General features: G+C 43.1%; 1 protein-coding gene across 1 annotated transcript; it reads left to right on the forward strand.

Annotated features, from left to right (window-relative positions):
* Window positions 1–4,156: 4,156 nt before the first annotated feature.
* On the forward strand, window positions 4,157–228,329 carry LOC126108903 (period circadian protein). The gene is made up of 24 exons (XM_049914270.1): window positions 4,157–4,686; window positions 97,251–97,425; window positions 106,554–106,631; window positions 113,005–113,375; window positions 117,265–117,380; window positions 129,101–129,290; window positions 131,838–132,080; window positions 140,036–140,227; window positions 152,477–152,631; window positions 155,809–155,922; window positions 159,683–159,847; window positions 159,930–160,048; window positions 163,863–163,997; window positions 170,441–170,596; window positions 174,566–174,689; window positions 177,373–177,689; window positions 179,129–179,289; window positions 187,209–187,372; window positions 203,204–203,449; window positions 208,430–208,615; window positions 211,035–211,103; window positions 215,349–215,471; window positions 222,801–222,956; window positions 227,238–228,329. The coding sequence occupies exons 2-24, from the start codon at window positions 97,274–97,276 to the stop codon at window positions 227,331–227,333; spliced, it is 3,828 nt and encodes a 1,275-aa protein (XP_049770227.1). The 5' UTR covers window positions 4,157–4,686; window positions 97,251–97,273; the 3' UTR covers window positions 227,334–228,329.
* The last annotated feature ends 44,889 nt before the right edge of the window (window positions 228,330–273,218 follow it).

Genomic DNA, 273,218 nt, shown 5'->3' on the forward strand with positions numbered 1-273,218 from the left:
CCGAGACCAAATGTGTCTTTACCTCCCGAAACAGTCGTAACTCGTTGGGGTACGTGGGTCGCAAGCTGTGTTGTTTTACAATGAACATTTCGAGGCCATTAGAGGGGAAGTAAACGACTTTTTTTGTGATTTATTTATTTATTTATTAACATTACATCATTACAACATAACATCTTTACAACAATACATTAACAGAATGTAATTGTGAGTAGCAGGTCAATATTAAACAGAATCGAAATCCTTTAAAGAAAACAGAATTGGAAACAAAACAAAAACAATTGAAAAGTGTGACAAATTATTCACAGAGTACTTTTGATCGATAGTGCAGAGATTTCGGCATTAAAAAAGACATTTCTGTGATTAGTACTCAATTTTCCCACAGACCTGCAAGTCTCAAGGTTTGGCGTTGAATGAATCTATTCAGTTAACGAATAAAATTAAAATAATTCTAGTGAACTCCTCATTGCCGAAGGTATTGCCAAGAAAACTGAAAACATTTTAAACAATAACCCAGGCTTTGAACCCTTGTGCCAAATCGATAGTTTTATTAACGGGACGGGTCAACTTTTACCAGAAACAATAGGTGCCGACACAGCATCCACATTCAAATACTGCCCAGTTACCTCAGTTGATGTAGAACGGACCTTTTCTGCTTATGAAAATGTTTTGGGTGATCGAAGACACAATGCTATTAACGAACATTTGGAACAGTACTTAGTGGTTTATGTTTGCAATAGTAGAAAAATAGAAAGTAAATTGTAAATGAAGCTTTCGTCCAATAGCATTAATTAAAACTTAATGCCGTTCAAAAAAAATACATGATTATAAAATTATGTTTTTTTTTTTTTAAATAAAATATTTGAGTTTTTGAGCGTGCTCCGCTGGGTGCGATATATCTCGAAGTTGGTCCTGTACATCTTGATTGTTTTGCTGCGAATCACTCGCGTCGCATCCGCCTGCTACAGACAACAATAGCAAAGAAGGAACAATTCTTGAAACACGGTATGCGTCCCCATTCTGCAAATTTTTAGAAAATAATCCCAGAAAGGCCTCCTTCCTAACCTCTACCACAAAGTATTCAGAAAATGATATCAGCGTTCTAAATATACCGATTTTTCGCTTGACCGGCGCTCTTCCTCGTAATTGATATGCACAGGTTCGACGCAATAAATACCATGTTCTTTTATTATTTGACATTGCATATTTCGACATTTTTCATGCATTTTAAGTATTTTCCATGCATTTTTTAAGGTTTCTATGATGCATATAATCCGGTCTCTGATTATTTCTATGTTTTCTAAAAAAAAATACGTCTTACTGTTCAGCACGTAGTAAGTAGTAATTGGCAATTTTATGAGTTATGTTATGAGTATATCAGGAAGTAATGTTCACACCGAGAGAGTATTTTTTCTTATGAATAGTAAGTGGACAGATGTAAGGAACAGAAGTAGTACAAACGCAATCAAATCTGAACTGCAAGTTGCCATGAATTTTCCTTATTCATGCAGTGAATTCTTTGAAATTGCCAAAAATGATATAAAACAACTGACTGAGGCAAAAATCTGTTGCCAATTATATGTAAGTATTTGTGATGAGTAATTAAATACTAACACGAATTCTTTACAGACGAATGGAAAAACTGGTAGAAGCCGACCTCGGGGAAGATCAGTTTGGATTCCGCAGAAATGTTGGAACACGTGAGGCAATACTCACCCTACGACTTATCTTAGAAAATAGATTAAGGAAAGGCAAACCTACGTTTCTAGCATTTGTAGACTTAGAGAAAGCTTTTGACAGTATTGACTGGAATACTCTCTTTCAAATTTTGAAGGCGGCAGGGGTAAAATACAGGGAGCGAAAGGCTATTTACAATTTGTATAGAAATCAGATGGCAGTTATAGGGTCATGAAAGGGGAGCAGTGGTTGGGAAGAGAGTGAGACAGGACTGTAGCCTCTCCCCGATGTTATTCAATCTGTATATTGAGCAAGCAGTAAAGGAAACAAAAGAAAAATTCGGAGTAGGTATTAAAATCCACGGAGAAGAAATAAAAACTTTGAGGTTCGCCGATGACACTGTAATTCTGTCAGAGACAGCAAAGGACTTGGAAGAGCAGTTGAACAGAATGAACAGTGTCTTGAAAGGAGGGTATAAGATGAACATCAACAAAAGCAAAACGAGGATAATGGAATGTAGTCGAATTAAATCGGGTGTTACTGAGGGTATTAGATTAGGAAATGAGACGCTTAATGTAGTAAATGAGTTTTGCTATTTGGGGAGCAAAATTACTGATGATGGTCGAAGTAGAGAGGATATAAAATGTAGACCGGCCATGGCAAAGAAAGCGTTTCTGAAGAAGAGAAATTTGTTAACATCGAGTATAGATTTAAGTATGTATGGAGTGTGGCCATGTATGGAGGCGAAACGTGGACGATAAATAGTTTGGGCAAGAAGGGATTAGAAGCTTCCGAAATGTGTTGCTACACCCATAACTAACGAGGAGGTATTGAATAGAATCAGGGAGAAGAGAAATTTGTGGCACACCTTGACTAGAAGAAGGGATCGGTTGGTAGGACATCTTCTGAGGCATCAAGGGATCAGCAATTTAATATTGGAGGGCAGCGTGGAGGGTGAAGACGAAGAGATGAATAAGCAGATTCAGAAGGATGTAGGTTGCAGTAGGTACTGGGAGATGAAGAAGCTTGCACAGGATAGAGTAGCATGGAGAGCTGCATCAAACCAGTCGACGACAACGACAATTAAATAGTTATATTTTACAAATACTGCTTTGATTTTTGGTGAAATTTCGCCGTTCTGTTAATCTCCCTTATTTTTTGTCAGGGATACAAGTATCTCCCATATTTTCTTTTTAAAAAAAGTTGGTCACGCAAGCTGTGACTGTACGCAAGGAGAACCCTCCGCTCGGCTATTTGGCTCGGAGTGGCAAGGTCGGAGGATGCTTAGTTGACCCAACCTGGATATGATGTGACGTCATTATGACGTATATACGCTTTAGTTGATTAACACACCTATCGACTTTTACGAACGTTCGAGATTCTAAACTGTCATCAGCTAGTGGTTTGTTTTGACACGTGCGATTCTGAAAACATCTCAGTGTGGCAGCGTGTATGTATATCGCCAAAATACAACTAAAAGAGCTGGATATTAATAGAAATATTCCTGACCGTGGCCTTGAAAACACCACAGACAACACGTTTCGTAAAAAAGTGAAGTCTTCTTATGTCCAGACCAGCTTAGATTGTGTGATTATTGTATTGAATGCTTACGCCGAAAATAATATTTATTTATTATCAACATTTTAGTATGGTTTCATACAATTGGTCTTGTCAGTACATATTAGATTGTAGCCACATACTCTTGCTGACTTTTTTTTCTTAATTTATATAGCTGAAAGAGAACTCGTGCAAGTTTGTTAGGTAAGTAATTTATATGTCCATCCCAAGATAGTCTTTTATCAACCATAATTCCAAGTAATTTTACACTCGGACTGCAGAGACAGGTACCTTAGTATCCAGTAATGACTGCTGTGTAGAATGATTGAATTTCGAACTTAAAAAGAAAAGTATGAGGCATTGTTGAAGAAAAATCGTCGACCGGAGATGAAATACGAAGGGAAGTGGATTTCTCAACGTAATCTTAACCAAAGGTTAGTGTCTTGACGCATCTGAAGATTTTGGTTGCTGAGTGCTTCTTCTCACCGAGTACGAATAACCGACGCACTTCAGCTGGGTCAGAAGTACATCAATTTCTGCTTGAGATTCACAATAACCACGCAATTAATTGCCCGTCGTCATCGATGCTGAACTCTTTCAGCTTTTCTCTCATTAGTCTCTCGAATGCTGAACACATAATTAGAGACGAGCAAACGAAAAACAACGCACAGGACACAAACACAGTCTTTTGATGTAGCGTGTATACGTCATAATGACGTCACATCGTATCCAAGTCCGGTGAACTTAGCATCCTCCGGCAAGGTCAGGTCTTTGGGGGAATTTGGTGGCGCGCGGCGGTGACTTCGCGCCGGGGTTGGCTGCACTGCGGAGCTCACGTGCGCGGGTGCGTGACGCCAGAAAGAGACAGCTGCCCGGCGCGGATCTGCGCATGCGCCGGGGCGCCTGCCAACGCGAGCGGCTGAGCCGGAAGGGCAGGTAAAGCGAAGCAGCCGACGAGTAAACAGCACGCCCAGCTGCGCTCCCAAGCGACAAACATACCGTACGCACTCGCAACGTCAACCGCCCTCTAGCAGTGCGTGTCGCAGTTGTTACGTACAGTGCCGCGACGTGACAGACAGAGGTTCGCAAGCCAGGCGTCTACGCGTGCGCGACTGTTGCCGTCCAAATTACGTCGCGCGGCGCAGTTCCCGAAGCGTGCAACGTGATCTAGTCGGCAGCGCAACGTGACTGACTGACTTGGCCAGTGTGTGGCTTCGCCCGCGTTATTTTCCGTGCCACGTTCGCGCGGTTAGAACACGACCGCGCAACAAACTCGCCCGTGCTTCGTTGCTGCACCAAATAAAACACACCAGTGAGTGTTTTCTGTGTGTTGACTGTCAGCTGCCGTGTTTCTTCCCAGAATACGCCACAAGTGCCGGAGTTGCTCCACTTTTGTGACAGATCACCCTCACCGGATCGAAGGGCGTTTCGCCACCACCATCGCACTCCACAAACGTGAGTAAAATATACTATAATGCATTGTCGTTATACTTTGAAATAAGTTTTCTTTTCATGCCTGGGCGCCACAACTTATTAAGATATTATTTTCATTCAGCTTCCTGGCAGATTAAAACTGTGTGCCGGACCGAGACTCGAACTCGGGACCTTTGCCTTTCGCGGGCAAGTGCTCTACCAACTGAGCTACCCAAGCACGACTCACGCCCCGTCCTCACAGCTTTACTTCTGCCAGTACCTCGTCTCCTACCTTCCAAACTTTACAGAAGCTCTCCTGCGAACCTTGCAGAACTAGCACTCCTGAAAGAAAGAGCACTTGCCGGCAAAGGTCCCGAGTTCGAGTCTCGGTCCCGCACACAGTTTTAATGTGTCAGGAAGTTTCATATAAGCGCACACTCCGCTGCAGAGCGAAAATCTCATTCTGGAAATATTATTTTCATGTTCCTCCTATGTTGAATTACGATCACAGCAACTGAGGGAGGGGGGGGGGGGCAAGAGGACCTTCCTCATACTACTCCCCCCCCCCCCCCCAATCCTTCACTTTCCCCCTAAAATCTGTGGCACAGAGTCTTTATGCATATGCAATCTTTTTTCCCTCGACTTCACCCACATACGGACGTACCACATACTATGGTGTGCAAAAACTCATAACGAAAGTAACTTTCACATGACATGTTACAGCCAAATAACACAGCTTAGTGATACTTTGACCATACATAGAAAGAACTGCTGCAGTACGGTACACAGGGAAACTGAAAGGAATATGCAGTGAGACAAAATAGTCGACAAAGACGTAGTAAAAAGCCAGCCCTATAAACATAATAAAAAACTACCTAATTTCCAAACATCACTTATTTATAGCCGGCCGCGGTGGCCGTGCGGTTCTAGGCGCTCGAGTCCGAAACTGCGGGACTGCTACGGTTGCAGGTTCGAATCCTGCCTCAGGCATGGATGTGTGTGATGTCCTTAGGTTAGTTAGGTTTAAGTAGTTCCAAGTTCTAGGGGACTGATGACCTCAGATGTTAAGTCCGATAGTGCTCAGAGCCATTTTGAACTTATTTATAATGGTAACTATGTAAACATGTATCATCGGTGATCCACTATCATCCAAGCTGTCAAGAGAAAAATAGTATACATAGCAGCCAACTAAAGTCACTTATACGTCTCCAGTGTAGTTCTAAGGAGAAACTAATAATTTTAAAAAAGAGCATCAAGATATTACATATAAGATAAAAAACTTTTATGATCATAGTTACAGACCATCATATTAAGACCATTGCTTAGTTACGTATTTACAGAGCACCTAATGGTGTCAATATGCCAAAATAGGCTTAGGCCTATCGTGAATGGTTTATAAAAGAAAAATCATTTAAAGAGCAGTTTAGCTGACTGATATTCGTAATAATCGTGTCATTAGAAGATATGACGCGTGTTTTTTAAGTACCGTTTTGAAATTTAAAAAAGATGTCCTAAGAAATCTCAATAATTTTATTTTTACATGAAAGCCTTTACCTTAATGTACTTTTCTGCACAATTTCCGTCAATACTGAGGCACTTGTCATAACGCTGTAGCTGTTATTGAATACCCTCCTCATAGAAGTCTGCTGCCTGACTTGTTGACCACTGCATCACCACTGTTTTGACTGACTTCGTCATCGTCTCGAAGACGCTGACCGCCCAGGTGTTTCTTCGAGTGCAGAAACAGACGGCAGTCACTGGGCGCAAGATAGGGGCTGTACGGAGGATGATCTAGAGTTTCCCATCGAAAAGGTGTGACGAGATCGTTGGTCTGATTCGCCACATGCGGACAGGCATTGTCTTGGAGCGAAAAGCGACGCCCTTGCTCAACTTCCACGGACTGTTTGCTTCGATTCTGGTGTGACGTAGGCCACCCGTGTTTCATCGCCCGTAACAATTCGGCTTAAGAAATCATCACCGTCGTTGTGGTACCGCTCAAGGAAAGTCAATGCACTGTCTAAACGTTTGGTTTCGTGGGTCGACAGAAGCGTCCGATCCCACGCGTCGGCTTTGACCCGTGAGGTAAGGGTGTTGTCGTGTGTGACGTCATGACGGCGCGGAGTTTGGTTTGAGTGTGGCTGTTTCCAGTTCTGTTTTATCTTATTTTGTTTACTTTTCTGATCTGTTCGTTCTATCTCGTGAGATTTTTTTTTTAATTTAAAAATGCTTATTACTTATTCTAATTATCTGTTTCCTCCAATTTCTGTTTTAGTTTATTATATTTATCTTTCTGATCTGTTCGTTCTATCCCGTGAGATTTTTTTTTAAAGACAAAAAACACTAATCAGCTACTGAAGCATCTTTATCTTCTATGGGTTGCAGGGGTTACGACCCCTGGGGAGGTGGGTGGGTATTCATGCATGGCTGTTTTCACTTACACGTTGTAGCTACGCAAGGCGTCTAAATTTGTTTATATTTAGTTTGTCCCCCCACCCCCACCCAAAACACCCCATTTCCCGCGCTTGTCCCGTTAGTGTCATTAGGCTTCTTGTGGAAAGTGTGTGTGTTTGTTTTTGTTTCCGCCATATTTGTGACGTCATGGGTCAAAGCAGACGGGCGGGATCGGACGCTTCCGTATTTCCGGTTTCGTGCACATCTGTCAACATTTTCGGTACCCAACTTAAGCACAATTTTCGGTAATTCAAGTGCTCGGTCACAATGCCGTACAATACACTACGAGAAACATTAGGAAAGTCATCCCGCAAGGAGGAAATCGTAAAGCGTCTGTTTTCTCTCACCTTATTGTCCACTTCCTGCACCAAAGTTTCATTAACGAACAAAGGACGCCCACTCCGTAGTTCATCGTGCACATTTGTGTGGCCATCTTTAAATGTACTCACCCACTTTCTTACCATTCCATCACTCATAAAGTTTCCTCAGTAAACTGCACAGATCTCACGATGAATATCGACCGCTTTTAGGCCTTTAGCACAAAGGAATCTTATAACAGCCCGTACTTCACAGTCGGCGTGACTCACGATTATCGGAGGCATCTTAAACACTCAGTACACAACGTAAACAAGGAAGAATCAGACTGTAATGGCATCAGTGCGTACATTAAGGTACAGGCTTTCATGTAAAAATAAAACTATTGAGATTTCTTAGCACGTCTTTTTTTTTTAATTTCAAAACGGTACTTACTTAAACGTGTCTCGTAATTTGCACTGCAGGCCTCAAACAACAAACAGGAGTGACAATTTTGTTTAGAGACACTAATTACATTGTAGTCACCACGATTCTTGATGGTCCCTGGACATTACAAATGGGAAGTGTCATATGGCGAGACATACATATAATGCACCTAGGAATGTCGTTGAAGACTATTGATTTGGTGGTCCAGGTCTTATGGTGTGTGAAGTCTTAATGTTCCATGGGTGAACTGACCTTCAGATCTTTCAACACGGTACATGCACTCCAAGGTTACTAAATAATAAGGTTGGGCAGTAAGCGCTCTGCTCTGCCATTGGCTGGCCTAGTGACGTCAGCGTGGAAGGAAGCGCCCACAAGCAGACGACACGGCATGCGAGTTTACGTCAAGTTTTTGGCGGAAGATTTTGTTTATACCAGAAATGAGATGTCTAAACTGCTTTTCTGCTGATAAAATATGACAGTTAAAACAGACGAGTTATATTCTTTCGCAGCTTATGCCTCACACATCGGTAAAATGTCAGATCACAACCACACTGACACACACTTTAAATTCGAAACCTCGGCTCAAATAAACCAGAAACTATTCATTTAATCGCACTGAAATGAATTTACTTAAGAGCTCGAAGTTGCAGACACTTGTTTGTAAGAACAGCATTCCTTCTTTCTAAAGCCGCTATAGTATTCATCAAAGTAACTTTATCTGTGTCTGAAAAAAAAAAAAAACTGTCATCTGTACATGTGCTCTTATTATGATGTTTCTTATTTGGTGACAGCTTTTCCAGAGTTTCCAGAGATCTCTTGTGTAGTTCTCGTTTCTTACACCGTTTGGTTCTGTCTTGTGTTGCGGGTGACACATTGACAGTCGCACTACTGCACGGCAAATTGCGCGGAGGAACTGCATCTGGCTTGAGCATTCTTTTTCGGGGCAAATTAAGCAATTCAGACTGAAAATCCCTTAAGTAATCTGTTTCTGCGAAATGGGGAGAACATATTCTTGCATGCGCAACATTTACACTGTCTTTCCTACAACATTTCGACAACCACAGTTTTTGTAATGTTTCATTACGCGGGAAACTGTGATACATTACGTCAGTTCCCTTTGTGCCCCAATTGTAGGAAAAACAGCCCGTTACAGCACAGCCTGGCATTGTAAAAATTAATTTTCTCACTCACTTGTAGATTCTCCAATAAGAATTTCACAGGACGAACCATAAAACTATAGAGCTGGCGAACACAATGTCGATCCCGCTGTCCACTATCGCTAACTGTTTCACTTCCGAATCAAATATCAGTTACAGCAAAAAACCGTTAACACTCCCGAATTCCGAATGTTTCCGCTGTTGACTGAGTACCTCAGAAGAAAGAACTCAGTCAAAATACTCCTTCAAACACAAAACAACACAAGAAAAACAATCACACACAATTCGAACTGTGTACTGTTTGGCACAGCTGCTTCCACCGTGGCGTCATGCGCACAACTGAGAAAACACGTTGCTTTCTGCGCATAGCTTTCTGCGCCCCCCCTGCATGCACTCGTAAACGTTACTGTGACACCGTACGTGTTCCCCATGTGCAAGTCACAGGCGTGCATTCGGCCCTGACATCATTTCATTTTTGTGGATGACAATGCGCGACCATTTTTGTGGATGACAATGCGAGACCATTTTTGTGGATGACAATGCGCGACCGCATGGAATAGCGAAGGTGGAGGAGGATATTCAGCGAATAGACTGGGCTGCGTGTTGCCCCAACTTAAATCCCATCGAGCACGTGTGGCACGCATTGGGGAGACATACTGGAGCACGTCCACGTGTACCACCGACCATCCAGCAGTTGTCAGCCACACTGGTGGAGGAATGGAATTCCTTTCGAACCTTCTGGCCAGCATGGGAGAACATTGCAGAGCACGTGCTGCCGTCCCTGGTGATGGATCACACACCCTGTTAAGGACCGTGCTGCGCCAGGGGACCGTCATAAGCCGCGGCGACTTCTGTGCAGTTAGTGTCTTCGAGGTGGCTTTGAGGTTCGCCGATGACATTGTAATTCTGTCAGAGACAGCAAAGGACTTCGAAGAGCAGTTGAACGGAATGGATGGAGTCTTGAAGGGAGGATATAAGATGAACATCAACAAAAGCAAAACGAGGATAATGGAATGTAGTCGAATTAAGTCGGGTGATGTTGAGGGTATTAGATTAGGAAATGAGACACTTAAAGTAGTAAAGGAGATTTGCTATTTCGGGAGCAAAATAACTTATGATGGTCGAAGTAGAGAGGATATCAAATGTAGACTCGCAATGGCAAGGAAATCGTTTCTGGAGAAGAGAAATTTGTTAACATCGAGTATAGATTTAAGTGTGAGGAAGTCATTTCTGAAAGTATTTGTATGGAGTGTAGCCATGTATGGAAGCGAAACCTGGACGGTAAATAGTTTGGACAAGAAGAGAATAGAAGCTTTCGAAATGTGGTGCTACAGAAGAATGCTGAAGATTAGATGGGTAGATCACATAACTAATGAATAGGATTGGGGAGAAGAGAAGTTTGTGGCACAATTTGACCAGAAGAAGGGATCGGTTGATAGGACATGTTCTGAGGCATCAAGGGATCACCAATTTAGTATTGGAGGGCAGTGTGGAGGGTAAAAATCGTAGGGGGAGACCAAGAGATGAATACACTAAGCAGATTCAGAAGGATGTAGGTTGCAGTAGGTACTGGGAGATGAAGAAGCTTGCACAGGATAGAGTAGCATGGAGAGCTGCATCAAACCAGTCTCAGGACTGAAGACCACAACAACAACAGTGTCTTCGAATAAAAGTGTCATTAGTGTTTGCCTCGTTGCGTATTTCTTTCAGTGACCTTCTGTGCTATACTTTTTATTTATTTATTTATTGTACCGTGGGACCACATTAAGGAGAAGTCTCCATGGTCATGGAACGAGTCAATACATGAAATTATAACACGATTGTAGAAACAGATAAAATGAAATATAAGAAACATATTCAGGCGACACGTCATTAGTTTAAATAAACAAAATCAACAATGTAACACTGGAATTTGCTTAATTTTTTAGCTCCTCGACAGAATAGAAGGAGTGAGCCATGAGGAAACTCTTCAGTTTAGACTGAAAAGCGTTTGGGCTACTGCTAAGATTTTTGAGTTCTTGTGGTAGCTTATTGAAAATGGATGCAGCAGAATACTGCACTCCTTTCTGCACAAGAGTCAAGGAAGTGCATTCCACGTGCAGATTTGATTTCTGCCTAGTATTAACCGAGTGTAAGCTGCTAACTCTTGGGAATAGGCTAATATTGCTAACAAGAAACGACATTAAAGAAAATATATACTGTGAGGGCAATGTCAGAATTCCCAGACTATTGAATAGGGGTCGACAAGAGGTTCTAGAACTTACACCACACATAGCTCGAACAGCCCGTTTTTGAGCCAAAAATACCCTTTTTCAATCAGAAGAATTACCCCAAAAAATAATACCATATGAGATAAGCGTATGAAAATATGCGAAGTAGACTACTTTTCGTGTTGAAGTGTCACTTATTTCAGATACTGTTCTAATGGGAAATAAAGCAGCATTTAGCTTCTGAACAAGATCCTGGACATGGGCTTTCCGCAACAGCTTACTATCTATCCGAACGCCTAGGAATTTGAACTGTTCCGTCTCGCTTATAATATGCCCATTCTGTCTGATCAAAATATCGGTTCTTGTTGAATTGTGAGTTAGAAACTGTACAAACTGAGTCTTACTGTGATTTAGCATCAAATTATTTTCCACAAGCCACGAACTTATTTCATGAACTGCATTATTTGTTAGTGTTACTGCATTATTTGTTACTGTTTCAATATTACACACAAGATCCTTCACTATCAAGCTGGTGTCATCAGCAAACAGAAATATTTTTGAATCACCTGTAATACTAGAAGGCATATCATTTATATAAATAAGAAACAGCAGTGGCCCCAGCACCGACCCTTGGGGAACGCCCCACTTAACAGTGCCCCATTGGGACTGAACATCACTACCACTCTCAATATTGTGGAGAATTACCTTCTGCTTTCTGTTCTTAAAGTAAGAGGCGGACCAATTGTAAGCTACACCCCTTACTCCATAATGTTCCAACTTCTGCAGTAATATTTTGTGGTCAACACAGTCGAAAGCCTTCGTTAAATCAAAGAAAATACCTAACGTTCGCAACCTTTTATTTAATCCGTCCAAAACCTCACAGAGAAAAGAGACTATAGCATTTTCAGTTGTTAAGCCATTTCTAAAACCAAACTGTACATTTGATAGCAAATTATGTGTATCAGTTCTTCTTGTCTATGGCACAAGTCTCATCGAGCTATGTTACTCATAGGTGACACATCAGGAGAAATTACTTTTGTCCTTCAGTTTTGCATTCTAGTTCTATATTTTACACAGACATATATTTAGCACACATTTGGCATATGTCACACAAATTTGTATGCATATCCCAGCCGTATCCCTAGCGATTTTCGCCCGGGTGTTTCGTCTGAATCGGGACAAAACGTGTAATTCTAATAAGTTTCCTTTAATTTATGTCTATGGTCACAATCTTTTCTGTTTAACAGATTACCGGTTTCGATCTTTAATGACCATCATCAGATCTGTCTCATAAAAACAAAGTCCTAATGCACTGCAGCCATAGTGGCGTAGTCAACTGTTAAATGCGGAATCAGCGCCAGCATCGTCAAATACATATAAATCACATGCACGAGTCATGTTGTCAGTAAAAGTACTGTTTAAAACAAGACAACACGACTCGTGCATGTGATTTATATGTATTTGACGATGCTGGTGCTGATTCCGCATTTAACAGTTGACTACGCCACTATGGCTGCAGTGCATTAAGGACTTTGTTTTTATGAGACAGATATGATGATGGTCATTAATGACCGAAACCGGTAATCTGTTAAACAGAAAAGATTGTGACCATAGACGTAAATTAAAGGAAACTTATTACATACGAGGTGTGGCTAGAAAAAAACCGGACTAGTACTGGTGAAACAATAAAACGAATGCAATAAGGCTGAAAGTCGCGTGGCCTGTCACGTGACTCTCGCTCCGCCTACTGCTCGAGTTTCATCTGCCTCCTGCACTCAGTCTGCCCGTGGCGTCTGTTTTAAGTAGTTGACGTTTTGTCTGTACGTCGGAAAATGTTGAGTGTAGAGAAAGAACAGCGTGTTAACATCAAATTTTGTTTCAAACTAGGAAAATCTGCAAGTGAAACGTTTGTAATGTTACAACAAGTGTACGGCGATGATTGTTTATCGCGAACACAAGTGTTTGAGTGGTTTAAACGATTTAAAGATGGCCGCGAAGACACCAGTGATGACACTCGCACTGGCAGACCATTGTCAGCAAAAACTGATGCAAACATTGAAAAAATCGGTAAACTTGTTCGACAAGATGGCCGTTTAACAATCAGAGCAGTGTCTGAGATAACAGGAGTTGACAAGGAAAGTGTTAGGCAGATTCTTCATGAAAGTTTCAACATGAACAAAGTGTGTTCAGAAATGGTTCCAAAGTGTCTCACAATTGAACAGAAGGAACGCCGAAGAATGATTTGTTCTGACATCCTGGAAAACATTGAAAGTGATCCCACCTTCTTACAAAATGTTATTACTTGCGATGAATCGTGGTTTTTTACTTACGATCCCGAAACTAAACGCCAATCGATGCATTGGAAAACTCCTGGTTCTCCACGACAAAAAAAAAGCACGAATGTCAAAATCGAAATTCAAGGCAATGATGAATGTTTTTTTTTTGACATTAAAGGGATTGCGCACGTTGATTGGGTACCAGAGGGAGAAACAGTGAATCAGCATTACTACATTAGCGCCCTGGCTACCCTATGTGAGCGAGTACGGAGAAAACGGAACGATTTGTGGAGAAAAAAGTCACGGATCCTTCACCGAGACAATGCCCCAGCTCACAGTGCGTTGTCAGTGAAGACGTTTTTGGCAAAACACAACATTCCCATCTTAGATCATCCACCCTACTCACCTGATTTGGCCCCCCTGTGACTTTTTTCTTTTCCCTAAAGTAAAGTCAGCTTTGAAAGGAACTAGATTTGAGACTGTTGAAGCAGTAAAAGAAAAAGCGACGGAAGTAATGTATGGAGTTGCCGAAAATGATCTGCAGCATTGCTATGAACAGTGGAAAATTCGTATGGAGCGGTGTAGAGACCGAGGAGGAGAGTACATTGAAGGAGATAACATGAAATTGTAAATAATTGTAAATAAATGTTTTTTCCAGCATCAGTCCGGTTTTTTTCTAGCCGCACCTCGTGTACGGGTCACTGTGTTTTTTCGCGACGATGTCGCAGCTTGTGAAACGTATAATTCTGCCAGTTGTAGACTGTCGTTTCGAAAAACAGGAGTGCCGTTGGCAACCGATTGTGAGTTTCTTTTTCTTTACACCTTCCATCTCTAGAGAGTATGTTAGATATATCTCTGGTGTTGATTGTGAGCCGTTTGGTGTGATTTTTGTCCCCGAAACACGATGTGGTAGGTGCAGCCGACAAGGACGAGTGGGAGACATTGCTCCTCATACTTCTGAAGTAATCAAGGTCAACTAAATACACGGAAGATATGCCAACAGTTTGTTTTTAGGTGTTTCTACATGCCACCCATCCTCGCTCCCACGTCTGGCAGCAATACCACAACTTTACACACCATGTTTGGTTGAATTTGCTCCAGGCATCGCTACCCATTCTTTTTATGTGATGCCTTCCCACGCCAAACCTTCAGCTACCAGGCTGGTAGGGCAAGCTTATTATCATTTTAAGTTTTTCCAGACAGCAAGTGATACATTTGCCAGTTTTGGTAGAAATTCCATCACAAATTACAGGGAGTTGTTTATGTGACACTGTCTTCGTCCCCTCCTCCAGGCCCAGTTCCCCAACTGTAGTCGTGAAGTATTCATAATGACTTTTATGTACAGGGTTCAGTTCAATTTACGTCCTTTAGAATAGAGTGATTTATTGTGTAACCGAAGTTTAACGGATTCCTTTTAGCATTCATGTGGAGGACATCACACTTCTCTTTATTTAGGTTCAAATGACTGTTTTCGCACCATAAAGCTATCTTTTCTAAAGCGTTTTGCAATTGGTTGTGATCTTCTTATCACTTTACTAGACGATAAACGACAGAGTCATCTGCAAACAACTTAAAGGCGGCTGCACAGATTGTCTCGCAAATCCTTTATACAGATTGTCTCGCAAATCGTTTATATAGATAAGGAATAGCAAAGGGCCTATACGACATTGGGGAACGCCAGAAATCATTTCTGTTTTCCGTCAATTACTACGAACTGTGACCTCTCTGACTGATTTGAATTATTATATTCTTCTTGAAGTCTGAGGGCATTTCGCCTGTCTCATACATCTTGCTCACCTGATGTTAGAGTTTTTTGTCAGGACTGGCTCTCCCAAGGCCGTCAGTAGTTCTAATGGAATGTTGTCTACTCCCGGGGCCTTGTTTCGACTCAGGTCTTTCAGTGCTCTGTCAAACTCTTCACGCAGTATCGTATCTCATATTTCATCTTCTTCTACATCCTCTTCCATTTCCATAATATTGTCCTCAAGAACATCCTCCCTCTATGTACTCTTTCCACCTTTCTGCTTTCCCTTCTTTACTTAGAACTGGGTTTCCATCAAAGCTCTTGATATTCATGCAAGTGGTTCTCTTTTCTCCAAAGGTCTCTTTAATTCTCCTGTAGGCAGTATCTATCTTACCCCTAGTGAGATATGCCTCTCCATCCTTACATTTGTCCTCTAGCCACCCCTGCTTAGCCATTTTGCACTTCCTGTCGGTCTCATTTTTGAGACGTTTGTATTCCTCTTTGCCTGCTTCATTTACTGCATTTTTATATTTTCTCCTTTCATCAATCAAATTCAGTATCTCTTCTGTCACCCAAGGATTGCTACTAGCCCTCGTCATTTTACCTACTTGATCCTCTGCTGCCTTCACTATTTCATCCCTCAAAGCCACCCATTCTTCTTCTACTGTATTCCTGTCAATTGTTCTCTTGTGCACTCCCTGGAACTCTGTACTACCTCTGGTTCTTTCAGTTTATCCAGGTCCCATCTCCTTAAATTCGCACCTTTTTGCAGTTTCTTCAGTTTTAATCTACAGTTCATAACCAATAGATTGTGGTCAGAGTCCACATCTGCCCCTGGAAATGTCTTACAATTGAAAAACCTGGTTCCTAAATCTCTGTGTTACCATTATATAATCTATCTGATACCTTTTAGTATCTCCAGGGTTCTTCCATGTATACAACCTTTTTTTATGATTCTTAAACCAAGTGTTAGCTATGATTAAGTTGTGCTCTGTGCAAAATTCTACCAGGCGGCTTCCTCTTTCATTTCTTACCCCCAATCCATATTCACCTACTACGTTTCCTTCTCTCCCTTTTCCTACTACTGAATTCCAGTCACCCATGACTATTAAATTTTCGTCTCCCTTCACTATCTGAATAATTTCTTTTATTTAGTCATACATTTCTTCAATTTCTTCGTCATCTGCAGAGCTAGTTGGCATATAAACTTGTACTACTGTAGTAGGCATGGGCTTCGTGTCTATCTTGACCACAATAATGCTTTCACTATGCTGTTTGTAGTAGCTAAGCCGCACTCCTATTTTTTTATTGATTATTCAACGTACTCCTGTATTACCCCTGTTCGATTTTGTATTTATAACCCTGTATTCACATGACTAAAAGTCTTGTTCCTCCTGCCACCGAACTTCAATAATTCCCAGTATATCTAACTTTAACCTATCCATTTCCCTTTTTAAATTTTCTAACCTACCTCCCCGATTAAGGGATCTGACATTCCACGCTCCGATCCGTAGAACGCCAGTTTTCTTTCTCTTGATAACGACGTCCTCTTGAGTAGTCCCCGCCCAGAGATCCGAGTGGGGGACTATTTTACCTCCGGAATATTTTACCCAAGAGGACGCCATCATCATTTAACCATACAGTAAAGCTGCATGCCCTCGGGAAAAATTACGGCCGTAGTTTCCTTTGCTTTCAGCCGTTCGCAGTACCAGCACAGCAAGGCCGTTTTGGTTAGTGTTACAAGGCCAGATCAGTCAATCATCCAGACTGTTGCCCCTGCAACTACTGAAAAGGCTGCTGCCCCTCTACAGGAACCACACGTTTGTCTGGCCTCTCAACAGATACCCCTCCGTTGTGGTTGCACCTACGGTACGGCTATCGGTATCGTTGAGGCACGCAAGCCTCCCCACCAACGGCAAGGTCCATGGTGGAGGGGGGGGGGGGGAGTATAATATGAAATAAAAATATTTTCACTCGATATAGCCGTTTTGATAATGATATATCGACGCAGAAGAGTCAGGCGTCTCGCCGACATACAGGATATTACAAAAAGGTACGGCCAAATTTTCAGGAAACATTCCTCACACACAAATAAACAAAAGATGTTATGTGGACATGTGTCCGGAAACGCTTTATTTCCATGTTAGAGCTCATTTTAGTTTCGTCAGTATGTACTGTACTTCCTCGATTCACCGCCAATTGGCCCAATTGAAGGAAGGTAATGTTGACTTCGGTGCTTGTGTTGACATGCGACTCATTGCTCTACAGTACTAGCATCAAGCACATCAGTACGTAGCATCAACAGGTTAGTGTTCATCACGAACGTGGTTTTGCAGTCAGTGCAATGTTTACAAATGAGGAGTTGGCAGATGCCCATTTGATGTATAGATTACCACGGGGCAATAGCCGTGGCGCGGTACGTTTGTATCGAGAGAGATTTCCAGAACGAAGGTGTCCCGACAGGAAGACGTTCGAAGCAATTGAACGGCGTCTTAGGGAGCATGGAACATTCCAGCCTATGACACACGACTGGGGAGGGCCTAGAACGACGAGGACACCTGCAATGGACTAGGCAATTCTACGTGCAGTTGACGATAACCCTAATGTCAGCGTCAGAGAAGTTGCTGCTGTACAAGGTAACGTTGACCACGTCACTGTATGGAGAGTGGTACAGGAGAACCAGTTGTTTCCGTACCATGTACAGCGTGTGCAGGCACTATCAGCAGCTGATTGGCCTCCACGGGTACACTTCTGCGAATGGTTCATCCGACAATGTGTCAATCCTCATTTCAGTGAAAATGTTCTCTTTACGGATGAGGCTTCATTCCAACGTGATAAAATTGTAAATTTTCACAATCAACATGTGTGGGCCGACGAGAATCCGCACGCAATTGTGCAATCACGTCATCAACACAGATTTTCTGTGAACGTTTGGGCAGGCTTTGTTGATGATGTCTCGATTGGGCCCCACGTTCTTCCACCTACGCTCAATGGAGCACGTTATCACGATTTCATACGGGATACTCTACTTGTGCTGCTAGAACATGTGCCTTTACAAGTACGACACGACATGTGGTTCATGCACGATGGAGCTCCTGCACATTTCAGTCGAAGTGTTCGTACGCTTCTCAACAACAGATTCGGTGACCGACGGATTGGTAGAGGCGGACCAATTCCGTGGCCTCCACGCTCTCCTGACCTCAACCCTCTTGACTTTCATTTATGGGGGCATTCGAAAGCTCTTGTCTACGCAACTCCGGTACCAGATGTAGAGACTCTTCGTGCTCGTACTGTGGACGGCTGTGATACAATACGCCATTCTCCAGGGCTGCATCAGCGCATCAGGGATTCCGTATGACGGAGGACATTTTGAACATTTCCTGTAACAAAGTGTTTGAAGTCTCGCTGGTACGTTCTGTTGCTGTGTGTTTCCATTCCATGATTAATGTGATTTGGAGAGAAGTAAGAAAATGAGCTGTAGCATGGAAAGTAAGCGTTTCCGGACACATGTCCACATGACATATTTTCTTTATTTGTGTGTGAGGAATGTTTCCTGAAAGTTTGGCCGTACCTATTTGTAACACCCTGTATATCGCTTATCATTTGAGGATGATACCGATATGTCACCGACAATCCTACTTTGCCGGTACGGCTGTGTTGGCTGCCGCCGGCCGCTGTGGCCGAGCGGCTCTAGGCGCTCAGTCCGGAACCGCGGTTTGGTCGCAGGTTCGAATCCTGCCTCGGGCATGGATGTGTGTGCTGTCCTTAGGTTAGTTAGGTTTAAGTAGTTCTAAGTTCTAGGGGACTGATGACCACAGATGTGCTCAGAGCCATTTTTTGTTGGCTGCCGTGTGGAGCTGGCTGCAGCGGCCACGTGTGTGTCTTGCACGAGTCGCCGCAGCTCGGCGCGCTCGTGGGGTTTCGCAACGCGAGGCTAACACAAGTCTGCCGTAGCCGGCTAGAGGCGGCCAAGGAATCACGTGTCCGCTACACAATACACCAACCGACACGCCGCAGTAAACAACTTTATTTACACCGTCTGGCGGCTAGAAATCACAACTAGTAACTAAACGCGTGCCCTCTGTTGGCCGAAGTTCCTACTGCTTCTAAAAAAAAACCAGTAGCGACCGGTGTGTAAGAGTACGTCAACACACTAGCTTCCGATGCCTTGCCGATTTATTAGTTATTTTTTCCCTCCAAGCGAACGGTCTGTTGATACGGAATCAGCATGGTTTCAGAAAACATCGTTCTTGTGCAACGCAGCTAGCTCTTCATTCGCGCGAAGTAATGGCCGCTATCGACAGGGGATCTCAAGTTGATTCCGAATTTCTAGATTTCTCGGAAAGCTTTTGACACCGTTCCTCACAAGCGACTTCTAATCGAGCTGCGGGCCTACGGGCTATCGTCTCAGTTGTGCTACTGGATTCGTGACTTCCTGTCAGGAAGGTCGCAGTTCGTAGTAATAGACGGCAAATCATCGAGCAAAACTGAAGTGATATCGGGTGTTCCCCAGGGAAGCGTCCTGGGACCTCTGCTGTTCCTGATCTATATAAATGACCTGGGTGACAATCTGAGCAGTTCTCTTAGGTTGTTCTCAGATGATGCTGTAATTTACCGTGTAGTAAGGTCATCCGAAGACCAGTATCAGTTGCAAAGCGATTTAGAAAAGATTGCTGTATGGTGTGGCAGGTGGCAGTTGACGCTAAATAACGATAAGTGTGACGTGATCCACACGATTTCCAAAAGAAATCCGTTGTAATTCGATTACTCGATAAATAGTACAATTCTCGAGGCTCTCAATTCAACTAAGTACCTGGGTGCTAAAATTACGAACAACTTCAGTTGGAAAGACCGCATAGATAATATTGTGGGGAAGGCGAGCCAAAGGTTGCGTTTCATTGGCAGGACACTTAGAAGATGCAACAAGTCCACTAAACAGACAGCTTACACTACACTCGTTCGTCCCCTGTTAGAATATTGCTGCGCGGTGTGGGATCCTTACCAGGTGGGATTGACGGAGGATATCGAAAGGGTGCAAAAAAGGGCAGCTCGTTTTGTATTATCACGTAATAGGGGAGAGAGTGTGGCAGATATGATACGCGAGTTGGGATGGAAGTCATTAAAGCAAAGACATTTTTCGTGCAGATCGTGGTCGTGCGGTAGCGTTCTCGCTTCCCACGCCCGGGTTCCCGGGTTCGATTCCCGGCGGGGTTAGGGATTTTCTCTGCCTCGTGATGACTGGGTGTTGTGTGATGTCCTTAGGTTAATTAGGTGTAAGTAGTTCTAAGTTCTAGGGGACTGATGACCATAGATGTTAAGTCCCATAGTACTCAGAGCCATTTGAACGTTTTTCGTCGCCGCGAGATCTATTTACGAAATTTCAGTCACCGACTTTCTCTTCCGAATGCGAAAATATTTTGTTGAGACCAACCTACATAGGTAGGAATGATCATCAAAATAAAATAAGGGAAATCAGAGCTCGAACAGAAAGGTTTAGGTGTTCGTTTTTCCCGCTCGCTGTTCGGGAGTGGAATGGTAGAGAAATGGTATGATTGTGGTTCGATGAACCCTCTGCCAAGCACTTAAATGTAAATTGCAGAGTAATCATGTAGATGTAGATATAGAAATACAGGATGTTTCAGAAAGAATATACGTATTTCGAATTGATGTATTTATTAAACTTTAAGACATACGAACATGAATCTTTACACACATATTTACGAACCTCTCAAGTTCATATTACAGATGTTCAATATGCCCTCCATCAGCGACACGAGCAATGTCACATCGATACTCCAATTCCTCCCATACAAGGGCAAGCACGTCCTTCGTCACTGATGTAATGACGGCACGGATCCGGTTCTTCAACTCTGCCAGCTTCTGTGGGAATGGTGGTATATAAACGTTGTCCTTAACGAAACACCACAGGAAGAAGTCAGAGGGTGTCGAATCCGGTGACCGTGGCGCCGAGGTGAGGCATGCTAACAAGGGAACCTCCCCATCGCACCCCCCTCAGATTTGGTTATAAGTTGGCACGGTGGATAGGCCTTGAATAACTGAACACAGATCACTCGAGAAAACAGGAAGAAGTTGTGGAGAACTATGAAAAACAAACAAGCGAAATATATAAACTGAGTAATCCATGCGCGAGATAGGCAGCATCAAGGACAACGTGGGCTCAGGAGCGCCGTGGTCCCGTGGTTAGCGTGAGCAGCTGCGGATTGAAAGGTCCTTGATTCAAGTCTTCCCTCGAGTGAAAAGTTTAATTTTTTATTTTCAGACAATTCATTTGTTGCAGTATACGAGACTAACTTATGTTTTCATCACTTTTTTGGGAGTGATTATCACATCCACTAGAAAACCTAAATCGGGCAAGGTAGAATATCGGACCAGGTTTGTGATTGGATTCAGGATTTCCTAGAAGAAAGAACACAACATGTCATTCTTAACGGTTCAAAATCTGCAGATGTAGAGGTAATTTCGGGAGTACCGCAAGGAAGCGTGATAGGACCTTTATTGTTTACAATATACATAAATGACTTAGTTGACAACATCGGTAGCTCCGTGAGGCTATTTGCAGATGACACGGTTGTCTACAAGAAAGTAGCAACATCAGAAGACTCGTACGTACTCCAGGAAGACCTGCAGAGGATTAATGCATGGTGCGACAGCTGGCAGCTTTCCCTAAACGTAGATAAATGTAATATAATGCGCATACATAGGGGCAGAAATCCATTCCAGTACGATTATGCCATAGGTGGTAAATCATTGGAAGCGGTAACGACCGTAAAATACTTAGGAGTTACTATCCGGAGCGATCTGAAGTGGAATGATCACATAAAACAAATAGTGGGAAAAGCAGGCGCCAGGTTGAGATTCATAGGAAGAATTCTAAGAAAATGTGACTCATCGACGAAAGAAGTAGCTTACAAAACGCTTGTTCGTCCGATTCTTGAGTATTGCTCATCAGTATGGGACCCTTACCAGGTTGGATTAATAGAAGAGATAGACATGATCCAGCGAAAAGCAGCGCGATTCGTCATGGGGACATTTAGTCAGCGCGAGAGCGTTACGGAGATGCTGAACAAGCTCCAGTGGCGGACACTTCAAGAAAGGCGTTACGCAATACGGAGAGGTTTATTATCGAAATTACGAGAGAGCACATTCCGGGAAGAGATGGGCAACATATTACTACCGCCCACATATATCTCGCGTAATGATCACAACGAAAAGATCCGAGAAATTAGAGCAAATACGGAGACTTACAAGCAGTCGTTCTTCCCACGCACAATTCGTGAATGGAACAGGGAAGGGGGGATCAGATAGTGGTACAATAAGTACCCTCCGCCACACACCGTAAGGTGGCTCGCGGAGTATAGATGTAGATGTAGATCTTTTTACCCATTCGCCAAGTGTAGAAGTTAGGTGGGTCGACAACATATTCCTGTCATGTGATGCACATGCCGTATAGAATATATCAGACGTGTTTTCCTGTGGAGGAATCGGTTGACCTATGACCTTGCGATTAAATGTTTTCTTTTCCCATTCGAGAGGCACGTCCTTTCGTCTACTAATCGCACGGTTTTGCGGTGCGGTCGCAAAACACAGACACTAAACTTACTACAGTGAACAGAGACGTCAGTGAACGAACGGACAGATCATAACTTTGCGAAAATAAAGTAAGTAAACTTTTCACTCGATAGAAGACTTGAACCAAGAATCTCTCGTTCCACAGCTGCTCACACTAACCACGGGACCACGCGCTCTTGAGCTTACGCTTACCTTGATGTTGCCTATCTTGTACATGGACTACTCAGTTTGTATATTTTGCCTATGTTTTTCATAGTTCCACACAACTGCTTCCTGTTTTCTCGATTGATCAGTTTTTCAAGGCCAACCCACTGTGGTAACTTATAACTAAATCTGAGGGGGGTGCGATGCGGAGGTTCCCTTGTAAGTCGCCAGCTCTTGACGAGCAATCTAACGGTTCGGTAGAGTTCCATTCACATATTCACGCACTTGGCGACTCCAGTGAGGAGGTTGTAAAAATGAAGTTGTCTTCGTGCAGCCCCGGAAAGAACCAGTTTTGTAACATAGCGAGGTACTGCTGACCGCTAACCGTGTTTCCATCCAAGAAGGGCTATCGCACAAAACACACTTTGCTCGAATCTCGTATATGTTCAATGGGTGCATTTGGGTTCTTTAGACGCGAAATTCGAACATTGTACAGGGTGGCGCAGATGGATCGGGTGGTTTTAAAATACTTGTCAAACTGTCAATTGTAAAGGTATTGGATTGAAATAAAGTGCAAAACGTGTAGTTACAATGGAAGTTTATTAACAAAAAAATAGTAATGTTAGTTTTTAAAAATTACATCCATCAAATGCCCTCCTTCTCGAGCGACGCATTCTTGGAGTCGGTCCTTAACGTTCCGCATTGCCCGCTCAAGCACATCACCAGGAATTGATGTGATTTCGGTGTGAATTGCTGCCTTCAACTCCTGAATGGTCCGGGGTTTGTTCATGTAGACCCTTGCTTTTAAATAGCCCCATAAGAAAAAGTGACATACCGTGAGGTCCGGTGAGCGAGGGGGCCAATGGACATCTCCATTACGGGAAATCAAACGGCCAGGGAACAGAGCGCGTACAGCTTGCATTGATATCCTAGCGGTATGTGCAGTTGCCCCGTCTTGTTGGAACCACATATTGCCCATGTCGTAATTGTTCTCTTCAAGTTGTGGGAGAAGAAAATCTTCAATCATGTTCACATAACGCTGCGAATTAACAGTAACCGCCTGCTCCCTTTCATTTTCAAAAAAGTAAGGACCAATTATCGCTACCTTAGAAACCCCACACCAAACCGTCACTTTGTCACTATGGAGAGGCCGTTGGTGTAGATCTCTTGGGTTAGTGTCGGCCCAGTAACGGCAGTTTTGCTTGTTTACGTATCCGTTAATGTGAAAGTGAGCCTCGTCAGACATCACGATAATCAGGTTTACATCTTCCAATAACTCCAACATCTGTTGGCTAAACTGAAGCCTTTGAAGATGGTCTGTTGGGAGAATCTTCTGTACCAACAGGATTTTATAGGGGTGGAATTTCAGTTCTTCGTTAAGAATCCTTTGAAGGCTCCGACGTGACATTCCAAGAGCTTGAGCACGACGTCTCGTTGATCGACGTGGGCTCGCAGTGACATCGCGTCTCACACGCTCCACGTTCTCAGGCGTTGTTATTGTTGGCGGTCTAGGCGTCCATTTTGGAGCACATGAACCAGTAGTGCGGAAATTATGCACCCAACTCAATATCGTATCTCGCTTAGGAACACTACCGCGAGGTGGGATGTTGAAACGCCGGCGAAAGGCACGCGTCACAGCAACAATTGACTCGTTATTGCGTATGAACTCTTCCACTGCGAAAACACGATGCTCAACGGACCACGTAGCCATCGCGACTGACTGCCAGCCTGCAACTTGAAACTTCCCGTCCCCCCCCACCACAGGACGAGGTCGCCGAACACCTGGCTCCCCCCCTCCAGACGTACAGTCCACTTCAAAACCACCCGATCCATCTGCGCCACCCTGTACTTATTTACCTGACCACTAACATGGAAAGCCGCTTCATCACTGAACACGATGAGTTGTGCGAAAGTGTTATTGTCAATAGCATCAAGAATCTCGTTACGAGATGCCACACTTTTGCGTTTGTCGTCAGGACGCAGAGCTTGTAACAGCTGTAACTTGTACGGCTTCGTAACCAACCGACGTCTCGAAACACGCCAAATTGTTGTTGTACGCAGTTGTAACTCCCGACCGGCACGACGAGTTTATTTTGAAGGCTACGTTGGAAAGCAGTTTGAATTCGTGCAACATTTTCTTCAGGAAGACGAGAGCGGCCAGCGCTCTTTCCTTTACATACACATGCCGTATGTAGTAACTGTCGATACCATCTCCGAATGTTCCACCCATTCGGAGGATCAATTTGGTACCTCAACCTGAAACGTCTTTGCACTCTAATCCCGGAATTGCACTTCGCAAACTCGAGAACACAAAATGGTTTCCGCTGCTGCGGAGTAGCCGTTTTAAACATATGACGGTTACCAAGCGAAACAGAAGACAACTGTCACCTAGCGGCTATTAATATAAACTAGAGTATGTATTCGTTTCTCCAACAGCCAGATCTACAGTTTGGACTAAATACTACTTTGCAATACGTATATTCTTTTTGAAACTTCCCTGTATATTGACAAGACGGACATTTTTTTCAACGCGACAATCTATATAAGTAAAAATGTAAATATTCGTTTGTTGAATCTCCGAATTTTAGTTCAAATGGCTCTAAGCACTATTGGACTTAACATCTGAGGTCATCAGTCCCTAGACTCTTAAACTACTTAAACCTAACTAACATAAGTACTGAAACTTCCTGGCAGATTAAAACTGTGTGCCCGACCGAGACTCGAACTCGGGACCTTTGCCTTTCGCGGGCAAGTGCTCTACCAACTGAGCTACCGAAGCACGACTCACGCCGGGCACACAGTTTTAATCTGCCAGGAAGTTTCATATCAGCGCACACTCCGCTGCAGAGTGAAAATCTCATTCTGGAAACATCCCCTAGGCTGTGGCTAAGCCATGTCTCCGCAATATCCTTTCTTTCAGGAGTGCTAGTTCTGCAAGTTTCGCAGGAGAGCTTCTGTAAAGTTTGGAAGGTAGGAGACGAGGTACTGGCAGAAGTAAAGCTGTGAGTACCGGGCGTGAGTCGTGCTTCGGTAGCTCAGTTGGTAGAGCACTTGCCCGCGAAAGGCAAAGGTCCCGAGTTCGAGTCTCGGTCGGGCACACAGTTTTAATCTGCCAGGAAGTTTCATATCAGCGCACACTCCGCTGCAGAGTGAAAATCTCATTCTGGAAACATAAGTACTTCTTCCAGTTCGTATGTGGCAAACCAGTGTTTAACAGTATTGGTTAAAAACAGTCTTGGTTGCAATTTTTGTTTTTTATTTTTCAACGTCGCGTTTCGCCTTATTTAGGCGTCTTCAGGTTATCTTTTCTAGATGGACGCGAGAGGCACCAAGATCTGCATAACGCTTTCCCGCTCAACCTGAAGATGAGTAAATAAGGCGAAACGCGTCGTTGAAAAATAAAAAACAAAAATTGCAACCAAGACTCTTTTTAACTAATAACCTACATACATCACACACACCCGTGCCCGAGGCAGGATTCGAACCTGCGACCGTAGCAGCAGCGCGGTTCCGGACTGAAGCGCCTAGAACCGCTCAGCCACACAGGTCGGCCGAATTTTAGTGACCGATTGCTTTGATATTTTGACAGAAAGTTGCATTTTAATATAGGCGTGTTTTTAGATACCTATATAGGCAATGAAAACCTCGTAAGGCCATTCTGTTAAATTTTGAAGGGGAAGCAAAGACCGTTTCTTAAAAAATGATATAAAATGATGCAGAAAGTTTCTTCATGTGTAACTGTATAGCAGAAGCCTAGTTATTGACAAATAAGAGAAATCAATGCACCTACAAATATCTCTTTGGTTATGAAGTTAATGGGTGTTCTATCTCGGAAACCATTCGGAATAGGGCATACGTCCATATGAAGTTTCTTTGTTCAGAATCAGTGATACTATCACCCCTGAAAGCATGTAGCTTTCCTCGTGATGCACCCTCTACATGTAATACATAATTTTTAAAAAAAATTAATACTAGGGAAACGGTATAAAATATACAATAGTGAAACATTGTTAGGAAACAGTAAAGTGGTATTTATGGTTCGTTGGTTTATCTTTAGAATATTACAACAGAATATGGATTTGTAATAACAATAAACAAGGCTTGAAGGTCAGAGGGAGGAGACGAACGGAGCACGGGGGCACAAGAGATAAAGAGAGAGGTGTCAGAGGAAATGGACGCAGCGCGAGGGAGAGAGGGGGCAATAAGAGATGGAGGGAGAGGGGGGGGGGAAGCGTAGAGAAAGGCAGGAGGTGATGGAAGGAGAGAGGGGAAGGAGAAATAAAGGGGCAAGGGGAGAGGGAGAGAGACAGAGAAGGAGATTACGACGTATAACCAATTCCCGTACATTTTAGAAACGTGTGCGTTCTCTTTCCTTTCCATTCAAACAGGCGTAACCACAGCAAAGCGTGGTCGGGAACAGCTAGTAAACTGAAAAACTTACACGCCCATCTTCAAGTACTGCACTTAAAGTCTTGGTGTTGACTTAGTACGTATGTACCGCATTTTTTAAAATTTGGTTACGCCTATTCATGCTGTTTTAGTTTTATTTCTAGACCATGCTCTCTTAGACAGATTATAGCTTCAGGTATATCTTCTGAAGAAGGCTAAATTATTTGAGTTGAAACCCAGGTAAAGGTTGGTTTCATTACCGCAATCGAGGCTGATAGTTTCGTATATATTCCCGATGTCAGTTTTTAAGTGTAAGATCCGTACTTCCTACGCTTTTCACTTGTACATCATCTGTCCTAGAACTCATAATCAAATTTTTCTCAATTTAGTGGTACCGTGCGGCTTTAGCAAGTGGAGAATGGAATTTTCACTGCTCACATTTTATATTTATTTATCATCACATTCAACTAACACATTGTTGAATACTGAGTCTGCGCACTTAACAGGCGAGAACGTATCGCTTCTGTCCCGAAAATGTTGATGATATTTGGTTTGTGGGGCGTCCAACTGCGCGATCGTAGGCGCCCGTACAAAGTCCCAATTTTTACACAGTCCATTTTCTTTTCACAATCCAACCTACACCCTCTCACAAATAATGATGATGATGATGATGATGATGATGATGATGATGATGATGATGAAATGATGAGTACAACAACTCACCCAGTCCCCGGGCAGAGAAAATATCCCCGACCCGGACAGGAATCGAACCCGGTACCGCGTGATCCAGAGACAGCAATGATGGCCCCTAGACCACGAGCTGCGGACATTTCTGTTCCGTTGACGCAGTTCACGTGACCAGAGATACCGGTTACCACACGTACTTGTATCCTTCCGCAACGTTAAAAATCGAGTTCTACGATTTGCCACTTTTAGTTGCTATTAGTTCAATTCTTATATCTTGGCGGCTCGCGCATGCCCGCCCAGACGCGGGAGACTGTTGCCACTTGCAAACGACGAACGCGCCAAGAGAAGCAGCGCCATAGTATAGTAATACACTCCTGGAAATGGAAAAAAGAACACATTGACACCGGTGTGTCAGACCCACCATACTTGCTCCGGACACTGCGAGAGGGCTGTACAAGCAATGATCACACGCACGGCACAGCGGACACACCAGGAACCGCGGTGTTGGCCGTCGAATGGCGCTAGCTGCGCAGCATTTGTGCACCGCCGCCGTCAGTGTCAGCCAGTTTGCCGTGGCATACGGAGCTCCATCGCAGTCTTTAACACTGGTAGCATGCCGCGACAGCGTGGACGTGAACCGTATGTGCAGTTGACGGACTTTGAGCGAGGGCGTATAGTGGGCATGCGGGAGGCCGGGTGGACGTACCGCCGAATTGCTCAACACGTGGGGCGTGAGGTCTCCACAGTACATCGATGTTGTCGCCAGTGGTCGGCGGAAGGTGCACGTGCCCGTCGACCTGGGACCGTACCGCAGCGACGCACGGATGCACGCCAAGACCGTAGGATCCTACGCAGTGCCGTAGGGGACCGCACCGCCACTTCCCAGCAAATTAGGGACACTGTTGCTCCTGGGGTATCGGCGAGGACCATTCGCAACCGTCTGCATGAAGCTGGGCTACGGTCCCGCACACCGTTAGGCCGTCTTCCGCTCACGCCCCAACATCGTGCAGCCCGCCTCCAGTGGTGTCGCGACAGGCGTGAATGGAGGGACGAATGGAGACGTGTCGTCTTCAGCGATGAGAGTCGCTTCTGCCTCGGTGCCAATGATGGGCGTATGCGTGTTTGGCGCCGTGCAGGTGAGCGCCACAATCAGGACTGCATACGACCGAGGCACACAGGGCCAACACCCGGCATCATGGTGTGGGGAGCGATCTCCTACACTGGCCGTACACCACTGGTGATCGTCGAGGGGACACTGAATAGTGCACGGTACATCCAAACCGTCATCGAACCCATCGTTCTACCATTCCTAGACCGGCAAGGGAACTTGCTGTTCCAACAGGACAGTGCACGTCCGCATGTATCCCGTGCCACCCAACGTGCTCTAGAAGGTGTAAGTCAACCACCCTGGCCAGCAAGATCTCCGGATCTGTCCCCCATTGAGCATGTTTGGGACTGGATAAAGCGTCGTCTCACGCGGTCTGCACGTCCAGCACGAACGCTGGTCCAACTGAGGCGCCAGGTGGAAATGGCATGGCAAGCCGTTCCACAGGACTACATCCAGCATCTCTACGATCGTCTCCATGGGAGAATAGCAGCCTGCATTGCTGCGAAAGGTGGATATACACTGTACTAGTGCCGACATTGTGCATGCTCTGTTGCCTGTGTCTATGTGCCTGTGGTTCTGTCAGTGTGATCATGTGATGTATCTGACCCCAGGAATGTGTCAATAAAGTTTCCCCTTCCTGGGACAATGAATTCGCGGTGTTCTTATTTCAATTTCCAGGAGTGTAGTTCGCAAACTTACGTTTAGGGAGGGAGCGCGCAGTTTATGAAGTAAAGCCACCACGGCCGCATAAACCCTTCCGCTGCTACAGAGACGTGCTCCCCGCATTTTGTCATCACTGCACTCCTCGACTGTGCAGACACACGGTGTTCCGACGGCTTTGACACACTTATCATTCGATTTCACAAAAACTATTTGGCCCAAAAATTTGATTTGTACACATCATCTTGACTGATACTTTCCCCCATAAATGACTTAATTTTGTTTCGATGTTCAGCGCAGTTATTTTGCAGCATTAAATGTAGTAAACCATTGAAGAGCTTGCAAAGGTAAAAGTCCATAGCGTATACTTTCCGTATGGTCGATTTTAGTTGGCACAATGTTGAAAATGAAATGTGGACAAGATACCTAAATGTCATATAAAATTTACTGTAAAACAGTATCTCATTTAATTTAAGTACCAGGTAGGTGAGGTATGTATATTTGAGAAATATTCCGTCTTTCGCGACTGTAATAAAACTTTAATTTATACCAGAGTCATATCGCTTTTTTTCTGAAACGTTCTGATTAAAACAAAGTTGGGGAAGTACACAAAACTGAATTGTCGACGTAATAGAACACAGAAACTAAAATATATTGTCAGTGAGGCGCAGTGCGCAAATAATTTGTGTTCGTCACAACGGACAGCAAATATTTACCAAAACATAGATCAGTTGACGAAAACATAGAATATGATGATGTTGCCAAAGCAGCGAAGCAAAGAATTCCGTCAGACAATCAAATAGCTCGACAACGTACGAGCCGAAATTCTGCTCTAAATAATACTTCTAATACTGTCGCAAAAGAATATATCTCAATATGAATAGTAAAACAGCGACTGCGGATGGGAAGATATACAAACACAACAGATAACAGATTGTTGTATATCTGCCTTTTCATTGTTTTTAATTGCTGTGAAAAGAAATATTGGAGGGCAAAATTAGAAACACCGAAAACTTGTGACTATAATGAAGAGACAAAGCATTATAAATTTCAAAAAATTGCATTCAAACGAATAAAATTCATGAAGTAAGACACTTCGATACTGTTTTTAAATGAAGAAAATATTAAACGCCAATCATCATGGTTTGAACTCAGAGTCTTACGCTTCGCAGTCAAACACCTTACCCATTACGCTAACGCAGCTCGTCATAAAAAAAGTTCCTGAAGTATCACACAAAATACCGACAAACACTGTTGGCATGACTGAATTACTCACGTTTCGTGGAATACAATAGGAAATAAACAATTACCGCTGTTCTTTATTGCGAAAAAGCGGTTCGTGAGAATGATACAAACACCTTTCCTTGTTATCACCTGAATTAGGTGGCTTATAGCTTGTTTGGTTTATTTAATTAATAGAAGATGAAGCAATTGGTATAAAGAATGGTTTTTCCAAACTTTCTTTTATAGAAAGTCTGCTATCATTGCTTTTTTCCAAAAACTGAAGCCACTCGTCCGTGCTCTGCACTGCAGTCGACCTCTGGCAACGTCGTTCTCTGTTCATTGGCTGACTGTGTTTTGTGACGTCAGATGCGCAGAACGAACCTAAACTCGGCCGCCGTCATAAATGGCGCGCACTTTCTTTTTTTTTTTTAGTTGCGACTGATCACAGTGCAGCATCGCCGGCGATGAATCACAGGAGCAGTCGCTAAAGTCGCGGCAGAAGCTGCAAAACCGCCAGTTTTAACTTTGCGGACGAATACAGTTTGTGAACCCGCGAATTGCCATTTTAAACTGTGGCAAATGAGAACTTACCAGTTACCGATAAGTATCGTTCGCAAAAGTTGCTGCCATAGGAAAGTCAAAGAGTTTAGCCCATCGCTACACCCGGCAGGCAGCTCGCCACAGCGGACGCGCTCGCAGCAGGCACCCACCGTCACATTCCCCTCACCTTCCCGCTCCTTCACCCCACCGCCTCCTCCGCCGCTGTCGTCCAGATAGAGCCGAAGCACGTGTATCGCAGTGCCGACTCACGTGTCTGAGAATCTCACCTACCAGCAAAGCGCAGCGGAACCTGTTTTCTGTCCCACTCTGTCAGGGACACAGAGAGAGGGAGAGAGAAGAAAGGTCAGCGCGTGACACGGCCTCTTCTCGGCGCAGGCAAAGAACTTAAAAGAGACACACAAGAGGGAAGGGTCGCAGCGGTCTGATGCTCCAGATCGTCTCACCCGACCCGCACATGCAGGGTTGACAATTATTGGACTATATTAAATAAACTCGTCGTAACTTCTGAACAGTTTGCTTTAGGACGTACAAACTGGACAGTTGGCCGCGGGGCGTGATGGAGAATTACACTACTGGCCATCAAAACTGCTACAAGAAGAAGAAGTGCAGATGATAAACGGGTACTCATTGGACAAATATATTATACTAGAACTGACATGTGATTACATTTTCACGCAATTTGGGTGCATAGATCCTGAGAAATCAGTACCCAGAACAACCACCTCTGGCCGTAATAACGGCCTCGATACGCCTGGGCATTGAGTCAAACAGAGCTCGGTTGGTGTGTACTGGTACAGCTGCCCGTGCAGCTTCAACAAGATACCACAGATCATCAAGAGCAGTGACTGGCGTATTGTGACGCGCCAGTTGTTCGGTCACAATTGACCAGACGTTTTCAATTGGTGGGAGATCTGGAGAACGTGCTGGCCAGGGCAGCAGTCCAACATTTTCTGTATCCAGAAAGGCCCGTACAGCACCTGCAACATGCGGTCGTGCATTATCCTGCTCAAATGTACGGTATCGCAGGGACCGAATGAAGAGTAGAGCCACGGGCCGTAACACATCTGAAATGTAACGTCCACTGTTCAAAGTCCCGTCAGTGCGAACAAGAGGTGACCGAGACGCGTAACCAATGGAACACCATACCATCATACCGGGTGATACGCCAGTGTGGCGATGACGAATACACGCTTCCAATGTGCGTTCACCGCGATGTCGCCAAACACGGATGCGACCATCATGGTGCTGTAAACAGAACCAGGATTCATCCGAAAAAAATGAGGTTTTGCCATTCGTGCACCCAGGTTCGTCGTCGAGTACGCCATCGCAGGCGCTCCTGTCTGTGATGCGGCGTCAAGCGGAACCGCAGCCACGGTCTCCGAACTGATAGTCCGTGCTGTTACAGACGTCATCGAACTGTTCGTGCAGATGGTTGTTGTCTTGCAAACGTCCGCATCTGTTGACTCAGGGATCGAGACTTGGCTGCACGATCCGTTACAGCCGTGCGGATAACATGCCTGTCACCTCGACTGCTAGTGATACGAGGCCGTTGGGATCCAGCGCGGCGTTCCGTATTACCCTCCTGAACCCACCGATTCCATATTCTGCTAACAGTCATTGGATCTCGACCGACGCGAGCAGCAATGTCGCGATACGATAAACCGCAATCGCGATAGGCTACAATCCGACCTTTATCAAAGTCGGAAACGTGATGGTACGCATTCCTCCTCCTTACACGAGGCATCACGACAACGTTTCACTAAGCAACTCCGATCAACTGCTGTTTGTGTATGAGAAATCGGTTGGAAAGTTTCCTTATGTAAGCGCGTTGTAGGTGTCGTCTTCGGTGCCAACCATGTGTGAATGCTCTGAAAATCTAATCATTTGCATATCACGCCATCTTCTTCCTGCCGGTAAACATTCGCGTCTCTGGCGCGTCATCTTCGTGGTGCAGCAATTTTAATGGCCAGCACTGTACTTAAACGTAACTAACCTAAGGACATCACATACATCGAAGCCCGAGGCAGCATTCGAGCCTGCGACCGTAGCAGCAGTGCGGTTCCGGACTGTAGCGCCCAGGACCGCTCGGTCACAGCGGCCGGCTGTTCTTCACTCACTCTTGGTCGGCCCGTATTCTTCCCTTTGGAAAGAGCAGCTGATCGGTCCGCAACACTGCACTACGCTACTAGCCCGTTCCCGATTTCTAGTGACCTCTTGGCCTTGCCGGGTATGCGTAACTTCTGCATTCTGAGACGATAATTGTATCTTTGCTGCTTTGTAGCTTTACAATAGTAAGAAAATCTTTCATCTAAATAAAACTGCAGAATCCAAACCAATACCAAACATTTTGTCCAAAAGTAAGAGATTTATAGTGATTAAGCACGCGCAGCCGTTTCTGTCTGCAACAGACGTGGCGTTCGCCGTGCCTAGATGACGTGACGTCACCGACAAGCGCCGAGGCCTTCCTCACAAGGGAACCTCCCCAGCGCACCCCCCTCAGATTTAGTTATAAGCTGGCGCAGTGTATAGGCCTCGATAAACTGAACACAGATCAGTGGAGAAAACAGGAAGAAGTTGTGTGGAACTATGAAAAAGATAAGCAAAATATACAAACTGAGTAGACCACGTGCAAGATAGGCAACATCAAGGAGAATGTGAGCTCAGGAGTGCCGTGGTCACGTGGTTAGCGTGAAGAGTTGCGGATTGAGAGGTCCTTGGTTCAAGTCTTCCATCGAGTGAAAAGTTTAATTTATTTATTTTCGGAGTTATGATCTGTCCGTTCCTTCATTGACGTCTCTGTTCATTGTAATAAGTTTAGTGTCTGTGTTTTGCGACCGCACCGCAAAACCGTGCGATTAGTAGACGAAAGGACGTGCCTCTCCTACGGGAACCGAAAACATTTGATCGCAAGGTCATAGGTCAACCGATTCCTGCACAGGAAAACACGTCTGATATATCCTATACGACACTGGTGACGGCATGTGCGTCACATGACAGGAATACGTTGTCGACCCACCTAACTTGTACACTTGGGGAATGGGTAAAAAGATTCTTCTACCTTGCCCGATATAGGTTTTCTTGTGGATTTGATAATCACTCCCAAAAAAGTGATGAAAACATAAGAGTTTGTCACATAAACTGCAACAAATAAATGCAACAGTTTCACAGTCGCAAAATTTTCCCTGTACTCTGTCAAACCATATGTTTTTAACTTTTTCAAATTTTTCCGTGTGTAGACCGTCAAATCCTGCATATGTCCAAGCCAACCTGAACATGTCCTGGAATTTTGGAGAGCGAAGTTGATTGTGTGTGAGTGCCTGAACTTTGATACTTGTCTGAAAATAAAAAATTAAAATTTTCACTCTAGGGAAGACTTGGAACCAAAGACCTATCCTTCCGCAGCTGCTCACGTTAACCACAGGACCACGGCGCTACTGAGCTGATTCTCTTCTTAATGTTGCCTATCTTCAGCATGGACTACTCAGTTTGTATATTCTACATCTACATCTATACTCCGCGAGCCACCTTACGGTGTGTGGCGGAGGGTACTTATTGTACCACTATCTGATCCCCCCTTCCCTGTTCCATTCACGAATTGTGCGTGGGAAGAACGACTGCTTGTAAGTCTCCGTATTTGCTCTAATTTCTCGGATCTTTTCGTTGTGATCATTACGCGAGATATATGTGGGCGGTAGTAATATGTTGCCCATCTCTTCCCGGAATGTGCTCTTTCGTAATTTCGATAATAAACCTCTCCGTATTGCGTAACGCCTTTCTTGAAGTGTCCGCCACTGGAGCTTGTTCAGCATCTCCGTAACGCTCTCGCGCTGACTAAATGTCCCCATGACGAATCGCGCTGCTTTTCGCTGGATCATGTCTATCTCTTCTATTAATTCAACCTGGTAAGGGTCACATACTGATGAGCAATACTCAAGAATCGGACGAACGAGCGTTTTGTAAGCTACTTCTTTCGTCGATGAGTCACATTTTCTTAGAATTCTTCCTATGAATCTCAACCTGGCGCCTGCTTTTCCCACTATTTGTTTTATGTGATCATTCCACTTCAGATCGCTCCGGATAGTAACTCCTAAGTATTTTACGGTCGTTACCGCTTCCAATGATTTACCACCTATGGCATAATCGTACTGGAATGGATTTCTGCCCCTATGTATGCGCATTATATTACATTTATCTACGTTTAGGGAAAGCTGCCAGCTGTCGCACCATGCATTAATCCTCTGCAGGTCTTCCTGGAGTACGTACGAGTCTTCTGATGTTGCTACTTTCTTGTAGACAACCGTGTCATCTGCAAATAGCCTCACAGAGCTACCGATGTTGTCAACTAAGTCATTTATGTATATTGTAAACAATAAAGGTCCTATCACGCTTCCTTGCGGTACTCCCGAAATTACCTCTACATCTGCAGATTTTGAACCGTTAAGAATGACATGTTGTGTTCTTTCTTCTAGGAAATCCTGAATCCAATCACAAACCTGGTCCGATATTCCGTAAGCTCGTATTTTTTTCACTAAACGTAAGTGCGGAACCGTATCAAATGCCTTCCTGAAGTCCAGGAATACGGCATCAATCTGCTCGCCAGTGTCTACGGCACTGTGAATTTCTTGGGCAAATAGGGCGAGCTGAGTTTCACATGATCTCTGTTTGCGGAATCCATGTTGGTTATGATGAAGGAGATTTGTATTATCTAAGAACGTCATAATACGAGAACACAAAACATGTTCCATTATTCTACAACAGATTGACGTAAGCGAAATAGGCCTATAATTATTCGCATCTGATTTATGACCCTTCTTGAAAATGGGAACGACCTGCGGTTTCTTCCAGTCGCTAGGTACTTTACGTTCTTCCAGCGATCTACGATAAATTGCTGATAGAAAGGGGGCAAGTTCTTTAGCATAATCTCTGTAGAATCTTAAGGGTATCTCGTCTGGTCCGGATGCTTTTCCGCTACTAAGTGATAGCAGTTGTTTTTCAATTCAGATATCGTTTATTTGAATATTTTCAATATTTTGCTTATTTTTTCGTAGTTCCGCACAACTTCTTCCTGTTTTCTCGACTGATCTGATTTCAGTTTTTAAGGCCTATCCACTGTGCCAGCTTATAACTAAATCTGAGGGGGGTGCGATGGGGAGGTTCCCTTGTTAGAGTCGGTGTTGCTGGCACGCGCCCCGGGGCCTTGGACAGCCTGCAGTGGCGCGTCGCTCGCGGTTGCACAACCGCCCGTGCAGACTGGCGACGCATGCGTGCAGCGGTCACGTTGCTAGGTTGCACCTGCTCGCCGGCTAACTCCTGTGGCCACTGCGTATCGTCGGCGGCTCGCGGTTTTATCTCAGCCACTCACTGCGCGCCCACATAAAAGTGTCGTTGCCCCAGATACTTCACGTGCGCCGTACACTACGTAATCTGGTCGATTCCGGGGAGGAGACAAAAGATTGACGTCATCGTTCCCATCGGATTAGGATATGGTGGGGAAGGTAGTCGGGCGTGCCCTATCCAAAGACTAGTGGTGGGCAGGAAATCGCGTATCTGTTAGAAATCGCAGTGACTGAGAAGTCACAGATATCACAGTAGCAACTTTACAGAATCTAACTGCGATTTCAGTCACAGTTAGCAGTCGCAAGTAGTATTTCACATTCAAAGACATGAGCCATCTATTGGTCGAATCTAGCACTGCTTTCTGCGATTTCAGTGACAAGTCGCAACTAAGAGTCGCAAGTAGCAACTAAAAAGCGCGGTTAACAGTGCCATCTGTGGGTCAAAGTTCGTACTACGTCCATCTCTGCGGTACGCTATGGAGTCTAACTGCGATTTCCGTGACAAGTCGCAACTAAGAGTCGCAAGTAGCAACTAAAAAGCGCGGTTAACAGTGCCATCTGTGGGTCAAAGTTCGTACTACGTCCATCTCTGCGGTACGCTATGGAGTCTAACTGCGATTTCAGTGACAAGTCGCAACTAAGAGTCGCAAGTAGCAACTAAAAAGCGCAGTTAGCACTGCCATCTGTTGAGCAAAGTTCATACTACGGTATTCGCTACCGAGTCAAACTGCGATTTCTGTGACAAATCGCAACCAAGAGTCGCAAGTAGCAACTAAAAAGCGCAGTTAACATACTTTTCCTAGTGTCATCTGTTGACCGACGTACGTACTTCGTTATGAGAACCTTGTGCCTCACGTGATCGATGTGCTGTGTGTGCATATGAAGGGCTTATTTCAATAGTGGTACAAGTCCATTTTTGTTAATTTTGAGATATAGAGTCGTAAAGTTAAATGAGTGCTGAAAAATCTGCAGTTGAGATACCAGAAATATTCAAGCATATGGCTTCTTGCTAGAGATGAACCTTTATTTATATTTGTTTGGATCACTAATTTCAGAAGCATTATAGACAGAAAAGTGTAGGTAATGGACTTGTACCACTATTGAAATAAGCCCTTCATATTATATGACAACATGCACATTCAGCATCAGTTATGGTTGGTCATATACTGCTGTGACTCTGAATGTATTATATTAATAAGAAGCAACATTGCCTTTTTCTCCTGAAAATATCAAGTAACGTAACAAATGTGTTTGATTCTGCTTCCAATATGACAGTTTTGGTTAATACTCCACATGCCTACAGGACTTTGCAATGTTAACACAGCAGAACTCAGACATATGTATAAGTGTAGAGAAATGAAAACAGTCATATGAATGCCTCACTTTTGTTCCGACACAGTTCAAGACTCGGGAGAAAAGTTTTACACCTGGTGTTCTACATGGCAACTTCACACACAAGAACTTTTTGCCGACACTACTACCACCTACATAAGTAAGCTTTTCCTGTGTCACTTTCAAGTAATGCACTTAAGCTATTCCTGATTTAACTGGAAGATCTGTACTTCCCACTTTCATATCAACAGCCTCAAAATGCATATTGTAGACTTCAGGATATGTTACAGGTCAGTGTCACACCAAGATTGTGGAGAAAGGGGGGGGGGGGGGGGAGGCGGGCGGCACCTCGGTATCCAACAAGTGTTTACCAATAAATAAGTGGCGGAAAATTACGGGTATATGACGGCTTAACATGTGGAAAATGAGATTTTTATTATTCACTCAATGTATTTAACATTTATTATTCCTTTAAAATCGCACAACAACTTCGATAAAACACTTTAATCAGTCACACATTTATTTCATAATTATTTCACTTTTAAACTGCAAATCCTCTAAGAGCTGTCTTGAATCTTCACGAGTCTCTCTCAACAGCCTTGATGTCGATAGATATGTACAGCAACCAGTAATCAGTCAGAACTGCGTCTGCAAAAACACAAGGATTATTAAACAATTTTTGCTGTCACTTTACTAGCAATATAATTGACAGAGTAGATTGCTAATATTTGCTATGTCACATTTGCTAATATTTGCTATATCAAATTCGCAAGAACGATCTCACTGAAGTAATTAAGTCCATCAAAACGCTTAGAAACTAACCTCTCGCCTGACGAAAACGGTCTAAAGACTGGCAATTTCTTCAGCTCTGTTGACAATGATATTTTGAATTATCACTTTACTGAGTGACTGAAATGTAGTTCAGGTACCTATGAACATAACAATATGTTAGAATTCATTTTCTAAACACGAACTATTACGGTACTGTGCGGCTACTTACATATTAATTACACTATTAATATTTTCACAGTTGTTTCTTTAATACAAAATTAAAGCCAGCGGAAGAATAAACGTAAAACATACTTACCAATGACAGGTTTGTTGAGATGCAATTTTCTGTGTGGACAGATGTAACTTTTTCATACGGTGGTACGTCACAGAAATCGCAGGAGTCACAGAAATCGCAGGAGTCACAGAAATCGCAGGAGTCACAGAAATCGCAGGAGTCACAGAAATCGCAGAAGTAGCAGAAGTCACAGAAATCGCAGAAGTAGCAGAAGTCACAGAAATCGCAGAAGTAGCAGAAGTCACAGAAATCGCAGAAGTCACAGAAATCGCAGAAGTCACAGAAATCGCAGAAGTCACAGAAATCGCAGAAGTCACAGAAATCGCAGAAGTCACAGAAATCGCAGAAGTCACAGAAATCGCAGAAGTCACAGAAATCGCAGAAGTCACAGAAATCGCAGAAGTCACAGAAATCGCAGAAGTCACAGAAATCGCAGAAGTCACAGAAATCGCAGAAGTCACAGAAATCGCAGAAGTCACAGAAATCGCAGAAGTCACAGAAATCGCAGAAGTCACAGAAATCGCAGAAGTCACAGAAATCGCAGAAGTCACAGAAATCGCAGAAGTCACAGAAATCGCAGAAGTCACAGAAATCGCAGAAGTCACAGAAATCGCAGAAGTCACAGAAATCGCAGAAGTCACAGAAATCGCAGAAGTCACAGAAATCGCAGAAGTCACAGAAATCGCAGAAGTCACAGAAATCGCAGAAGTCACAGAAATCGCAGAAGTCACAGAAATCGCAGAAGTCACAGAAATCGCAGAAGTCACAGAAATCGCAGAAGTCGCAGAAATCGCAGAAGTCGCAGAAATCGCAGAAGTCGCAGAAGTCGCAGAAGTCGCAGAAGTCGCAGAAGTCGCAGAAATCGCAGAAGTCGCAGAAATCGCAGAAGTCGCAGAAATCGCAGAAGTCGCAGAAGTCGCAGAAATCGCAGAAGTCGCAGAAATCGCAGAAGTCGCAGAAATCGCAGAAGTCGCAGAAATCGCGGAAGTCGCAGAAATCGCAGAAGTCGCGGAAGTCGCGGAAGTCGCGGAAGTCGCGGAAGTCGCGGAAGTCGCGGAAGTCGCGGAAGTCGCGGAAGTCGCGGAAGTCGCGGAAGTCGCGGAAGTCGCGGAAGTCGCGGAAGTCGCGGAAGTCGCGGAAGTCGCGGAAGTCGCGGAAGTCGCGGAAGTCGCGGAAGTCGCGGAAGTCGCGGAAGTCGCGGAAGTCGCGGAAGTCGCGGAAGTCGCGGAAGTCGCGGAAGTCGCGGAAGTCGCGGAGGGATACGCGACGTAGGTTCCTTAACTGCGACTCTTAACTGCGACAAATCACAGTTAAGAATAACAGATACTGAAAAGTAGCATTCACAGAAATCACTGATATCGGAAAATCGCAGTTTAGCCCATCACTACCAAAGACCTTGTAAAAAAAACTAGACTCACTGATGGCGCTGCAGTCGCGGGATAATTTGAACCTTCGGCTGGACGCCATTATAGTGGCTGTAGTCTGATGTGTTGTGTGGTATTGTTGTTTATCAAGACCCTGATTCAACGTTGTATATTTGTTGGGGCGTACATACAGTATTTGTTACTCGTAATTCTACTGTCTGTACGTTCCAATGAAAAGAAGTACAATGGTGAAGAGTTGTGCAGCGATTTAAGTTGTTTTGTATGTCAGTGCACTTGCTTAGTAAATGTTTTTGTAACACGGTATTAGCATATTGTCTGTGCATCTATTTGCAGGTTTCCTTTCTCAAAACCACAGCTGTTACAAATATGGTTACACACTGTCAGGAGGCAAGATTTCCGACCGACAGAATACCATTTTATATGTTCCGATCATTTTGAAGAAAGTTGTTTCCTTGAAAATTACGTAAATCGCAGAAAGCTGAAAGATGATGCTGTTCCATCCATCTTTCGTTTTCCAGACCATATACAGCAGAAGATAAATTTTTCTTTGTGAACCACATTTTATTTTAACTATAAAAGTTGAGTTGCAAGCAACACGAAATTTGAGTTAGCAGGCTTTTTATCGTTATAAAATGCAACTGAATGTGTGTAATTGTAATCTGATTTCACAACTTCTCTCGATGGAACAGTTGTTGAGTTTCATTTATTACATGAAAAAACCACACATATAAACTGAAGTGTACATCTTCGAAAGTGAATATTGATACTAATGCGATACTGGATGCCTGCCTGAAGTCTTGTTTGTTGTAGTTGGCTGATCGGTAGTGTTTTCATGGTCTAGGTTAGGTTGAAACTTGATAATTTGGTCCTGAGTTGCCAAAGCACTACGCCATATATAACGCACTTTTCGTCATAAAATCTAAAGCAAGGTAGAGTCAGAAAATATCTATTAACATAGTGGGCAAATCTTCGAGTATTTTGATGCATTTTGCGTACATCTATCGTAAATGAACTACGAAAAATGCTAGGGGTCCAGTGCATAACTTTTAGCTACGGCAGATTCCATGTACTACGTAACATAAATTCATAAACAGTGACTAGTTGCTGTTTGTTTATAAATTAAAAACTATATTGTGGTAACGTGTTTAAATGAGGCATTATGTTTGTGACCTAACTCTAGGGAAGGCATTTTACAACCAAAAGCGATGTACAGGGTGTTTCAAAAATGACCGGTATATTTGAAACGGCAATAAAAACTAAACGAGCAGCGATAGAAATACACCGTTTGTTGCAATATGCTTGGGACAACAGTACATTTTCAAGCGGACAAACTTTCGAAATTACAGTAGTTACAATTTTCGACAACAGATGGCGCTGCGGTCTGGGAAACTCTATAGTACGATATTTTCCACATATCCACCATGCGTAGCAATAATATGGCGTAGTCTCTGAATGAAATTACCCGAAACCTTTGACAACGCGTCTGGCGGAATGGCTTCACATGCAGATGAGATGTACTGCTTCAGCTGTTCAATTGTTTCTGGATTCTGGCGGTACACCTGGTCTTTCAAGTGTCCCCACAGAAAGAAGTCACAGGGGTTCATGTCTGGCGAATAGGGAGGCCAATCCACGCCACCTCATGTATGTTTCGGATAGCCCAAAACAATCACACGATCATCGAAATATTCATTCAGGAAATTAAAGACGTCAGCCGTGCGATGTGGCCGGGCACCATCTTGCATAAACCACGAGGTGTTCGCAGTGTCGTCTAAGGCAGTTTGTACCGCCACAAATTGACGAATAATGTCCAGATAGCGTGATGCAGTAATCGTTTCGGATCTGAAAAATGGGCCAATGATTCCTTTGGAAGAAATGGCGGCCCAGACCAGTACTTTTTGAGGATGCAGGGACGATGGGACTGCAACATGGGGCTTTTTGGTTCCCCATATGCGCCAGTTCTGTTTATTGACGAAGCCGTCCAGGTAAAAATAAGCTTCGTCAGTAAACCAAATGCTGCCCACATGCATATCGCCGTCATCAATCCTGTGCACTATATCGTTAGCGAATTTCTCTCGTGCAGCAATGTTAGCGGCGTTGAGGGGTTGCCGCGTTTGAATTTTGTACGGATAGAGGTGTAAACTCTGGCGCATGAGACGATACGTGGACGTTGGCGTCATTTGGACCGCAGCTGCAACACGGCGAACGGAAACCCGAGGCCGCTGTCGGATCACCTGCTGCACTAGCTGCGCGTTGCCCTCTGTGGTTGCTGTACGCGGTCGCCCTACCTTTCCAGCACGTTCATCCGTCACGTTCTCAGTCCGTTGACATTTTTCAAACAGATCCTTTATTGTATCGCTTTTCGGTCCTTTGGTTACATTAAACCTCCGTTGAAAACTTCGTCTTGTTGCAACAACACTGTGTTCTAGGCGGTGGAATTCCAACACCAGAAAAATCATCTGTTCTAAGGAATAAACCATGTTGTCTACAGCACACTTGCACGTTGTGAACAGCACACGCTTACAGCAGAAAGACGACGTACAGAATGGCGCACCCACAGACTGCGTTGTCTTCTATATCTTTCACATCACCTGCAGCGCCATCTGTTGTTGAAAATTGTAACTACTGTAATTTCGAAAGTTTGTCCGCCTGAAAATGTACTGTTGTCCCAAGCATATTGCAACAAACGGTGTATTCCTATCGCTGCTCGTTTAGATTTTATTGCCGTTTCAAATATACCGTTCATTTTTGAAACACCCTGTATAAACATTCGAAATCCGCGCGTCAGTTTACCACTCCAATGGCCGCCGGCCAGCTACTCAATTTGTCCGCTCTTCACAGTCGACCACTCGTGCGGTTGTGGGGGCCTGGCCCTATCAAAGGAACCGTCCCGCCATTTGCCGGAAGCGTTTCATGACGGGAAACTTAACAAGGGAACCTCCCCATCGTACCCCTCTCAGATTTAGTTCTAAGTTGGCACAGTGGATAGGCCTTGAAAAACTGAACACAGATCAATCGAGAAAACAGGAAGAAATTGTGTGGAACTGTGAAAAAAAATAAGCAAAATATACAAACTGAGTACTCCATGCTGAAGATAGGCAACATCAAGGATACTGTGAGTTCAGGAGTGCCGTGGTCCCGTGGTTAGCGTGAGCAGCTGCAGAGAGGTTTGTGGTTCAAATCTTCCCTCGACTGAAAAGTTTAATTTTTTTATTTTCAGACAATTATTATCTGTCCGTCCGTCCGTCCGATGCGAGGTAACTGCGCCGTAGTATGGGGACGTTGTATGAAAACGTTAAAAACATATGTTTTATCAGAGCACACGGATAACTGTGCGACAGTTCAAATGGCTCTGAGCACTTTGGCAGTTAATTGCTGAGGTCATCAGTCCCCTAGAACTTAGAACTACGTAAACCTAACTAACCTAAGGACATCACACACATCCATGCCCGAGGTGGGATTGGAACCTGCGACCGTAGCGGTCGCGCGGTCCAGGCTGTAGCGCCTAGAACCGCTCGGCCACTATGGCCGGCTTGTGCGACTGTGAAACTGTTGCATTCATTTGTTGCAGTTTATGTGACAAACTCTTATGTTTTCATCACTTTTTTGGGAGTGATTATCACATCCACAAGAAAACCTAAATCGGGCAAGGTAGAAGAATCTTTTTACCCATTCGCCAAGTGTACAAGTTAGGTGGGTCGACAACATATTCCTGTCATGTGACGCACATGCCGTCACCAGTGTCGTATAGGATATATCAGACGTGTTTTCCTGTAGAGGAAGCGGTTAACCTATGACCTTCCGATCAAATTTTTTCGGTTCCCATTGGAGACGAACGTCCTTTCGTCTACTAATCGCACGGTTTTACGGTGCGGTCGCAAAACACAGACACTAAACTTATTACAGTGAACAGAGACGTCAATGAACGAGCAGACAGATAATAAATTGCGAAAATAAATAAATTAAACTTTTCACTCGAGGGAAGACTTGAACCGATGACCTCGCTTTCTGCAGCTGCTCACGCTAACCACGGGACCACGGCGCTCCTGAGCTCAGACTCTCCTTGATGTTGCCTATCTTGCGCATGGACTACTCAGTTTGTATATTTTGCTTATTTTTTTCATAGTTCCACACAACTTCTTCCTGTTTTCTCGATTGATCGGTGTTGAGTTTCTCAAGGCCTATCCACTGTGCCAACTTATAACTAAATCTGAGAGGGGTACGATGGGGAGGTTCCCTTGTAAGTACGGTCGCCGGCCGGTGTGACCGAGCGGTTCTAGGCGCTTCAGTCCGGAACCGCGTGACCGCTACGGTCGCAGGTTCGAATCCAGCCTCGGGCGTGGATGTGTGTGATATCCTTAGGTTAGTTAGGTTTAAGTAGTCCTAAGTTCTAGGGGACTGATGACCTGACACATATTAAGTCGCATAGTGCTCAGAGCCAAGGCCGTACCCAGGCGATCTGAACTAGTGGGGGGGGGGAGGTCATACTAGTCTCAGGAAACAAGGACTCGAGACAACATACAGCACTTTTTATTAAATAAAACAGTAAACCAGTGGAAAACTACGAATATCTTCTAAGTGTGGGGGGGGGGGGGGGGGACAGCTGCCCATGCTCACAGCCATTTGAACCATTTGAGCCTAAGTACGGTCGTCCACCCAGATGCGAATCCAGTGTGGTAACCACTGCGCCACTTACAGTCTACATCATTACTCTGCTACTTACAATGAAGTGCCTGGCAGAGGGTTCAATGAACCACCTTCAAGCTGTCTCTCTACCTTTCCACTCTCGAAGGGCGCGCGGGAAAAACGAGCACTTAATAAATTTTTCTGTGCGAGCCCTGATTTCTCTTATTTTATCGTGATGATCATTTCTCCCTGTTGTAGGTGGGTGCCAACAGAATGTTTTCGCAATCGGAGGAGAAAACTGGTGATTGAAATTTCACGAGAAGATCCCTTCGCAACGAAAAAGCCTTTGTTTTAATGATTAACATCGAGTATAGATTTAAGTCTCAGGAAGACGATTCTGAAAGTATTTGTATGGAGTATAGCCATGTATGGAAGTGAAACGTGGACGATAAATAGCTTAGACGAGAAGAGAATAGAAGTTTTCGAAATGTGGTGCTACAGAAGAATGCTGAAGATTGGATGGGTAGATAACATAACTAATGAGGAGGTATTGAATAGAATTGGGGAGAAGAGGAGATTGTGGCACAACTTGACTAGAAGAAGGGATCGGTTGGTAGGACATGTTCTGAGACATCGAGGTATCACCAGTTTAGTACTGGAGGGCAGCGTGGAGGATAAAAATCGTAGAGGGAGACCAAGAGATGAATACACTAAGCAGATTCAGAAGGATGTAGGCTGCAGTAGGTACTGGGAGATGAAGAAGCTTGCACAGGATAGAGTAGCATGGAGAGCTGCATCAAACCAATCTCAGGACTGAAGACCGCAACAACAACATCGGTATATCGATAGTTTTTTTCGATACATCAGTCGCTGCTAATGAAAAACCTTTTTGTACATCTATATATCGGGTTCCTGATATTTTTTTAAATGAACATTTCTAGTTGCAAGGAATATTGCATCGTAATTCTGAACAACACTGACGCTTTTAATAACTGTTCACTACGATAAAACGGTGGCGACAGAATGGAGAAGTCGTACACCCTAACATGGAACTACAGGTCTACGAGTAGCAGTACGGTATTCAGCCTTACGGCAGGTCTTGTCGTGGGTTAAGCCTCTTCCACTTTTGTCTGTCCGTAGCCAGTCTTTTCATTTCTGAATATTTGCCTCCTTTGATATTGTCCGCCGGCCGGGGTGGCCGAGCGGTTCTAAGCGATACGGCCTGGCACCGCGCGACTGCTACGGTCGCAGATTCGAATCCTGCATCAGGCATGGATGTGTGTGATATCCTTAGGTTAGTCAGATTTAAGTACTTCTAAGTTCTAGGGGACTGATGACCTCAGCAGTTAAGTTCAATAGTACTCAGAGCCATTTTGATATTGTCCAGCATTTGATATCTTCTTTTTCCTCTTCCCCTTTTACCCTTCACCATTCCTTCTATTCCTTCCTTCAATAAACAATATCTCCTCAAACAATGTCCAGTCCAGTTCCGTTTCCTCTTTCTGATGACTTTCAGCATGTTTCTTTCTTCTCCAACTCTTCTGAATACTTCTTCATTCCTTACTCGGTCTTCCCATTTCACTTTCTCCATTCTTCTCGATATCCACATCTCTAGTGCCTCCAATCTTCTTGCATCTTCCTTCCTCAATGTCCAGGTTTCCTCTTGAATCTTTCTTTTGCCATTGCAATTCTTTTCCTAATTTCTGTTGAGCAATACGTATCATCCATTATTACACTTCCCAAGTAATTGAAGTTATTCACTTGCACTTCCCCTTTCCGCCAATTACCATGCTTTTCGTTTTCTCCTTGTTAATCTTCATACCATATTCTTCTTATTTTGTGTGTAGATCATCTAATATTTTTTCCATGCCTGATGCACTCTCTGCCATCACAACCATGTCGTCTGCAAATATTATACTCTCCGAGCCCCTTTGGCTAACATTTCCTCCAGATATACAGGGTGGTCCATTGATCGTGACCGGATCAAATATCTCACGAAATAAACACAAAACGAAAAAACTACAAAGAACGAAACTCGTCTAACTTGAAGCGGGAAACCAGATGGCGCTATGGTTGGCCCGCTAGATGGCGCTGCCATAGGTCAGACAGACATCAACTGCGTTTTTTTTTTTTTTTTTTTTTTTTTTTTTTTTTTTTTTTTTTTAATAGGAGCCCCCATTTTTATAACATATTCGTGTAGTACGTAAAGAAATATGAATGTTTTAAAGCACCACTTTTATCGCTTTGTGATACGTCGCGCTGTAATAGTCACGAACATATGGCACACAATTTTAGACGAACAGTTGGTAACAGGTAGGTTTTTTAAATTGAAATACAGAACGTAGGTACGTTTGAACATTTTATTTCGGTTGTACCAATGTGATACACGTACCTTTGTGAACTCATGATTCTGAGAACGCATGGTGTTACAGAGTGATTACCCGTAAATACCACATTAATGCAATAAATGCTCAAAATGATGTCCGACAACCTCAATGCATTTGGCAATACGAGTAACGGCATTCCTCTCAACAGCGAGTAGTTCGCCTTCCGTAATGTTCGCACATGCATTGACAATGCGCTTACGCATGTTGTCAGGCGTTGTCGGTGGATCACGATAGCAAATATCCTTCAACTTTGCCCACAGAAAGAAAACCGGGGACGTCAGATCCGGTGAACGTGCGGGCCACGGTATGGTGCGTTCGACGATCAATCCACCTGTCATGAAATATGCTATTCAATACCGCTTCAACCGCACGCGAGCTATGCGCCGGACATCTATCATGTTGGAAGTACATCGCCATTCTGTCACGCAGTGAAACGTCTTGTAGTAACATCGGTAGAACATTACGTAGGAAATCAGCATACATTGCACCATTTAGACTGCCATCGATAAAATGGGGGCCAATTATCCTTCCTCCCATAATTCCGCACCATACATTCACCCGCCAAGGCCGCTGATGTTCCACTTGTCGCAGCCATAGTGTATTTTCCGTTGCCCAATAGTGCATATTATGCCGGTTTACGTTACCGCTGTTGGTAAATGACGCTTCGTCGCTAAATAGAACGAGTGCAAAAAATTCGTCCCGTAATCTCTCTTGTGCCCAGTGGCAGAACTGTACACGACGTTCAAAGTCGTCGCCATGCTATTCCTGGTGCATAAAATTATGATACGGGTGGAGTCGGTGTTGATGTAGCATTCTCAACAACGACGTTTTTGAGATTCCCGATTGTCGCGCAATTTGTGTGCTACTGATGTGCGCATTATCCGCGATAGCATATAAAACACCTACTTGGGCATCATCATTTGTTGCAGGTCGTGGTTGACGTTTCACACGTGGCTGAACAGTTTCTGTTTCCTTAAATAACGTAACTATCCGGCGAACGGTCCGGACACTTGGATGATGTCGTCCAGGATACCGAGCAGCATACATAACACACGCCCGTTGGGCATTTTGATCACAATAGCCATACACCAACACGATATCGACCTTTTCCGCAATTGGTCAACGGTCGATTTTAACACGGGTCATGTATCACGAAGCAAATACCGTCCGCACTGGCGGAATGTTACGTGATACCACGTAGTTATACGTTTGTGACTAATACAGCGCCATCTGTCACAAAGCGAAAAAAGTAGTGAAACTAAAACATTCATATTTCTTTACGTACTACACGAATATGTAATAAAAAATGGGGGTTCGTATTTTTAAAAAAGCAGTTGATATCCGTTTGACCTATAGCGGCGCCACCTAGCGGGCCAACCATAGCGCCGTCTGGATTCCCCCTTCAAGCTAGACGAGTTTCGTTCTTTGTAGTTTTTTCGTTTGACGCTTACTTCGTGAGATATTTGGCCTGGTCAGTATCAGTGGACCACCCTGTATATCGGGTTCCTGATATTTTTAAAAAAAAATATGAAGAGTGCTAGTTTGCAGTGGATATTGCATCGTAATTCTGGATAACATTTTCGCTATTAATGACTGTTCACTACGATAAAACGGCGGCAACAGAATGGGGAAGTGACACAGGCTAACATGGAACTACAGGCGTACGAAGCTCTTGTTGTTGTTGTTGTTGTTGTTGTGGTCTTCAGTCCTGAGACTGGTTTGATGCAGCTCTCCATGCTACTCTATCCTGTGCAAGCTTCTTCATCTCCCAGTACCTACTGCAACCTACATCCTTCTGAATCTTCGTGGTGTATTCATCTCTTGGTCTCCCTCTACGATTTTTACCCTCCACACTGCCCTCCAATACTAAATTGGTGATCCCTTGATGCCTCAGAACATGTCCTACCAGCCGGTCCCTTCTTCTAGTCAAGTTGTGCCACAAACTTCTCTTCTCCCCAATTTTATTCAATACCTCCTCATTAGTTATGTGATCTACGCATCTAATCTTCAGCATTCTTCTGTAGCACGACATTTGGAAAGCTTCTATTCTCTTGTTTAAACTATTATCGTCCATGTTTCACTTCCATACATGGCTACACTCCAATCACTTTCAGAAACGACTTCCTTACACTTAAATCTATACTCGATGTTAACAAATTTCTCTTCTTCAGAAACGCTTTCCTTGCCATTGCCAGAACTACATTTTATATCGTCTCTACTTCGACCATCATCAGTTATTTTGGTCCCCAAATAGCAAAACTCCTTTACTACTTTAAGTGTCTCATTTCCTAATTAAATCACTCAGCATCACACGATTTAATTTGACTACATTCCATTATCCTCGTTTTGCTTTTGTTGATGTTCATCTTATATCCATCTTTCAAGACACTGTCCATTCCGTTCAGCTGTTCTTCCAAGTCCCTTGCTGTCTCTGACAGAATTACAATGTCATCGGCGAACCTCAAAGTTTTTATTTCTTCTCCATGGATTTTAATACCTACTCCAAATTTTTCTTTTGTTTCCTTTACTGCTTGCTCAATATAGAGATTGAATAGCATCGGGGATAGGCTACAACCCTGTCTCACTCCCTTCCCAACCACTGCTTCCCTTTCATGCCCCTCGACTCTTATAACTGACATCTGGTTTCTGTACAAATGGTAAATAGACTTTCGCTCCTGTATTATACCCCTGCCACCTTTAGAATTTGAAAGAGAGTATTCCAGTCAACATTGTCAAAAGCTTTCTCTAAGTCTACAAATGCTAGAAACGTAGGTTTGCCTTTCCTTAATCTTGCTTCTAAGATAAGTCGTAAGGTCAGTATTGCCTCACGTGTTCCAGTATTTCTACGGAATCCAAACTGATCTTGCCCGAGGTCGGCGTCTACTAGTTTTTCCATTCGTCTGTAAAGAATTCGCGTTAGCATTTTGCAGCTGTTACTTTTGGGATTGGAATTACTATATTCTTCTTAAAGTCTGAGGGTATTTGGCCTGTCTCGTACATCTTGCTCACCAGATGGTAGAGTTTTGTCAGGACTGGCTCTCCCAAGGCCGTTAGTAGTTCTACTGGAATGTTGACTACTCCCGGGGCCTCCACGCTGCCCTTACGAAGCTCTCACTAAAACCAAAAGGTGGTGTGTAATGTACGTAGAACACGAAGCTTCGGTGCTAGGCCGTACAGTGGCTGTTACGGGCGCTCGGCGCTGGCTTTGTGGTCGCGACCTTGGCTGCGAAAGGTGTGTCCGCCGAGTGAGCAGTTCGTATACAACGCCCGAGTTGGTCGCACAGCTCCACACAGCTGTCGGCTTCACTGTGTCAAGGTTGCGGCGCATGCGCAGTGGGACGGATGCGAGGCCCAGAGGGCTGCGCGCCGCTCCTGCGCTGAGCAGGCCGCAACGTGAGACGCCGGTAGCGTTGCGTCTCCTCGGAGAGAGCGCTGAGTGAGTCAGCTGACTGCCGGCCCGGCACGTGATCAGGCAGTGACGTCAGTATCCGTAACTATATTTAGTTAGCGCGTGCCAGCCAGTGTCTGGCTTCTAGGAAGCGACCATTTACCAGCAAGTGCGTCCGTCGCGGCGAGCGTCTCTCCCCCCCCCCCACACACACACTCACACAAATGGCTCTGACAAGGGAACCTCCCCATCGCACCCCCCTCAGATTTAGTTATAAGTTGGCACAGTGGATAGGTCTTGAAAAACGGAACACAGATCAATCGAGAAAACAGGAAGAAGTTGTGTGGGACTATGAAAAAAATAAGCAAAATATGCAAACTGAGTAGTCCATAAGCAGGATAGGCAACATCAAGGCTAATGTGAGCTCAGGAGTTCTGTGGTCCCGTGGTTAGCGTGAACAGTTGCGGATTGAGAGGTCCTTGGTTCAAGTCTGCCCTCGAGTGAGAAGTTTAATTTTTTATTTTCAGACAATTATCAAAGTTCAGGCACTCACACATAATCAACTTCGCTTTCCAAAATTCCAGGACATGTTCAGATTTGCTTGGATATATGCAGGATTTGACTATCTACACACGGAAAAATATGAAAACGTTAAAAACATGTGTTTTGACAGAGCACAGGGAAAACTGTGCGACTGTGAAACTCTTGCATTCATTTGTTGCAGTTCATGTGACAAACTCTTATGCTTTCATCACTTTTTTGGGAGTGATTATCACATCCACAAGAAAACCTAAAGCGGGCAAGGTAGAAGAATCTTTTTACCCATTCGCCAAGTGTACAAGTTAGGTGGGCCGACAACATATTCCTGTCATGTGACGCACATGTCGTCACCAGTGTCGTATAGAATATATCAGACATGTTTCCCTGTGGAGGAATCGGTTGACCTATGACCTTGCGATCAGATGTTTTCGTTTTCCATTGGAGAGGCACGTCCTTTCGTCTACTAATCGCACGGTTTTGCGGTGCGGTCGCAAAAGACAGACACTAAACTTATTACAGTGAACAGCGACGTGAATGAACGAACGGATAGATCATAACTTTGCGAAAATAAAGAAAGTAAAATTTTCACTCGAGGGAAGATTTGAACCGAGGACCACTCATTCCGCAGCTGCTCACGCTATCCATGGTTTTTTTTCTTTTTTTTTTTTTCTCCCCTGAGCTCAAACTATCCTTGATGTTGCCTATCTTGCACATAGACTACTCAGTTTGTATATTTTGCTTATTTTTTGCATAGTTCCACACAACTTCTTCCTCTTTTCTCGATTGATCAGTTTTTCAAGGCCTATCCACTGTGCCATTTTATAACTAAATCTGAGGGAGGTGCGATGGGGAGGTTCTCTTGTGAGCACTATGGGACTTAACTTCTAAGGCCATCAGTCCCCTAGAACTTAGAACTACTTAAACCTAACTAACCTAAGGCCGACGGCCTACGGACCGTGCATCCGAAGGTTGAGCGTTGAGCGTGCCGAGTTTCTGACGTCATAGCAGTGGAACAGCACGTTCGGGAGTCTTTCCGAACGTGCAGAGCAATATCTGGCATCTCAGATATTCTGAGCGTTGACCAATGAGATGGCACAACGCCACCTACGTCACACGCACGTCGTCTCCCTTCAGTACAGAGTTGTGAGGCGCCATATTGTCATTAAGTTCAAGCTTATACGTATATATGCCGTTTCTGAGTACCAGCAAATTGAGAATCACTGGAAAACCAGTTGTTAACTGTGTGATTCGTTCCAATAAAATAATGAGAAACATCATATTCGTGGCAAAACAATTATTGTAACTTGCGTGTTATGAGAGTAGGCTATTTGGAGGTAGCGACTCACTGAAGATCCACCTAAACGCATTGTTCTTGGTTCAGTTTGTTGTAATTAAATTTCAATTAGTAACATATCTACGATTAAAGTTTCCAGCAAATACTAATGTCCTATATTTGAGTATGTATAGGATGTTGTTGATTTAGCGAAGTTAGTAGCGTCACTGATCCATATGATAGTAGTATGTTGGGTAGTGGTTCACGACTCGACGCTTCACAATTTTTTTCCTAACATTAACGTTTTTATTAGGTTCTGATACTTTATTATTAGTTTAATATAAGCATATACTACAATATTTGATGTTATGTAAATACAAGTTCACCTTTTTTTTAGGGGTGACTTTGTTCAATTGGCTTAATCTACAGGACACCTTGCGCTACTTGTATAAACATATTTTTGCTCCTTTTTCTTTTACGCTTCGTAATTCATCTACATCTACGTGATTACTGTGCTATTCACAATAAAGTGCCTGGCAGAGGGTTCAATGAACCACCTTCAAGCTGTCTCTCTACCGTTCCACTCTCGACCGGCGCGTGGGAAAAACGAGCACTTAAATTTTTCCGTGCAAGCCCTGATTTGTCTTATTTTATCGTGATGATCATTTCTCCCTGTTGTAGGTGGGTGCCAACAGAATGTTTTCGCAATCGGAGGAGAAAACTGGTGATTGAAATTTCATGAGAAGATCCCGTCGCAACGAAAAACGGCTTTGTTTTAATGATTGCCACTCCAATTCACGTATCATGTCTGTGACACTATCTCCCCTATTTCGCGATAATACAAAACGAGCTGCCCTTCTTTGTACTTTTTCGATGTCATCCGTGAGTCCCACCTGATGCGGATCCCACACCGTACAGCAATACTCCAGAATAGGGCGGACAAGCGTGGTGTAAGCAGTCTCTTTGGTAGACCTGTTGCACATTCTAAGTGTTCTGCCAATGAATCGCAGTAATTGACATGTTGCAAAGATTCTGCTACTGTGTAGGAACAATAATCAAGTAACGCTGACCTTGGGGTTTTACTAAAATGTGGGAATGATGAAATAATGTTTATCTTATGTGGAGAAGTATTGCAAATTTGTACCGCACTGTTTGTAACGCAACTTTTATAAGCCTGTGTCCTTATTGATATGACACGGCACTTTCCTTTTCGTGGACGATGGAGGAAATGTGCGTTTTAATAGAGCTAACGTGGGAATTTTACGAGCGCCCGTTGAGTAAACAGTGTGATCTACGAACTGGAAACATCCCCCAACTGCCGCTGGAGTGCGTTGCGATCGCATATACCACGTTGGGGCCCACGTACCATGTGCACGAGTCGCATCGTTCCTGAGCGTTCAGCAGCACGTTGAACTTCGCACGCTCAACGTTAACGTTCGACAGCACGGTCCGTGTGGTATTTACCTAGCTAAAACACGGGTGTACCAGGTATTCTGTTCTCACAAAGGAACCTCCCCATCGCACCCCCCTCTGATTTAGCTATAAGTTGGCACAGTGGATAGGCCTTGAAAAACTGAACACTGATCAATCGAGAAAACAGGAAGAAATTGTGTGAGACTATGAAAAAAAAATAAGCAAAATATACAAACTGAGTAGTCCATGAAGAAAATATGTGACATCAAAGAACATTTGTCCACAGGGACGTGGTGGTCTCGTGGTTAGCGTGAGCGGCCGCAAATCAAAAGGTCCTAGGTTCAAGTCTTTCCTCAAGTGAAAATTTTAATTTTTTATATAATCAATTTCGCTCTGCAAAATTCCAGGAGATGTTCAGATTTGCTTGGACATATGCAGGATTTGACGGTCTACACACGGAAAAATTTGAAAACGTGAAAAACACGTGTTTTGGCAGAGCACAGGGAAAACGGTGCGACTGTGAAACTGTTGCATTCATTTATTTTCAGTTTATGTGACAAACTCTTATGTTTTCATTACTTTTTTGGGAGTGATTATCACATCCACAAGAAAACCTAAATCGGGCAAGCTAGAAGAATCCTTTTATCGATTCGCCAAGTGTACAAGTTAGGCGGGTCGACAACATATTCCTGTCATGTGATCACATGCCACCACCAGTGTCGTATAGAATATATCAGACGTGTTTAACTGTGGAGGAATCGGTTGAGCTACGACCATGCGATCAAATGTTTTGGGTTCCCATTGGAGAGGCACGTCCTTTCGTCTACTAATCGCACGGTTTTGCGAAGCGGTCGCAAAACACAGACACTAAACTTATTACAGTGAACAGAGACGTCAATGAACGAACGGACAGATCATAACTTTGCGGAAATAAAGAAAATAAACTTTTCACTCGAGGGAAGACTTGAACCAAGGACCTCTCGTTCCACAGCTGCTCACACTAACCACGGGACGACGGCGCTCCTGAGCTCACATTCTCCTTGATGTTCCCTATGTTACGCATGGACTACTCAGTTTGTATATTTTGCTTATTTTTTCATAGTTCCACACAACTTCTTCCTGTTTTCTCGATTGATCTGTGTTCAGTTTTTCAAGGCCTATCTACTGTGCCAACTTATAACTAGATCTGAGGGGGGTGCGACGGGGATGTTCCCTTGTCGGTAACGAGTAGGACTGTTGATATTTTTAAAAACATCAAGGATCCGATACATGGATATTTAAAAAGATGTCACTATCGGCTGCCGGTATATCGAAAAAAGGTATGAATGTATCGACAGAAGAAATATCGACGTACAGGCCTACAAAAAATATCGCCCGCACATTGTAAATACACTCCTGGAAATGGAAAAAAGAACACATTGACACCGGTGTGTCAGACCCACCATACTTGCTCCGGACACTGCGAGAGGGCTGTACAAGCAATGATCACACGCACGGCACAGCGGACACACCAGGAACCGCGGTGTTGGCCGTCGAATGGCCATAGCTGCGCAGCATTTGTGCACCGCCGCCGTCAGTGTCAGCCAGTTTGCCGTGGCATACGGAGCTCCATCGCAGTCTTTAACACTGGTAGCATGCCGCGACAGCGTGGACGTGAACCGTATGTGCAGTTGACGGACTTTGAGCGAGGGCGTATAGTGGGCATGCGGGAGGCCGGGTGGACGTACCGCCGAATTGCTCAACACGTGGGGCGTGAGGTCTCCACAGTACATCGATGTTGTCGCCAGTGGTCGGCGGAAGGTGCACGTGCCCGTCGACCTGGGACCGGACCGCAGCGACGCACGGATGCACGCCAAGACCGTAGGATCCTACGCAGTGCCGTAGGGGACCGCACCGCCACTTCCCAGCAAATTAGGGACACTGTTGCTCCTGGGGTATCGGCGAGGACCATTCGCAACCGTCTCCATGAAGCTGGGCTACGGTCCCGCACACCGTTAGGCCGTCTTCCGCTCACGCCCCAACATTGTGCAGCCCGCCTCCAGTGGTGTCGCGACAGGCGTGAATGGAGGGACGAATGGAGACGTGTCGTCTTCAGCGATGAGAGTCGCTTCTGCCTCGGTGCCAATGATGGTCGTATGCGTGTTTGGCGCCGTGCAGGTGAGCGCCACAATCAGGACTGCATACGACCGAGGCACACAGGGCCAACACCCGGCATCACGGTGTGGGGAGCGATCTCCTACACTGGCCGTACACCACTGGTGATCGTCGAGGGGCACTGAATAGTGCACGGTACATCCAAACCGTCATCGAACCCATCGTTCTACCATTCCTAGACCGGCAAGGGAACTTGCTGTTCCAACAGGACAATGCACGTCCGCATGTATCCCGTGCCACCCAACGTGCTCTAGAAGGTGTAAGTCAACTACCCTGGCCAGCAAGATCTCCGGATCTGTCCCCCATTGAGCATGTTTGGGACTGGATGGAGCGTCGTCTCACGCGGTCTGCACGTCCAGCACGAACGCTGGTCCAACTGAGGCGCCAGGTGGAAATGGCATGGCAAGCCGTTCCACAGGACTACATCCAGCATCTCTACGATCGTCTCCATGGGAGAATAGCAGCCTGCATTGCTGCGAAAGGTGGATATACACCGTACTAGTGCCGACATTGTGCATGCTCTGTTGCCTGTGTCTATGTGCCTGTGGTTCTGTCAGTGTGATCATGTGATGTATCTGACCCCAGGAATGTGTCAATAAAGTTTCCCTTTCCTGGGACAATGAATTCACGGTGTTCTTATTTCAATTTCCAGGAGTGTATACTGCCGGTTTTAGAGCTGTATACTTAAGTGTTGATTTATTATTGGATATTCTGCAAATGAACAAGCCGTCAGCCTGGTTATCCCTCTCAGAGAAAGAATTGAAAGGAAAACGATCGATGTTCACGCTTGGCGATAATTATGTAAATGCCACAATGAAAGGTGTACGATGGGTCCGTCGTTTGGCTTCGTCGCATTTCGGATTTGTCCGGAACACGTCACGTCGACTTCCCTGTTCCTTTCATTTCTGCCAACGCTAGCGACCTAGCAGCTGTAGTGTGAAAACTGTGCGGTGAAGCTAAACGCTGCAGTTTCTGTTGGTAGCAGCGAGCGCCGATTACGTCACCGTTTCCCTCCACAGGTCTCCACCCACCCCAGAGACCGATCTTGTCATTTAGATTTTTGTTCTTCATTTTGAGCCACTGATTCTGAAGAATGCCAGTGTGAAGAAATAGCACAGCGCAGCTGGTGTGCTATTTCTTCAGATCGGATATCTTGTTCTCATTTTCATGTTGGTACTTTAACAAGCGTAGTTAAAGTGCGCGTCATTTACGACGGCGACCGAGTTTAGGTTCGTTCTGCGCACCTGACGTCACAAAACACAGTCAGCCAATGAACAGAGAACGACGTTGCCAGAGCTCGACTGCAGTGCAGAGCACGGACGAGTGTCTTCAGTTTTTAGAAACGTTCAGTCACAAATAAAGTAACTGAACGAAAGCAATGTCTTCATAGCAGACTTTCTTTTATAGAAAGTCTGGAAAAAGCATTCTTTATACCAATTGCTTCATCTTCTATTAATTAATTAAACCAAACAAGCAATAAGACTCCTAATTCAGGCGATAGCAAGGAAAGGTGTTTGTATCATTCTCACGAACCGCTTTTTTTTGCAATAAAGAACAGCGGTAATTGTTTATTTCCTCTTGCACTTCGACGAAACGTGAATAATTCATAGTCCTACCAACAGTGTTTGTCGGTATTTTGCGTCATATTTTAAAGTCCTCCGGTAGGTCTAGTAAACGAAGAGCAAAGTTAGCATAGTGGTTAAGGTTCAGAGTTCAAACCTTGTTCGATACTTAATATTGTCTTTATTTAAAAACAGTATCTAAGTGTGTTACGTCATGAATTATATTCGTTTGGGTGTAATTTTTTGAAATTTCTAGTGCTTTGTCTCTTCATTATAATCATAAGTTTTCGGTTTTTCTAATTTTGTCCTCCAATATTTCTATTCACAGCAATTAAAAACAATGAAACGGCACACATACAATATTCATGTTGTCTGTTGTGTTTGTATATTTTCTCTTCCGCAGTCGCTGTTTTACTATTCATATTGAAATATAATCTTTGCGACAGTATTAAAAGTATTATTTAGAGCAGAATTTCGGCTCGTACGTTGCCGAGGTACTTGATTGTCTGACGCAATTCTTTGCTTCGCTGCTTTGGCAACATCATATTCAATGTTTTCATCGACTGATGTATGTTTTGTCAAGTATTTTCTGTCCGTTGTGACAAACACAAAATTTTTGCGCATTGTGCCTCACTGACAATATATTTTAGTTTCTATATTTTATTACGTCCACAATTCAGTTTTGTGTACTTCGCCAATTTTAATCATAACTTTTTAGAAAAAAGCGAAACGACTCTGGTACAGTCGCGAAAGACGGAATATTTCTCAATATTACGTACGACACCTATCTGGTACTTAAATTAAATGAGATATTGTTTTACAGTAAATTTTATATGACATTCAGGTATCTTGTCCACATTTCATTCTCAACATTGCGGCAACTAAAATCGACCATACGGAAAGTATACGCTATGGACTTTTACCTCTGCAAACTCTTCAAAATTTCGTGCAATGGTTTACTACATTTAATGCTGCACAATAACTGCGTTGAACATCGAAACAAAATTAAGTAATTTATGGGGGAAGGTATCAGTCAAGAGGATGTGTAAAAATCAAATTTTTGGGGCAAATAGTTTTTGTGAAACCGAATGATAAGTCTGTCAAAGCAGTCGGAACACCGTGTGTCTGCACAGGCGAGCAGTGCAGTGATGACAAAATGCGGGGAGCACGTCTCTGTAGCAGCGAAAGGGTTAATGCGGAACAGAAGCTTTCGAAATGTGGTGCTACAGAAGAATGCTGAAGATTAGATGGGTAGATCACATAACTAATGAGGAGGTATTCAATAGAATTAGGGAGAAGAGGAGTTTGTGGCACAACTTGACTAGAAGAAGGGGATCGGTTGGTAGGACATGTTCTGAGGCATCAAGGGATCACCAATTTAGTACTGGAGGGCAGCGTGGTGGGTAAAAATAGTAGAGGGAGACCAAGAGATGAATACACTAAGCAGATTCAGAAGGATGTAGGCTGCAGTAGGTACTGGGAGATTAAGATGCTTGCACAGGATAGAGTAGCATGGAGAGCTGCATCAAACCAGTCTCAGGACTGAAGACCACAACAACAACACGGGTACGGATGCAGTCGCTCTGTAATGGTGTGGGGTATGTGCCGTTGGAGTGATATTCGACCCTTGATACGTCTAGATACGACTCTGACAGGTGACTCGTACGTAAGCATCCTGTCTGATCACCTGCATCCATTCGTGTCCTTTGTGCATTCCGACGGACTTGGACGACTCCAGCAGGTCAATGCGACACCGCACACGTCCAGAATTGGTACAGAGTGGCTCCACGAACGCTCTTCTCAGTTTAAACACTTCCGCTGGCCATCAAAGTCCCCAGACATGAACATTACTGACAAGGGGAGGCCGCCAATTGTGAAATTCAGATTAGATTCATACTGCGCACAATAAAAGCCCACGGCCAGAGGTGTAATGTGGCAAAGCACCAAGATGCGCTTCTCAGCCGTTGTCGAGAAAATCGACAGTTAAAAGAAACCGTTGTGGTGAAATACTTCCTACGATTAATAATTTTCTACAGCGTCGTGGCGTAGGGGTAAGCGCTCGGGTTCGTAATCCGAAGGTCGCCGGATCGATTCTCGCACCATGCAACATTTTCTTATTTGTTTTTTGTAATTCAAATATATATACACTCCTGGAAATGGAAAAAAGAACACATTGACACCGGTGTGTCAGACCCACCATACTTGCTCCGGACACTGCGAGAGGGCTGTACAAGCAATGATCACACGCACGGCACAGCGGACACACCAGGAACCGCGGTGTTGGCCGTCGAATGGCGCTAGCCGCGCAGCATTTGTGCACCGCCGCCGTCAGTGTCAGCCAGTTTGCCGTGGCATACGGAGCTCCATCGCAGTCTTTAACACTGGTAGCATGCGGCGACAGCGTGGACGTGAACCGTATGTGCAGTTGACGGACTTTGAGCGAGGGCGTATAGTGGGCATGCGGGAGGCCGGGTGGACGTACCGCCGAATTGCTCAACACGTGGGGCGTGAGGTCTCCACAGTACATCGATGTTGTCGCCAGTGGTCGGCGGAAGGTGCACGTGCCCGTCGACCTGGGACCGGACCGCAGCGACGCACGGATGCACGCCAAGACCGTAGGATCCTACGCAGTGCCGTAGGGGACCGCACCGCCACTTCCCAGCAAATTAGGGACACTGTTGCTCCTGGGGTATCGGCGAGGACCATTCGCAACCGTCTCCATGAAGCTGGGCTACGGTCCCGCACACCGTTAGGCCGTCTTCCGCTCACGCCCCAACATCGTGCAGCCCGCCTCCAGTGGTGTCGCGACAGGCGTGAATGGAGGGACGAATGGAGACGTGTCGTCTTCAGCCATGAGAGTCGCTTCTGCCTTGGTGCCAATGATGGTCGTATGCGTGTTTGGCACCGTGCAGGTGAGCGCCACAATCAGGACTGCATACGACCGAGGCACACAGGGCCAACACCCGGCATCATGGTGTGGGGAGCGATCTCCTACACTGGCCGTACACCACTGGTGATCGTCGAGGGGACACTGAATAGTGCACGGTACATCCAAACCGTCATCGAACCCATCGTTCTACCATTCCTAGACCGGCAAGGGAACTTGCTGTTCCAACAGGACAATGCACGTCCGCATGTATCCCGTGCCACCCAACGTGCTCTAGAAGGTGTAAGTCAACTACCCTGGCCAGCAAGATCTCCGGATCTGTCCCCCATTGAGCATGTTTGGGACTGGATGAAGCGTCGTCTCACGCGGTCTGCACGTCCAGCACGAACGCTGGTCCGACTGAGGCGCCAGGTGGAAATGGCATGGCAAGCCGTTCCACAGGACTACATCCAGCATCTCTACGATCGTCTCCATGGGAGAATAGCAGCCTGCATTGCTGCGAAAGGTGGATATACACTGTACTAGTGCCGACATTGTGCATGCTCTGTTGCCTGTGTCTATGTGCCTGTGGTTCTGTCAGTGTGATCATGTGATGTATCTGACCCCAGGAATGTGTCAATAAAGTTTCCCCTTCCTGGGACAATGAATTCACGGTGTTCTTATTTCAATTTCCAGGAGTGTATATATATATATATATATATATATAATTCCTGGCAATCAGTTGCGACAATTATGCATATAATTAGTTGTTGAAAGTCGTTTGTCGTGGAAAAATAATACTCGAAATAAGACAAAATATCACAAATAATGTTCAAGTGGATACAATTTATTGAAAAGTTCGGTATATACTCGCACATAATTAACAATTAGTGACCAGAAGTAGCTGGAGTATCGCACGAACCAGACTGATAGTTATCATAGAAACATGGAAAGCAGGAAACAGCACGACATCGTGCGCATCGTCGATTTCATTGATGTCTATCAGTACCTCATCATGAACGAGGGTGTTTTCGGCGAGCAGCGTATTCTGGAACATTTCTTACCCAATTACCGTGGCTTCTTCGTTGATTCATGATGACGGTTCTGCTGCGATGCGATTACTGTTACGAAGGAGGCTTTCAAAATACACCAACGCATCTTTCAATTGTCGTTTCGCCACTTCACTGTATACAGAATCTTCTTCGATCACATCACTTTCATGTTAAGGGCCCGGATCGCTCTCCAATTGTACCGCCTCCATTTTTCCGTTTGTGTAACAGGGTGTACCAAATCTCTCACGTACGCACTGATATTCGACGATGTTATGAGTTGCGCTAGGGACCGCATCTACCTTCTTTCCAAGTTAGCAGGCAACTACGCTGTTACGCGGCGGCTCGTTTCGGCCCGTTCAACATCTGTCCTTCAAGTGTAGCGAGCGAGTAACGGAGTTTATATTTCATACCTGCCACAGCAAATTTATGTTCGTGGGGTCTCTATTCTAATTCGGACGTTTGACTTACACTATACGTATTCGTTTCGGAATATCGTTTCTACGTCTTCCGTTAACTGTGCGTGGTAAACATTATGAAGACATGTGATTCTTGAGTTTCTCCCGGCGTATTTGATAATCAAAATATCCACGGGTGTGCTGCCGGTCTATAGTGCCCGTTGGACACTATAGACCGGCAGCACACCCGTGGATATTTTGATTATGAAGACAATTAATAACATTTGTGAAATACAACTTTGTTTGCGGGAAACATAATGGTGTTCACCGCAACGGTTTCTTTTAACTGTCGATTTTCTCGACAACGGCTGAGAAATGCATCTTGGTGCTTTGCCACATTACACCTCTGGCCGTGGGCTTTTATTGTGCGCAGTATGAACCGAATCTGAATTTCACAATTGGCGGCCTCCCCTTGTGACCCTCACTGAACACGGTCTGGCAGCGTTCTGTTCAGAAGATATCTCCAACCTCTCGTAGTTTCAATTCCTTCCAGCACTGCTTCAGACATTAGCCGAGTGCATCATGCCATGTCGCGTTACGGCACTTCTGCTTGCTCCCGGGGGCCCCACACGAATTTAGGCAGGCGTACCAGTTTCTTTCCTTCTTCAGTGTGTAGATGCACGTCGAGAAGACACGTGACATAAAGAAGATCCGCTTTTTATGGTCTCCTGACACGAATTAGTACAGCAAAGATATGTAAAAGGATACGTAAGCTACTTTCGAGATAAGGAAACCAAAGCGGCAACCGTTGACAGAAGTTGAAAAAGAGCTACGAGAAGTGGAAATTTCCGCTAAAGATATTTGGGAGCGTGATCCGCTTACGGCAGCGCACAAAGGCTTCCAGGAGATGCCGAAGTCATGCGCACAAGCGAGAAAGGGGCGGGAGTGCTCTAAGAGGTTGACCCCTTACCTAACTTGCATTTATCGTGAATCTTTCGCCCAGCGCAAAGTCCCAGGCGACTGCAAAAAGGCGGAGGTGACTCCAGTACATAAGAAGGGGAAAAGCACGGACCCGAAGGTTACAGACCAATATCGATAACTTCTGCTTCTACATCTACATCTACATTTATACTCCGCAAGCCACCCAACGGTGTGTGGCGGAGGGCACTTTACGTGCCACTGTCATTACCTCCCTTTCCTGTTCCAGTCGCGTATGGTTCGCGGGAAAAACGACTGCCCTCCTCGGGAGGTATAAGTAGGGGGAAGCAATATATTCGATACCTCATCCAGAAACGCACCCTCTCGAAACCTGGCGAGCAAGCTACACCGCGATGCAGAGTCTACCACTCGAGTTTGCTAAACATCTCCGTAACGCTGTCACGCTTACCAAATAACCCTGTGACGAAACGTGCCGCTCTTCTTTGGATCTTCTCCATCTCCTCTGTCAACCCGATCTGGTACGGATCCCACACTGATCAGCAATACTCGAGTATAGGTCGAACGAGTGTTTTGTAAGCCACCTCCTTTGTTGATGGACTACATTTTCTAAGGACTCTCCCAATGAATCTCAACCTGGTACCCGCCTTACCAACAATTAATTTTATACGATCATTCCACTTCAAATCGTTCCGCGCGCATACTCCCAGATATTTTACAGAAGTTACTGCTACCAGTGTTTGTTCCGCTATCATATAATCGTACAATAAAGGATCCTTCTTTCTATGTATTCGCAATACATTACATTTGTCTATGTTAAGGGTCAGTTGCCACTCCCTGCACCAAGTGCCTAGCCGCTGCAGATCTTCCTGCATTTCGCTACAATTTTCTAATGCTGCAACTTCTCTGTATATTACAGCATCATCCGCGAAAAGCCGCATGGAACTTCCGACTGCTTGCTGCAGAATCCTTGAACAAATTCTCAGTTCGACTATAAAATTTTTTCTTGAGACTGAGTAGCCATGTCCACGAATCAGCGTGGTTTTAGAAAGCATCACTCGTGCGAAAAGCGCCTTGCCCTTTTCTCACATGATAGAACTATCGATGAAGGGGAACAGGCTGATTCTGTTATTCTAGATTTCCGCAAAGCATTTCACACGGTGCCCAATGGATAGCTGTTGACGAAGGTACGAGCATATGGAGTTGTTGTTGTTGTTGTTGTTGTTGTTGTTGTTGTGGTCTTCAGTCCTGAGACTGGTTTCATGCAGCTCTCCATGCTACTCTATCCTGTGCAAGCTTCTTCATCTCACAGTACCTACTGCAACCTACATCCTTCTGAATCTGCTTAGTGTATTCATCTGTTGGTCTCCCTCTACGACTTTTACCCTCCACGCTGCCCTCCAATACTAAATTGGTAATCCCTCGATGTCTCAGAACATGTCCTACCAACCGGTCCCTTCTTCTAGTGAACTTGTGCCACAAACTCCTCTTCTCCCTAATTCTATTCAATACCTCCTCATTAGTTATGTGATCTACCCATCTAATCTTCAGCATTTTTCTGTAGCAACACATTTCGAAAGCTTCTATTCTCTTCTTCTCTATGCTATTTATTGTCCATGTTTCACTTCCATACATGGCTACACTCCATACAAATACTTTCAGAAACGACTTCCTGACACTTAAATCTATACTCGATGTTAACAAATTTCTCTTCTTCAGAAACGCTTTCCTTGCCATTGTCGATCTACATTTTACACTCCTGGAAATGGAAAAAAGAACACATTGACACCGGTGTGTCAGACCCACCATACTTGCTCCGGACACTGCGAGAGGGCTGTACAAGCAATGATCACACGCACGGCACAGCGGACACACCAGGAACCGCGGTGTTGGCCGTCGAATGGCGCTAGCTGCGCAGCATTTGTGCACCGCCGCCGTCAGTGTCAGCCAGTTTGCCGTGGCATACGGAGCTCCATCGCAGTCTTTAACACTGGTAGCATGCCTCGACAGCGTGGACGTGAACCGTATGTGCAGTTGACGGACTTTGAGCGAGGGCGTATAGTGGGCATGCGGGAGGCCGGGTGGACGTACCGCCGAATTGCTCAACACGTGGGGCGTGAGGTCTCCACAGTACATCAATGTTGTCGCTAGTGGTCGGCGGAAGGTGCACGTGCCCGTCGACCTGTGACCGGACCGCAGCGACGCACGGATGCACGCCAAGACCGTAGGATCCTACGCAGTGCCGTAGGGGACCGCACTGCCACCTCCCAGCAAATTAGGGACACTGTTGCTCCTGGGGTATCGGCGAGGACCATTCGCAACCGTCTCCATGAAGCTGGGCTACGGTCCCGCACACCGTTAGGCCGTCTTCCGCTCACGCCCCAACATCGTGCAGCCCGCCTCCAGTGGTGTCGCGACAGGCGTGAATGGAGGGACGAATGGAGACGTGTCGTCTTCAGCGATGAGAGTCGCTTCTGCCTTGGTGCCAATGATGGTCGTATGCGTGTTTGGCGCCGTGCAGGTGAGCGCCACAATCGGGACTGCATACGACCGAGGCACACAGGGCCAACACCCGGCATCATGGTGTGGGGAGCGATCTCCTACACTGGCCGTACACCACTGGTGATCGTCGAGGGGACACTGAATAGTGCACGGTACATCCAGACCGTCATCGAACCCATCGTTCTACCATTCCTAGACCGGCAAGGGAACTTGCTGTTCCAACAGGACAATGCACGTCCGTATGTATCCCGTGCCACCCAACGTGCTGTAGAAGGTGTAAGTCAACTACCCTGGCCAGCAAGATATCCGGATCTGTCCCCCATTGAGCGTGTTTGGGACTGGATGAAGCGTCGTCTCACGCGGTCTGCACGTCCAGCACGAACGCTGGTCCAACTGAGGCGCCAGGTGGAAATGGCATGGCAAGCCGTTTCACAGGACTACATCCAGCATCGCTACGATCGTCTCCATGGGAGAATAGCAGCCTGCATTGCTGCGAAAGGTGGATATACACTGTACTAGTGCCGACATTGTGCATGCTCTGTTGCCTGTGTCTATGTGCCTGTGGTTTTGTCAGTGTGATCATGTGATGTATCTGACCCCAGGAATGTGTCAATAAAGTTTCCCCTTCCTGGGACAATGAATTCACGGTGTTCTTATTTCAATTTTCAGGAGTGTATCTGGGCGTAGCGTTGCAAAGCGATTCGAAATGGAACGAGCATGTGAGAACTGTGGTAGAGAAGGCGAATGATTCACTGCGTTTTTTTTTTTTTGGGGGGGGGGTGGGTAGATGTCTAGGAAAATGTGGTTCACCTGCAAAGGACGCTGGCGCGACCTATTCGTGAGTACTGCTCTGGTGTTTGGGATCCGTAGCAGGACGGATTGGAGGAAGTCATCGAGCGAATTCAGGGGCAGGGTGCTAGATTTGTTACCGGTAGATTCGAACAACACGTAAGAGTTAGAGAGATGCTTCGCAGTCTCAAATGGGGTTCCCTGGAGGGAAGGCGAAATTCCTTACGACAAACACTGCTGAGGAAATTTAGAGACCCGGGGTCTCAAGCTGACTGCCGTATCATTCTGCTGCAGGCAACATACACTGCGCATAAGGACCACGAAGGTGATACGAGGAATTAGGGTTCACACGTAGACATATACAGGGTGTTACAAAAAGGTACGGCCAAACTTTCAGGAAACATTCCTCACACACAAAGAAAGAAAATATGTTATGTGGACATGTGTCCGGAAACGCTTACTTCCCATGTTAGAGCTCATTTTATTACTTCTATTCAAATCACATTAATCATGGAATGGAAACACACAGCAACAGAACGTACCTGCGTGACTTCAAATACTTTGTTACAGGAAATGTTCAAAATGTCCTCCGTTAGCGAGGATACGTGCATCCACCCTCCGTCGCACGGAATCCCCGATGCGCTGATGCAGCCCTGGAGAATGGCGTATTGCATCACAGCCGTCCACAATACGAGCACGAAGAGTCTCTACATTTGGTAGCGGGGTTGCGTAGGCAAGAGCTTTCAAATGCCCCCTTAAATCAAAGTCAAGCAAGAGGGTTGAGGTCAGGAGAGCGTGGAGGCCACGGAATTGGTCCGCCTCTACCAATCCGTCGGTCACCGAATCTGTTGTCGGGAAGCGTACGAACACTTCGACTGAAATGTGCAGGAGCTCCATCGTGCGTGAACCACATGTTGTGTCGTACTTGTAAAGGCACATGTTCTAGCAGCACAGGTAGAGTATCCCGTATGAAATGATGATAACGTGCTGCATTGAGCGCAGGTGGCAGAACGTGGGGCCCAATCGACACATCACCAACAATGCCTGCCCAAACGTTCACAGCGAATCTGTGTTGATGACGTGATTGCACAATTGCGTGCGGATTCTCGTCAGACCACACATGTTGATTGTGAAAATTTACAATTTGATCACGTTGGAATGAAGCCTCATCCGTAAAGAGAACATTTGCACTGAAATGAGGATTGACACATTGTCGGATGAACCATTCGCAGAAGTGTACCCGTGGAGGCCAATTAGCTGCTGATAGTACCTGCACACGCTGTACTCGGTAAGGAAACAACTGGTTCTCCCGTAGCACTCTCCATACAGTGACGTGGTCAACGTTACCTTGTACAGCAGCAACTTCTCTGACGCTGACATTAGGGTTATCGTCAACTGCACTAAGAATTTCCTCGCCCATTGCAGGTGTCCTCGTCGTTCTAGGTCTTCCCCAGTCGCGAGTCATAGGCTGGAATGTTCCGTGCTCCCTAAGACGCTGATAAATTGCTTCGAACGTCTTCCTGTGGGGACACCTTCGTTCTCGAAATCTGTCTCGATACAAACGTACCGCGCCATGGCTATTGCCCCGAGCTAATCCGTACATCAAATGGGCATCTGCCAACTCCGCATTTGCAAACATTGCACTGACTGCAAAACCACTTTCGTGATGAACAGTAACCTGTTGATGCTACTTACTGATGTGCTCGATGCTAGTACTGTAGAGCAACGAGTCGCATGTCAACACAAGCACCGAAGTCAACATTACCGTCCTTCAGTTGGGCCAACTGGCGGTGAATCGACGCAGTACATACTGACGAAACATAAATGAGCTCTAACATGGAAATTAAGCGTTTTCGGACACGTGTCCACATAACATCTTTTCTTTATTTGTGTGTGAGGAATGTTTCGTGAAAGTTTGGCCGTCCCTTTTTGTAACACCCTGTATAGATAGTCGCTTTTTCCTCGGTCTATTTGCGAGTGGAACGGGAAAGGAAAGGACCTATAGTGGTACAGGGTGCCCTCCGCCACGCACTATACGGTGAGTTGCGGAGTATCTATGCAGACGTAGATGGAGATGTAGGGAGCAATTTTTTTTTATTCTCATTTTGTTCGTTTTCGTTCGTTGTATGTGCTCGGGGCGGACGTCGTAAGACATCAGTTCAAGTTCGTCTTTGATCGGTTAACTCAGTTTTCTTTTATTTTTTTTAATTTTTTTTATTACAGCGGGTTGCTAACCCTCTGACCGAACACGCTGAGCTATCGTGCGGGCTCAATGGGCGGCAGCCAGAGCTCGGAAAAGACACAATTGAATTGACGTGGACCCTAGATCGCCGGAAGGAAGAAAGAAGAATTTAGAAACAAAAAGACAACTGCCAGTTAGAACTGTGCCTCGGAGAGCCCCGTACTAACTTAATTATGCCTATAGATGATGATGATGATGATGGTTATGGTAATAATAATTTTGTGGGGCTCGATTGCCCGGTGCAAGTCTTCCTATTAGACCCCACTTGGACTCATTGCGTGTTGCTAAACCTACTCCAGTTGTCCAGGAGGGGAAACGGTGTAATGTCGTCTTTTTTTTTTTTTTCTTTATTGAATTTCAATTCCCCCCGAAGGGGGCGGGCTGGCAGCAGCGTAGTATGCCGCTCTTCAGCCTACAGATTTTGTGAGAAAGTTCAAGAGAATAAATAATGAAAAACAGGCGATAAAATCGGAGACTCAAAGAGTTACATGGCGAAAAGAAATCGTGGAACTTAAAACAAGCAACAGAGGGATGATGATGCTAATAAAATACATACGAAGCAGACAGGGAAAACAATAGACAGACAATTTAAAAAAACACGGCGACAGTCTGGATTCTGTTCGCAAAAGACATAAAATTCACACCTAGCGGCAGCATGGTTTCTGTTCGCAACACGAGAAAGACAAACAACACTGAATAGTCACTGGAACACTGCACTAAAAAGTTGGCAAATGTGACGTACCACAGTCGGGAGCAGGTGGGGGGAAACTGGACAGAAGATGGGAAAAGAAAAAAGGGGGCAAAGGAGAGTAACAGCGAAGGGGGAAACCGGGAAAGGAGCTGATGGAGGATGAGGACCCATAAGAGGGGTGGGGGGGCAGACGCGACAGGGAGTGGGGTAGGCAGAGGAGGGGAATACAAAAGGACTTGGGGGGGAGAAGGGAGGTAGGGAGAGGTTTAGTGGGGGGAAAACAGGACGGAAGGGGGGGGGGAAGAGGGAGCCCAGGGAAAGGACAGAGGAAAGGAGGGGGAGTGAGGATCAGAGTTGGTAGGAAGGATAAATGGAGGGAGAGAGGGCATCGTCCGGGAGGGGGAGTTGATGGAAGCCACCCTGGGAAAGGAGGTGTAGGGTGTAGAGATGGAGGGTAGGGGGGACACAACGGTGAAGACGTGGCAGGGGGCGGGGATGGGAGAGGAGAGGAGCAACCAGGGGGTGAGGGGGTTCAAGGCGGCGGGAGGTGTAGATGATGCGGATATGTGTAATGTCGTCATGTCTTTTAATTTTTGTAACTTACCGATGTGCACGTCAGAGAGAGAGCAAGTTAGGTTACTCCTGGACGATCTTCGGCAGTCTTTGCCTCTGCGCAGTCTGATAATACAGGGCTATTACAAATGATTGAAGCGATTTCATAATTCACTGTAGCTCCATTCATTGACATATGGTCACGACACACTACAGATACGTAGAAAAACTCATAAAGTTTTGTTCGGCTGAAGCCGCACTTCAGGTTTCTGCCGCCAGAGCGCTCGAGAGCGCATTGAGACAAAATGGCGACAGGAGCCGAGAAAGCGTATGTCGTGCTTGAAATACACTCACATCAGTCAGTCATAACAGTGCAACGACACTTCAGGACGAAGTTCAACAAAGATCCACCAGCTGCTAACTCCATTCGGCGATGGTATGCGCAGTTTAAAGCTTCTGGATGCCTCTGTAAGGGGAAATCAACGGGTCGGCCTGCAGAGAGCGAAGAAACGGTCGAACGCGTGCGGGCAAGTTTCACGCGTAGCCTGCGGAAGTCGACGAATAAAGCAAGCAGGGAGCTAAACGTACAACAGCCGACGGTTTGGAAAATCTTACGGAAAAGGCTAAAGCAGAAGCCTTACCGTTTACAATTGCTACAAGCCCTGACACCCGATGACAAAGTCAAACGCTTTGAATTTTCGGCGCGCTTGCAACAGCTCACGGAAGAGGATGCGTTCAGTGCGAAACTTGTTTTCAGTGATGAAGCAACATTTTTTTCTTAATGGTGAAGTGAACAGACACAATGTGCGAATCTGGGCGGTAGAGAATCCTCACGCATTCGTGCAGCAAATTAGCAATTCACCAAAAGTTAAGGTGTTTTGTGCAATCTCACGGTTTTAAGTTTACGGTCCCTTTTTCTTCTGCGAAAAAAACGTTACAGGACACGTGTATCTGGACATGCTGGAAAATTGGCTCGTGCCACAACTGGAGACCGACAGCGCCGACTTCATCTTTCAACAGGATGGTGCTCCACAGCACTTCCATCGTGATGTTCGGCATTTCTTAAACAGGAGATTGGAAAACCGATGGATCGGTCGTGGTGGAGATCACGATCAGCAATTCGTGCCATGGCCTCCACGCTCTCCCGACTTAACCCCATGCGATTTCTTTCTGTGGGGTTATGTGAAAGATTCAGTGTTTAAACCTCCTCTACCAAGAAACGTGCCAGAACTGCGAGCTCGCATCGACTATGCTTTCGAACTCATTGATGGGGACATGCTGCGCCGAGTGTGGGAGGAACTTGATTATCGGCTTGATGTCTGCCGAGTCACTAAAGGGGCACATATCGAACATTTGTGAACGCCTAAAAAACTTTTTGAGTTTTTGTATGTGTGTGCAAAGCATTGTGAAAATATGTCAAATAATAAAGTTATTGTAGAGCTGTGAAATCGCTTCAATCATTTGTAATAACCCTGTATTCTTAGTTGAAGTGTCGTTGTTAGCCGAGCGTGCCGTATGATTGTTCGCCTGCCTGGGTTACTTCCCTCCACGTGGACTCTCCCGACACTCCACTGTTTCGCTTATCTCAGCCAGCGTCAGTAGTATCGTTGGTGTGTGTGTCGTTACGTGTCGACGTGAACGGTTAAGATCCCTTGTTCGTTTGTTTCACTGTTAAATTTTTCACACCGCCAAGAGACTGCAGACGCGGTATCGGGCGTCAGTTTCTGCCCCTGAGAAAAAGCATACTTAACTGCCCGACAGACAAATGGACAACAAAGGGATCAAAAATGGTTCAAATGGCTCTGGGCACTATGTGACTTAACTTCTGAGGCCATCAGTCCCCCAGAACTTACAACTAGTTAAACCTAACTAACCTAAGGACATCGCACACATCCATGGCCGAGGTAGGATTCGAACCTGCGACCGTAGCGGTCTCGCGGTTCCAGACTGAAGCGCCTAGAACCGCACGGCCACACCGGCCGGCTAAAGGTGTGAGGAGCGGGCGTGAGTCGTGCTTCGGTAGCTCAGATGGTAGAGCACTTGCTGGCGAAAGGCAAACGTCCTGCACACAGTTTTAATCTGCCAGGAAGTTTCATGCTTCGTTCTCCTTTGCAGAATGCAATCGTGCGCTTTCAGTTTCTTCTGATGGGCCCCATACTGGGCCTCTTTTGTTGCAGTAATGGTGCCGTTATGTACTGGTATGATATATAGAGTAGCAGCACATTAAAGGTGTTTCAGTTGAATTGATTCTGCATTATGTCTCTTACCCATGTAATCGACATTAATGTTACAAAGTTTGGTACTCGTACGGTAGTTAGTTACCGTGTTATAACGTGTTAAATACGGAAAGTTTAATTATAACGACCCGTTAGAAAGATTTGTCACACATTCAGTTACGGTAGCGACGAATTGACCGAATCATTACCGTGCGGTGACGTAAAATGTAGAGACCGATACCCACTGAAACACATTCTACATCTACATACATACTCCCCAATCCACCATACGGTGCGTGGCGGAGGGTACCTCCTACCACAACTAGCATCTTCTCTCCCTGTTCCACTCCCAAACAGAACGAGGGAAAAATGACTCCCTATATGCCTCTGTACGAGCCCTAATCTCTCTTATCTTTGTGGTCTTTCCACGAAATGTAAGTTGGCGGCAGTAAAATTGTACTGCAGTCAGCCTCAAATGCTGGTTCTTAAAATTTCCTCAGTAGCGATTACGAAAAGAACGCCTCCTTTCCTCCAGAGACTCCCACCCGAGTTCCTGAAGCATTTCCGTAACACTCGCGTGATGATCAAACCTACCAGTAACAAATCTAGCAGCCCGCCTCTGAATTGCTTCTATGTCCTCCCTCAATCCGACCTGACAGGGATCCCAAACGCTCGAGCAGTACTCGAGAATAGGTCGTATATGTGTTTTATAAGCGATCTCCTTTACAGATGAACCACATCTTCCCAAAATTCTACCAATGAACAGAAGACGACTATCCGCCTTCCCCACAACTGCCATTACATGCTTGTCCCACTTCATATCGCTCTGCAATGTTACGCCCAAATATTTAATCGACGTGACTGTGTCAAGCACTACACTAATGCAGTATTCAAATATTACGGGATTCTTTTTCCTATTCATCTGCATTAATTTACATTTATCTATATCTAGAGTTAGCTGCCAGTCTTTACACCAATCACAAATGCTGTCCAAGTCATCTCGTATCCTCCTACAGTCACTCAACGACGACACCTTCCCGTACACCACAGCATCATCAGCAAACAGCCGCACATTGCTATCCACCCTATCCAAAAGATCATTTATGTACACTACTGGCCATTAAAATTGCTACACCACGAAGGTGACGTGCTACAGACGCGAAATTTAACCGACCGGAAGAACATGCTGTGATATGCAAATGATTAGCTTTTCAGTGCATTCACACAGGGTTGGCGCCGGTGGCGACACCTACAACGAGCTGGCATGAGGAAAGTTTCCAACCGATTTCTCATACACTAACAGCAGTTGACCGGCGTTGCCTGGTGAAACGTAGTTGTGATGCCTCGTGTAAGCAGGAGAAATGCGTACCATCACGTTTCCGACTTTGATAAAGGTCGGATTGTAGCCTATCGCGATGGCAAAACGTCATTGTTTCGGGTGAATCCAGGTTCTGTTTACAGCATCATGATGGTCGCATCCGTGTTTGCCGACATCGCGGTGAACGCACATTGGAAGCGTGTATTCGTCATCGCCATACTGGCGTATCACCCGGCGTGATGGTATGGGGTGCCATTTTTTACACGTCTCGGACACCTCTTGTTCGCATTGACGGCACTTTGAACAGTGGACGTTACATTTCAGATGTGTTACGAGCCGTGGCTCTACCCTCCATTTGATCCCTGCGAAACCCTACATTTCAGCAGGTTAATGCACGACCGCATGTTGCAGGTCCTGTACGGGCCTTTCCGGATACAGAAAATGTTCGACTGCTGCCCTGGCCGGCACATTCTCCAAATCTGTCACCAATTGAAAACGTCTGGTCAATGGTGGCCGAGCAACTGGCTCGTCACAATACGCCAGTCATTACTCTTGATGAACTGTGGTATCGTGTTGAAGCTGCATGGGCAGCTGTACCTGTACACGCCATGCAAGCTCTGTTTGACTCAATGGCCAGGCGTATCGAAGCCGTTATTACGGCCAGAGGTGGTTTTTCTGGGTACTGGTTTCTCAGGATCTATGCACCCAAATTGCGTAAGAATGTAACCACATGTCAGTTCTAGTATAATATAATTGTCCAATGAATACCCGTTTATGATGTGCACTTCTTCTTGGTGTAGTAATTTTAATGGCCAGTAGTGTAGATAAATTCCATCAGAATTTCTAAAATCATTGGGGGAAGTGGCAACAAAACGACTATTCACGTTGGTGTGCAGAATATATGAGTCTGGCGACATACCATCTGACTTTCGGAAAAGCATCATCCACACAATTCCGAAGACGGCAAAAGCTGACAAGTGCGAGAATATTCGCACAATCAGCTTAACAGCTCATGCATCGAAGCTGCTTACAAGAATAATATACAGAAGAATGGAAAAGAAAATTGAGAATGCGCTAGGTGACGATCAGTTTGGCTTTAGGAAAAGCAAAGGGACGAGAGAGGCAATTCTGACGTTACGGGTAATAATGCAAGCAAGGCTAAAGAAAAATCAAGACACTTTCATAGGATTTGTCGACCTGGAAAAAGCGTTCGACAATATGAAATGGTGCAAGCTGTTCGAGATTCTGAAAAAAGTAGGGGTAAGCTATAGGGAGAGACGGGTCATATACAATATGTACAACAACCAAGAGGGAATAATAAGAGTGGACGATCAAGAACGAAGTGCTCGTATTAAGAAGGGTGTAAGACAAGGCTGTAGCCTTTCGCCCCTACTCTTCAATCTGTACATCGAGGAAGCAATGATGGAAATAAAAGAAAGGTTCAGGAGTGGAATTAAAATACAAGGTGAAAGGATATCAATGATACGATTCGCTGATGACATTGCTATCCTGGGTGAAAGTGAAGAAGAATTAAATGATATGCTGAACGGAATGAACAGTGTAATGAGTACACAGTATGGCTTGAGAGTAAATCGGAAGAAGACGAAGGTAATGAGAAGTAGTAGAAATGAGAACAGCGAGAAACTTAACATCAGGATTGATGGTCACGAAGTCAATGAAGTTAAGGAATTCTGCTACCTAGGCAGTAAAATAAGCAATGACGGACAGGGCAAAGAGGACATCAGAAGCAGACTCGCTATGGCAAAAAAAGGCATTTCTGGCCAAGAGAAGTCTACTAATATCAAATACCGGCCTTAATTTGAGGAAGAAATTTCTGAGGATGTACGTCTGGAGTACAGCATTGTATGGTAGTGAAACAGGGACTGTGGGAAAACCGGAACAGAAGAGAATCGAAGCATTTGAGATGTGGTGCTATAGACGAATGTTGAAAATTAGGTGGACTGATAAGGTAAGGAATGAGGAGGTTCTACGCAGAATCGGAGAGGAAAGGAATACGTGGAAAACACTGATAAGGAGAAGGGACAGGATGATAGGACATCTGCTAAGACATGAGGGAATGACTTCCGTGGTACTAGAGGGAGCTGTAGAGGGCAAAAACTGTAGAGGAAGACAGAGATTGGAATACGTCAAGCAAATAATTGAGGACGTAGGTCGCAAGTGCTACTCTGAGATGAAGAGGTTGGCACAGGAAAGGAATTTGTGGCGGGCCGCATCAAACCAGTCAGTAGACTGATGACAAAAAAAAAAAAAAAAAAAAAAAAAAAGTGTAGATCGAAAACAACAGCGGACCTACCACACTTCCCTGGGGCACTCCAGATGATACCCTCACCTCCGATGAACACTCACCATCGAGGACAACGTACTGGGTTTATTCGCGCGCCTTACACCGGATAAGCAGTTGCGCACTGCTACAGGTTTTGTGGCGTTAGCGGCACCGCAGTTGGTGAGGAACGCTGGCTGTTAAGCCCGGTCCACACGCAACGATCTGTCTGCGCAGACATCGGCGCAGATGTCTGTACATGCAAAAGATCGCTGAAAATGTGGTGTGTTCACACGACACAAACCCCAATCTACTACTCGCCCGCCATCTGTCGGTGTAGAAAAGAAATATCAGTGGCAAGCGACTACGCTCCCCGTAAACGTCAAAAACTTAATTCAGTTATTTTGAAATATAGAAATGGAGGAAGTTCTGTTGTGGTCTGTGTTCTCGCAACTTGTGCTACAAAAAACATTCAGACCAACCGCAGGAAACAGAGAAAGCGGTCAAAATGGCGTGGACAGTGGCTGCTAAAGCGAAAGCAGTTTTCTCACGTAAATTTACTGCGAGAGTTGCAGGGCGAACCTATTTTGTTTTACATTACCTCTTCTTCCATTTCCTGGAGCATTGACACTCCAATTTCATCTTCAATTGTACTCCTGCTTGGTCTTGGCGTTTCTTGATCACTAAGAAAGCCAAGCACATCAAAATACCATAACGTTGGCTGGTATACTTGATCTACTCTTACACCAGATCTTCTAGATTTCTGAACTTTGGATAACTCTTTTCGGTAATCAGTTCGCTGACAGACTTAATTTACTTGACTTGCCTTCATGCACTCATCCTTCAGGACAGCGTAAATAGCTTCACATGTGTTGGGTATTATTTTACTCAACGCTTGTTTCGATATTGCAGTTGAAAATTCCAAATCCTTGCAGCTCCTATCCTTCCTGTTGCTAGGAATCTTAACGTTACCGCCAGCCGTTCATGAGGAGAAATTGCCCTTCTCATACAAGTATTTTTCTCATAATATGAGGGGTTACAAGCTTCGACATCCATCCGCAAATAATTTCGCCAGTTCGCAACGAATTTTTTTATTTTTATTACGGTTTCTCTGTTTGCCGAGACGTCAACTGCCCGCAATTTTTCAATTAGAGCATTGTATGGTGCTGTCTTTTTGTCTCGGTCATTTTATTCTTTACTTTTAATCTTCCACAAAGATGGGTGGTTTCTATATATTTCAATGAATTCACTTACAAACTCTCGAGAACACTGACGAGTGCCAGCCATTTTAATGCCCTGTGCGCACAAATACAAACACTAGACTGAGCAAACAGCTGTTTCGCGCCAGATTTGCGGCGAACTCCTGTCCACACGCTCCAACTTGTCTGCGCAGGTGTGGTTTGAACCCACAGATTTGAGAGGTTTCGCTCAAACCTCCAACTCCAACTTCCAGGTTTGCACACACCGCAGGTCGGTGCAAGTCTTCTGTCCACACGCAACGATCTGTCTGCGCAGATGTGATGTGCGCAGACATTTGCGCAGACAGATCGGTGCGTGCGGACACGTGCCCTTAGCGCTAGGATTTCACCCGGAACAAGTCCCGCCCATTCACCCCCCCCCCCCCTCCACGCCTCTCCATAGTGTAAGGCCCTCCCCTAAACAGCCGCCAGTTCCCAGTTCCGCAAACTGGAAGCTACAACAAAGTTGTTATCGTCACAGTCCAACACACGTTACACTGTGATGAAATTCAGTAATGATAACAGTGATGTTATTTAAGGGCAATAAGGACAAATTTTCATTAACTAATTCACTTATTAATAATACGTTTATTTGAGGGTAACAGCAGAGCAAACATACAATGCGAAAACAATGGTCTTGAATATGTTATGTAGATAGTAAAGCCACAGATGCAGTCGACTAACTCTGTTGTCTAAAATCAACGTTATATAGAAATAAGTGAAAGTCGTTTTGTTTATGTAGGCCCTCATAGTAACTCACGAAAATTAAAGAATGTAAGAATGCCATAAAGTAGAAATGCCTAATGAAGGCAGTACGATATTTCCTTATATGACATATTTCGTTGGTATTTGCATGTGTAATGGGTGAATTTTAACTTGTAAATTATTCCAATGCCATACCTGCGCATTATAAACGAGGTTACAAAGAAATGTGGCTGTTTCTGTGTGATTAATGTACTATATGCTGTTGCAAACGTCTCAGGGAAATAATCTGTCGTTATTCTTTGTCCTGTCTATTTTTAACCAAAAGATTCATTAATTTTGTAAATTTCATTCAAACCATTTTTAAAAAATAATAATGATGATGTGTATGTTTGTCACAGAACAGTTATGGAGGAAATAAATGCTTCCCCCCCTAAAACTTTTCAGCAAAACTATTCAGTGAATAACACGCGAAAACAGCGTGGATCGATCTAGCAGGAACAAAGTAATTTTGATGCCCTCTCGAATTATAGTGAACACTGACGCCTGTTTCGCGTATACTGTCTGAGTTCTGAAACTCAGAGTGTCAAGTATACCGTGGTTCATATTTCTCCGAGCAAATTATTATTTGAGGGTAGGTTTATCCTGTTTTAGCTTTGGGTGCTTTTTCTCACACGGAAGTATGTTTCTTCATAGGCTATTCATATGAATACTGAGTTCTCGTATTTGAAGAATTCAGTGCTAAATTGTTTTCTCATATGTTTGCTGTGGAAGTACCTGGCACAGCTGAGGCCAACTGTGCACGTTTTTTTGTAACGTGTCTTTTAACTATCTGGCGAAATTTAAGACCTGGCAAGATATTAATTTAACATTCACTCCGAGCGAGTGCAGCCGAACGCGGTGAACCACGTGGGTCAACTGAAACGATGCCCAGGCGCCGAACAAAGACCGGGAAAACCGGGGGTGAGTAGGCGGGACTTGTTCCGGGTGAAATCCTGGCGCTAACGATTCCTCGTGCGGACGGGCCTTAAGCTGTTGCGCAGTGCTACATGGTTTTACGGCGTTAGCGGCACCGCAGCTGGTGAGGAACGCAGGCTGTTAGGGGGAACACGGGCCACGGGCCACGTGAAGTGCCCCACTCCCACTCCACGGCCGGCGCAGCACCAAGGCCGCGGGCCGGCTGGCTCTGCGCACGAGACGTGGCTCTCACGTGGCGGAGCCGCGGCCTACACACACGCGAGCGTGCCTGCGCTCCGCACTAGGACACTTGTTATTCTTACAAGGGAACCTCCCCACCGCACCCCCCTCAGATTTAGTTATAAGTTGGCACAGTGGATAGGCCTTGAATAACTGAACACAGATCAGTCGAGAAAACAGGAAGAAGATGTGTGGAACTATGAAAAACATAAGCAAAATATACAAACTGAGTAGTCCATGCGCAAGATAGGCAACATCAACGACAATGAGAGCTCAAGAGCGCCGTGGTCCCGTGGTTAGCGTGAGCAGCTGCGAAACAAGAGGTCCTTGGTTCAAGTCTTCCCTCGGGTGAAAAATTTACTTCTTTTTTTTCGCAAAGTTATGATCTGTCCGTTCGTTCATTGACGTCTCTGTTCACTGTAATAAGTTTAGTGTCTGTGTTTTGCGACCGCACCGCAAAATCGTGCGATTAGTAGACGAAAGGACGTGCCTCTCCAATGCGAACCGAAAACATTTGATCGCAAGGTCATAGGTCAGCCGATTCCTCCACAGTAAAACACGTCTGATATATTCTATACGACACTGGTGACGGCATCTGCGTCACATGACAGGAATATGTTGTCGACCCACCTAACTTGTACACTTGGCGAATGGGTACAAAGATTCTTCTACCTCGCCCGATTTAGGTTTTCTTGTGGATGTGATAATCACTCCCAAAAAAGTGATGAAATCATAAGAGTTTGTCACATAAACCGCAACAAATCAATGCAACAGTTTCACAGTCGCACAGTTTTCCCTGTGCTCTGTCAAATCCTGCATATGTCAAAGCAAATCTCAACATGTCCTGGAATTTTGCAGAGCGAAGTTGTCTATGTGTGAGTGCCTGAACTTTGATAATTGTCTGAAAATAAAAAGTTAGACCTTTCACTTAAGGGAAGACTTGAACTAAGCACCTCTCGTTTAGCAGCTGCTCACGCTAACCACGAGACCACGGCGCTGCTGATCTCACACTCTCCTTGATGTTGCCTATCTTTCACATGGACTACTCAGTTTGTATATTTTATTTATTTTTTTCGTAGTACCGCACAACTTCTTCCTGTTTTCACGATTGATCTGTGTTCAGTTTTTCAAGGCCTATCCACTGTGCCAACTTATAACTAAATCTGACAGGCGTGCGATGTGGAGGTTTCCGTGTTAGAATGTCGGCAATCCGATACATCGATATGTAAAAGGTGTTATTATCCACTTCCGATACATCGAGGAAAGGATTGATATATCGACAGAACAAATACCGACGTGCCGGCCTGTAAAAATGTCAACTCTACATTGAACTATAGACCTAAATCTCTAACGTCGATCAGTTGTAGAATTTTGGAACACGTATTATGTTCGAGTATAATGACTTTTCTGGAGACTAGAAATCTACTCTGTAGGAATCAGCATCGGTTTCGAAAAAGACGGTCGTGTGAAACGCAGCTCGCGCTATTCGCCCACGAGACTTAGAGGGCCGTAGACACGGGTTCCCAGGTAGATGCCGTGTTTCTTGACTTCCGCAAGGCGTTCGATACAGTTCCCCACAATCGTTAAATGAACGAAATAAGAGCATACGGACCATCAGACCAATTGTGTGATTGAATTGAAGAGTTCCTAGATAACAGAACGCAGCATGTCATTCTCAATGGAGAGAAGTCTTCCGAAGTAAGAGTGATTTCAGGTGTGCCGCAGGGGAGTGTCGTAGGACCGTTGCTATTCACAATATACATAAATGACCTTGTGGATGACATCGGAAGTTCACTGAGGCTTTTTGCGGATGATGCTGTGGTATATGGAAAGGTTGTAACAATGGAAAATTGTACTGAAATGCAGGAGGAGATGCAGCGAATTGACGCACGGTGCAGGGAATGGCAACTGAATCTCAATGTAGACAAGTGTAATGCGCTGCGAATACATGGAAAGAAAGATCCCTTATCATTTAGCTGCAATATAGCAGGTCAGCAACTGGAAGCACTTAATTCCATAAATTATCTCGGAGTAGGCATTAGGAGTGGTTTAAAATGGAATGACCATATGAAATTAATCGTCGGTAAAGCAGATGCCAGACTGAGATTCATTGGAAGAATCCTAAGGAAATGCAGTCCGAAAACAAAGGAAGTAGGTTACAGCACGCTTGTTCGCCCACTGCTTGAATACCGCTCAGCAGTGTGGGATCCGTACCAGATAGGGTTGATAGAAGAGATAGAGGAGATCCAACGGAGAGCAGCGCGCTTCGTTAGAGGATCATTTAGTAATCGCGAAAGCGTTGCGGAGATGATAAACTCCAGTGGAAGACTCTGCAGGAGAGACGCTCAGTAGCTCGGTACGGGCTTTTGCTGAAGTTTCGAGAACATACCTTCACCGAAGAGTCAAGCAGTATATTGCTCCCTCCTACGTGTATTTGGTGGCTTCCGGAGTATGGATGTAGATATAGATGTAGATGTAAATACAGGGTGGCCCATTCATAGTGATTGGGAAAAACATCCCACGAAATAATCTTCAAACGAAAAAACTGCAAACAACGAAACTTGTCTAGCTTGAAGGGGGAAACCAGATGGTACTGTGGTTGGCCCGCTAGATGGCGCTGCCATAGGTCAAACGGATATCAACTGCGGTTTTTTTTTATAGGAACCCCAATTTTTATTACATATTCGAGTAGTTCGTAAAGAAATATGAATGTTTTAGTTTCACTATTTTTTTCGCTTTGTGACAGATGGCGCTGTATTAGTCACAAACGTGTAAGTACGTGGTATCACGTAACATTCCGCCTTGCGGATGGTATTTGCTTCGTGATACATTACCCGTGTTAAAATGGACCGTTCACCAACTGCGGAAAAGGTCGATATCGTGTTGGTGTATGGCTATTGTGATCAAAATGCCCAACGGCCGTGTGCTATGTATGCTGCTCGGTTTCCTGGACATCATCCAAGTGTCCGGACCGTTCGCCGGATAGTTACGTTATTTAAGGAAACAGAAAGTGTTCAGCCAAAAGTGAAACGTCAACCAAGACCTGCAACAAGTGATGATGCCCAAGTAGGTGTTTTAGCTGCTGTCGCGGCTAATCCGCACATCAGTAGCAGACAAACTGCGCGAGAATCGGGAATCTCAAAAACATCGGTGTTGAGAATGCTACATCAACATCGATTGCCCCCGTACCATATTTCTATGCACCAGGAATAGCATGGCGACGACTTTGAACGTCGTGTACAGTTCTGCCACTGGGCACAAGAGAAAATATGGGACGATGACAGATTTTTTGCAGGCGTTCTATTTAGCGACGAAGCGTCATTCACCAACAGCGGTAACGTAAACCGGCATAATATGCACTATTGGGCAACGGAAAATCCACGATGGCTGCGGCAAGAGGAACATCGGCGGCCTTGGCAGGTTACTGTATGGTGCGGAATTATGGGAGGAAGGATAATTGGCCCCCATTTTATCGATGGCAGTCTAAATGGTGCAATGTATGCTGATTTCCTACGTAATGTTCTACCGATGTTACTACAAGACGTTTCACTGCGTGACAGAATGGCGATGTACTTCCAACATGATAGATGTCCGGCGCATAGCTCGCATGCGGTTGAAGCGGTATTGAATAGCATATTTCATGACAGGTGGATTGATCATCGAACGCACCATTCCGTGGCCCGCACGTTCACCGGATCTGACGTCCCTGGTTTTCTTTCTGTGGGCAAAGTTGAAGGATATTTGCTATCGTGATCCACCGACAACGCCTGACAACATGCGTAAGCGCATTGTCAATGCATGTGCGAACATTACGGAAGGCGAACTACTCGCTGTTGAGAGGAATGCCGTTACTCGTATTGCCAAATGCATTGAGGTTGTCGGACATCATTTTGAGCATTTATTGCATTAATGTGGTATTTACGGGTAATCACTCTGTAACACCATGCGTTCTCAGAATCATGAGTTCACAAAGGTACGTGTATCACATTGGTACAACCGAAATAAAATGTTCAAACGTACCTACGTTCTGTATTTCAATTTAAAAAACCTACCTGTTACCAACTGTTCGTCTAAAATTGTGTGCCATATGTTCGTGACTATTACAGCGCGACGTATCACAAAGCGATAAAAGTGGTGCTTTAAAACATTCATATTTCTTTACGTACTACACGAATGTGTAATAGAAAATGGGGGTTCCTATTAAAAAAAAAAAAAAAACGCAGTTGGTAACCGTTTGTCCTATGCCAGCGCCATCTAGCGGGCCAACCATGGCGCCATCTGGTTTCCCGCTTCAAGCTAGACGAGTTTAGTTCTTTGTTGTTTTTTCGTTTGACGCTTATTTCTTGAGATATTTGGCCCGGACACCATCAGTGGACCGCCCTGTCTGTGTACTGGCGGTTTTAGAGCAGTAAATTTAAGTACTGATTTGTTACTAGATATTCTGTAGATCAACAAGCTAGCAGCCTGCTTGTCCCCCTTAGAGCAAGAACTGGAAGGAAAGCGGTACTCGTTCACACTTGGCGATAACCACTTTCCTAACAATGCTAACTGCGTTTTTTCCTGCTTTGATGCGGCCCGCCACGAATTCATGTCCTCTTCATCTCAGATCGCACTTGCTGTCTACGTCCCTCAGTTATTTGCTGGATGTATTCCAATCTCTGTCTTCCTCTACAGTTTTCTTCCCTCGACAGATCCCTCTAGTACCGTGGAAACCATTCCCTGATGTCTTAACAGATGTCCTAAGATCCTCTCCTTTCTCCTTATCAGTGTTTCCCAGATATTCCTTTTATCTCCGATTCTGCGCAGAACCTCCTCATTCCTTACCTTATCAGTCCCCCTAATTTTCAACAATCGCCTGTAGCACCACATCTCACGCTCTTCTTCTACGGTTTTCCCACAGTCCATGTCCCACTACCATACAATGCTGAGCTCCAGACGTACATTCTCTGAAATTTCTTCCTCAAATTAGGGACTATGATTGATACTAGTAGACTTTTCTTGGCCAGGAATGCCCTATTTTCCATTGTTAGTCTGCTTTTGATGTCCTCCTTACTCCGTCCGTCATTGTTATTTCGCTGCCTAGGTAGCAGAATTCCTTAACTTCATCTACTTCTTGATCATCAATCCTGGTAATCTCACCATAGCCGGCCGCGGTGGTCTAGCGGTTCTAGGCAGCAGTCCGGAACAGCGCGACTGCTACGGTCGCAGGTTCGAATCCTGCCTCGGGCATGGATGTGTGTGATGTCCTTAGGTTAGTTAGGTTTACGTAGTTCTCAGTTCTAGGGAACTGATGACCACAGCTGTTAAGTCCCATAGCGCTCAGAGATATTTGAACCATTTCAACCAATCTCACCATACTCTTTTCTGTTACTTCTCGTTACTTTCATCTTTCTTCGATTTACTGTCAGTCCGTATTCTGCACTCATTAGTTTGTTCATTTCACTCAGCATATCGTGCAACTCTTCTTCACTTTCACTCAGGATAACAGTGTAATCAGCGAATAGTATCACTGATACGGTTTCACCTTGAATTTTAATTCCACTGCTGAACCTTTCTTTTATTTCCATCACTGCTTCATCGAGCCGGCCGGGGTGGCCGAGCGGTTCTAGGCGCTACAGTTTGGAACCGCGCGACCGCTACGGTCGCAGGTTCGAATCCTGCCTCGGGCATGGATGTGTGTGATGTCCTCAGGTTAGTTAGGTTTAAGTAGTTCTAAGTTCTAGGGGAGTGATGACGTCAGATGTTGAGTCCCTTAGTGCTCAGAGCCATTTGATATAGGTCTGTAGTTCGATGGATTACTCCTACCACCCTTCTTAAACACTGGTGCGACCTGCGCAGTTTTCCAATCTGTAGGTACAGATCTATCGGTGAGCGAGCGGTTGTATATGATTGCTTAGTAGGGAGCTATTGTATCAGCGTAATCCGAAAGGAACCTAATCGGTATACAATCTGGACCTGAAGACTTGCCCGTATCAAGCGATTTGAGTTGCTTCGCAACCCCTAAGGTATCTACTTCTAAGAAACTCATGCTAGCAGCTGTTCGTGTTTCAAATTCTGGAATATTCCAGGGGACTGATGACCACATAAGTTAAGTCCCATAGTGCTCAGAGCGATTTGAATCATTTGCTTCATCGATGTAACGGTTGAACAGTAGGGACGAAAGACTACATCCCTGTCTTACACCTTTTTTAATCCGAGCACTTCGTTCTTGGTCGACCACTCGTATTATTCCCTCTTGAATCTTGTACATACACTCCTGGAAATTGAAATAAGAACACCGTGAATTCATTGTCCCAGGAAGGGGAAACTTTATTGACACATTCCTGGGGTCAGATACATCACATGATCACACTGACAGAACCACAGGCACAAAGACACAGGCAACACAGAATGCACAATGTCGGCACTAGTACAGTGTATATCCACCTTTCGCAGCAATGCAGGCTGCTATTCTCCCATGGAGACGATCGTAGAGATGCTGGATGTAGTACTGTGGAACGGCTTGCCATGCCATTTCCACCTGGCGCCTCAGTTGGACCAGCGTTCGTGCTGGACGTGGAGACCGCGTGAGACGACGCTTCATCCAGTCCCAAACATGCTCAATGGGGGACAGATCCGGAGATCTTGCTGCCCAGGGTAGTTGACTTACACCTTCTAGAGCACGTTGGGTGGCACGGGATACATGCGGACGTGCATTGTCCTGTTGGAACAGCAAGTTCCCTTGCCGGTCTAGGAATGGTAGAACGATGGGTTCGATGACGGTTTGGATGTACCGTGCACTATTCAGTGTCCCCTCGACGATCACCAGTGGTGTACGGCCAGTGTAGGAGATCGCTCCCCACACCATGATGCCGGGTGTTGGCCCTGTGTGCCTCGGTCGTATGCAGTCCTGATTGTGGCGCTCACCTGCACGGCGCCAAACACGCATACGACCATCATTGGCACCGAGGCAGAAGCGACTCTCATCGCTGAAGACGACACGTCTCCATTCGTCCCTCCATTCACGCCTGTCGCGACACCACTGGAGGCGGGCTGCACGATGTTGGGGCGTGAGCGGAAGACGGCCTAACGGTGTGCGGGACCGTAGCCCAGCTTCATGGAGACGGTTGCCAATGGTCCTCGCCGATGCCCCAGGAGCAACAATGTCCCTAATTTGCTGGGAAGTGGCGGTGCGGTCCCCTACGGCACTGCGTAGGATCCTACGGTCTTGGCGTGCATCCGTGCGTCGCTGCGGTCCGGTCCCAGGTCGACGGGCACGTGCACCTTCCGCCGACCACTGGCGACAACATCGATGTACTGTGGAGACCTGACGCCCCACGTGTTGAGCAATTCGGCGGTACGTCCACCCGGCCTCCCGCATGCCCACTATACGCCCTCGCTCAAAGTCTGTCAACTGCACCTACGGTTCACGTCCACGCTGTCGCGGCATGCTACCAGTGTTAAAGACTGCGATGGAGCTCCGTATGCCACGGCAAACTGGCTGACACTGACGGCGGCGGTGCACAAATGCTGCGCAGCTAGCGCCATTCGACGGCCAACACCGCGGTTCCTGGTGTGTCCGCTGTGCCGTGCGTGTGATCATTGCTTGTACAGCCCTCTCGCAGTGTCCGGAGCAAGTATGGTGGGTCTGACACACCGGTGTCAATGTGTTCTTTTTTCCATTTCCAGGAGTGTATTGTATACTACCCTTCTCTCCGTATAACTTACCCTCTTTTCCTCATACTTTCGAACATCTTGCACAATTTTACTGCACAATAAAAGGTGTCGAATGGGTCTGTCGTTCGGTTTCGTCACATATCTGATTTGTCCGGAACACTTCGCCTCATGTCGAATTCCTTGTTTTTTCATTTCTGCCAACGCCAGCGTTGTGGCATTTATAGTGTCAAGGCTGTGTGGCGAAGCTAAACGTCGCAGTTTGTGCTGGTAGCGCCGATTACGTCAGCATTTCCCCTCACACATCTCCGCCCACTGCAGGGACCAGTCTTGTCCGTTAGAATGTTGTTAGGTACGGTCGAGGCTGTCACGTGTGAAGTGCAGTGAAGTGTACTGTCGCGGAGGAAATATGGCGCTCGCAACAGCTGTAGCGCACAATACCGTAAGCTGCGATGACTGCTGTCTGCGCCGCTCGCTGCCGACAAATAAGATAACTCTCGTTCTATCTGGATTGACCTTCGCCAATCAAACTCTCCCTACGCCTTGGTGAAGTCGAGGACTCCTATTCGCCCCTAGTCTAACTATTGGCGTGGTACACCGGTCAGATAACCAGTCCACCGCGATGCCACTCAAAATTTGCTCGCAGGCGTTTAACTATAACTCTGTCCGTTCACACCGCACAGTAAGTGTGTTGGCCAAGACAGTGAGCAACGCTTAATCGCAAGGACTCAATGTAGAGTCGCACTTTGATTCGCTCTCGACAGATGTGCTCTCCCAGTGAAGTACTGAGGAGAGGCTTGTTCCTCGCTCCAAGAGCGACAACGGAACGGCCCCTCTCCACGCCGGACGTGAAGGGGTATATCTTTCGGTCTCTTCCATTACTCCTTCAGCTCAAGGCGTCAGAAATATCGTCTGCGAATCAGCATTGCTCTGCTAAAACGGGAGAATGACGTTTCGTTTAAGGCGACCAATCCGGAAATCTGTAGTATCGGCGTTTGGCGTTTGCTGTCTCCCTGTGAAAATCTCTGAAACTGCATGCTTTGTGTAAAGAATGCGTAGGCTGGCCGCTGCCACACAATGTAGCGGAATTTGCTTTTAAGCCGAACACGGGGTCGTTCCTTCTTTCACTCAGGCAACCGCTGTCTGCTCTATAGGTGGTCACCGGCCAACATAGATAGGCTGAGTCGTCCTCTGAAGGGACCAGCGTCCCGTTGTGCGGTTTTTGCCTCTCCTGAACTAAAAGCTTTTGTGACCATCGTGTCTTGAATGTGTGTGTGTACACCAGCGTAAGAGTATCTCAACCACGGTGCGCACTTGCAATTTATTAGTTATTTGCATATTGTTTACATGGATTCATACAACATTATGTTATCGAGTTTGGGTTCGAATGAAGCGTCTTGATGTGCGGAATATGATTGTGAGGGCGGAATATGTAAGCAATGAAGGTCAGGAGACCACGACGTCTTACATTTGTGATCAATGTTGGGCCACAAAGTTCAACTGAGTTATGCGTGTGACCTCTTGTGCATTTAAGTTTCATGATAAATGTCCTTTGTATTTAATTCCGATGCTATGTGATTAATAATATAATCTGCTGGCTGCACCATGCATAATACTGTACTTGTTTGTAGCAATACGAACACATATATCTTCTTTTTTTAATACCATTAATTAAGTATAAATAAACAATACGAAACTTGAATGATGCAATTAGGACGTATTTCTGATCATTAGTTGAAACATCAAGTCGCAGTTTCACAGTTTGCGTGCAGTATGTAAAAGTCCGAAGCTGTGCAGGGAAACATGCTACGCAATTGCATAGCATTACTTAAGTGCCTACTGCATAGTTATACTGGGAGAAAATACTGTCGCGCTGAAAAGCAAAACTGATTGCGAAATAAAACCTCCGAAAGACGTCGTAATTCAAGAATTGAAGTTTATTGACGATTTTCGTCGTGTGGGTCTATTTCCAGTTTAGCCATAGTCAGTGAAGCAAATTGTAAACATGTTTATGTCTAGGGATACTGTTACGTTTATGACGCACTTACAGTCGCCTTTCCTTTTTATGTGTTTTTTTCTCTCCAGGCAGTGGCTGGTTGTTGATGGACATGGTATGTGTATGACTGGGCTGACGTAGTGCTGTTGAACAAATAGATACTAAAACCTAAGAGAATGTATGTGACAGATTCCCAATTCTATGAGTTTTTTTCTTTCTTTCCTTATCCGTGCTGATGGCAGAAGTCTGCAAGCTGAGATGGGTGCCGTTGGAGACCGGAGATGGATGAGCCAGGTGCTCAAAAAACGTTAGTAGAGAGCGAGCATAACAGTAGATATTGCAAAGCGCGCTAAGCCAGCAGCAAGGTGTCATACGGTACGTGTTAACGCGGCTCATAGAAAGTGCACAGCTACCCCGACAATATTGACCAGCAACATTGTTAACTGCAGAAATTGCAGCGACGTGTTAGGCAACATTACCGGCAACTGTTGCCCGGCAATGCATTTCCGGGCCAAGGCTGTTGGCACGGACTGCGCAATAGACAGAAGTGATGAGCGTCTACATCTACAGCTATACTATCTACATCTACAGGGCTATTACAAATGATTGAAGCGATTTCATAAATTCACTGTAGCTCCATTCATTGACATATGGTCACGACACACTACAGATACGTAGAAAAATTCATAAAGTTTTGTCCGGCTGAAGCCGCACTTCAGGTTTCTGCCGCCAGAGCGCTCGAGAGCGCAGTGAGACAAGATGCCGACAGGAGCCGCGAAAGCGTATGTCGTGCTTGAAATGCACTCACATCAGTCAGTCATAACAGTGCAAAGACACTTCAGGACCAAGTTCAACAAAGATCCACCAACTGCTAACTCCATTCGGCGATGGTATGCGCAGTTTAAAGCTTCTGGATGCCTCTGTAAGGGGATATCAACGGGTCGGCCTGCAGTGAGCGAAGAAACGGTTGAACGCGTGCGGGCAAGTTTCACGCGTAGCCCGCGGAAAATTGGCTCATGCCACAACTGGAGACCGACATCGCCGACTTTATCTTTCAACAGGATGGTGCTCCACCGCGCTTCCATCGTGATGTTCGGCATTTCTTAAACAGGAGATTGGAAAACCGATGGATCGGTCGTGGTGGAGATCACGATCAGCAATTCGTGTCACGGCCTCCACGCTCTCCCGACTTAACCCCATGAGATTTCTTTCTGTGGGGTTATGTGAAAGATTCAGTGTTTAAACCTCCTCTACCAAGAAACGTGCCAGAACTGCGAGCTCGCATCAACGATGCTTTCGAACTCATTGATGGCGACATGCTGCGCCGAGTGTGGGAGGAACTTGATTATCGGCTTGATGTCTGCCGAATCACTAAAGGGGCACATATCGAACATTTTTGAATGCCTAAAAAAACTTTTTGAGTTTTTGTATGTGTGTGCAAAGCATTGTGAAAATATCTCAAATAATAAAGTTATTGTAGAGCTGTGAAACCGCTTCAGTCATTTGTAATAACCCTGTATATTGTCCGACCCCGGTAGCTGAGTGGTCACCGCGACAGAATTTCAATCCTAAGGGCCCGAGTTCGATTCCGGGCTGCGTCGGAATTTTCTCCGCTCACGGACTGGGTGTTGTATTGTCGTAATCATCATCATTTCATCCCCATCGACGCCCAAGTCGCCGAAGTGGCGTCAAATCGAAAGACTTGCACCCGGCGAACGGTCTACCCGACGGGAGGCCCTAGTGACACGACATTTATTTATTTATTTCTATACTCTGCAGACCACCGTGAGTTGAATGGCAGAGGGTATGTCCCATTGTATCACTCGTTAGGGTTCCTTCGCGTTCCATTGCACGTACAGAGTGCGGGAAGAGTGAACACCCTATGTGAGCTATACGCAGGGGATTGGGGTATATTCTTAGAGTCACCATTTAAAAGCGGTTCATGGAACTTCGTTAAGAGACTTCCTCGGGATGGTTTATGTCTGTCTTAAAGAGTCTTCCATTTCAGTTCCTTCGATATCTCTGTGGCACTCTCCCATGGTCTTCAGTCCTGAGACTGGTTTGATGCAGCTCTCCATGCTACTCTATCCTGTGCAAGCTTCTTCATCTCCCAGTACCTACTGCAGCCTACATCCTTCTGAATCTGCTTAGTGTATTCATCTCTTGGTCTCTCTCAACAATTTTTGCCCTCCACGCAGCCCTCCAGTACTAAATTGGTGATCCCTTGATGCCTCAGAACATGTCCTACCAACCGATCCCTTCTTCTAGTCAAGTTGTGCCACAAATTTCTCTTCTCCCCAATTCTCTTCAATACCTCCTCATTAGTTATGTGATCTACCCATCTAATCTTCAGCATTCTTCTGTAGCACCACATTTCGAAAGCTTCTATTCTCTTCTTGTCCAAACTATTTATCGTCTACGTTTCACTTCCATACGTGGCTGCACTCCATACAAATACTTTCAGAAACTACTTCCTGACACTTAAATCTATACTCGATGTTAACAAATTTCTCTTCTTCAGAAACGCTTTCCTTCTCATTGCCAGTCTACATTTTATATCCTCTCTACTTCGACCATCATCAGTTATCTTGCTCCCCAAATAGCAAAACTCCTTTACTACGTTAAGTATCTCATTTCCTTACCTAATTCCCTCAGCATCACCCGACTTGATTCGACTACATTCCATTATCCTCGTTTTGCTTTTGTTGTGTTCATCTTATACCCTCCTTTCAAGAGACAGTCCGTTCCGTTAAACTGCTCTTCCTTAGCCTTACTCTTCGCGTTAACGTTTTCGCGAAAGTTTGCTATCCTCGTGTATAGCTCTGGTCGTAGATGTAAGACGTTTACGAACTTCATAACTCTGCTAGTGTACTGCTCAACTACAAAGAAATGTGAGCTTAAACATTTGAATGGTATTTCACCTGGAGTTTTCCCAGCAAAAGGTTGCAAGCGCCCGGTTTCAAGCGGCATGTCGGTAAGGAGTACGTCCACACTTAAAGCAGTACGTCATACTTTTCTGTGAATAGGCAGTAGCCAGAACCGGTTGTAGAATTTTGGAACACGTTTTATGTTAGAGTATAATGACTTTTCTGGACACTAGAAATCTACTCTGTAGGAATCAGCATGGGTTTCGAAAAAGAAGATCGTGTGAAACACAGCTCGCGCTATTCGTCCACGAGACTTAGAGGGCCATAGACACGGGTTCCCAGGTAGATGCCGTGTTCCTTGACTTCCGCAAGACGTTCGATACAGTTCCCCACAGTCGTTTAATGAACAAAGTAAGAGCATATGCACTATTAGACCAATTGTGTGATTGGGTTGAAGAGTCCCTAGATAAAAGAACGCAGCGTGTCATTGTCAATGGAGAGAAGTCTTCCGAAGTAAGAGTGATTTCAGGTGTGCCGCAGGGGAGTGTCGTAGAACCGTTGCTATTCACAATATACATAAATGACCTTGTGTATGACATCGGAAGTTCACTGATGCTTTTTGCGGATGATGCTGTGGTATATGGAGAGGCTGTAACAATGGAAAATTGTACTGAAATGCAGGAGGATCTGCAGCGAATTGACGCACGGTGCAGGGAATGGCAATTGAATCTCAATGTCGACAAGTGTAATGTGCTGCTAATACACAGAAAGACAGATCTCTTATCATTTAGCTACAAAATAGCAGATCAGCAACTGATAGCAGTTAATTCCATAAATTATCTGTGCGTACGCATTAGGAGTGATTTAAAATGGAATGATCATATAAATTTGATCGTCGGTAAAGCAGATGCCAGACTGAGATTCATTGGCAGAATCCTAGGGAAATGCAGTCCGAAAACAAAGGAAGTAGGTTACAGTACGCTTGTTCGCCCACTGCTCGAATACTGCTCAGCAGTGTGGGATCCGTACCAGATAGGGTTGATAGAAGAGAGAGAGAAGACCCAACGGAGAGCAGCGCGCTTCGTTACAGGATCATTTAGTAATCGCGAAAGCGTTACGGAGATGATAGATAAACTCCAGTGGAAGACTCTGCAGGAGAGACGCTCAGTAGCTCGGTACGGGCTTTTGTTGAAGTTTCGAGAACATACCTTTACCGAAGAGTCAAGCAGTATATTGCTCCCTCCTACGTATATCTCGCGAAGAGACCGTGAGGATAAAATCAGAGAGATTAGAGCCCACACAGAGGCATACCGACAATCCTTCTCTCCACGAACGCCGGCCGGTGTGGCCAAGCGGTTAAAGGCGCTACAGTCTGCAACCGCGTGACCGCTACGGTCGCAGGTTCGAATCCTGCCTCGGGAATGGATGTGTGTGATGTCCTTAGGTTAGTTACGTTTAAGTAGTTCTAACTTCTAGGGGACTGGTGACCTTAGAAGTTAAGTCCCATAGTGCTCAGCGCCATTTGAACCTCTCCACGAACAATACGAGACTGGAATAGAAGGTAGAACCGATAGAGGTACTCAAGGTACCCTCCGCCACACACCGTCAAGTGGCTTGTGGAATATGGTTGTAGATGTAGATGTGATCGCCGAGCTGGTTGTAACTGGTATGTGTTTTTTGATATTCGGACGAAATGGTTTTCAACGGTACATTCAAACTCGTGTTTCAGTGTTCTTCGAATGAGAAGTACCCATCATCAGTTGACGAGTTAAAATTTCGGAAGCAGTTCGCTTACACGAAACAGAACGCAACCACGAAGCCTGATCTCTCTCTTTCTCTCGCCAACTTTTTATAATGTGGAAGGCACCTACTTCCAGTATACAATATCAATAGTAACATCAGGCAGTTTTTTTCAGATGATGCAGTTATCTATAATGAAGTACTATTTGAGAGAAGCTGCGTAAATATTCATCCAGATCTTGATAATATTTCAATCTGGTGGAGAGATTGGACACTTGCTCTAAATGTTCAGAAATGTAAAATTTTGCACTTCAGAAACGAAAAAAAAAAAAAACAAAACGAAGTATCTTATGGTTATAACATCTATGAGTCACTGTTGGAACTGGCCAATTCATACAAATACCTGGGTGTATTTGTAAGGATATGATGGAACGACCACATAGGTTCAGTGGTGGGTAAAGTGGGTGATAGAGTTCGGTTCATTGGTAGAATACTGGGGAAGTGCAGTCAGTCTACAACGACTATTGCTCAAGTGTGTGGGACCCGTACCAGCTAGGACCAACAGGGGATATTGAACGTATACAGAGAAAGCTTTTGACAATGTTTCTAGCATTTGTAGACTTAGAGAAAGCTTTTGACAATGTTGACTGGAATACTCTCTTTCAAATTCTGAAGGTGGCAGGGGTAAAATACAGGCAGCGGAAGACTATTTACAATTTGTACAGAAACCGGATGGCACTTACAAGAGTCGAGGGACATAAAAGGGAAGCAGTGGTTGGGAAGGGAGTGAGACAGGGTTGTAGCCTCTCCCCGATGTTATTCAATCTGTATATTGAGCAAACAGTAAAGGAAACAAAAGAAAGCCGGCCGGAGTGGGCGTGCGGTTCAAGGCGCTGCAGTCTGGAACCGAGCGACCGCTACGGTCGCAGGTTCGAATCCTGCCTCGGGCATGGATGTGTGCGATATCCTTAGGTTAGTTAGGTTTAATTAGTTCTAAGTTCTAGGCGACTGATGACCTCAGAAGTTAAGTCGCATAGTGCTCAGAGCCATTTGAACCATTTGAGCCAAACAAAAGAAAAAATTCGGAGTAGGTATTAAAATCCATGGAGAAGAAATAAAAACTTTGGGGTTCGCCGATGACACTGTAGTTCTGTCAGAGACAGTTGAACGGAATGGACAGTGTCTTGAAAGGAGGATATAAAATGATCATCAACAGCAGCAAGACTAGGAAAATGGAATGTAGTCAAATTAAATCAAATGATGCTGAGGGTATTAGATTAGGAAATGAGACACTTAAAGTAGCAGATGAGTTTTGCTATTTGGGGAGCAAAGTAATTGATGATGGACGAAGAAGAGAGGATATAAAATGTGACTATCAGTGGCAAGGAAAGCTTTTCTGGAGGAGAGAAATTTGTTAACATCGAGTATAGATTTGTCAGGAAGTTCTTTCCGAAGGTATTTGTATGGAGTGTAGCCATGTATGGAAGTGAAACGTGGACGATAAATAGTTTAGAAAAGAAGAGAATAGAAGCTTTCGAAATGTTGTGCTACAGAAGAATGCTGAAGATTAGATGGGTAGATCATGTAACTAATGAGGAGGTATTGAATAGAATTGGGGAGAAGATAAATTTGTGGCACAACTTGACTAGAAGACGGGATCGGTTGGTAGGACACATTCTGAGGAATCGAGAGATCACCAATTTAGGTGGAGGGTAAAAATCGTAGAGGGAATTCGCCTCGTGTAAATCCTTTGGAACGCACCGGTGTCACTATCTGGCGGCGTCAGTGTGTATGCAAATCAGCGGCGCGTTATTTACGCAAATTACATGAGCTGAGCGTAGACATCCAATGCTACATTCCTACATCTACATTTATAATCTGAAAGCCACCCAACGGTGTGTGGCGGAGGGCACTTTACGTGCCACTGTCACTACCTCCCTTTCCTGTTCCAGTCGCGTATGGTTCGCGGGAAGAACGACTGCCGGAAAGCCTCCGTGCGCGCTCGAATCTCTCTAATTTTACATTCGTGATCTCCTCGGGAGGTATAAGTAGGGGGAAGCAATATATTCGGTACCTCATCCAGAAACGCACCCTCTCGAAACCTGGACAGCAAGCTTCACTGCGATACAGAGCGCCTCTCTTGCAGAGTCCGACACTCGAGTTTGCTAAACATCTCCGTAACGCTATCACGCTTACCAAATAACCCTGTGACGAAATGCGCCCCTCTTCTTTGGATCTTCTCTGTCAACCCGACCTGGTACGGACTCCACACTGATGAGCAATACTCAAGTATAGGTTGAACGAGTGTTTTGTAAGCCACCTCCTTTGTTGATGAACTGCATTTTCTAAGGACTCTCCCAATGAATCTCAATTTGGTATCCGCCTTACCGACAATTAATGTTATATGATCATTCCACTTCAAATCGTTTCGTACGCATACTGCCAGATATTTTACAGAAGTAACTGCTACCAGTGTTTGTTCCGCTATCATATAATCGTACAATAAAGGATCCTTCTTTCTACGTATTCGCAATACATTACATGTCTATGTTAAGGGTCAGTTGCTACTCCCTGCACCAAGTGCGTATTCGCTGCAGATCTTCCTGCATTTCGCTACAATTTTCTAATGCTGCAACTTCTCTGTATACTACAGCATCATCCGCGAAAAGCCGCATGGAACTTTCGACACTATTTACTAGGTCATTTATATATATATTGTGAAAAGCAATGGTCCCATAACACCCCCTGTGGCACGGCAGAGGTTACTTTAACGTCTGTAGACGTCTCTCCATTGAGAACAACATGCTGTGTTCTAGAATGAAATTTTCACTCTACAGCGGAGTGTGCGCTGATATGAAACTTCCTGGCAGATTAAAACTGTGTGCCGGACCGAGACTCGAACTCGGGACCTTTGCCTTTCGCGGGCAAGTGCTCTACCAACTGAGCTACCCAAGCACGACTCACGGCCCGTCGTCACAGCTAGAAACATTCCCCAGGCTGTGGCTAAGCCATGTCTCCGCAATATCCTTTCTTTCAGGAGTGCTAGTTCTGCAAGGCTCGCAGGAGAGCTTCTGTAATGTTTGGAAGGTAGGAGACGAGGTACTGGCAGAAGTAAAGCTGTGAGGACGGGGCGTGAGTCGTGCTTGGGTAGCTCAGTTGGTAGAGCACTTGCCCGCGAAAGGCAAAGGTTCCGAGTTCGAGTCTCGGTCCGGCACACAGTTTTAATCTGCCAGGAAGTTTCATGCTGTGTTCTGTTTGCTAAAAACTCTTCAATCCAGCCACACAGCTGGTCTGATATTCCGTAGGCTCTTACTCTGTTTATCAGGCGACAGTGCGGAACTGTATCGAACGCCTTCCGGAAGTCAAGGAAAATGGCATCTACCTGGGAGCCTGTATCTAATATTTTCTGGGTCCACTGAACAAATAAAGCGAGTTGGGTCTCACACGATCGCTGTTTCCGGCATCCATGTTGATTACTACAGATTCTGGGTTGCCAGAAATGACACGATACGCGGGCAAAAACCATGTTGTAAAATTCTACAACAGATCGACGTCAAAGATATAGGTGTATAGTTTTGCGTATCTGCTCGACGACCCTTCTTGAAAACTGGAACTACCTACGCTCTTTTCCTATCGTTTGGAACCTTCCGTTCCTCTAGAGACTTGCGGTACACGGCTGTTAGAAGGGGGGCAAGTTCTTTCGCGTACTCTGTGTAGAATCGAATTGGTATTGCTTCAGGTCCAGTGGACTTTCCTCTGTTGAGTGATTTCAGTTGCTTTTCTATTCCTTGTACACTTATTTTGATGTCAGCCATTTTTTCGTACGGCAGGAAGAAAACCAGTGTGGGAACTTTTGTGCGGACGATGTATATCATTTACGGTCTGACTGGCGTATAGTTTGCAAGCCGCAGCTCCAGACTGGGTTTCGTCCCTTCGTGCTCCCTGGTGACCTGGGTGTTTTCCTGCCTGCAGGCTACCCCGCCGCCGCCCCCGCCATGAAGGAGGAGCGAGAGGCGCCGTCGACGGCCGCGTCAGCACCGGCCACCGCCTCCCCCGCCTCCGGGGCGGCCTCCGCGTCCGTAGCGAGCCGCTCCTGCAAGGCGCCGGACTCTGCCTGCTCCGTGGGCAACAGCCAGTCGCAGCGCAGGTCAGTAAGCACGCTCCTGAAGATGCCGCCGGCGCCGAAGCCGAAACCTCTCGTACTGCCATCTGCGCCAAACTCAAAATACAGTGGGCGGAGCAGACTGTAACCTGCTCACATCCGTCAGAGCACGCTTTGAGGGGATATGGAATAAATAGATCAGGTGTTCTGAAACTTATCCCGTTGCGCCCCTCACTTTTTTTTTCTTTATTGTAATTTTAAGCACCTCATACAAGGTGGGCTGTCAGCAGCATATTACGCCGCTCTTCAGCGTTAAGTGGTACATTAAGATGACAGATAGGTGACACAAACAATACAATAAAAACGGCGGGCAAAAATGGAGATACAAAAACAAGAAACATGAAGCCGTTCACGCCGGACGAAAAAAACGTTAACACTTGTTGACACGGCGCAAATAACACAGACGACTGCGTCGGCACACGTGAACAGCGGAGGCGTGACGACGAAAGAACACTAAACACAGACGAGGGCACACACACGAGAAACTGATGGCGATGATCTCCGGCGCGCGAATGTTCACTGAGCGTGTGCGAGTCCGGAGACCTGCCAAGAGAGGAGGAGGAGGAAGGGGAGTGGGAGAGCGAGAGGGGAGAGCAGAGATGCCATGGGCAGGGGAGAGCGGGGGAGGGCGCCCCCCTTCTGAAGCATAAATTGTCGTAATCCCCTTCCCCCACCCCCACCCTCTAATATTTTAGTTTTCTTGCTTGGAATTTCCGATACTTGGAGCAGAAACGGCCCGCAGTAACTGTTTACGAGGGTCACTCCAAAAGCACACTATTTTTTTAAAAAAAATACAGTTTTAATTCTGCATGTGTGCAAGTTTTACAGTGTGTAGATACATCCTTCCCGCTTGTTTTCAAACTTAGTTCAACCTGTTCCCGTGAGTGGCGCCGTGACAGCACGTCTTCAAGATGGCTGCTACACTTGACGATCGTCAGAAGCAACGTGCTGTCATAGAATTCCAAAACGAGACAGTGGGAAACATCCACGAGAGGTTGAAAAGGGTGTGCGGAGATGCTGCTGTCGATCGCAGTACAGTTAGTCGGTGGGCGAGCAGGTTACGTGACGAAAGCGGGCACGGCAATATTGAGGATTGTCCTCGCAGCGGCAGGCCTCGTACTGCACACACTCCAGACAATGTGCAGAGAGTTAACGAATTGGTGACTGCTGACAGACGCTTCACAGTGAACGAATTGTCACGCTACGTTGGGATAGCGGAAGGAAGTGTTTGCAGAATACTGAAAGTATTAAAAAAGGTTTGTGCCGGGTGAGTTCCCAGGATGATGACAGTGGCTCACAAAGAAACAAGAAAAACGGTATGCAGCAAACTTTTGGAACAGTACGAGAATGGTGGAGATGAATTTCTTGGAAGAATTGTGACAGGTGATGAAACATGGCTCCATCATTTTTCACCAGAGACGAAGAGGCAATCGATGGATTGGCATCGTGCAAATTCACCCAAGGAAAAAAAAAAAAAAATTAAAACCACACCTTCTGCTGGAAAAGTTATGGCTGCGGTGTTTTTCGATTCCGAAGGACTCTCGCTTGTGGACATGGTGCCAAGTGGAACCACCATAAATTCTGATGCATATGTGACGACACTGAAGAAACTTCGAGCTCGACTTGATCCCAAATGTGGCTGTTTCGACCGTTCTAAACACCTTCACTGTTGAATTTGTTTGAAGAACGTTCTGGACAATTCGAGTGAATGGTTCGGCGACCCAGATCGTCCGACAAGAATCCAGTCAAATATTAGTGGGACAAAACCGAGAGGTCAGTTCGTGCACAGACTCGGGCACTGGCAACAATTTCGCAATCACAGGCGGCTATAGAGACAGCATAGCTCAGTATTTCTGCACGGGACTTCCAACGACTTGTCTAGTCCATCCCACGTCGAGTTGCTGCACTAGGTCGAACAAAGGGAGCTCCGTGTAGTGTCCCTTCTGAAATATTAAGGACAATACATATGAAATGACTAAAAAAGAGACTGTGAATAATAGTAAATGAACATGAACGTCAAATTTATTATGAAAATTTATCAAACTATTTTCAAGGAAATATTATATCGATTGTAATGTAAAAAAAAGACATTATATGTAATGGATGAACTCTTAGTGTATAACGTATAGACGCTATCATTATGATCTTTGTTCTTATATATAAACCGAAAAAAGTCAACGAATTTTTCTTCTGCTGTTAGTCCGCTGTCTGTAACGTTCGATCGCTATTGTATTGGAGACATTAAGTACAGCGATAGCATGTGTTCTTTGAGATTAATTAGAGTGTATCCTGTGCTTGGTGAAAATATACAGGGTGATTCAAAAAGAATACCACAACTTTAAAAATGTGTATTTAATGAAAGAAACATAATATAACCTTCTGTTATACATCATTACAAAGAGTATTTAAAAAGGTTTTTTTTCACTCAAAAACAAGTTCAGAGATGTTCAATATGGCCCCCTCCAGACACTCGAGAAATATCAACCCGATACTCCAACTCGTTCCACACTCTCTGTAGCATATCAGGCGTAAGAGTTTGGATAGCTGCTGTTATTTCTCGTTTCAAATCATCAATGGTGGCTGGGAGAGGTGGGCGAAACACCATATCCTTAACATACCCCCATAAGAAAAAATCGCAGGGGGTAAGATCAGGGCTTCTTGGAGGCCAGTGATGAAGTGCTCTGTCACGGGCTGCCTGGCGGCCGATCCATCGCCTCGGGTAGTTGACGTTCAGACCGACAGATAAGTGCCAATGTGGTGGCGCTCCATCCTGCTGAAATATGAATTGTTGTGCCTCTTGTTCGAGCTGAGGGAACAGCCAATTCTCTAACATCTCCAGATACTGTAGTCCAGTTACAGTACCACCTTCGAAGAAAAAGGGACCAAAAACTTTATTGGCTGAAATGGCACAGAAAACGTTCACCTTAGGCGAGTCACGTTCATACTGAGTTGTTTCCCGCGGATTCTCAGTGCCCCATATACAGACATTGTGACGGTTGACTTTCCCGTTAGTGTGGAAAGTTGCTTCATCACTAAACACAATCTTTGAAACGAAAGATTCATCTGTTTCCATTTGAGCAAGGATAAAATCACAGAAATCGATTCTTTTAATCTTATCAGCTGCAGACAGTGCTTGAACCAATTTCAGACGATAAGGTTTCATAACTAACCTTTTTCGTAGGACTCTCCATACAGTTGATTGTGGAATTTGCAGCTCTCTGCTAGCTCTGCAAGTCGATTTTCCTGGGCTGCCAACAAATGTTTGCTGGATGCTTGCTACATTTTCATCACTCGTTCTCGGCCGTCCAGAACTTTTCCCTTTGCAAAAACACCCGTTCTCTGTAAACTGTTTATACCAACGTTTAATACACCACCTATCAGGAGGTTTAACACCATACTTCGTTCGAAATGCACGCTGAACAACTGTCGTCGATTCACTTCTGCCGTACTCAATAACACAAAAAGCTTTCTGTTGAGCGGTCGCCATCTTAGCATCAACTGACGCTGACGCCTAGGCAACAGCGCCTCAAGCGAACAAATGTACAACTAAATGAAACTTTATAGCTCCCTTAATTCGCCGACAGATAGTGCTTAGCTCTGCCTTTTGTCGTTGCAGAGTTTTAAATTCCTAAAGTTGTGGTATTCTTTTTGAATCACCCTGTATATAAACCGAAAAAAATCAACGAATTTTTCTTCTGCTGTTAGTCCGCTGTCTGTAACGTTCGATCGCTATTGTATTGGAGACGTTACGTACAGCGATAGCATGTGTTCTTAGAGATTAATTAGAGTGTATCCTGTGCTTGGGGAAAATATATATATATATATATATATATATATATATATATATATAAGTGAGTGCATTGTCTCATTTAAAAACCCATACAAGCACCTCTTCATAAAGTGTCAATTGAAAAAAGTTATTTAGCATTTTTCAGTTGCTGCGAAGCGAGCAGCGGTGATCATTGGCTGGTAACAATTGGCCGTCATTACGCGGCGTATTTAAAATTGTTATTTTGTGCAGATTACTTCAATAGCCAGCGTAGTAAAAATCATTCCAAGTCATTAAGTTATTTAAAGTGGAAAAGTTCAATAATGTTATTTTGACAAAAACTAAATATTTTCAGAGATGCAATTATTTCTAGGTCAGTGGACTTGGCCGGAATTCCATTACGCTAAGAGCATTTGAAATAATTTGTAGGGAGCCTGGCGATCAAGTAAATCATAACTTAACATTTATTTTGGCCACCTGCAAATCAATTATCATATCACGGCCGCTATTGTTTATTTACGTAACAGTCAATACTAATGAATTAATATATCAAATAATAAATTACAGTAGAGACACGTAATATCCGACACGATATTAGGAGTTACCCCTTGACTTTCGTGACGTCAGTGTACAACCACTGTTTGCAAAATCTGTCGCGAATAGAGAGTACTAAAGTAGTAGTAAATTAGAACGTCATGCCTGCATGAATAGCGAAATTGTTGTCAGCGATAAACCCTTTTCTTGTCATCATTTTGTGATGGGTGTCAGCATGAAAAGGTTTGAAATTATGTGTAAAGTTTTCTGGGACTCGCTGAGTTCTCTTATTCTCCAACACTGTTGAATATAGTCCAGTTGATCTGCGCGCTGACAATTCTCAAGACATATACACGGTTTCTAACTTCAATACTCGAGGAGGTGTGATAAACCTTCAAGGGGCTCCGGAACGCCCTATACTTGCAATGTTAAAATAACGCTTATAAATTACATCTTTCCTCACAAAGAATTTGAGGTAGGAAGTTGAACTTTTTACAGATTATTTACTGGAATATGGGCTACAACTTCACACATGGATTTTACAAAATTTTAGTTCAGTTATTAAAGATGATTTTTTTTCAATTGTAATGAAAATTCACAACATCTTTTTGCAATTTTTTATTTATATATTCAAAAATATACAGTTTTTTTTGGAAAAAGGCTGTGTTAAATTATGCAGAAGGTACTGTGTAACATTTACTGAAAGTTTGAAACAAATATGTTTGGAAGATCCTTAGAAAACATGTAATTAGTATGAGAAAATAAAAGTTTTGGGAATCGAGCGACAAAGATTGGATTAACTTTTTAGTGCATTCCAGGTCCATAGGATGGATTATCTTCATCCTCTGCAAACTCCTCCTCCAGCTTCCTCTTGTTCCTCCTCCTGTTTACTCTTGCTTGTATTTCTAGACTCTTTACAGCCCTGTCTGCAGCCCGAAGGCGTTCCTTGTCTAAAGCAAGCATCGCTCGTACCATGTTAGAACCTATCGTGATTCCCATATTTCTAAATACCTTTGGCTTTCCAACATTTCTCCTTTTCTTAAAAGCCTTCAGAGGATTTATAATAACTTTACTTTTATTCATTATTATACTTCAACAAAACAGAGACTCAAGAAACAGAATTAATTACGAATATTTTCGAGATAACGACAGAGTAAATAAACATGAAACAATCGACAATCACACCAGCGATATATATTGAACCATCACAGGTTAGCCACAACACATACTTTATCTCACATCACTAAAATGTACCTGATGAACACGGACGTTAATAATAACACCATTTGACAGCAGTTTAACAGCGCCACAGTGGGTCACGCCCATGAAGAACACATTTCAAAAAAAATTTAAAAATAGTTGTAGTCTTCGGAATTGAATAAATTATATATCTATTAAAAGGTAATAGTTTGCAGATTCAGAAAACGCAAAAAAGTAAAAATTGAACTTTTCATGATTTTGAGCCTCTCCGGAGCCCCTTAAGGTAATATTATATCTCCTAGTGACTGGATTGTGGCAGCATTACAATTTTTTTTATTTCGATCAATAATTCTGTTAAATATTGGAAATCGGGGAACCCGTGTGTTACTTTCGCACTTTCGTAGTTTTACGTAATTACGTTATTTGGAGTAAGTGTAGTCGTTGGGATGAAAGTAGTTGCAGGTGTGAAGACGAAACGTTTTTAAAAATGAAGCGAACGACGTGAATCATGAATTTGTTACGCATCCTTGTATATACCTCTCTGTGCGCATAATTTTGAACAAAATTCTTTACAGAGAATTACAGTATCTCGATGTAAACGATATTTGACGTAAGAGTGTAAGCTTAGCGTACTTTACATTTTTCGTTTTCTTTAAGGGATGCAAAAAGTTAAAAGATTTAGATTCACTTGAAAAGGCTACATACAGCTGCCTGTAGGTACAGAAGGGATTTCGTAAATTCAATCCTGCTCTTTGAAGTGTTTGTCGCTGCGTCTTCTTTACAGTAATCCCAAATACAGTTTTAGGAGGAAACTGTTTTCTTGTCAATTGAAAAGCCGTACATGGATCAGACGGTATTAAGTTTATCCGTGGTACTACATCAGTTTTTCCGGTCTCAGTCAGCTATCAATTGTAAACTAGGGATGATAGTTCAAAGTCTCTTTTGTGTTAAAATTTTCCAGAAATAGTACGTTTTAGCGCAATACTCGCCAGGTTAGCCGAGGGCGCTAATGCGCTGCTTCGTGGACTCGGGAAGGCGCGCCGGCCGCGGATACAATCCGCCCAGCGGATTAACGACGTGGGCGGACACGCCCGCCAGCCTGGCTGTGGTTTTTAGGCAGTTTTCCACATCCCACAAGACGAATACCTCGCTAGTTCCCACGTACCGCCTCAGTTACACGGCTCGCAAACATTTGAAAACGTTCGCACTATTTCATGGCTTACACGAGATGCAGACAGCCAGGTACACTAATTACATCCCCAGAGGGTATTGGGTGGTGAGAGGTAGGGCATCCGGCCATCCTCTCTCACTGACATCGCCAAATTATGGTAACATGGCCGACCCCACGCTGAAGTGGCACAAAGGCCCACAGGAAATGATGAGTACTTTTTAGCGCAAAATCGACATGTGATACCAGAAGCCGGTTAGACCTTTCTAACAATACCTCATTCACCCCTGTACGATTAGTATGTGTTGAGAAGAAAGGGTGTTGACTTGAGAAATAATACACTACTGGCCATTATAATTGCTAACCAAGGAGAAATGCAGATGACAAACGGGTATTAATTGGACAAATATATTATACTAGAACTGACATGTGATTACATTTTCACGCAGTTTGGGTGCATAGATCCCGAGAAATCAGTACCGAGAACGACCACCTCTGGCCGTAATAACGGTCTCGATACGCCTGGGTATTGACTCAAACAGAGCTCGGATGGCGTGTACAGGTACAGCTGCCCATGTCAACACGATACCACAGTTCAACAAGAGTAGTGACTGGCGTATTGTGACGAGCCAGTTGCTCGGCCGCCATTGACCAGACGTTTCCAGTTGGTGAGAGATCTGGCGTATGTGCTGACCAGAGCAGAAGTCGAACATTTTCTGTATCCAGAAAGGCCCGTACAGGACCTGCAACATGCGGTCGTGCATTATCCTGCTGAAATGTAGGGTTTCGCAGGGATCGAATGAAGGGTAGAGCCACGGGTCGTAACACATCTGAAATGTAACGTCCACTGTTCAAAGTGCCGTCAAAGCGAACAAGAGGTGACCGAGTCGTGTAACAAATGGAGAAGGGAGAGCACTTGCCCGCAAAAGGCAAAGTTCCCGAGTTCGAGTCTCGGTCCGGCACACAGTTTTAATCTGCCAGGATGTTTCATATCACCACACACTCCGCTGCAGAGTGTAAATCTCATTCTGGAAACATCCCCTAGGCTGTGACTAAGCCATGTCTCCGCAATATCCTTTCTTTCAGGAATGCTACTTCTGCGAGGTTCGCAGGAGAGCTTCTGTAAAGTTTGGAAGGTAGGAGACGAGGTATTGGCAGAAGTAAAGCTGTGAGGACGGGGCGTGAGTCGTGCTTGGGTAGCTCAGTTGGTAGAGCAGTTGAAGTCCCGAGTTCGAGTCTCGGTCCGGCACACAGTTTTAATCTGCCAGGAAGTTTCACTGGTAGTCGGTGTTTGTAGCAGTTTAGTAGTATAGGCGTTCGGCATGTAACATATTAGCCAGACTACCATTCCCATCTCCGAAAGAACATCCACACCCATACTCCGCAAGCCACCTGACGGTGTGTGGCGGAGGGTACCTTGAGTACCTCTATCGGTTCTCCCTTCTATTCCAGTCTCGTATTGTTCGTGGAAAGAAGGATTGTCGGTATGCCTCTGTGTGGGCTCTAATCTCTCTGATTTTATGATCACGGTTTCTTCGCGAGATATACGTAGGAGGCAGCAATATACTGCTTGACTCCTCGGTGAAGGTATGTTCTCGAAACTTCAACAAAAGCCCGTACCGAGCTACTGAGCGTCTCTCCTGCAGAGTCTTCCACTGGAGTTTATCTATCATCTCCGTAACGCTTTCGCGATTACTAAATGATCCTGTAACGAAGCGCGCTGCTCGCCGTTGGATCTTCTCTATCTCGTCTATAAACCCTATCTGGTACGGATACAACACTGCTGAGCAGTATTCAAGCAGTGGGCGAACAAGCGTACTGTAACCTACTTCCTTTGTTTTCGGATTGCATTTCCTTAGGATTCTTCCAATGAATCTGTCTGGCATCTGCTTTACCCATGATTAATTTTGTATGGTCATTCCATTTTAAATCACTCCTAATGCGTACTCCCAGATAATTTATGGCATTAACTGCTTCCAGTTGCTGACCTGCTATATTGTAGCTAAATTATAAGGGATCTATCTTTCTGTGTATTCGCAGCACATTACAGTTGTCTACATTGAGATTCAGTTGGCATTCCCTGCACCATGCGTCAATTCGCTGCAGATCCTCCTGCATTTCAGTACAATTTTCCATTGTTACAACCTCTCGATACACCACAGCATCATCCGCAAAAAAAGCCTCAGTGAACTTCCGATGTCATACACAAGGTCATTTATGTATATTGTGAATAGCAACGGTCCTACGACACTCCCCAGCGGCGCACCTGAAATCACTCTTACCTGCGGCAGACGCAGTACATTCCGGAGTGTATGTCTTGAACCTGGGACAAAATTCCAGCTGGCTGGTATGAAGTGACACTTGTGTTGTAGCTGCAGTGTTTGTAATGCTACAGTGTGATGTCGCGCGGCGCTGACTCTCCACTTGTGTTTTCTTTTCCAGCGGCAGCTCCAAGTCCCGTATCAGCAACTCTAGCGGCAGCAGCGGCTATGGTGGCCATCCGTCCACTCTCGGCAGCGGGTGAGTACCACGCCGACACCTACTTCTCTCTAGCGTAGTCGATACTTTCTCTTTTCTTCTTTGGACCAAGTGTGGTGTCACCGCCAGACACCACACTTGCTAGGTGGTAGCTTTAAATCGGCCGCGGTCCATTAGTACGTGTCGGACCCGCGTGTCGCCACTGTCAGTAATTGCAGACGAGCGCCACCACACGGCAGGTCTAGAGAGACGTACTAGCACTCGCCCCAGTTGTACGACGACTTTGCTAGCGACTACACTGACGAAGCCTTTCTCTCATTTGCCGAGATACAGTTAGAATAGCCTTCAGCTAAGTCCATGGCTACGACCTAGCAAGGCGCCATTAACCATTTCTATAGAGAGTCTCACTTGTATCATCAAGAATGCTGTATACAAATGATGGATTAAAGTTAAGTATTCCAGAAGCTACGTACTTTTCTTTATAGCATTCAATACGTATCCTGTTCCAGACCTCATGCCAGTCGGCGTGAGTTGACGCGTGCCCTTTCGGTTTCCTCGCCTTGTGTCTAGACTGTCTCGTCTAGACACAACACCAAGAATCTTCTGAGTGGTTTGAGGCGGCCCTCCACAACCTCCTCTGCTGTGTCAGACTCGTCATCCCGGAGCAAAACTTGCATCCTACGTATTCTTCATTGGATGTATTCCAACCTACAGTTTCTACCTTCTACAGCTCCTCCTGCTACCACGGAAGTTATTCTCTGATGTCTTAACACACGTCCTGTCATCAGCACCTTGCTAATAGGCTTTCCAATTTGGTAGAAGTTAAGCGACGTTGGCCCTCGTTAGTACTTGCATGGGTGACCGTCTGGGGAAAAACAAGTCCAGTTGGTTTGAAGGACACGTAACTCGTTCAACCAGTTCTAAGCAAAGAAGGGAAAGCAGAAAGGTGGAAGGAGTATATAGACGGTTTATACAAGGGCGATGTACTTGAGGACTATATTATGGAAATGGAAGAGGATGTAGACGAACATGAAATGGGAGATACGATACTGCGTGAAGAGTTTGACACAGCACTGAACGACCTGAGTCGAAACAAGGCCCCGGGATTAGACAACATTCCATTGGAACTACTGACGGCCTTGGGAGAGCCAGTCCTGACAAAACTCTACCATCTGGTGGGCAAGATGTATGAGACAGGCGAAATACCCTCAGACTTCAAGAAGAATATAATAATTCCAATCCCAAAGAAAGCAGGTGTTGACAGATGTGAAAATTAGCGAACTGGTCGAAGCTGACCTCGGCGAAGATCAGTTTGGATTCCGCAGAAATATTGGCACTGACCCTACGACTTATCTTAGAAAATAGATTAGGAAAAGGCAAACCTACGTTTCTAGCATTTGTAGACTTAGAGAAAGCTTTTGACTGGAATACTCTCTTTCAAATTCTGAAGGTGGCAGGAGTAAAATACAGGGACCGAACGGCTATATACAATTTGTACAGAAACCAGATGGCAGTTATATGAGTCGAGGGGCATGAAAGGGAAGCAGAGGTTGGGAAGGGAGTGAGACAGGGTTGTAGTCTCTCCCCGATGTTATTCAATCTGTATATTGAGCAAGCAGTAAAGGAAAGAGAAGAAAAATTTGGAGTAGGTATTATAGTCCATGGAGAAGAAATAAAGACGTTGAGGTTCACCGATGACATTGTAATTCTGTCAGAGACAGCAAAGGACTTGGAAGAGCAGTTGAATGGAATGGAAAGTGTCTTGAAAGGAGTGTATAAGATGAACATCAACAAAAGCGAAACGAGAATGATGGAATGTAGTCGAATTAAAACGGGTGATTGCTGAGGGAATTAGATTAGGAAATGAGACACTTAAAGTAGTAAAAGAGTTTTGCTATTTGGGGAGCGAAATAACTGATGATGGTCGACGTAGAGAGGATATAAAATGTAGACTGGCAATGGCAAGGAAAGCGTTTCTGAATAAGAGTAATTTGTTAACATCGAGTATAGATTTATGTGTCAGGAAGTCGTTTCTGAAAGTATTTGTATATAGTGTAGCCATGTATGGAAGTGAAACGTGGACGATAAATAGTTTGGACAATAAGACAATAGAAGTTTTCGAAATGTGGTGCTACAGAAGAATGCTGAAGATTAAATGGGTAGATCACATAACTAATGAGGAGGTATTGAATAGAATTGGGGAGAAGAGGAGTTTGTGGCACAAGTTGACAAAAAGAAGGGACCGGTTGGTAGGACATGTTTTGAGGCATTAAGGGATCACAAATTTAGCATTGGACGGCAGCGTGGAGGGTAAAAATCGTAGAGGGAGTCCAAGAGATGAATACACTAAGCAGATTCAGAAGCATGTAGGTTGCAGTAAGTACTGGGAGATGAAGAATCTTGCACAGGATAGAGTAGCATGGAGAGCTGCATCAAACCAGTCTCAGGACTGAAGACCACAACAACAACAACAACACGACTAACCTGCACCTACCTGTGAACATATCATCAGTAGGGAAGACGAGTAAAACCTACTGTACTTCGACGTGAACCAGACTGCAATTAAAGTCACTAACCTACGTTTCGGGAGAAAGTTTTCATACGAAATGAAGGGTTGCAAATGTTGTCCTCAATAAATACAGGGTGTTACAAAAAGGTACGGCCAAACTTTTAGGAAACATTCCTCACACATAAATAAAGAAAAGATGTTATGGGGACATATGTTCGGAAACGCTTAATTTCCATGTTAGAGCTCATTTTAGTTTCGTCAGTATGTACTGTACTTCCTGGATCACTGCCAGTTGGCCCAATTGAAGGAAGGTAATGTTGACCTCGGTGGTTCTGTTGACATGCGACTCATTGCTCTACAGTACTAGCATCAAGCACATCAGTACGTAGCATCAACAGGTTAGTGTTCATCACGAACGTGGTTTTGCAGTCAGTGCAATGTTTACAAATGCGGAGTTGGCAGATGCCCATTTGATGTACGGATTAGCACGGGGCAATAGCCGTGGCGCGGTACGTTTGTATCGAGACAGATTTCCACAACGACGGTATCCCGACAGGAAGACGTTCGAAGCAATTGATCGGCGCCTTAAGGTACACGGAACATTCCAGCCTATGACTCGCGACTGGGGAAGACCTAGAACGACGAGGACACCTGCAGTGGACGAGGAAATTCTTTATGCAGTTGACGATAACCCTAATGTCAGCGTCAGAGAAGTTGCTGCTGTACAAGGTAACGTTGACCACGTCACTGTATGGAGAGTGCTACGGGAGAACCAGTTGTTTCCGTACCGTGTACAGCGTGTGCAGGCACTATCAGCAGCTGATTGGCCTCCACGGGTACACTTCTGCGAGTGGTTCATCCGACAGTGTGTCAATCCTCATTTCAGTGCAAATGTTCTCTTTACGGATGAGGCTTCATTCCAACGTGATCAAATTGTAAATTTTCACAATCAACACGTGTGGGCTGACGAGAATCCGCACGTAATTGTGCAATCACGTCATCAACACAGATTTTCTGTGAACGTTTGGGCAGGCATTGCTGGTGATGTCTCGATTGGGCCCCATGTTCTTCCACCTACGCTCAATGGAGCACGTTATCACGATTTCATACGGGATACTCTACCTGTGCTGCTAGAACATGTGCCGTTACAAGTACGACACAACATGTGGTTCGTGCACGATGGAGCTCCTGCACATTTCAGTCGAAGTGTTCGTACGCTTCTCAACAACAGATTCTGTGACCGACGGATTGGTAGAGGCGGACCAATTCCGTGGCCTCCACGCTCTCCTGACCTCAACCCTCTCGACTTTCATTTATGGGGGCATTTGAAAACTCTCGTCTACGCAACCCCGGTACCAAATGTAGAGACTCTTCGTGCTCGTATTGTGGACGGCTGTGATACAATACGCCATTCTCCAGGGCTGCATCAGCGCATCAGGGATTCCGTGCGACGGAGGGTGGATGCATGTATCCTCGCTAACGGAGGACATTTTGAACATTTCCTGTAACAAAGTGTTTGAAATCACGCAGGTAAGTTCTGTTGCTGTGTGTTTCCATTCGATGATTAATGTGATTTGAAGAGAAGTAATAAAATGAGCTCTAACATGGAAAGTAAGCGTTTCCGGACACATGTCCCCCATAACATATTTTCTTTCTTTGTGTCTGAGGAATGTTTCCTGAAAGTTTGGCCGTACCTTTTTGTAACACCCTGTATAGAGTTCATTCCCAGTTTTTCTTTGATTTCCTCATTGTGGACACCCTCCTGCCATTGTTCCCATCTACTAGTACCTGCAATCATCCTAGCTACTTTCATATCCGTTACCTCAACCTTATTGATAAGGTACGGCCAATCTTTTATTTAAAAATTCATGTCTGAGTTGAATATTATTAATCAGTTCAGAAATATAGTGAAATAACGTTATCGGTGTTAAGATGGCCGACAACAATATGATAACATCTGCGCTCTTGCGCGTTACTTAAAATATTCACAGCCACTTCTCAAAGGATAGGCTGGTGTGGTTAGCAAGTACTACAGCAAGAGAGTCGCGCCGTTCCAGACTGAAGCGCCTAGAACCGCTCGGCCACTCCGGCCGGCGTATAGGTGCCAGGAGGCATGTTCAATACGGTCTCCATCTCAACAGTGGGTGTACTGCTAATACCGCCCGTTATGGCTAAACAGGCTGGGCTCCTATGATCTACATCTACATCTACGTGATTACTCTGCAGGTCACATTTAAGTGCTTGGCAGAGGGTTAATCGAACCACAATCATACTATCTCTCTACCATTCCACTCCCGAACAGCGCGCGGGAATAACGAACACCTAAACCTTTCTGTTCGAGCTCTGATTTCTCTTATTTTATTTTGATGATCATTCCTACCTACGTAGGGTGGGCTCAACAAAATATTTTCGCATTCGGAAGAGAAAGTTGGTGACTGAAATTTCGTAAATAGATCTCGCCGCGACGAAAAACGTCTTTGCTTTAATGACTTCCATCCCAACTCGCGTATCATATCTGCCACATTCTCTCCCCTGTTACGTGATAATACAAAACGAGCTGCCCTTTTTTGCACCCTTTCGATGTCCTCCGTCAATCCCACGTGGTAAGGATCCCTCACCGCGCAGCAATATTCTAACAGAGGACGAACGAGTGTAGTGTAAGCTGTCTCTTTAGTGTACTTGTTGCATCTTCCAAGTGTCCTGCCAATGAAACGCAACCTTTGGCTCGCCTTCCCCACAGCCGGCCGGGGTGGCCGTGCGTTTCTAGGCGCTACAGTCTGGAACCGCGTGACCGCTAAGGTCGCAGGTTCGAATCCTGCCTCGGGCATGGATGTGTGTTATGTCCTTAGGTTAGTTAGGTTTAAGTAGTTCTAAGTTCTAGGGGACTGATGACCTTAGAAGTTAAGTCCCATAGTGCTCAGAGCCATTTGAACCATTTGAACCTTCCCCACAAAATTATCTATGTGGTCTTTCCAACTGAAGTTGTTCGTAATTTAACACCCAGGTACTTAGTTGAATTGACAACCATGAGAATTGTACTACGAGGGCTATCCACAAACTACATTACGTTTTGGAATTAAAATAAATAAAGTATTGGAATTTTTAAAATTATATACAGGTGAAAGCCACACTTGAATACTACTTTTCTACATAGTTGCCATTTAAATTAAGGCACTTATCGTAGCCACGGACGAGCTTGGAAATTCCTTCGTCGTAAAATTAGGCCGCCTGCGCGTTCAACCACGTGGTTAATCAGTAACCCGGTAGAGATACGATTTTTGTGGATTTCCTGGAAAGAGGCACTACAATAAACTCTCAAAGGTATTGCCAAACTCTGCACGACCTCAGAAGAGCAATACAAAACAAGCGCAGGGGAAAGTTGGGCTCAAAGATCTTGCCGATTCACGACAACGCCCGGGCCCACACGGCAAATGCCACTCGTGAAGTTCTCGAATCTTTTAAGTGGGAGTTGTTTCCTCATCCGCCGTACAGTCCCGACCTGGCAGCGAGCGACTTCCACTTATTCCCAGCAATGAAGAAGTGGTTGGCTATGCAGCGTTTTGATGACGACGCACAGCTTCAAGAAGAGGTAACCACGTGGTTGAAGGCGCAGGCGGCCGAATTTTACGACGAAGGAATTTCCGAGCTCGTCCATCGCTACGATAAGTGCCTTAATTTAAATGGCAACTATGTAGAAAAGTAGTATTTAAGTGTGGCTTTCATCTGTATATAATAAAAAATTTTCCAATACTTTATTTATTTTTATTTTTAATTGCAAAACGTAATGTACTTTGTGGATATCCCTCGTATTTATCGAGTAGCTGAGTATTTGAAGTCCCCTAGTTAAAAAAGGATTACCCAGAGACGAGGGAGTGTAACGCTGCGCGGTGTGCCGTTTGTCTGCAGGAACGACGCGTTCCCGCCGCCGCGATCCAAAGACAAGGACCACCGCAAGAAGAAGCTCAAGGCGGAGCAGGCGGCGCCGGAGGCTGCGTCGGCCCCCTCCGCCCCCACTGCGGAGGCGGCGGCCGCCTCGCTTTCTCGCACGAAGACCGACGCCGCCTCCGCGACGCAAGCGGCGGCGTCGCCGGCCGGCGCGGCGCCGCCCTCCGCCCCCGAGCTGGCGGAGGAGGCGACGCCGGCTGCGGAGACGAACGGCCAGGCGTCGGGGGCGGCGTCGGCTGCCGCCGGGGGCGCCGGAGGCGTCGCGGCGCCAGACGACGCATCCGCCGCCTTCTCCCAGTCGCTGTCCTGCCCCTCCAGCTCCAACAGCAACGGTGAGTAAGTGGCTCGAAACAGCATATCCAGACACTCCGGGATGATGGCATTCAAACAGAGGATGACACGCGTAAAGCTGAAATACTAAACACCTTTTTCAAAAGCTGTTTCACAGAGGAAGACCGCACTGCAGTTCCTTCTCTAAATCTTCGCACAAACGAATAAATGGCTGACATCGAAATAAAGTGTCCAAGGAATTGAAAAGCAACTGGAATCACTCAACAGAGGAAAGTCCACTGGATCTGACGGGATACCAATTCGATTCTACACAGAGTACGCGAAAGAGCTTGCCCCCCTTCTAACAGCCGTGTACCGCAAGTCTCTAGAGGAACGGAAGGTTCCAAATGATTGGAAAAGAGCACAGGTAGTCCCAGTCTTCAAGAAGGGTCGTCGAGCAGATGCGCAAAACTACAGGCCTATATCTCTGACATCGATCTGTTGTAGAATTTTAGAACATGTTATTTGATCGAGTATCATGTCGTTTTTGGAAACCGAGAATATACTCTGTAGGAATCAACATGCATTCCGGAAACAGCGATCGTGTGAGACCCAACTCGCTTTATTTGTTCATGAGACCCAGAAAATATTAGATACAGGCTCCCAGGTAGATGCTATTTTCCTTGACTTCCGGAAGGCGTTCGATACAGTTCCGCACTGTCGCCTGATAAACAGAGTAAGAGCCTACGCAATATCAGACCAGCTGTGTGGCTGGATTGAAGAGTTTCTAGCAAACAGAACACAGCATGTTGTTCTCAATGGAGAGACGTCTACAGACGTTAAAGTAACCTCTGGCGTGCCACAGGGGAGTATTATGGGACCATTGCTTTTCACAATATATATAAATGACCTAGTAGATAGTGTCGGAAGTTAAGTGCGACTTTTCGCGGATGATGCTGTAGTATACAGAGAAGTTGCAGCATTAGAAAATTGTAGCGAAATGCAGGAAGATGTGCAGCGAATAGGCACTTGGTGCAGGGAGTGGCAACTGGCCCTTAACATAGACAGATGTAATGTACTGCGAATACGTAGAAAGAAGAATCCTTTATTGTACGGTTATATGATAGCGGAACAAACACTGGTAGCAGTTACTTCTGTAAAATATCTGGGAGTATGCGTAAGGAACGATTTGAAGTGGAATGATCATATAAAATTAATTGTTGGTAATGCGGGTACCAGTTTGAGATTCATTGGGAGAGTCCTTAGAAAATGTAGTCCATCAACAAAGGAGGTGGCTTACAAAACACTCGTTCGACCTATACTCGACTATTGCTCATCAGTGTGGGATCCGTACCAGATCGGGTTGACAGAGGAGATGGAGAAGATCCAAAGAAGAGCGGCGCGTTTCGTCACAGGGTTATTTGATAACCGTGATAGCGTTACGGAGATGTTTAGCAAACTCGAGTGGTAGACTCTGCATCGCGGTGTAGCTTGCTCGCCAGGTTTCGAGAGGGTGCGTTTCTGGATGAGGTATCGAATACATTGCTTCCCCCTACTTATACCTCCCGAGGAGATCAGGAATGTAAAATTAGAGAGGCACGGAGGCTTTCAGACAGTCGTTCTTCCCGCGAACCATACGCGACTGGACAGAAAAGGGAGGTAATGACAGTGGCACGTAAAGTGCCCTCCGCCACACAGCGTTGGGTGGCTTGCGGAGTATAAATGTAGATCTAGATGTAGAGTCCTCTGCCGCGCTAGGCGTACAGAAACGTCGGGGGCTGGAGAAAAATACAGGATGTTTCAAAAAGGTCTTTACAACTTTGAAAATTCGTATAAATTAATTCGTAGTACCCACAGAGCTGATTGTAGTGTCAATTTGTAGGGAAATACATTACTACTACTACTACTACTACTACTACTACTACTACGTGATCGGGCCCAGTGGACCGCACGCATCTTCAAGTTTCCTCCTCCACTGTATTCTGTCCATTGCTGCTATCCGCCATCCGTCCACATCTATTGACACTTGGTTTAAATCTTCATGGAGTCCATGCCTCCAGCGCTTCTTGGGTCTCCCTGGGGGTCTCTTTCCTGTAGGTGTGATATCCAGGAGCTTCCGACTCCATCTGTGATCCTCCATCCGGGCCACATGGCCGGCCCACTGCATTCGTTTGGCTTTGACAGTTCCTGCTATGATGGGCTGCTGGTATAATTCCTCGAGCTCTCGGTTGTATCTGATCCCCTATTCCCCTGTATCTGCATCCAGAACCCGACCGAAGATCTTCCGAAAGCACTTTTCTCTCAAAAACGAGGAGCTTATGGAAGTCCTGTTTCCGGAGACTCCATGTCTCACAGCCATATAGAACAACAGGCTGGATGAGGGTTTTGTACAGTCGAATCTTGAACTGTCTGGAGAGAGATTTGGACCGAAGCAGTTGTGCTAGGCTGTGGTAAGATCGGTTTCCTGCTTGTATTCTGGCACTGATCTCTGCTTCACATGACGAGTTCTCAGTGAAAAGAGCCCCTAGGTATTTTAATTCTTGCACTCTCTTGTGGGAATGGTTCCCAACCTGCAGTGATTGATCAGCAGTCTGACAATGACCAGCCTCCATTAGTGCTTCGGTCATTTGCTCCAACTCCTCTTCCGACCTAGAGAGTAAACAGATGTCGTCTGCATAGGCTAAGTATGCCAGTCTCTTTCCTTCGATTTCAATCCCTTCGTTCTCTTGGAAGGTCTCGCGTACGATCTTCTCGAGGGAAATACACTATGTGATCAAAAGTATCCGGTCACTTGGCTCAAAATGACTTACAAGGTTGTGGCGCCCTCCATCGGTAACGCTGGAATTCAATATGGTGTTGGCTCACTCTTAGCCTCGATGACAGCTTTCACTCTCGCTGGGAGGTTTCTTGTGGAATGGCAACACATTCTTCACGGAGGGCTGCACTGAGCAGAGATATCGATGTCGGTCAGTGAGGCCTGGCACGAAATCGGCGTTCCAAAACATCCCAAAGGCGTTCTGTAGGATTCAGGTCAGGGTTCTGTGCGGGCCAGTCCATTACAGGGATGTTATTGTCGTGTAACCACTCAGCCACTGGCTGTGCGTTATGAACAGGTGCTCGATCGTGTTGAAAGATGCAATCGCCATCCCCGAATTGGTCTTCAACAGTGGGAAGCAAGAAGGTACTTAAAACATCAGTGTAACCCTGTGCTGTGATAGTGTCACGCAAAACAACAAAAGGTGCAAGCCCCCCTCCATGAAAAACACGACCACACCATAACACCACCGCCTCCGAGTTTTACTGTTGGCGCTACACACCCTGGCAGATGACTTTCACCGCGCATTCGCCATACCAAAGACAGTTTGTGTGTGTATTGTATTGGGGACCTAGAAACGATGGAGAGGCTTCGTCCCGCCGTAGCCCTCAGTGGTTCACAACCCCACAACCGGCCACAGCAGTCCACCCACCCCACCGCCGCCCCACACCGAACCCAGGGTTATTGAACGTCTCATACCGAACACGGGACCTTTGCCTTTCGCGGGCAAGTGCTCTACCAACTGAGCTACCCAAGCACGACTCACGCCCCGTCCTGACAGCTTTACTTCCGCCAGCATCTCGTCTCCTACTGGCAGAAGTAAAGCTGTGAGTACCGAACGTGAGTCGTGCTTGGGTATCTCAGATGGTAGAGCACTTTCCCGCGAAAGGCAAAGGTCCTCAGTTCGAGTCTCGGTCGGACACACAGTTTTAATCTGCCAGGAAGTTTCAGTTTGGAAGTTTTTTTTAATCTGCTTTTGCAGTTTCGTCCGTCTGGCCACTATCAAGTGCGCTACTTCTAAAATTGTGCTTCTGCCTGACTGCGAACCCTATCCACGGGAAATAAATCTGTTTATTTACACTACGCTGTTCGCGGGGAATAGTGAGTGCAGGAGGAATGGTTTTTTCTGCAAGCAGGAGCCGTGGAGGCGGAAGCAGAGGCGACGCCACAGGAGCAGAAGGAGTGTGGCGCGAGAAGTCGCTCTCTCCACCAGGGGCAGGCGCAACCGAAGCAGCCCGCCGCCGGCAATAAGGTAAGTCCGACGGACACTTCTCCGTAACCATTTGTGACGTCAAGTTGTGACCTTGTTGCCACGACCCACGCCTTGACCAACGACTCGCCGTGCTTTTGTTCATTGCCAGGTCTCCGTACACACTCTGCAAGCGCCTATGAATATTTACGATCCTCTGGTTTTCCGAAAAAACAAAAACTCAATGACAGCTTTCTTCTTGGTACGTTAATATCACATTATGCTTATCCATTACGGATATTTTAGAACCAGGACTGTTAACTGAATGTAAATAAGTTATACAGGGTGTTACAAAAAGGTGCGGCCAAACTTTCAGGAAACATTCCTCACACACAAATAAGGAAAAGATGTTATGTGGACATGTGTCCGGAAACGCATAATTTCCATGTCAGAGCTCATTTTAGTTTCTTCAGTATGTACTGTACTTCCTCGATTCACCGCCAGTTGGCCCAATTGAAGGAAGGTAATGTTGACTTCGGTGCTTGTGTTGACATGCGACTCATTGCTCTACAGTACTAACATCGAGCACATCAGTACGTAGCATCAACAGGTTAGTGTTTATCACGAACGTGGTTTTGCAGCAGTGCAATGTTTACAAATGCGGAGTTGGCAGATGCCCATTTGATGTACGGATTAGCACGGGGCAATAGCCGTGGCGCGGTACGTTTGTATCGAGACAGATTTCCAGAACGAAGGTGTCCCGACAGGAAGGCTTTTGAAACAATTGATCGGCATCTTAGGGAGCACGGAACATTCCAGCCTCCGAGGCAATTCTTCGTGCAGTTCACGATAACCCTAATGTCAGCGTCAGAGAAGTTGCTGCTGTACAAGGTAACGTTGACCACGTCACTGTATGGAGAGTGCTACGGGAGAACCAGTTGTTTCCGTACCGTGTACAGCGTGTGCAGGCACTATCAGCAGCTGATTGGCCTCCACGGGTACACTTCTGCGAATGGTTCATCCGACAATGTGTCAATCCTCATTTCAGTGCAGATGTTCTCTTTACGGATGAGGCTTCATTCCAACGTGATCAAATTGTAAATTTTCACAAATCGACATGTGTGGGCTGACGAGAATCCGCACGCAATTGTACAATCACGTCATCAACACAGATTTTCTGTGAACGTTTGGGCAGGCATTGTTGGTGATGTCTCGATTGGGCCCCATGTTCTTCCACCTACGCTCAATGGAGCACGTTATCACGATTTCATACGGGATACTCTACCTGTGCTGCTAGAACATGTGCCTTTACGAGTACGACAGAAAATGTGGTTCATGCACGATGGAGCTCCTGCACATTTCAGTCGAAGTGTTCGTACGCTTCTCAACAACAGATTCGGTGACCGACGGATTGGTAGAGACGGGCCATGTGAAACTCAGCTCGCCCTATTTGCCCAAGAAATTCACAGTGCCGTAGACACTGGCGAGCAGATTGATGCCGTATTCCTGGACTTCAGGAAGGCATTTGATACGGTTCCGCACTTACGTTTAGTGAAAAAAATACGAGCTTACGGAATATCGGACCAGGTTTGTGATTGGATTCAGGATTTCCTAGAAGAAAGAACACAACATGTCATTCTTAACGGTTCAAAATCTGCAGATGTAGAGGTAATTTCGGGAGTACCGCAAGGAAGCGTGATAGGACCTTTATTGTTTACAATATACATAAATGACTTAGTTGACAACATCGGTAGCTCCGTGAGGCTATTTGCAGAGGACACGGTTGTCTACAAGAAAGTAGCAACATCAGAAGACTCGTACGTACTCCAGGAAGACCTGCAGAGGATTAATGCATGGTGCGACAGCTGGCAGCTTTCCCTAAACGTAGATAAATGTAATATAATGCGCATACATAGGGGCAGAAATCCATTCCAGTACGATTATGCCATAGGTGGTAAATCATTGGAAGCGGTAACGACCGTAAAATACTTAGGAGTTACTATCCGGAGCGATCTGAAGTGGAATGATCACATAAAACAAATAGTGGGAAAAGCAGGCGCCAGGTTGAGATTCATAGGAAGAATTCTAAGAAAATGTGACTCATCGACGAAAGAAGTAGCTTACAAAACGCTTGTTCGTCCGATTCTTGAGTATTGCTCATCAGTATGGGACCCTTACCAGGTTGGATTAATAGAAGAGATAGACATGATCCAGCGAAAAGCAGCGCGATTCGTCATGGGGACATTTAGTCAGCGCGAGAGCGTTACGGAGATGCTGAACAAGCTCCAGTGGCGGACACTTCAAGAAAGGCGCTACGCAATACGGAGAGGTTTATTATCGAAATTACGAGAGAGCACATTCCGGGAAGAGATGGGCAACATATTACTACCGCCCACATATATCTCGCGTAATAATCACAACGAAAAGATCCGAGAAATTAGAGCAAATACGGAGACTTACAAGCAGTCGTTCTTCCCACGCACAATTCGTGAATGGAACAGGGAAGGGGGGATCAGATAGTGGTACAATAAGTACCCTCCGCCACACACCGTAAGGTGGCTCGCGGAGTATAGATGCAGATGTAGATGTAGATTCCGTGGCCTCCACGCTCTCCTGACCTCAACCCTCTTGACTTTCATTTATGGGGGCATTTGAAAGCTCTTGTCTACGCAACCCCGGTACCAAATGTAGAGACTCTTCGTGCTCGTATTGTGGACGGCTGTGATACAATATGCCATTCTCCAGGGCTGCATCAGCGCATCAGGGATTCCGTGCGACGGAGGATGGATGCATGTATCCTCGCTAACGGAGGACATTTTGAACATTTCCTGTAACAAAGTGTTTGAAGTCACGCTGGTACGTTCTGTTGGTGTGTGTTTTCATTCCATGATTAATGTGATTTGAAGAGAAGTAATAAAATGAGCTCTAACATGGAAAGTAAGCGTTTCCGGACACATGTCCACATAACATATTTTCTTTCTTTGTGTGTGAGGAATGTTTCCTGAAAGTTTGGCCGTATCATTTTGTAACAAACACCCTGTATATTAATGACTTGCCATTCTATATTCACGAAGATGCAAAGCTGGTACTTTTTGCCGATGATACAAGTATAGCTATCACGCCCGACAGACAAGAATTAACTGGTAAAATTGCAAACGATGTTTTTCAGAAAATCATCAAGTTGTTCTCTGCAAATGGGCTCTCATTAAACTTTGACAAAACACAGTATATACAGCTCCACACAATAAATGGAATGAGACCATTAATAAATATAGACTTCGATCAGGAATCGGTAGCTAAGGTAGAATATCCAAAATTTCTAGGTGTATGCATTGATGAGGGGTTGAACTGGAAAAAACACACTGAGGATCTGCTGAAACGTTTGAGTTCAGTTACTTATGCTATTAGCGTCATTGCAAATTTTGGACTACTTTTGGAGATATACGTCGGAGTAAATTTGCTTACCGCGCCTATTTTCATTCTCTGCTTTCGTATGGCATCATATTCTGGGGTAACTCATCGTCGAGTAAAAGAGTGTTCATTGCACAAAAGCGTGTAATCAGAATAATTTCTGGAGCTCATCCAAGATCATCCTGCAGACACTTATTTAAAGAACTAGAAATCTTCACTGTAGCCTCACAATATTTATATTCACTTATGAAATTTGTTATTAACAATCCAAACGAATATAAAAGTAATAGCAGTGTACATGGCTACAACACTAGGAGAAAGGATGATCTTCACTACTCAAGGTTAAATCTAACTTTGGCTCAGAAGGGGGTAAATTATGCTGCCACAAAAGTCTTTGGTCACGTACCTAATAGCATCAAAAGTCTGACAGATAGCCATATAGCATTTAGAAGGATATTTAAAAAATTTCTTAATGGCAACTGCTTCTACTCATTAGATGAATTTTTGGATATAGTTAGTGGGTAATTTCCCAACCTCAAAAAAAAAAGTAATATTTTGTCTAATGTAATATCTTGTATAGACACCTTTTATTAACCTGACACGTTCCACATCATTACGAAGTGTCGTGTTCATGATCTATGGAACAAGTACTAATCTAGGCCGTATTTTTCGGATGGGCAATACTTCCACCATCCATATGCGCCATGCAGAAGTAAGCATGGGGCAGGCGCGTCGGGTCCCAATTTGCGCGGTCCCTTGCACCCAACCTAACTTCTGTCCTTTAATTTGCCTTGTAGTACTAGCGCCGGCGATAGCATACCACGTGCAACACAAGAAAGGAAGGAACCTTCCAGCAAACACGAGATCCATAGGAGCAGCTTTAAAAAAGCTTTCAGTATGGAAGAAGCGTTCTGATAAATGTACATTTAAGGAAGAGGTTTTTTTTTTTTGCAAAGATTCAGATAAAGCCAGTTTTCAGAATTCCTAGCGACGTTACAGAGGAGAACTGCTCATCTGAGAAATGTTGCAGGAATTGTGAGCACGCAAGAAACATGTCAAAAGTTAGTTTGTCATCAGAGAAACGACGTCTGCACGATGAAGAAAGTAGCGCCGGCCAGGGTGGCCGAGCGGTTCTAGGCGCTACAGTCTGGAACCGCTGGACCGCTACGGTCGCAGGTTCGAATCCTGCCTCGTGCACGGATGTGTGTGATGTCCTTAGGTTAGTTAGGTTTAAGTAGTTCTAAGTTCTAGGGGACTGATGACCTCAGAAGTTAAGTCCCATAGTGCTCAGAGCCATTTGAACCATTTTGAAGAAAGTAGCAAAAATGTACTGGTACGTTGCGAAATTAATCGAATACTGCGCAGAATAATTTTACCCAACCCAGTCCCCTAGAACTTAGAACTACTTAAACCTAACTAACCTACGGACATACACATCCATGGCCGAGGCAGGATTCGAACCTGCGACCGTAGCGCTCGCGCACTTCCAGACTGTAGCGCCTAGAACCGTTCGGCCACATCGGCCGGCTCATATGCTTTCTACAGTATCCATCTATTAGATGTTTTGCTCAGAGCCATCTTAGAAAATTACGTGCCCTATTTCGACCATTTACGTCGTTAAAAAAAAAAGAAAAAAAACAGACCATATTTTATGCCTTTGTTTTTGCACGTTTCAATTTGATAGATACTTGACTTAAAAAAAAATCAGCAGTGTCTCTTTAAAAAGTGGACAAGTTACATAATGTAGCAGCAACGTTCTAGCAGACGTTATTCCTTGGTTACGTCACAGCGTCAGCCAACAATATCAGCACATAACGCTTACTTTCCAACCGTACTTTTCTATGGACCTTGGATTGAAAATCAGTGGCCAATCAAAACTACTAATAATCCTTACATCCTTCGCCCTTGATCTTTTATTTTAGTTGCTTATCGGGCGCAGCTTCCACAAGTTGCAATCCGAGCATTCCAAAACTTTCGTGGACATGCTGGTAAGTTATACGAATCGGACATGTCTGATAGAACAGACACTACACGGAGTCTATAACTAGGGTTCGAAACGGCACCAGATTTCCCGATACGGCAGCGTTCGAGGCAGCATCGGGCTTGTTCGAACACTCACTTGACATTTAAATCGCGCAGCGTGAGTGCAAGGGAAATTCAAGACACTACGAACTAGCCACAACAATAACCTATGGCTGCGCTTAAAAAACACTGCACAAACTCCTATCGTGTTTGAATACGACTTTCCACAGTACCGCTGTGTATCGATACACAAACATTTATCCATGTTTAAAGATAATAAAGACGAAAATGTCCTCCAAGAATTATTCCTTGACTGAAGCCAGTCTTATATTTTGTTTACAAGAGGCGGTAATGATGTATCAAGTAGATTGCAAATGAGCAATTCAGTTTCTGTTCACATATTTGAATAACAAATAAAAACGTTACCGAATTCTAATCAGCTTAAAAACAAGTCGGTTAATCAAGAATTAAAAACCGAACGAACAAAATCTTAATTAAGTGACTTTAATTTTTATCACGAGGACGAATTGCAGCAGCAAGATCCGTCTTGCAGAAAGTTCCATCAGATGTCACTGGTATCGGGACGAGCGAAAACTCGAGAATTATGATTGTAGTCTTTTATTTATTTATTAGTTGCCGTTTGTCTGTACTCTAGGAGATAATACAGTCCGTGTTTCACAGCTATATTTATTATTAAAAATCCACAGTACATTATATATTTTCGTTTCTCAAACTGTCCGTCATTGATGTTTAATTTAAAATAGAAAACCAGCACCAAATTTTCTCATTCTCATTATAAAGTTTTTAATTCGCTTGGCTGAAGAGCGGCGCATTCAGCCCCCCACCCACATACCCCGCCCGCTCTTATCCATGTGAGGGAATGAAATAACAATAAGGAAAAAAATCTTTATTTAGGACTTTGTCTGAGTGAAAACAATATCGTTTCACTTTTGTTCAAAAGGTAGCGCGCCATCTGTTTTGTTAGTTGTTTGTGGTGAGTTTATTGCATACAGCAATGGAGAAATGGACAAACAAGAGAACTGTGAATTTTACACACGCACTCCATCTATAACTAGAGGTGTGGAATGTCGAAAGTAATGTTGAGATCGTGACAAGATCAATTACAGCACGGACGGAAGCATATAAACAATAACTCTCACGCGCTGCGTATCTGGATGATACTGAACTCTAGTAACTGGAACGATGGGACGTACCCTCGCTCGTCATTAGTTTGCAGTGTATAGACGCAGATGCAAATGTCTGTCTGACTGGTTTTTGCGTGGTGATATCGCTGCATGGCTCCAGCGATGTGTGGCAATACGGTTGACACACGTTTCTGTATTAAGCGTGGTTGTGCAGTTTTACTTCTTTTCGCGTTACCCACGTTAAGTAAGAACTTTGCACTAGACCTTATAGTTATTCAGGCACCAAGAACCATCCTGAGAAGTGGATGGCAGCGTTGCCATTTATAAGAAGAAATAATACAAAGTACACCCTCCTCCGACTTTGCAGTGATTAGCATTTTTAAGCTTGTGTCGTAGAAGTAGAGTAGCTGACTTCATCTTCCTTTAGCGGGCCAACGAAATCGTGCTCATTAAACAGTAACGCTCACTGTTTCATCGAAAAATACATATCCATTGACGCTCCTTCAGAGTGCTGCTGCTACCCACACTCCAGTTTTCTGACAGGACAGTGGCGTTTCAAGTGCAGCGCAAGGATTCTTCTTTAACCGTAATCATGAGTTTTGGGTGTTAGTTTGACTAGATAGGTGGACCCAGGCCTCATTTGTATCCGAAATTCTTCAGCAGTTTCCTACTGCAGTAAATCTGTGTATTTATCATCTTGCCGAAATGCGTGTTCAACACGAAAAATGCGTTCCTCAGTTGAAAACACCACAATTTACTAGCGAATTGAACATCTAAATACTACACATCGCATTCAGCAGCTTTCATTAAGTGAACCAGACAGATAAGGTACACTAATGATCAAAAGTATCCGGACACCTGGCTGAAAATGACTTAGTTTTCCTGCTTCGAAAGTTACGGTATCTTATTCGTTGCAGGAATATGATCAGAGACCTTTTGTCTAACGCGTGACGCCCAGGACAACACATCTCGGATTTTTGTTCAAATAATCTTCAGAAGCGGCATTCCTCATCACTTTTTTGTTTGTCTGTAATCGCCTACAAACTTCAGCGTGCTTCTGCCAGAATCAACAGACATTATTGCACATAAATCGCTTCATAGCATAATCTCAACAAACCACACAATCAAATACACACGGTTCCCCGCTGCCTGTCGTCTGCTAAATAGAGCGAAGATTCTCACCGAAGGCGGGTGCAATGCGCTTAACGCGCAGCCTCCATTTACAGGAAATTACGTATACACAAATGAACCTATGTGTAATTGCGCTGTTGGAAATTGATGCACATGCGCAAAGTTGAACACATAGAAGGCATCGTGGACGCACGTTTAAGGCGACAAAGAATGGTAGAAAGAACTAAAAACAATCGCGCAACTATCAGTAGACAGTCCTACCAACTTAGTTGCGAAGTTCCAATTTCGACGTAATCCACAACCGTGATCCAGTGCACACTAGCAACATTCCGAACGCACTGTGCAACGTACTGAGAGAAACATAATGTGAGGTTAACAGATTGTACGATCAATTCTTGCAGTGTGGTAACAGATATATACTTAATAAGATTTGATATTATATTATCTGTTTCACTAAACCGCTAACCCGGGACATGTTTAACAAAAATTTTACTTTCATTATTTCGTGTAATTATTGACCAGATTTAAACATTTAAAATGCTGCCATAATCTACTCATTAAGAGTTGCAATCTTACATTAAAAGTTTAACACGAAAACACAAATATTACAGTTAGAATAATAATAATAATAATAATAATAATAATAATAATAATAATAATAATAATAATAGCTTTATTCAACATCGAATGGTACATTGCACATGTACAAAGAAACAGTAATGATTAAAGTTAATTGTATAATACACATTCTTCTGAATACGTCATTAATTTACAACAAAATTACAATAAGATGTTTACTGATTTCTATTCACATAATTTCACAAAGCATTTGTTGTTCTTCATATAAGTATGGTACTCTTCTAATGTGTAGAAAGGGTGTTTTATTAAAAAATTTTTAAGCTGATGTTTCACTTTAATTGTAGGAAGAGCCATGACTGCACTAGGCAGTGCATTAGCTAATTTTATACCTGCGTACTGAGGCCCCTTTTCGTAAAGTGCTGTTCTGTGGCTGCCAATCTAAAATCTTTCTTCATTTCTAGTATTGTACTGGTATAAATCTGAATAAGTGTTTGGGTGCAGTCTTTTCACAAGCAATATGGCTGTTACAATGTATGTGCTTTTAACAGTTAACACCTCTGTTTTTGGAAACAGGTTGCGACAAGATTCCCTGTATTTCAATGCCGTAGTTGAAGTGAGAGGAGGAAAGAGCATGGTATGCCGTCTTTAGGACTACAGTGTCTCTACAGAACTTGCTAACAGTACTGATTGCAAATATATTTTTTGACAACTAGGGAGTCAATATGTGTGTCGCATTTCAGGTTGCTTTGGTTTGTTGCACCAAGGAATTTTGCACGAGACTCTTTCTTTACCAATTTGTTGCCAATGTATAATTTAATTTCATTATTCAAACTACTTTTGTTAAACTCCATCAAACATGTTTTACTGGTGCTTACATTTAAGTGGCTTTCATTAAAAAATTGAACAATTTCTTTTGTCACATTATTACACTTTGCCTCAAGTTCATTACATGATTCCTTTTTGCACACAATGGACGTGTCATCAGCATACAGAACAGTTTTGGAATTTATAGTACAGTATTTAATATCATTTACATTATGTGTTTAGCACTGATGGCGCTTCATAGTGATGAAAGAAAAAACGTTTATTGCTTACATTTTCGGTGTTTACTAGCATCACGTGTACAGTATCCATGTATACCACTAAAGGTTAAGTGCTAAATTATTATAATGATTGTTGAACACACACAGTTCAGGATCCATTATGTCATACGCGCAGAGATGTGTGAAAAACTAACTTCTGCTTAAAACGGTGGGTAAATTACCCAGAATATATTCATCCATTGTTGCATAATGAGACGATTTAACAGCTTCCAACAAACTTTAAGTATAATATCAAACAATTCCTAGACTTTTCTCGCATAAAAAGAATTGAGGGTTAACTGACGTCATACATTAAAATTGTGGTGCTCTAGGACTCTGTACTTGTTACCTTGTGAGTATACGAATCCTTCCGAAATCATTATGTTGAGATATCAACAACAGAGTAGGAAAAATGCTTCGAGCGCATGCAAAAGCATATAAATTTTAAACGCAAGTGTTTTGGAAAACATATAGATTATTTGCGCCAAAAATATTTTTCTTGCATTGCTTTCAGGCGGCTCTAGTGTGGGACGGGCTTTAAACTGATGAGAAATTTGTAAACCAGATTAGTAAAATAAAGATGAGCGTAAAATGAATTTTATAAGGCGGCAATAGAAACTTACACTCCTTAAATGAGTTCACTCTGATATACCTTTTCCAAACTGTTGCTCGTATTGGGCTGAAGTGCACTTCTGTTGCGTGTTGCTGTTGGCAATTGCCGGATGTAATTGTTTCTTTCTGCGAATTGATCACATTTGTTTTCAATATGGGGAGTGCGAGAATAACTACTGTTATTCTGGCTATTATGGGTTGTAGTAAGCATTGTTTCTGACGTTCACATTTATTTCTGTTACCTATATTGTATGTTTTCCGAGGCCAACAAATGTGAACACCGTACCACGAATCTTCTTCTTATCATAAGCGTTAATCCCGTCAATTTTAGTTTTATAGTACGGGATCAGCAGATGTAGAGGAATGCTGCACTCAAGTGTTGACAAATTTATCAGCTGTTTGTGAAGTGTGTAAACTTTGTCCTGTGTGTGACGGTGTTTTAACTGTTTGGTCTTGGTTAGGTTCGCATGTGATAAATTGCTTGCGACATGGCGAAACCAGCGAATGTGGACAGCAAAACACGATAATGGAGATAGGTTGTTCTGTAGCATAGCCCGAGGTATTGGTTTGGTTCGAATGTGATAGATTGATTATGAGTCAGCGAAGTTAACAAAAGCGAATATAGAAGAATGATTGTGGTAAGTGTGTGATGCATAGCGTAGCCCTAGGTATATATTCGTCATTGAAATCACGTACTAGTGACTTACTTCCGAATTAGTGACAGGTTTCGAGATTGTGGTTAACCTAATAACGCAAGATACTAATTCTGTTGTTACAAATAGGTGATATTATTGGTTTCCCACAGTCAGCTCGTAACTTGTGTTAACTGCCCAGTACTCATCTCGCAAATGGTTACGAACTACAGCATGCAATGGAAGACTGACGGACACCCTTAGTGCACTTCTTGCATTTCTGCAGTTTTTTTGTTTTCATTGCTGTGTTTATATGCTAAACTGAGTTCAAAATGTGGTGTCACCGCCAGACACCACACTTGCTTGGTTGTAGCTTTAAATCGGCCGCGGTCCATTAGTACATGTCGGACCCGCGTGTCGCCACTGTCAGTAATTGCAGACCGAGCGCCACCACACGGCAGGTCTAGAGAGACTGACTAGCACTCGCCCAGTTGTACGGACGACTTTGCTAGCGATGGTTCACTGACGAAGCCTTTCTCTCATTTGCCGAGAGATAGTTAGAATAGCCTTCAGCTAAGTCCATGGCTACAACCTAGCAAGGCGCCATTAACCATTTCTATAGAGAGTCTCACTTGTATCATCAAGAATGCTGTATACAAATGATGGATTAAAAGTTAAGTATTTCAGCAGCTACGTACTTTTCTTTATAGCATTCATTACGTATCCTGTTCCAGACCTCACGCCCGTGCATTTCGGCCTCCTCTATCTACAAGGTGTTGGCACATTTGCCAACACATCACAAAATAAGCAAGAAAAGCTGATCATTCAACTGGGTTTTCTTTTCTGCTTTGGTTTTTTGTATGTAGTAATTTTCTCGCAGTGTTAGGAGATGGCTTTTACTGTCATTTCTAATTATTTTCGTGCCTTCTCTAGAGGTTCGTTTGTGACTGCGTTCTCTTGGGTGCTGTGCAGATGTGGAGTGGTTTGTCCCATAGCTACAAAAACAAATATTTTTGTGCTTTCTGCAGATGATGAGCACACAAAGAAATTTGTTAAACTTTACAACGTTTACTGAAAATAAAATTAATTTAGGGGATTTTTTTTAAAAATTTTAATTGAGAGCTCATTACATCTGCTGTTTTGGTAATGAGTACACCTGTGCCCCGCAGGACGAGTTCACGGTGGTGGTGTCGATGCAGGATGGCGCCGTCATCTACACGTCTCCGTCCATCACACAGGCGCTGTCTTTCCCACGTGACATGTGGGTCGGCAAGTCCTTCATCGACTACGTGCACCCTGATGACCGGCTGGCCCTCATACAGAACATCACTTCAGGCGTCGCACTGCCTCGCCGCAAGGGTGAGTAAATTCGCATTGCATGTGTACAGTCTCTGAAGGTTCATTTCATAATCTGGAACTGAAAACAACGTGGAGCAAACTTATGACAGTTGCATGTGCGACACCTGTGATTACTGCTTAAAGTGAGTGATACTCTCAACTCCGAAGACAGCAAAAATATTTTAAGGAACAATACAATGAAGACAATGTTAAGTGTATCTACAGTGCTCCTCGTGGGAAATGATATTGACTTGTTTGTTTAAAAGAAAGAATGTACTTTATGCACGAGACCTGCACGCCAGAATAAAATTTTCACTATGCAGCACAATGTGCACTGATATGAAACTTCCTGGCAAATTAAAACTGTCTACCTGACTGAGTCTCAAACTCGGGACCTTTGCCTTTCAAGGGTAAGTGCTCTACCGACTTTGAGTCTCGATCTGGCACACAATTTTAATCTGCTGGGAAGTTTCCTATCAGCGCACACTTGGCTGCAGAGTGAAAATTTCATTCTGGAAGCATCCCTGAGGTTGTGGCTAAACCACGTCTCCGCAATATCCTTTCTTCCAGGAGTGCTAATCTTTTAAGTATCGCAGGAGAGCAAGTTCGGAGGGTAGGAGAAAAGATGCTGGCAGAAGTGAAGCTGTTAGAACCGGTCGTGAGTCATGCTCGGGTAGCTCAGTCAATAGAGGTCTTGCTCGAGAAAGGCAAAGGTCCGAAGTTTGTGTCTCGGTCTAGCACAGAGTTCGAATCCGCCAGGAAGTTTTCAAAAACTGCACTCTTTATCGTCTACAGATAAGAGTGATGTTCTTTTATGGGAATTGATTGTATTTGTGAGGTTATTTTGTAGTAAAATTGTAGTGGCTTGTATGAACTGTATTTTCATGCAGATAGATGATTTTGAATTACTCTGTGAATTCCCAGTTGTGTTGGTCATGAGCCAGAACTAAACTTCCTGGTTAGTAAATAAATACGTATCATCATTTTACGTATAAAAATTATTCATATTTTCAGCTAATTTTTGTATAAAACAATGTGGAAAATAACGAAAAATCTGCTTCTAGGCATGAGCTTTGACATGCGATGTTATCAGAGTGGCAGATGACGGCTCACGATCTCTATCCAGTATGGTGGGCATATTGTCAAATATACAGCACAACTAACAAAATGAAAACAAATTGAAAATTTAATCATAATCAGAATGCTTCTTTGGGTGGACACTAGCGGATACATAGCCCCGAAAATTTCTGTCTGTGAAGTAACTTCTTTACGATGTTGGAGAACTTAACCTGTTGATGAATGATCTCACAGATGTTAATCGGATTTATTTCTCTTCTCACGGTCATAATCACAACATAAATGGTACTAGTGTAATCCATAGCGTGAAAAATTATGCATGTAAGTGTTTCAAATGTTCTCGATAATTGAATCGCTGGCCACCAGTCACTGAGTTGTCTTTCTTCTTCAGTGAGTGCATTGATACACAGGACACAGCATACCTGGTTGTTCACTTACAGTTCCATTCTTGTTAAATGGAGAACTGTCTCCTCCCAACCAAGAATTTTTTTTTTTAAAGAAAAAGAGCACCAGTCATACTAATTTGAAGAACATGGAACTAATGGGACCCTTGCAGGAATTAGGAGGTTTGCCTGGAGAGCTTGCCTGGAGAGAAACAGATGACATTCTTAACCTAACGCATGCACTCAAATAAAAAATCAGTAACACAAACATTATATAAGGGCCATGGGAAACCACACAATTTGGAACTTCCTGGCAGATTAAAACTGTGTGCCAGACCGAAACTTGAACTCGGGACCATTGCCTTTCGTGGGCAAGTGCTCTACCACTGAGCTACCCAAGCACGAGTCATGCCCCGTCCTCACAGCTTTACTTCTGCCAGTACCTAGTTTCCTACCGAGGTACTGCTTGGGTAGCTCAGTGGTAGAGCACTTAGAGCACTTGCTTGCGAAAGGCTAAGGTCCCGAGTTCGAGTCTCGGTCCAGCATACAGTTTTAATCTGCCAGGAAGTTTCATATCAGCGCACAGTCCTGTGCAGAGTGAAAATCTCATTCCAGAAACATCCCCCAGGCTGTGGCTAAGTCATGTCTCTGCAATATCCTTTCTTTCTGGAGTGCTAGTACTGCAAGGTTCGCAGGAGAGCTACTGTAAAGTTCGGAAGGTAGGAGACGAGGTGCTGGCAGAAGTAAAGCTGTGAGGACGGGGTGTGAGTCGTGCAGTGGTAGAGCACTTGCCCGCGAAAGGCAAAGGTCCCGAGTTCGAGTCTCGGTCCGGCATACAGTTTTAATCTGCCAGGAAGTTTCATATCAGCGCACACTCTGCTGCAGAGTGAAAATCTCATACTGCACACAATTTCGTTTTGTCACCTTCGGTTAATGTATTTAAGGTAAACTGAACCGTGCAATATTAGCGAGTGAGTACATTTCCAAACAGCAGAGAAATCCAAATCTCGCTGCAGATTCTGGTATCTAAAACTTTGAGCTTTAGAATGAAACCTTCAGGTTATTGAGTGCATTAAATCTAGGCTGAGGCAGTTCTCACATGCCGCAGGGGGCAGCAGTGAGTCGTCCGCCAAGGCCCCGTCGCAGGCACCGCTGTTCTGCCGGCTGCGGCGCTACCCGTCGCTGCGTGACGGTTTCGCCGTGGCGGAGCGCCGGCTAGTGCACCGGCCCTTCTCTCTGCAGCTCTCCTTCTACGAGCTGCCCGCCTCCGCCTCCGGGGGCGCGCCTGCCGCCCTGCCCCCTGGCGTGCTCCTCACCGTCACCGCCACAGCCGTCTGCTCTGCCTACACCCGTGAGTCTAACTTCTGCGCTCTTTTATCTCGGTGCACTTGAAGCTGCCTGTTATAAACTTTCCTCCTGTAATTGCAATACGTTCTGTACACAAGTTTTATTACCTTCTGAACTGAGAATGTCAGGTAGTACGATCTACGTGACGAAATCAAACTTCACCGACAGGATTCCAAAGATTTTTCTTGGAAATTTTCTGAGTATTTTGTGTAAGGGACCCGTGTTACAGAATAATTGGATTTCGTTTTCTTTCTTACCTCCCTTTATCTTAATGTTGCACTGAAAAATCTACACAAAATTGTAAATCTCAATGGTATGCACTGTGTGTTTTGGTTGGAAACAGCCTAGCTGTATTCGGCCATGGTACTTGATGTTGACAACTATAATGCCCACTGTATTTGCTGTCACACCTGCATTCAGTACTTCTTAGTTCTGTTTTCAGTTCGTTTTTCCAGCAGTGTCAGTTGTTTGTTAACAGTGGTGCGCAGTGGCGTGGGTAGACCTACGAGTAAAAAGTTGCAGATACAAAAGTATTGTGATGGTGATGATGACAATGATGATGATGATTGGTTTGTGGGACGCTCAACTGTGCGGTCATAAGCACCCGTACGAAGTTCCAATTTTTACACTCTCCAGTTTTTACACACACCAATTTTTACACACTCCAATTTTTTCACAATCCAAGTAGCCACTGCCACAAATGATGATGATGAGGAAAACACAAACACCCAGTCCCCGGGCAGAGAAAATCCCCGACCCGGCCGGGAATCGAACCCGGGCCCTCGTTATCCAGAGGCAACAACGCTAGCCGCTAGACCGAGAGCTGCGGACCCAAAAGTGCTGTGATGTGGCTGTTGTCGCCCTCAGGAACAGCTCAGGATATCATTGTCATTGTGCTCTGTCCTTGTATTCAATAGGTATACACAAGAGGTGCGTGTCAGTCATCTCTTCACCAGTAAACCTGTACGTACTGTCGTGTCACTGTTAATGTACAACTTCCACTACCAGAAAAAACAAACCCCGAGGCAGAACCAGGCAGTAGGCCTAATACGCGTAAGCTTGAGGATGCAGAGGAAGTGGGCATTACTGTTGTCAACAGCAAGCAGCGAAAGTGAATGGAACGTGTCACCTGAGCTATAATTGTTGTCCAGGTGCTGCAACCACCACCCCTCCAACAGTCGTAGTTTCACGATCACCGTTGTTCCTCTTTCACCACCACTACCACACCACTAGCGTAACCATCATCCATTTGACCATCATCTGTTTTGTACTATGAGGGGTGTTCAGAAGAACGAACATACAAAACAAAACTGTGGGTATAATTAAAGTCTGAATTTAATTGATGAAAGGAGAAAATAGAAAAATGCAGCAAGTCAAGGAGGCAAAAAGGAATACAAATGTCTCAAAAATGAGATCGACAGGAAGTGCGAAATGGATAAGCAGGGATGGCTAGAGTACAAATGTTAGGATGTGAGGCTTATCTCACGAGGGGTAAGATAGATACTGCCTAAGGGGAAAATTAAAGAGACCTTTGGAGAAAAGAGAACCACTTGTATAAATATCAAGAGCTCAGATGGAAACCCAGTTCTAAGCAAAGAAGGGAAAGCAGAAAGGTGGAAGGAGTACATAGAGGGTCTATACAGGGGCGATGTTCTTGAGGACAATATTATGGAAATGGAAGATAATGTAGATGAAAAAACTCTACCATCTGGTGGGCAAGATGTATGAGACAGGCGAAATTGCCACAGACTTCAAGAAGAATATAATAATTCCAATTCCAAGGAAAGCAGGTGTTGACAGATGTGAAAATTACCAAACTATCAGTTTAATAAGTCACAGCTGCAAAATACTAACGCGAATTCTGTACAGACGAATGGGAAAAACTGGTAGAAGCCGACCTTGAGGAAGATCAGTTTGGATTCCGTAGAAATGTTGGGACACGTGAGGCAATACTGACCCTACGACTTATCTTAGAAGAAAGATTAAGGAAAGGCAAACATACATTTCTAGCATTTGTAGACTTAGAGAAAGCTTTTGACAATGTTGACTGGAATACTCTCTCTCAAATTCTAAAGGTGGCATAGGTAAAATACAGGGAGCGAAAGGCTATTTACAATTTGTACAGAAAGCAGATGGCAGTTATAAGAGTTGAGGGACATGAAAGGGAAGCAGTGGTTGGGAAGGGAGTGAGACAGGGTTGTAGCCTCTCCCCGATGCTATTCAATCTGTGTATTGACCAAGCAGTAAAGGAAACGAAAGAAAAGTTCGGAGTAGGTATTAAAATCCATGGAGAAGAAATAAAAACTTTGAGGTTCGCCGATGACATTGTAATTCTGTCAGAGACAGCAAAGGACTTGGAAGAGCAGTTGAACGGAATGGACAGTGTCTTGAAAGGAGGATATAAGATGAACATCAACAAAAGCAAAACGAGGATAATGGAATGTAGTCGAATTAAGACGGGTGATGCTGAGGGAATTAGATTAGGAAATGAGACACTTAAAGTAGTAAAGGAGTTTTGCTATTTGGGGAGCAAAATAACAGATGATGGTCGAAGTAGAGAGGATATAAAATGTAGACTGGTAGTGGCAAGGAAAGTGTTTCTGAAGAAGAGAAATTTGTTAACATCGAGTATTGATTTAAGTGTCAGGAAGTCGTTTCTGAAAGTATTTGTATGGAGTGTAGCCATGTATGGAAGTGAAACATGGACGATAAATAGTTTAAACGAGAAGAGACTAGAAGCTTTCGAAATGTGGTGCTACAGAAGAATGCTGAAGATTAGATGGGTAGATCACAGAACTAATGAGGAGGTATTGAACAGAATTGGGGAGAAGAGGAGTTTGTGGCACAACTTGACTAGAAGAAGGGATCGGTTGGTAGGACATGTTCTGAGGCATCAAGGGATCACAAATTTAGTATTGGAGGGCAGTGTGGAGGGTAAAAATCGTAGAGGGAGACCAAGAGATAAATACACTAAGCAGATTCGGAAGGATGTAGGTTGCAGTAGGTTCTGGGAGATGAAGAAGCTTGCACAGGGTAGGGTAGCATGGAGAGCTGCATCAAACCAGTCTCAGGACTGAAGACCACAACAACAACAACAACATTCAAAAATAATCACCAGAGACTTGAGCGCAAGTATCCCTCTGTTTCACAAGCTGAAGGATTCCCTGTTGCAACCTGTCTGGGCTGTAGGGCAGATGCCCGAGCAGCTCCCACTTGAACTTGGCCATTACACTACATGCGACGCGTGGACGCACGTTATCGTGGAGTTGAATTGCTCCCTCTGTGGGGAGCCCAGGCTGTTTGCTCTCGACAGACTTGTGTAGACTACAGAGTGTCTCACAGTACACATCAGTGTTAAAGGTTTTTCCGTGCTTGAGGAATTCGATGAGTATTGGACCTCAGATGTCAGAGAGGCGGTGAGCATGATCTTGTCTTCTGAAGGCACGGCTTTAAATTTCGTAGGGGGAGTTGATGGCACACGTTTCCATTGCACACTGTCCTGCTTCGTCTCTGCCTCAGAGTGACTGCACCAGTGACTACCCGCTCCTGAAAAACATGGTCTTCACAATACTGGAACAGATATTACAGTGCTGGCCCCATATACAATTCCTTTTGACGTTTGCTGAGCCCCCCGTGTGCACTTCTTGTAATCCAACCTGTTGTGCACAGTTGTCCTCACTGTTCAAACACTGCCCCCCCCCCCCCCCCCCCCCCTCCCATCACCGCCAACATTTGCACTGAGACGTGCCGATACCTTGTCGATAAGTTTGGCCTCGATACCGTGTTTGCGTAGCCTGGCCTCGGGTCATCACTAAAATGCTCCTAGCCTTCACTGGACACCCAGTCTCCCACGTATACAGCCACAATCTGTCAGTGAACATTGGCTTGTTTAACACCTTCCACAGTCAGAAATCTGATAGCTCCTTGCTGCCTCTCAGTCATTGGATTTTGCATTGTAAACACCAATATGTCCTCAGGCTTATACTGCTTTGTCAGATAGATGTAACAAACTACCTGCTTCTCTTTTGCGCCACGTGCCCATTCCTGTGCACGACCACAACAAAGACTACATTGGTGTCCCTAGATGTCTTCACTACATCATCTCAAAGTGGCATATGCAAATTTCAATCAGTTCGGTCGTTACGACATTTCTTGCTTTTTCATTTTAACACTACATATATTATCATCATTACCATATCTACAACATCCTCTACCAAACCTCCATTTTGACAGCTGCCACCCATTCCATATCAAACGGTCCCTTCCCTACAGCCTAGGTCTTCGTGGCAAATCTGCTCCAGTCCTGAATCCCTGAACCATTACACCAATAACCAGAAAACAGCTTTCGCATCCTGCAACTACCCTCCCGACCTGGTACAGAAGCAAATAGCTAGAGCCACTTCCTCATCCCCTCAAACCCAGAACCTCCCACAGAAGAACCCCAAAAGTGCCCCACTTGTGACAGGATACTTTCCGGGACTGGATCAGACTCTGAATGTGGCTCTCCAGCAGGGATACGACTTCCTCAAATCCTGCCCTGAAATGAGATCCATCCTTCACGAAATCCTCCCCACGCCACCGAGAGTGTCTTCCCGCAGTCCACCTAACCTTCGTAACCTCTTCGTTCATCCCTATGTAATCCCCAAACCACCTTCCCTACCCTCTGGCTCCTATCCTTGTAACCGCCCCCAATGTAAAACCTGTCCCATGCACCCTCCCACCACCACCTACTCCAGTCCAGTAACCCGGAAGGTGTACACGATCAAAGGCAGAGCCACGTGTGAAAGCACCCACGTGATTTACCAACTGACCTGCCTACACTGTGACGCATTCTATGTGGGAATGACCAGAAACAAACTGTCCACTTGCGTGAACAGACACAGGCAGACAGTGTTTGTCGGTAATGAGGATCACTCTGTGGTTAAACACGCCTCGGTGCACGGCCAGCACATCTCGGCACAGTGTTACACCGTCCGGGTTATCTGGATACTTCCCACTGACACCGACCTATCAGAACTCCGGAGATGGGAACTTGCCCTTCAATATATTCTCTCTTCCCGTTACCCACCAGGCCTCAACCTCCGCTAATTTCAAGTTGCCGCCACTCGTAACTCACCTGTCGTTCGACAACATCTTTGCCTCTCTACTTCCACCTCGACTGACATCTCTGTCCAACCTCTTTGCATTTATATATGTCTGCCTGTGTCTGTATATTTTCAGTTCGTTTTTCCAGCAGTGTGAGTGTATGTTAACAGTGGTGCACAGTGGCGTGGGTAGACCTACCAGTAAAAAGTTGCGGATACATAAGTGCTGTGATGATGGTGGTGATGATCGTGATGATGATTGGTTTGTGGGGCGCTCTACTGTGCGGTCATGACCACCCGTACAAAGTCCCAATTTTTACACACTCCAGTTTGTGTTTACACACTGCAGTATGTGTGTGTGTGTGTGTGTGTGTGTGTGTGTGTGTGTGCGCGCGTGCGAGTGTATACCTGTCCTTTTTTCCCCCTAAGGTAAGTCTTTCTGCTCTCGGGATTGGAATGACTCCTTACCCTCTCCCTTAAAACCCACATCCTTTCATCTTTCCCCCTCCTTCCCTCTTTCCTGATGAAGCAACCTCAGGTTGCGAAAGCTTGAAATTTGTGTGTGTGTTTTTGTTTTTTTTATTGTATCTATCAACAGACCAACTCTTTCGGTTGGTAAGTTACAGCATCTTTGTTTTTCATATAGATAAATACTTCTTGTAGACATTTCAGTCTATTGTGGTGTGTGGCTACGCTCATCCTCCCAAATGTGATTCCTGTGTTTGAACAGCAGCACTCGAGAGGTACCGTATTTACTCGAATCTAAGCCGCACCCGAAAAATAAAACTCGAAATAGAGGAAAAAAAGTTTTCCTGAATCTAAGCCGCGCCTGAAATTTGAGACTCGAAATTCAAGGAGAGAGAAAAGTTCTAGGCCACACCTCCAAATCGAAACAAAGTTGGTCCATTGTAATATGAGACACAATTTAGATCGAATGAATGACGATACAGTTACAGTAGTTTGGTTCGAGTCGTAAGCTTCGCAGTTAAGCTTTACCAAGTAGCCATTGCTATGCGTCAGGCGCTCCGTCCGTACTTATAAGGGTACCCTTCCTTTTTCATGTGCTTCGTCTGGTTTGAATTGATTGCTTATTTTTCTTTGATCTGATAAGTGCCGTTCTCTTTGTTATAGGTGTTCATGTCACTCTAAGCTAAAAGTGTATTATTGTACTGTGTCGTGCATTGCTTGTCGCATTCTGATAATGATTTACGGCCTGTCGCCGCCCGTGGCATGCCTTAATTTTGTGCGCGCTACCGCTGCTTACAATAAAAAAAAAAGAGAGAGAGAGAGAGAGAGAGAGAGAGAGAGAGGGGGGGGGGGGATCGTCTCATTAGCGAAACAATGGCAAGAGACTGCTATTTGTTGTTACTTACACTGCTGCTTTCCTTGATAATGATCAACAAGAACCAAATAATAGACTGCATTTGATAGAAGATGTTCTGAACGAGAGTTCAGTGAAAATTTTTCTCCGTTTGAAAATCTTTGCAGACGCCTCTTTAGTACATTACATTCTGCACACAAATTAGAGTCATCTTAGATTTTTAAATCTAGTCAGTTACCGTGCTTAATTTCTGACTGTATCACTGTTAGGCACATGAATAATACGAATATAAACATGACATGATATGTATATTCTTCCGTGTTTGCTGTTGTCTCACTCTAGTTTCATAGTTTATTAGGCAGACAGGATTTAAATGAGATAGCAACAAACACGAAACAATACATGGCAAAATGTTTATATTCGAATTATTCTTATGGTGAAGAGAATACTGCGTGTGATTCACAATTCATAAAAGTTCCTATTAGCAACCTTCTCTTCTCACAGGTAGGAAAAAATTCAGAATGTAGAGTTGGCCATATTGACAAACGTCCCAAACAGTTGTAATGGATCTGGGAGATGTGTTATTTTCTACCGGATTTGTCGATACCAAATTGTAAATGTTTTCTTATATTTTTTGTCAGAATTTTTTTTTTTTTTGTAATTTGCCTTATCTTATGTTAATTTACTTATATTTTTGAGAGTGACAGCATATTGATTACTATTAGTAGATGTGACGAAGAATATCAAAGAGACTGGTTACAAGCGGAAGTATGTGTGTTGTGTAAAATGTCTTTGACGCTGGAGTTGTTTTTGACTGTAGTCAGTCGACAGTTAACTCTTACTGTGTGTTGACGGTAGAACAATGTGCAGGTCGCCGTCATAAATAATTTTGAATTATGTTACTACTTTTTTTTTATATAAACTTTAAGAAGACACTACATTCGAAGAAATGGTATTTGAAGCACCAAAAATGGGGCAAACGCATTGAACCAGGTCATTTCTGCAGCCAACAAAGATGCATTGTGGAATCATACTTCCACTAGACAACTGAAGCCAACACAAATATCGCCTTGTAAACATTTTACGAAAAAGGTACTGTCACAAAATATGCCAAATTTAAGTAAATAAAATATAGTGAGCATATTTCAACTTTGTGTCTCAGCCGGGATAGCATATTTCACAGTCTTGCCAGTCGGACTTTCGTAGTACATTGAAATGCTGCAACATTCGAAGGTGAACAATACGGAATTGGTATTTACTTCGTTGGATAATGTATGAAAATGTAGTGGTCGAAACTCGGGGCGGAGAAAAAAGTTCGTTTTCCACTTTTTTTTTTTTAAATTTATTTACTGGTGCAGAGGTTTTGGTGCCAGTATTTATCTTTGGGCCTGCGAGTTTGTTGTGGTGGCACCTACCAAATTTTTCAGACCTTCCGCTTACTTTGCACTCGATTCTAAGCCGTAGGTGGTTTTTGGATTACAAAAACCGAATAAAAGTGCGGCTTAGATTCGAGTAAATACGGTAGCCGTGACTGTGGCGGTATCTCTCTCACAGGGCCGGACGAGAAGCCGGTGGGCGGCAACAGGTTCTCGACACGCCACCAGGCGGACGGGAAGCTGACGCACGTGGACGGTGAGGCGGTGTCGCTGCTAGGCTACCTGCCGCAGCAGCTGCTGGGGCGGCCCGTCTTCGACATCTACCACCCGGCTGACCTGCGCGGCCTGCAGCGCGTCTACCGGCAGCTGGGTGAGTCTCCCGGCACGTGCTTTTACAGGTCGACACTGTGCTTCCCGTATTGACGCACTTTGCATGGGGCTTGCTGACTGGTGTCGGTACTGCAACATTCTGCCACGTGCTTTGTGCCACATAATCTGCTGCCGCATTGTGTGGTGACTTGTGGGGTCTCCTGCCGTGTCCCATTCTGCTAATTGGGCAATTAGTTAGGCGCAGATGAAGACAGTTGTCAGATGTACCCAAATACAAGTGGCGTCAACCCTGTTCTTTCTAACCCTAAATTCCTGTGACATCGAGGCCAGAGACACTTGTCAGTTTTGTGGCACTGACTGTTGCTGTTAAAGAGGAGAAAGTTCTGACAGGGGAACCTCCCCATCGCACCCCCCTCAGATTTAGTTATAAGTTGGCACAGTGGGTAGGCCTTGAAAAACTGAACACAGATCAATAGAGAAAACAGGAAGAAGCAAAATATACAAATTGAGTAGTCCATGCGCAAGATATGCAACGTCAAAGATAATGTAAGCATAGGAGTGCCGTGGTCCCGTCGTTAGCGTGAGCAGCTGCGGAACGAGTGGTCCTCGGTTCATTTCTTCTCTGGAGTGAAAAGTTTACTTTCTCACAAAGTTATGATCTGTCCGTTCGTTCATTGACGTCTCTGTTCACTATAATAAGTTTAGTGTCCGTGTTTTGCGACCGCACCGAAAAACTGTGCGATTAGTAGACGAAAGGACGTGTCTCTTCAATGGGAACCGAAAACATTTGATCGCAAAGTCATAGGTCAACCAATTCCTCCACAGGAAAACACGTCTGATATATTCTATACGGTGCTGGTGGCGGCATGTGCGTCACATGACAGGAATATGTTGTTGACCCATCTAACTTGTACACTTGGCGAATGGGTAAAAAGATTCTTCTACCTTGCCCGATTTAGGTTTTCTTGTGGATGTGATAATCACTCCCAAAAATGTGATGAAAACATAAGAGTTTGTCACATAACCTGTAAATAAAAAGTTAAACTTTTCACTCGAGGGAAGACTCGAACCAAGGACCTCTCATTCCGCAGCTGCTCACGCTAACCACGGGACCACGCCACTCCTGAGCTCACCCTCTCCTTGATGTTGCCTATCTTGCACATGGACTACTCAGTTTGTATATTTTGCTTGTTTCTTTCGTAGTTCCACACAACTTCTTCCTGTTTTCTCGATTGATCTGTGTTCAGTTTTCAAGGCCTATCCACTGTGCCAACTTATAATTAAATCTGAGAGGGGTGCGATGGGGAGGTTCCCTTGTGAGCAGATCATAATGGAACACGACAGAGATGCTGAATAGAAACGTGATTGAAGCCTCCAAATGGAACAACAGTACTCAGAAATATCTTTAACATGATATGAGAAGACAATGAAAATTCACTAAGAGAAACAGTTGAAAAAAATGAGATGGCACAGTAATTTAAACAGAAAGAGATTGAGCAAACAATCAAAGATTTCTATCTAAGTTTATGTAATTCAAAAGATAAATTAGAAACGTGTAAGTAATAATGAAGATAATGGTATGCCAGAAATAACACCAGGTGAGCTATTCATAGTTGTTCAGTGTGTGAAGCGTGGCTGGGAAAAGGTGAGGTTACAATGGCAATGATTTCAACCACAGGAGAAGTCATTAAATGGTAACTGCAAAAAAATATTTACAGGATGTTTGCAAAGGAAGACAGTTCTTCAAAACCAGAACAGCACTTTAATTACTCTACTTGAAGAGGAAGCAGATTAAAAGAACATAAAAAACTGTAGCCCCATTAGCATCATCTCTTTTATCTGCAGTTGAGATGGAGGATACAGAAAAGAATGTCACGTTTCATTCACTCATTTGTAATGGATTCATAGATTCTGAGAGTGCTTTTCACTGAGTTTGAAATAAATAGGCATCAAAAGCCCTCGAGAAACGAGGCTTCAGTGTTGTCAATCATACCACGCTGAGTAATGTGTACCAGACTATAACAAACTATGGACTGTAAGGTGCACCTTCATTTTTAAGAAAGTTTTTAAAAAAGATTAACATTTTTACCATTTTTATTATTAAGAGTGCAAAGCCCAACTAAAAAAATTCTTAGTTTATAAAACTGAACTGACCTTTAAAGTTTTTGAAAATCATCATCTCAATTTTCTTCTTCTTCTTCTTCTTTTTTCTCTTTGTCACACCATATGACTGTCTTTTATTTTTTTTTCCGTTACGAAACTAGCCACTAACAAAAATATTGTACTGTTATCACCAAATAGTTTTCAATTCAAGTTCACTGGCACCATAGACTGCATGACACATCATAGGCTAGACAGTGTGATCTGGGTTTGTGATGTAGGGGTAGCAGGGAGACAGTGTTAGCAAGCTTGTGAATCCCCGCAGCTCATGTTAATCACATCGGTCCACTGCTGCTGACTGTTGAATCCGGTGTTGCCAGATAGAGATAAATTTCCTGCGGCATCAAATATATCACCATTTTTAATACTGGTGGGAATTTTAAATCAAACACTGGACACTTTTATATTAATTTCGAATATAACAGGCACCTGAATTTTGGGAGGCAATTTTTCGAAGAAAAATGTGTGTCTCATAGTCTGTAAAGTACAGTATGTTGAAGAAATGGCATCCATTAGATTTCACTAATGTATCGGTGATGAAAAACACAAAATAAGGGGACTCTGAAGTAGGGGGATCCACATCACCAAAAGTATTCATAGCAGCCCTCTAAGAAGCATTTAAATCCTTAAATTAACATTGTAATTCTATCAGAGACAGCAAAAGGTTTGGAAAACCAGTTGATCAGAATTGATAGTGTCTTGAAAAGAGGTCATAAGATAACATCAACAAAAGTATAAAGTAAGGTTAGGGGAATGTAGTCGAATTAAATCAGACAATACTAAAGAAATTAGATAGTAAAAGTAGTAGATGAGTGTTGCTATTTGGACTGCAAAATATATGATGGTGGCCAAAATAGAGGGTCTGGAAACTGAAATGAAAGCATTTCTGGAAATTTGTTATTGTCTGATATAAATTTGAGTGTCGTGAATCTTTTCTGAAGGTATTTGTCTGAAGGATAGCCACGTAAGGAAATGCAATGCGGGTGATTAACAGTTTAGACAAGAAGAGAACTGAGGCGTTTGAAATATGGTGCTATAGAGTCGTGCTGAAGGTTAGATGGGTAGATCGTGTAACTGATGAGGAGGGGCTGAATCAAGTTGGAGAAAAAAGGAATTTACATCACAGGTTGACTAAAAGAAGAGATTGGTTGACTGGGCACATTATGAGCCATTAAGGAATTTTGTTAATTTTATAGATTTAGAAAAGGCTTTTGACAGAGTTCAGTGGAACACGACGCGGGTGTCCTGAAGAGGAAAGGAGTAGATTGGAAAGAGAGATGACTGATACAGAATCTATATTTACACCAGAAAGTAAGGATAAGAATTGGAAACGAAATGTCAGAAGGAAGCAGCACTGGACGAGGTGTCAGACAAGGTTGTTGCCTTTCCCCACTGTTGTTTAATGTATACCTTGAAGAGATTATTGCGAAAAGCTTAGATGGGAAAAGGGGAATAGGTATTGGTGGAAATCAATTTTAGCAGATGACACGCACTCAGCCGACCGCGTTCTCCAGTTTATTAGTGACAGTGAAATGACGTCAGTCATTTGAACCTTTTTTTGGGGACAACCACCCCCTTTCTGTAGTGGATTTTTAAGCATTCGTTCTACTTTTAGTTTCTCCAATTTTATGACTTTGTTCCCATTGCTGCTGGTTTTCAATTTCGGTTTTTTACTGTCTTAAGTCACGGGCTGGGCGCTAATGACCATAGAAGTTTTGCGCCCTAAAACCACAAAAAAAAAAAAAGTATTGGTGGAAAGAGAATAGAATGTATAAGATCTGCTGATGACACGGTATTAGTGGCAGAAAGTGAGCGGACAGTGAATAACGTGCTCAGAGATCTGAATGAAGCTTGTGTGGAATATGGGATGCAAATAAACACAGCAAAAACAAAGAGTATGGTCATCAGTACAAGACGCAGACTGTCCAATATTAAAATAGGACAACCTACCATTATTGTATGAAGGCTTTCATGACCGGATGACATATCTTCTGGTAAACCTTCCAGGATGTAAGGTCGTGGTCCATGAAACTCTTCAGCTCCTAACGTTTAGTCCAAAGCTGCGCTGGACATCTTCAGAGGGGTGTTTCTCCTCCAGTGAGTCTTGCCGACTGACGGGTCGGACGTCTGAGAGCGACTTACATATCGTAGAAAGTGGGTGTGGCCAGAGTTACACGTGATATGCAGAGATAATCTTTGTCAGAGATAAAACTTGACTATCGATCGTGATCTCGTCACGGATAAAACTGTCTAGCAATTCTGTAGTGCTACTGTCCAAATATCACTAAGTTTCATGGTCTCTTCTTTCCGATTAAAATTATCCCTATGTTTATATATTTCAATTGCTTCTCTACTAAGCCGTGGGTAATAGTTTGTCGTCGTAGATAAAATTTTTGTTTCGGAAAACTTCACTTGATGATTTCCTGACTGAAAAGCGTGTTCTGCTACAGCCGATTTATCTGTTTTTCCTAATCGGCAAAGACTTCTGTGTTCTTTTAACCGTGTATTTACGCTTCTTTTTGTTGTTCCAATATAAACTTTTCCACATGTACACGGAATTTTATATACGCCACTGGCTGATAGAGGAGCGCGTCTATCTTTTACAGACCGGAGAACATTACAAATTTTCTTCGTTGGTGTAAAAAGAAAGTAACGGATCAGATTGGAAAGATTTTAAGTAAACATGATATTAGACCTGTTTTTAGACCAACGAAGAAAATTTGTCATGTTCTCCGGTCTGTAAAAGATAGACGCGCTCCTCTATCAGCCAGTGGCGTATATAAAATTCCGTGTACATGTGGAAAAGTTTATATTGGAACAACAAAAAGAAGCGTAAATACGCGGTTAAAGGAACACAGAAGTCTTTGCCGATTAGGAAACACAGATAAATCGGCTGTAGCAGAACACGCTTTTCAGTCAGGAAATCATCAAGTGGAAGTTTTCCGAAGCAAAAATTTTATCTACGACAACAAACTATTACCCACGGCTTAGTAGAGAAGCAATTGAAATATATAAACATAGGGATAATTTTAATCGGAAAGAAGAGACCATGAAACTTAGTGATATTTGGACAGTAGCACTACAGAATTGCTAGACAGTTTTATCCGTGACGAGATCACGATCGATAGTCAAGTTTTATCTCTGACAAAGATTATCTCTGCATATCACGTGTAACTCTGGCCACGCCCACTTTCTACAATATCTAAGTCGCTCTCAGACGTTCGACCCGTCAGTCGGCAAGACTCACCGGAGGAGAAACACCCCTCTGAAGATGTCCAGCGCAGCTCTGGACGAAACGTTAGGAGCTGAAGAGTTTCATGGACCACGACCTTACATCCCGGAAGGTTTACCAGAATCTACCATTAACCAAGTAAGTGAATTTAAATATCTTGGAAGCACAATAACTGAAGACTTGAGATGTCACCAGGAGGTGAAAACTCGAATTGCATAGCGAAGGAGGCATTCAACAGAAAGAGGAGAGTGTCATATGGCAAATTAGATAAAGGACTAAGGAAAAGGCTTGGCAAATGTTTTATCTGGAGTGTGGCACTATATGGGGCAGAAACATGAACACTGAGACGAGAGGATGAAAAAAGGTTAGAAGCATTTGAGACGTGAATGTGGAGGAGAATGGAGAGAATAAGCTGGATGGAAAGACTGAGTAATGAAAGAGTATTGGAAAGCGTTGGTGAGAGATGATGTCTGTTGAAGGTTGTAAGAGAAAAGAAAAAGAACTGGTTGGGACATTCACTGAGAAGGGAGTGCTTGCTAGTAGATGCTTTGGAAGGATTGGTTTGTGGGAGAAGACTGAGAGGAAGGAGGAGATACAAGGTGATGGACGACATAAAGGGAAGAGGAAATCATGCAGACCTGAAGAGGATGGCAGAAGACTGGACAGCCTGGAGAACTACCATGTGAAAACCTGCCTTTAGGCAGAACACTGATGATGATGATGATGATGATGATGGTAATCGAGAGAAGTGTTGGGGTAAAAACTGTAGAGGGAGACCAAGAGAATACAGTAACCAGGTTCGAGTGGCTGTAGGTCTCAGAGTTGATGCAGAGATGAAGTAGCCTGTACAGGTCAGACTGGCTCGGAGAGCTGCATACCGCTACTGACAACAAAAAACCAGGAAAATGAAGAAGGAGTAGCATGTGGATGTAGCTTTATGTTTGCCTCGTGGTTTTCTCCACTAACCGACCATTGCAAGTTAGCGGTTGCCTTTGCCCAGTTTTATTTCTAGAACTGGCCAGGCGTGCTAGGTTTGGGTGATATTGTTCCCTCTGTCCGATGCGCTTGAGCTGCTTCATTCACCGCTGCCTGCCACCCGCAATTCACAAGAGCACAGCCACTGCGTGCCGCTTGCCAGCAACACGCCAGATTCCACAGCCCGCCATCCATGTGCACTACACTGAACCCGCTGCTAGCAGCCTACACACTTCAGCCTGTGACACGGGGTCATCGTCTTGACCGCCATCGCCCCAGCTCGTGATTGCAGGTAGGTCAAAGGTGCAGCACTGTACCTCCCAATCCGAGTGTGATCCCCTGTGCCCATTTCCTACCCACTGCTTTATCTGCTGCTGTTTGATTGTGGGTGTCACGTCCACAACTGTATGTCTGCTTTAACGAGGTGCCATTTTCGGACAGTTGCAAATGTTGTGAATACGGTTCTTGCGTAAGATGTCAGATGTTGTGAAACTTCACAGTATTTCGTCGGCATAGCTGACCGACAAATGATAGGCGTAAAAAGGTCAGGTTTAGCAAGGAAGAAAGTCGTCTTACATCAAGAAAATGCGCGCCTGCACACAAGTGCCGTCACCACGGCAAAATTACGTGAACTGAGTTGCCACAGCTGGCTTATTCACCTAATACAGCTCTGTCAGACTTCCATCTCTTCCCAAAAGCAAACATTTATCTTGGTGGGCAAAGATTCACTTCAGACGAAAAATTGATAGGTGGAGTTGACAACTATTTTGCAGGCCTGAAGGAAAATCATTTTTGAGATGGGACCAAGGCACTGGAACATCAGTGGATCAAGTGCATTAATGTACAATGAGACTACATTGAAAAATAAAAAAATTTCAGTGATGTAATTACTTTTTTTCTATTCTGTTCTGAGAACTACGGAGGACAGATGCATCGAGCATCGATGACACGCGCGTCTTCACCGACCAGAGAAATCTGCTGTGGCCGAGCATTGTCTCAGTACAGGACACTGTATGGGATACGAAGCGACCAAAATTCTCTTGTCGATGTCTTCTTATAAAAGAAGAGAGGAAATTCACAACTCAACTAATTTGCCAAATGAGGACACAGGATGTCAACTTAGCACAGCATGGGATCCAGCACTGGCCACGTTAACATCATAACTATCGCAAGGAAGAACTGTTGGTCATTCGAGGGATGATGCTGCGGTGGCAAGGATGATGCTGCGGTGGGAACAGAGATATCCGAATGACAACAGCGACAGTGGACATACACCAATGTGGACACGTATATTGGTATGCGGCTTCCGACAGAGGCTGCCGGGGTGATCAGCGGCAGAGCACAGTACGATCGGCAGTCTCTATTTGTGTGTCAAAGGTGTCACTTCATCATCCGACAGGTGGCGTTTCTGTCTCTCTCTTTACAGATCTGGTGATCTGTGTTGTTGGTCACAGTATTAGGCACATCCATGCCTGTGCAGTTTCTACTCAGACACGTAAATAGGAGGCTTCGGTCACAATCTCGGCAGTGAGTTCACCACACCGGAAGGTGCCGGTCAGTTGTGTTGATGATAGTGTAGTGGTTAATAAAAAAGAAAAAGAGAAGAAAAGAAAAGGTTGAAAATGTGGGAAGAAATGGTGAATAAAAAGGGGCTTTTCAAATCATAAATGACCGTGAAAAAGGGAAAGAATGAAATGCAAATCGGACTTCATATTGCAGAAAAGCTATCGGACTTCGTGATTCGGAAAAGCTATTGTTGGGGTGATCCTTGTGGCGTTTCTGAGCAAAAGTCAAACCAATTTCCACTACAAAAATTATTTGAAAAAAGACAGAGAATAACCAATGTGACTAACAGGGGGAAATGGCGTAGATAAGAGTTCATTCTTTACCGTGTTAACATGTCTTCTTTCGTGCGGCGTCGAGGTCTTCAAAAATCTCCTACTTCATTTCTGCATGAGAAGTCTGCTCCGAAATCTTGCAATAAGTTTCATTGTCCAGGAATTTCTAATGTATACAAAACCGTCTTGATATTAAATACAATTTATTTTACGTTGCTTCCCTCCTCCAAATGTCGTAACAACTTCCACAATATGTCTACTCATTAATAAGTTTTTTTCGTCTTCATCAGATCACGTCTGCATTAAGCTTCCGCTCTCGAGAGACAATAGACGGATAGAAAACAAAAAAAGAGTTACAATGGTGGTATTTTCTCTGCCGTCGAGCGCTCATACCGCTGCGACGGTATAATTTATGTCTGAGGGAATGAGTGTAGCGTGGCGAAATTCAAAGTCCCGCTACAATTGGGTGACCAGATGCAATTGTTTAAAAAGGACGACAAACAGCTTCAAAAAGGAGGACAAAGGAAGAAAAAAGAGGACACGTCAAACAGGTCAGCTGCAGATGAGGATACCACCCGTCAGCTTTGGACAAATCGAGTGACTTCCGGGAATTACCGCTAAAACTAGTAGTTAATTGTTACTAATGGTCAGGCGGTGGTTAACTGAGCAATATAAAAAAATTAAAAACATTGATTGTGGTGACAGCGTGGTGTCAATTGTTCTGTTATGTCAACAACACGGAATTGTTTACAAAGTGAAAAACGTAAAACCATTCACCTCCCTTCATTCGAGGCACCGCTACCAACATCTACAATTCGAGCAGCAGCTGACGGCATGTAAACTCCACTTTAACCTTCCGAATACAAATAAATTGAGTGACTATGAAACAATGAAATAAAACCGTGACAGTTAATCTGCCGAGTTATTGCTTACCTTTATTTGCCACTGAGACGTACACTCTAGCTCCACGTATCTTACATTCCGCTTCAAATTCATTTCTCCCTTTCTTGAAAGCCGGATATTTGCAGGAAAGGACGTCGTAAAATGTACACTTTCATTTAGGCATAGCGAAATATTTCACGTAACTCACTCTGTTAAAAATTACACTCACAAATCACACGTGCACTACAGGAAGCCAAGCCAATACAAAGCGAAGATACGAAACGAAAATTTTAAATAATCGATATTTGCATTCGCTTATAGTCAATCAACGATAACATCGACGCCACCTGCTAACACCGCCTTCGTGCGTGTTCATCACGAAGGCTGTGCCAATAGTTAAAGTATTTAAGAAAAGAGCAGTAGAACGTGACGAATTGTAAATTTAACTGTACTACGCTCAACTTTGTGAAAAGGCCGGACACTGTAAAAATCCACCCGGACCCTGGATAAAGAGCTAAAAAGGAGGACACGTCCGGATTAATCTGGATGTCTGGTCACCATAATTGACAAGATATGCTGAAATTTCACATCGTCAGACATCTTGCCCCGAAAACCACATTTACAACTAGTCCGTCAGTAAAGCTTCAAACAACACATTAACAAATGTGCTCTAAAATCTTTATTTCTCAAAGAGAGAGTCATTGACAGATGTAGATTAACTTCAAGAGTGGCTTTGGAAAAGGTTTTCGGTCTGTTGTTGTTGTTAGATATTAATGAATTTGCAGACAATAGCAACTGTTTACCCTCTCACTGACTGGTGAGTTACATTTGCTGTGTGGGATGTGCCCGAGCTGCTTGTTTCATTTGCTGCCGCCTGCCACCTACAGCTTGCAAAGGTGCCACCACTGCATGCCACCTACTAGCCCTGAGCTAATTGCTTCTGATTCCTGCTTGGCACTTACTACTAGATTGCAGCCACTGTTAGCCGCCTACGCATCTCCGGTCTGTGAGATGGGACCGTCATCTCCACTGGTGTCACCACAGCTTCAAACTGCAGGTCGGTCAAAGATAAAACCCTACACTGCGCTGCGCTTCCCTATCCAAGTTTGAGTCCTCTGTGCCCGTGTCCTAGCCAATGCTTAATCTGGTAATGTTGTGTTGTGAGTGTCATCTCCATAGCTGTGGGTCTGATTTGAGAAATTTAAATGACGCTATCTGTAGACAGTTACAAATGTGCTGTAAAACCTGTACTTCTAAGATGGGGAGTCAGTACCAGATGTAGAACTAATTTCAGGATTTCAGGTGTGCTCCAGGGAAAGGCCCCAAGGGGAACCCCTGCTGTTGATGTTGTATATTAACGACATCACAGGCCATAGTAACCTTTGTCTTCTTAGGCCGGTATTACACTATCAAATTTCTATGTCAAATATCTTTGTCAAAAATTTTTGTCAAAGATATTTGATGGTGTGATAAGGAACTTTGTCAAATGTCGTCCAATATTTGATCAAATCTAGGGCCTCGCTGTACATTTGATCAAAGAAGTCGGTTTTCTTCTGTTCCCTGCAATGTGACGTGTTACCACATGGAGCGCTAGCATCGCTGCAGCGTTCTGTCGTCTGTAGTGTTTTTATAAACATTGCCGGTAAATACAATTGGTGTGTGCTGACAACTACAAAAGTAATAGAGATGTATGAAGCTGATGAGGCGCTTTACAACGTGAGGCACGCTGAATACAAAAATAGATTAAGAAGATTAGTGACGACCTGACCTAACCTAACCTAACCTAACCTAACCTAACCTAACATAACCCTCTCCTGTTGCAAGGAATCAGAGTGTCACAGTGAGGCTGTCTTCTGCAGATGTAGCAGTTCTTAAGTGAGTATTGTGCTTTGTGATATGAGGATACACTTCATTGAGCACATACAGAAATGCGTGCTCATCCATTCTTAAGTAATTGATGTACGACTTGCCATCCTCCACTGTAAGCGCACGTAACAAGTTTTGTCGAATGCTTTTATTGTGTCGTCGTAAAACCCACGGCTTCACCCCGCTTCTCTTCCGCATGTGCACACAGTGCAATTGTGGTACATGCAACTGCTGTGGTTAATAACAAGTTGAACTTTGACGAAAAATATGATGACAGTGTAATAACCCTTCTAGCACTACATCAAAGATCTTTGTCAAATATATTTGACGGAATATTTGATCACATATTTGATCAAATCTTTGACAAAGAAATGTGATAGTGTAATACCGGCCTTACAGATGATAAATTGCCTAGACACACAAACAAACACAAAAATACACACAGAATTCAAGCTTTCGCAACCAATGATTGCCTCATCGGGAAAGAGGGAAGGAGAGGGAAATACGAAAGGATTTGGGTTTTAAGGGAGAGGGTAAGGAGTCATTCCAATCCCGGGAGTGGAAAGACTTACCTTAGGGGGAAAAAAGGACAGGTATACACTCGCACACACACACACATCCATCCGCATATACACCAATATGCACCAATATACAATGTAAATGTCATATTACTATATACATAACTAGGTGTAGATTGGGACTTAGCATCTATTCCACAATGCCAGGTCTTATAAGCGATAACATCTCGGTCGGCGAATGATTCCAATCCGGGTAGAGAGGCGTTCTCACATCGGACGATAGCGAGGGTAAACCGTCCACTTCCCGTACTCCCTGTGGCAACGTCAAGACTAAAATTAACTCGACATCCACGAAAAAAAATCGGTCCATTCAGTATAACACTTTGTGCAGTTCCAGAAAAAATACATGTATGGATGAAAGGACTTGGTGTACTTTCTGAGAATGTAACTTTAACTGGTGATGTAACCTTGTACTATAATTATTAATAAAGTGTGATCTGTAACGTCAACTGCCAATCGCTAGACGTACATCTGGTGAACGGGATGCAACAATTTGAAAAAAATCGAAAACATAGTGCCGCGTTGGCTGCTGAGCACCTGCGCCTCGCCAGCAGTAATAATGTTTTGGCTCGTCAATGTAGCTTGTAAAGAGTAAAGGCCCTATCACACTCCCAGAAGTTGCCATTATACGTGTCGAATTGGTTCCCTTAAGAATGATATGTCAAATTCTGTGTGGATAATCGAAACGGAGTGCGTAATAAATGGATGTAAGGTGTGAACCTCTACGATGTCGTTTTGAGCGCGACTTCGTTCCACAGTGAGCAAAGAGTGCGAGTCGACACTGCACGGGGAGCCGTACCGGCTCCGCGCCCACAACGGCTGCTACGCGCAAGTCCGTACCGAGTGGTCCAGCTTTGTCAACCCCTGGACCAAGCGGCTGGAGTTTGTCATCGGGCAGCACTGCGTCCTGCAGGTAATGTCAGCTCACTTCTTCTCATAGTGTTGACACAGCTCAGGTGACAGATGAACAGGCCCCTAACTGGGTCGTATTGAACAGTTTTAAGTCTTGAAGTTGTACAGACTTTTATTCTGCATTTAGAAACAAGCAGTAATGACCTTTTAGCTGCAGAAGTATACATTAAACTGATTCACAGAACAGAGTAGTGTGTGTAAAATTTCTTGGGGTATAGCTGGACAACAAACTAAATTGGAATCAACTAATCAAGAAGCTCATTTCAGTGTGTTATGCCCTTAGAAGTATCTCCCGTTGTATTGTTCTAAAGAAGAGTTTTTTTTTCCTGCTTGTTATCTTATGCAATTATCTTTTAAGGCAGTCCATCTAGAGTAAATAAAGTGTTTGTTCAGCAGAAGAATATTCTATAAAGTAGATAGTAATACATTGTGCAGAAGCCTTTTTAAAGAGTCTTGGAATTTGTGCATAAAAATGTAATACTTTCCTTTGTAAACACGCTATATGACAGCAGTCTTTGCATCATTTGCGTCTTATTTTATCTGTATTTGCAACACTCAGTTGTCACCTGAGAATGTCCTAAGGAAGTCAGTTTGTGACCAAATAAGCAATATTTTCCAGAACTGTAGAAAGTGTTTCCTGTTTAATATGTTGTCATTGACAGAAAACACAAGTAAATAAAGAAAACAAACCACCACAGTTGTATCATCAAAGGAATTTATTTAAAATGACTAGCTTCACTGGAACACTTATGGCATGCTCAGGTCTATTAAAACCAAAGGAGTACTTTCATACTTTGGCCTGTGTATCTCAGAATGCATATAGTACTAGTTGCTGTGGATGACATACATCAGTAGTGTGTACCGCACAAAGTATTTGGCAGTGGTGACAACACATTGTAGAGAGTATACTGATGATGTATGCAGCCCATGACAACTTGTATTGTATGCGTTCTGTGATACATGGGCCAAGGAATGAAAGTACTCCTTTGGTTTTAGTGGACCTGAAGATGCCGGAAGTGTTCCGCTGAAACTAGTAATTTTAAATAAATTCCTTTGATGATACAGCTCTGGTGGTTCATTTTCTTTATTTGTATCGGCAGCTGGTGTCCCACATCCATGAGAACGATGGACTTCCACAAGTTGAAAATGCAAGTTTATGTGCTAACATCATAAAATGAAATGATTCACTGAGCTTTAATCTAACACAGAAAGAAGTGAAGTATTCAGAATTTGATGGATAGTGAAATTAACTTAGAGTGCAAACTAACATAATATTTGTTTGGCAGCTCCACCAACTCCATAGAATAATTTCTGAAGGTATAATATTAGTGTACATGATTGGGGAGGTAGGGGGTATGTGGAAGAGAGAGAGAGAGAGAGAGAGAGAGAGAGAGAGAGAGAGAGAGAGAGAGAGAGAGAGAGAGAGAGAGAGAGCAAAAACAAAAACAAAAACAAAAACCCAATAAATTGTATGTGTATCATGTTGTTTGTGAAAGTAGTGTATAGTCTTGTTTACTAGACAAGAGTGTGAGTCATTCCCCAGTTTCAGTACAGGGTCATAATTAAAAACTTATCACAACCCCTAGTGTAAAAAGAAAAAAAAAGTTGTATAAAATAATTGTGCAGCATTATGTCATATTATTCACTGATGAAATTTAATGTAATTACACTTCTAGCCATTAAAATTGCTACACCAAGAAGAAATGTAGATGATAAACAGGTATTCATTGGACAAATATATTACACTAGAACTGACATGTGATTACATTTAGACGCAATATGGATCCATAGATTCTGAGAAATTAGTACGCAGAACAACTGCCTCTGGCCATAATAACGGCCTTGTTACGCCTGGGCATTGAGTCAAACAAAGCTCGGATGGCGTGTACAGGTACAGCTGCCCGTGCAGCTTCAACATGATACCACAGTTCATCCAGAGTAGTGACTGGCGCATTGTGATGAGCCAGTTGCCTGGCCACCATTGACCAGACGTTTTCAATTGGTGAGAGATCTGGAGAACGTGCTGGCCAGGGCAGCAGTCGAACATTTTCTGTATCCAGAAAGGCCCCTACAGTACCTGCAACATGCGGTCATGCATTATCCTGCTAAAATGTAGGGTTTCGCAGGGATCGAATGAAGGGTAGAGCCACGGGCCGTAACACATCTGAAATGTAATGTCCACTGTTCAAAGTGTCGTCAATGCGAACAAGAGATGACCGAGACGTGTAACCAGTGGCACCCCATACCGTCACGCCGGGTGATATGCCAGTACGGCGATGGTGAATACACGCTTCCAATGTGCGTTCACCGCAATGTCGCCAGACACGGATGCGACCATCGTCATGCTGTAAACAGAACCTTGATTCATCCGAAAAAATGATGTTTTGCCATTTGTGCACACAGTTTTGTCGTCAAGTACACCATTGCAAGCGCTCCTGTCTGTGATGCAGCGTCAAGGGTAACCGCAGCCACGGTCTCCGAGCTGATAGTCCGTGCTGCTGGAAACATCGTCGAACTGTTTGTGCAGATGGTTGTTGTCTTGCAAACGTCCCCATCCATTGACTCAGGGATTGAGACGTGGCTGCACGATCCGTTACAGCCGTGCAGATGAGATGCCTGTCATCTCAACTGCTAGTGATACGAGGCCGTCGGGATCCAGCATGGCGTTCCGTTTTACCCTCCTCAGCTCACCGATTTCATATTCTGCTAACAGTCACTGCATCTGGACCAACGCGAGCAGCAATGTCGCGATACAATAAATTGCAATCGCGATAGGCTACAATCCGACCTTTATCAAATTCGGAAACGTGATGGTACGTATTTCTCCTCCTTACACGAAGCATCACAACAACGTTTCACCAGGCAATGCCGGCCAACTGCTGTTCGTATATGAGAAATCGGTTGGAAACTTTCCTGATGTCAGCACGTTGTAGGTGTCGCCACCGGCGCCAACCTTGTGTGAATGCTCTGAAGAGCTAATCATTCGCATATCAAAGCATCTTGTTCGTGTCGGTTAAATTTCACGTCTGTAGCACGTCATCTTCGTGGTGTAGCAATTTTAATGGTGAGTAGTGTATAAAAAGGAGTCATTCCATAGCGTAGTGAGAGGTTGCAACTGTGTTCTAATGAACATATAATTAGTAAACTGTATGTGTGACTGAGAGGCGTGTGCTTGCAGGGTCCGAGCTGGCCAGACGTGTTTGCGGAGGCTCAAGACGAGGAGATGTTTGGTGAGGAGTTGCTGCAGGAGAGCAAGGCCGCCCAGAAGGAGATCCTGCAGGTGCTGCAGGAGGTGAGGCGAGGCATAGCGTGCAGCTGGGACCGGACTCCACCCCGTCTCTGGCTTCCAGGCACCGCGGCATTCTGTTGTCGTCACGTCTTGTGTGAAGGTGGTTGGAGACCAGTAAAGAATCACTGAGAGGGTGTCGTATTTCATCCACGGCTATAGACGACTCTTTTATTCTGCCACTGCATTTTGTGCATTGCGCCATTGTCAGGTACAAATTGTTGGTGCTGCGCATACCATTGCTACTTCATCACAATATTAAAAAAAAAAGTAAGAAGTACTTCAAAATTATCGCAGGTACGTGATTTTTATTAGGCTGGTGCATAAGTTCATAGCATTTTTGTATTGGGTGCTGATATTCTGGGTGCTATGGGTTTATTAGAACTACTGACAGCCTTGGGAGAGCGAGTCCTGACAAAACTCTACCATCTGATGAGCAAGATGTATGAGACAAGCAAAATTCCCTCAGACTTCAAGAAGTATATAATAATTCCAATCCCAAAGAAAGCAGGTGTTGACAGATATGAAAATTACTGAACTATCAGTTTAATAAGTCACAGATGCAAAATACTAACGCGAATTCTTTAACAGACGAATGGAAAAACTGGTAGAAGCCGACCTCGGGGAAGATCAGTTGGAACAAGTGAGGCAATACTAACCCTACGACTTATCTTAGAAAATAGATTAAGGAAAGGCAAACCTACGTTTCTAGCATTTGTAGACTTAGAGAAAGGTTTTGACAATGTTGACTGGAATACTCTCTTTCAAATTCTGAAGGTGGCAGGGGTAAAATACAGGGAGCGGAGGGCTATTTACAATTTGTACCGAAACCAGATGGCAGTTATAAGAGTCGAGGGACATGAAAGGGAAGCAGTGGTTGGGAAAGGAATAAGACAGGGTTGTAGCCTCTCCCCAATGCTATTCAATCTGTATATTGAGCAAGCAGTGAAGGAAACAAAAGAAAAGTTCGGAGTAGGTTTTAAAATCCATGGAGAAGAAATAAAAACTTTGAGGTTCGCCGATGACGTTGTAATTCTGTCAGAGACAGCAAAGGAGTTGGAAGAGCAGTTGAACGGAATGGACAGTGTCTTGAAAGGAGGGTATAAGATGAACCTCAACAAAATCAAAATGAGAATAATGGAATGCAGTCAAATTAAATCGGGTGATGCTGAGGGAATTAGATTAGGAAATGACACACTTAATGTAGTAAAGGAGTTTTGCTATTTGGGGAGCAAAATAACTGATGATGGTCAAAGTAGAGAGGATATAAAATGTATACTGGCAATGGCAAGGAAACCATTTGTGAAGAAGAGGAATTTGTTAACATAGAGTATAGATTTAGGTGTCAGGAAGTCTTTTCTGAAAGTATCTATATGGAGTGTAGCCATGTATGGAAGTGAATCATGGACGATAAATAGTTTAAACGAGAAGAGACTAGAAGCTTTCGAAATGTGGTGCTACAGAAGAATGCTGAAGATTAGATGGGTAGATCACGTACTAATGAGGAGGTATTGAATAGAATTGGGGAGAAGAGGAGTTTGTGGCACAACTTGACTAGAAGAAGGGATCGGTTAGTAGGACATGTTCTGAGGCATCAAGGGATCACCAATTTAGTACTGGAGGGCAGCGTGGAGAACAAAAATGGTAGAGGGAGACCAAGAGATGAATACACTAAGCAGATTCAGAAGGATGTAGGTTGCAGTAGGTACTGGGAGATGAAGAAGCTTGCACAGGATAGAGTAGCATGGAGAGCTGCATCAAACCAGTCTCAGGACTGAAGACCACAACAACAACAACAACAACAACAACATGGGTTTATTTACCGATTGTCATTTTTTATTTGTAGTTCACTGTTGCTATTGAGTTTACATTTTATCATTTGGAGATAGTGAGTGGAGCTGTGGATGGCTAGAAAATGCAGTGCCAAGTGGTCAAATTGGAACATTTCTGACATATTCTTCTTTTCGGCTTCAGTAGAGGGGTGACAGCAGCGGAGGCAGCCAGAAATATTTGTGCCGTGTGTGGGGGTAATGTCAGTGGTCAGAGCATGGAAAAAAAAATGGTTTTCTCTTTTTAAGGAGGATCATTTTGATGTGAGTGACTCTCCACATTCAAGAAGACTTTAGGGTTTGATGAAGATCATTCAAACACATTACTCCACAGTGATCCATATTGGTGTACTCAAGAACTGACAGACGTGATGGGCTGTGATCTTTCCACCATCACGAGACTTTTGCACGCAGTCGGTAAGGTTCAGAATTCGATGTGTGGGTACAACGTGCTCTAAACCGAAAGCACAAAAATCAGCAGGTGGCCATATGTGCGTCTCTGCTCGCTTGTCATCAATTGGCTCGTGTTAATACATTTATCACACTGTTTAAGACGAGGCATTCATTGCTCTCGTGGAAAAATGTTTGCAATCATCTACAGAACCATAGTTGAACCAGGCATGCACCTCTTCATCCAAAGCAAATCAGTGGCCACAAGTGTCTTTCTTCAGGGCTCCAAAAGTGTAGAAACGAAATGGGGAGAGATCGAGACTGTATGTGGGTAGGCCCACGTGTTGCCAAAGTTGTTTAGAGTATGCTGCAGATGTTTCACTGGGAAGCTCTCACACACCGTCGATACGGTCCTGATATCTCCCCGTGCAATTCCCGTATTTCTGGAGCCCTGAAGAAAGACGTTTGTGGCCGTCGATTTGCTTTGGGTGAAGAGGTGTACACCTGGGTGATTACTTTTCAAATGTTAAACAGTTTACTTATTTTTTCCCATCACTCTCGTTTTCATTTGACTGCCCCTTATACATCCCCACAATGCCAGTGAAACAAGTGGCGATGCTATTGGTTAAATACTTGGTCTTGGTGTCAAGATGAGTAGGTTGAGGGTCTCTTTAACAAAAGTAACAAAACACTGTTTCGTACAATTTGTACTTTAACATGCAAGGAGAAACTTATTCACTTCAGATCAGTCCAAAGTCACAAAAGGCTACATAGTGTACCCCAGTTCCGTAGCAATCTGTTTGAAAAATGAGATTTCTGTTTAGTTAATTTACAAGTAATTTGTTAATAATTTTACATTCATAATCATTGTGTGCAAGTCTTGACAGTTTCTTTTTCATTGGAAGAGGGGTCAGGGGGCATTTTCTCAAAATTTCCAGTAATATTGATTATAATTCAGATTTGGTTCATAGGTTTTCTTTTTATAAAATGTCATTAATTTTTCATTATTATTTGGCTTTCAACCCTCACATGAAAACAGTGATTTCACATTGATTTAAATTCATAGTCATTTTAGTTTCTATACAAAAAGTCACAGTTTATGTAATATTTTAGAACTTATGTCACATAAACAGTGAGTGCCCCACACTTGAGTGTTTCTGTGAAACATTATTAATTTCACCAACCACAAAATCTAACCATAAAACTGAAGCTAAATCCTTCAGTTAGCAATGAATTACTCGAAACTGTACAAGAATGCCAAAAATCCACTAGAGACGAACTATAGCTCTGAAAATTGACATGTATCGGATCCTCCACCATATGTAAGGTCGAACACATCACAGTGACATGACAAGAGGGAGATACAGTTCACAAGACACTGCACGGATATAAGCTGTAATTGTCAATCCACTTCTGTCTGCGTCTCCAATCTTAATTCAGTATTTAATCCTTAGTACACTGTTTCCCATCGTCTCGTCTTTGCGTTTGTCCCATTTCCCTCACAGCTGTTCCGTATTAAGGCCGATACATCTACGTCTTCCGTGCAGGAGGTGTGCCGCGGCGAGCCCGGCACGGACAGGCGCGATGTCTCCAAGCGCTGCAAGGACCTCGCCAGCTTCATGGAGTCGCTCATTGGCGAGATTGGCAAGCCCGAGTTGCGTGTCGATCTGGCCGCCACTGCCGCTGCCAACCAGATCGGAGCCAACTTCTCTGTAAGTGCCGCCACGCATCCGTAGCAAACTCTCGACCTGCAGGCAGGTGCGTACGCCGCCACTAACGAGCTTCTGCCCACAGGAACGCAGCTCTGTGACGTTGGGCGAGATATCGCCACACCGCGACTACTATGACAGCAAGTCGTCGTCAGAGACGCCGCCCAGCTACAACCAGCTCAACTACAATGACAACATCCAGAGGTGCGTAGTGTGGCTGTCTCGTTTCTCTGCTTCCGGGCTCTGTTCTCGATGTAGAAATACAGCTTCACTGAGTTGTTGACAGTATCGCAAAAGGTCTTGGAACTAAATTGGGCCAGGAATTTACCATCGAGAGGTGAAATTTGTAGAACTGCTGATAACCATACAAAAGTAAAATTGACATAATGTCTAGCTTCCGGATCTAAATGATCCTTCTTCAGGGAGGAGATAGGGGTATTTTGGAGAAGGGTAAAAGGAAAGGGCAAGTCACTCCAACCCCAGGATGGCAGGGACCCAACTGAAGTTAGGACAAGGGAAGATTGAAATGAAGGATAAGGCAAAAGAGAGAGTAGGTCAGAGACAATAATTTTCTCAAGTCTGTACGGTGTCTGTATATAAATGTCAGTTGCTTGTGTTGCATTACTTAGTGACCACTGAGTCCCACGGAAAGGTAGCCCTTCCTTCAAAACAAATAAGGCCCAATTAAAATTATGTAATGCAATCTTGACTATTCTCAGTTACAGTTCTTCAGACACCTGCATATGAATAGCGAAATAATTTAGTGTTGGCTGTTGCTTAACTTGCCCTTTTGTGAGTCCAATTTGAATCACCCTAATATAATTTAGTTTTTTTCTGATTACTAAGCTATAAACCCATTCTTGTGTATTCTTCCATAAAGTTATTATACTGCATTGTGGCCTTGTAACACTACAGTATCATAAAAAAATGTAACAGAATGACAAGCACCTGCCCTCAAAGATGTTCATGGAACATACCTTCTGAGACCTGAAAATAATGTATTAAATCAAAGAGTGGTTTGTTTATGAACATCTACTACTTGCAGAAGTGGTTTTGATGAAAAACTTGTTTGATTTATACATAAGAATATTTTGTTTAATTACTCCTGCACAAAGCATTTTGCTAGGCCTTGGGCTGATCACTTCTGCTATCTTACAAAATTGGTACATCAGTTAATTAAATTTATGAAAGGTGTGAATGTGAAATAAAATGTCAGATTTGCATTTACTTTACAATTATTTTTGTACCTTGAGAATACTAAAGTTTTACACAAGCCGAACTGATTAAGGTTACTCAAAACTCATTCTCCTCTCAGCACAATCACTTGAAGACCAGTTGTTTAATATATGTTCTAAAAGCGTGGAAGATGGAAAACCTATTTGGTGAATGAAATACCAACTCACTAAACCTGTTTGTGAATTATATGCAATTCATAAACTGTATGGAATTGTAATTGCAAAAACCACTCTCCCATAGAATTTAATGTCTGGCGCAGATAACTCTTGGCAAGATAGCATAGTTTGCTCACTTTTAGTAACGGAAAAATGTTATCTTCCAATCCAGAATAGACGTATGAGAGGAGCTTTATATTTCAGTGAAGTACTTCACACATACAAACTATTTCTGCTTTTGTATATGTCTCTCTCTCTCTGTCTCTCTTATTATGTACATACAAAAAGGACTTCACAAATTTGGAATGATATAGAAATGTATTGAGACAACGTACAGAATTGATTGACATCATTTTGTAGCAGACAACCCCAAGTTTGATTCACACATTGCATCAGTACCCTATTCTGCCACCAGAGTGCCAGCATAATACACAACTAAAATGGCTACTTTCACTGGTATGGAGCGTGCTCATCATTTGTTTCTGTTTCACGAAACGAACTCTGCAACAACAGTTCATTGTAAATTTCACACCAAAAGAACCTCCGAACAGGACTACAATTTATTCTTGGCACAAGAACTTCGTTGAGACTGGTCGTTCACTGCGACGTTGTAAATCAGCAGGTCACCTGCACGTTAATGATTATGTCGAACAGGTTAAGATGACACCACTGGATTTCTTTGTGTGGGGTTTCATTAAATACCGTATGTATGTTCCTCCCATACCAAACAATTTAGTCGACTTGAAAAATTGAATCTATGCTGCCGTTGCACGAGTTATGTTTCATTTGCTGGAACAAGTGTGCAAATAAATTGATTACCAGTGGGATATTTGCTGCATCAGAAACTGAACCGAAATGACACTTGACACTTATATGTGAAACTTCAGATTGTTTTCTACAAAATGATGGATATACTGATTCTATAAGTTATCTCAATAAATTTCTATATCATTCCAAAACTGGAAAGTCCTTTTTGAATCCCCTTGTATACGCAGCTCCTTTCAATAGCACACCATTTCACACTGTAAGAAAGTAAAGCTTTTCTCTACCATGGGGCTGCAATGAATAGGAAGAATACATAGACTTTCTTTTCTTTCAGAACTTCTGCATATGTGCTTATCATCTACGTGCCCTCACCCCTCATTGACATGCCCCAAACAACTTGAGCAGAGAAACCACCATAGTAGATGCCACAGAAAAAGTTCATCAGTGGGTTCAGAGATAACGGCAAAAGTTGCTCGTGAATGATTGATTCGTGATACACTGAATCTATGGAAGTTGGCAAATATGCATATATAACAGACAGTTTTGAAGTCGGTGCCTGAAACCAGGTCCCCTCTCCCCAATATTCTCCCAACACCACCCCTGCCACTTTCCATCACCTTCCTAATCTCCGTAAGGTACTTTTCGAGCCGTGTAATGTGCCCAAACCATTAGGGGTACCCGTAAGTTTCTATCCCTGCAGTTGTAGATCAATTTTCAAAGCCACTCACATTGTTTGTCGACTAACTTGTGTTGACTGCACAGAATTTTATACACACAAGATCGTCCCTAAACTGTCTGGGTGCATGAGTGGACACAGAAAAACTGTCCACCTCATGGACACCCAGTACCCAATTGCTGAGCGTACTGCGTAGCGTGACTCTAGGCGTATGAAAGTGCAGTCCTGCAGTCATTGTCGTAGTTGATAGCTGCAGAGTAATGTGAGGTCTGCAGGTGTCCCTTACGTGTGTAAAACTGATGCATAAACAGAAGATTTCATCAGTTGTTGAAATCAAAATTCTGTGTGAAGGCTTTTGACAGTTGAATTTTTTGTTGTTTTTATAAACCCATAACTCTACAACAGTTCCACTTTTGGTAATTGAACATTTTCTAAAAATGTCCGTTTACAAATGATTTGCAAAAGTTTAGTGTGAGGTTCTACCACTAAAAAGAATTGTGAAGTTTGACCAAAACCACTTATTGCAAAATTCCTGCAGATTTCTTCATTTTACATGTACATTTAGTATGAAAAAATCGGTTCTCAGTGGATTTTGCACAATTTCACTGATGCTCAAGAACAAGCTCGTGTATGGAAATGATCAAAAAATTTGATTGAGGAAGTCCGAAATCTGCGTAGAATGTTGTGACACGAGACAAAACTATTACAGAATGAATACATTCTAGAAACGTCCCCCAGGCTGTGGCCAAGCCATGTCTCCGCAATATCCTTTCTTCCAGGAGTGCTAGTTCTGCTAGGTTCGCAGGAGAGCTTCTGTGAAGTTTGGAAGGTAGGAGACGAAGTACTGGCGGAATTAAAGGTGTGAGGACGGGGCGTGAGTCGTGCTTGGGTAGCTCAGTCGGTAGAGCACTTGCCCGCGAAAGGCAAAGGTCCTGAGTTGGAGTCTCGGTCCGGCACACAGTTTTAATCTCCCAGGAAGTTTCAAGTTTCAAAACTATTACAGTTTGGGTGCTTAGGGTAACTGATGTCCAGACACTGACATTTAAATGCTGTAAGTGTGAAGAAAATCGAAGAGGTGTGTTCTGTAAGGTCTGAGAGTTAGAAAAGTTTTTTGGCTATCTTCGATGTCCCCTATCTGGTGCCTTCTCTTTGGAGTAGCGATTGTGACAGTATTGTACACCCACAGGTTCTTCGAGAGCAAACCGAAGACGATCCCGTCAGACGATTCCGGTGAGCGGCTGATGGCATTGGAGCCGACCGGCCGCAGCACTGACGAAGACACCAAGGCTGCCGCTGCTACCAACGACAGCCGTGCCACCAGGTAACGCCTTGCAAGCTTGCTCATCTGGGCACAGTGTGATATTTTATTATGGTGGTATCAAAAATAGTACTTTTGTGGCCTCATTGGACCACTTTAGTCAAACGTTATCTGGCCACCTTCTTTGACAAGTACATTTCCTTGGGAGTTTCCAATATCGTTTCACGTGTTCTGATCTTTTTCATTTTTCATCATCTGTAAGTACACATTCAATGCGTGTTGTTTGTCTGTTTCTTTTTTTAAATCTCATTTTCTAGTTTTTCAGTTTTTTGAGATTTTTGTGTTTCGTTTTGCAGATCATCCAGGCTAGTTCTTTGTCCACTACTTCTTCTGTATCCTCTCTAATTTCCGTGATTCATCCTACATGTTGTTTCAGATTCCATAGTTTGTCTAACTCTTCTTGTTAATCTGATTTCAGTTGTCATGATGTGGGCAAGGAAAGAAATCCTGTTCTTACGTATAGCACCTATAGTAGGCCAGTTTCCTGTAAAGCACTTCATTTGGCACTACCCTCCATTATCCTTTTTTATAAAAACAACGATAATAATAATAATGATAATAATAATAATAATGATAATAATAATAAGAATAATAATAATAATAAGGAATGGTAAAAGTGATGGATGGTTATTTACATAAGTATTTCCAATCACATTCAGTTTTACCATCTTACAGCTGATGTGTTTTGATTCTCACTGGCCATCTTATAATTTTTTCTGGAATTCCTTCGCTGGATATTTCTTATCTTTTGCAATGCTCCACTGACCGATATAGAAAGCACCATCAAGCATCACCCAGATATTTATCAAACTTTTGCAGATATGCACACCGTGTAACAGATATTAACCTTTTCAGATGATGTGGTTGTGTTTGAATTGACCTAGGATTTTCTCGTAACGTGGTAGCCGCACAGCATCTACATCTGTAGCCACCTTTCATGTGTCCAGTAGATGCTGCCCTCTAGTGGCTGCAGCTTTGACTACTTCATATGTCTTGAATATTAGCAGTTAGATGAGCAAATGTAGGAGCCATTTCCATATGCAGTACATGATGGTCTTTGTTTCTGAGCTGTGATTGAATTTATTTCTAAAAGGGATGTTTTGCACATGGATTAGATACAGAAAAACTATTCTGCTCAAATTTATACTCTGGGTTTTGTATTAATAATTAAAGTTATGTATTTATTTTCATAATTATTGTAGGGGTTCCTTTTGAAGCATCTGCAACTCTAAAGGCAACATGAGTAGCAGTGACAGGTTGTTGTATTTCCAGTTTCACACAATGAACACTTGGTGTCCCATTATAAAGGGGTTTCATCCGATGCTGGCTTGGATTGACAGTAACAGTGCAAGTGGAGATAATGGGTTAACTGAAGACAGTGATCTTGATCTCTGAACAAAAAAGTCACTGTTGTCTTGCCTTATGTCAGAGAATGGGAACAAAGAACCGTTAGGAAAAAAATATAAAACTGTTGTTCCCGAAAACCACACAGTAGAAGCAAAACATCTACCATTGCACAGCACCTTAAGGCACTGGGTACACTGTAGCACAAAGAAGGAACTTCACAGAAGCAGATGAGAGCGTGCTTCGTGTCAAGTATCCCTATGCCTAACAGCAGAAAGGAACTACGTTTTACTGTGTCACGAAAAGTAATGACATTTCGTGTGCAGTGGCTCCATTTGTAACTACACCATATGTGTTTATGTTTGTCTAGTTTATATCTAATAATTTAATAGACACAAGGAAATATAAAAAAATAATTTTTAATATTTTGAGTCTGGAAAGATTAAAGGATGAAACTTTCATTCTGTTCAGAGCTGATGACCATCATCATCAACAACAACAACATCAACATGATGTGTAACCCCCATAGGCATGAGTACACTTTTGTTTCCGTTGTGGTGTGGAAGCAAACAGCCTGTGAATGTCTTCTTGAGAAATTTCTTGCTATGCCTGAAAGACATGCTCTGTAAGTTTGTGAGGCTGGAGTCTGGTCTGAAAGTACACACCTCCCCATCAAGTGACAATTTGGGGGGATGAGGAATGCCACTGCAGTACGGGGTCCTGTGTAATCTTGCTGGAGTATGTTATTCGTTACGTGCCATTCTTGCCACACACCAGCCAGCATTCAGCCTCCCTTCATCAGTTACCAAATCAGACCTGCAGTACAAAAGTATGACCATCAAAGGCAAAGGGTAACAGAGGAGTCGGAGGCCTATGCACCTTGAAAATCATCGTCTCCTGTGACATTTCACTAGGCTGCATAAGGGCTCTTGATGTCAATATGACTGCCACAAGCAGAAGTAAGACTCAGAGATGAACATCGCAGATTGCCACTCGGGTCCCAGTTGACTCTTGCTTGCTCTGCACTGTGAAAGTCTCTGTGATCTGCGCTACGGTTTCAGCAATAAACAGTGCACGGCAACTCGAAATCTCAACTCACCGTTCAGTAATCTGCTCCTTGCAGTTTGTTGTGACACAATGCCTGTAACCTTCACCCAGATTTCAGATGTTGTCATCTGCAAAAGTACAAGGGCGCTAGGAAAGTTTTGCAATATGACACAACAATAAGACGCAGGAGACTAATTGTTGCTGTGTTCTGAGAGTACTTCGTGCTTGCATTTTTAGCCGCTGTGCCAAGTCTGTGGGCCAAGTTGATCACTAGCAGGGTTAGTTTTAAGTGGTTGCTATGGCGTCGTGGTGACAAAGTGAGATTCGAAGAGTTTTGCGATACGACTTCACATGTGGTTTGAACGTAGATCAGTGCTTTGAAGAATTGACTCTTGTAATCAGTGATGTGTATCCACATCGTTGAACTATATTCTGGTGGTACAGAGAATTCCAAAGAGGGACTCTGGAGGATGCTGAGAGAATGAGAAGGCCATGACCGTCAGTTATGGAGGGAAACATTAATTCTGTGGGGAAAATGCTAGAAGAAGAGAGGTGAGTGACCTATTGGCAGATAGACGATACCTTAGTGCTAAATGCACTAGCAATTCATTTGCTAGTAAAGAAACTTTGTTGTCTCTGGGTGCTGCATAGACTGACAGAAGAGCAGACGACACTCTAACATGGAAAGTAAGCATTTCCGGACACATGTCCACATAACATATTTTCTTTCTTTGTGTGTGAGGAATGTTTCCTGAAAGTTTGGCCGTACCTTTTTGTAACACCCTGTATACAATGCTGCAACCTAAACAAATGCCCTCAGAGTTTTCCTAACACAGAAACTTCTATTGAATGGAAAAAAATTCTATCTTCTATAAATGTTGTTCTTGCAGAGATCTCTCACGTTTTCTCAGCACAATTGATTAATGGTGTGCTTATGGGTGTTTTGCCAGTTTCTTTCCACACTGTACACAATATTTTGATAACTGATCAAGCTGTTTTCTTCATGTGCCATGCGTTTTGCTGTTGTGTGTACTCAGAATCTAATTGGAGTGCAGACAGTGGGAACACACCAAGCAAGGGGGCACAGTGGTTACTACACTAGACTCGCAATCGGGGGGACAACAGTTAAAACCCGTGTCGGACCATCCTCATTTAGGTTTTCCCTAAATTGCTTCAGGCAAGTGCCGGGATGGTTCCTTTGAAAGGGCACGGCCGACTTCCTTCCCCGTCCTTCCCTAATCCGATGAGACCGGTGACGTCGCTTTTTGGTACCCTCCCTCCGAATCGACCGACCGACCGACAGCGAGGACAATAACAGCAAAGCTCTCAGAACCTGAAGAAAATGGCTTGGTCAGCCATTGAAATATTGTGCACAAAATGGAAATGACGATTCAGCGGAGCACCTGCAGTCACACCATTTTCTTTTTACTACACGTCTTCATTTTATATCCTCTCTATTTCAGGTATTGTGAGTTATATTGCCACTCAAATAACAAAACTCATCGACTACTTTTGGTCTCTCAATGCCCCAGCGTCACCTCACTGATTTTGACTATGCATCATAACCCGTGATTTACGTTAAAGTTATTATCACATGTAAGTAGAGACAAAAGTGTTAGCACAAAATAGAAGAAATTAAATATGGCACAAATCCAAGCAAAAGACCAATATTGCAAAAGAAATGTTTTTTGGAGTCTTCAGTCTCCTGAGTAGTTCGATGGGAACACCACGAAATCATCTCCTGTGCCAACCATTTTATCTCCGAGCAGCATTTTCATACTGCACCCTCAATTATTTGTCAGATGTATTCAAATCTCTGTCTTCTCCTACCTCATTCCTTAACTTAATAGTCAACCTAATTATTAACATTCTTCTGTACTACGTCTCAGATGCTTCGATTCTCTTCTGTTCTGGTTTTCCCAAAGTCTGTGCTTAACTACCACACAATGCTGTGCTCCAAACATACATTCTCATAAATTGGTTCTCAAATTTAGGCTTACGTTTCTCTTGGCCACGAATGCCCTTTTTGCGAGTGTTAGTCTGGTTGTTATGTCCTGCTTGCTCTGTCCGTCATGGGTTATTTTGCTGCCTAGGTAAAAAAATTCCTTAACTTCATCTACTTTGTGATCACCAGTCCCGATATTAAGTTTCTCGTTGTTCTCATTTCTGCTACTTCTCATTATTCTCCTCTTTTTTTCAATTTACTCTCAATCCATATTCTTTACTCATTAGACTGTTCATTCCAGTCAGCAGGTCTTGTAATCCTTCTTCACCTTCACTGAAGGTAGCAATTCTCATCACCAAATCCTATAGCTGATATCCTTTCACCTTGAATTTTTGTTCCATTCTTGAACGTTTTTTTATTTGTGTCATTGCTTCTTCAATGTATAGGTTGAACATAATGGGCGGAAGACTACATTCCTGTCTTCCACCCTTTTTAATCCAAGTACTTCATTCTTTGTCTCCCTTATTCCCACTTAGTTCTTGCACGTATTGTACACTACTGGGCATTAAAATTGCTACACCATGAAGATGACGTGCTACAGATACGAAATTTAACTGACAGGAAGAAGATGCTGTGATATGCAAATGATCAGCTTTTCAGAGCATTCCCACAAGGTTGGCACTGGTGACGACACCTGCAACGTGCTGACATGAGGAAAGTTTCCAACCGATTTCTCATGCACAAACAGCAGCTGACCGGCGTTGCCTGGTGAAACGTTGTTGTCATACCTCGTGTAAGGAGGAGAAATGCGTACCATCACGTTTCCGACTTTGATAAAGGTCGGATTGTAGCCTATCGCGATTGCAGTTTATCGTATCGCGACATTGCTGCTCGCGTTGGTTGAGATCCAATGACTGTTAACAGGATATGGAATCGGTGGGTTCAGGAGAGTAATACGGAACGCCGTGCTGCATCACAACGGCCTCGTATCACTAGCAGTCGAGATGACAGGCATCTTATCTCTATGGCTCTAACGGATCGTGCAGCCACGTCTCGATCCCTGAGTCGACAGATGCGGACGTTTGCAAGACAACAACCATCTGCACGAACAGTTCGACGACGTTTATAGCGGCACGGACTATCAGCTCAGAGACCGTGGCTGCGGTTACCCTTGACGCTGCATCACAGCCAGGAGCACCTGCGATGGTGTACTCGACGATGAACCTGGGTGTGCGAATGGCAAAACGTCATTTTTTCAGTTGAATCCAGGTTCTGTTTACAGCATCACGATGGTCGCATCCGTGTTTGGCGACATTGTGGTGAACGCACATTGGAAGCGTGTATTCATCATCGCCATACTGGCGTATCACCCGGCGTGATGGTATGGGGTGCCATTGGTTACACGTCTCGGTCACCTCTTGTTCGCACTGAACAGTGGACGTTACATTTCAGATGTGTTATGACCCGTGGCTCTACCCTTCATTCGATCCCTGCGAAACCCTACATTTCAGCAGGATAATGCACGACCGCATGTTGCAAGTCCTGTATGGGCCTTTCTGGATACAGAAAATGTTCGACTGCTGCCCTGGCCAGTACGTTCTCCAGATCTGTCACTAATTGAAAATGTCTGGTCAATGGTGGCCGAGCAACTGGCTCGTCACAATACGTCAGTCACTACTCTCGATGAACTGTGGTATCGTGTTGAAGCTGCACGGGCAGCTGTACCTGTACACACCATCCGAGCTCTGTTTGACTCAATGCCCAGGCGTATCGAGGCTGTTATTACGGCCAGAGGTGGTTGTTCTGGGTACTGATTTCTCAAGATCTATGCACCCAAATTGCGTGAAACTGTAATTACATGTCAGTTCTAGTATAATATATTTGTCCAATGAATACCCGTTTATCATCTGCATTTTTTCTCGGTGTAGCAATTTTAATGGCCAGTAGTGTATTTATCCATGTTTGCCTATAGCCTACTGCACCATATCACATTGTCACTGTTCAGACAGTATGTTGGTGCCATTAACAATGTGACTTATAATGAGTCTTCAACTACGATATGCTGGCTGGACTCAGAATCGAATAAGAAATTTAAAAATTGTTTTTGCAGGAACTGCTTGTCGCCGGTGAATGACACCGGCTCCGGATCCAACTCTGGCAGCGGGTCGGGATCTGCCGGCGTGTCTGCCAACAACGGCAGTGTCGACACCGCAGAGGCCGAGGGAGACTACAAACCGCCACAGCTCACTGAGGCGCTGCTTTCCAGGTCAGCTGGCAGCACCTCACTTGTTTACACCTAAGTCTGAGCAGCTATCCTGTGCAAACCGATGTGAAGTGCTTGCCAAAGGGAGCTTCCTCTACTACCTCTTTTCAGGATTTCTTTGCTTCCATTTTTGTATCGAATGAAGCAAAAATGCTGCTTAAATGCCACTGTGCATGCTGAAATTAGTCTGACCTCGTCATCGCTGCCCTTACAGGAGTGATATGTAGGTGGCTGAAATATATTGGTAGTTTCATCACTTAAGGGACAGTTCTCCTCAGTCGGCCTATATAGCAGTGGTGCTTATCCTGTCAGTCACAACTGAGTGGTCCGTTGCCATGGCTTTGAGTCGGTCTTTCGAAACTGTGGTGTCACCGCCAGACACCACACTTGCTAAGTGGTAGCCTTTAAATCGGCCGCACTCCGTTAGTATACGCCGGACCCGCGTGTCGCCACTATCAGTGATTGCAGACCGAGCGCCGCCACATGGCAGGTCTAGAGAGACTTCCTAGCACTCGCCCCAGTTAGACAGCCGACTTTGCTAGCGATGGTTCACTGTCAAATTACGCTCTCATTTGCCGAGACGATAGCATAGCCTTCAGCTACGTCATTTGCTACGACCTAGCAAGGCGCCATTACCAGTTACTATTGAGAATATGAATAATGTACCGTCAAGAGCGTGTTCACCATTTATGGATTAAAGTTAAGTATTCCAGCAGCTACGTACATTTTTTTTGCTAAAGTCTAATTCCTTGTCCTGTTCCAGACCTCACGCCAGCCTGCGTGAGCTAAAACGCGTGCCTTTCGGCTTCCTCTCATACCGGTGTTGGCTCTCCTGCCAACCCACAACAGAAACCTTTGTATGAAATCTGTTCAGGAGAGCTGTTTTCATAAAATACCAATTTGTTGACAGAGTTCCATACAGTAGTTGTAGGTGGTAAATCTGACAACACTGTCTCCATCTCTTTCATCTCCATCTGTATTTCACCACCTTTAAGGCTCACGCCGAGCGACCGTCTTCCCTCGTGTGGGGTGAGGTTACTACTAGGCGAGCTGTAACTTCTCTCGTTGTGAGTGGGGGTTGCGGTGAGCGGGCAGAGCACTCAGAATTTGCTGCGAAGTGAGGTGCGATGTACAATGTGGGGAGGGCGGGGGTGGCGGGGTTTGAGATCTGACTCCGTTAGGCTACAACACAAACCTTGGTTTTCCAGCTTCTGTGAAACAACAATGTGCATGATGGACATAATGATCAGTTAAATACTTTTGTGTTACCAAAACTTAACTGGACGAAACTGGGAGTAGTAGATCTTGAGCCTACGAAGGTTGAGCACCCGTACTATACAGTAAATGATTATTACAGTTTTTTCTTTGAGAAACTAATGAAGCAGTCAACATAGATCATTTATGTATTGATTCTTAGACAACATTTCCTGATTTTTTTTCCAGTTTTAAGAGATTGTCACCATGAAACCCCCACTACTGCCCACCCTGCAACTCAGAAGTTGCTCTGTCCAAAATTAAGTGCGTGCAGAATGGGAGTCCTGCAGTCTGAAAGTCTCATCTGAAATTAATAATAATAATAATAATAATAATAATAATAATAATAATAACAGTTTTTTAATCTTTAGCATGTTGTGCATCAAGTAATAGGTACAGTTTTTCGGAATTTGAAAGTAATAATAATAATAATAATAATAATAATAAAATGGCAGGCATTTGAAACAAAGATGTTGTTTTGTTGTGCAGTTTATTCATGTTTTTTGCAATAGCTAATGAATAAATTAAAATTTAAAAACATTGCTGTATTACTCATTGCAGAGATGTCCAAGGAGTAATTCAGCCAAATTTCAGAAAGATACCTTTACCAGTGCACTCGCAATCCATGCCATCAGCTTCAGACACAGTATGTCAATACTGCCAACATATGTGTAAGAGTAGGCTAAATTTTCTGTAATTTTTTGGTATTCGCTGAAGAACCTATTTTCTAAATTGTTCCCAAAGACTGCAGCCATTATGCTCGTCAGACTGCTGGCTGTAGTGAGAACCTCACTTTGTTCTGAACTCTGCGTATCTAAAGTGAAGTGATTCAACACGAGGGACGTCTCTTAACCCAGCAATCTCCTGCTGTGCTCGTGGTATTATGTTCCTGTAAATTAATGTCTGACAGCACAGAGAGTTGGAACATGTGTAAATAATTTCTTCATGTACAGGTCCACAGCCTCAATGTCTTGTGTTAATGATGTAGCCTGTCAGTTATATTCCTGTAATGCACCATGCGTATAAATTATATTGCTGACCAGTTTCAGCTTACCGTATTTACTCGAATCTAAGCCACACTTTTTTTGTTGTTGTTGTTGTTGTTGTTGTTGTTGTTTTTATAATCCAAAAACCCGCTTGCGGCCTAGAATCGAGTGCAGAGTAAGCGGTAGTTCTGAAATATGTTGGTAGGTGCCACCACAACGAACTTCTGCCATCGAATATAATTAGCGCTACACAGGCATGCTTTGCAGGCACAAAGATAAATACTGGTACCAAACCCTCTCCGTCAGTATAGCTTTTTTCTCCGCCTCGAGTTAAGACCACTGCATTTTCATACATTATCCAACGAAGTAAATACAAATTCCGTATTGTTCATCTTCGAATGTAGCAGCATTTCAATGTACTACAAAAATCTGACTGGCAAGACTGTTTGGGATGTTTGTCAATATGGCCAACTCTGCGTTCTGAATTTTGTCCTACCTGTGAGAAGAGATGGTTGCTAATAAGAACTTTTATGAATTATGAATCGCATGCAGTACTCTCTTCACCATGAGAATAATACGAATATAAACATTTTGCCATGTATTATTTCGTGTTTGCTGCTATCTCGTTTAAATCCTGTCTGCCTAATAAACTACAAAACTAGAGTGAGACAACAGCAAACGCGGAAGAATATACATATCGTGTCATGTTTATATTCGTATTACTCTTATACGTAATAGTGATACAGTCAGAAATGAAGCACGGCAATTGACTAGATTTATAAATCTAAGATGACTCTAATTTCTCTGCAGAATGTAATGTACTAAAGAGGCGTCTGCAAAGATTTTCAAACGGAGAAAAATTTTCACTGAACTCTCGTTCAGAACGTCTTCTATCATACGCAGTCTATTATTTGGTTCTTGTTGATCATTATCAAAGAAAGCAGCAGTGTAAGTAACAACAAATAGCAGTCTCTTGCCATTGTTTCGCGCATGAGACATACTCTCTCTTTTTTATTGTAAGCCACAGTAGCGCGCACTAAAGCAAGCCATGCCGCGAGCGGTGACAGGTCTTAAACACTCATTATCAAAATGCGACAAACAATGCATGACACAGTACAGCAATGTATTTTCAGCTTAGAGTGACATAAACACCTATAACAAAGAGAACGGCACTTAACAGATCAAAGAAAAATAAGCAATCAATTCAAACCAGACGAAGCACATGAAAAACGAAGTGTACCCGTATAAATATGGATGGAGTGCCAGACGCGTAGCAATGGCTACCTGGTAAAGCTTAACTGCTAAGCTTTCGACTCGAAGCAAACTACTGTAGCTGTATCATCATTCATTCGACCTAACTTGTGTCTCATATTACAATGGACCAAATTTGTTTCGATTTGGAGGTGCGGCCTAAAACTTTTCTCTCCCCTTGAATTTCGAGTCTCAAATTTCAGGTGCGGCTTAGATTCGAGTGAGGCTTAGATTCGAGTAAATACGGTAGGCCATTCCAAAATGTAAAATATTGCAGATACATATGTCACATTTTTTTTAGTGTGACACACACACACACACACACACACACACACACACACACACACACACACACACACACACAAAATCACCAATATCATACATTTGAAAATGACCTAAGGTCGAAACTGGCCAGTAATGTAATTTATACGCACGATGCACTTTTGGGTCACAGAGTGTGAGTGGTCGGGGTGTGTTGCAGGCACAACGAAGACATGGAGAAGAGGATGGTTCAGCGGCACCGCGAGCAGCGCAGCAAAGGCGGCGACAGCAAGTGCAAGAGGCTCCACCACTGCCAGCCGCCGGTGCTGGCAGACAAGGCGCATGTGAGTCTCTGACAGTACCATCTGATTATTAGTCACAATTTTGTATTCATTATCTGAAGTTTGCAAAAAAGTTAAATTTGTGATTTCCAGGTGATTTAGTCAGAACAAACTACAGTGAAACCCCTTTATAACATTCCTCCATATAATGTTTTCCTCTGTGTTACATCCGTTTTATTCGGTCCCGACTAAAAGCCCTTATAAACAATGTTACATTTTTCTCTTTACTGCGTTTCCTCTATATTACAATTTCCTCCATGTAACACTCATATTTTTTTAACCCTTGTCAATTATTTACCTCTTTATAATGTTTAAGTGACTGGATGTAGACGCATCGTTTTCCGTTCTGTGGATCACAGTTTGTGCCGGCTCGGAAAGCCCACTCAGCGTGTTTTGTATGTCAGAAGCGGAGCCCGGTCACGTGACATATGACATGTGACGCACAATCTGCTTGTGATCTTTTTGGTGCCATTTCAGTCGATGTTTTGTATTCGTAGTGTATTGTGTGAGCTGAACAGCAGACAGTGTGTCTAGTACGAGTGTGTCTTCGATTTAACTTTATTGAAGGTTTCATCAATGGACATGAGTGAAAAGTGGAAGAACATTTCTCTGGAAGAGAAGGTTTCTGTTATTAAAAATGTGGAGGCATCTCCTGGTGTGAGTCGCGTGGAGTTAGCGAAGCAATTTGAACTGGCCCCCTCAACACACAACACTATTACGAGAAACAGATCGTCGATAATGGAAGAGTTTGACAATTGTGGAAATTCGAAACGTATGCATTTGAAGCCATCGACTTGATTTGCAAGAGTTTCAGGAATTAATAGGCAGTGATTCTGTCACTTTTGAGGACTTTGTGGCTGTGGATGACAACATGGCAGCCACAGGAGTACAAAGTATTGAGGACTGGCTCATATTCTATAATTGGGTCAACTGAAGAGCGGGATACCACCTGTCAGCTTAGGACAATGTCGTCATATCTTAAGAATCTGTTATAACTTTTTACAGTACAAACTGATCCATTTACTTTCAGCCATCCACCTTCCGGGCCCCATGTTTTAATTACAAAAAACTAATCATTTGATACATTGATCATTTGCAATGAATATCATATTAGTGTTATTGATGTGGCGTAGCAAGACAGCCACGCCACTCGGAAGTAGCCGAAAGGCACGCGTACACACACGCCGGCTGGCGTGAGTTCTGGAACAGGATACTTTGTGAATGCTATAGAGAAAAGTATGCAGTTCCTCGGATACTTAACTTTACTTCATCCTTGTGGTACATCGCTCTTGACGATACAAATGAGACTTTAATTACAAGCACTGTAAGGCTAATGGCGCCTTGCTAGGTCGTAGTCATGGACTGAGCTGAAGGCTATTCTAACTGCCTCTCGGCAAATGAGAGAAAGGCTTCGTCAGTGTAGTCGCTAGCAAAGTCGTCGTACAACTGGGGCGAGTGCTAGTCCGTCTTTCTAGACCTGCCGTGTGGTGGCGCTCGGTCTGCAATTACTGACAGTGGCGACACGCGGGTCCGACATGTACTAATGGACTGCGGCCGATTTAAAGCTACCACCTAGCAAGTGTGGTGTCTGGCGGTGACACCACAGTTATGAAAATTTAAAATGTCATCTATGGCACCATTTGTCGAAGCTGATTAGTGGTATCCAGATCTTCAATAATGCCCTATAATTATTATTTGGAAGCCTTCCTCTTTATAGTGTTTTCCTCTATAGAGTGTTCAGAATTTGTGGTCCCTTGAAAAACGTTATATAGAGGTTTCACTGTAATGAACATCACCAAGAATTAGTAGCACCAAATGATAACGCAGAATTTAATCGATTATAAAAAATTGTACTTATTACTTTCTTTGGGTAGGCACCACATCCCCAATAAATTTGGAGGAGGGACATAATACTACCAGGCCGTACTGCAAAATATTTTATTCTGCACTGCTAGTTTTGGGCACGGTCCATTCTCAACTCTGTCTATAAGCATAAAATACTATAATGAAAAACTAGAGTGCAGTGTAAAAGCCATAAAATTACATTGAATGTAGCGTTATGCAAACATAGTAATTACCTACATCTACATGGATACTCTACAAATCACACTTAAGTTCATTGAACCACCTGTACAATAGTTCTTTATTCCACTTACAAACAACATGTGGAAAAAATTATGCCACCAGATGTGGGTACTTTGTCACCCACCAGGGTAGCCGAGAGTGCTAACGCGCTGCTTCCTGGCCTCGGGTAGGCACGCCGGCCCCGGATCGAATCTGCCCGGCGGGTTAACGACGAGGGCCGATGTGCCGGCTAGCCTGGATGTGGTTTTTAGGCGGTTTTCCACATCCCGCTAGGTGAATACCGGACTGGTCCCCACGTTCCGCCCGAGTTACACGGCTCGCAGACATTTGAACACTTTCGCACTATTCCGTGGATTACACTCTGACGCCGACAGTCGGGGTACACTACAGTCGGGGTGCGCAATCCTTTTACGTCTCGGCTAACCTACTACCTCCGGCTCTCGGCACGGGCGACGAAACTTTGACAGTATTCCACGTTTCCAACTCTCTACTATTCCGCGACACTACAGGAGACCTGGCGATACACCTCCGTATTCGACAACTCCTGTCACTCCTGCCGAGTGGTACACCACACTGCAGACTGACAGTCGCGCGTTCGCAGGTGGAGAGCGCGGCCCCTCCTGCAGTGGCCGCCCAGGTGCCGGCGGGTGCGGCGGCCCATGGGACGAAGCGCAGCGGCAGCCACTCGTGGGACGGCGAGCCTCTCAAGGCCAGCAAGCACTCGCACGCGCCCTCGCCGCCGGCCGCCCCGCCGCCCCCGGCGCCCCTCCGAGACGAAGCGCCGCCGCCTGCCGCGGCGCCGGGCCCGCCCGCGGCGCGGTCGCCTGCCGCCGCCGAGGGTGCCGGGCTGAGCCTGTGGCCGCCGTTCTCTGTGGCGATGACACCGCTGCATTCGCCGCAGCCCTGCAAGACGCGAGGGTGAGTTTTGCCGATCGCACCTTCTCTCGATTCCTACGGCTGTTTGCTGGCTGTCCGCCTATCCCGTATCACTGGGTAGGTCAGGAACATCCACGAAACACATACTATTGACGGATTGTCTCACGAAAGTGCTAACTTAGCTGACTTATATTTTTTAGGTATTGCTTCTTACATGTTGATTCAAATTTGAAGGTGGCAGGGGTAAAATAAAGGGAGCAAAAGACTATTTAAAATTTCTACAGAAATCAGATGGCAGTTACCAGAGTCGAGGGGCATCAAAGGGAAGCAGTGGTTGGGAAGGGAGTGAGACAGGGTTGTAGCCTCTCCCCGATGCTATTCGATCTGTATATTGAGCAAGCAGTGAAGGAAACAAAAGAAAAATTTGGAGTAGGACTTAAAATCCGTGGAGAAGAAATGAAAACTTTCAGGTTCACCGATGACATTGTAATTCTGTCAGAGACAGCAAAGGACCTGGAAGAGCAGTTGAACGGAATGGACAGTGTCTTGAAAGGAGGGTATAAGATGAACATCAACAAAAGCAAAACGGGGACAATGGAATGTAGTCGAATTAAGTCGGGTGATGCAGAGGGTATTAGATTAGGAAATGAGACACTTAAAGTAGTAAAGGAGTTTTGCTATTTGGGGAGCAAAATAACTGATGATGGTCGAAGTAGAGAGGATATAAAATGTAGACTGGCAATGGCAAGGAAAGCGTTTGTCAAGAAGAGGAATTTGTTAACATCGAGCATAGATTTAGGTGTCAGGAAGTCGTTTCTGAAAGTATTTGTATGGAGTGTAGCCATGTATGGAAGTGAAACATGGACGATAACTAGTTTGGACAAGAAGAGAATAGAAGCTTTCGAAATTTGTGCCAGAGAAGAATGCTGAAGATTAGATGGGTAGACCACGTAACTAATGAGGAGGTATTGAATAGAATTGGGGAGAAAAGGAGTTTGTGGCACAACTTGACTAGTAGAAGGGATTGGTTGGTAGGACATGTTCTGAGGCATCGAGGGATCACAAATTTAGTATTGGAGGGCAGCATTGAGGGTAAAAATCGTAGCGGGAGACCAAGAGGTGAATACACTAAGCAGATACAGAAGGATGTAGGTTTCAGTAGGTACTGGGAGATGAAGAAGCTTGCACAGGATAGAGTAGCATGGAGAGCTACATCAAACTAGTCTCTGGACTGAAGACAACAACAACAACAACAACAACAACAACAACAATTCAAGAGAAAGTTTCAGAATAAGAATGTTATTCCTAACTATGGCAGGGTAATGGTTAAGAGCAAAAGTTCAATGGTAGTTAAAGCTAAAACAGAATGTGTGAAATTCCAGATACTAGAGGACTCTTTAGAGTGGTGTCACTAAGATTTTGTCTGGTGAGCCAGTTACCCAAACTGGTACACGGCTGACAACTCTGCTCGTCTGCTGCAGGAACTTCTGCCCGGGCGGCTGCTCCCAGGCAGCCCCGCAGATCCTGCCACTGTACTACCTGCCGGCTCCGACACCTGCCTCCGCCGGCGCCACTCCTGTGGGGAGCGGCACCCGCCCCCACCAGCAGCCACACGCCCCCGCCGCCTTCCTGCAGCAGCAAGGTGAGTGCAGCTCTTTGCCGGTCAGTACTGCAGCTTCCCGAGGTCGCTATTGATGGTTCAGTGATAAAGGGCAGTCAGATAAAAACAAGACAGACATATAACTTGCAGGGCACAGAACCTCGGTAATGCAGGTAGCTGTGTTGTCCTCTATTGGGAATTGGGAAGGAACAGTGTGAACATTTAAACGTTCACTGCTGTGCCGTTTGTCCCACAGATGTGTGTGCATCCGACTTCACTGTGGAGGCTGGGAAAGAGGAACAGCAAGGTGTAGTGCAGTTTCTGACTGCAGGAGTGTCAAGAAGTGACATTCGTGCCTGAACGTCTGCTGTGAGTGGCGAACACAATATATCACCTGTGCGCGTGTTTGCACGGAGTAAACGATTTCGAGAAGGATGGGTGTCGTTGAAAGACAGCAGTCGACCAGGACAAACGTGTGGGTTATTATTCCTTCTGTCATTAATGTGGCGGATATTCCTGTCAGAAATGACTGACAGTGGAAAACATCTGGCTGATGTGAGTCACGAGCCACAGTAGCACTTCCGCCATCGTGACACGGCATCTGAAGTTCCAGAAAATTTGTGTGCTGTAGTTCACCACAACTTGACGGATGAACAGAAATTTAACAGAATTTCGACATCACTGCAACATGTGGAATGGTATTGGCATATCTCAAATGTGAGGTGCCTGAGAAACATCACATTCCAAAACAATAAGCTTTGAATTTTGAGACCATCCTGTTTCTGAGGCTTCTTGGGATACTAGGAGTAGTGAGTGTTTTCTGAGAGCTGGTTACCAGCCATCCGCTTAACCCTTCCCTAAGAGGTCCATGATTTTCATTTGTGGTTATCTCTCTTAGCTGGTATGTTCCGGTCATTTAAAGGCACCAGAAAACGTGTCTTTCATTCTCTCCTGATGACTACGTGATGTACAGCCACTGTACGCCAGGATCGTGTGACTTGTGTCTTCTTAGATGTGGGAGCAGTGTTTGTTGGCAGAACTGCCTTGACTTCTTAAAGGTCAAATTCATTCATCAAAATCCAGTGGAAGTTTGTCAACAGTTTTGGTTCAGAACAGGTAACGGAAGCCTGAACAGACTCTGAGATCCTCTGTCAACCTGTGACCACTAGAAATAGAAAAGGAAAAAGAAAATTAAGGACACCCTCATGCCTTGAAACCTAATACTGTAGGGGGGAAAAAATATTGGCTAAGGGAGGCAAACAGGAAAAGCATGACACAAGTTAGTGGAAGTGTAATGTCAGACTTAGCTAAGAGCCCATGTGGTTGCCATTTACATACTCACTAGAAGCAAGGTCCCGTAGGGGGGGGGGACTTCACTTTGTCTGGAACAACTGACCAGTGGTGACCCTGCCAGGATCATTCCTCTTGCCACCGTAGCTCAGTGGATCTTACATGCACACAGACCTCACCACCAATGTTAAGGTGGTAGTCCACAGAGAGGCCAAATCAATAAGGGAAAGGTTTATTACACTTTTCAAGATATTAACTAAACAAAAAGCTGCTTCTTACAAAACTTACAACCAAACTCTCACAGACTTTGATCAGGCGTTTGGCTTGAAAACGAGAATGTTAATTGGCATTAAGGGACACAAAGACTAATGCGATGAAGTATCCTACTGCGAGGAAGGAGAGTTTACTCGGCAGCAGTTGGCCGAACATACTTCCCGGAGGCGGTGACTGAAAGGTCTGAAGTCCCACTGCTGTTGCTTCAACTGGGCTGCTATTGAAGGGCTATTGTTAGCTGCCACACGGGATGGCCCAGAGTGTTGACAAACTGCTAACGAGTGCCACTGTGTTGCTATAGATAGCTGGTGCGTGGAGATATACTTCTGGATTTATTTTTGTGCACGTGACTCAACAGAGAGAAGTAGGTCCACAGCGAGGAGGACCTCTGGTTGCATATGCCCCTGCCATTTATCAGTCGTGATGTGACACTCACCAGTGGCCGAAGCTATATCTACATCTACATCTACATTTATACTCCGCAAGCCACCCAACGGTGTGTGACGGAGGGCACTTTATGTGCCACTGTCATTACCTCTGTTTCCTGTTCCAGTCGTGTACGGTTCGCGGGAAGAATGATTGCCGGAAAGCCTCCGTGCGCACTCGAATCTCTCTAATTTTACATTCGTAATCTCCTCGGGAGGTATAAGTAGGGGGAAGCAATATATTCGATACCTCATCCAGAAACACACCCTCTCGGAACCTGGACAGCAAGCTACACCGCGATGCAAAGCGCCTCTCTTGCAGAGTCTGCCACTCAAGTTTGCTAAACTTCTCTGTAACGCCGTCACGCTTACCAAATAACTCTGTGACGAAACGCGCCGATCTTCTTTGGATCTTCTCTATCTCCTCTATCAACCCGACCTGGTACGGATCCCACACTGATGAGCAATACTCAAGTATAGGTCGAACGAGTGTTTTGTAAGCCACCTCCTTTGTTGATGGACTACATTTTCTAAGGACTCTCCCAATGAATCTCAACCTGGTATCCACCTTACCAGCAATTAATTTTATATGATCATTCCACTTCAAATCGTTCCACACGCATATTCCCAGATATTTTACAGAAGTAACTGCTACCAGTGTTTCTTCTGCTATCATATAATCATACAATATGTATTCGCAATACATAACATTTGTCTATGTTAAGGGTCAGTTGCCACTCCCTGCACCAAGTGCCTATCCGCTGCAGATCTTCCTGCATTTCGCTGCAATTTTCTAATGCTGCAACTTCTCTGTATGCCACAGCATCATCTGCGAAAAGCCGCACGGAACTTTCGACACTATCTGCTAGGTCATTTACATATATTGTGAAAAGCAATGGTCCCATAACACTACCCTGTGGCACGGCAGAGGTTACATTAATGTCTGTAGACGTCTCTCCATTGAGAACAACATGCTGTGTTCTGTTTGCTAAAATCTCTTCAATCCAGCCACACAGCTGGTCTGATATTCTGTAGGCTCTTACTTTGATTACCAGGCGACAGTGCGGAACTGTATCTAACGCCTTCCAGAGGCTGGAGAGGGAAAGGGGGGGTGGGGGCAATGTTGTGGAGGTATGCATGTTTGTGATGCTTCTCCACCTGCAGGGTTGCCAATCCGTCAGGTATATTACAGGTATCATGATGAATAATATCATTTCCTGTCCCATATTGTTGTGGAAGATGAAACGTGGTGTCTTCAATTTGAGCCAGAGAGTATCAGAGCCAACAGCACACGGACTTATCCCCACCAAAAAAGTCCAGAACTGTGCATGCCGGCTCCAGGAAAGCCATGATGTCCTTTTCCTTTTTCTTTGAGGCCCACTGCTCAATGACTGTCTGGAACACAGCACCACAGTTAACACACAGCAATAAATGGACACTTTGTAAGAAATGACGGGCACCATCGATTCCAGACACCCAGGAATGTTGACGGGCAGTATTATTCTATTACAGAATAATGCCTACCCACATGTTGTGAAGAATTGTGGTGCAAAAAGTTTTTCTGGCGAGCTCTTTTACACCCTCCATACAGTTCCGATATCTCTGCTTGAAATTTGCATATTTCTGGAGGCCTGAAGAAAGACATTAGTGGCCATCAATTTGTTTCAGACAAAGAGGTGCATACTAGGTACAGCCATGGTTTTTTAGGCAAACATTTTCCCATGAAGGCACTGACCATCTTACCTTGCTGTGGGATAAACGTGTTGACAGTTATGGAAATTGCCTTTCACTTTTTTTGCATCTGTCTCATTTTACTTTAACTGCCACTTACAGTACTGTGAGTAATGTCTGGGACAATGACAGATGCGTAGAACATGATGCGAAAGAATTTAACGAAGCTAATTAAGAGTGCTGTAAGGAAAAAAACTGGGCTTTTGAAGCAACCCATGACTATCTCCATTGATTAAGTTCTGTTGCAGTTCGTTCAGTGATTCCCGACACATACATTTAAGATTGAAGATGTGGTCATTGAATTTTTAAGAAAATAGCTTTATTCACATACTTTTTCTTGGATATTTTCTTATGTTTGGGAATAAAACATTCCAAATTAAATCTGTTCTCCACTAACTCTCTCGAAGAGCTTCCTCTCACCATGAGTTGAAATATTCAGCTGAACGCTGTACAAAGCAAGCCTCTGCCAGATGAGACCGTACAACAAAGATAACAGATAGTTTGTGCAACACAACACCACAGACTTTCGAAACACATAGTGAACTTTAGTGTAATAATAGCAGACATCGCGATAAAATACGTGATATTACAAAGTGAGTTACTTCATTCAATTTATTAACTTTTGAATAAAATACAGAAAAATATACAGTTTGATTGAAGGGGCTGTGCTATGTATATTTTAATGATCTTATATGCTGCCTCTGTTTCTGCTCTGACCTTTTCACTTCTATACTAATCCCACTCTTGCCTAGAACCTAACACACTTTCACGACGTCTGTGGGACTTGGATCTTTGTGTTTTCTTAGTAATTCAGTGTCGTATTTTGCAGCTCTTCCTAGTTTCATTCTTCTTTAGAATGTTAGCCTTCTTTTCTTTAGTGTGGATGAGATCTTTCTAAATGTTTTATGTAATTCCTGTTTTGATCTTAAGTGAAGCATAAACTCATTTGCTGTTCTCACAGTTGTCTCTGCTTCTTGTAAAAATTCAGGTTTGACTATGGTAGTGCAGGGGCTGGATTTGGTGTGACGAGGTGTGGAGTTGGATTTGTTACATTTGTAGCATAGCCCAGATGCTGAATTAATCTTTCTACTTCTTTCTTCAACTGCTGCCTCCTTGTTGTAATATGGGATGAGGATCTTTCCTAGGTGTTTGAATTTTCTTGTCACCATCTGTTGTCTTCATTTCCCACGTCAGATCTTTTGCATTTGTGTTCAAGTATTTTGAATTTGAAGAAGCAATTTGTAATCCTGTCTTATCTAGTGTTTCTTTTTATCTAGTGTTTCTTTTAGGACTTCTGTTTGTTTGGGTGTAATGTCTAGATTTTCCACAAAAAAAATGCTATAATATAATTTGTGAGCCAGGCATTTGAATTTGAAGCCAATCGTTTGATAGCCAAATCTGATTCCGTTTGGGATGTTGTGTGGACTCGTCTCTTTCTGCCATTCTCTGAGTACTTTTTTCAGGATACAATTAAACAAAATTAGTTAGAGGCCATTTTTTTATTTTACTTCTTTTTGATTTCAGATTGCCCAGGTAGCTCTATTATTATTATTATTATTATTATTATTATTATTATTATTATAAGAGTAAACATGGCAGATGAAATCACTGTGTTGATTTTCTTATTTCAACACTAGTCAGACACTTCCCAAGAGCATACCTATGGGTAATTAGTGCAGATCCCAGTAAAGAGGCTTTTTGTAGTTGCAGATTGGTATTTTGTCTGACGCAGCGTTTTTCGAGTGGCGTCTGAGATTTTATGGAAGTGTGCGGACAAACATTGGGACCACTTTCACTGGTTTACATCCGAGTTGCATCTGGCTAGTTTTTCCAGGTGTTTCTTGTTCATTCAGCTGTCACCTGCAGTGATAGTCAGTAATCCACACTTTCTTTTTCCCCACAGTTCAATCTCTGGCTTATCGTGTTCCAGCATTCACTCTATGTGAAGTCCCACAGTAAAGTGGTATGCGGATTCTGGACAAGTTTTTTTGGCCCGTGGTTGTAATAATTCCTTGCCACCAACAGTTGGAAATTTTGGCATAAGTTCCAGGGACTCAGTCGTGTGACAACATTGTGCCCCTGGTTGTAATTAGTAATTACAACAGCTCAAGAAATGGCTGTTGTTTCCGTATTTTCTTTCCAGGGTCACACTTCTAGTATTCTGCCGATTTGTTGACTTTGATGACATTAGTTTTAATGGTAATTCAAATTTGCTTCCTTTGCTGTCTTGTGATGTATCGATGTGTTTCTCATCCTCACTGACAGTCATTTTGACAACATTCTTGATGGGTTTGACTGCCATTGAACATGTTAAAACATCTTGAAAGTGTAGGTTCTTGAAGCTACAACCGAGCAACGTTGATATGGCTAATATGTTCACATGTGCAGTTGCTAGGAGGCTGTTTTTTGTTTCTCTTTTCATAATACTCTTCAAATTCTCTCCAATGGTCTGTATTGGTTGGATGTTAAATATTTTGGTATTCGACATACTAGTTACTGCCTTTACTCTCTGCCTGCAATGTATTTATCTAGTCAAATTTCTCGAGAAGCCAATCGTATACATCTTAGCGTGTGTCAGCCGTCTGTCAGATGTACAATATTTGCAGCTGTTATGGACTGGCCGTAAGTATAGCAGTTACTGATTTATTGATCACTGGATGCTGCTGCAAATATATTTCCGCCATGCAGGACTTAGAATTCCATCTAGTGGATACATCTTAAATTAGATTGAGTGTGTTTTTTGGCAGTTTTGAAGATTAATGTATGTCTTTAATGTCGATGTTATGGTGTTTCAAAGACTGCAATATCCACATTATTGAAATGTATTTGTGGATGTTAAATCAAACAGTAGAAAATACAAGATGGAATGACAGTGTTATGAAAAGGATATAGTGCTACTCACCGTGTAGAGGAGATGTTGTATTGCAGACGGGCACAACAAAAAAGACTGCTAAATACGTGAGCTTTCGACCCTAAAGGCCTTCTTCCTAAATCAGACAACACACACACACACACACACACACACACACACATTCATGTGAACACAACATGCACACACCTGACCACTGTCGCTGGCCACTATGTGTGTTTCGTCTACTTTAGAAGAGGGCCTTTTGTCTGGAAGCTCATATGTTTAGCAGTCTTTCTTGTTGTGCCTGTCTGTGACTCAACATCTCCTTTATATGGTGAGTAGCATTCTGTCTTTCTCATAATTTTGTCATATAGAAACAAAGATTCTGTAACTTACCAAACGAAAGTGTTGGTACGTTGATAGAGACAATAACAAACACAAACACACACACAAATATTAAGCTTTCGCAACCAACAGTTGTCTCATCAAGAAGGAGAGAAAGATGAAAGGATGTGGGTTTTAAGGGAGAGGGGAAGGAGTCATTCCAATCCCGGGAGCGGAAAGACTTACCTTAGGGGAAGTGGGGACAGGTATACTCTCGCGCGCACACACACACACACACATATCCATCTGCACATATACAGACATGTGTGTGCGAGTGTATACCTGTCCCCTTTTCCCCTAAGGTAAGTCTTTCCGCTCCCGGGATTGGAATGACTCCTTCCCCTCTCCCTTAAAACCCACATCCTTTTGTCTTTCTCTCTTTCTTGATGAGGCAACTGTTGGTTGTGAAAGCTTGATATTTGTGTGTGTGTTTGTGTTTGTTTGTGTGTCTATCAACATGCCAACACTTTTGTTTGGTAAGTTACATCATCTTTGTGTGTGTGTGTGTGTGTGTGTGTGTGTGTGTGTGTGTGTGTGTGTGTGTGTGTGTTCTGCTGGACAGGTACAACAGAACACTCTCTCCCTCTCTCTCTCTTTCACACACACACACACACACACACACACACACACACACACACACACACACACACACACACTATTTTGATAGGCTGGACAACTAAACATGATTCCTTAGGTTTTGTTTCCTCTCACAGGAGTACAGGTCGGACTGCAAGCGAGGGGTACACGGACAGGGAAGCTGCATTTGTGTATGTAAAGCTGGGAAGTTGGGTCGCCTGGGGAACGTGTCTGGATGGGCGAGGTGGTTGAGGCTACTGTTTCAGAGAAGCAGAGCATCTGGATTTGAGTCCCAGTCCAGCACAAATTTTCAGCTCGCACCGTCGATTAATTTCAGTGTCCTAATGTGGCCGCTGTCGGAGAAATGTTCCCAGATATTGATATTTGCAAATATCGTCGATCACCGGACGTCCGTACTGTGTGTGCCACAGGAGGCCCGCTGCCGTACGTGGCGGCCGGAGTGCTCTACCAGGCGGCCCCGCTGCTGTACCCGCTGGCCCCGCCACCCCCGCCGTCCCCGTCACACCTGCTGGCGCTGCACCAGCCGCTGCTGCACCACCACCAGCAGCACCACCAGCACCCGTCCACCTACCAGGTCAGTCTCCCCTGCTGCTAGTGCTCACCGCCGTCTCTGTAGCTGTACTCATATATCCGTCCGTCACCTTGCATGCTCAAAATATTCTGGTCTGTGTTTGTGTTGGCTCGGTAATATAGTAATTTGAGGTGGCTATTGTGAACAAAACTGTGTCTTCAGACTAAAACTTTCACTCTGCAGTGGAGTGTGTGCCATTTTGGAACTACCGAGCAGATTAAAACTGTGCACCAGGCTGGGATTCGAACCCAGAACCTTGTCTTTTGCTGGCCATCTGCCAGGAAGTTTCTGATTGGCACACGCTCCACTGAAGAGTGAAAATTCGTTGTGGAAACAGTCCATTCGGCTGCAGCAAAGCTGTGTCTCTGCAACATCCTTTCTTTCAGCAGTGCTAGTCCGGCAAGTTATGCGGGAGTACTTCTGTGAAGTTTGGAAGGTAGGAGAAGGGGTACTGGCAGAAGTAAAGGTGTGGTGTTGTGAGGGCAGATACGGAATCGTACCCAGTCAGTAGAGAACTTGCCTGCAAAAGGCAAAGGTAGCAGGTTCGTGTCCCGATCTGACACACAATTTTAATCTGACAGGAAGATTCGAAACGATGTTTGTTCTTTTTTCCTTTCTTCAAACATTGTTGGTTTGTAATTCCACATTTGGTTGCTTGAGGGCAGGTCAATTGGAAAACATTAATCTTCAGGGTGGTCTGAAAGAGTCTGAAAAGTTTTGGGTGTGGCAGGGGAAGTTGTTAAGAAAAGAATTCAATATCTTACACCATTTCAGAGTTATTTAAATTATTTAGAATTGAAGTTAGCCAATCGAATTGATGCACGCCAAAATTCAGGCATTTGCACACGCTAAAATGGTCTAATGCATGGACATCTGTGGGCCTGTGAGTTACTGCTTGTTCAAATGCTCATTAGCAGTTAAAATGTGCCTTTTTCGGAAGTGATAAATTCGAGCTAGCTGGACAAAAGCTATGTTTGTTCAATTTGAGGAAACAATCAAAGAACACATTTGGCGACACTTGTCTCTGGCAGGCTGCTTCAATTTGCACAAATGACGTGATTGGTTAATTTCTATGAAAATAACTTGGAAATGGTGGAACATACTGAATTTCTTTCTTAACAATTATATCTCAGCACAACTTTCCCTGCAATAACCTTATGTGCTTTTCAGTCTGTTTCTGACCACCCAGTAGTATTTTTTTCCAGTGATGTGCTTCCATACAGTCAAATACATACACACACACACACACACACACACACACACACACACACACACACACACACACACAGAGGGAGAGAGAGAGAGAGAGAGAGAGAGAGAGAGAGAGAGAGAGAGAGAGAGATGTATATAGCACGAGGGTTGACTGAAAAGAAATTCCTCCACCATCATAACTCTTAAACAGTTGGCAGCATTGGTATGCAGCAGGTATTGGCTTGTTCTGTAGCCCCTTCTCTAGAGCTCCAGTGGGCACGGAAGCCTTAGTACTGAACGGTTGTGTTGTTACAGTGTAAAGTATGAAACCCTGCGCAGACGGTTGGTCAGTGCGATTTAAGCAACGGGCAGTCATTGAATTCTTGGCAGCAGATGGTGTCAGCCCAAAGGAGATTCGTCAGAGAATGAAAGCAGTTTATAATGATTGTGTGGATGTGAGTACTGTGCATCGTTGGGCGAGTATGTTTAAAGATGTTGAGGCGGAAACATCTGATCCGCGTGACAAACAGAGTTAGACGTCCTGTGATAGCAACCACCGAGTTTCACAAGAAAAATGTTGACAGACTGATTCAGGATGGTTCTTGTATTACTCAGAGAGAAATTGCAAGCACAATCGGCATTTCATAAGAACGTGTGCGTCACATTACTGCTTTGCTCGGCTATCGGAAGATCTGTGCGTGATGGGTAATCTGGATGCTGACTCCTGAAATGAAAGCGCGCAGACTTGAAATTTGCCAGGATCTCTTCTCACGTTACGAGAATGAAGGTGACGCCTTTCTCCATTCAACTGTGACAGGAGACAAAATGTGGGTACACCATTACGAGCCAGAGATGAAACGTCAGTCTACGGAATATCGACACAAAGACTTATCCCAGAAAAAGAAATCCAAGACGCAGCCCTCAGTTGGAAAAATCGTGGCCACAATGTTCTGGTATGCAGATGGTGTTATCCGTGTTGATTTCCTTGATTGTGGAACAACAATAAATTCAGAGCATTACATCACAATGCTGCGGACTCTGGAACGACAGCTAACAAGGGTCCGACAGGAAAAAGGAATGGTTTTCCTGCAGCATGACAATGCCAGACCACACACTTCACGTGCCACCACAGCATAACATAACAGACTGAATCTCACCACCATACGGCATCCTCCATACAGTCCAGGCTTAGCACCGTCTGACTTCCATCTGTTCCCAATAATGAAAAATGGTCTGCGGGGACATCATTACACTTCTGATGAAGGCATTGAGAGAACTGTGAGACTGTGGTTGCAGAAACAGTGTGTCGACTTCTTCCGTGAAGGATTCAGAAAACTTTTTCATCATCAGCAGAAATGTATCCGATTGGCTGGTAATTATGTGGAAAAGTGAATATTGGTAATTAAAGATCACATTCTAAGAATTATTTCTGCATTTGATTTATTAAAATATTCCCATACAAACCCAATTAATTAATTACTATTAATTAATTACTATTCATTCAACCCTTGTATATTCTCACAGTATCTGCATCCCAGAAAACAAAATGCCTTTCAAAGTTTGTTTACCTCTAGCGTATATTGCTTTGTCAGAGCATCACATGGCCCATGCAACAATCTTCATGCTCACAGACTTGTTTTGATTGTCTTCCACCCCCACTGTACTCGTCCACTGAGCATATTTAACCCTAATCTTGCGTTCTTCCATCCAAAGATTTTGACACTAATTCTTCTGTACAATAATTCAGCGCATGTACTGACTAATTTGCAATGAGTGTGTGAGAGATTATTTCAGAAAATTATACTGTTTTGTACTGAATGTGCACAGCAAATAATTCCTTTAGAGACTGTTTACCGATTTTTAGGAGACTTTTTGTTCATGGTGGCAATCTTAGATAATTTTATTACTGGGCAGGCTTGGACACAAAGTGAGTGTTAAGTGTTGCCTTCCTGTAAAGTTACAGGTGGCACAGTGACGATGAATATCAAATAGCTTTGAAGTGGCCAACTTTAATACATACCAGTTTCATTTATATTATCTGTGGACTTCCACACACCAGGTTCATTGACTTTTGATTTAGTGAGATGATTACATTTTTTAAGTGTATGGTGCTGTTTACTACTGTAAATTTTGTGTTACTATTCAAACAACTTTATATATGAAAAGACAAAGTTTTTCTTGAATTATGATTCACACTTAGTACAGAACTACAGCAACTCTTAACTGTGTAATTCATCAAGCAACATTAGAGTGAGTGAATTGTTATTGTAAAGCATATGATTGATTACTTTTGCTCCTCTAATGTTTAGTAATCAAATACAAACAGAAAAAAAACTGAAAATAGTTTTGAAATTTGGTGAACCATTACCTGCAGACAACTGTAAATTAAAGTTACATGTAACTGGCTTTTTCTCTGCTGTGTCACTCATGTCGTTTTATTGTTCATATGTTTGTTTACTTGCTCAAAACTGAAATGGCTATACTACTGTGATGACACAACATTATTAGTCTGTTCTACATCCTGTCGTACTCTGTATATGCTTTGATACTCAAAACATTTGTGCTACCTGTTAAACCAGGCATATCACATCCATTTTGGGAGAAAGAAACTGAATAGAGAGTGAGTTTAACAGCAGGTAAGTCATGAATTCTTTTAGATGGGTGCCTTTCCTGTGTGTTCCAGGTATGGAAGTTGGGGGTATTTTTTTTAGAGCTGTGTATACAGTTTATGGGATTTCTCAACAATTTCATTCTTACAATTTTAGCTTTTGCACCTTAAAAACTAAAGGCAAGGCATTTCACATAACGTTTGCACCTTCAGATGTTTTCTTGATCTCTCTTCTCTGTGTTAACTGCTACAGTATGTCATAATGATGTCTGATGCTGTTGATTTATACGTGGATTATGATTAAGAAAAGACTTGTCAATGAGAGACATCTGAATGTGTTTATAAGAACATAGCCATTCTTAAAAATTAGAAGAAGAGTTTGAGCGAGGAAAGAAAATAGACTGGGGCCATACAGAAGCATTTGCTAAGCTAAAATTTGACTCCAGTCTCACAGGCTGTAAGTCAGAATGAGCTTTTAGAAAGTAAATAAGTTACAGTGCGTATGTTGCACATCCTCAGTGTCATTGAACTAATTAGTATGGGCAGTTTAAGAACTGATTTTGTAAGAGTCTAAATATTTGTGGAAACCACTTATTTTGATGATTGAGTGTGCAGATGTACACCGTTTAATTTTGAATACATTGAAAAAGGGTCTTATTTCACTCTGTTGTCGGGGATGAAGACAGCGAGAAGGTTTGAAGCAGAAAGGGAAAGAGTTTTGAATGTGTTTATTTGTTGCAGAAGTTTCAGGAATGAACAGGTTTGGTCTGCATTTTAAAGCGGTGGTGATGCCTAGGACATACTTTTTATGAAGTCAGTGGGAGGAACATCAGGATATCGTGAGGGAAATGCCAAATGGTGGGAAACCACGTGGAATGTAGCTGTTTCTGCAAAGTTTAAGATTTTGTTATTCTTGTCATCAGTTAAGGCTCTGAGTGTCAAAACATATTAAGATAAATGGCATGTTGCAACAAAGACTTAGCACTATGTAGTCTCTACCTCACTTAGTTACACACTCTGGAATTGCTGAGTAATCGTAGTCTGCACTATGTATGTTATCACAATGAAACTAATGAAATACAGTTTTGTTTTACTTTATTCAACATGACTGCTCTGGAAGCTTGCAATTTTCTGTTGATCTGCATGCGTTTTGCTGCGATATTTTGTGTATTATTGCAATAAAGTACTACACATGTCTCGACTGTTTTGGCAGAGTTAGTTTGGGGGCAAGTAACAATAATAGTCTTTAGCTGAGAGTCACACACTCCCTCCAATTTCATGTCAGGAAGATATCTCACACATGATTACCACTGCCTTCACAAAGCTTTGAGCTGCAGAGAAGTCTCTGTGGAAGATTGGCTACTTGGAGAAATTGAAGTGACTGTACAACAAAATAACCAGAAGCACAATTTGGTAACATGGAGTGCATCAGGAAGGTGCTACAACACAATACGGCCATGTTTATCTGAATTTTTCTAAATAGTTTCTACTAAAATGAAAAACGCTTGGGTGTCACACCTTGTGCAAGTGAAAAAGTGGCATAATATTTAAGGGCCAAACCGAGATTCCGTACCCTTATGTAGTCTGAGGTGCTATCACCTTGTTCATTCCAGTATATTTCTGTTATCTATACCTCGGGGCTATGTGGTGTATATAATATAATAAAATAATGGAAATGACGATAATAAAATGTTGAAATGTGTGACTTTTTAAAAATGTATTGAATTAATGAGATTAATTTTTTGGTATGAATGACAAGCACAATAAGCTGAGCTATGCCCGGAAATAAGTACGTATTAGTTCATATTATTTTGCAGGGCGAAGTAGTTTCTTTCTCCGCTGTAGATTTGTGCTTACCATTGTTTATAATGCTACGTTTGGTTGCCGTGTTCACCTTTGAAGTCTTGACCGTGTTCCCATTAAGCTTATCGGATCTTCGTAATTTTCCAAAGTACACAGGTGGGCTTCAGTTTTTGTAATTATCGTACTATTTGAAATAACAACTCACGCAACGTTTCAGTTAATAACACAATACTGTATTTTCCTAAACGGTGCACGTACGAAATACATACTCCTCACTTATTCACAGCGACCCCAAAATGGCGGTCTACAATTACTCGCTAAAAATTGCGTGACTCTCACTCATTCACTAGCTGAGCGCGAATCCTTCCTTCCCTCTACTGGTACTAGAAAATCTTCTCTGTTTTTTAACAACTGGAAATCAAAAATACCTGATGGTAGGCATAGGCTCTATGATGGGCTACCGCTTCATCTTTTCTCCTTCTCTTTGCCTTTAAAGAAGACGAAAACATAAAAGAAATGCAAAAGGTTTATCACATGTACCAGAGGTCGCCCTCCTCCCTCCCCCCCAGCCGTACCGTGTATACATCTGCAGTTGCTTCCCCTGGTGGTTGGCAGTGCAAAATACGATGTCTTTAAGTCCCTATACCCCAAGACCAAAACAGTACAGGGTAATTATAGAGTCCATGAAAAATTTTAAAAAAGTCAGTAGGTAAATGGCTAAACATGATACAACATAACAAAAGAAATAGTACATGAAAGACAAACTCACAAAGTTGTTTTTGAATGTGGTTTCGGCTAGCTAATTTGGAAATGGCACCAACCGTAGTTGCTGAAAATGGCAACGAAATTGCATCGAAAGCCTGTCGTGTGCTAGAATTTGCCTGTTGCCGATTGGTAGTTACTGTGCAAACAACTTTCTGTGGCGAGTTTTGCAATACACAACCAGTTCACAACAGCACAGTGATGTGGTACAAGAGATGAATGTACCCTTCTTCTTCACTGACAGAACTGTCAACGGTATAACCTGCTATGTCATGCTGCATCACCTCCCTGAACATGCTGCAGTTGTGGCAAGCAAGGATTTTATCATTCAAGAAGGTGGCATTACTCCTCATTTCCACAGTTATGTATGAATTTACCTGAATGTGGCATTACCATTTTGAGGCCACTGATTTGGCACTACTCGAGTGGCACCACGGTAACCACACCTTTTTTTTCTTGTGCTGTTATGCTAAGGATTGCGTCTATATTCCGCTTCTATGACAGAACATCAAAAACTTACAACATTGCATTACGGCAGCTGCTCTTACTGCCACTCCTGATATTCTGTGTAGGATATCGACAGAATAGGACTACTCGGTAGGTTTGTTCTGTGTGTCAAAGGTTGGATGTATAGAATGTTTATAAACATTGTACAGGAGAATCTTTCAGAGTTTATCTGTCATGTGCTGTATCATTTGTTACGTCGTTCTAGGTCGGTTAGCTGCTTTAATTTTTTGAAATGTTTCGTGGATCTTATAATTACCCTGTATGTTGCATATTGAAGTTGTAGTGGTTAATAAAACATAAAAAGAGAAGAAAAGAAAAGGTTGAAAATATGGGAAGAAAAGGTGAATAAAAAGGGGGTTTAAAAATCATTAATGACCGTGAAAAAAGTGAAAGAATGAAATGCAAATCGGACTTCGTATTACAGAAAAGTTATTGTTGAGGTGGTCCTTGTGGCGTTTCTGAGCAAAAGTCAAACCAATTTCCAAAAAATAGACAGAGAATAACAAATGTAACTAACGGGGAAATGGCGTAGGTAAGAGTTCATCCTTTACCGTGTTAACATGTCTTCTCGCATGCGGCATCCAGGTCTTCAAAAATCTCCTACTTCATTTCTGCATGGAAAAGTGTGCTCCGAAACCTTTGCAATCGTTCAGGAATCACTAATTTATACAAATTAAAATCATCTTGATACTGAATGCAATTTATTTTACGTTGGTACTTCTATCCTACGAATTTCATAACAACTTTCACAATACTTGTGTAGTTGCCTGCCACACTGGAGTCGATACGGTTCCATGTCCCTACCAGTACCTTCCAGAACCCTACTGACTTTCTTCTTGCACGAATCACAGTGGTCTGCGCTGCAAAAGGTGGTTATTCAGCTTTGTCAGGTGATCACGCTAATGTGACTGGACAGTGTATAAATTATGTATTTTGTCCAACTTGTCATCTGGCGGGGCATCCCAGGAGTTGTTGTTGTTGTTGTTGTTGTTGTTGTTGTTGTTGTGTCGTCTTCAGTCCTGAGACTGGTTTGATGCAGCTCTCCATGCTATTGTATCCTGCGCAAGCTTCATCATCTCCCAGTACCTACTGCAGCCTATGTCCTTCTGAATTTCTTTAGTGTATTCATCTCTTGGTCTCCCTCTACGACTTTTACCCTCCACGCTGCCCTCCAGTACTAAATTGGTGATCCCTTGATGCCTCAGAACATGTCCTACCAACCGGTCCCTTCTTCTAGTCAAGTTGTGCCACAGACTCCTCTTCTCTCCAATTCTATTCAATACCTCCTCATTAGTTATGTGATCTACCCATCTAATCTTTTGTATTCTTCTGTAGCACCACACTTCAAAAGCTTCTATTCTCTTCTTGTCCAAACTATTTATTGCCGTATTTCAATTCCATACATGGCTACACTCCATACAAGTACTTTCAGAAACGACTTCCTGACACTTAAATCTATACTCGATGTTAACAAATTTCTCTTCTTCAGAAACGCTTTCCTTGCCATTGCCAGTATACATTTTATATCCTCTCTACTTCGACCATCGTCAGTTATTTTGCTCCCCAAATAGCAAAACACCTTTACTACTGTAAGTGTCTCATTTCCTAATCTAATTCCCTCAGCATCACCCGACTTAATTTGTCTACATTCCATTATCCTCGTTTTCCTTTTGTTGATGTTCATCTTATATCTTCCTTTCAAAACAATGTCCATTCCGTTCAGCTGCTCTTCCGGGTCCTTTGCTGTCTCTGACAGAATTACAATGTCATCGGCGAACCTCAATGTTCTTCTCCATGGATTTTAATTCCTACTCCAAATTGTTCTTTTGTTTCCTTTACTGCTTGCTTAATATACAGATTGAATAACATTGGTGATAGGCTACAACCCTGTCTCACTCCGTTCCCAACCACTGCTTCCCTTTCATGCCCCTCGACTCTTATAACTGCCATCAGGTTTCTGTACAGGTTGTAAATAGCCTTTCACTGCCCGTGTTTTACCCATGCCACCTTCAGAATTTTAAAGAGAGTATTACAGTCAACATTGTCAAAAGCTTTCTCTAAATCTAAAAATGTTGGAAATTTAGTTTTCCCTTTCCTTTATCTTATTTTCTAAGGTAAGTCATAGGGTCAGTATTGCCTTGCGTGGCCCAACATTTCTGCAGAATCCAAACAGATCTTCCCCGAGGTCGGCTTCTACCAGTTTTTCCATTTGTCTGTAAAGAATTCGCTTTAGTTTTTTGCAGCCGTGACTTATTAAACTGATAGTTTGGTAATTTTCACATCTGTCAACACCTGCTATCTTTGGGATTGGAATTATTATATTCTTCTTGAAGTCTGAGGGTATTCCGCCTGTCTCATACATCTTGCTCACCAGATGGTAGAGTTTTGTCAGGACTGGCTCTCCCAAGGCTGTCAGTAGTTCTAATGGAATGTTGTCTACTCCCGGGGCCTTGTTTCGACTCAGGTCTTTCAGAGCTCTGTCAAGCTCTTCACGCAGTATCATATCTCCCATTTCATCTTGATCTACATCCTCTTCCATAATATTGTCCTCCAGTACATCCCACTTGTATAGACCCTCTATATACTCCTTCCACTGTTCTGCTTTCCCTTCTTTGCTTAGAAATGGGTTTCCATCTGAGTTCTTGATATTCATACAAGTGGTTCTCTTTTCTTCAAAGGTCTCTTTAATTTTCCTGTAGGCAGATCTATCTGACCCCTAGTGAGATAAGCCTCTATAATGCTGTGAAATTCTCCTTCAACATGTTTGCGCAATGCTCCATTAGCTTTACACCAACTTGGACTTGATTATTCATTGGCCCACATAGCAATCTTTTTGTGTCCAACATTATTTTTGATCTTATGTGTGTGCCACACAGTAGGTCCTCCATTATAATATTTTACAAGTACTTGTATTTTTTAACCAGTATCATAGTTTCAGTATTTTTCTTACTTTTTTTCATTCTGAAGTCTGTGAATTTGCAATTTAAGTTATCCACCATTTCTCCTTCTCAGATTCGGCAAACCGTGTGCAGTCACCTGTGATGTCTTCCAGGTAGATGCGAAACGGTGTAGGTAAAAGATTGCATCACTTTGAGACCCTTCTCTCTCTCGTCCTATTATCCTCTGTTAGGTCTCGACTGACTACGACTCTAGCGTTTTGCTTAAGTTATAACTCCTCAAGGAATTGCTGTAATAAACTTCGTTGTAAAAATGAAAAAAGAATCCCTTCCGCTCTCTGCCAGTAAAATGGCAAATGTGGGGAAGTTCTGATTTTTTGCAACAGTCACTGGAGTGTAAATAGGTTATTAGGTTACGGTGTGATCCACTCCTTACATAATCTGTCACTTCAGCTGACATTATTGAAGCTAATTCTGCAGTGGACCAGCTATGCAGTGCCATTAAACTGTGCAGTGAGCCTTCTTGTCCTGTTGCAGTTGTAGTGGGTGTCGAAAGAGAGCCCTGTTCTATTTAAGCTATCGAAATGACGCGATCGGGTTTGTGTTAACTCTTCTGTATTATAACTCTAATGTTTCCATTTCACATCTACATTTATAATGCTAGGTGACATATGTGATTCGTAAGTTGTAGCTTTCAATGCATAGAAATGTGCATATGTGATTCTTTGACATTCAGTAGTGAAGTGACCGCATGACAGTTCTCGGGTACGATCTTCAAATGTTCAGTTGTTTAAATTCTTGCCAGTGTCCTTTTTTCTCTGAGACTTACGAGGCACCACCAACCCGCAGCACAAAAGTATGAGTGAGTCTCCCCAGTGCAGTTTCCGTCACGTCTTACCGATTTCCGGAGTCGGTAGGTTTTGCACCCCATGTGCACGTACATTAAGTCAAAAGTGTGCTCAGTGGGGCGCCCCACACTTAGACTACCTAAACTAAGCTTTCAGTTTCCACAAACATCTTTTGGTCGACCTAAGAGGATCATGTCGTTTTGTAAAAATCCATCTTACATCGCGTCACAGAATTTCATTGTCCACCAGTCAACTGACAGTGATCAAAGTCTGCATTTAACACTGCCGACTCGCTCGAGAAATTATGCTCGTAGAGTGTCGGGAGGAAATATTGATAGGAAGGGTGTGGGTGCCGAGTTGTGAATCTGGTTATTTTTGGGTACATCCTTGTAGACGAGGGGACTGCAGCTGAGGTCTGGCTGGTACCTGTAACTCCTGCATTCCCATAATACGCTTTCACAAATGTGTAGTTTTGAACAATTTTAAATGAGTGATGTCGCAAGTTTAGTACTGTTGCAGGTGCCACCGTAATAACGTAACTGGCAAGCACAGTTAGTTGGCGTGAAAAGTGGCAGGCGCCGTATGCACTTGCGAGTGTTGCGTGTTCTGCAGTCATTGTTGCCCTTCGATATATGTGAAATTAAGTGTTGAATTGTGTAGCACCAGTTAATAACCACTTCATTCAAGTTTAGTGGCGTATAGGGACTGAAGTTTCTTTGTGTTTATTGCAGAGCAGAAAGGACCAGGAGTAAACATCAGTTGTTAACTTATGAGTGTACTTTACAGTTTTAAAAAGGAGGAACCTGCACCCTAGAGGAAGCATTAATTAATCCCTCCCACATGGTGCATGCAGCAGACAAACACAGTATTGTAACTTCACAATTGAGTTCTCTGTAGCAGTATTATCATTGACTACCACTAGTTCATATTCACTGTTATACATCCAGCCAATTACAGTTATAGTGTCTCTATCACTTGACATCAACTGCCTTTCTCTGTGATCTGCCAATGGTGTATGACTGAACACTGTCAGAGTAACGTTTTAATAATTATTTGAATGCACAGGGTGTATTCTTTTGAAAGAACAGACACCACACAGATCCAGCAGCTGTGAAACACTATATGTAAATCTAAGCGGGATCATTGCAATCAGCTGCAGTGTGAGGTTAAGTGGAATCAGCAGCTATGAACGAAAATGTGTACCGGACCGGGATTCGAACCCGGGATCTCCCGCTTACTTGGCAGGTACGTTAACCACTGCGCCATTTGGGACACGGCGTTATCGCAGCTGCACGGACTGTCTCGGTACGCCTCACAGCCGACCCACACTACCATCGAGTGGTACCTATTCGCACTTCGTGTCCGTTATACAGGGACTGCGGATAGGTGGTCGTCGTGGGAATGTGAATCGGCGACGAGGCATGCCGAGATAGAACAGGCACTGTGCATTCAAATAATTGATAAGCCTGGCTGGGCACTGGGTCCACTTCCTTCAGTGCAAATGCACAAATACGTCCGACATCCTGTGGGATCTCTAAATAGCGAACAGGAGTATAATGGACAGTTACTGTGGATAGGTGGCGCTCTGCTGTGAGGTGTAGCGGGATAGTTCGTGCAGTTGTGATAACACTGTGTCCCCGATGGCACAGTGGTTACTGCACCTGCTTAGGAAGCAGGAGTTCCTGGGTTCGAATTCCGGTCCGGCACACATTTTCATTCATCGCTGCTGATTCTGCTTATTGCCCCACTGCAGCTCATATTAGTGATCCCATTTCAATTTACATGTACTTTCTTATAAGTCTCTGTTAGTCACCTATATGGTATTGACCTAAAATTCTATTGATATTCTGCAGTACTTTAGCTGTTCACTTGTGAAAGAAAGCCCTATTGTGATGGGCTACATCTGAAGATTTACTGGGTTCTTGTGTTTATATATAGTGAAAAAAACAGGGAGACGCGCATTAGCAGGAATTAAGTCGAGGACGGTGCCAGGATGTGAGGATGTTTTGGTGGGCAAGTTGCCATCCCTGGAGAACGGGGAAACTAATTTTGAATTGGGGGAGTTGAGTAGTGCATGTGGCGCAGTAGTGGCAGGCACCAAAGTTCCTCAAGTCGTACTGCAGAATGTTCCGGGCGGCTGGCTGCCAGACGTGCCTAGTCGGGCAGTTGGTCTGTGCTCATTCGTATGCTCAGCCAGTGTAGTGGTGGTCGTGCCTATACAGGGCGTTACAAAAAGGTATGGCCAAACTTTCAGGAAACATTCCTCACACACAAATAAAAAAAAAGATGTTATGTGCACATGTGTCCGGAAACACTTAATTTCCACGTTAGAGCTCATTTTAGTTTCGTCAGTATGTTCTTCCACCTATGCTCAATGGTGCACGTTATCACGATTTCATACGGGATACTCTACCTGTGCTGCTATAACATGTGCCTTTACAAGAACGACACAACATGTGGTTCATGCACGATGGAGCTCCTGCACATTTCAGTCGAAGTGTTCGTACGCTTCTCGACAACAGATTCGGTGACCGACGGATTGGTAGAGGCGGACCAATTCCGTGGCCTCCACGCTCTCCTGACCTCAACCCTCTCGACTTTCATTTATGGGGGCATTTGAAAGCTCTCGTCTACGCAACCCCGGTACCAAATGTAGAGACTCTTTGTGCTCCTATTGTGGACGGCTGTGATACAATACGCCATTCTCCAGGGCTGCATCAGCGCATGCGACGGAGGGTGGATGCATGTATCCTCGCTAACGAAGAACATTTTGAACATTTCCTGTAACAAAGTGTTTGAAGTCACGCTGGTACATTCTGTTGCTGTGTGTTTCCATTCCATGATTAATGTGATTCGAAGAGAAGTAATAAAATGAGCTCTAACATGGAAAGTAAGCGTTTCCGGACACATGTCCCCCATAACATATTTTCTTTCTTTCTGTGTGAGGAATGTTTCCTGAAAGTTTGGCCGTACCTTTTTGTAACATCCTGTATAAAGTGTTGTGCAGTGAACAGAGCATGTGTGGTTTGACATGTCATCTGCCCGTGCAATTGTAGGATTTAGTAGTGTCGAGGCTCGAGTAGGTGGTAGTGGGAGGGCGAGTGGGCCAAGTTTTATAGTGAGGACGATTGCACGGGTAGGAACCTTGTGGTAGGGCTAATGGTTTGGGAATGTGATAGGGTTTGCCCAGGCTGTTATCTATGATGGCAGGCAACAGTGCATGGTGTAGGGAGGATGTCGGAGAGACAGTATCCCATTTCAGGCTGAACTTGGGGTACAGGTTACTACTTTCTTAGCACCACTCACAGATTAGACCTTAGACGTGTTACAACTGACCCTTTTCTGCTTACCAGGAGTGATCTGTGATCGTGGGGTGTGCAGTCGACATGTCACTGAGCCCTCCAGCTGTCACTGCCAGTAGACGAATCCTCACGCTGCTGTCCTTTAATACTCGAGCAGCTTCTTATTTGTCCTGACGAGGCCATTTCAGACCTCCCTAGCTCAGAAAATATCTGAACCCGAGTCCTTTCACACCAAAGGCAACGGCGCAAACAAATTGGCTGCAGAGGTGATACTTATAAAGCACGGCCATCAATTAACAGCTGATGTTTATACTTGCAAGGGAACCTCCCCATCGCACTTCCCCCCCCCCACCCCCCCCCCACCCCCGCACCCCCTCAGAGTTAGTTATAAGTTGGCACAGTGGATAGGCCTTGAAAAACTCAACACAGATCAATCGAGAAAACAGGAAGAAGTTGAGTGGAACTACGAAAATATAAGCAGAATATACAAACTGAGTAGTCCATGGGCAAGATAGGCAACATCAAGGATGATGTGAGCGCAAGAGTGCTGTGGTCCCGTGGTTAGCGTGAGCAGCTCTGGAACCAGAGGTCCTTGGTTTGAGTCTTCCCTCGAGCGAAAGTTTACTTACTTTATTTTTGCAAAGTTATGATCTGTCCATTCGTTTATTGACGTCTCTGTTCACCGTAATAAGTTTAGCGTCGGTGTTTTGCGACCGCACCGCAAAACCATGCGATTAGTAGACGAAAGGACGTGCCTCTCCAATGGGAACTGAAAACATTTGATTGCAAGGTCATAGGTCAACCGATTCCTCGACAGGAAAACACGTCTGATATATTCTATATGACACTGGTGACGGCATGTGTGTCACATGACAGGAATATGTCGTCGACCCACCTAACTTGCACACTTGGCGAATGGGTAAAAGGATTCTTGTACCTTGCCTGATTTAGGTTTTCTTGTAGATGTGATAATAACTCCCAAAAAAGTGATGAAAACATAAGAGTGTGTCACATAAACTGCAACAAATGGATGCAACAGTTTCACAGTCGCACAGTTTTCTCTGTGGTCTGCCAAAACATATGTTTTTAACGTTTTAAAATTTTTCCGTGTGTAGACCGTCAAATCCTGTATATGTCCAAGCAAATCTGAACATGCCCTGGAATTTTGGAGAGCGAAGTTGATTATGTGTGGGTGCCTGAACTCTGATAATCGTCTGAAAATAAAAAATTAAACTTTTCACTCGAGGGAAGACTTGAACCGAGGACCTCTAGTTCCACAGCTGCTCACGCTAACCACGGGACCACGGTGCTCCTGAGGTGACATTATCCTAAATGTTGCCTGTCTTGCACATGGACTACTCGGTTTGTATATTTTGCTTATTTTTTCATAGTTCCACACAACTTCTTTCTGTTTTTTCGATTGACCTGTGTTCAGTTTTTCAAGGCCTATCCACTGTGCTAACTTATAACCAAATCTGAGGGGGGTGCGATGGGGAGGTTCCCTCGTTAGTTATATGCAGTCTGCATCGTTGAAGTGATTACTTAAGGGTGCCACAGCATTTGACATTTAGGTCCGTATACGTCACAGGGCACGACACACGACATGCGGGCACTCGTCCGACTGCTACCTGCGGTGCTGATGCACTCTTGCGGACTGACTGCACTCGTCAGTGGCACCGTTAAAATGGTGTCCGCAACAGTGCCTAACTTTCAGTACAGTTCATTTTCAATTTTTGAAAACTACGGGTACACGAAATCGTATTACGGCAGTGCGGGAATTACGAGAACGTCACGGGGGCCGGCCGCACCTCTCGTTTTGCCGCACACGCTCACTCTCGCTCTCGCCCTCACTCGAATTGCCGCGTTTCGCTGTGCCGCCACCACCGCAGCCGCTGACTGTCTCTTCTGCCGAGAAGCTGACGGGAGCAGCCAGGAGCGGAGTGTCGGCGTCGGTGCCGCTGCCGGAGTCCGCCTGCCAGCAGAGCTCCGTCGGGCAGCAGCACCAAACCCAGCACCGGCAGCAGCACCACCAGCCGTACCAGCACCAGCCGTACCAGCACCAGCCGCCACCGCCACTGCCGCGGCCCGCCTCCTGCGCCACTTCCGTCAAAGTGGAGCCCGGCTCCAGTGCGGCGTCTGTCGCAGCTTCCGTGCTCAACAGGGTGAGTCCGGTTTAGTATCGGCAAGTGCCTGTCTGCAGCTCCTCCGCCACGTCGAGATGTTTATATTTTCCCACCTCCGCATTGCAAATGTTTTGCATGAAATGCCCAGTCGGTGCACTGTTGTTTTCACGTCAATTCTACCGACATTGAGAGTTGTTTACCGTATTTACTCGAAACTAAGCCGCACTTTTTTCCGGTTTTTGTAATCCAAAAAACCGGCTGCGGCTTAGAATCGAGTGAAAAGTAAGTGGAAGTTCTGAAAAACGTTGATAGGTGCTGCCACAACTAACTTCTGCCGTCGAATATATGTAGCGCTACAATGGCATGCTTTGCAGGCATAAAGATAAATGCTGGCGCCAAAACGTCTGCGTCAGTAAATAAATTTAAATAAGAAGGTGGAAGACGAGCTTTTTTCTCCGCCCCGAGTTTCAACCACTGCATTTTCATACATTACCTAACAAAGTAAATACAAATTCCGTATTGTTCGTCTTCGAATGTAGCAGCATTTCAATGTACTACGATAAACCAACTGGCAAAACTGTTCGGGATGTTTGTCAATATGGCCAACTCTATATTCTGAAATTTTTCCTACCTGTGAGAAGAGATGGTTGGTAATGGGAACTTTTATTAATTGTGAATCACATGCAGTATTCTCTTCACCATAAGAATAATATGAATATAAACATTTTGCCACATATTCTTTCGTGTTTGCTGCTATCTCATTTAAATCCTGTCTGCCTAATTGGCTACGAAACTAGAATGAGACAGCAGCAAACGCGGAAGAATATACATATCGTGTCATGTTTATATTCGTATTATTCTTATGCCGAATAGTGATACAGTGAGAAATGAAGCACGGTAACTGACTAGATTTTTAAATCTAAGATGACTCTAATTTCTGTGCAGAATGTAATGTACTAAAGAGGCGCCTGCAAAGATTTTTAAACGGAGAAAAATTTTCACTAAACTCATGCATTTTCAGCTTAGAGTGACGTAAACACCTGTAACAAAGAGAACGGCGCTTAGCAGATCAAAGAAAAATAAGCAATCAATTGAAACCAGATGAAGCACGTGAAAAAGGAAGGGTACCCGTATAAATACGGACGGAGCACCTGACGCATAGCAGTGCCTACCTGGTAAAGCTTAACTGCTAAGCTTACAACTCGAACCAAACTACTGTAGCTGTATCGTCATTCATTTGACCTAAATTGTGTCTCATATTACAATAGACCAACTTTGTTTCGATTTGGAGGTGCGGCCTAAAACTTTTCTCTACCCTCAAATTTTGAATCTCAAATTTCAGGTGCGGCTTAGATTCGGGAAATTTTTTTTCCCCTCAATTTCGAGTCTCATTTTTCAGGTGCGGCTCAGATTTGAGTGCGGCGTAGATTGGAGTAAATACGGTAGTTTTCGGGGTTTTGTAAAATTCCCGGATTCGTCTCGTCACTGTGCAGCCTGTGAAAAGGATTGCGGAAGACTCCCAAATAAATTACAAAGTACAGTGCAGTTTTAACACCGATATATTTCCAGGAGTCTGGTGTCCGAGCCTAGTGAACTGTACCGGTTACGTCACGTTTACCAAAAGTTGACATCAAATGACACTGAGTTCACAACAATCGACAAAAGATGAACCTACAATACATTTGCTCGCGACCCTAGCAAAAAAATGAGTGCCCCGACGCGCCTGGGTGGCCTCTATTTATACTTTTGTTAACAATTACATACAATGAAAATTACAATTTTATCTAAAATCACAATTGAAAGTTAAACCGAATATGAGATACACATTGCTAAAAATTTCCAATCTCAGTGCTGAACACGGTGAACCTATTTTCAACTTAGTTATGAGTTAATATAACATTTTCTGACTAATTATGTTACAGGTAACAATTACATTTCTAAATCTGTTTATAACAAATCAACTAGTGCCTGAATTTTAGTGCTAACATATATCGGAGATTCAATTGACGTGCTTTATTTACCGTATTTACTCGAATCTAAGCCGCACTCGAATCTAAGCCGCACCTGAAAAATGAGACTCGAAATAAAGGAAAAAAAAAAAATTCCCAAATCTAAGCCGCATCTGAAATTTGAGACTCGAAATTCAAGGGGAGAGAAAAGTTTTAGGCCGCACCTCCAAATCGAAACAAAGTTGGTCCATTGTAATATGAGACACAATTTAGGTCAAATGAATGACGATACAGCTACAGTAGTTTGGTTCGAGTCGGAAGCTTAGCAGTTAAGCTTTACCAGGTAGCCATTGCTGTGCGTCAGGCGCTCTGTCCGTATTTATACGGATACCCTTCCTTTTTCACGTGCTTCGTCTGGTTTGAATCGATTGCTTATTTTGCTTTGATCTGATAAGTGCCGTTTTCTATGTTATAGGTGTTTACGTCAGTCACTCGAAGCTGAAAATGCATTATTATACTGTGTCATGCATTGTTTGTCGCATTCTGATAGTGCGTGTTTACGGCCTGTCGCTGCTCGCGCCATGGCTTGCTTTTGTCCGCGCTACCGCCGCCTACAATTTAAAAAAGAGAGGAATCATCTCATTAGCGAAACAATGGCAAGAGACTGCTATTTGTTGTTACTTACACTGCTGCTTTCTTTGATAATGATCAACAAGAACCAAATAATAGACTGTGTATGATAGAACATGTTCTGAACGAGAGTTTGGCGAAAATTTTTCTCCGTTTGAAAGTCTTTGCGGCCGCTTCTTTAGTACATCAAATTCTGCACAGAAATTAGCCATCTTAGATTTAAAAATCTAGTCAGTTGCCGTGCTTCATTTCTGACTGTATCACTATTAGGCATAAGAGTAATACGAATATAAACATGACACGATACGTATATTCTTCCGCATTTGCTGTTGTCTCACTCTAGTTTCGTAGTTTATTTGGCAGACAGGATTTAAATGAGATAGAAGCAAACACGAAAGAATACATGACAAAATGTTTACATTCGTGTTATTCTTATGGTGAAGAGAATACTGCATGTGATTCACATTTCATCAGGTTCCTATTAGCAACCATCTCTTCTCACAGATAGGAAAAAATTCAGAACGTAGAGTTGGCCATATTGACAAAAATCCCAGTATTACCAGTCGGATTTTCGTAGTACATTGAAATTCGAAGATGAACAATACGGAATTTGTATTTACTTCGTTGGATTATGTATGAAAAAGCAGTGGTCGAAACTCGGGCGGAGAAAAAAAGCTCATCTTCCAATTTTTTTTTTTTTTTTATTTTATTTACTGACGCAGAGGTTTTGGCGCCAGTATTTGTCTTTGTGTCTACAAAGGATGCCTGTGTAGCGCTACATATATTCGACGGCAGAAATTAGTTGTGGCAGCACCTATCAACATTTTTCAGAACTTCTGCTTGATTTGCACTCGATTCTAAGCCGCAGGCGGTTTTTTTGATTACAAAAACCGGAAAAAAAGTGCGGCTTAGATTCGAGTAAATACGGTATATGTTCTATTTAATTTGCTGTAGTAATTTTATAATGATAGGTTTACTGGTACCTTGACCGTGTGCTACATTTCATTCGATTAGTTACAATATTAATTTCACATTTACATTGTGTTTCTCGCATAAGAACAATGTTAATCAGCAAAGCATCGTTTTCGAATTCTATGTATACTGAAATAGTAGTTATTTTTGTATGCAATTTGGAAGCAGGTCACTTTACAATTGGACAATTAGGACTGGTGTTTATCTTTAATGCTCTCCGAGAGGTTCTGATAGGTAGCAATGAGATACAATAATATTTCAGCCTGTCTACAGTTCCTTTCAGTGCACAGTGAGCTCATTGTTTAAAGTCATTACCTCCACCCTGCTGCTACACATTGTACCAGAACGAATATGACCACAGATCTGTGTGTGAAACGGCATACGATGGTCACAATTCCACCTACAGAAGTTGAAACATTCAATCGTATGTGTGCTTTCGAGTTGGGATAACATCTGTTGCTGTGCCCTTTGTGGCACCTGCAACGTGCTGACGAAGTGATTTCGAGAAGAAAGGAGGTCAAATATGGCAACTTACCAGGTGTTACCGGTATGAAATGAGCGTTAAGATACAAATGAGTCTCGGTCCGGTACACAGTTTTAATCTGCCAGGAAGTTTCGTATCGGCGCACACTCCACTGTAGAGTGAAAATCTCATTCTAGAAACATCCCCCAGGCTGTGACTAAGCCGTGTCTCCGCAATATCCTTTCTTTCAGGAGTGCTAGTTCTGCAGGGTTCGCAGGAGAGTTTCTGTTAAGTTTGGAAGGTAGGATGCGAGATACCGGCAGAAGTAAAACTTTGAGGATAGGTCGTGAGTCGTGCTCGGGTAGCTCAGATGGTAGAGCACTTGCCCGCGATAGGCAAAGGTCCCGAGTTCGAGTCTCAGCCTGGCACACAGTTTTAATCTGCCAGGAAGTTTCATATCAGCGCACACTCCACTGCAGAGTGAAAATCTCATTCTGGATTTCCACGATTCTTTCCCTCGGGTCGAACAGACCTGAGACCATTCGTGGCACCCTTTTCTGTTCACGTCCAGTATGCCTTGTTACTCCTACTTTGTACAGGTACCACACACTTGAGCAGTATTCTAAGGTGGAACACACGAATGATTTATAAGCTTCAAACTGACTGCATTTCCCTAGTATCGTACCAGTGAACCGAAGTGAGCCAACTGCTTTACCTATGACTGGCCCTAGGGATTGTTCCATTTCACATGCTTACAAAAGTGTTACATGCAAGTATTTGTAAGAGTTGACTGATTACTATTGTGATTCACTGATATTGTAGTTCCAGGTTACCACTTTTCTACATTCTGTGGAGTGCGCAATTTTAAATTTACGTACACTTAATGCAAGTTGTCAGTTTTTGTACCGAGTTGAAATTTTAATGTGATCTTACTCGATACCTGTAGAGATTTTTTCAGGAGTGATTTACTACGGTGAGTGTAACACGTGTCCGCATTCTGTGCAGGGCGCGTCAGACGGCTCACAGAAATGCTGCCGCACATCGGGCGAGGAGGAGACGGAAGCGGAGGACAGCGGCTCGGGGTCCGGGCTGCGGGGGCGGGGGCAGTCGAGCTCCTCCTACACCTACTCCTTCCTGCGCTCCGACGGCGACAGCTGTCGCGATGCGGACGGGGCCGCCACGGGGGGGGAGGTACGCAACTGACGTGACGTAAATTGATGAGCCGAAACGTTGTGACCTCTTGCCTAATAGTCGTCAGTCCATCTTTGGAATGTAATGCAACAGCGATTTTGTGTGCCACGGATTTGACAAATACTTTTCCAGAGGCGGCGCATCCTTTTATTATCTTCATTCCTGCATCCATTGATGTCAAAGATTTCTTTCAGCTGATGCAGCTCCTTCAGTAGATAGCATCAGCGTATTGCAAAACTAATACGTACATTTTTCAAATAATTTTTTCACATTTTCTGTGACTTTTTGATCACGTGGTGTGCTCCACCTATTCGGCATGGTGCTCATCTCTCAAAATGACAACACTGCTACAAAACAGGTTTCAGTTTGGTGTGTGACTAATGTTTTGCATTATTGACAATTCTGTGAAAGTGTTTATTATGGAATGCCAGCAATGTAGTTGTAGTGAAGATGACTTCAAGATAGCTGTACTTTGACTAAAGCAAATATGTACAGAATAAAAACTGAAAATTTCATTTTATAAAGTGGAAAATTATGGCCTTTTGAGGTAAATACCCAGTAAGGTCAAAATATTAATTAGCAGTGAAGTTAAAAAAAAAATTGAACAGCTTTGTCAGACCTTGTGGTCTAGTGGCTAAATGCTTGCTTGGAAACAGACATTTCAAGATCAAATCCCATTATGGAAATTTTTAATGTGCCCTTAATCGAGCGTTCTCCTCTTAATGATGTGAGGAGCCACCAATAGCAACAGTGGTTCAGAGATCACATTAGACCGTAGGTCCTCTTTCTCCAGTTGAATAACTGGATTAGGTTAGGGACACGCAAATTGGTAAAGTGGCATCCAAGTGAAAGGTAGCAGTTATTATTATTGAACAGGTATCACATTCTAAATACCTCGGCTGCAACACGACTTATGCTTATCGTAATGGTACAGATGAAAAGCTGCTCAAATTTCAAGAATTGTGTGGAACAATAAACACAAACAGCCACCGTTTCCAAACCAGTCATACATGGGCAATGTCGGTATACCATTACCATTGTATGAAAGTGAGAGGTAGAGTAATTAAAGGAAAGGTTGCAGCAGAGTACAAGCAGGAGAGATGAGATTCTTGAGGAGAGTGAAGGTCAGCACAAGAAGATATTTCATTAAAAAATGAAGATGTTTGAAATGAGTTGTAATGTACATGCTATTAATGGGGAAGCAATTGAATACAGAGATATGACGATAGGATGAGTGATGAAACAGTACACGAGAAAGTGCTAAACTGGAATCTGAAAGGAAGGAGAGACAGAGGTCGGCCAAGGAAATGACGGACATATACTTTGTGAAAATGAAACTGGCTGATGTCTAATACCAGACGTAAAATGATGATGATGATGATGATGATGTGTTTGTAAAGCACATGTATTTTATCCCAAACGGTTATGTGAGAGGACCAGCAAATTTTCAGCTATTACTCATTAGTGATTGCTTTTCCCCTATGTAACCTCACCCACAACTTGCAATTTTGCTCCTATTGAATAGGCATAAAAATGGTTAAGGTGACAGTTTTTTGACCACAAAAATACATTTTTATACTCTTGAATTTGTTACGTGTTTCAGTTGTATAAGACTCACTCATACAGAGTCCATTTGACACCTCTGCAACTGTACTTACATTGAAAAGCTGGACAAAAATTGACAGTTTAGGTAACAATATATGTCTGTTACTGGTAGCAGTGCATGGGATGGTATTAAGACTTAGTCTGTGGGCAGGTGTTGATTCATACACGAGGGTGAACAGGAATGGAACAGTTTACCAAAAGAGCTCTTAAATCCCCGGCCTCAGACTAGACAGTGTTTCAGGAAAATACTGGAACTAGTCGTGGCAGCGGCCTTGCTGCAGTGGGTACACTGGTTCCCATCAGATCACTGAAGCTAAGCACTCACGGGCATGGCCGGAATTTGGATGGGTGACCATCCGGGCTTCCGTGCACTGTTGCCATTTTTCGGGGTGCACTCAGCCTCGTGATGCCAATTAAGGAGCTACCGGACTGAATAGCAGTGGCTCCGGTCAAAGAAAACCGTCGTAACAACCAGAAGAGGGGTGTGCTGACCACATGCCCCTCCTATCCGCTTCCTCAGCTGAGAATGACATGGCGGTCAGATGGTCCCGACGGGCCACTTGTGACCTGAAGACGGATTGCCTGGAACTAGTCATACTGAGGGAGTACAGCAAATTTAGTGATCATATATATCTAAAGCATTATCAATATATCTAAAAATGTATATTGCCACAGAAGCAGAAAAGTTTTATTGCAATTTAATGTTTATTGATAATAATAATAATAATTATTATGATTATGATTATTATTATTATTATTATTATTGATATTATTACGAGAGGCAATATTAATTGTGTTCTTTTCCTCATTGCAGGACATGCTTTGGGAGAGAATGGAAAATGGCTCATCTGAGGGAACATCGAAGCGGAGACCCATCCTGAAGGTATGTGCAGTTAGTCTTTCACTATAGGGACTGTTAAAGCAGTGTCTTGTAACATTGCCAGCTTTAATTTTATTCTCTGTGATTTGCTAATACAAGCAAATGTATCTATAAATTTCACCTTGAAACACAAAAATAACTGTTTTGAATCACAAAATGTCCTTAGAGTGCTTTGGCTGTTACAGTATCTTCATTTGTGTTTTTGTGGGGTTTCTCGTATCAGTGTGGCAATGTAAAATAGCTGCAGATGCTACAGAATACAGACATTATCAACCAATAAACCAAACATCTTTGGTTTGTTGAAATAGACTGTCCAATTGAAAGTGCCTGGACACCCGCATGTAATGTGGATTTAACCACTAGAAGTCACGAGATGTGATCCTGCCAGTATAAAAGTACTTTGTCCTCAGTAGAGAAGTGATAATAGTAGACTGGGTCAGTAGATAGAGCTCAGGGACTCCAAATGTGTGTTAGTCATTGGATGTCACCTGAGTAAGAAATTCATCAGGGACATTTTAACCCGTCTAAAGTTGCCCAAGTAGACTTGGTGAGGTGATTGTGAAATGGAAACAGGAAGGAACAACCACAGATAAACCCAGACCTCGCAAACCTCATGTACTGACAGATATGGATTGTCGAGCTTCTAAAAAATCAAAAACTTTTGTAGTCTGGGCAGCCACTTTCACGGTGTATCATACTGAGAAGTGAAACGGCTTCAGCTGTAAAATGCTTTTAGCCTTAAGCACTACCAGTTTCACAGCACTTACAGCTGAAAATCTGTATATTGAGTGGTAAAAACTATCATGCAGAAAACTAATTAATTTCGAGTATGAGACAAATGACGCTGTACAGTATGGTAATCCATCGTAAGGGTTTGGCTTTGGTCGATGCCTTGATAAAGTTACCTGCCATCGTGTGTGGTGCCATTAGTGAAGTACAAAGGAGGTGGTGTTAGAAGGTGGGGGTGTTTTTTGTGGTTAGGTGCATTCACCTTATTGCGCTTAAGAAAAAGCGGAAGGCTACGAAGACATTTTACAGAGTGTTGTCCTGCAGACAGTAGAGGAACAGTAGAGTTGATGAACGTTAGCATCGGCATGACGGCGCGCATTGTCTTAAAGCAGCATATGTGGGGCAATGGTTTGTGGACGATGACATTCCAGAAATGGACTGACCTGTCCAGAGTGCCAATCCAGTGGAACAATTACTTAATTTTTTCACTGTAGCATACTTTATATGGAGACTGTTTGGAATGCTTTACAATGACTGCGTGTCAAAATTGCAGTCACAGTAAATAACATTTTTAACAGGCAAATGCTGAATTACTTCATTCAAAAAGGATTGGGATAAGTTAGAATGTCGACTTTGCTCCGGCCGCAGTGTCTGACGTCACTACCTTTTCTGGCTTCAGGTTTTGAGGGAATGTGGGCTGTCATTCTTCCACCGACATTCAGACACCTCACTGAAAGTTCAGAGTTCAAACTATCGTAGTGGTGACTGGTGGATACATGCCCAATAGCTGTCTGTATACTTCTGATCAGAGAGCGTACAATGTTTTTAAATTGAGTTACATTCAACATATATTCAAATGATATCAACAGAAACTGGTTGGGAATCACAAACATGCAGTGTAATGAATATGTTGTGACAAATGAAAATTTGTGTCATACTGCCACTTGGGCCCAGAGATCCCCTACTTTTCAAATGCAGCTGCCCCAACCATTTTTTTATATGTGCACAAATAGCTCTGTATTCCCACAAGTTTTATAATTACACTACTTAAAAGAAATAATATGTAGTTGGCTAAAAAAAACTATAATACAGTACCTATAAGTGCTTTCTTGTGGTCTATTTTCTGTAGTTTAGCACGAGAATTTCCACAAGATCATAGAACTTTTTACCTGCTAGTTATCTGGCACACTTTCTATTATGTGTTTTGGTGTTACATTACTGACTGGCCCTCTTTGTTTTTCTTCACACTTGTTGTTGTGGTCTTCAGTCCTGAGACTGGTTTGATGCAGCTCTCCATGCTACTCTATCCTGTGCAAGCTTCTTCATCTTCCAGTACCTACTGCAGCCCACATCCTTTTGAATCTGCTGAGTGTATTCATCTCTTGGTCTCCCTCTATGATTTTTACGCACCACGCTGCCCTCCAGTACTAAATCGGTGATCCCTTGATGCCTCAGAACATGTCCTACCAACCAACTATTTATCGTCCATGTTTCACTTCCATACATGGCTACACTCCACACAAATACTTTCAGAAACGACTTCCTGACACTTAAATCTATACTCGATGTTAACAAATTTCTGTTCTTCAGAAACACTTTCCTTGCCACTGCCAGCCTACATTTTATATCCTCTCTACTTTGACCATCATCAGTTATTTTGCTCCCCAAATAGCAAAACTCCTTTACTATTTTAAGTGTCTCATTTCCTGATCTAATTCCCTCAGCATCACCACTTAATTCGACTACATTCCATTATCCTCGTTTTGCTTTTGTTGATGTTCATCTTATATCTTCCTTTCAAGACACTGTCCATTCTGTTCAACTGCTCTTCCAAGTCCTTTGCTGTCTCCGACAGAATTACGGTGTCAAAGTTTTTATTTCTTCTCCATCGATTTTAATACCTACTCTGAATTTTTCTTTTGTTTCCTTTACTGCTTGCTCAATATACAGATTGAATAACATTGAGAGAGGCTACAACCCTGTCTCACTCCCTTCCCAACCACTGCTTCCCTTTCATGTCCCTCGACTCTTATAACTGCCATCTGGTTTCTGTACAAATTGTAAATAGCCTTTTGCTCCCTGTATTTTACCCCTGCTACCTTCAGAATTTGAAAGAGAGTATTACAGTCGACATTGTCAAAAGCTTTCTCAAAGTCTACAAATGCTAGAAATGTATGTTTGCCTTTCCTTAATCTAGCTTCTAAAATAAGTCAAAGGGTCAGTATTGTCTCACGTGTTTCCATATTTCTACAGAATCCAAACTGATCTTCTCCGAGGTTGGCTTCTACCAGTTTTTCCATTCGTCTGCAAAGAATTCGCGTTAGTATTTTGCAGTTGTGACTTATTAAACTTATAGTTCGGTAATTTTCACATCTGTCAACACCTGCTTTCTTTGGGATTGTAATTATTATATTCTTCTTGTAGTCTGAGGGTATTTCGCCTATCTCATACATTTTGCTCACCAGATGGTAGAGTTTTGTCAGGACTGGCTCTCCCAAGGCTGTCAGTAGTTCTAATGGAATGTTGTCTACTCTGGGGGCCTTGTTTCGACTCAGGCCTTTCAGTGCTCTGTCAAACTCTTCACGCAGTATCGTATCTCCTATTTCATCTTCATCTACGTCCTCTTCCATTTCCATAATATTGTCCTCAAGTACATCGCCCTTGTATAGACCTCCTATATACTCCTTCCACCTTTCTGCTTTCCCTTCTTTGCTTAGGACTGGGTTTCCATCTGAGCTGTTGATATTCATACAAGTGGTTCTCTTTTCTCCAAAGGTCTCTCTAATTTTCCTGTAGGCAGTATCTATCTTACCCCTAGTGAGGTAAGCCTCTACATCCTGACATTTGTCCTCTAGCCATGCCTGCTTAGTCATTTTGCACTTCCTGTCGATTTCATTTTTGAGACGTTTGTATTCCTTTTTGCCTGCTTCATTTACTGCATTTTTATATTTTCTCCTTTCGTCAGTTAAATTCAACATTTCTTCTGTCACCCAAGGATTTCTACTAGCCCTCGTCTTTTTACCTACTTGATCCTCTGCTGCCTTCACTACTTCATCCCTCAAAGCTACCCATTATTCTTCTACTGTATATCTTTTCCCCATTCCTGTCAATTTTTCCCTTACGCTCTCCCTGAAACTCTGTACAACCTCTGGTTCTTTCAGTTTATCCAGGTCCCATCTCCTTAAATTCCCACCTTCTTGCAGTTTCTTCAGTTTTGATCTGCAGTTCATAACCCATAGATTGTGGTCAGAGTCCACATCTGCCTCTGGAAATGTCTTACAATTTAAAACCTGGTTCCTGAATCTCTGTCTTACCATTATATAATCTATCTGAAACCTGTCAGTATCTCCAGGCTTCTTCACACTTACAGTATTTGAAAGTCATTGCCTAGACGTCAGTTTCCTAAAACAGTACTTTGTAATTTCACATCATTGTGTCCCTGACAGGGCTCTAACTCACTGTACTGCTAGCAACACTTCCAGTAGCTTTGCTGCATTGGACATTTCCTTCTGCCTACAGGATCCACCGTGGCTGGAGAATGTGGAGGTGACCCCGGACCTGATGTTCAGGTACCAGGTGGCTGAACGCGAGTTGAATGCTGTGCTGAAGGATGACCTGCAGAAGTTGCGTGCCATCTCACAGGTGAGGACACGTCCCGTACGTAGTACATAATCGTATGTGCACCACTAAATGAGTGCTTTCCCACTCTTGGAGTTCACATAGGTTACTTAAAAGTGTCGTTTGTATTGTAATCCGAGAATGTCGAGCTGTCAGGGAAGTCATTGTCCTGTGTAGGCTGTTTTTATTTTTGAAATAATAGTTTGTTTCATAATTTTTTGCCTCCGTACCTAGTAATGAAACAGATGACAAAAGTTACAGCAGCTTCAAGAATAGAAAAATAAAGCCAGACATAAATATAAAAATTTCTTACACACCTCCGGCACAGTAAAAAAACTGTGGTCATGTATCTTATTTACGACACATTAGTGTGGGGAAACTCAATGAACGGTATCTCAAAGGTTGCTTAAGAATATGCGCCATTATTTATCTTTATACGGAGGCCCTGCGCAGCAGTGTCTCTTTAGAACCGTGCTTAGCTCTAGGAAGGCTTGTACTCTGCTCCTTTCAGACGTGCCAACTCTCCTGATTTAAGCGGGAGACTCCCGATTTTTCCTTCTTCCTCCCGATCTCCTGACAGTGAAGACCGATCTCCCGATTTTCAGAGCAGTTTCAATACTTTCCTTACTATTTGAAAATCCTGTGCCTTCGATATATTGGTGGATGACAAGGTACGGCTGCTACTTGTCTATGTTAACTTGGTAGATTGGTGCGGTGGCTGCCGGGAGCGGCAGTAGGCGTAGCTCGCGCTTCGTATCTACGAGGAAGTAAGGAACTTACCGTTGGGAGCGTTCGGAGACAAATGAATGTCTTTCAACTAGCGCCAATTTCCTCCGCGTCTGGTAGCACCAGCGCAATCGTAAATCAAATCGAAAGGATGATTGTGATCTGATGATAGGGAATTCTACATTTGCTTTGGTGACCACTTTGAAGCCTGAGGAAAAGTCTATATTCTTTGTCTGTAAGAAAATGTTTCTTGTCATCATGTGATTACATGATACACAATTCTCCATTCAAAGATGAAGTTTTAATGTATGCAGAAGTTGCAAATATTTCTATAATTGGCAAAGCATCATTTTCCAGCCTTAGATTTTCCATAAACAGATTTCCTAATATTCTGACTAGCGAAAGTGAACACTTAGATACAGAAGTTGATATTCTTCACTCTCAGTTCTGTAACTTTCGGCTGGAAGAAACCAACTCGGCAACAGAGAGAATTGATGTTCAGTGGGCGTTGGTAGGTCAGAAGAAATCAGCTGATGGGGTTCTTCAGTATGATAAACTTGCAAAGGTGATGCTGGCTATTTTGTCAATTCCACATAGTAATGCGGAATGTGAGAGAATTTTTAGCACAGTTACAAAGACCAGAACTCAGTTCAGGCCCATGCTTTCAGAAACGTCTTTGGAGAAATTTTTGATTTTAAAATCAGTTCAAAATGGCAAGTGCTTTGAGCAGAAATTTAGTTCAGAGTTTTTGAAGAAGTCTAAGTCAGCTACGGATGTGCCGAATAAGAAACTATCGTAATCAGACAAGTTCAGACTGATAAACTATTCAGATTATTTGCTAAGCCTAACATGTACATCCTGTATAAAATTGATTTAAATTTGGGAAAGATGTCTTATGGATATGAGATGCCATGCAAATATGGGTTGCATTATGAAATGAAAACGTGTGATCATTTAACAGTGATTTATTCATGCAAAAACTGTGCTAATGTCAAAACAGAAATCTACTATATGTTAATTTGTTTCCTCGGATCGTAATTTCGAACTGTAGTTCTCTCGAGAGTGCTTCATTTCAATGTGTGTGAATCCAAAGAAACCTGCAGAGCTCATCATTCATATTGTTCAGCATTTTGAGTGATAAATTATACAGTCCGAAGGCTCAGGTATGTCCATTATTTAGTATTTACGTGTAAATAATAAAGCAAATGTAATTGAATTGTTACAGTTATTGAATTATTGCAACTTTAATCGTCAGGGATGTGTTGTAATTCACAATAGTACACTGCGAAAATTCTCCTGATTTTTCACTTTTGAAAGTTGGCATGTCTGTCCTTTGCAGCTATTACCACTGAAAGGAAAAAAAATATCTACTCTAATTACAAAATGACATCATAAACCTTACACATTGATTGTCTCATATTTGTTTCATTGGGAGTACAGATCACAATTACTTCGTAACTTGGAGCAGATACAGTATCAATTAAATATAACGTCCCTATTGAAGGCTCAATGAGAAGTAAGCAGCATTTCATTTTAGAGCTTCCTTTGTTCATTGCTGTTTGTATTTTTGGAGAGCGTGTCTGCTCCTTGGCAGTCAAGACACCGCCAAACTGCGACGTGGCAACATAGAAGGCCCTGCTCACACCAAATGAAGATGTTTACTTGCCATTGTGCCTTGCCGATTACCTGAATTGCACACCTCTCTGTTCAACTCTGCACAAACATGAAACAGAACGACCACACACAGTACATGTTTTGCCACTTCTTCTCTATCTAATACCACTATATCATTTTGCCACTACCATCTTTCCTTGTCATAAATAGGGAACGGGAAACGTTGTTTGCCTAAATCACATGTGACATAACACAGGCACAACTTGCGTGTACATCACTAGTGAAAACAGTTCACTTTAGAAACCTTAATAATAAGAATTACATTTGGTATTATGGTCAAATGACATTACAACCTACACTTATATGAAGTCCATCTGTAAAATGAGAAAATGCAACCCTTATGAAGGTTTCTTTTTGCCGTGTCATCATCAACCACATTATATCTGCTGGTTAACATTTGAAATAAAACTGCACATGACAAGTCAACATCTAAAAATAATGAGTCGATTCATCTGCATCTCTGTCCACACCTATACTCCAAAAGCCACCTTATTGTCTGTGGCAGCGGACACTTCATTACCACTATAATTTTGTCAGTGAATGACATAAAATCATTAAAAGGCTCCATGATCATCATTGCACTAGATAACATAGTACTCCACTAACAGCGATCAACACAGTGTCACGTTATTTACCACTGTCACTTCTCCCCCTGTGTTGTTCCAGTTGTGAATGGTGCACGGTAGAATGATTATCCGTTAGCCTTTGTTTGAGCTCGAATCTCTCAAAGCTTACATCCAAATATTTCCATTAAATATGTGTAGGAGGCAGCAGCATGATGTTGGCTGTTCCTAGAATTTTAAATGTGAATTACTCCGTGATGCACAATCCCGTTCTTTTAGCATCCGTTATTATAGTTTGGTGGACATTGGTGGATCTGTGGACCTACTTATGTAAAATATATATCACATATATTTATATTGAGAGTTAATTGACAGTCTCTGCAGAAATTCAGTCCTTTTGCTACCACTCCTGCATTTCACTAAAATTTTCTAGAGTTGCAACTTCTTTATACACAGTGAGACACACAAGACATAACATCACCTGTTATTTTATGAATGATTCATAATATTGAAATGGAGTTCTCAGCAAATGGGCATGTAGAGTGAAAAGAAACTTTGTTTGCTTGTTTAATACATCACAGTATTTGTCGTTTAAAGAGTTACCTAACACTATTAAAAGTATGTCATTTCTTTTAAAGAAACCATATTTTGCCAGCTGGTATAAGAGTTGAGAGTATTAAACGTGTAACAAAATCACATGCCTTTCAGTCTGCTATAATCTGCTGGAAACATTATTTTGATATCTTGAACCATTCATGAAATAAAAGTAGTGTCAGACACTCATTTTGTATGCATCAGCATCATCTGTGAACAGCCTCGTAGGTTTTTCATTGTTTTTTTTTTTTTTTTTTTTTTTTTTTTTCCTAGGTAATGTATGTATATTGTGGAACATTATCAATTGAAACTTCCTGTGGGTCATGTTGCAAGTCTTATAGATAATGTCAGTTACCAGTTTTCAAGAAAAAAAGTAAAGGTAATCTTTATGAGGAGTGTTATTTACTGAGTATTGGTTATAATGATTGTAAGAGACAAAACTATGTGTCGAAGTTTGGTTTGACCACGGATCCCTACGGTTCACTACCGATTATGCTATAGAAGCACATTACATGGAGGAATTGTAAGTTTCAGCATGTCACAATCTTTTGAGAAACTTACAAAGAAACAAATTCTTGGGTCACCAGTAGCAGAATGAATGTGAACTTTGAAAAGTCATCATTTACTACACGTCATGTTACTATTCAAATTAATTTTTAATATCAATGATGATAACGTTTTTCCAAGTATGTTGTTGATATTGAAGTGGTGGTAAGGCTGGGTTCTGACCTAGTAGCTGCTTAAATTGCTATGGTCAGAAATGGAATCACACTGATAAATTTCCATCTTTCAGTTGGCTCTCTCTAATATTTTGGCATTCCAAGGTGGCGGTTAGATTGAGACCTTAGAACTTACGGTACATTTCTGCAAACAGTGATAATTCACGAGACAAATTTGTCTGTTTTGAATGAAACTTTCCTTCTACTAGTGCCAAAGGGAAGGAATAAAATACTGAACAGGAAACGCTTCCTAATGTTGTGCACAATTATTCTTCTTTCATTATTTGACCAACTTTCAGGTTCTTAGGATGTCTTGAGAATACAACTGAATGACAGAAACACAGATAAAATGACATGTTTCTTACACAGATATTTCTTATTCAAAAGATCCAAAAATGTTGGTATGCAGTGTGTTTACAAAAGAAAGTATTACATTTTTATGTCATGCAGAAATAGCTGTATTTAATTAAAAAAAGAAAAAGAAAGTTTTTTTGCGTGTGGATATTGTTACATTTAACAGTAGATGAAAAATAAAGTTTAATTTACAATTTAATCATAATGTTTGTATAAACAAAACTTAATTTGACAGAGGGGACAAAATGGAAATTTGAGTTTAGTCATTTAACACTAAGCGTCTTGCCATTCTGTGTTATATTTTTCTTGATTTTAAGTACTTCCACAAGCACCATATTTTGGCTTTCCTTAACAGACAGTAAAACTTCAAAATCTGTGTCATATGGGTAGTTTTCTGTTAAGATGTTTGGCAGAGGTTCAGTCTCTGTTTCTTAATCTCCAGCTTTTGTCCCGTTCAGGTAACTTAATTGCCACAGCTCTGCCCGATTGACTAACATATACTTTTGCACAGTGCAACCATGTTCCCTATTTAAAATTGTCATCATATTCTGCCAAGCACTGATGGCAAATTCAGTAACGTTAGGAAGGAATAAAGCTATAGTTTGGGTCTGCCATTTAGAATTGGAGCCAGTCTGTCATTGCCAACAATAATTCCATATTCACAAATATTGTGAGTGAGTAAAACTGCAAAGTACAATGGAAAATGTTGTGATGTTCAGTAAGGAAAACGTAGACAAGAATTATGAATTCTGTGAGATTTCAGGATTATAGCTGGACAATGTCAGTGTACGCCTGGATGTTTGTCCGACAGTCGGGCAGCCATATCGGGTGAATTTTGCTACTGGGAGCACTGCTGTGCATCACTGCAGAATCTGGGGCATTGGACTGATGTCATTCGCTCCAACATCCTCTTCTAAATTTTGCACCTTCAGTCGAATTGTCCTCCATCTGAGGGGTACCGCAGAAACAGTAACTGTGTTATCACACACGTGCACTCTGTCCGTCAGTGTTGCACTCCATGTTACAGCCTGGCAATCAAATTGGTAAACTGATTAAATTAACTGGTGCTGTCTGTACTACTAGAGATATGGTACTCGGCCATGCACGACTTACTTGGCTGCAAAAGCCGAGTTTGATGATCTAGTTCTCTCCTATATAGCGTAACGTGTTAATGCGGCTAAGCCTACGTTGCTCGGATCACTCACAGCCACAGAAAAATTAAAGATGTGTGCAGCAGACATGCCCTTTGCAATCTAGTAAGTCGGCTGTAGCTGAGGACATTCATATGATTTTTCTGTCCGCCCCCGGTAGCTGAGTGGTCAGCGCGACAGATTGTCAATCCAAAGGGCCCGGGTTCGATTCCCAGCTGGGTCGGAGATCTTCTTCGCTCAGGGACTGGGTGTCGTGTTGTCATAATCATCATCATTTCATCCCCATCGACGCGCAAGTCGCCAAAGTGACGTCAAATCAAAAGACTTTCACCAGGCGAATGGTCTACCCGCCCAGAGGCCCTCGTCACATGCCATTATTATTATTATTATTATTATTATTATTATTATTATTATGATTTTTTAAAGAAGAAATCATTAGCTGTGTTGAGATCCTTTTGGGATTCAGCTATTAAGTAATCTGTGCAAATCTACTTAGCAGAAGATCTCATTAATCAGGAGGTGAAACTGAATTCTTATCTGGTGTTCCTCAAGAAAGCATTGTAGGGCTTCTGCTGTTGTAATGTTCATAAGCAATTTAAGAAACAAACATAGTAGCTTTCCTGATTTGTTTATAGATGATGACATTATTTGCTGTCCAGTAGCATCACCAGATATTGAAAACTAATTACAAAATGGTTTAGACAAGATATTTGTATGATACAGAGAGTGGAAATTTACCGTGAGCCAATAAAAGAGAGTTGCTCTACATGACAAAATAAATAAATAAATGTGGCAGTGCAATAAATCTGACAAATTTAATGATTGTTGGTTCACCTAAGTACCACCATCATTGGGAAATGTTATTGGAAGGTAGGCTAAAAGCTGCATTTTATTAGCAGCAAATTTACTAAAGGAATTGCACTTGTTCTTTCTCATTAGGAATACTGCTGTGTGATACAGGAACTTTATCAGATAGGACTGATGGAGGCCATTGGAGTAAGAAATGCAAAGAAGGCAATCCTATTTTATATTATCACTAAATAAGAATGTGTATGTCATGGATATGATAAGGAATTGGGGTGGAAATCATTAAAGGAAAGGCTTTTTCATTGCGTTAAGATTTATTTATTTTTTTGTAGTTTCTATCACTACTTTCTCCACAGAAGGCCAAAGTATTTTTCTGGCTCCTTCTTACATTGGGAGAAATGACCATTGTGATAAAATAAGAGAAATCAGAGCTCACAGGGAAATAATTGAGCCCCCATTTTCTGTGTGTGGTATTTGACATTTTAGTGGCAGAAAAATAGTGTAAAAGTGATACTAAGCACCAACTGCCAAACACACAAGTGTGAACTGCAGAGTAATCGTGTAGGTGTAGATACAGAAGCGAGAAGTCGAAATAATTTGGAAACCGGGAATACTCGTAACGCCGGGAAAACTGAGCCGTCGTACACGAGCCGGGAAGAGACTGGAGCATATATATTCCTGCAACTCTGCCGTGTAGAAATAGTAGAAGTGTGAGGCACCGACAGAGGCAGATAGCTACAGTGTGTGTGTCACCTTTTGTTGCAGCCGACGCTGGTGAACGAGCAGCTGGGCCAGCTGTACCTGGACATGGCGCGCGCCGGCGGCAAGGAGCTGGGCTTCGACGAGGGCGAGCTCACTTCCAGCAGCTCGGGATCTGGCAACGACAGCGCCGGGGCGGAAGCCGGTGCCACGCTCCACAGGGTGCGTATCTCAAGGTGTCGTCGTCACAGCCGGCTGTCTGGTGTCGTTACTATTACCGACCAATTTGACACAGTCACTAGCCGTTTGCTTTTGTCGTCAACAACAGCCCTTTCTCATCGTCAACAACAGCCCTTTGTCATCATTACTGTGAGTCTTGTGTCATCACCACCACCAGCCCTTTGTCATCATCATCATCATCATCATCATCATCATCATCATCATCATTACAACAGGTCACATGCCTTCATGACCACAAGTCACATAACATCAGCACAAGACATGTGTCATCATCATCGCCATCAGCCATTAGTCGTCACCAGTGGAAAAATGCTCCTTTTGGATCACAGAAAAGGTGAACGTGCTCCTGTTTATTAAAAGACTCTGAGTGAAAACAGGGGTACCAGCTGTCTCATTCTACCTTCCTCAGCACCTTTAAAAATTTTCCCAAAAATTTTGGCACGCGAACGTACTTTCACTCTTTCTGACGTGCGACTCGTGTCCCACTACCGCAAGCTCCCCTAATTATAATTTGCTCACACCGACTTGTCCATTCTCACTCACTTATTCAGCCCAGTCATTCATTACCTGTTTGTGTGTGTTGCTGTCTCCTGTGTCACAGCCACGGCTCCCTTCATTCTGTCCTACTACTACAGTCTGCTCTCACTATCACCGTCTCGCTCTTGCTCTCTCTTACTGCTACTCTCTCATTTCTTCCTTATCGCTGCTGCTGTCTCTTCTCACTTTTCCTCATTTTTGTTGACACATGCTCTGTCACCGTTCAGACTCTGTCATCTGTGCTCCGCTGCTACTGTGTCTCTCTCTTTCTCTCACACTGCAGTTATCTGCTTCACTCTTTCTCTACCACGGCCCGTGTCTACTATCGTCCAGTATTTATTACTTCTCTGCCCCTTTTCCGTTGCCACTGTCTCCTTCTATCTCAGCACAAATATGTTGGCATGCCAAAATGTGGTGCTGAGGAAGGTAGAATGAGGCAGCTGGTACCCCACTTTTCAGTCAGTCTTTTAAGAAGCATATTTGCCTTTTTCTGCTGGTTCTCTTCTTTTCCCTGCCACAGCAGGCATGTCACCCATATGAAAAGAACCATATGTATCAGTAAAATTTTGATAATGAACTTATGTCAAAATCAAATAATTGAAAACTAATTTTACATCTCAGACTTGATTGTAAGTGCACAAAAATGACTGGGGTTTCATGTTTCTCAACAACATAGACCACAGGCAAAACATTTTTTAGTATTATTTAATTATTTTTAGCACAGAAGATATAATTTTTTGTGGTAAAAACTGTTGGCATGTGGACAGACACAGACAAATCGACAAATTTTCAGACAGGTTGCTACGTAATCGCGACTTACGTAGTTCCATAATAAAAAAAATCCTCCTAAAAACATAAGTTGATCAAAGTATTTTAACACAGTTGCAACCTCACTATTGAGATGTGGAAACTTGTTCAGAGGAAAACAGTGTAGACCTTCTGGACAGATATAAAGTAAAATTTGTCTTTGACATAAGAATTACACTGAAAACCAATTAGTTCCATCTACACATGCAAAAGGGCACTTTGAACTGAAACAGTGGCAGTCTACTAGAATGTCATACGTGAGTCTTGTATGCAGCCTGTACATATCATAGTTCAGATGAAACTGACAAGGAGCAAATGTATTGCATAGTGTGTAAGAATCCGAACCTACTTAAAAAAGCATCTGCAACTTCTACACTGAGATAACAAAAGTCATCGGATAGCAGTATGCACATATAAAAAAGGTGGTAGTATTGCGTACACAAGGTATGAAAGGGCAGCGTATTGGTGGAACTGTCATTTGTACTCGAGTGATTCATGTGAAGAGGTTTCTGACACGATTGTGGCCACACGACAGCAGTTAACAGACTTTGAACGTGGGGTGGTAAATGGAGCTAGACACATGGGACATCCCATTTCAAAAATCATTAGGGACACCAGTTTTCAGAGATCCACAGTTTCAAGAGTGTGCCAAGATTTCAAGCATTACCTCTCATCACAGACAACACAATGACCAACGGCCTTCACTTAACAATCGAGAGCAGCGGTGTCTGAGTAGAGTTGTCACTGCTAACAGACGAGCAATGTGAAATAACTACAGAAAACAATGTGGGATGTATGAGGAATGTATCTGTCTGGACAGTGTGGCAAAATCTGGTGTTAACAGGCTATGGGTGCAGATAAACAATGCGAGTGCGTTTGCGAACAGCGTGATACCATCTGCAATGCCTCACCTGCACTCGTGACCGTATCAGTTGGATCCTAGACAACTGGAAAACCGTAGCCTAGTCAAATAAGTTCTGATTTCAGTTGGTTAGGTGTGATGGTAGTGTTAGAGTGTGGCGCAGGTCCCACAAAGGTACGGACCCAGGTTGTGAGCGAGGTGCTGTGTGAACTGGTGGTGGCTCAAGAATGGTGTGGGCTGTTTTTACATGGAATGGACTGTGTCCTCTGGTGCAACTGAACTGATCACTGACTGGAAATGGCTATGTTCAGCTACTTGGAGACTATTTGCACCCATTCATGGACTACAAGGCAGTGCACCGCGTCTTCGGGCCTTAATTGTTTGCGCCCCACTGCAGACTCCTAACTAAGGTTCCCAAGTATGTGAGTGGCTCGAAGACTTCTCAAGTAATAGAACCCAGTACGTTGTCCTTGACGGTGAGTGTTCATCGGAAGTGAGGGTATCATCTGGAGTGCCCCAGGGAAGTGTGGCAGGTCCGCTGTTGTTTTCTATCTACGTAAATGATCTTTTGGATAGGGTGGATAGCAATGTGCGGCTGTTTGCTGCTGATGTTGTGGTGTGCGGGAAGGTATCGTCATTGAGTGACTGTAGGAAGATAGAAGATGACTTGGACAGGATTTGTGACTGGTGTAAATAATGGCAGCTAACTCTAAATATAGGTAAATGTAAATTAATGCAGATGAATAGGAAGAAGAATCCCGTAATGTTTGAATACTCCATTAGTAGTGTAGCGCTTGACACAGTCACGTCGATTAAATATTTGGGCGTAACATTGCAGAGCGATATGAAGTGGGACGAGCATGTAATGGCAGTTGTGGGGAAGGCGGATAGTCGTCTTCGGTTCATTGGTAGAATTTTGGGAAGATGTGGTTCATCTGTAAAGGAGACCGCTTATAAAACACTAATACGACCTATTCTTGAGTACTGCTCGAGTGTTTGCAGAGGTGGGCTGCTAGATTTGTTACTGGTAGGTTTGATCATCACGCGAGTGTTACGGAAATGCTTCAGCAACTCGGGTGGGAGTCTCTGGAGGAAAGGAGGCGTTCTTTTCGTGAATCGCTACTGGGGAAATTTAGAGAACCAGCATTTGAGGCTGACTGCAGTACAATTTTACTGCCGGCAACTTACATTTCGCGGAAAGACCACAAAGATAAGATAAGAGAGATTAAGGCTCGTACAGAGGCATATAGGCAGTCATTTTTCCCTCGTACTCTTTGGCAGTGGAACAGGGAGAGACAATGCTAGTTGTGGTACGAGGTACCCTCCGGCACGTACCATATGGTGGATTGCGAAGTATGTATGTAGATGTAGATTGCTCAGAAGAACATTCTGGACAATTTAAGTGAATCATTTGGCCACCTAGATTGCTCGACCTGAGTCCCATCAAACATTTATGGTATGTAATCAGGAGGTCAGTTTGTACACAAAGTCCTGCACTGGTAAGACTTTGCAATTGCGGACGGCCGTTAGAGGAAGCAGGTCTCAATATTTCTGCTGGGACCTTCCGACGACTTGTCGAGTTCGTACCGTATTCTGCTGCTGAACTACTGCCTGCAAAAGGAGGACTGACACGATATTCTGAAGTATGCTATGACTTTTGTAACCTCAGTGTACAGTTATCTACTTTACACAATACTCTTACTGCTCGCTTCTGCTGAACACCTTATTTACTGTAGGCACACAACTCCAGGAGATAATTCCGTCAGGGAGGGCAAATATGAGAAATAAGTAGTCGCTTGTGTCTTTAGATCAGCACAGTGAGAGATGCTTCTGTCATAATAATTCTGTGCCGATTTTCTTGATTTGGTTATCAATGTGTAGAGTTCATTTTAACTTGCTATCCATCTGGTACCCAACACATTTCATACACTATGCTTCAGTTAGTGCACAATTATTAATGTCTACTTCCGGAGTTAGTTTGAAATCAAATAACACGTGTCTTTCTGAGACTCACACCACTGTCATCTGTGTAGTAAATAGTGACCGTTTCTCTACAGACTCGCAAGAAGCGGCGCAGTTTGGAGTACAGCAAGCTGGTGATGATCTTCGAGGAGAATGCGCCGATGCCGTCACCCGTATCGCAGCCGGCGTAGTGGACGCCTCCCGGTCGTAGCCCCAGGGGGCTTCCTCCAGCAACGCGCCACCGCGCAACACCCGTGTTCCTCGAAGGGGTTCGGCCCCGAGCTGCCTGCGGATCTTCGGGATCTGGAAGCGCTCGTGTGCCGGAGCCGACCCTTCCGGACAGAGTCCGACAGTTCACTCGCGAGACGGAGGAGCGTCGCAGTTGCCCGCGTCCTGTCCGCGGTACGGCCTCTACTACATCTGCTGTGCACCTCTGTGGGACTCTTTGCAGCAGGTGTCTTCCCGGAGGCACCAGCACGGGAATTCACCGCAGTTTCCCGCAAGAGGAAAACGGTCCCGCAATAGGAATGGCGCATTTTCCCCCGCGGGAATTGCAGCCCGATTGTCGAGCCTACTTCCCCGTGTACCTGAAAAGCGGACAGACAGTGACGGACGCCAGACTACCGAATTTCCTTTACCGTGCAGGAATGCAGAATATTCCACTCACCGCCATCTGTCCGTGTCTGCTCTTTCTCCTCGTGTGGAATTGTCCACAGTACTCTGCCCGGACAGTATTATACCTCGTGCCATCACCGCGCTGCTTTCAGTGTGTCGTGTTCAAATGTTCAAAGTGTCTGCACGTGTTCTGCTTCTGTATCATTCGGAGCAGAAAATGTGTAAAGTTGCTTATATCCATTTTTTTATTGGGATGGGAGCCACAAGACTAGTGCCCCGTACCGAGGGGTCTCCGGGCATCTGGGAAGTAGTGCTGCCGTCGTCGCACCGTTTCCGAGGGACCGGTGGAACGAACGGCAACGAGAACGGAGGGCGAGACCGGTTTTCCGTGTCTCGCCGGGATGCGAGGTGCACGAGCGTACTTCACCGGCTGTACCGTCCGTAGCTCCATCTTCGGGCTCGGCAAATACGACAGCACACAGACTTAATTAATTCTCAGTGAGACTGAGCAGTGTTTTATGAAAATGAGCAAGGATGTTTAAGGAAAAGAAGAGAATTGATATCTTGTTAAATACAACAGACTGAAGAAGAAAAAAGCTGAAATCACTTTCATTAAACGTATATATTACCAGAAGCTGTGGGATGCTAGTCAGGTGCCAACTTTCGAATTCGAAGTCGAGAAAATTTCTTCATTCCCCCCCCCCCCCCCCCCCCCCCCCCCCCCCCCCCCCCCCCCCCCCCCCCCCCCTCTGTTTTGCTGCGCTTCAGCACTTGCTTCACTTTTGAGCAAGTTCTTCCTAATCCACCATTGTGGATCCTACGATAAGAGACTATATTTTGTGCAAACTTTCAAACTCTATTGAGACTTATTTATTTTACACTTTTCTTACTATAGTCCAGTATAAGGGCTTGTGAAGCCTGTACTGACTAGCTTTTGTACATGTAGTTATGTAAGTTGCAAGAAATACTGCACATTTCTTTTGTGTGTATCTGTATATATACATATATTTGTGGATATATTTGCTAAATAATTTCAAAATAAAAAAACTTATTTTTAACACTTGTGTGTGTTTTTCCCCTCTCTTGGAGCACTATACTCCTGCACTATCCAGCAACTGACATCCTTTGTTTCCAATCTGCGTAATTGGAATTGCTACGTTGAATTCCAAACATTGTAAGGTAATAACAATAAAAACTTCCTTACATGTTTTTGATTTTTCTTAACACGATTAAGTTGCGTACTTCTATACTTGATATATCTAAAAACAAAGATTCTGTAACTTACCAAAAGAAAGTGTTGGTACGTTGATAGAGACAATAACAAACACAAACACACACACAAAAATTTCAAGCTTTCGCAACCCACGGTTGTTTCAACAGGAAAGAAGGAAGGAGAGGGAAAGACGAAAGGATGTGGGTTTTAAGGGAGAGTGTAAGCAGCCATTCCAATCCCAGGAGCGGAAAGACTTACCTTAGGGGAAAAGGGGACAGGTATACACTCACACACACGTCTGTATATGTGCGGATGGATATGTGTGTGTGTGCGCGAGTGTATGTATACCTGTCCCATTTTCCCCTAAGGTAAGTCTTTCCGCTCCCGGGATTGGAATGACTCCTTTCCCTCTTCCTTAAAACCCACATCCTTTCGTCTTTCTCTCTTTCTTGATGAGGCAACTGTTGGTTGCGAAAGCTTGATATTTGTGTGTGTGTTTGTGTTTGTTATTGTCTCTATCAACGTACCAACACTTTCGTTTGGTAAGTTACATCATCTTTGTTTTTAGATATATTTTTCCCAGTGGAATGTTTCCCTCTATTATATTCGTATACTTAATATGTCGCACCATATCAAACACAGTTTTCTGACTGGAGCAAGGATGTTAGTCAGGCTGTCATTTGCCTTCCAGATGATATATGGGACTAGTACCAATGCAATAATTCTCTCTTTCTTAAGGGGTCCTCACACACTCAGTATTTATTTTATATTACACAATATACAATGACCATATGCGATCAGTATTTACATTTTTCGCAATACATTCAAGGTGACTGCAGAGCTTTAAAAATATTGACCGATGTTAAATAAGTTGTACAATATACTGTACTGTGTAAGATGCACAATACACATCAGTTTCTGCTGAGACCAGGAGAAATTCAACACGCTTCCAAATAAATGTCTGCGAAGAACTGAAAAAATTAAATGACAAAAAATTAAAGGGGTGTATGAAAGTACCTTGCAGTACTCTTGAAGAAATAAAATTCCTCATTGACTAGGGACACACCAGATATCTTATTGTTCACAGTTGTAGAGGAAAATAAGATCATCATATCTTAACTGAAGCAGACATTTATTTTAGTTGTAGCATTTCTGGGAATTGTAAACAGTATTGCTTCAGCTGACCATATAGAGAATACACATGTATTTTTCTTGGAACAGTTGTCACAGCATAGACATAAAATCATGTAAGCTAACAATCAGCATAAGTGTCTTACATTGTTTTCAACAGTTGTTACAACAGAGAATATATAGAAAAAGGCCCATGCGTATGATAAATTATGTTGCTTGTTAAATCTGTAATTAGTTGTTACGGTTTACTGGTTTATGAATCTATTCTGCTATGGAAGAGTCACTGGCTCACTGAAATGTTCATAAAAAGCTTCTCGGACTTATTTTGCCTGTTAAGCATTATTTCTGCTTGCGTTTTGGGAGGCAAGCAACTCAGCCGCAACACACATGCACATTGTCGCGTGCTAACGTGTTCACTGTGATGGCAGAATTCCAACTGATGTGTCCTGCAGATAGATATTGCACAATAATGTGTCATTCTTGGCCTTGTACTTCTGAGTGGTATATTGACACACTATTATTATGCTGAGTAATGTGCCACCTTCTCACAGCAGAAGACATCTTGGTCATGTGTGGTCAAGAATACTGAATAACTCATCACTCTCAGTTCACGAAGATGTGAGACAGCTAGAACTGTCCAGGTTGAAGTCCCATAAACCGGCCTGTAAAATGGCCATGGAATTGTTAAGCAACCATTTCGACCCCAAAGACATCTGTGGGAAAGAATGGACATCATCTACACCGCACGGCATCTTGAAAGTTGAATATCCAACAGTAAGGCTCAATGGTTTCAAAATAATTATGAAAAATCCGCCTCGATTGCATAAACTACCTGGTGTTTACCTAGGTTTCAGCGTGGGTAACCACGCCCATTTCAGAACAAATATAAAACAGCTTGCCCAAATAGTCGTAGTCAAAGGCTAAAATCAACACCTACAGTGGCAAGACCCTATAATTTTTTTTTACAAATACACGGTACATATGTACCAAGTCCATAACATTACTTATCTCAACCCTGTGTGTGCTGCCTCGCCCCAGCCAACGTACGATGGTCACGGACTCTCCACCGAACTCAGGCACCGCAGGCCACTCACGTGTGCAGCTATGAAAGTCACTGTGCATGCACGCAGCCAGGAAAATCTCTTCTTATGCGTGGGAGCGAGATTACAAAGTTAACATGGATCGCGACCTAACAGACTGCCAAAAGTTGTGGCACAAATAGCAAATTGAACAAATGATAAAAGCAATGATGCTTAAGACATATTTAATAGAAATGCACGACAAACTTTGTGCATGGATGGTAAATCAGCCACAAGCTAATATGGAGGCCCTAGAATTAGGTAGAAATTACAACTAAACTAAAAAGATAGCTATTAAGGACGTTATTGTTAATGGATAAAACTGTACTAATAATATCTGCAGCAGAAACAACCACAGTCGCTACATCGCTGTATTACTAAGCGGCCGACCAGGCCGTAATCAGAAGACGTTATAGATTTACAACTTTCCTTGGTTCCATGATCTTATAATCACATAGTAGCCAACGGTGATACATAAAATACCTCCTATAAGCGCGCAGTAATAAGAAAATACAAATAATGATGTTTTTGGCTAACCAAATCCTCAACACAGTAGGAGGGAAAACATACCAAAATGGCGGGGGGAGCGAGTTACCATCTGTGAACAATAAACATCGTGCGTGTGCATCAACCAACTTCCACGTCATGCAACTTAATGTGAAGAATTAAGTAAGGTACCGAAACCTTCAAAGAAATTTCTGTTTTTTAATTGGAGCTGATGGTTAAGAACATCGTCTTCGGCATACTGCAGGTGTTTAAAAATCTGCATTTCCTCTAAGATGTCCAATTTTGAGCCCTTAACTTCAGCATGAAGCAACTCGATATTAGACGGACGACTCGGCGCATGAGCGATTTGTGTAAGGTGTTCTGCATAAGTGGAAACCCTCCTGCCATCACCGCTTCTAGTGGGGATGTGCTCTTTATATCTAGTCATGAGAGCTCGGCCTGTCTGACCTATGTAAAATTTCGGACAGTCACCGCAAGTAATTATATACACTCCAGACTGAGGCAGTTTATCATCTGTGATATGAAACAAGTGGATTAAAATCTTGTGCAGATTATTGTTGGTGGAAAAGGCTAGTCTAAAGCAATAGCTCTAAGCAAACACCCTAATTTGTAACTAACATTACCTACAAAAGGGATAGATACTGTTGCCATCAGTTTGTCATTTACTAAATCTCCTAATGTGGAAGCCATACCATTATTTTTATTTATTTTCTTATTGTACTAACATCTTACCAGCGACAAACTATAACCACTATTTCTAGTGATAGCTTCCAGTGTGACCAATTCAGTTTCTAGCGCCTCCGGTGAGGGGGGGGGATAGCTGTAGCTCGATGTATACTGGAATGGAAAAAGGCCATCTTATGGGCATGCGGATGCGCCGAATCTACAGAAATGATATTATCAGAGTACGTGTCTTTCTGATTTATATTAAACTAAATGCGGCTATCCACCACCGTCAACGTGAGATCAAAATATTTCAAGGACCTCGTCAAGGATTCTTTCTAAAGTGTAAAACTGATATTATTATGAAACTCATTGAAGATAGAAAAAATGTGGTCTACATCATTTTGAGTACCGTTAATGACAAACAAAATGTCGTCAACGTGCCTAGTATAAAATTTTATTTTACTCAAAATCTCTCTACCACTGCCAAAGAAACCTAACTCTAAGGAGTTCAAGAAAATTTCAGATAAAATCCCAGCAAGGGGGCTTCCCAAAGACAATCCAAATGGTTGCGAATACATTCTATCATTAAAGGTCAAATAATTATATTTCAGGACAATCTGTAGCAACATCATTAACTCATCAATTTCTTTATGCAATAGTCTCTTATAATGACATATATTATCCTCTAATATGTAGAGGGTCTGGTCCACCAGTACATTCGTATACGGACTTGCTATATCTAACGAGACAAGTTTAGATTCTTCAGAACAGGTTACATTACCCAAAAGCGTGGCCAATTCAATAGAATTTTTGACTGTATAGCTTTTACTAAAAACAAAATTATCTTTAATTTTACTATGTAAGCATTTAGCCAATTTATGATAGTTGCTCCCTGTGCTGTCGACAATTGGGCGGATTGGGTGATTTAATTTATGGACCTTGAACTGGCTTCTCAAAAAAGGGGGTTTAGGGTTCATGTTGATAAGTCCCTTTTTTCGAATTTCTCCTATTAAATTTTTGGTATTTTGAAGTCCGATTCTAATTTCTTTTTGAAGCGTAGTGGTGGGGTCTTTTTTTCGAGTATGATTATCCCGTTCTCATGGAAAAAGGCTTCCGTTTTTTCTATATACTCTTTCTTTGTAGCTATAACTATGGAGTTCCCCTTATCAGATTTAGTAATAAGAGCATCATTCTGTATTAGTTTTTGGTTTCTATTTTTTAAAACCTTACGAGTGGTATCTTTTTGACTGTTGTGTGAAACTTTACTCATAATTTTACAAGCCTCATAAGCCATATGAGTTTGTTTATTTTTAGCGTTTTAGCATATTCTAAACCAAGTTTCAAATCCACTATGACATTTTCTAACGCTTTCCGTTTTAATGTTTCTGATTCAAGATTAAACTTCGAGAGAAGAGCCTTCTCATGGGGAGAGAATGTAATGTCTGTTAAGACACGTTCAAAAAATTGTTTAGTTACAGCATTAGTACGAGTCGTAGACTTATTGTTATGATTAAGCTTCCTAACAGCTCGCAAGCTTATTATCATGTCTGTTGGCAATCTCTTCTTTGCGTAGTGGCAGCCATTCGTTCGCCATTAACCAAACAGTGACTATTTGGAAATTATAGTAGCTGGTACAAAATTTTGCAATTTCTAAATGTATCATATAAGCCCTTTCATTCAGATAATCCTTCTTGGCATATAGGTCAGAAACTCTAGCATTAAAAACTAGGTTAGTAAGCTTCTTTTTAACGTCTTACCAGTTGCGAAATATAACCATTATTTATAGCATTTGTACAATAAGAAAATAAATAAAAATAAATGTACGGCTTCCACATTAGGAGATTTAGTAAATGACAAACTGACAGCAACAGTATCTATCCATTTTGTATGTAATGTTAGTTACAAATCAGGGTATTTGCTTAGAGTGTATAACTTCAGAGTAGCTTTTTCCACCAACAATAATCTGCACAAGAATTTAATCCACTCGTTGCAGATCACAGATGACAAATTGTCTCAGTCTCGAGTGTATAAAATTACTTGAGGTGACGGTCTGAAATTTTACGTAGGTCAGACAGGCCGAGCTCTCATGACTAGATATAAAGAGCACATCCCCACTAGAAGCGGTGATGGCAGGAGGGGTTCCACTTATGCAGAACACCTTATACAAATGGCTCATGCACCGAGTCCTCCGTCTAACATCGAGTTGCTTCATGCTGAAGTTAAGGGCTCAAAATTGGACATCTTAGAGGAAATGCAGATTTTTAAACGCTTGCAGTATGCAAAAGACAATGTTCTTAACCATCAGCTACAATTAAAAAAGAGAAATTTCTTTGAAGGTTTCGGTCCCTTACTTAATTCTTCACATTAAGTTGCTTGACATGGAAGTTGGTTGATGCACGCACATGATGTTGATTGTTCACGGATGGTAATGCTCCCCCCCCCCCCCCCTCCCCCAATTTTGGTACATTTTCCCTCCTACTGTGTTGAGGGTTTGGTTAGCCAAAAAGAACAACATTTGTATTTTCTTATTACTGTGCGCTTTTAGGAGGTATTTTATGTATCATCGTTGGCTACTTTGTAATTGTAAGATCATGGAGCCAAGGTATGCTGTAAATCTATAACGTCTTCTGATTACGGCCTACTATAGCGATGTAGCGACTGTGGTTGTTTCTGCTGCAGATATTATTAGTGCACTTTTATCCGTTAACAATAACGTTCTTAATAGCTATCTTTTTGGTTTAGTTGTAGTTTCTACCTAATTCTAGGGCCTCCATATTAGCTTGTGGCTGATTTACCATCTGTGCACAAAGTTAGTCGTGCGTTGCTATTAAATATGTCTTAATTCCCGCATTATCACTTTTATCATTTGCTCAATTTGCTATTTGTGCGACACCTTTTGGCAATCGGTTAGGTCCCGATCCATGTTAACTTTGTAATCCCACTCCCACGCATAAGGAGAGCGTTTCCTGGCCGCATGGATGCGCAGCGACTTTGATAGCCGCGCATGTGAGCAGCCTGCGGTGCCTGAGTTCGGTGGAGAGTCCGTGACCATCGTACGTTGGCTGGGGCGAGGCAGCACACACAGGGTTGAGATAAGTAGTATTATTGACTTGGTACATATGTACCGCGTATTTGTATAAATTTTTTATGGGGTCTTGCCGCTGTAGGTGTTGATTTTAGACTTTGACTACGACTATTTAGGCAAGCTGTTTTATATTTGTTCTGAAGAAGGCGTGGTTATCCACGCTGAAACCTAAGTAAACACCAGGTAGTTTGTGCAACGGAGGCGGTTTTTTCATAATTATTTCGATACTTACGATTATTGACGTGCTGCAATGCTGAAAGTTCTTCAATGGTTTCAGCTTGCCAAGATACAATTGGAGCAGGCTTCACCGTTTCAGATGTGGTGTGGGAAGAAGTGCTTCGATTTTTCATAAATGGGGTTGGGTGGACATCCCATACTGTGACTGTGCTGAAGTTGCACACACAATGAAGCATATAGCAGTGGACTGCCCCCTCCGTGCCTTCCCTGGAAATCTAGTGGATTCGAACCTGGTTACCTCCGAAGTGGTGGACTGGATCAGTGGCTTAGATATAAAGATCTAAACTGCATTTTTATGTGTCTGTGGTACTGTATTTTATGTGTTATTGTGATTGTTGTATATCATACGCTAAATAATAAAAAAATTGTGCCAGTAGTATTGAGCGTGTAAGGGCTGCTTTAGGCAAAGGTGGAAAAGGAGGATTGAATGGGTGAATGTGCTCCATAAAAGGAGATAAACTCCGCCTGCAAATTGATGGGCCCGACCGACTGGCCCCCATGGTTTCCTCTGCCGCTGGCTTCATTGGGAGCGATGTGGACTGGCATCAGGTCAGCTCTCCGATCTCCTGGTCACTGTCAGGTTTTGTGACCTGCAGCGACTACTGCTTGATCAAGTAGCTCCTCCATTTCAAAAATTATTTCTTTGGTGGTCATTTTTGGAGGTTTATAGAAAAGTTGAAATGTGGGCAAACTTCCAGTATGTAGCACCTGCGTGAAGGTAAACTGAATTATTTTGAAATGGATTCTTAAAGGTTTTTCTGAAAGTGATATGATGTAATAATGAAGGAATGAAAAGAAAGATTGTGGTTTGTTGCACTGTTGATGCTAAGGTGATCAGAGGCAGCAGAGCTTGAGGTGGAATTTAGAAAAGGGTGGGGAAGCAAATTAGCCACATTTGCTTCAAAGGAACCTTTCCAGCATGTGCGTTAAGCAATTCAAGGAAATGCATGTGAGACTTTGGACCAGTGTGCTCGATAATACAGGTGCGGCTCTCTTGTGTGGTACAGTAAATTCTCTGTGCTGTTGGCATTTTTTTTTAAATTTTATTTTATTTTTTTTTTTAATTTATGAAGGCATCATGTTACTGAATGTGTATAAAAGCTAATACTAGACAGTGAACTTCACTTTCAACATACTCTTACTGTTGTTCCGGCTTTAAGATGATGTTAGCAGCACACACCAGCCATGGTACTTTTGGACAAAGTTTCCATTTGTTCAGCTCTTTTCCAGACATGGCAATGCTATTCTGAATGAAATTAGTCTTGTAATGACCCATCAGCTTTTCCGCCCACAGTGTACAGTTTGTCGTATTATGCCTAAAATCCCAACATGGTGGGATCTGGTCACGCGTTGTTGTACAATAGACTTGTGTAGTGTGAACAAACCCAATACTACATTTGTGCTGTGATCAGAAATGCACTGTTACCCAGCTTGTAACAATGCACTATAAATGGTAATAAAACCGTAATAAAAATCCATAGTCACGTATATAGCTTCCAAAATATTTCTGAAGCCTCTACCAAGAGTTGTCAGTTGTTTTTTCTCTGGTGTTTCAGGAGATATGTGCAGTTTTCCTTTAGCTGTTTGTAACTGCAGTCAGCTGAAATAAATATTACTCATCACATCTTCTATGCGACACCCAGTATCGCCAGAAAGTTTTACACGGCCTTTCATTAGAGTGGCCCCAAATTAGTCAAGTGCAATATTTTTTTATCAATGTGTAACTATTCCCCCCCCCCCTCCCCCCTCCATGAACCATGGACCTTGCCGTTCCGTTGGTGCGGAGGCTTGCCTGCCTCAACGATACAGATAGCCATACTGTAGGTGCAACCACAGCGGAGGGGTATCTGTTGAGAGGCCAGACAAACGTGTGGTTCCTGAAGAGGGGCAGCAGCCTTTTCAGTAGTTGCAGGGGTAACAGTCTGGATAATTGACTGATCTGGCCTTGTAACACTAACCAAAATGGCCTCGCTGTGCTGGTACTGCGAACGGCTGAAAGCAAGGGGAAACTACAGCCGTAATTTTTCCCCATGGCATGCAGCTTTACTGTATTAATAAATGATGATGGCGTCCTCTTGGGTAAAATATTCCGGAGGTAAAATAGTCCCCCATTCGGATCTCTGGATGGGGACTACTCAAGAGGACATCGTTATCAGGAGAAAGAAAACTGGCTTTCTACGGATCGGAGTGTGGAATGTCAGATCCCCTAATCGGGCAGGTAGGATAGAAAATTTAAAAAGGGGAAATGGATAGGTTAAAGTTAGATATAGTGAGAATTAGTGAAGTTCGGTGGCAGGAGGAACAAGACTTATGGGCAGGTGAATACAGGATTATAAATACAAAATCAAATAGGGGTAATGCAGGAGTAGGTTTAATAATGAATAAAAAAAATAGGAGTGCGGGTAAGCTACTACAAACAGCATATTGAACACATTATTGTGCCCAAGATAGACACGAAGCCCACGCCTACTACAGTCGTACAAGTTTATATGCCAACTAGCTCTGCAAATGATGAAGAAATTGATGAAATGTATGATGAGATAAAAGAAATTATTCAGGGTAGTGAAGGGAGACAAAAATTTAATAGTCATACTTGACTGGAATTCGAGAGTAGGAAAAGGGAGAGGAGGAAACATAGTAGGTGAATATGGATTGGGGCTAAGAAATGAAAGAGGAAGCCATCTGGTAGAATTTTGCACAGAGCATAACTTAATCATAGCTAACATTGGGTTCAAGAATCATGAAAGAAGGTTGTATACATGGAAGAACACTCGAAATACTAGAAGGTTTCAGATAGATTATATAATGCTAAGACAGAGATTTAGGAACCAGATTTTAAATTGTAAGACATTTCCAGGGGCAGATGTGGTCTCTGACCACAATCTATTGGTTATGAACTGTAGATTAAAACTGAAGAAACTGCAAAAAGGTGGGAATTTAAGGAGATGGGACCTGGATAAACTGAAAGAACCAGAGGTTGTACAGAGTTTCAGGGAGAGCATAAGGGAACGATTGACAGGAATGGGGGAAAGAAATACAGTAGAAGAAGAATGGGTAGCTTTGAGGAATGAAATAGTGAAACCAGCAGAGTATCAAGTAGGTAAAAAGATGAGGGCTAGAAGAAATCCTTGGGTAACAGAAGAGATACTGAATTTAATTAATGAAAGGAGAAAATACAAATATGCAGTAAGTGAAGCAGGCAAAAAGGAATACAAATGTCCCAAAAATGAGATCGACAGGAAGTGCGAAACGGATAAGCAGGGATGGCTAGAGTACAAATGTAAGGATGTGGAGGCTTATCTCACTAGGGGTAAGATAGATACTGCCTACAGGAAAATTAGAGAGACCTTTGGAGAAAAGAGAGCCACTTGTATGAATATCAAGAGCTCAGATGGAAACCCAGTTCTAAGCAAAGAAGGGAAAGCAGAAAGGTGGAAGCAGTATATAGAGGGTCTATAAAGGGGCAATGTACTTGAGGACAATACTATGGAAATGGAAGAGTATGAAGATGAAGATGAAATGGGAGATATGATACTGCATGAAGAGTTTGACAGAGCACTGAAACACCTAAGACGAAACAAGGCTCCGGGAGTAGACAACATTCCATTAGAACTACTGACAGCCTTGGGAGAGCCAGTCCTGACAAAACTCTACCATCTGGGGAGCAAGATGTATGAGACAGGTGAAATACCCTCAGACTTCGAGAAGTATATAATAATTCCAATCCCAAAGAAAGCAGGTGTTGACAGATGTGAAAATTACTGAAATGTCTGTTTAATAAGCCACTGCTACAAAATACTAACAGAAATTATTTACAGACGAATGTAAAAACTGGTAGAAGCCGATCTCGTGGGAGATTAGTTTGGATTCCATAGAAATGTTGGAACACGTGAGGCAATACTGACCTTACAACTTGTCTTAGAAGAAAGATTAAGGAAAGGCAAACCTACGTTTCTAGCATTTGTAGACTTAGAGAAAGCTTTTGACAATGTTGACTGTAATACTCTCTTTCAAATTCTAAAGATGGCAGGGGTAAAATACAGGGAGCAAAAGGCTATTTACAATTTGTGGAGAAAGCAGATGGCAGTTATAAGAGTCGAGGGACATGAAAGGGAAGCAGTGGTTGGGAAGGGAGTGAGACAGGGTTGTAGCCTATCCCCAATGCTATTCAGTCTGTATATTGAGCAAGCAGTAAAGGAAACAAAAGAAAAATTCAGAGTAGATATTAAAATCCATGGAGAAGAAATAAAAGCTTTGAGGTTTGCCGATGACATTGTAATTCTGTCAGAGACAGCAAAGGACCTGGAAGAGCAGTTGAACGGAATGGATAGTGTCTTGAAAGGAGGGTATAAGATGAACATCAAGAAAAGCAAAACGAGGATAATGGAATGTAGTCAAATTAAGTTTGGCTATGCTGAGGGAATTAGATTAGGAAATGAGGCACTTAAAATAGTAAAGGAGTTTTGCTATTTGGGGAGCAAAATAACTGATGATGGTTGAAGTAGAGAGGATATAAAATGTATACTGGCAATGGCAAGGAAAGCATTTCTGAAGAAGAGAAATTTGTTAACATCGAGTATTGATTTAAGTGTCAGGAGGTTGTTTTTGAAAGTATTTGTATGGAGTGTAGCCATGTATGGAAGTGAAACATGGATGATAAATAGTTTAGACAAGAAGAAAATAGAAGCTTTCGTAATTTGTACTACAGAAGAATGCTGAAGATTGGATGGGTAGATCACATAACTAATGAGGTGGTACTGAATAGAATTGGGGAGAAGAGGAGTTTGTGGCACAACTTGACTAGAAGGGATCGATTGGTAGGACATGTTCTGAGACATCAAGGGATCACCAATTTAGTATTGGAGGGCAGTGTGGAGGGTAAAAATCGTAGAGGGAGACCAAGAGATGAATACACTAAGCAGATTCAGAAGGAAGTAGGCTGCAGTAGGTACTGGGAGATAAAGAAGCTTGCACAGGATAGAGTAGCATGGAGAGGTGCATCAAACCAGCGAACCTCAAAGTTTTTATTTCTTCTCCATGGATTTTAATACCTACCCCGAATTTTTCTTTTGTTTCCTTTACTGCTTGCTCAATATACAGATTGAATAACATCGGGGAGAGGCTACAACCCTGTCTCACTCCCTTCCCAACCACTGCTTCCCTTTCATGTCCCTCGACTCTTATAAATGCCATCTGGTTTCTGTACAAATTGTAAATAGCCTTTCGCTCCCTGTATTTTATCCCTGAAACCTTTAGAATTTGAAAGAGAGTATTCCAGTCAACATTGTCAAAAGCTTTCTCTAAGTCTACAAATGCTAGAAACGTAGGTGTGCCTTTCCTTAATATTTCTTCTAAGATAAGTCGTAAGGTCAGTATTGCCTCACGTGTTCCAGTATTTCTACGGAATCCAAACTGATCTTCCCCGAGGTTGGCTTGTACTAGTTTTTCCATTCGTCTGTAAAGAATTCGTGTTAGTATTTTGCAGCTGTGGCTTATTAAACTGATTGTTCAGTAATTTTCACATCTGTCAACACCTGCTTTCTTTGGGATTGGAATTATTATATTCTTCTTGAAGTCTGAGGGTATTTCGCCTGTTTCATACATCTTGCTCACCAGATGGTAGAGTTTTGTCAGGACTGGCTCTCCCAAGGCCGTCAGTAGTTCCAATGGAATGTTGTCTACTCCAGGGGCCTTGTTTCGACTCAGGGCTTTCAGTGCTCTGTCAAACTCTTCACGCAGTATCGTATCTCCCATTTCATCTTCATCTACATCCTCTTCCATTTCCATAATATTGTCCTCAAGTGCATCGCCCTTGTATAGACCCTCTATATACTCCTTCCACCTTTCTGCTTTCCCTTATTTTTAATATATGTTTGGATTTTATGGTAAAAATGTGTACAGTTTACTCACTCCATTGTTTTTCATTCACGGTAGGTGGTACTGTAATTGGGAAATATAAGGCGTGCCTGTTTTTGTGATTAATAACCTACACATTTGATTCTACATTTCATTTGCAAAGTACATCTGAGCCTTTGTGTTGCAATGGTTGATATTTATGTTGAAAATTTACTTTACAGTACAGCACGGTTATTCTTTTAACAGCTTGATCAGAACGTTTGTTTAGTGTGATTCACGACCAGTGATATGGGTGTAATAGATTTCTGTTCGCTTTGGGATGCTCGATATAGGTGATTCCCCATGCCTCTTGCCGTAGTTGTAATTCACAATAAATGCTCAAACTGATGAACTTCCATTTCAGTACATTTATTAATTTGTGCATGGAATGCATATACACAATTTAAAAGCATGTCTATTAGAATGTTTGCACAAGCATTTCTGATAAGTATCATGTTCTGTCAAGCAGTCAGTACTTCTGCATGCACTTTGTCATTCAGACAATCCCACAAGAAAAGAAATCCAGCAATTTAAGGTCAGGTGATATGGTAGGCCACATTAGTGGACCACCTCTATCAATCCAGCAACCATAGAAATCGCAATTCAGTGCTTCTTTGGCTCTTGTGGAGTAACTGTCATGTTGTGACCACATTTTCTGTTGCAGTCGGAGGGGCACATCTCCCGACAGAATGGGTAGCTCCTCTTACAATAACTTACAGTATCTTCCCCTAGTCACTGTGTCTTCCACAATGGGGGTGGTTAGTTTTTCACCTAAGATAGTGCACCAAACATTAACAGACAAAGGACACTGATGAACATATCCAGTACGGGTGTTCCACAGTCCAAAAATGCATGTTACGCTGATTAACTTTGCCATGGTTCGTAAATGTTGACATTACCTGACAAAACAATTGCAGGTATCTTTCCATTTGTGTGAGCACTCGGTTGCAATACCCTAATGAACAACATACAGGCAGTTTACATGTAGTGTCAGGAAGCAGCGACCTGTCAGTGGTGTGTGGATCTAGTGAAGAGTAGACCTACCTTTTTGGTTCTGCATTTTCAAAGCCCAGTTGCACCAACCTCACGTGTCAGACTTCCATGATCTTACCAACTGGACAGCTACCAACAACAGCACATCTGTTCAGAGAATGAATGCGGTAATAACACTCTGGGAAAGTTGTTACACCTATAATACCTCACAGACAGATTTGGGAAAAGCTTAATATATTGTTGGCACCTAGTGACCTACAATGTCTTAGGTGTACATTTGTTACAGCAGTTACACAAAGTTGCTAATGATTTGATCTGAATTTGCCATGCTCTCACAAATGTAACTTTTTACTCTCGCCTTGACACTAAAGATATGTGAGAGAAAGTTGCTTGCACGCGAATGCACAATACTAAGCTGCCACAATTCTACTATGCTTTGAAACCCATACCTGTCCCTCACATCTTGCCACCATACTGCCAGGATAGTTTGATAAATGCTGGCATTTTTTGAAAAAGCACAAAATAACAGAATCCTTGTCACAAACAAATGGGCATCAGCAATTATAAAGTCACAACCCTGTGGCAGTAAACTTTGCAACAGTGAAGACACCCAACTTAAATACATGAATTGGATGGTTGAGAAACATAGTGGTGTAAGTCAGTGTTTTTCAGTTTTGAGATGTCCAGCATCTAACATAACCAATATGTTAAGGTGCACAGTGCTTTAAGTCACATGTAGACTTTTATTTAATAAAATTGCAGCCAAATAGCCATATACAGTTACTTTGCTTAACATTTTACATTTTTGCTTATTCATTTATCAATTTCACTCTTTTACTGCACAGTTCTATGTGATATGATTCACAGGCTTCGTTACACATACACATGTTGTGGTTGGGTCATGATAAGTTTTGTTTTTGCAGATCAGATGATGAAAGCCGTGTATAGAAAGTCTAGTTACGACATGTCGCTGTTCGAAGTTTGGTGCTGTCCACGAGCGGTCATCATTGCTTCGGTGCCATAGAACTCCGGCCATATTTTTTCTCGTTTGTCCTCCATGATCTTCAGTTGCTTTCTGGAAGCCCTGGTGTGTGGCATCATATATCGAAGTCTGATGTCTTCAACTAGGAATGTCTCTCTCACTAGCAGGTACACTAGTCTAGATCTTGTTGCCTTTGAGAGACCTAGTGCTCTTTTTAGATAGGTCGATTTTACCTTTTATAGTGTTTCTAGAATTTTTTCTGTCGGGTGGTCCCATATAACCTCCATCCCATAGGCCAGGATTGGCAAGATTTTTGTGCTGAATAATTTCATGGCTGTTTCTAGACTGAGTAGGCGGATGTTTTTGATGTCCTGTATTGCTATTATTGCTTGGGCTGCACGTTCTGTTGTATGTTTTGTGAAGCATTTGGCTGTTGGTTGCAGTGTCACTCCTAGACATTTAAAGTCTGATGAGATTTTTATTTTTTGTCCTCTGATGCTGATTTCCGCATTCTTGGGTGTTTTGCCTCCTTTTCTGAAAATTACCATTTCTGTCTTTGTTATGTTTATGTGTAGTTTGTGTTCACTGCACCATCTGTCTATTTTCTCAATGATTCTCTGCAGCTTCTGTGTATCTGTTGAACCTACGGCTACGTCATCAGCATACGCATATATGTACACATCTTCTTCATTTTCTCCAATTCGAAGTACTTCTTCAGTGGCTAGAATGTACAGCAAAGGGCTCATTGGGTCACACTGTAAGACTCTGTTCGATTGCAGAATGGGGTTTGAAAAAGAGAGGTTGTCTGATATTGTAATTAGGTTGTATTCGAGGATTGACTTGATTACTCTTGCCCGTACAATATCTTCTCCCATTGTGATTTCCAGTTTTCGGACTATGAGATCTCTTTCCAATAGGTCAAAGGCTTAAGGTAAAGTCTATGAACACTGTGTGGAACATTTGTTTCTTTTGTAGCGCTTCATCGATGTTGTTTACAAGAAGCCCGACTGCCGTAAGTGACTTTTAGCTGCTAGGTGGCAGCACCTCAGCAGAGCACTCAACAAAACATCCTATGCCTTGTGAATCAGAGTGAGTGGGTCTTACTTATACCACTATGTTCCTAAGCTTCTATCAGAAATCAGACAAGCTAAACACCAGCACAACGGATAACAACTGTGGAGAAGTGAATCGAAAGAAGCAGTTGGAGAAGGTGCTCGTGCAGAGGAGCCAAATATGGAAGACGTACAAGCCCAAAGCTGCCAGAACAATCTGGTTGTACCACAGAAACGCCAAGTGTACGAGTCGAGCAGGGAACGAGCAAAGAGGTTTTGTAACAAGCGAGAGTCATTCATTAACGTCAAAGGTACTATTAGGTAGCACGTAAGAGTTTTGCAAATATTGTTTATGGGTATTCCAAGCAATGCTTTGCATCACTCATGGCAGATGAAAGGCAAATGCTGTTTGAGGAATTTTGTAAGATTAGTGGTTTCAGCAAAGAGAATGTGTACTCATGTGGACTTACCCATCAGGAGCCCTGAGTCCATATCACAAAGATATCATCAATGAACCTGAACCGGATCAGGGATTTGCAGTTGTGGGAGGCTAGGACGGTTTACTCTAGATTGCCCGTAAACAGCTTGGCTTATTAAAGTGTGATGTAGGTGCCCGTGGCCATCCTACAGATTTGTTTTATCTGCATCTGCATCTACAATCATACTCAGCAAACCACTGTGAAGTTCATGACAGAGAGTACATCCCATTGTACCAGTTATTACAGTCTCTTCCTGTTCCATTCGCGTGGGAAGAGTGATTGTTTGAAAACCTCTGTGCCTGCAGTAATTATTCTAATCTTGTCCTCGTTGAAACTTTGTTAGTAGACTTTCCCGGGGTAGTTTACGTGTATCTTCAAGAGTCTGCCAGTTCAGTTCTTTTAATATCTCTGTGACCCCCTCTCTTAAGGGTCAAACAAACCTGTGACCATTTGTGCTGCTCTCCTCGGTATATGTTCCGCACTGTCACCTGATAAACAAAGTAAGAGCCTATGGAATATCAGACCAGCTGTGTGGCTGGATTGAAGAGTTTTTAGCAAACAGAACACAGCATGTTGTTATCAATGGAGAGACGCCTACAGACGTTAAAGTAACCTCTGCCGTGCCACAGGGGAGTGTTATGGGACTATTGCTTTTCACAATATATATAAATGACCTAGTAGATAGTGTCGGAAGTTCCGTGTGGTTTTTCTGTGGATGATGCTGTAGTATACAGAGAAGTTGCAGCATTAGAAAATTGTAGCGAAATGCAGGAAGATCTGCAGCGGATAGGCACTTGGTGCTGGGAGTGGCAACTGACCCTTAACATAGACAAATGTAATGTATTGCGAATACATAGAAAGAAGGATCCTTTATTGTATGATTATTGATAGCGGAACAAACACTGGTAGCAGTTACTTCTGTAAAATATCTGGGAGTAAGCGTGCAGAGCGATTTGAGGTGGAATGATCATATAAAATTAATTGTCGGTAAGGCGGTTGCCAGGTTGAGATTCATTGGGAGAGTCCTTAGAAACTGTAGTCCATCAACAAAGGAGGTGGCTTACAAAACACTCGTTCGACCTATACTTGAGTATTGCTCATCAGTGTGGGATCCGTACCAGGTCGGGTTGACGAAGGAGATAGAGAGGATCCAAAGAAGAGCAGTGCATTTCATCACAGGGTTATTCGGTAAGCGTGATAGCGTTACAGAGATGTTTAGCAAACTCGAGTGGCAGACTCTGCAAGAGAGGCGCTCTGCATCGCGGTGTAGCTTGCTGTTCAGGTTTCAAGAGGGTGCATTCCTGGATGAGGTATCGAATATATTGCTGCCCCCTACTTATACCTCCCGAGGAGATTACAAATGTAAAATTAGAGAGATTCGAACACGCACGGAGGCTTTCCGACAGTCGTTCTTCCTGCGAACAGTACGCGACTGGAACAGAAAAGGGAGGTAATGACAGTGGCACGTAAAGTGCCCTCCGCCACACACCGTTGGGTGGCTTGCGGTGTATAAATGTAGATGTAGATGTAGATACGTTCAATATCCCCTATTAGTTCTATGTGGTATGGGTCCCACACACTTGAGCTATATTGTAGAACCAGTTACACAGGTGATTTGTAAGCAATCTTCTTTGTAGACTGATTGCGCTTCCCCCGTATTCTACCAATAAACTGAAGCCTACCACCTGCTTTACACACGACTGAGCCTGTGTGATCATTCTATTTCACATCCCTACAAAGTGTTACACCCAGGTATTTGTATGAGTTGGCCAATTCCAACTGTGAAGCATTGACATTACAGTCATAGGATGCTAGGTTTTTTAGTTTTGTGAAGTACACAATTTTAAATTAGTTAAAATTTCTGGGCTGATTGGAAGAAGGTGGACAGGCTAACATTTAGATCTGTGGAACTAATGTCAGAAGTGTCTTCTTATAGGCAGAAGAAGATGTTCAACAATTTACAGAAGATCAAACAGGAGAAACCTGTTGAAATAAGCAGTTCTCATAATATGCAAAGATCAGCACATTCCTCAAACTTGGGAACATTCAATAATGGGGTTCCACAAGGGTCAGTCTTGGGTCCGTTGTTGTTCTTAATATATATTAATGATTTGCCATTCTGTATTCATGAAGAGGCAAAGTTAGTTCTCTTTGCTGATGATACAAGTGTAGTAATCACACCTGACAAACAAGAATTAACTGATGAAATTGTCAATAATGTCTTTCAGAAAATTACTAAGTGGTTCCTTGTAAACGGACTCTCACTGAATTTTGATAAGACACAGTACATACAGTTCCATACAGTAAATGGTATGATGCCATTAATAAATATACCTTAATTAGAAGCATGTAGCTAAGGTAGAATATTCAAATTTTTAGGTGTGTCCATTGATGAGAGATTAAATTGGAAGAAACACATTGATGGTCTGCTGAAACGTTTGAGTTCAGCTACTTATGCAATAAGGGTCATTGCAAATTTTGGTGATAAACATCTTAGTAAATTAGCTTACTATGCCTATTTTCACTCATTGCTTGCGTATGGCATCATATTTTGGGGTAATTCATCACTGAGGAATAAAGTATTTATTGCACAAAAGCATGTAATCAGAATAATAGCTGGAGTCCACCCAAGATCATCCTGCACACATTTATTTAAGGATCTAGGGATATTCACAGTAGCTTCTCAGTATATATACTCTCTTATGAAATTTGTTATTAACAACCAAACCCAATTCAAAAGTAATAGCAGCGTGCATAACTACAATACTAGGAGAAAGGATGATCTTCACTATTCAAGATTAAATCTAACTTTGGCACAGAAGGGGGTGAATTATACTGCCACTAAAGTCTTTGGTCACTTACCAAATAGTATCAAAAGTCTGACATATAACCAACAAGTATTTAAGAAGAAATTAAAAGAATTTCTGAATGACAACTCCTTCTACTCCATAGAGGAATTTTTAGATAAAAAAAAGTTGTTATATTAACTTAATTATGTCATGTATTGGAAAATTTGACTCGTTCCACATCATTACAAAATATCGTATTCATGATCCATGGAACTAGTATTAATCTAATCTAATCTGTTTTCCATGTGGTTATTAATCTGTTGGGAAGGGAATTACGTAAGAAAAAAATTTCTGTTCCCTCGAAAGGAAGATATTTTGCAATTACTCCACCAAAGGTTCCTATGGAGGATATTATAGCTAATATAGAGCTGGAGATTCGTCAGTTGTCACCACATACAGCTGATGGCATCAGGATGGAAACAGCCAGGGTACTAAGTAAAGTTAAGCCACCTAGCAGAAATTTGTCTCAAGCAGAAAAGAAGGCATTATAGGAGATTAATGTGGACAGGAATATTATTGTACTTACTGCTGATAAGGGTAATGTTACTGTTGTGATGAAGAGTGAGGACTACCATAGGAAGATCAATGATCTTTTTGATACTAACACTTATAAAAAGCTTCAAAAGGATCCTACAATGAAAGTGTTAGGAGCTACCAATCGATTAATAAAAAAAGTCTTCCACTCCTACAGAGGATAAAAAATATCTATGTAAAATGGAAGCTTACCCTCCTAGATTATATGGGCTACAGGAGATACATAAGCCTAATGTCCCACTGAGACCAATAGTGAGTGCTATTGGATCGCACACTCAACAGTTGGCTAGACATCTTGCCGCCTTGCTACAACCGCATGTTGGTAAATCTGATTATCACATTAAAAATTCTGTGCACTTTATTGAAAAATTGAAAGAGATTACTGTCCATCCAGGTGATATCCTTGTTAGTTTTGATGTGGTATCCCTGTTTATCACGGTTCCTGTTGGCAAAGCTCTTTCATACACAGCTGATATGTTTCCTACTGGTCTCTGGCTCTGTTTAGACACTGCCTGTCCATGACTTATGTCCAGCATGATAAGGAGTCTTACAAACAAACTGAAGGAGTGGCCACGGGCAGCCCTCTGAGTCTAGCTGTTGCTAATCTATTCATGGAATTTTCGAACAGGAGGCACTGCAGTCTGCCAGTAAAAGCCCTTTGAAGTGATATCGATATGTGGATGACACTTTTGTGGCATAAAATCAAGGTGACAAGGAATTGTATGGTTTCTTGGTGCAGCAAAATAAGTATTAATCCAAAGCTACAATTAACTGTGGAGAAAAAGAGCAATGAACAACTATAATTTTTGGATGTATCAGTAATTAAATGGGCAGATGGGAGTTTTGGGCATTAAATATATAGAAAAGATACACACACCGACAGTTGCCTTCATAAGCATTCCAACCATCATCACAGGCAGAAAAGAGGTGTGATTAAAACATTTGTGGACAGAGCTAATAAGATGTGTGAGCTAGTTTACTTGCAAGATGTATAAAATCATTTGTGAATGGCTTTTAAGAAAAATGGATACACTGACAACTAGATAGATTGAGCACTTCATCCAAGAAAGAAAGTGTCTGACAACATTCAACAACAATAACTGTCAGCTGGAAATTTTTTTACTTCCATTTATTCACAATATTACGGACTGTATTGGGAAAGTTATGGTCAAGTTTCAAGTTGAAACAATCTTTAGATACACCAAGGCGGTTAGTGAGTGTTTAAGATCGGTGAAGGTGCACGGCACCCCGTAGCAACTCCTGAGGTTTATATAATCCAGTGTAGCTGTGGGAAGGTTTATATTGGAACAACAAAAAGAAGTGTCAATACTCAGATGTAACAGTCCATTGAAACCCATTTGATACATGTATTTTTTGATCCAATTTGAAATAAACAGGAATCACTTATGTAGACAAATGGTGGATCTGTGCTTGTAGAATTATTGCAACAAAACTGCTCACTAAATTATACTTGTATTGAAGTGTATAGGTCCTGAAATTGGTAGGAACATTTTCTGAAACATGTATCTTTTCCATTTTATAAAAATAGTAAAAGTATTGTTAATATTTCATATTTTGAGCATTTGCACACTCCTAAAATGTTAAATGCTTGAAAATCCATTTATGTACACTCCTGGAAATGGAAAAAAGAACACATTGACACCGGTGTGTCAGATCCACCATACTTGCTCCGGACACTGCGAAAGGGCTGTACAAGCAATGATCACACGCACGGCACAGCGGACACACCAGGAACCGCGGTGTTGGCCGTCGAATGGCGCTAGCTGCGCAGCATTTGTGCACCGCCGCCGTCAGTGTCAGCCAGTTTGCCGTGGCATACGGAGCTCCATCGCAGTCTTTAACACTGGTAGCATGCTGCGACAGTGTGGACGTGAACCGTATGTGCAGTTGACGGACTTTGAGCGAGGGCGTATAGTGGGCATGCGGGAGGCCGGGTGGACGTACCGCCGAATTGCTCAACACGTCGGGCATGAGGTCTCCACAGTACATCGATGTTGTCGCCAGTGGTCGGCGGAAGGTGCACATGCCCGTCGACCTGGGACCGGACCGCAGTGATGCATGGATGCACGCCGAGACCGTAGGATCCTACGCAGTGCCGTAGGGGACCGCACCGCCACTTCCCAGCAAATTAGGGACACTGTTGCTCCTGGTGTATCGGCGAGGACCATTCGCAACCGTCTCCATGAAGCTGGGCTACGGTCCCGCACACCGTTAGGCCGTCTTCCGCTCACGCCCCAACATCGTGCAGCCCGCCTCCAGTGGTGTCGCGACAGGCGTGAATGGAGGGACGAATGGAGACGTGTCGTCTTCAGCGATGAGAGTCGTTTCTGCCTTGGTGCCAATGATGGTCGTATGCGTGTTTGGTGCCGTGCAGGTGAGCGCCACAATCAGGACTGCATACGACCGAGGCACACAGGGCCAACACCCGGCATCATGGTGTGGGGAGCGATCTCCTACACTGGCCGTACACCACTGGTGATCGTCGAGGGGACACTGAATAGTGCACGGTACATCCAAACCGTCATCGAACCCATCGTTCTACCATTCCTAGACCGGCAAGGGAACTTGCTGTTCCAACAGGACAATGCACATCCGCATGTATCCCGTGCCACCCAACGTGCTCTAGAAGGTGTAAGTCAACTACCCTGGCCAGCAAGATCTCCGGATCTGTCCCCCATTGAGCATGTTTGGGACTGGATGAAGCGTCGTCTCACGTGGTCTGCACGTCCAGCACGAACGCTGGTCCAACTGAGGCGCCAGGTGGAAATGGCATGGCAAGCCATTCCACAGGACTACATCCAGCATCTCTACGATCGTCTCCATGGGAGAATAGCAGCCTGCATTGCTGCGAAAGGTGGATATACACTGTACTAGTGCCGACATTGTGCATGCTCTGTTGCCTGTGTCTATGTGCCTGTGGTTCTGGCAGTGTGATCATGTGATGTATCTGACCCCAGGAATGTGTCAATAAAGTTTCCCCTTCCTGGGACAATGAATTCACGGTGTTCTTATTTCAATTTCCAGGAGTGTATAACAGAGTAAGAAAGATTTTGTGGTAAGAGATGGTAAGATTGTAACCTGATTTTGTAAGCCATGCCTATGAAATGTATGACAGGAGATCTTATTTTTGAGATGAACTGCTGTTGGATTATGACTAGAGATGTTTTTCTTATGGAGATAAGTGCTTAATAATGATGTACGTTACCATAGAAATGACTGAAATTCTGTAAGTCTATGAGAGATGATGATGTTGTTGTGCTAGCAGATTTGCAATGAAGTGGATTATACACTGCTATTTGCAATTATGGTTTGATGATGATGATGATGATGATGATGATGATGATGATGATGATGCATATATGAATGTAATGGATGTTTAGGTACGTTAGGACATGATATTGGAACACTCAGTTTTCTGCTGAAGTTTGACTCATACATATTGCTTGGCACCTACCTTTGGGTGTTATGATGCACACTGTAATCATCAGTTTAACTTGATCCATTTTAACTTTGGTAACTGTTGATGTACTGTCATAACAGTAACATAATTTCCAATTCTCATTTACTGTCTACGCATTCTCAGCTGTTTATTTACACACTCTTCTGCCTGAAGTACCTTTTGCCTCTACTATGTACACTATTACTTGAAGTTGATTATCTTACATGAAATATGTCATTGGACTTATGCTTTACATATGCCTTGTCGATTGGAAGGAGAACATATGTGATGCGTGGACGACAATTCTGTAACTTGATTATGTATCTCTCAGACATGCCTCCTGAAAGAAAATACTGGCCAGAAATGATACATATTCATAAGTGAAACAAAAACATAATAAACTCAATAAGGTGGGATGTGGTGACATCTCATGTCCATGCTATGTTGGAATATTACAGATTATGGTTTGACTCGTCGCAATTTAAAAAAAAAAAAGTTATATAATTTTTCTTTGTCACTTTTTGCACCTGACTTTAAGCTGTCTAGCAATTATATGAAAGTTTATGAATACTCAATGACAGATATTGCTAATTCTCACACAGCAATACTCATCAGATGATGTTTTTGTGGGAAACACACTATTCATTAAAAAAAAAGTAAATAGGTATATCTTACCTAATACATGAGAAACTTTTTCTCAAAATGAGAGCATTTTTCACACTCAGATGATCAGCCCAAAGAGGCATTCCACTTTTTAATGTCGTTCTCCATAAGGTTCCCTTTCTGGGCAGCAACTGTGGAATATAAAATTATAAAGGATGTAGCAACCAGTCGCAGAATCATAACTTACTTATCTCATGATAGAAATCTGCTAAGGACAGTACTTCTACTTATGGCATGTATCGGTTAGAAAAATGCACCGGTTTTTTATTTTTATTTATTTTTTTATTTATTTATTTGGTCCTGTTGATTACATATTATACAGCCAGTGTACAAGTAATATAGGACAAGTCAATTGATGCAATTACAGTAGTACATTAACATTTACACATCACATTGCACAGACATTGGTTTATTTTACAAGAACAATTACTTGCATGCAGTATTAAAGCCTGCATTATGCCAAAAACAGTTAAAGTGATTGTTTGAAATAGTAGAATAAGTGACAGTGCATATTTTTATCTTTAAGGGAGTGCTTTTCTTAGGCGGTTTCCCCCACTCTTGTACATCATAACTCTAAATATTCATTCATTTTGTAGAAAGTTTGTTCGATGAGGAATAATTTTAGTTTCCATTTGAAAACTTGTACATTGTTTATTTTCTTTTTTATATTGATGGGGTGCTTATTGAAGACCTTTATACCTGACTCAGTAACACCCCTATGTTCTTTAGTGAGAGTTGCAGAGCCTTGATGAAAATTATTCACCTGTCTTGTGTCATGGTTGTGGATGTCACAATTTTTCTGAAACAGTTCCCTCTTATTGGCTACAAATAACATCAGTGAGTATATATACTGACCTGTGATGGTAAGTATCCTGAGGGATTTGAAGAGACCTCTGCAAGATGCCCCATTAGGGACCCCACATATTAGCCTCACTGCTCGTTTTTGTATTCTGAAGACTTTTTCAACACTTGCAGCATTTCCCCATAAGATTATGCCATAGGAGAGAACAGAATGGAAATATGCAAAATATGACAACAACATTATTTCTCTGTCTACTAACTGATGGCGAGCTCTTAGTGCAAAGCACGATGAGCTAAGTTTCTTGACCAGCTGATCAATTTGTTCTTTCCATCTTAGGTGACTGTCTTTCTGAATACCTAGGAATTTTGTATGTGTGGTTTCATTAATTTTGTGGTTGTCAACATGTATTTCAGGAGCTTTATTTTTTTATTTTTTGTCAGAAACTGTATCATATTGGTTTTTGAAATATTTAAGGTTAGGCTAGTCGCAATGAACCATTTGTGTACTTGAGTAGAGACTGTCATGGCTGTATCCTGCATTGTGGAGTTGGGTCCTTTTACGAGGATACTTGTATCATCGGCAAACATTACTATTTTTGCTTTGTTGTTAATTGTGATTGGTAGATCATTAATGTAGATCAGGAAAATTAATGGCCCAAGAATTGAGCCCTGTGGGACTCCATACTTAATATTTCCCCAGTCTGACGTTAATGCTGTTCATGTCCCCCTTAAGACAACCCTTTGCTTCCTGTTCTGTAAGTATGATTCTAACCAAGTCAAAGATTTGTCTTTAATGCCATAATGTGGAAGCTTTTTTAAGAGTGTGTTGATCTACACAATCAAATGCCTTGGCAAGGTCACAAAATATCCCCATTGGATACCTTTTGTAATTTAGTTCACCTAAAATTTCATCTGTTAGGTTAAATATAGCTCTGTCTGTGGAGGAGTCCTTACGAAAGCGGAACTGTGTAGGAGCCAGTAAGCCATTTTGTGTAGTGTGACTATAAATCCTATCATACACTATTCTCTCAAATACCTTTGAGAATACTGACAGCAGGGAGATGGGCCGATAGTTGGATATTTCATCCCTTGTTCCACTTTTGTGGATTGGCATCACTACTGCATGTTTTAATCTGTCTGGGAACACACCAATTTCCATAGATTGGTTACACAAGTAGCACAATATATAACTGATTAAGTCTGCACATGATTTTAAAATCATACTTGATATGCCATCGTATCCACAGGAATCTGAGTTTTTGAGTAATTTTATGGTTTTTTCAATTTCTTTAGGGGTTGTACTTCTGAAATGAAGTGCTACTTTAGACGTTATTTCCATGTGGTTAAGTAGTTCAATAGCTTCTGTGTGAGCCTGTTTATTATGGTTCACAGTTTTTTCAGCTACAGAGAGAAAAAAATTGTTGATGACTGATATCAGTCGAAACTGATTTGCAACCAGATAAATAAATTACGTTTCTGTGACTGGTTGCTACATCCTTTATAATTTTCCAGTCCACTTTGTTTATTTATTGATCTGAAACTTATAGTGATTTGATATGATATTTGTGTACCTTATTTCTATATTTTCACATTTATGTATTAATTCTGTTTGATCTGAACCAGATATCAGAGGAACTACTTGTAAGTTATCTGGTTATATCTAGAATTTGATACTTGTAGTAACCAATAAAAAGTTAAATATTTTAATTACTCTGTCTAGCAGAATGCTATTGTTTACCCTTCATTGATCAGTTAATAGAGAGTGTTGGGGTTAATTTTCAGGGACTGGGAAGGTGAAGCTGTGGCAAGTCCGTTCTGTAGGGAATGCTGAACACACTTCTCCCTCCGGCACCACAGTGAAGTACTTGAACAGAGGGGGTCCAAGGTAAAGGGGTTTCCTGTCTTAGGGGTCTGTCTCTTTTCTTCTTCAGATCCAACACTCCGAATCTTCAATTTCATTTATTACTTCTCACCAGAGTACCAAGCTGTCCTTCCCTGTGTCCACATGCATATGTCTCTATTGCTGAGACCCTTCTCATTTGCCGTGTCAGTTCTTGTCTTTGTGACTAAAGTGCATTGTATAGGAGGATCTGGGAAACAAGCCAGCATTTCTGCATTATTAAATATACTGAGTTTCAAGGATGTCACATGTATAGATAATCTTTGATAAAATTGATGATATGCTTTTGCTAATCTGAGAGCAACTTGACATACTGGTGGTTTTTGATAAGGACAATTTAAACATGTATTCTGTATAGATGTATAAACATATACTGTCATGATATATTACTCACTTATGTTTCATTTTGTTGTGTGTTGGAACCCAAAGTGGTGAACACATACTGATGTATAAACATATTCTGTCACAATATATTACTCACTTATGTTTTAGTTTGTTGTGTGCAACCACTCACTGTGAAGGAAAAAAGGAAAAAGCAACAACTGCATCAAAAGTTTTTATATACAGGATGTTACAAAAAGGCACGGCCAAACTTTCAGGAAACATTCCTCACATACAAATAAAGAAAAGATGTTATGTGGACATGTGTCCAGGAACACTTAATTTTCATGTTAGATCTCTTTTAGTTATGGATGAGGCTTTATTCTGTGATCAAATTGTAAATTTTCACAATCAACATGTGTGGGCTGACGAGAATCCACACGCAATTGTGCAATCACATCATCGACACAGACTTTCTGTGAACATTTGGGCAGGCATTGTTGGTGATGTCTCGATTGGGCCCCATGTTCTTCCAACTACGCTCAATGAAGCACGTTATCACGATTTCATACGGGATACTCTACCTGTGCTGCTAGAACGTCTGCCTTTACAAGTATGACACAACATGGTTCATGCATGATGGAGCTCCTGCACATTTCAGTCCAAGTGTTCATACGCTTCTCAACAACACATTCGGTGACCGACGGATTGGTAGAGGCGGACCAATTCCGTGGCCTCCACGCTCTCCTGACCTCAACCCTCTTGACTTTCATTTATGGGGGCATTTGAAAGCTCTTGTCTACGCAACCCCAGTACCAAATGTAGAGACTCTTTGTGCTCGTATTGTGGACGGCTGTGATACAATACGCCATTCTCCAGGGCTGCATCAGCGCATCAGGGATTCCGTGCGACGGAGGGTCGATGCACGTATCCTCGCTAACGGAGAACATTTTGAACATTTCCTGTAACAAAGTGTTTGAAGTCACACTGGTACATTCTGTTGCTGTGTGTTTCCATTCCACGATTAATTTAATTTGAAGAGAAGTAATAAAATGAGCTCTAACATGGAAAGTAAGCATCTCCGGGCACATGTCCACGTAACATATTTTCTTTCTTCGTATGTGAGGAATGTTTCCTGAAAGTTTGTCTGTACCTTTTTGTAACACCCTGTATATATATAAAAAATTTTAAAACAGTCTGTGTACCATGACTTAATCAATATTTGTACATGTAGTCCAAGTGGACTCTGTGGAGAATTGTCTTTTAGTCAGCCCCAGATGGCAATGTGTGGAAGTGTGATTATTCAGTAAGATATGTGAATGTTGTGTAACGTGCAGAGACTAGTGCAATAACACTTGAGAATTTTGTACTACTTATATAATTTGAATTCAAAAGTTACAATTTTATTTCATGTAGTTAATAATAATATATCTTTAGTGATATGTTATCAAAGAACAAGTTACAATTGCAAAATGAGATTTAAGACAGGAAATGTTTAAATATGATCATTTGGAATTTTGCTGAACTGAACAGTTCTATTCAAAACAATAAATTACATGAAATATGATGGTCATAAAGAGTGGAATATGAATTGCAATGAAGAACTTCCAAGGAGCAGAGAACCACATTGAGCTTCAGTTCAGAGGTCCTCATTACACATGGAGGAGACTGAACACTTTGGTATATTATGGTCTAATGCTGTGCATTACTAAGAAGAACTTGGTGCAGCTGCCTCCAATAGGAGGTTGCTAAGTACAATCTAATATGGATTTTGATTATTGTAGTATCTGATACTAATGCTTGTTCCACAATGCATTGACAGTACTGGGAAAGTGTTACATACACCAGTGTCTCCATTGCACTCAGGAGAACGTGGAGGCTCTAATGACTGACATAATTATCCAGAAAGAAGACCAATTTAGCTAACTTCCATTTGATAATTTTTCTCATTGAAATAGATTTACGTCATATTCGTGCTGAAATACAAGCTACAGACAATCGTGTGAATTAACTTGTTCTTTCTCTGTGTTATTAATCAATATTTTGTCTGATCCAGTTGAAACTGATACAAAATAATTTATGATAATCTTACATATTTAATTGAAAACATAGTTTAAAGTTCATTGTGATGTATGTGTACACTTCATTTTGGAGATTAAGCAGAAATCTGATCTCATATCATACGTAAATTGCTAATCCATCCAACTGATTGTAAAATGAGTACTGTTATGTAGATATGCCAGAAAAGGTTTTGTTTGACTTTTAGTTGCATAAATCATTTTGGGGGTTGTTGAGATGTAACAGTCCATTAAAACCCATTTAAAACACGTAGTTTTCAATCCAATTTGAAATGAACAGGAATCACTTATATAATTGCGTAAGTAAGATGTATGTCAGTGTTGTAAGCATGTCAGAATTTTTGAGTTTTGTCAATGTAACATAATAATTATGATGTGATATAAAATAAAGGTTCTGAAACATAATGTTAGGATTGGTCATTCTTGGTGTAAAAACCAAGTTACAGTGGACATGAAGAAACAAGGTGCTTGTGGCAGCAGCAGATAAAAAGCAGTTGGATGAGTACACCCCACAAAATTGAAAGAATTTTAATAATAATTTTACAATACCCACTAAACTGAACACAAAAGGAACTATCGACAAGGACATATCGACAAATCAACTGTAGCAAAACATGATTATAAAGACAGTGATCATGAAATAAAATTTAGTGAGACAAGTGGGCATTCCAGGACATTGCATATGTACAGGAAAGCAATAGAGATTCAGAAACACCATGATAATCATAAGAGAAAAGAGGAAGGCTTAAAGTTAGACAGGATATGGCGGTCGACTATGCACCAATGATTTGACAATCAATTACCTTCAATCAACAATAATGATATTAGTCAGAGGTAGACATATAGCCAGCCCCACATGACGTATTGTTGTGTCCTCTATGCATTCTATATACACGGGACCTCTACGGCCCGGCAGCCAGTTGTTGACTCACCTCCGAAGATAATGCCTACAGTTCTACATCTACATCTACATCCATACTCCGCAAGCCACCTGAAGGTGTGTGGCGGAGGGTACCCAAGGTACCTCTATCAGTTCTCCCTTCTATTCCAGTCTCGTATTGTTCATGGAAAGAAGGATTGTCAGTATGCTTCTGTGTGGACTCTAATCTCTCTGATTTTATCCTCACGATCTCTTCGCGAGATATACGTAGGAGGGAGCAATGTACAGCTTGACACTTCGGTGAAGGTATGTTCTCGAAACTTTAACAAAAGCCCGTACCGAGCTACTGAGCGTCTCTCCTGCAGAGTCTTCCACTGGAGTTTATCTATCATCTCCATAACGCTTTCGCGATTACAAAATGATCCTGTAATGAAGCGTGCTGCACTCCGTTGGATCTTCTCTATCTCTTCTATCGACTCTATCTGGTACGGATCCCACACTGATGAGCAGTATTCGAGCAGTGGGCCAACAAGCTTACTGTAACCTACTTCCTTTGTTTTTGGATTGCATATCCTTAGGATTCTTCCGATGAATCTCAGTCTGGCATCTGCTTTACCGAAACATTAGTTTTACAGGTCGACTATGGCCTCTCACCCCGAGAGTTTTAACTAATGAAGACACCAGCCATAACAGCCTACACATTATGCACAATTTTACATTTCTGAACTTTTAGAGCAAGTTGCCAATCTCTACACCATGCTGATATCTTATCAAGAGATGGCTGAAAACTGTAGGTATATTACTTAATAAGAGGGGCATGAAATAAAATTCATGATGAGCTAATAGAAACTAGTAGATATTTATGTATATTTTCTCTGCAATAGTAATTATATAATAAGAACTCAGGAGATCTAGGTTCAGGCATATTTACTTGCCATGTAGATTTAAGTTGACGTCATATGTTCATCGACATGACTAGTGGGCTGAGGGGGTATGGTGACGGAGAAGGTGTGATTCCACACACCCATAATCTCCCTGGCCTAAAGTTACTCTCCCCAGTAACACCACAAAACAGTGTGTGTGTGTGTATGTGTGTGTGTGTGTGTGTGTGTGTGTGTGTGCGTGCGTGTGTGTGTGTGTGTGTGTGTGTGTGTGTGTGTGTGTTATCCTACAAGCTTGTAAGAGTAAATTCTTTTCAAAAGCCTGCAAAGCTTTGTAGTTTATGTCAGTGTACCTATCGACGATGCAGCATATCTGCATTTGGTGTGTCACCTCATTCCGAGTAACTAATTGATAATTATCAAGCAGAGCATATTGTACACCATAATGTCTGAAAACTGTAGGTGTATTTCTTAATAAGAGGGGCATGAAATAAAATTCTCCTTGAGCTAATAGAAAGTAGTTGATATTTATGTATATTTTTTCTGCAATAGTAATTGAGTAAGAAAATCTCAGGAGATCTAGGATCAAGAATATTTACTTGCCACGCAGATTTAAGTTGACGTCGCCATTTCATCGACTTGACTAGTGGGTTGAGGGGGTATGGTGAATGAGAAGGTGTGATTCCACACAGCCATAATCTCCCTGGCCTGAAGTTACTCTCCCCAGTAACCCCACAAAACTGTGTGTGTGTGTGTGTGTGTGTGTGTGTGTGTGTGTGTGTGTGTGTGTGTGTGTTATCCTACAAGCTTGTAAGAGTAAATTCTTTTCAAAAGACTGCAAAGCTTTGTAGTTTATGTCAGTGTACCTATCGACAATGCAGCATATCTGCATTTGGTGTGTCACCTCGTTCTTAGTAAATAATTGATAATTATCAAGCAGAGCATATTGTACATCATAATGTCTGAAAACTGTAGGGGTATTTCTTAATAAGAGGGGCATGAAATAAAATTCTCCTTGAGCTAATAGAAAGTAGTTGATATTTATGTATATTTTTTCTGCAATAGTAAATGAGTAAGAAAATCTCAGGAGATCTAGGATCAAGAATATTTACTTGCCATGCAGATTTAAGTTGGCGTCTTATCATCGACTTGACTAGTGGGTTGAGGGGGTATGGTGAATGAGAAGGTGTGATTCCACACAGCCATAATCTCCCTGGCCTAAAGTTACTCTCCACAGTAACCCCAAAAAACCTGTGTGTGTGTGTGTGTGTGTGTGTGTGTGTGTGTGTTATCCTACAAGCTTGTAAGAGTAAATTCATTTCAAAAGCCTGCAAAGTTTATGTCAGTGTACCTATCGATGATGCAGCATATCTGCATTTGGTGTTTCACCTCGTTCTTAGTAAATAATTGATAATTATCAAGCAGAGCATAATGTACATCATAATGTCTGAAAACTGTAGGTGTATTTCTTAATAAGAGGGGCTAGAAATAATCTTTTCGATGACCTAATAGAAAGTAGTTGATATTTATGTATTTTTTTTCTGCAATAGTAATTGAGGAAGAAGATCTCAGGAGATCTAGTTTCAGGAATATTTACTTGTCATGTAGGTTTAAGTTGACATCATATTTTCATCGACTTGACTAGTGGGTTGTGGGGGTATGGTGACTGAGAAGGTGTGATTCCACACAGCCATAATCTCCCTGGCCTAAAGTTACTCTCCCCAGTAACCCCACAAAACTGTGTGTGTGTGTGTGTGTGTGTGTGTGTGTGTGTGTGGGTGTGTGTGTGCGTGTGTGTGTGTGTGTGTTATCATACATGCTTGTAAGAGTAAATTCTTTTCAAAAGCCTGCAAAGCTTTGTAGTTTATTTCAGTGTACCTATCTACGATGCAGGATATCTGCATTTGGTGTGTCACCTCGTTCTTAGTAAATAATTGATAGTTATCAAGAAGAGCATATTGTACATCATAATGTCTGAAAACTGTAGGTGTATTTCTTAATAAGAGGGGCTGGAAATAAAATTCTCCTTGAGCTAATAGAAAGTAGTTGATATTTATGTATATTTTTTCTGCAATAGTAATTGTGTAAGAAAATCTCAGGAGATCTAGGATCAAGAATATTTACTTGCCATGCAGATTTAAGTTGACGTCATCTTTTCATCGACTTGACTAGTGGGTTGAGGGGGTATTGTGAATGAGAAGGTGTGATTCCACACAGATAAAATCTCCCTGGCCTAGACTTACTCTCCCCAGTAACCCCACAAAACTGTGTGTGTGTGTGTGTGTGTGTGTGTGTGTGTGTGTGTGTGTGTGTTATCCTACAAGCTTGTAAGAGTAAATTCTTTTCAAAAGCCTGCAAAGCTTTGTAGTTTATGTCGGTGTACCTATCGACGATGCAGCATATCTGGATTTGGTGTGTCACCTCGTTCTTAGTAAATAATTGATAATTATCAAGCAGAGCATATTGTACATCATAATGTCTGAAAACTGTAGGTGTATTTCTTAATAAGAGGGGCATGAAATAAAATTCTCCTTGAGCTAATAGAAAGTAGTTGATATTTATGTATATTTTTTCTGCAATAGTAATTGTGTAAGAAAATCTCAGGAGATCTAGGATCAAGAATATTTACTTGCCATGCAGATTTAAGTTGACGTCGTCTTTTCATCGACTTGACTAGTGGGTTGAGGGGGTGTGGTGAATGAGAAGGTGTGATTCCACACAGCCATAATCTCCTTGGCCTTAAGTTACTCTCCACAGTAACCCCAAAAAACTGTGTGTGTGTGTGTGTGTGTGTGTGTGTGTGTGTGTTATCCTACAAGCTTGTAAGAGTAAATTCTTTTCAAAAGCCTGCAAAGCTTTGTAGTTTATGTCGGTGTACCTATCGACGATGCAGCATATCTGGATTTGGTGTGTCACCTCGTTCTTAGTAAATAATTGATAATTATCAAGCAGAGCATATTGTACATCATAATGTCTGAAAACTGTAGGTGTATTTCTTAATAAGAGGGGCATGAAATAAAATTCTCCTTGAGCTAATAGAAAGTAGTTGATATTTATGTATATTTTTTCTGCAATAGTAATTGTGTAAGAAAATCTCAGGAGATCTAGGATCAAGAATATTTACTTGCCATGCAGATTTAAGTTGACGTCGTCTTTTCATCGACTTGACTAGTGGGTTGAGGGGGTGTGGTGAATGAGAAGGTGTGATTCCACACAGCCATAATCTCCTTGGCCTTAAGTTACTCTCCACAGTAACCCCAAAAAAACTGTGTGTGTGTGTGTGTGTGTGTGTGTGTGTGTGTGTGTTATCCTACAAGCTTGTAAGAGTAAATTCTTTTCAAAAGCCTGCAAAGCTTTGTAGTTTATGTCGGTGTACCTATCGACGATGCAGCATATCTGCATTTGGTGTGTCACCTCGTTCTTAGTAAATAATTGATAATTATCAAGCAGAGCATATTGTACATCATAATGTCTGAAAACAGTAGGTGTATTTCTTAATAAGAGGGGCATGAAATAAAATTCTCCTTGAGCTAATAGAAAGTAGTTGATATTTATGTATATTTTTTCTGCAATAGTAATTGTGTAAGAAAATCTCAGGAGATCTAGGATCAAGAATATTTACTTGCCATGCAGATTTAAGTTGACGTCGTCTTATCATCGACTTGACTAGTGGGTTGAGGGGGTATGGTGAATGAGAAGGTGTGATTCCACACAGCCATAATCTCCCTGGCCTTAAGTTACTCTCCACAGTAACCCCAAAAAACTGTGTGTGTGTGTGTGTGTGTGTGTGTTATCCTACAAGCTTGTAAGAGTAAATTCTTTTCAAAAGCCTGCAAAGCTTTGTAGTTTATGTCGGTGTACCTATCGACGATGCAGCATATCTGGATTTGGTGTGTCACCTCGTTCTTAGTAAATAATTGATAATTATCAAGCAGAGCATATTGTACATCATAATGTCTGAAAACTGTAGGTGTATTTCTTAATAAGAGGGGCATGAAATAAAATTCTCCTTGAGCTAATAGAAAGTAGTTGATATTTATGTATATTTTTTCTGCAATAGTAATTGTGTAAGAAAATCTCAGGAGATCTAGGATCAAGAATATTTACTTGCCATGCAGATTTAAGTTGACGTCGTCTTTTCATCGACTTGACTAGTGGGTTGAGGGGGTATGGTGAATGAGAAGGTGTGATCCCACACAGCCATAATCTCCCTGGCCTTAAGTTACTCTCCATAGTAACCCCAAAAAACTGTGTGTGTGTGTGTGTGTGTGTTATCTACATCTACATCTACATCTACATTTATACTCCGCAAGCCACCCAACGGTGTGTGGCGGAGGGCACTTTACGCGCCACTGTCATTATCTCCCTTTCCTGTTCCAGTCGCGTATGGTTCGCGGGAAGAACGACTGTCTGAAAGCCTCTGTGCGCGCTCTAATCTCTCTAATTTTACATTCGTGATCTCCTCGGGAGGTATAAGTAGGGGGAAGCAATATATTCGATACCTCATCCAGAAACGCACCCTCTCGAAACCTGGCGAGCAAGCTACACCGCGATGCAGAGCGCCTCTCTTGCAGAGTCTGCCACTTGAGTTTGTTAAACATCTCCGTAACGCTATCACGGTTACCAAATAACCCTGTGACGAAACGCGCCGCTCTTCTTTGGATCTTCTCTATCTCCTCCGTCAACCCGATCTGGTACGGATCCCACACTGATGAGCAATACTCAAGTATAGGTCGAACGAGTGTTTTGTAAGCCACCTCCTTTGTTGATGGACTACATTTTCTAAGGACTCTCCCAATGAATCTCAACCTGGTACCCGCCTTACCAACAATTAATTTTATATGATCATTCCACTTCAAATCGTTCCGCACGCATACTCCCAGATATTTTACAGAAGTAACTGCTACCAGTGTTTGTTCCGCTATCATATAATCATACAATAAAGGATCCTTCTTTCTATGTATTCGCAATACATTACATTTGTCTATGTTAAGGGTCAGTTGCCACTCCCTGCACCAAGTGCCTATCCGCTGCAGATCTTCCTGCATTTCGCTACAATTTTCTAATGCTGCAACTTCTCTGTATACTACAGCATCATCCGCGAAAAGCCGCATGGAACTTCCGACACTATCTACTAGGTCATTTATATATATTGTGAAAAGCAATGGTCCCATAACACTCCCCTGTGGCACGCCAGAGGTTACTTTAACGTCTGTAGATGTCTCTCCATTGAGAACAACATGCTGTGTTCTGTTTGCTAAAAACTCTTCAATCCAGCCACACAGCTGGTCTGATATTCCGTAGGCTCTTACTTTGTTTATCAGGCGACAGTGCGGAACTGTATCGAACGCCTTCCGGAAGTCAAGGAAAATGGCATCTACCTGGGAGCCTGTATCTAATATTTTCTGGGTTTCATGAACAAATAATGCGAGTTGGGTTTCACACGATCGCTGTTTCCGGAATCCATGTTGATTCCTACATAGTAGATTCTGAGTTTCCAAAAACGACATGATACTCGAGCAAAAGACATGTTCTAAAATTCTACAACAGATCGACGTCAGAGAGATAGGTCTATAGTTTTGCGCATCTGCTCGACGACCCTTCTTGAAGACTGGGACTACCTGTGCTCTTTTCCAATCATTTGGAACCTTCTGTTCCTCTAGAGACTTGCGGTACACGGCTGTTAGAAGGGGGGCAAGTTCTTTCGCGTACTCTGTGTACGAGTAAATTCTTTTCAAAAGCCTGCAAAGCTTTGTAGTTTATGTCGGTGTACCTATCGACGATGCAGCATACCTGGATTTGGTGTGTCACCTCGTTCTTAGTAAATAATTGATAATTATCAAGCAGAGCATATTGTACATCATAATTGCTGAAAACTGTAGGTGTATTTCTTAATAAGAGGGCCATGAAATAAAATTCTCCTTGAGCTAATAGAAAGTAGTTGATATTTATGTATATTTTTTCTGCAATAGTAATTGAGTAAGAAATTCTCAGGAGATCTAGGATCAAGAATATTTACTTGCCATGCAGATTTAAGTTGACGTCGTCTTTTCATCGACTTGACTAGTGGGTTGAGGGGGTATGGTGAATGAGAAGGAGTGATTCCACACAGCCATAATCTCCCTGGCCTAAAGTTACTCTCCCCAGTAACCCCACAAAACTGTGTGTGTGTGTGTGTGTGTGTGTGTGTGTGTGTGTGTTATCCTACAAGCTTGTAAGAGTAAATTCTTTTCAAAAGCCTGCAAAGCTCTGTAGTTTATGTCAGTGTACCTATCGACGATGCAGCATATCTGCATTTGGTGTGTCACCTCATTCTTAGTAAATAATTGATAATTATCAAGCAGAGCATATTGTACATCATAATGTCTGAAAACTGTAGGTGTATATCTTAATAAGAGGGGCATGAAATAAAATTTTCGATGACCTATTAGAAAGTAGTGGATTTTTATGTATATTTTTTCTGCAGTAGTAATTAGGTAAGAAAATCTCAGGAGATCTAGGATCAAGAATATATACTTGCCATGCAGATTTAAGTTGACGTCATCTTTTCGTCGACTGACTAGTGGGTTGAGGGGGTATGGTGAATGAGAAGGTGTGATTCCACACAGCCATAATCTCCCTGGGCTAAAGTTTCTCTCCCCAGTACCCCCACAAAACTGTGTGTGTGTGTGTGTGTGTGTGTGTTATTCTACAAGCTTGTAAGAGTAAATACTTTTCAGAAGCCTGCAAAGCTTTGTAGTTTATGTCAGTGTACCTATCGACGATGTAGCATATCTGCATTTGGTGTGTCACCTCGTTCTTAGTAAATAAATGATAATTATCAAGCAGAGCATATTGTACATCATAATGTCTGAAAACTGTAGGTGTATTTCTTAATAAGAGGGGCATGAAATAAAATTCTCCTTGAGCTAATAGAAAGTAGTTGATATTTATGTATATTTTTTCTGCAATAGTAATAGAGTAAGAAAATCTCATGAGATCTAGGATCAAGAATATTTACTTCCCATGCAGATTTAAGTTGACGTCGTCTTTTCATCGACTTGACTAGTGGGTTGAGGGGGTATGGTGAATGAGAAGGTGTGATTCCACACAGCCATAATCTCCCTGGCCTAAAGTTACTCTCCCCAGTAACCCCACTGTGTGTGTGTGTGTGTGTGTTATCCTACAAGCTTGTAAGAGTAAATTCTTTTCAAAAGCCTGCAAAGCTTTGTAGTTTATGTCAGTGTATGTATCGACTATGCAGCATATCTGCATTTGGTGTGTCACCTCGTTCTTAGTTAATAATTGATAATTATCAAGCAGAGCATATTGTACATCATAATGTCTGAAAACTGTAGGTGTATTTCTTAATAAGAGGGGAATGAAATAAAATTTTCGATGACTTAATAGAAAGTAGTTGATATTTATGTAATTTTTTTCTGCAATAGTAATTAGGTAAGAAAATCTCAGGAGATCTAGGATCAAGAAAATTTACTTGCCATCAAGATTTCAGTTCATGTTGTCTTTTCATTGACTTGACTAGTGGGTTGAGGGGGTATGGTGAATGAGAAGGTGTGATTCCACACAGCCATAATCTCCCTGGCCTAAAGTTACTCTCCCCAGTAACCCCACAAAATTGTGTGTGTGTGTGTGTGTGTGGGTGTGTGTGTGTGTGTGTGTGTGTGTTATCCTACAAGCTTGTAAGAGTAAATTCTTTTCAAAAGCCTGCAAAGCTTTGTAGTTTATCTCAGTGTACCTATCGACGATGCAGCATATCTGCATTTGGTGTGTCACCTCGTTCTTAGTAAATAATTGATAATTATCAAGCAGAGCATATTGTACATCCTAATGTCTGAAAACTGTAGGTGTATTTCTTAATAAGAGGGGAATTAAATAAAATTCTCCTTGAGCTAATAGAAAATAGTTGATATTTATGTATATTTTTTCTGCAATAGTAATAGAGTAAGAAAATCTCATGAGATCTAGGATCAAGAATATTTACTTGCCATGCAGATTTAAGTTGACGTCGTCTTTTCATCGACTTGACTAGTGGGTTGAGGGGGTATTGTGAATGAGAAGGTGTGATTCCACACAGATAAAATCTCCCTGGCCTAGACTTACTCTCCCCAGTAACCCCACAAAACTGTGTGTGTGTGTGTGTGTGTGTGTGTGTGTGTGTGTGTGTGTGTTATCCTACAAGCTTGTAAGAGTAAATTCTTTTGAAAAGCCTGCAAAGCTTTGTAGTTTATACCAGTGTACCTATCGACGATGCAGCATATCTGGATTTGGTGTGTCACCTCGTTCTTAGTAAATAATTGATAATTATCAAGCAGAGCATATTGTACATCATAATGTCTGAAAACTGTAGGTGTATTTCTTAATAAGAGGGGCATGAAATAAAATTCTCCTTGAGCTAATAGAAAGTAGTTGATATTTATGTATGTTTTTTTTGCAATAGTAATTGAGTAAGAGAATCTCAGGAGATCTAGGATCAAGAATAATTACTTACCATGCAGATTTAAGTTGACGTCGTCTTTTCATTGTCTTGTCTAGTGGGTTGAGGGGGTACGGTGAATGAGAAGGTGTGATTCCACACAGCCATAATCTCCCTGGCCTAAAGTTACTCTCCCCAGTAACCCCACAAAACTGTGTGTGTGTGTGTGTGTGTGTGTGTGTGTGTGTGTGTGTGTGTGTGTTATCCTACAAGCTTGTAAGAGCAAATTCTTTTCAAAAGCCTGCAAAGCTCTGTAGTTTATGTCAGTGTACCTATCGACGATGCAGCATATCTGCATTTGGAGTGTCACATCGTTCTTAGTAAATAATTGATAATTATCAAGCAGAGCATATTGTACACCATAATGTCTGAAAACTGTATGTGTATTTCTTAATAAGAGGGGCATGAAATAAAATTCTCCTTGAGCTAATAGAAAGTAGTTGATATTTATGTATATTTTTTCTGCGATAGTAATTGAGTAAGAAAATCTCAGGAGATTTAGGATCAAGAATATTTACTTGCATGCAGATTTATGTTGACGTCATCTTTTCATCGACTTGACTAGTGGGTTGAGGGGGTATGGTGAATGAGAAGGTGTGATTCCACACAGCCATAATCTCCCTGGCCTAAAGTTACTCTCCCCAGTAACCCCACAAAATTGTGTGTGTGTGTGTGTGTGTGTGTGTGTGTGTGTTATCCTACAAGCTTATAAGAGTAAATTCTTTTTAAAAGCCTGCAAAGCTTTGTAGTTTATCTCAGTGTACCTATCGACGATGCAGCATATCTGCATTTGGTGTGTCACCTCGTTCTTAGTAAATAATTGATAATTAATTAGCAGAGCATATTGTACATCATAATGTCTGAAAACTGTAGGTGTATTTCTTAATAAGAGGGGCATGAAATAAAATTCTCCTTGAGCTAATAGAAAGTAGTTGATATTTATGTATATTTTTTCTGCAATAGTAATTGAGTAAGAGAATCTCAGGAGATCTAGGATCAAGAATATTTACTTGCCATGCAGATTTAAGTTGACGTCATCTTTTCACCGACTTGACTAGTGGGTTGAGGGGGTATGGTGAATGAGAAGGTGTGATTCCACACAGCCATAATCTCCCTGGGCTAAATTTACTCTCCCCAGTAACCCCACAAAACTGTGTGTGTGTGTGTGTGTGTGTGTTATCCTACAAGCTTGTAAGAGTAAATACTTTTCAGAAGCCTGCAAAGCTTTGTAGTTTATGTCAGTGTACCTATCGACGATGCAGCATATCTGCATTTGGTGTGTCACATCGTTCTTAGTAAATAATTGATAATTATGAAGCAGAGCATATTGTACATCATAATGTCTGAAAACTGTAGGTGTATTTCTTAATAAGAGGGGCATGAAATAAAATTTTCTATGACCTAATAGAAAGTAGTTGATATTTATGTATATTTTTTCTGCAATAGTAATTAGGTAAGAAAATCTCAGGAGATCTAGGATCAAGAATATTTACTTGCCATGCAGATTTAAGTTGACGTCGTCTTTTCATCGACTTGACTAGTGGGTTGAGGGGGTATGGTGAATGAGAAAGTGTGATTCCATGATTCCACACAGCCATAATCTCACTGGCCTAAAGTTACTCTCCACAGTAACCCCACAAAACTGTGTGTGTGTGTGTGTGTGTGTGTGTGTGTGTGTGTGTGTGTGTGTGTGTGTGTGTGTGTGTGTTATCCTACAAGCTTGTAAGGGTAAATTCTTTTCAAAAGCCTGCAAAGCTTTGTAGTTTATGTCGGTGTACCTATCGACGATGCAGCATATCTGTATTTGGTGTGTCACCTCGTTCTTAGTAAATAATTGATAATTATCAAGCAGAGCATATTGTACATCATAATGTCTGAAAACTGTAGGTGTATTTCTTAATAAGAGGGGCATGAAATAAAATTCTCCTTGAGCTAATAGAAAGTAGTTGATATTTATGTATATTTTTTCTGCAATAGTAATTGTGTAAGAAAATCTCAGGAGATCTAGGATCAAGAATATTTACTTGCCATCCAGATTTTAGTTGATGTCGTCTTTTCATCGAATTGACTAGTGGGTTGAGGGGGTATGGTGAATGAGAAGGTGTGATTCCACACAGCCATAATCTCCCTGGCCTAAAGTTACTCTCCACAGTAACCCCACAAAACTGTGTGTGTGTGTGTTATCCTACAAGCTTGTAAGAATAAATACTTTTCGGAAGCCTGCAAAGCTTTGTAGTTTATGTCAGTATACCTATCGACGATGCAGCATATCTGCATTTGGTGTGTCACCTCGTTCTTAGTAAATAATTGATAATTATCAAGCAGAGCATATTGTACATCCTAATGTCTGAAAACTGTAGGTGTATTTATTAATAAGAGGGGCATGAAATAAAATTCTCGATGAGCTAATAGGAAGTAGTTGATATTTATGTATTTTTTTCTGCAATAGTAATTGAGGAAGAAGATCTCAGGAGATCTAGGTTCATGAATACTTATTTGACATGTAGATTTAAGTTGACATCATCTTTTCATCGACTTGACTAGTGGGTATATGGGGTACGGTAAATGAGAAGGTGTGATTCCACACAGCCATAATCTCCCTGGCCTTAAGTTACTCTCCCCAGTAACCCCACAAAACTGTGTGTGTGTGTGTGTGTGTGTGTTATCCTACAAGCTTGTAAGAGTAAATACTTTTCAGAAGCCTGCAAAGCTTTGTAGTTTATGTCAGTGTACCTATCGACGATGCAGCATATCTGCATTTGGTGTCTCATCTCGTTCTTAGCAAATAATTGATAATTATCAAGCAGAGCATACTGTACATCATAATGTCTAAAAAATGTTGGTGTATTTCTCAATAAGAGGGGGATGAAATAATATTCATGATGAGCTAATAGAAAGTAGTTGATATTTGTGTATACTTCTTCTGCAATAGTAATTGAGTAAGAAGATCTCAGGAGATCTAGGTTCAGGAACATTTACTTGCCATGTACACTCCTGGAAATTGAAATAAGAACACCGTGAATTCATTGTCCCAGGAAGGGGAAACTTTATTGACACATTCCTGTGGTCAGATATATCACATGATCACACTGACAGAACCACAGGCACATAGACACAGGCAACAGAGCATGCACAATGTCGGCACTAGTACAGTGTATATCCACCTTTCACAGCAATGCAGGCTGCTATTCTCCCATGGAGACAATTGTAGAGATGCTGGATGTAGACCTGTGGAACGGCTTGCCATGCCATTTCCACCTGGCGCCTCAGTTGGACCAGCGTTCGTGCTGGACGTGCAGACAGCGTGAGACGACGCTTCATCCAGTCCCAAACATGCTCAATGGGGGACAGATCCGGAGATCTTGCTGGCCAGGGTAGTTGACTTACACCTTCTAGAGCACGTTGGGTGGCACGGGATACATTGTCCTGTTGGAACAGCAAGTTCCCTTGCCGGTCTAGGAATGGTAGAACGATGGGTTCGATGACGGTTTGGATGTACCGTGCACTATTCAGTGTCCCCTCGACGATCACCAGTGGTGTACGGCCAGTGTAGGAGATCGCTCCCCACACCATGATGCCGCCTGTTGGCCCTGTGTGCCTCGGTCGTATGCAGTCCTGATTGTGGCGCTCACCTGCACGTCGCCAAACACGCATACGACCATCATTGGCACCAAGGCAGAAGCGACTCTCATCGCTGAAGACAACACGTCTCCATTCGTCCCTCCATTCACGCCTGTCGCGACACCACTGGAGGCGGGCTGCACGATGTTGGGGTGTGAGCGGAAGACGGCCTAACGGTGTGCGGGACCGTAGCCCGGCTTCATGGAGACGGTTGCGAATGGTCCTCGCCGATACCCCAGGAGCAACAGTGTCCCTAATTTGCTGGGAAGTGGCGGTGCGGTCCCCTACGGCACTGCGTAGGATCCTACGGTCTTGGCGTGCATCCGTGCGTCGCTGCGGTCCGGTCCCAGGTCGACGGTCACGTGCACCTTCCGCCGACCACTGGCGACAACATCAATGTACGGTGGAGACCTCACGCCCAACGTGTTGAGCAATTCGGCGGTACATCCACCCGGCCTCCCGCATGCCCACTATACGCCCTCGCTCAAAGTCCGTCAACTGCACATACGGTTCACGTCCACGCTGTCGCGGCATGCTACCAGTGTTAAAGACTGGGATGGAGCTCCGTATGCCACGGCAAACTGGCTGACACTGACGGCGGCGGTGCACAAATGCGGCGCAGCTAGCGCCATTCGACGGCCAACACCGCGGTTCCTGGTGTGTCCGCTGTGCCGTGCGTGTGATCATTGCTTGTACAGCCCTCTCGCAGTGTCCGGAGCAAGTACGGTGGGTCTGACACATCGGTGTCAGTGTGTTCTTTTTTCCATTTCCAGGAGTGTAGATTTAAGTTGACGTCATCTTTTCATCGACTTGACTAGTTGGCTGAGGGGGTACGGTGACTGAGAAGGTGTGGTTCCACACACCCATAATCTCCCTGGCCTAAAGCTACTCTCCCCAGTAACCCTACAAAACTCTGTGTGTGTGTGTGTGTGTGTGTGTGTGTGTGTGTGTGTGTGTGTGTGTATGTGTGTGTGTGTCTTCCGACATGCTTGAAAGAGGAAATTCTTTTCCAAAGCCAGCAAAGCTTTGTAGTTTATGTCAGTGTACCTATCGTCAATGCAGCATATCGGCATTTGGTGTGTCACCTCGTTCTTAGTAAATAATTGATAATTATCAAGCACAGCATACTGTACATCATAATGTCTGAAAACTGTAGGTGTATTTCTTAATAAGAGGGGCATGAAATAAAATTCACGATGAGCCAATATAAAGTAGTTGATATTTATGTATATATTTTCTGCAATAGTAATTGAGTAAGAAGATCTCAGGAGATCTAGGTTCAGGAATATTTACTTGCCATGTAGATTTAAGTTGACATCATCTTTTATCGACTTGACTAGTGGGCTGTGGGAGTACGATGACTGAGAAGGTGTGATTGCACACAGCCATAATCTCCCTGGCCTAAAGTTACTCTCCCCAGTAACTCCACAAACCTGTGTGTGTGTGTGTGTGTGTGTGTGTGTGTGTGTGTGTGTGTGTGTGTGTGTGTGTGTGTCTTCCGACATGCTTGAAAGAGGAAATTCTTTTCAAAAGCCAGCAAAGCTTTGTAGTTTATGTCAGTGTACCTATCGTCAATGCAGCATATCGGCATTTGGTGTGTCACCTCGTTCTTAGTAAATAATTGATAATTATCAAGCACAGCATACTGTACATCATAATGTCTGAAAACTGTAGGTGTATT

Source organism: Schistocerca cancellata, chromosome 11, assembly GCF_023864275.1.
Source record: "Schistocerca cancellata isolate TAMUIC-IGC-003103 chromosome 11, iqSchCanc2.1, whole genome shotgun sequence".
Taxonomy (NCBI): Eukaryota; Metazoa; Arthropoda; class Insecta; order Orthoptera; family Acrididae; genus Schistocerca; species Schistocerca cancellata.

What these genes read in the sequence shown, in the direction of transcription:
- LOC126108903 (XM_049914270.1), top strand. Translation starts at nt 97,274, where the DNA reads ATGAAGGAGGAGCGAGAGGCGCCGTCGACGGCCGCGTCAGCACCGGCC. An exon ending in CGTCTGCTCTGCCTACACCC is followed by an intron (nt 132,081 to 140,035) that starts GTGAGTCTAACT and finishes TCTCTCTCACAG; the next exon opens with GGCCGGACGAGAAGCCGGTG. An exon ending in CAGCCCTGCAAGACGCGAGG is followed by an intron (nt 177,690 to 179,128) that starts GTGAGTTTTGCC and finishes CGTCTGCTGCAG; the next exon opens with GAACTTCTGCCCGGGCGGCT.